A 288358-nucleotide genomic window follows, 5' to 3' on the forward strand; every position below is an offset into this window, starting at 1 on the left:
CTCTATGTGTCTTCCTTTTCAGATGAGGAAACCAAGGAAACAGTGGTTAAAGGTCTTGTCTAGGGTAACAAAATCACTCAGTAGTCAGCCAGGACTAGACTCAGTTCCTACCCTGGGCTCAGCACCTTTTTAATACAGTAGCCAGTAGCCACGTGTGGCTATGAAGCACTTTTTTTTTTTTTTTTTTTTTTGCGGTATGCAGGCCTCTCACTGCTGTGGCCTCTCCCGTTGCGGAGCACAGGCTCCGGACGCGCAGGCTCAGCGGCCATGGCTCGCGGGTCCGGCTGCTCCGCGGCATGTGGGATCTTCCCAGACCGGGGCACGAACCCGTGTCCCCTGCATCGGCAGGTGGACTCTCAACCACTGCGCCACCAGGGAAGCCCTATAACGCACTTTTAATGTGGCAGACTGAACTGAGATGTGTTGTAAGTACATCCTGCACACTAGATTTGGAAGACAGTATAAACAAGGTAAACTATTTCATTAGTAATTTTTATATTGATACATGTTGAAATAATTGTGATAAAATATATTATTAAAATTAATTTCACCTGTTTCCTTTCTTTAATCTGGCTACCAGAAAATTGAAAATTACACAAATTATATTTCTACTGGATGGGGCTGGTCTATGCAGTTCTCTCTTGATCCACTTTTAAATGTGTCATAATTATTCCAGCAACTTTATTTAATTTTAATTAATTTATTTTTGGCTGTGTTGGTTTTTCTCTAGCTGCGGCGAGCGGGGCCTACTCTTTGTTGCAGTGTGTGGGCTTCTCATTGCAGTGGCTTCTCTTGTTGCGGAGCACGGGCTCTAGGTGCACGGGCTTCAGTAGTTGTGGTGTGCAGGCTCAGTAGTTGTGGCTCACGGGCTCTAGAGTGCAGGCTCAGTAGTTGTGGCGCATAGGCTTGCTCTGCATGTGGGATCCTCCCAGACCAGGGATTGAACCCTTGTCCCCTGCATTGGCAGGCGGACTCCCAACCACTGCACCACCAAGGAAGTCCTGTGTCACCTGTTTTTAAAGCCTAATGCAGACTTAATTTTACTAACCACTGTATCTGTTTTATTCAGTTCTATAGACATTTGTTGAGTGCCTTCACTGCAAGGAACGGTGGCAACAACAGAAAGATGAGAAAGACTTTGTCCTTTCCTACTCTCCAGATCTTCACAATAGAGTCTGAGAGATAAAATGAGCACAAATACCTATAATTACTGGCAGATTGTGTTATAAGAGCACAAAATGGAAAGACTATTTCCAGGTGAGGGATTGGGAAAGAGGAATTTAGGGCTTGAAGAATATGTAGGATTTCAAAAAGCAGAGAGTTTTAGTATACGAATTCCAGGGGGACAAATGCAAGGAGTTTGGATTTTACTCTGCATGTAACAGGGAGCCCCTGAGAGTTTGAGCAGGAGAGTAATAACAGAACTGTGGTTTAGGAGGATTATTTTAGCATTTTATTGGGATTGCTTGGAACTGGTAGAAATTGGACATGGAAAGGCAGACCCTAACAGGAACCACAAGGGGGAGATGTATAGCTTTCTGCCTCATCACTAATAAAAAACATGTATAATTTTAACAATTAAACAAATAGAAAATTACGCTGCAGTCAAAGATCTCAAAGAGTAGGTTTTTGGCATGAACTGATTTAATTTTCTGAGGCATGAAAGGCAATCTACATATTTACCAGCATCGTTTTTACCTTCCCAGAGTGATATAGTATCTTGTTACTAAAATGAGCAAGTGAATAAAAAGGTCATCTTATTCATAGGCACAAAAATTCAAGAGCTAAACGCTATCCACCCAGTGAAGTTCTCTGGGTAAGTGTCATTCCCAGAAGGGAATGGTATGTGTCATTCCTTCCATTGTCTCGAGGAAAGTGTGAAGTAGGAGTGGTGAAGTAGGAGTGGTATTTACCTGGCCTCACCTGCCTGGGGTGAATGAATTAGCAGCAATCCTGGGTTGACCCTGTGAGCCCACGTGAGCCTGGCTGAAAGCAGGTACAACAGAGCTTATGAAAGTTCAGGGCTGGCCTTCTTTTTTTTCAGTTCAGTAGCCAAATTGTACTTTCTTCCCTTTATGGTTCTCATAGCTATTGAGGTTATAAACTCTGGCTTTTAAATACATGGCATTAAAAAACAAGGGAATAGGATGAAGTGAGAGAGTAGCATTGACATATATACACTACCAAATGTAAGATAGATAGCTAGTGGGAAGCAGCTGCATTGCACAGGGAGATCAGCTTGGTGCTGTGTGGCCACCTAGAGGGGTGGGATAGGGAGAGTGAGAGGGAGATGCAAGAGGGAGAGGATATAGGGATATATGTATAAATATAGCTGATCCACTTTGTTATACAGTAGAAACTAACACACCATTGTAAAGCAATTATACTCCAATAAAGATGTTAAAAAAAAAAAGCAATGGAATAGCTACTGTTTCATTTTATTCTGTTTTCTTCAGCTCTCCTCACTTTTTTTTTCACATACAAATGATCATTTCCATATGCAATTTTAATGATTTATGTCAAAATCTCTGATGTAGTAGCCTTTGGGGAAATATTATCCCTCAAATCTTACATGGATTGGGATGGATTTAATAATCAAAATGTAAGAGGGTCTTAGATATGCTTTTATCTTATTCTATTTCTAATGTGTGCCCCAAGAATATAGTAAGACTCAGAACAGACTTTTGTTCTCTCCTACCTATGTCGACTCTGAGAGGTGAAGGAGTTTGGAATGTTCGGAGAACCTGAGGGAGTGAGGAAAGGGAAGTCAAGAGGCTTCTATTTTGTCCTGGAGAATGGCCAGCAGAGGGAGGGTTTGCTTCCAGGAAATTCAGGCACAAAATCCACAGGAGTCAAAAAGCTTGGTTAATTTTGACTTGGAATGGAGAAGGGGTACATAGACGCTGCATGGTATACTTGGGAAATAACATGATGATATAAAGTTAAAACTTTAGGGACTTCGTTGGTGGTCCAGTGGTTAAGACTTTGCCTTCCAATGCAGGGGGTGCGGGTTCGATCCCTGGTTGGGGAGCTAAGATCCCACATGCCTCGTAGCCAAAAAACCAAAACATAAAACAGAAGCAATACTGTAACAAATTCAGTAAAGACTTAAAAAAAAAAAAAAAGTCCACATTAAAAAAAAAATCTTAAAAAAATAAAAATAAATTAAATAAAGTTAAAATGTTAGATTCCAGTCCTAATTGTATCTTAATAAAAGTAGGACCATAAGCAAGTCTACTTATTGGCTGGGCGTCAATGTTCTCGTCTGTAAAATAATGAAAATAATGAAAATAATGAATATAACTACCCTACAGGGTTACTTTATAAAATGATACACAAATGTTTTAGGTATATGAGTATATACATATGACTCAAGGGTGCCAAGAAAAAGAACTCTGGCCATAAGCACGAGGTTGTAGAAGAGAGGATATTAAATTAGGAAGAGGGGATTGGTAATGACTAATAGCCTGCCCAATGTGTGAATCTGTGTCTAGCTGAATTGGGTAATATGAGACCGTGTACTTTGACTAATTTGTACAAGGTGGTTTGGGTGCACTTGAAAAGACTGAGGGAACATGTTGGAGAGGACACCGTGGGGGAAGAATTGTGCTAGGGAGGGAAACCACAGGAGATGGGGAGAGAGCAAAAAGCCTCCTCCAGGAAGTTAGAAAGAGCTAGATAGGCTTCTCCAGTCTTAGAAAGTTACCTAAAGGCACAAAGAGGCAGGAGCCTTCTCTGTAAGTGCTACTTTGGGTTCATACCTAATCAACAATTCCCAACCCTATTGCTGGTTCCTTGTACTTTTTTCTCTTGACAAAATCATCTTTGAGAATTAATGAGAAAGTATATACCAAAGTCTGAGAGAACTGAGGCATATATTTTTTAAAAATTTATTTATTTTTGGCTGCACTGGGTCTTCACTGCTGCACGCAGTCTTTTTCTAGTTGCAGGGAGTGGAGGCTACTCTTCACTGCGGTGCGCGTGCTTCTCATGTGGTGGCTTTTCTTGTTGCAGAGCACTGGCTCTAGGCACGCGGGCTCAGTAGTTGTGGCACACGGGCTTAGTTGCTCTGCGGCATGAGGGATCTTCCCAGACCAGGGCTCGAACCCGTGTCCCCTGAATTGGCAGGCGGATTCTTCACCACTGCACCATGAGGCAAGTCCTGTGAGGCATATTATTAAACAACTATGTAAGACAGTGCCAAGAATGTAATAGAATCAATCTCATATCACTTTAAAAGCTCTGAGATTCCCTATTGCCTTCAGGATAAAGACCAAGTTCCTTACTACAACATTCAAAACCTTTTAAAATTTGGTCCCAGTCTACTTCTCTCACTTCATGTCCTGCTACTTCCCACATCTCCTTTTGCTGTCCATTCTTTGTCATCACACATTTCCTATTTGTAGCTTCCCCCAACTTTTTTTTTTTTTTTTGCTGCACTTGTGGGATCCTGACCAGGAATCTAACCCGGGCCCCCACCATTGGAAGCTCAGAGTCCTAACTACTGGACCACCAAGGAATTCCCTCCCCAAACTTCTCATGGCCCTACCGTACCAAATTCTTCCAAGTCTCCTTTTGAGCTTTTTGTGTGCTGCTCCCTGTGCCCAGAATGGCCCTTTCTCTGCCTGTTGAAGTTATATTCAGTCTCTCAGACATGGTTCAAACATCACCTCTTCCAAGACTGGCTATTAGTTTCCTATAATCACACTTAATTCATTCTTCTATTATAGAAGGCACAGTCACCACTTGACTCTGAGCTTCTTGAGAATGATGCCTGTTTCCCAGCTCCTAGCATTATGCCTGACAGATAGTGGGTACTCAGTAATGTTTTTTGATTGGTTGCAAAAGCTGAACACACAGTTTCACCCATCCTACCACCTTACTCCCAATTTCATGGCCCAAAGCAGCCACCATTTCACCTGTCTCATTTAGACTTCACTGTGTTCACTCCGGGTCATTTGCTTTCAAAGATTTTAAAAACAAATATTTTTTTTAGGAGAAGGAGTTTTGGTTCAAAAAAAAATTTAATCCAATATCCTCTTCTTCAATTACTCACCAAGAATTTATTGCTAAGTCATATATACATGCTGTGCCCACCAAAAGGAAGATTCTGCCTAAGGAACAGATGCCTCAACAAAGAGAACAAACTGCCCTAATATCATTCAACTTAACACCTCATTGCTCTCTAGGAAATGATCTGTAAATTTAGAGTTCAGTTAGTCACCTCATTCCTAGAGATTTAACAATGTCTTTTCTGACTTCAATTGATTCTATACACTACTTTTTCTTTTGTGGGTAATTTGATCCATAATGGTTTGTTGGTTTGGGTTGGAGGGAGTAGGTGACTCTCCTACCAGTGTGGTTTCTTTGTCCTTTCTCACCAATTCAGTTAATACTTGAGATGCTTACATCAAAGAATCTTCCATCACAAAATTTTACATGGTGCTCAAAATGTAAATACACCTGGAAGAAGTAATATTATAACATTAAAGCTCAGGGATTCAATTTGATTCAATTCATGTAATATTTGGCGTGCCCGTTCCCTACCTGCCTTCAAGCAGCTTACAATCTGGGGGGAAAGAAATCCCAATTCTAACAATATAGTGTCATAATTGCTCTTAGGGATGCTATTGGGACCCAGAGAAAGGGCAAGCATTTCAACATGGGAGAGGCTGGAGTGAGAAGGGACACAGTGTCAGCAAAGATTTTCCAGAAGAGTTGATATTTCATCAGACTTAAGCACTGGTGGACATTAGTGGCTGTTGGGCAGGGTGTTCTCTAGACGGGGGAACAACATGTGCAAAGATACAGAGGAATGGGAAGACAAGTTTGGAAGGCTGGTCTATAAAGTAGGTAGCATTCAAGTGAAGGATAAAGTTTTAACCCTTAAGTCAGGGGCGGCTGACTTTATAATTATGCATAACGCAGCCCTGGTGGAAGTTAACATGTAATAAAAAATTTTTTTTTCTTATTTCTTGGCCGTGTTCCGCAGCATGTGGGATCTTAGTTCCCTGACCACGGAGCAAACCCTCGCCCCCTGCAGTGGAAGTGTGGAGTCTTAACCACTGGCCCGCCAGGGAAGTCCCTGTATTGAATTTTTAAATTGCTTACCATTTTTCCTATTATATATCAGCATCACGTTTTCCACCAAAGTGGTTGTGTGAAGACATACAGATGTGGATTCACATCCTAGCTCTGGTGCTTATTATCTGTGTCACATTGAGCAAGGTACTTAACTTCTCTGTGCCTTTTTCCTCATTTGCAAACTGGGAATACATCTACCTCATCTAGTTGCTGAGTGAATTAAAGGAGATAATCTACTTAGCACAGGGTCTGATATATGTACTAAGTATTCAATACATGTTAGCTATATCGATGAAAATGAGTCCAGAGAATCTAATAAAGATATAAGAGCAAGTGGGTAGTAATCAAGGTATCGTAATTAACTGAAGCCCCAGAGAACCCCAGAGGTAGAAGGACTCTCAAGAAGTTATCTAATATAGAACTCTGCATCTAAGAAGATCAATGCTTAAATCAACAGTATTGGGCCCTGCCTGGTATCAAAGGCCCTAAATATATCTGAGGAAAGATGGTGTGGGAGAATAGAATAAATAAAATCTCAAGCAGAAAGAGGGGAATGAGAGAGAAAGGGAAAAGGAAGCCAAATGATTGGACAAAGGGGATGAGAAATACATTTCAGTAGCACATCTGCCATTAGCTGCCTATTTCTGGCTTAAATTTTCCAAAACAGATGGTGACTCTATTTGAGATAATGAAATGAAAGGTTTGGGAACTCTAAGAGGTAATATATTCAATACTCCCAGAGAGGTCTAGGTATAAAAATATCCTAAGTAGAAGGAAGAAGGGCATCTCTGGGAATATTTGGGAGTCATCTTTTCCAAAGAGCTCTTCCTCAAACTCTGGAGAACATTTAGAGACTCCCTAGTTAGGTTACTATGTTTATTAAGACTGCTGATGTCAGGAGGGGCTGAGAGATTGCTACCTGATAGAAGGGGAAATGCTAGGACAAAGACGTACAGATGAAATCTCTCTGAGAACCAAGTTTTAGAAAAGTAATCCAGGGCAAACTTCCTTGCATTATTCCGTGTAAAAACAGATAAATGCTGCCTGATGCTGGTCACCTACTTGGCAAGAGGCATTTTAGTAAGCCCCAAACCATCAGTAGTTTGAATGAAATGGTTTTCCTTCCAGGAAATTTTCAATATGCCCCCATACCCCCATGTGATTTTTTTTTTTTTTTTGCGGTACGCGGGCCTCTCACTGTTGTGGCCTCTCCCGTTGCGGAGCACAGGCTCCGGATGCGCAGGCTCAGCGGCCATGGCGCACGGGCCCAGCCGCTCTGCGTCATGTAGGGATCTTCCCGGACCGGGGCACGAGCTCGCGTCCCCTGCATCGGCAGGCGGACTCTCAACCACTGCGCCACCATGGAAGCCCTCCTCCATGTGATTTGGACTTGATGCTCTTTGGTAATATGACTCTCCATTACATATTTACTCCTGAGAGATGATTCTGTCCTAATTATTTCTTTCCCACATGTCTTTCATTTTTCAGTTTGTGTTTTAGTTTATTTTTGGAGCCTAAGCTATCATGACTGCCTGCTGCCTTTTTCTGTTCTTAGGCCTTCTTCCTTTTCCTCCTTTGGTTATTGGTAGTTTAGCAGGGATGATGCTAAACGGGAGGCAGATGTTAATTAAGCAAAGCAAGTCAAGCAAATCAAAACTTCCAAATATTTGGTTTCAGGTTAGTTAGTCACAGCAGCATCTTCTTAGATGTGGTTTTACTTTGATGTGAGTTATATAAAGCCTCTGGTTGGAGCTGTCAGCTTTCTTCTGTGTGGCGTCATGACGGAGCAATGGAAAGAGGATGCTGTCAAGATAGAGGGCAAGGACATTCCTAAGTAACAGGCAACAAGGCAGAATCGTATGACAGAGGCCGTGACCTAACCCTCACCAAAATCTTGAGGAAATTTTTTGATGTAAATATATCTTTCTAGGGTCACAGAGAATTTTGTCTTCCTGCCAGAAACATAATTGGATGAATTTATAACTTTTGTCAGTTCACTCCTAGCCCAAGTTTCACTGCTAAATAACAGTGAAGACATCATCATGATGAACAAACAATTTTTAGAGTATACTATATGTGAGACACTGGCCAGGCACCAGGTGAACACAGAGGGAGAATACGTGATTTTTACTCAGAGGATTTACTGTCTTGAGGAGATAAGGCATGTACACTTAAATATATACATTCACTTTAACAAAGAAACAGAACCTTCCAGACGACACATACTGAGTGCCGAATGAGTAATATATAAGTAGCTGATCATATGCCTCAGTTTGTCCCAGTTTATGCCTGTTGTTCCAGAGTAATTGTGTCCCCTGTAACTCTCAAACATCACAGTTTAGATGGTAAATTAAATTGTGTATAGACCAGTGATCTAAGAACTAAGGGGAGGGAGTCATTATCTATGGCTAAGGAACTTGGTGGGGAGTTCATGGAACTGGCAGAACCTGAGCTGGGCCTTGAAGGAAGAGTTAGGGCAGAGGCAAGAAGAGAGCGTTCTACAGGAGAATACCAAGAACAAAGGTACCACCATGGATGTGGGAATAAAGACAGCCATGGCCCAGATTCCGGGGATACCATTCACATTATGTTTCTGTGAATGGTGCTCTCTGGGTTGTGCAAGTGTTGGCTCTAAGGATATGTCTTATTTGGGGAGCAATTGGAAGATTGCTGTAGTTGGAGAAGGGAATTTGTGTAGAGGATTTGTGTGAGGTAAGAATAGAAGCAAACAAAACACAGACTGTGGAGAATATTAAATGCTAGATCAAGAAATTTAAGTTTTATCCTGTGGTGGGTTGGAATTTAACTGAAGAGTTTTGAGCAGGAAATAATACCTACAACAAAATGGTTTTGGAAGATTAATATTCCCAAGTAACGTGTTCAGTGTACTGAAAGGAGAAGAAAGAAGGAGAAGAACTTGTTTCAGAAGTGTTGGAAACACCTAAGAGAGACGTGATAAGAGTATATAGTGGCGGCAGTAGAAAGGAATATGAGGAGACGGATTTGAGAGAGTTTGCAAAGACAGGATTGATAGTGTGTTGGTAACTGGGTAATGATGCAAGGAGAGGGAACAATCAAGAGTGACTCAAGATTTAGAACCTGAGTACTGAGAAAATGATAGGATCATTGATGAATGTGGCAGAGTTGAGAGAACTTAGCTTTTGGAGGGGATAGAGGAGCTCTCCTCCAGACATGATGAGTTTGAGATATCCATTTGGAAATGTCCAACAGGAAGTATTAGATTGGAACTGAGATAGATAGTGACGGCTAGAGATATGGATGTAGGAACCCTGTGGAGTGTTGAATAATTGAATGAAAAAGTTTTCTCCTTCAAGATCAGAAATAGCAGACAGCCCAAATTATCACTTGGGTTGCAATTATACTTTGTAGAGTAGGAAGGAATACAACTTGTCAAGATTGCAGAATAGAGATCCCAGAGGTGGAAGGAAACAGAACAGTGTGTAGTCAAGAGGACCAAAGGAAAAGAAAGTTTCAAGCTTGAGAGGTTGATTTACAGAACCAAATGTTGGTCAAAGAGGAGGTCAAGAAGGACTAAGACTGAGAAAATTCATAGTTTTTGATGGTGAGGATGACATGGTTCTTTGGAGTTTATGATTTGATTGTAATTGTGGAAATGGGCTCCATGTTATAAGGGTTAAGGCATGAGAGATGATGATTCAAGGGACATAATAAATGAAGGCTGATCTTGTGAGAAATTTGGCAGTAAAGGGAGGAAATAAATATGACGAAAATTCAAGGATAAGCCCGGATTAAGGAAGGATTTTTTAAAAGAATACGATAAGGAATTTATGTTCTGTGTTAGACTGTAGATAGCACTTTATTTGCTTAGAATAAATTCTGATATTTTAAAACTGCTCATAGTACCTTTCTTCTTCTGAATTCCAAGCAAGAAGCTTACTAGGGCAAGGGAGGAAGAAAATATAGATAGGAAGAGAACTGGTAAGAATTCAACAGTTAGTCATCAACAGGTGATGAAAATGGACCTGATCTCTTCCACATAGACGGGGCCCCTTTCTGTTCAGGCAGAAACTATATGTATCTGTAGCTGGGGCAGACATTTAAGTTAGGAGAGGATAGCTCTAAAACACCAAGGAGATTTGTTTTGTTTTGTTTTTTGGGAGGTTCTCTAAATCCCCCAATCAACCCCCAGTTAAAAACCTTCAGTGGCCTACAAATTTCACAGCCTGACATCCATCCTGCTTTCTACTTCCTCGGCCACCATCCTAGGTCCACAATACTTCTCACCTTGACTGCTATAATAACCTGTCTCTGTCTCTCCACTCCAGCTTTCCTAAGCACCGCTGCCAGATTAATTTCCTAAAGCACAGTCCTGATCCTATCTGTGCCTTGCTTAAAAGCCTTCAACAAATTCCCATTGTCAACTGAATTAGGTACAGGCTCCTCACCCTGGCTTTTAAAGCCAGCCACAGTATGGCATTGGCTTACCCTTTCTGTCTTAATATTCACAATTTCCTTATATTCGAATTGATTTACAGCCATGAAAAAGAGGGACTCACTTTGTCTTTCTATCTGGAGTGGCCACGTAAATTTCTCTGTGAAAACAACAGGGGCTTCCCACAGAGAGGAAGGTACAAGAAGGTGTGGGGTCATTTTCCATGTCCTGTTCAATGTGATCTTGCTATCTGAACCCTTCCCCAAAATATTGTGTTTGTAATTTGTATAGGGCATTTACCAGAGTCTGCATTACATTAGAGTCGTTTGTGTGCTTTTCCTATCTCCACCCTACGAGAGTGAATGCAGTCCGAGGACAAAAGTCATATGTCCTCATCTTTGATCCTCTCCAGGGTCTAGTACTATGCCTTGCACTTGGGGCATTCAATACATTAAAAAAAAAAATTCCCTGACTGTACTGAAAAGAGGTCATGGACCCTTAAATAACTCTGCCTTTGCCCACCACCTCTCAGCATGTCCTTACCTGACGCCATGAAGATGCAAATGTTTTTATTTTTCATGTAGCGACTGCATGTCCTTTACATGGCTACCATGACATTATATGTTGAATTATAAATAAATTATAAAGATTATAATTATTAATTATAGACAGAGGAACTTTCTATTGTTTAACCTAGTGTGTACGTCATGTTCAACTTAAGGATTTATGTACATAGCTCTTGATAAATGTTTTAAAATAATAATTTTAATGATAAATCCATTTGCAGAGGGTTGTTTTATAAATCATGTTCTTGTTTAAAATTGAGGTATAATTGACATATAACATTCTATCAGTTTCAGGGGTATAACAATGTTTCGATATTTGCATATCACACAAACATATATACAAATATCATATATATTGATATATATTTGTATAACAATATTTGTATATATTGTGAAATGATCACCACAATAAGTCTAGTTAAAATCTGTCACCATAGTTACCAAATTTTTTATTTTTTTATTTATGTATTTAACATCTTTACTGGAGTATAATTGCTTTACAATGGTGTGTTAGTTTCTGCTTTATAACAAAGTGAATCAGCTATACATATACATATCAGCTATACATATCCCCATATCTCCTCCCTCTTGCATCTCCCTCCCATCCTCCCTATCCCACCCCTCTAGGTGTTCACAATGCACTGAGCTTATCTCCCTGTGCTATGCAGCTTCTTCCCACTAGCTATCTATTTTACATTTGGTAGTGTATATATGTCCTTGCCACTCTCTCACTTTGTCCCAGCTTACCCTTCCCCCTCCCCATATCCTCAAGTCCATTCTCTACGTCTGCGTCTTTACTCCTGTCCTGCCCTTAGGTTCTTCAGAACCTTTTTTTTTTTTAATTCCATATATATGTGTTAGCATATGGTATTTGTTTTTCTCTTTCTGACTTACTTCACTCTGTATGACAGACTCTAGGTCCATCCACCTCACTACAAATAACTCAATTTTGTTTCTTTTTTGTTTCTTTTTATGGCTGAGTAATATTCCATTGTACATATGTGCCACATCTTCTTTATCCATTCATCTGTCGATGGACACTTAGGTTGCTTCCATGTCCTGGCTATTATAAATAGAGCTGCAATGAACACTGTGGTACATGACTCTTTTTGAATTATGAATTTCTCAGGGTATATGCCCAGTAGTGGGATTGCTGGGTCGTATGGTAGTTCTATTTTTAGTTTTTTAAGGAACCTCCATACTGTTCTCCATAGTGGCTGTATCAATTTACATTCCTACCAACAGTGCAAGAGGGTTCCCTCTTCTCCACACCCTCTCCAGCATTTATTGTTTGTAGATTTTTTGACGATGGCCATTCTGACTGGTGTGAGGTGATACCTCATTATAGTTTTGATTTGCATTTCTCTAATGATTAGTGATGTTGAGCATTCTTTCATGTGTTTGTTGCCAATCTGTATATCTTCTTTAGAGAAATGTCTGTTTAGGTCTTCTGCCCATTTTTGGATTGGGTTGTTTGTTTTTCTGATATTGAGCTGCATGAGCTGCTTATAAATTTTGGAGATTAATCCTTTGTCAGTTGCTTCATTTGCAAATAATTTCTCCCATTCTAAGGGTTGACTTTTTGTCTTGTTTATGGTTTCCTTTGCTGTGCAAAAGCTTTGAAGTTTCATTAGGTCCCATTTGTTTATTTTTGCTTTTATTTCCATTTCTCTAGGAGGTGAGTCAAAAAGGATCTTGCTGTGATTTATGTCATAGTGTTCTGCCTATGTTTTCCTCTAAGAGTTTGATAGTGTCTGGCCTTACATTTAGGTCTTTCATCCGTTTTGAGTTTATTTTTGTGTATGGTGTTAGGGAGTGTTCTAATTTCATTCTTTTACATGTACCTGTCCAGGTTTCCCAGCACCACTTATTGAAGAGGCTGTATTTTCTCCATTGTATATCCTTGCCTCCTTTGTCATAGATTAGTTGACCATAGGTGCGTGGGTTTATCTCTGGGCTTTCTATCCTGTTCCATTGATCTATCTTTCTGGTTTTGTGCCACTACCATACTGTCTTGATTACTGTAGCTTTGTAGTATAGTCTGAAGTCAGGGAGCCTGATTCCTCCAGCTCCATTTTTCTTTCTCAAGATTGCTTTGGCTATGCGGGGTCTCTTGTGTTTCCATACAAATTGTGAAATATTATGTTCTAGTTCTGTGAAAAATGCCATTGGTAGTTTGATAGGGATTGCATTGAATCTGTAGATTGCTTTGGGTAGTATAGTCATTTTCACAATATTGATTCTTCCAATCCAAGAACATGGTATATTTCTCCATCAGTTTGTATCATCTTTAATTACTTTCATCAATGTCTTACAGTTTTCTGCATACAGGTTCTTTGTCTCCTTAGGTAGGTTTATTCCTAGGTATTTTATTCTTTTGTTACAACGGCAGATGGGAGTGTTTCCTTAATTTCTCTTTCAGATTTTTCATCATTAGTGTATAGGAATGCAAGCGATTTCTGTGCATTAATTTTGTATCCTGCTACTTTACCAAATTCATTGATCAGCTCTAGTAGTTTTCTGGTAGCATCTTTGGATTCTCTATGTATAGTATCATGTCATCTGCAAACAGTGATAGCTTTACTTCTTCTTTTCCGATTTGGATTCCTTTTATTTCTTTTTCTTCTCTGATTGCTGTGGCTAAAACTTCCAAAACTATGTTGAGTAATAGTGGTGAAAGTGGACAACCTTGTCTTGTTCCTGATCTTAGAGGAAATGCTTTCAGTTTTTCACAACTGAGAACGATGTTGGCTGTGGGTTTGTCATATATGGCCTTCATTATGTTGAGGTAAGTTCCCTCTACGCTTACCTTCTAGAGGGTTTTTATCATAAATGGGTGTTGAATTTTGTCAAAAGCTTTTTCTGCGTCTATTGAGACAATCATATGGTTTTTCTCCTTCAGTTTTTTAATATGGTGTATTACAATGATTGATTTGTGTATATTGAAGAATCCTTGCATTCCTGGGGTAAACCTCACTTGATCATGATGTATGATCCTTTTAATGTGCTGCTGGATTCTGTTTGCTAGTATTTTGTTGAGAATTTTTGCATCTATGTTCATCAGTGATATTGGTCTGTAGTTTTCTTTCTTTGTGACATCCTTGTCTGGTTTTGGTATCCGGGTGATGGTGGCCTCATAGAATGAGTTTGGGAGTGGTTCCTCCCTCTGCTATATTTTGGAAGAGTTTGAGAAGGATAGGTGTTAGCTCTTCTCTAAATGTTTGATAGAATTCGCCTGTGAATCCATCTGGTCCTAGGCTTTTGTTTGTTGGAAGATTTTTTTTTTTTTTGGCAGTACGCGGGCCTCTCACTCCTGTGGCCTGTTCCATTGTGGAGCACAGGCTCCGGACGTGCAGGCTCAGCAGCCATGGCTTACAGGCCCAGCCGCTCTGTGGCATGTGGGATCTTCCCAGGTTGGGGCACGAACCCGTGTCCCCTGCATCGGCAGGCAGACTCTCAACCACTGCGCCACCAGGGAAGGCCCCTGTTGGAAGATTTTTAATCACAGTTTCAATTTCAGTGCTTGTGATTGGTCTGTTTATATTTTCTATTTCTTCCTGGTTCAATCTTGGAAGGTTGTGCTTTTCTAAGTATTTGTCCATTTCTTCCAGGTTGTCCATTTTATTGGCATAGAGTTGCTTGTAGTAATCTCTCGTGATCTTCTGTATTTCTGCAGTGTCAGTTGTTACTTCTCCTTTTTCATTTCTAATTCTATTGATTTGAGTCTTCTCCCTTTTTTTCTTGATGAGTCTGGCTAATGTTTTATCAATTTTGCTTATCTTCTCAAAGAACCAGATTTAGTTCTATTGATCTTTGCTATTGTTTCCTTCATTTCTTTTTCATTTATTTCTGATCTGATCTTTATGATTTCTTTCCTTCTGCTAACTTTGGGGGTTTTTTTGTTTTTCTTTCTCTAATTGCTGTAGGTGTAAGGTTAGGTGGTTTACTTGAGATGTTTCTTGTTTCTCGAGGTAGGATTGTATTGCTATAAACTTCCCTTTTAGAACTGCTTTTGCTGCATCCTATAGGTTTTGGGTCGTCATGTTTTCATTGTCATTTGTTTCTAGGTATTTTTTGATTTCCTCTTTGACTTCTTCAGTGATCTCTTGGTTATTTAGTACTGTATTGTTTAGCCTCCATGTGTTTGTATTTTTTACAGATTTTTTCCTGTAATTGATATCTAGTCTCATAGCGTTGTGGTTCGAAAAGACACTAGATATGATTTCAATTTTCTTAAATTTACCAAGGCTTGATTTGTGACCCAAGATATGATCTATCCTGGAGAATGTTCCATGAGCACTTGAGAAGAAAGTGTATTCTGTTGTTTTTGGATGGAATGTCCTATAAATATCAATTAAGTCCATCTTGTTTAATGTATCATTTAAAGCTTGTGTTTCCTTATTTATTTATTTTTGGATGATCTGTCCATATGTGAAAGTGGGGGGTTAAAGTCCCCTACTATGATTGTGTTACTGTCGATTTCCCCTTTTATGGCTGTTAGCATTTGCCTTATGTATTGAGGTGCTCCTATGTTCTGTGCATATATATTTATAATTGTTATATCTTCTTCTTGGATTGATTCCTTGATCATTATATAGTGTCCTTCTTTGTCTCTTGTAATAGTCTTTATTTTAAAGTCTATTTTGTCTGATATGAGAATTGCTACTCCAGCTCTCTTTTGATTTCCATTTGCATGGAATCTTTTTTCATCCCTCACTTTCAGTCTGTATGTGCCCCTAGGTCTGAAGTGGGTTCTCCTATAGACAGCATACATACAGGTCTTGTTCTTGTATCCATTCAGCCAATCTATGTCTTTTGGTTGGAGCATTTAATACATTTACATTTAAGAGAGTTATCGATATGTATGTTCCTATTACCATTTTCTTAATTGTTTTGGGTTTGTTTTTGTAGGTCTTTTCCTTCTCTTGTGTTTCCTGCCTAGAGAAGTTCCCTTAGCATTTGTTGTAAAGCTGGTTTGGGGGTGCTGAATTCTCTTAGCTTTTGCTTGTCTGTAAAGCTTTTGATTTCTCTGTTGAATCTGAATGAGATCCTTGCTGGGTAGAGTATTCTTGGTTGTAGGTTTTTCCGTTTCATCACTGTAAATATGTCCTATCCCCCCTTCTGGCTTGCAGAGTTTCTGCTGATGGATCAGCTGTTAATGTTATGGGGATTCCCATGTTATTTGTTGCTTTTCCCTTGCTTCTTTTAATATGTTTTCTTTGTATTTAATTTTTGATAGTTTGATTAATGTGTGTCTTAGCATGTTTCTCCTTGAATTTATCCTGTATGGGACTCTCTGCACTTCCTGGATTGATTATCTATTTCCTTTCTCATATTAGGGAAGTTTTCAACTATAACCTCTTCAAATATTTTCTCAGACCCTTTCCTTTTCTCTTCTTCTGGGACCCCTATAATTCGAATGTTGGTGCGTTTAATGTTGTCCCAGAGGTCTCTGAGGCTGTCCTCAATTCTTTTCATTCTTTTATTATTCTGCTCTGTGGTAGTTATTTCCACTATTTTATCTTCCAAGTCACTTATCCGTTCTTCTGCCTCAGTTATTCTGCTATTGGTTCCTTCTAGAGAATTTTAAATTTCATTTATTGTGTTGCTCATCATTGTTTCTTTGCTCTTTAGTTCTTCTAGGTCCTTGTTAAACGTTTCTTGTATTTTCTCTATTCTGTTTCCAAGATTTTGGATCATGTTTACTATCATTACTCTGAATTATTTTTCAGGTAGACTGCCTATTTCCTCTTCATTTGTTTGGTCTGGTGGGTTTTTACCTTGCTCCTTCATCTGCTGTATGTTTCTTTGTCTTCTCATTTTGCTTAACTTACTGTGTTTGGGTCTCCTTTTCGCAGGCTGCAGGTTCGTAGTTCCCGTTGTTTTTGGTGTCTGCCCTCAGTGGGTAAGGTTGGTTTAGTGTGTTGTGTGGGCTTCCTGGTGGAGGGGACTGGTGCCTGTGTTCTGGTGGATGAGGCTGGATCTTGTCTTTCTGTTGGGCAGGATCATGTCCGTTGGTGTGTTTTGGGGTGTCTGTGACCTTATTATGATTTTAGGCAGCCTCTCTGCTAATGGGTGGGGTTGTGTTCCTGTCTTGCTAGTTGTTTGGCTTAGGGTGTCCAGCACTGTAGCTTGCTGGTCATTGAGTGGAGCTGGGTCTTAGCGTTGAGATGGAAATCTCTGGGAGAACTTTCACTGTTTGATATTATGGAGAGCCAGGAGGTCTCTGGTGGACCAATGTCCTGAACTTGGCTCTCCCACCTCAGAGGCACAAGCCTGACACCTGGCCGGAGCACCAAGACCCTGTCAGCCACATGGCCAGATACTTGGGGAGTTTCTTGCCTTTTGGGAAGTCTGAGGTCTCCTGCCAGTGTTCAGTAGGTGTTCTGTAGGAGTTGTTCCACATGTAGATGTATTTCTGATGTATTTGTGGGGAAGAAGGTGATCTCCACGTCCTACTCCTCCACCATCTTGAAGGTCTCCTCCAAATGTTTTTCTTGTGATGAGAACTTTTATGATCTACTCTCGGGGCTTCCCTGGTGGCACAGTGGTTAAGAATCGCCTGCCAATGCAGGGGACACGGGTTTGAGCCCTGGTCCGGGGCGATCCCACATGCCGAGGAGCAACTAAGCCTGTGTGCCACAACTACTGAGCCCATGTGCCACAACTACTGAAGCCTGCGTGCCTAGAGCCAATGCTCTGCAACAAGAGAAGACACCGCAATGAGAAGCCTACACACCGCAATGAAGAGTAGCCCCCACTTGCCACAACTAGAGAAAGCCCACACACAACAATGAAGACCCAATACAGCCAAAAATAAAATAAAAATTAAAAAAGATCTACTCTCTTAGCAACTTTCAAATATGCAAAACAGTATTATTAACTATAGTCACCATGCTGTACATTATATCCCCAGGACTTATTTACTTTATAACTGAAAGTTTGTACCTTTTGATCACGTTCACCCACTTGTCCCACCCCCTACCTCCGCCTCTGGCAGCCAATTTGTTCTCTGTATCTATGATCTTGTTTTTTCTGTTTCTCTATTTTAAGATTCCATATATGAGATCATACAGTAGTTATCTTCTTTGTCTCACTTATTTCACTTAGCATAATGTCGTCAAGGTCCATCCATATCGTCACAAATGGATTTCATTCTTTATATGGCTGAAAAATATTCCACATTTCTTTTTTTTTTTCTTGCGATACGCAGGCCTCTCACTGTTGTGGTCTCTCCCGTTGCAGAGCACAGGCTCCGGACGTGCAGGCTCAGCGGCCATGGCTCACGGGCCTAGCCACTCCGCGGCATGTGGGATCTTCCCGGACCGGGGCATGAACCTGTGTCCCCTGCATCGGCAGGCGGAGTCTCAACCACTGCACCACCAGGGAAGCCCTCCACATTTCTTTATCCATTCATCCATTGATGGACACTGTTATATTGTTTCCATATCTTGGCTATTGTGCATGGGAGTGCAAATATCTTTTTGAGTTAGTGTTTTCATTTTCTTTGGATAAATATCCAGTGGTACTAAAAAGCAAAATTTCTGGGTCAGATGGTAGTTCTATTTTTAACTTTTTGAAGAATCTTCATACTGCTTTTCATATGGCTACACCAATTTACATTCCCACCAACAGAGCACAAGTGTTCTCTTTTCTCTACATCCTCACCAACACTTGTTATTTCTTGTCTTTTTGCTAATAACCGTTGTAACAGATGTGAGTGATATCTCATTGTGGTTTTGATTTGCATTTTTCTGATAATTGGTGATGTTGAGCATCTTTTCATGTACGTGTTGGCCATCTGTATGTCTAGGGTTTTTAGACTAGGATGGAACTGTATGTAAAATTATGTATAAAAATGTTCATTTTTCTCTGGGGAGAGTGTCCATAGCTTCCATCACATATTCACAGGTGTCTATTACAGAGAAAAGAGTAAGAACCATTTTTATGAATTAATATATCTATGGAAATGTTTTTACTTTGTCCCTATTCGTTTCTTACAAAAGAATTTTTTTAAGTATCAGTAGTTGTTCTACAGACAATAGAACCAACACAGATAGAATCACTTAGAATAATTCCTAATGCTTCTTCCAAACCTCTACTGTCCTCACTTATGCTAAGTGTCTTGCTTTGGCTGGATTGAAGTACTGAATAATGCAGTCCCAGACATGGTGTACAAGGACCTCACCATCTGTCACAGGCATCTTCCTCTCCTCTCCTTTTAGTATTAGGAGGCTTCTGCTGTTTTCACAAGGAATCTTTACTCTGGCACACGCTATCAAAGTTCCCAAATGATCCCTTTTTTCTCATGCCAACACTTCTGGCTCATCCCACGGTTTTGGTTAAGAGTTTAAGGGGAATAAAACCTCTTCTAAAAGGGCCAATCTCAACACGAGATCATTAGCTTTTCCTGATGAACTTTAGAAAAAGGAAGTGGAAAGTAAACATTGAGCTTATTATTAAAAACCTGCTTCTGTAATTTTTTGCAAAAGCTATCTCTCTCTTGCTGATTATTAATGACTTTTTTTCTGTATCTTTCTCCTTTCTCTCTTATTTACTTTGGGATTCACTTCCCCCCAGTGACTTAATTTAGTCATGTTCTCATTAGTGCAACTTCTACTCCAGCAGATTTCCTGGGCTTTCACATCAGTGCATTTCCATATGATAAACTCCATTAACAACTCTGAACGTTCAGGAATAAGGAAGCAGTCATTCAGTACCATGGGCTCTACCTCATTTGCCCCTATCTTCTGATCCAACTTTCTTGGCTATCTTGGAGCTTCTTCATCAGATAATTCCAGCAGCAGAAAATTAGGGCTGAGCTGTGGCAACAAAACTGATGGCTGAACAGACTCATTTCCTAGCAGGTACTTTCCATATATGTCATCGTTATCAGTAAAAAATATATTTTTAGACCCAAGGAAGACATAATCCCTTAGAATGTTTTTTTAAGCCATTTTTCAAATCGTGGTATAGATTTGTCCTGATACGCTCATCTTTTACTTCCGATCTCCAAGGCTTCTCCAGACATGATTAGGAATATAGCATCATCTGGGTTATGGAATCAAAAAACTAAATGAGCCACAATAGACTATTTAATCTGACATTCTAAGTAATGTTTATCAACCTATACTGTATGTTGGTAGCAACTGGGGAGTCTTAAAAAAATTGACACTTGGGTCTCATCACCGAAGGTTCTGATTTAATTGGTTGGGGGTGGGGTTTAGGCAGTGCAGATCTTTAAAAGCTAATATAGTGACAGGCAAAGTTGAGGACCAGCCGTCTAAAGTAATCAACAGGACCAACACAATCAGCTTCAATCAGTGAAGCCAAAATAGTGCTATCTGCATGATGTCATAATTCTATTTTAAGACAGTAGAGGGCAGAGTTGACAAATTTATATAGAGATAAACTGTCTTAGGAAATAGCAATTAGTAATGTAATATTTAGGTAATCCAACGTAAACATTGTACTCTGTGGTCATCTTTTGTCACAAAGCTTTCACTTACTGCTAAAGACAGATTACTTTTTGTATGTTGGAATTTACTGGGAAGCCCCTTACAGATGCGTGATCAATAGTATTATTACATAATTTGTGCATTTTTGAGAGTACAAAGTAACACTATTAATGATTCTGCCAGGACAAGTGTAAACCAAGATTGACTTAGGTAAGGTGGGACATATGGTCACCCTATGGTCACCACGTCTTCTGTGGGATCCAGAAGAAGAGCTAGAATCTGAACATGGCTTCACGAATTAAAGTAACCAGTAGTAATTATGTACTTAAACTGATTATTACAGTCTTCAGTATTATTTTTATGTATGTTCATCTATCACTGTTTAGGCACCTTGGGCAATTGAAAAGAAACTAAAGATGTGCTTTTAGGTATCAGGAATTATACAGTCTGCTTGGGAAGAGAAGATTAATACCTCAAGCTGCTTTGGTAAATAAAATGCAAGAACGTCCTCAAAAATTCTTTCAGTATCAAGGTGATGGTGGCCTCATAGAATGAGTTTGGGAGTGTTCCTCCCTCTGCTATATTTTGGAAGAGTTTGAGAAGGATAGGTGGTTAGCTCTTCTCTAAATGTTTGATAGAATTCGCCTGTGAAGCCATCTGGTCCTGGGCTTTTGTTTGTTGGAAGATTTTTAATCACAGTTTCAATTTCAGTGCTTGTGATTGGTCTGTTCATATTTTCTATTTCTTCCTGATTCAGTCTTGGCAGGTTGTGCATTTCTAAGAATTTGTCCATTTCTTCCAGGTTGTCCATTTTATTGGCATAGAGTTGCTTGTAGTAATCTCTCATGATCTTTTGTATTTCTGCAGTGTCAGTTGTTACTTCTCCTTTTTCATTTCTAATTCTATTGATTTGAGTCTTCTCCCTTTTTTTCTTGATGAGTCTGGCTAATGGTTTATCAATTTTGTTTATCTTCTCAAAGAACCAGATGGAGAGATATACCATGTTCTTGGATTGGAAGAATCAACATTGTGAAAATGACTCTACTACCCAAAGCAATCTACAGATTCAATGCAATCCCTATCAAACTACCAATGGCATTTTTCACAGAACTAGAACAAAAAATTTCACAATTTGTATGGAAACACAAAAGACCCCGAATAGCCAAAGCAATCTTGAGAACAAAAAACGGAGCTGGAGGAATCAGGCTCCCTGACTTCAGACTATACTACAAAGCTACAGTAATCAAGAGAGTATGGTACTGGCACAAAACCAGAAAGATAGATCAATGGAACAGGATGGAAAGCCCAGAGATAAACCCACGCACATATGGTCACCTTACCTTTGATAAAGGAGGCAGGAATATATAGTGGAGAAAGGACAGCCTCTTCAATAAGTGGTGCTGGGAAAACTGGACAGGTACATGTAAAAGTATGAGATTAGATCACTCCCTAACACCATACACAAAAATAAGCTCAAAATGGATTAAAGACCTAAATGTAAGGCCAGAAACTATCAAACTCTTATAGGAAAACATAGGCAGAACACTGTATGACATAAATCACAGCAAGATCCTTTTTGACCCGCCTCCTAGAGAAATGGAAATAAAAACAAAAATAAACAAATGGGACCTAATGAAACTTCAAAGCTTTTGCACAGCAAAGGAAACCATAAACAAGACGGAAAGACAACCCTTAGAATGGGAGAAAATATTTGCAAATGAAACCACTGACAAAGGATTAATCTCCAAAATTTATAAGCAGCTCATGCAGCTCAATAACAAAAAAACAAACAACCCAATCCAAAAATGGGCAGAAGACCTAAATAGACATTTCTCCAAAGAAGGTATACAGACTGCCAACAAACACATGAAAGAATGCTCAACATCATTAATCATTAGAGAAATGAAAATCAAAACTACAATGAGATATCATCTCACACCAGTCAGAATGGCCACCATCCAAAAATCTAGAAACAATAAATGCTGGAGAGGGTGTGGAGAAAAGGGAACACTCTTGCACTGCTGGTGGGAATGTGAATTGGTACAGCCACTATGGAGAACAGTATGGAGTTTCCTTAAAAAACTACAAATAGAACTACCATATGACCCAGCAATCCCACTACTGGGCATATACCCTGAGAAAACCATAATTCAAAAAGAGTCATGCACCAAAATGTTCATTGCAGCTCTATTTACAATAGCCCAGAGATGGAAACAACCTAAGTGTCCATCATCGGATGAATGGATAAAGAAGATGTGGCACATATATACAATGGAATATTACTCAGCCATAAAAAGAAACGAAATTGAGCTATTTGTAATGAGGTGGATAGACTTAGAGTCTGTCATACAGAGTGAAGTAAGTCAGAAAGAGAAAGACAAATACTGTATGCTAACACATATATATGGAATTTAAGAAAAAAAAAATGTCATGACGAACCTAGGGGTAAGACAGGAATAAAGACACAGACCTACTAGAGAATGGACTTGAGGATATGGGGAGGGGGAAGGGTAAGCTGTGACAAAGCGAGAGAGAGGCATGGACATATATACACTATCAAACGTAAGGTAGATAGCTAGTGGGAAGCAGCCGCATAGCACAGGGAGATCAGCTCCGTGCTTTGTGACCGCCTGGAGGGGTGGGATAAGGAGGGTGGGAGGGAGGGAGATGCAAGACGGAAAAGATATGGGAACATATGTATATGTATAATTGATTCACTTTGTTATAAAGCAGAAACTAACACACCATTGTAAAGCAATTATACTCCAATAAAGATGTAAAAAAAAAAAAAAAAATTCTTTCAGGGTGACTTCCCGGCAGTCCAGTTGTTAAGACTTAGTGCTTCCACTGCAGGGGGCATGGGTTTGATCCCTGGTGTAGGAACTAAGATCCCATATGCTGCGTGGTGCAGCAAAAAGAAAAAAGAAAATCTAATCTGATTAGGACTTAAAAAAAATTCTTTCAAGAAGCAGAATATGATAAATAAAATAAATAATAAATACATTCATAAAAAATACTATCCTTAATTCTATATAGGCTGTCTTTGACTTAAAGTGATTCCACTTACAGTTTCCCACCATGGTCCCTACATACCTCTAGAACTTCCAGCAGGCAAAGACCAGTTGACTTCCTGAGCTGCTTGTGGTCTGAACCTTAGAAATTGTCTTCCTTGTGAGCGTAGCTCCTCTCATGTGCCCCCTCTAGCTTCTGGATACTTAAGCTATACAGCCATTGACCCCAAATTGAATCAAGGAATTAATTTTAGCACAGAAGACACGATGCAGTTGGTGACAAGCAAATAACATGGAACTAATAAATTCAAGTTGGCAAGCGAAGGATCCCTCAAGTAGGGTGCATTAGAAGCTTAGCTCTTGGTGAGAGCCTCCTGCTGGGTGTGGCAGCCACACCCCACACTTTTTGAATGACAACTTCAGTGTTGACTTGTATTTAATTTATGATCTCCCACAAGATTTTGTTTTCCTACCTGTTTTCTACTTGGGTCAAAACTGTTAGTTACCATTTTGTATTTAGGAAGCTTATTCTTCCTCCTTTGCTGACTCAGTATGTATGAATCCCTCTTTGATTTAATCTACTTTCTGATAATTCTGCATTTTTTCAAAGTTGAGCGATAATTGATAAATATCAAGATTGATTAGGCAACCTTAAGAAACTCAAATAATTAAAGCACGGGTAGTAAAGAACACAAAGTTATGGGATTAATCTTGTCATAAGACCATTAGCCTTGGATTGGGCCAGTCTGATGGCTTGATAAATCTTCCCATTGTGCATGGGATGGACTGGTAAGGGAGGGAGCATGGGTCAGGCAAATCCGCCTCCAACACGTGATGACTGAGATGATGGAGAAAAACAGATCAGCTGTGCCCAATTTGTGTAACAAGGGCTGTTTTTTACCTTCATGGCACATATTTATTTCATTATCTGAGTTGTTGATGAAAATATTCACGCATTGTTGTTGTTGTTTTTTTTTTTTGCGGTACGAGGGCCTCCCACTGCTGTGGCCTCTCCCGTTGCGGAGCACAGGCTCCGGACGCGCAGGCTCAGCGGCCATGGCTCACGGGCCTAGCCGCTCTGCGGCATGTGGAATCTTCCCGGACAGGCACGAACCCGTGTCCCCTGCATCGGCAGGCGGACTCTCAACCACTGCGCCACCAGGGAAGCCCTCAGGCTTTGTTTTCCTTTAGTTCACTGCTGTTTTGTCCTTGCCCTGGCCCTCTTCTCTACCAAAACTTGCTCATAGGAAAGGAATTAATATTTGCTGCTTATATTTAACTATATTTCCCCCCAAATGAAATACCTTTGTTGCTTATTATGAAAATGTTCTATATGTATAAATACCCAAACATCATCGAAAAATAGAGGAGGAAGTAAGAATTACTCTTAATCCCACCATCTAGAAATAACTTGAGATTTTTAGGAGTATCCTTCCTTATATAAAATACTTCATTCCTTAGTCAAATGGAAATTATTTCATGGCTATTTAGAAAAAAAACCACAGTATGTCATGACGTCTTTATCAATAAATATAAAACCATATCATCACTTAACTGGCTACATAGAATTTATACGTGTGTCTACCCACTATACTTGATTTCATCAGTTCCATTGTGATGAATGTTGAACTAATTTCCAATTTTTCCTTTTAAAGAACATTATTGTAACGAACATCTAGTATGTTCTTGCTGTAAGTGTAAAATAATAGAAAGCTAGGAAGGAGAAGGGATCAGGAGCCGGAGCTGAGGGGAAAGAGGCCGGTCCGGGTCTGGGCGCTGCCGCTGCTCGCCCGAGGTCTGCAGGCGGGGCTGCGGCTCAGACCTCAGCTCCTGGGCACAGTCTACAAGGCTCCGCCGGGCCAGCGTGGGAGAGCCGCAGGCGGCGGCCGCCGCATCATGTCAACCAAGGGTGAGCGGGCCAGGGAGATCCTGAGGGGCTTCAAACTAAATTGGATGAACCTTCAGGATGCTGAGACAGGGAAGATACTCTGGCAAGGAAAAGAAGACCTGTCAGGCCCTGGAGTGGAGCATGAAGCCCGTGTTCCCAAGAAAATCCTCAAGTGCAAGGCAGTGTCTCAAGAATTGAACTTCTCTTCAGCGGAGCAAATGGAAAAATTTCGCCTGGAACAAGAAGTTTACTTCAAAGGGCAATGCCTAGAAGAATGGTTCTTCGAGTTTGGCTCTGTGATCCCTAACTCCACAAACACCCGGCAGTCCCTGATAGAGGGAGCGCCCAAGTCCCAGATGATGCCAGCAAGCGTGCTAACTGGAAGTGTTATAGAAACAAAGTTTTTTGACGACGATCTTCTTGTAAGCACATCCAGAGTGAGACTTTTCTACATTTGAGAGAAGAATATGTGTGCATTTCAAGAATTCATTTTTTTAGGGGGAAGGAGGAAACTGTTTACTTTTTTCCTCTATACATTTGATTTTTGACACTTCCACCCCTAATTCCCTCTACGGCAAAACCCACCTGCGGCCACCAGGGGACCAGCTCTGTGTAGGTACCAGATGGCTTTTTTCTCTCAAGCCACCATCTTCAATTGACCAGATTAAACTCCCAATCCCAGACCAGGGCAGAGGGCATGCCTCAACTCCTTCTTGGAGTAGACACGGGGACAAACACATACCACAAGCTGTTCCCGTCACCCTCCCTGCCTCCTTCTTGGGCCCTGCAGGCAACACATCTTCCTTTGGCCCCTGGTTTTGGGAAAATTCAAGTTCCTGACCCACGTTTAGTTTTTCCCTACCATTTCTATTTCATACATTCTCATACATTTAACTTGTAAAATAGACTGTGATATTATTGTTACATAGTGAATTAAAACATATGAATTAAAATAATAAAAAAAATAATAGAAAGCTAGAGCTGAAAGAGTCCTTAGAGACTAGCTAGTTCAATGCCATCATTTTGTGGAAGAAAAACAAAGGCATAGAGAGGATAAAGGGGAGTAGAAGCCAGGTCTTCTGACTTTACATCTATTAATCTTTTCAGTCTACCCTACTACCATCTTTCTAAAAAATTGCTTGGCTATTAAAATGTCACTAAGTGGCACTGACTTTTTTTACTCCAGTAGCCAAAAGCCTGTGCCTTAAAACTTAACTCTTCCCAGGGTTATTTGCATTTTAATATTTGTTGTTAGTTATGCAATAAGTTAAAAGATTTATGTATATATATATATATATATATATATATATATAATATATAAAATCTTTAGAATGAGGTCAGGGAATACCTCAAGTACTTGAAATTGTATGTGACAAGCTCCCACTTCAATTTCTGGCCATATTTGGTAGACGTGGGAGTTGAGAAATAGGTTTAGGCAGTAGTTGGGGTCTGTAACAGAATACTGATGCTCACTCACAGCTTTGAAACACTTCCAAAAGAAGGGTCTAAAGCTTTGGCTTATTTCAGTTTCTGCTATGGAAGGTCCGGAGCTAGATGCTTAATTAAGTGTATTTTGATGATTAAGATGATGATGGAATAGAACTAGCAGCACTGAGTTGTTACTTGTACACACTCAGCATAATTGGGGGCTAAATTCTTGATCTAATTATTGACTTAAAAAATTAGTCTATAATGTACATCATCTACATTAAATATCATGGGATCTGTTAATTTAAAAACCCATGAGAGGGACTTCCCTGGTGGCACAGTGGTTAAGAATCCGCCCGCCAATACAGAGGACACGGGTTCGAGCCCTGGTCTGGGAAGATCCCACATGCCAGGTAGCAACTAAACCCTCCTGCCACAACAACTGAGCCTGCGCTCTAGAGCCCGCGAGCCACAACTACTGAGCCCGTGCACCACAACTACTGAAGCCCATGCCCCTAGAGCCCGTGTACCACAACAAAGACAAGCCACTGCAATGAGAAGCCCGCACACCACAATGAAGAGTAGCCCCCGTTGCTGCAACTAGAGAAAGCCCGCACGCAGCAACGAAGACCCAACGCTGCCAAAAATAATTAATTTATATAAAAAAATAAAAACCCACAAGATACTGCTTCCTAGATAAATAACTCTTTCATAAGGAAGGGATTTGGAGTTCTATGTGAACTCTGAGTTTCTTGGTTTCTTTATCTGGCAATAAGGATAATGATAGCAATTTACTTCATGAAATTGAATAAAAATGATTATATGGCATTTGGCAAAAAGAAAATGATAAATCTTTTAAAAATAAAATTTGCCATACACAGAGGAAAATGAAGAATGGTGTTTTTGATAAGAACCAGTTACTCTACAGAATAAATCATGTTTGAATCTCTTGTAGTCTTTAAAGCATTCAAGAAATATTCAACAGAAGTTGAGCAGCTGCAGAAATACCCCACAGAATAGAAAATGAGATGAATTTGCAGAGGTAATGGAATCTTTCATTGCAGTATCTTTCCAAATTTTATTGAAAATTTCCCAAAGGTTTTGGTTAATACTATGAAAAAAAAATTGTAAGTTTGGAAACTGCTAACAAATTAAAGCAATTAACAAGATCATTTATGCTGGCAGTAATTATCACACAAACACAAAATTGTTTAATTGGTTGAATTGTTAGCACTCTAGCTGTCGTTCCTTGTTAACAAACTCGAGTTTTAAATTATATTTTCTCTCCTTGATTTGAGTTCCTGGCTTGATAAATATTTATAAAAGAAGAGAACAAAGGTTTCAGGTTTAGACACTTTTGATTATTCACATACAGACTATCCACTCTGTGGAGTACTCAAGACAGAGTGTTAATGTCAACACCAACTCACTGCATGTAATGCTTTTTGATCCACCTTCCTACGTTCTTAATCCTACGTGCTCAAGGCTTTGGCATACTGGAGCGTGGGGTTTGGAGTGGGGCCACTGCCCCAGGATGAAGTCTGAAAACGGCACTGAGAGGGTGGAGCAAACAGAGACAAAGTCCACAGAGCTGAACCATCACTATTGTATTTGCTGTACCTCATTATGAATGAAACACTGGAAGACGGCAGGTGAACTTGATAGTGGGTGTGAACATAAAACCTACTTAATTGACTTCATTTCTCATCCACAGACAGTAAGTTAGGTATGAATGTGCCAAGGTGGCCGAGGAGCTGGTGAAATTCAGACACAAATATTGCCAATTATGTCTCCGGGAATGTGAATTTATTTAAATAAATTTACTCAAACATAAATAGGAAAGTGATTCTCCTGTAAACAGTCACAAATATATATATATATTTTTGTGTGTGTGTGTGGTATGCGGGCCTCTCACTGTTGTGGCCTCTCCCGTTGCGGAGCACAGGCTCTGGACGCGCAGGCTCAGTGGCCATGGCTCACAGGCCTAGCCGCTCTGCGGCATGTGGGATCTTCCCAGACCGGGGCACGAACCCGTGTCCCCTGCATCGGCAGGCGGACTCTCAACCACTTGCGCCACCAAGGAAGCCCACAAATATATATTTTTAAGCCAACTAGAAATGACTTTCAATTACCTACTTCTTTGGTTGGCCTCCAGAACTGCAACTCTCTTTTAGTTTGCATGATTTATTTGTTCATTAATTCACTTATTAACTCACTTACTCATCAGGCCTTTCTTAAGTACATCTTGCGTGTCAGGGGCTGTGCTAAGTGCTGGGAAACTTAAAACTGTATCCCGAAAGCAACAGGGAGCCATTGGATGATTTAAAGTAGTGGAGGGATCAGATTTCTTTTTTAGAAAGTGTACTTTGGCTACTATGTGGGGGAAGAATTGAAGGAGAGTGAAACTGGAGAATGGGACAGCAGTTAGGAGATTTATAAGAAGAAATTCATGTGAGAAAAGATGAGGCCTGGGTTATGGACTGAATGGCCTGCACTCCAAATTCATATGTTAAAATGCTAGCCCCAAGTACCTCGGAAAGTGACCAGATTTGGAGAGAGAGCCTTTAAAGAGGTAATTAAGGTAAAATGAAATCATGTGGCTGGCCCTAATCCAATATGACTAGTGTCCTCACAAGAGGAGATTAGGACACAGACACACAAAGGAAAGACCATGTGAAGACAGAGGGAAAACATGGCCATCTATAAGCCAAAGAGAGGGGCCTCAGAAGAAACAACCCTGCCGGTAACTTGATCTCGGACTTCTAGCCTCCAGAATTGTGAGAAAACTAATTTTGTTGTTTAAGCCACCCAGTCTGTGGTATTTGTCATGGAAGCCCACTCAAACTAATACAGCCTGAACAAGGCACCTGCAGCAGAACATAAGTGCCTTCAGACACCAGTTTATCATCACACCCCAGTATAAGCCTGCTATTACATCTGCACGAGCTCACATCTCTTAGGTAATGGAAAATCTAATCCTGGAAAGCTCAGGCACAGCTATAGAAGGAAAGATGCCCATTTATTCCAAAGCCTGTTTAGTGCTTCCATGCTCTGGTGGATGACAGGATGTAAGTCTTGCTCTTCTGCTCCTTTCCATTATCGGTGGATGGAAATTTGAAATTGGTGTCACTTGCTCCTTTATAGGGAGGTCAGTTTGGTATTTACACACTCACTGCCAGTTTTCAGATTCCTTGCAAGGACCATTCTGTTTGAGGCATCTGAAGGTGAAGTTTATTCCTTTGTCCTCGATGCCTCTATATTGTAAATGGTGGGCTTTTCAAATGGGTCCTCCTGCTGCTTTGTCTTTGGAAGTTGTGGAGACTGTGGTTCCCCTAGATGTTCCCAGAAATGGAACAGAAATTTCAGTTTAGTTTTATGAAATGCATCTCTTGGTGACAAGGTAAAGATGAAGGGAACTAATGTTTTTTGAGCTCTAGGCACTATTTCAAAGTTTTCTGTTCATAACCATGAGTTCTCGATTTTTCCATTGTTAGCAGACATTTGAATGAGGGGAACATTGGGTAGGGTTGGGTTTATTTGGTTTGGTATCTCTGTTTTTAAGTAGCTTTCTGATACATGTTCATTTCTAAGTCACAGTAGTCTTAAAATTTCAAACAAATAACTGGTTCTGTGATTCAGTAAAAATAGTTTGTAGGATTAATTTAATTCAAGGCACAGGAAGCTAGTCTAGGCTCTATTTTTGGTTTATGATTTAATTTTTTCAAGTTCTTGGGTCTTAGAATCAAATCATAAGCTTTAAACTGTACATAAAACTGTAAACTGTATTTTAAAATCTTTACCCTGCTTTAAACTGCTTCTATTGAATCTGAAAATTCATATTTTTCTTCAACTCTGAGAAATTTTATTCTACTTTCTCCTTATTATCATCTCATCTGCCCTCTTTCTCTCCTTTTGTAACTTCTATTGGAACAGATATTGGAACTTGAGGCTCTCACCTCCATGACTTTCAACCATTCTCACAAACTTTCCATCTCCTTGCTTTTTGCCCTGTGTTTGGGGAGAATTTCTGTTTCCACTAATCTGCTCTTAACTTGATCAGTTCTGCTGATCAGCTAATGAATTTTAAACTTCAGAAACTACTTTTTAAATCTCTACGTTTTCTCACTGATTATTTTTCTTGGATACAATATCCTTTCAAATCTTGCTGAATAAAATTTAAATTCATTTAAATTTTATCTTCTGTTTTCTTTATTAACTTAGTTTCCTCTGATATTACTTCTTTGTTAGTTGCGTTTGGTGCTTTTCCTTCATGGTATTGGTTCCCCTCCGCTGACGAAATCTTTGGTGATTTTGATTGTCCAATCATCTTTTACTTGAGGATCGGCTTGCCTGTCTGTTCTGTTAATCATAGCCTGTCTTCAGGAACTGTGAAGGAAGGGCACAACATGCTATCCAGAGAGAGTGAAAGTTCCCTATTACTTCTAGCGGTCAGTGTATACTTGGGCTCTGCCCCTCTGGTCCCGGGATCCCCGCTAACTTTATCCCACAGGCAAACATTTGGTACTTAAGGCCAGCAGGGGAGGGGACTCCTCAATGAATTATTCTATCCTAGGTTCCCCACCCCCCACCTCCTCTTGTATCCTTTGACTCTTGCTTGGAATTTCCCTAAACTATTCCTTCTCCTGAACCTGTTTTGATTTCCTCTAACTTTGTTTTTGTCTAGATCAGGTCCTGCCTCTCTCTTCTATATTTCAGGATTTCTTAAAAATTCCTGGAAAATTGATCACATTTTTTTCTTATTTCCCTGTACTGTTAGATTTCTATTCTCTTTAAGACATATCTTTTTATGAGATTTAGGATGGAAGAGAAGGTAAATGCATGGGCTCAACCCACCATCTTGACCCAATCTCTACTTATTATTTTCTTTACTATCTCTAATTAATTATCAGATAATACAAGCTCAATGTGAAAAATTCAGAGAATATAGAAATAGAAAATGAAAGTTCCTTCTTGTGTCAGATTCCTCTAACGTCCTGACTTATATCCACTTCTCACCTATTGATTTTAGCTGGAGCTGGGTTGACAGTTCTGTGAGGGCTTCCTCTCACTTCCTGGTTAAGTAGAAGCCCCAGTTCCTGGCTGACAGCATCTAGTTTCAAATGCACACCTTCTCTCTGGCCCTAGAACTGCAGATTGCGTTAGGAGCTTGCTTGGTAGCTTGGAAGTGTGGGCTGTCAACATGGAATAGGAGGTTAGGGGGGCAGTCCCTTGACCACCCAGGATGAGGACCGATCTCCCACCTTTCTGATAGACAATTCAGGGAGGCTTTATGAACTCTTCTCAGGAAGTCCCTGCAGAATTAATCCCTGCTGCCCACAGCAACGACTTCAAATATGAACCCTTATATGAGCTTTCCCTTCTTACCTATTTCACTCTCCCCAGTTTCTCATTCCCACTCCCTGGGATCTGCCATTTTCCTCCCTCCTTATTTGACAATACCCTTTTCCTCTGTACTTCTAAACTTCCTCTCTCCCTCAGTCCTAATTTATCATTTCACTGTAACTCAATTAGCTGTAAAGCATGTGGGGATGCTGTCAGGATAACAGGCTCTGTAGCAAATGAGGTTGTATTGAATTATTTAGATTTCAGCTAAAGTGGAAATAACTAAAGCAGCTGAACAGGTTTGTAAAATCCTGGGGTAATCTGTCCACTGATTTGGTGTTTTTACCATATTAATTTTTTCTCGTGGTTGAAAATTATAAATTTTAAGGCTACAAAGAAATATATGTGTACAACTCTTCAGTTCAGAGCCCTAAAGCTAAGGAATTGTCTGTTTCATGTAGTATATAATTATGTAGCTGCAGAGCTGCAATTCTAGGGTATCATGAATTTATTTAATAACTTTATCCACACAAGGCTTTTAAAAAACACAAATACATAATTTCTCTCCATTTTTTTATTTCAAAAATAGAACAAAGATTTCTACTTGAGATATATGATAGTCTCAGCCTTTGAAGTTGGCCTGTTTTTCTTGAGTTTTCCTTGCCAGAATTTGGTTCTTAATTTTTAAATGAAAAAGACCTTGTTGTTTCTAACTCAGTAAAAAAACAAATGGATTCTTAAATGCTATCAGAAAGGGGGAAGGGTGGCTCATTGCTAATCTAATGGGTTGACCACAAATATTCTTCTATTATCTTCCCTCTATTACTAGTGTGTCTTGGGAAATTGAGCTTAATAAGGGCCCAGACAACAAGGTGGTAGTGTGGAGAGTTCTGTGGCTTTGTAACATCTGTGGAGTTTGCGCCACTTAGCACATCTCAATGTCTAAATGCCCACTCTCAAAAGAGGTGTGACTGCAGCAGGAAGTGAAGTATCTTTGCATATGTTCAATATATAAACTAAGCACGCACATCTGGCACTTAAACACCCTTTTCCTGGTGAATCCTGGAAAGCAGCATAATTATACTCCCAAGCAAATAACTCAGGTGTAAGACTGTTTCGTTGTTAAGAACACCAGGCATCACCAAAGTTAAAACTCTTCTCTCATCTTTGCGCTTTAAATCTCCACTGTCATCTCCCAAACACCTGAGATTACCTGGGCTGATGTCTGGTGAGAAATTGCCTCAGCACGGCTGATGGAGGAAAGAGATGAAAGTTGCAGCAAAGTGTACCACCAAGCCTTACTGAACAATGACCTTGTATAGTAAGAAAGTCAAGAAAGTGGACAGCCTTGCAAGCTGCCACTTCTGTGTCTCTCTCTCGAGGTGACTCGGAGATGCTTTGTTTTTCCTCTCTGGCACCATCGGTTCTAGTGTTTTCTCTGGCCTACAGCATCCCACCCCACCCAGCGTGCGGAAGCGTCCGCTCGCCTGGAAACCGGGTCTGGCCAGGAGGTGTCGGTGGGCTGGGGTGGCAGCTTGCCTGTTGATTACAGTCCCTGTAACGCGCGAGCCATGGGACTGCGGGCTGCGCCCCGCCAGCATTGCCCGGTCCGCCTGGACCACACCAGGTTTGCAAACAGAAACGGAGACACCGAGCCCTCAGGCTGGGGGCGCGGGTCTCGGGCCCAGTGCCCACCCGAGCCCTCCCAGCGTCTGTTCTTACTACCATCCAGGAGAAGCCCCGGAGGACGCTTTCTAACACAGCAGCCCCCGGGAACAATCTGTCCCTCCCAAATCCGCCGCAGCGGGGGCGCACTGCCGGGGCGCCAGCTTTGCCTACCCTATCTATGGCCTAAGCGTGTCTTTTAATATATTTTAAAAACCTGACTGTATACAGTGGGGACGCAGGGCGGGAAAGACTGGAGGGCTCATGTTCGTGGCCAGACTCGCCGCTCTGGGCGAACGAATTAGGCCGGAGCTGCAAAGCCAAATCCTTTCCCCGCTGCAGGGGGCTTGGGGTAGCGCGCGGTGAGGGGCGCTGAGCAGCTATGGGGGCGCTGCGGCCGGCTCTGGCCTCTGGCGGCTCGGGCTCATGCAGTCCGGAGGGGGGCGGAGGCCGGCCCGGGGAGCCGGGCGGAGGCCGGGCAGGTGGCCCCGGGCTTGGAGGCTGATTGGCAGGTGCGGGAGTGGGTGGGGAAGGCGGGGGCTGGGCCTGGCTCTGCGGGAGGCTGCGGCCCCGCCTCCCCGCCCCCGCCGCGGGACTATCTGGTCCCGGCAGCAGCGATGTCCCCCGGCAGGAATGTCCCTCCTCAGATAATGTTATTTATATCTCTGGGCGGGTCCGCGGCTCGGCAGCACCAGGCGCCCGGCGGCCGCTGTGCCAGGAGCCCTGCGCTGCCCTCCTCCCCCTGCGCCGCCGCCGCTGCCACCCCCGGGCTCGGGGTGGCCGCCGCTACAGCCCCAGCGCAGGTGAGTCCCGGGAGGGCCCGGCGGCCAGAGGGAGCTGGGTGCGGGTGCGGAGGCGCGAGGCAGGGGCGCGCGGCGCGAGCGCAGCGGAGGCGCTGGGCCCAGGGGGCGCGTGACGCACGGGGCCCAGGGGACCGGGTGGGGACCCAGCCCTGGGTGCCGGGCGTAGAGCCCGTGGGAGGCCCTGGCGGCTGCGGCAGCTATCGCCCCAGGGCGCGGGAATCCTCGTGGGCTTCGGCGGCGCTTGGCAAGCTGGGCGCTTGCTTTGGAGAGCCGGATCCTGGAGCGTCGCCCGGGGGCGCTGGGAGGACGGTGAGGGGGGTGCGTGTTCTGGTCCCGGGCTGCCTCCTCCAGGACCCCGGCGTGGGGACGAAGGGGGTTCTGCTTCAAGCCTGTCGGACCTCCGCGCTGCCCTCTCTGCCGGGTTCCTCAGCCCTGGGGCCGCTCAGATTCTCTTCTGGGGAACTTGTCTGCGCGCTCCCCGGCAGCCCTGCGCCCAGGCAGGGAGGACAGGGCGGCGGAGGGGTCGGGTCCCCGAGCGTTGGGAACGACGCGGAGAGTGGCCGGGTGCAGCCCCAAGAAGGAGAGATCAGCGTGCCCCAAGCCATCCTCCAAGGACCCCCACCCTTCCTCTCCCAAAGAGTTCCGCTTCTCCAAGCTGCTACGGTCCACTCTACTCTCCCTTGCCTCACGGGTTCCTCTTTCTCCGACAACTTGGCCCTGAGAAATAGCAGAAAGTGGGAGAAATAACAGGAGCTTTAAAACAATCCCCAACTCCCACCAATTCGCCCAGACGTCCAAAGGTGGGGAAGTAGCGGCAGGCTTGAGTACCGTTTCCGTGACAACGAGCCCCAGGTAGGGTCTTGATTTACAGCCTATTAATATCCAAACCACTATTTTCAGTGAGGAATTAGAGGCACCAGGAGTTAATAGTAACACGCTTAAATCACTGAAGGAAAATGAAAAGAAACCACAGTTTTGTATGCATCAGATGGTGGAGGGGGGTGGGTGGGTGGTGGATATATAGTGACAGTGTTTTTGCACCAGAACTCCTGTGAGGAGAGGCTAGGCTGTCACTTCCAGGTAGCAGGCAGCCTTGCAAAGTCCACAGCCTTGAGTTAGTCACGATCTATACTTGAATTCCTAAGGAAAGTGATTCAGGCGGCTCTTGAATGAGAGGAGTGTGCAAATCAAAAAAATTTAGGCACCTCTGTACTATCCACTAACCGATTCTTAATTTCAAAGATGGTACCAAATTTTATTCTAGAATTCCTTCTTTGACCACCCTCTGATCCTATGACCTAGGGCAGGTCATTTCCTATTCCAGTATCAGACTTTAACTCTTTTGCTAGGAGCCGTGGGTTCCAGAGTGTCTTGGGAAACTCTTTTTTGGAAGTGCAAAATGTTTAAGTGTACTGAATGCTCAGTACCCAACACAGCTAGGCTTGTGCTTGCCCAGAGGCTGTGGGCTAGTTAGAAAAAGGAATATTAGGCTCACACTGAAGAAGAGCCCACCAGCCTTGAAGCTAACTGACTCCTCAGAAGTGGGTCATTTATATAGAACTTTATCAAATCCTAGCATAAAGTACAGCTGAAAGACATAAGCCCTACATTACAAACACATGGCCTTTAGACCCCCTTAGCTGTTGCCCTTCTCTTTATCGGTGGTCCAGTCACAATGATTGGGGATGAGCCAGTCCTGTTAATCCCCAATTCTCAGAAGACAGTCTGCTCATGGAATTGAAAGCACCCCAAACCTCCCAGGCATCCAGGGATGGGCCTTGTAGCACAGGCGTATCAAGTTTTCCTGAGTGGCTTGCCCAGCTGAGAGCTGGGATACCACTTTTTGCTCTGGTCATTGCTTCTCCCAAGTGTTCTGAAGGTGTCTTTTAGCAAAATACCTGCTAGATGGTTAGCTTCGGAGTAGGTAAAGGTGTGGCAGGAGGCAGACTCTCCTATATGACAAACTAAAAATGACTATTTTAGGCAAACTAGCTGTGAATGAAAGTTTTGAAGTAGAGTCAGAATCTGATGGTTCTGCCACAGTTCTGGAAACAGGCTTGTTTTTGGTAAATAAAAATAACAGTAGCTTGCTTTCTTTCTTTCTTTTTCTGTCTTTTACATACCAGTGCCTAGCCTGGTGCCTGGCTGGTGGTGCACACTCAGTTAATCTTTGTTGAATGAACGAGGGAATGAGTAAATGAATGCTCAGTGTTTTCTTTGTATTGTCCTATTCAGTTGTCACAATAACTCTTCAAGGTAGCTCATATAATCAACATTTTACAAGTGAGGAAACAGGTTCAAGGAGATTAAGTAATTTCCCTCACATCACTCAGTTGATGAGAGGTGAGGCTGGGATTCAAACTCACCTGTTCAGTTCCACCCTCTTTTAAGGTTCAGAAGTCAGCAGGGGATATAGAAGTATAAACTGGAAAGTTTGGTTATAGGATTGTCTCTTAGCTTCACAATCTTTCACTCTCAAGGCCTCAGGTAATAATTCTGCCTATATCAAAGAAGCTTTAAAAATATTGCTAAAGGTATTGGACACTTCCTTGCTCAGAGGTACTTACCCATGCCCATTATGTGCAGGTCATTGTTTCAAGGACAGAACTGTAATTTTGGCAGTAGTCAAAGCATGGATTTTTTGAAAACAGATTTTCCTTTCAGTCGTGGAATTGGCCAGGAGGGCTTGATGATGCATGGGGACAGCGTGATAGGACGGAGGATGACTATAAAAAATTCATGAGGCAAACGTTATTGAACTGGGAAGGGACCTTGGAAGTCATTGAGTCTAGCCTTCTATTTGCGTAGCTACTTGCTTAAAGGTGAGACCGAACTGTAATTCACCTGGTCAATTATGTGCAGTGGTGGTACGTGCCTTCCATGCTTCTCACCATTCTAGACCATTTCTTTCCTGTCTCTCTCTCTCAAGGCCAGTATTGGGTTTATTTCCTGAAGTTCTGCCTAATATTAAACCACTGACATTTTCTTTCCTTTGAGGGAGATTGTGAGAGGATATATTTTAATATCCAGTACTTTCATCCTAGTGAAATCTTAAAAAGGTATTGGGGATAGGAGAGAAGACATCAGGAGTATTCAACTCTAAACTGTTCCATAACCTCCCCGTTGCCTGTTAGGTGTACAGATGTATGCATTTTTACACAAGAGGTATCTTGAGACAATACAGATTTTAAGACAGATAATTATGTAGCATTTCTGGAGCAATGGAGAAGGAAAAGACTTTAGGGAATTATTGGGACTGTCAAATACCTGTTTTAATCTAAGCCCAGTCACTAAATTGCTCTTGAAGTATATTATTCCAAGTTTCAAATTCAAAAGCAAAATTATACTCTCCATTCAAGACCTGAAATGGTAGGAAACATAACCAGTGGGAAGTTTAAAGTGATATAAAGTACACTTCTTCATAATTTTTTTAAATAAAAAAATAATTTAAAAAAATTAATAACCTTGACCTGCAGATTAACAATTATCAATTGACTTGGGAAGATCAAGAATGAAAATAACTGCTGTGTGGGCTGATGAGAAATTTGACTTTGGAATGAGGACTGGCAGGGAGGTTCAGGGATACTGGGTTCTGAAATCACGTGGCTATATCACTAGTTGAAAATTACTGTGGAAAGAAGTATTTTACCTTAAACGTAGTTTATACTGACTCAGTGTTTTACAGACTGCTGTTTGGTTACTCGTCTACTTTAGATAAGAAATCTGGGGAGGAAGAGTACATGCAGTGGTCTGTGTGCTAAGATCATCACGGAGCATTTACCGGGTTATCACAGAGAGACGGTGTTTCCTCTGACAACCCCAGAGGTGAGGATCACCTGATTTTAGAGATGGAGATGGTGATCGAGGGAAGGTGTCGGAGGCAGTCAGGAGAGCTCACTGTCAGGTCTGGCTCCACTCACTGAATTGTCAACTCCCCTTGGTAAATATTTAGAAAATCTCATAGCATATTTCCCTTTGTTGCTGTGCTTATTTCTTAACTCACAGTCAAGCAATCCACGTTCTTCCATTTTCATCTCGCCTTAGCTGACTATCAAACCACCAGGGGATTCGCAGCCTTCCAGCTCACACAGTCTTCGAGGTAGTCATAGACAGAAAATGCTTCTTCAGTGGATTGCTAGCTAGCTTATGACATTCCCAGGCCTCCTTTTCATCTTTCTCTTTCCTTCTCCTGATGGCTGGAGATATTACAAAGCCGTCGTGTCTTCGTACCTCAACGAGGCCTTTTCAGGCTGTGCCGTAATGTTTAATTTCTACATTATACCTGTGGAGACCCGGCCAAGAGTATAATTACAAGGGCAATTAAAATCCAGACATATATCATGTTAGCAGTGGGGGCAAAAGTGGGGCTTCCTTTCTTCCTTTCATTTTAATGCTGTAAATTTAGCAACTGAAAAGGTACAGGGCTAGGAAAAAAAAAATAGAGTTTGCATTGAACTGGGATCAGATCATCCAGGATATTTATGAAAAGAATAACAGGGCACCTTGACAGCTAAAGAACAATGATTCCTTTGAATTATAGTCAATTCAAGAGTTTCCTCCAGGGGCTTCTCTGGTGGCACAGTGGTTAAGAATCCACCTTAACCAATGCAGGGGACACGGGTTCGAGCCCTGGTCCGGGAAGATCCCACATGCCGTGGAGCAACTAAGCCAGTGTGCCACAGCTACTGGGCCTGCTCTCTAGAGCCCGCGAGCCACAACTACTGAGCCCGCCTGCCACAACTACTGAAACCCGCGCACCTAGAGCCCGTGCTCTGCAACAAGGGAAGCTGCCACAATGAGAAGCCCGCACACCACAGCGAAGAGTAGCCCCCGCTCGCAGCAACTAGAGAAAGCCCACGTGCAGCAACAAAGACCCAACTCAGCCATAAATAAATAAATAAAAGAGTTTCCTCCAGCATGAAAGGGAGAAACTTGGATAATCCTGAAAATGAATAAGTTGAAAACCATTTCCATTTATACCAGACTTAAATATGGGTGTGTCTCTCTAGCGAATTCAAAGCACCTCAAATAAAATTAAGCACACCTTAAACACATAACTTATGAGGACTGGAAAGAGGCCACTAGCTTCATTCTGTCCCTCTGCTCAGTTCTTGCCTGTTTCTAGAAGCCTCCTAGGAGTCTTCAATCAGCTTCACCTTCCAGAATATTTCCTCAGGGGTAGAAGAGGAAGAAAAGGCCTTTCATAACACTTACTCCAAGCCATAAGTCATAGGGAGCTAGAGCTGGAGAGGCCTGAGAGAGCCATATTCTGAAAGAACAGACACTGGCCACCTACTGTATGCATTACCCTGTTATATGTTGAGGACACACAACATCCGATGGAGACCCACTGGTCCGGTGGGAGAAAGGACTTGCAAACAAGCAGTGATTCGGGGCGCCCTGATTTTTCTCAGGGCGCCTGAGAAAAAGCCCACAGGGGGAAGCATCTGATTCAGGCTGGAGAGTGTCTAGGATTTTCCTGATGGAAGAAGAGAGGATGGGTGAGGGTGGGGCCCTAGGCACATAGCCTGGCATAGACATGCAATAGATCATGATTAGATTAGGGAATGAAGAGTAGTTCTCTGTGGTTGGAGTACAGGCCACAGCACAGGAATGGGCTGAAGGTGTGACCCTAAAAATGGTTTGGGTTCAGTTTGTGAAGAAGTTTGAACCATTGAAGGTTCAAGCTGAAATCAGTGAATGTTTTGAGCAGGGGAGGGACCTGATCAGATCCTTGTTTAGACAAAGCTCACCAGCAAAAGAGAAGGGAATGTGAACTAGAGATCAGCCAGTACAAGTTGATGACCACACATGATGTATGGTCCACTTAGTTTTCAGGAGGCCTTTGTAAGTGCATCATCTCATTTTATTCTACAATGACCATGTGAAGAAACAGGGAACATGTCATCATTCCTGCTTTATAGTCAAAGAAACAGGATCAGAAACATACAATGATTTGCCCAAGGCCCCTGAATTTGTAGTAGAACTTGACTTTGACCCAGTTTCCTAGTTCCAAGGCTGGGGCTTTGTCTAGACCTTCTCCATGGAATAATTGAATATTCTGGGCCTTCTGGGTGAGACAGTGATTGCTTTCTTTCTTCAGCAGAATTTTCAGTCTAAGTTCATTGGTCCTGGAAAAAGGGAGGAGGAAAGTTCTTACCGTATTTACTCTTTAGACACAAAACCTTAAGGATGGCCCTCCAGCCTGTACAGAGATGATGTTGCAAAGTATGACTTAATGTCAAGCATACATGTGGATTCCCAGCATGCTGTAGATAAGCAATGGACTTATATGGCTGTCAGTTGATGTTTTGGGTTTTTCATTCTCTTATCCCAAATTTACTGGGCATTGTTATGCACATGCCTCATTTGGGACTTCAAAAACCTCTTTTTGTCCAGTGATCTTGGGTGCCTTGATTTGTGCTTACTTCAGTCTTCAACAAATATTTATTGAGCTCTCATTTATTTGCCAGGCATATTCTAGACCTAGGGGATATAGCAGTGAAGATGGTAAAAAAAAAAAGTCTGACGTCATGGAGCACATTCTAGTTGGGTGAGGCGGGTACAAAACAACGACAAATGACAGATGAGTATCTATCATACTTTCAGGTGATATAAAGAAAAAATAGTGCAAAGGGAAAGAGAGGGAGGTGGTTCTAGAAGTTGATGTAGGATGGCTGGGAAAGGCCTCTCTGATGAGTTTTCATTTGACTAGAGACACAAATGAAGCGAGGTGGGGGAACAGGGACGTTTGGGGGAAGAGATTCAGGTTGAGTGAATCTCTCAACCTGAATTGGTTGAGATGAAGGCCCAAAGATGGGGTCACTGCTGTGTCCAAGGAGTGGGCAGGAAGCCAGTGTGACTGGCGTGTTGGGAGCCAGCGGGGAGCACAGGATGTGATGTTGGGGAGGAAACTGGGTCTGGATCATGCAGGCTTTGCGGCCAGGCGACAACTTTGGGTCTTAGCCATATGACAGGAAGTCACAGGAAGTTGTGGGCAGGGGAGTGACTTCTTCAGATTGGCATTTTAGGAGGATCTTTCTGGCTGTCCTGTGGAAGATTGATTGTATGGGACAAGAGTGGAAGCAGGGAGTGGAATGAAAGCTACTGTAAGTGGTCCAGGTAGAGATGGTGGACCAGGGTGAGGGTGGTAGGTTTGGTGACATGCAGCTGGCTTCTGGATAAATCTTTAAGGTAGAGTTGATGGAACTTGGATATAGAAGATGGGAGAAAAAGAATAAGTCAAGGATGATTCAACTGGTTTTGCTCTGAGCTACTAGAAGGATGAAAAACCCACTTACTGAGATGGGGATATGTCTTATCAAATACACTGTGGGCTACTATTTTTGATTTTTGTTTTCACTGGGGAGTTCGTTTGGAATAGACTCAGGCAGATACACCAAAAAGGTGTTTTATTATGAGTAGCTCATCTGTTTGTTTTGAGGTAAAGCCTCAGATGTGGAGTTAGTTCTTTGTGCTTTGTTCCATTACTTTTAGGTCATTCTCACAACATCTCACTATATGTGATAGAGATTAAGATATGGTACAGGGCTTCCCTAGTGGTGCAGTGGTTGAGAGTCCGCCTGCCGATGCAGGGGACGCGGGTTTGTCCCCGGTCCGGGAAGATCCCACATGCCGCGGAGCGGCTGGGCCCGTGAGCCATGGCCGCTGAGCCTGCGCGTCCGGAGCCTGTGCTCTGCAACGGGAGAGGCCACAACAGTGAGAGGCCTGCGTACTGCAAAAAAAAAAAAAAAAGATATGATACAAACAAGATTGAGATACATGTCCATTTTTGTAATTAGAAATGTCTTGAATTTGCTGATTAGAGCCCACTTTTTAACACTATCTGGTTGTCATTTTTAAAAGAACTTTTAAAATTATAAAATGAATTCACGCACATGGTTGAGAAGTGTATCCACATTGTACAAGGTACACAATGAAAAGTCAAAGTCTTCCTTCCCCTACCTCCAGTCCTACTCCTAAAAAGTTACCAATGTCAGCAGTTTCCTGTGTATCCTTCAAGAAAAATTCAGTGCATCTATAAGCATATGGCCTGACACATTTTAAAGTCCTAACTTTAACCTAACAAAAGCATGTGTTCGGTTTCATTTTTTGTGACTCAGTGGCCCTCAGGTATACACTTCAATGGGCTGGAATCCAACTTTCTACCAATTAAGGTTCTCCCTCTCCAAAGCCACCGCACATGGGAACATCGTGTTCATCATACAGTGCCCCTTCTCAGAAACCTACAGTGGTTCCTCTGTGGGTAGAGGCGGAAATCCAAACTCAGAAAATGACTTTTTAAAAGCTATTGTAATCTGGCTCCCATCTCTTTCTACCCTTCTCTCTTACCACTTCCCATCACAAACCCACTACTTGAACCAGGGTCATCTGCTTCTACTTACTGAGTCCTGAACATTTCTCCCAAAGTCTTTTGCATCAGTCTTCCTGGAACACTCCAGCCCCCAGTCATCTCTCCCTTCTCCAAGTTTGTTAAAGGGCTAGTTACAAATACTACTTAATTGAACATAATCATAGACTTCTTTTATTGTCATTTAACTTTTCTTGTGTCTATTATTTGTTCAACTAGACAGTTCTTAAGAGCAAGAACTGATTTAAGAATTGCAGTCACAGGTCTTACATAAAGCTCGGCCTAATGCTTTTGCACATAGAAGTTCAACTAGTAATTTTTGGAATGTGCACTTTGACAGTCATTCCCTAGCGGGGTGATGCTGTTACACGGGGATTATTTTAATTAAAACTTGTCAGATGATGGCTGCCAAAAAGGCCACCTTCTTAGTGGTTTACAAAGATGTCCATTCCCAGGGAATGGTAACTGGACGCTGCTCCTTTGGATAAAGAACTTTCTGATACGCCTGGCCTCAGTCTCTTGTCCCTTCCTCAGATGGCATTGCATCTAAATGTCAGAAACGGGGTGTTTTTATTTGCTTCTAAGTGATGTAGAACAGGCATTTAATGAGCATGGCAACCATTCGAGTTTTAAAAATTGTTTTAAATTATGATAAGTATATGTAACATAAAAGTTTCCTTTTTAACTATTTGAAGTGCTCAGTTCAGTGGCGTAAGTATGTGCTCATTGTTGTGTAGCCACATCATCGCTGCCATGTCCAGAACTTTTTTTTTTTTTTTTTTTTTTTTTTTTTTTTGCGGTACGCGGGCCTCTCACTGTTGTGGCCTCTCCCGTTGCGGAGCACAGGCTCCGGACGGGCAGGCTCAGCGGCCATGGCTCACGGGCCCAGCCGCTCCGCGGCATGTGGGATCTTCCCAGACCGGGGTGTGAACCCGTGTCCCCTGCATCGGCAGGCGGACTCTCAACCACTGCGCCACCGGGGAAGCCCCAGAACATTTTTCATCTTCCAAAACTCAAACTCTGTGCCCACTGAGCACTAACTCCCACTAACACTCCACAGCACCTGGCAATCCCCACTCTACTTTCTGTCTCTATGCATCTGACCACTCTAGGTACCTCAGGTAAGCAGAATCGTATCATATTTGTCTTTAGTGACCGGCTTATTTCACTTAGCATAATGTTTTCAAGGTTCGTCCACGTTGTAGCATGTGTCAGAATTTCCTTCCTTGTTAAGGCTGGATAATATTCCATTGTATGTATTTTTCACATTTTGTTTATCCGTTCATCCATTGATCGGCACCTGGGCTGCTTCCCCTCTTGGCTGTTGTGAATAATGATGCTATGAACGTGGATATACAAACATCTCTTCAACATCCTGCTTTCACTTCTTTTGGGTATATACTCAGAAGGATACTCCATTATATGGCTGGATCTGTCTGTTTTTGACTTTTTGAGAAACGAAGCCATGCAATTTTAAAATTTCTCCCTGATATTTGTTGTTTTCAAAGGGAAGGGCAAAATCTATTAACATCCTCACCTTGGGGACCAAACTGAACTTGAAAATTGTTCCTTTGAGAACACTATCTTGAGGGGGTAGTTTGTCATCAAAGTTCTTGAATTTGTCCCTGTGTTAGTAACCTATTTTTAAACGCTAGACTTTTAGAGGACAGGCAGGAGATGTTTAATTTGCTTGTAGAACATGTAGCCCAAACTCAGGTGGGAAGAGTGTAAATATTACATGATGATTATTTCAGCCAAAATAACTCCTTGAGCTGAATGACAAGAGTTTGGGTTGCTTCCAGCTCCTTTTCTCTTGCTGTTTGCCCTTGGGCAAAGAACCTTCTTTTTCTGACTTTTTCAGGTGCGTGTGTGTGTGTGTGTGTGTGTGTGATGGCACCTTAATATTTATTATTATCCTTAAAATTTCTTCACAGATTTCCTTGTAATGACTGTTACTTCATCTTTGTAGCCTGGCCTGACAGCCCTTCTCCTTCTCCAGGTCCTGGGGTAGCACTGAGTGCTTCCTCCTGAATATTTTTGAGCACCTTTCTCATTCCTTTGTTACAACAAGGATCATCTTGTTTTGCAATTGTGCACTTGCCTTCTAAACCTTTAGGCTGTGCTTCTTGTGATGGGGAACTGGGTCTTACTCTTTTTTTTTTTTTTAATTAATATTCCCAGCACCTAGAGTCATGCTTGGTACGTAGAGGGGAGTGGCTCAAAAATAGTTATTGATTAAAAAAGTAAAGACTAAATGAAACATTATTATAATAATTGCACAATTAGAATAATGAGTTATTATAATAAGTCAACATTTATTATGTGATGGCACTATGCTGAGAGCTTTTATATGTATTTGTTATTTCGATTATCCTAATTAGAGAGATAAAAAAATCAGGCTTAGAGAAGTTTAATTCCCCCAAATTACATACCTAGAAGATCAAAGCTGGACTTGAACCCTGGCGTATATTCTAGAGTGCTAGCTTGGACTCACCACGCCTACCATATTTGGCTGGACATCAATATTCCACGGCTCTCAATTCTAAGAGTTTCTTTTGTTCTTTTATCCTGCATCTTTACTGATCTGAAATTAGAGAGGTAATTATTTGTATACCTTTATGTGTTGCTTTATATTTTCAATGATTTAACCTAATAGGCTTGAATCCCCTGATTAGCTGTTAATAAATAATGGATGTTCTGAATCCTATTTCCGAAACAGTTCTTTGACATCTGAGGATGAAGGTGCTAATGAGTACTGTACAATATACCCACTGTCATAAGGCAGCTCCCCCTATCGCTGTACTAAAACTGCTTTCAAAGGGGTCTGATACTGTCAAATGTGATGACCTCCATCTAGACCCAAGTCCCAGGTTCCCTGCAATATTTGACTATTAACCACTCTTGCTTTGAAACTATGCCCTCCCTTGGCTTCCTTTTTCTCCTCCCAGCTTGCTTACTATTGCTTCTTTCTGCTTGTTTTGTTCCTTCCTCGCTACCAGTGTTTAATTGTTGAGGTTGCCGGTGCATCTAAACCCTCATCTCTAGCCCCGGTCTCCCGTCTCAGTTCCAGGCTGCCTTAGAGCGGTGTACTAGCTGTCTTCATTTGGTTGTAACAAGAGGTCTCAAACTCACCATGTAGCAATAGGACCTCTTGGCCCCCTTCTTCACCCCCAAACCTGCTCTTCTGCCCTTTCTTACAGCTGGGCTCATGTTGTCACCACCCTCCCAATCAAGAATCTCAGCAACTTTTGTGGTTATTCTTCTTTTCACACTTCCACATCCTGTTGGCTGCCGGCTCCTATACATTTTTTCTCTAAAAATGTCAAGTTAGTTCCTTTCTTTCAATTTCCACTGTCCCTATTCGTATCCTATGTTTGAATAATTGGCCTTCAGTCTCTATCTTTCTAACCCATCTTACTCCCGATCTCAGAATTATTTTTAAAAACATGAGTCTGACTGAGTCATTCAACTGCTTTAAAACCCTTTAGTCATTCCCCGTTGCCCCCAAATAAACTTTAAACAGGTAGGAAGGGACCTTCACAACCTGTTCCAACCTCCTTTCCAGGCTTCATTCTCTCTCTGTTTACCCCACATTGGATGCTTATGACTGTTTAAACTTGGGGTGCGTTTTCATGCCTCCATGACTTTGCTTCTGTTGCTTTCTAGGGCTGGAATATCTTTTTGCCTTTCCTCAGCCGTGAACTCTTACACAAATGTCCCTAAAGTCCCTGATCAAACATAACTGCTTTGATGCTTTCCCTCTTCCCTAACCCAGGAAGACACTACACTCTCCTCTGAGCTCTTACGCTGTCACTTTTCACGTGGTACCCTGGCTGGCCGTATACAGGCGTGACTCTCCTTCAGATTATGAGTTCCTCGAAGAAGGGACATTTGTCTGGTGCCCACGGGGGAGCTGGTGCCTAACTCAGGGTCTGGCTCATGGGCGGTGCTCAAGAAGTGTTGGTTGAATTGGGTGATAGGGGAAGTTTCAAGAATATTCAACACTGAAAATAATCCCCCACATTCTGACCTATAGACAATTATGAAGAAGGGTTAATGGGAGACACACGCTGTTGACGGATTTGGGGTAGGGAGTGGAGAGGTATGCTTTAGACCTGAGGAGGCTACCTTCCCACCTCTGTATTCCCCAATTGCTTTCCGTTTAGCAGAGGGGAAAGTAACTGCCGACTTTTAACTTGCATCATCAGAATATATCTAGTGCTAGAAAAATTTAGTTATTCATCGAGAATACAGTCACTCCCACCTCATTTTTCAGTGAATGTTTGAGGCTGACCCTCAGAATGCAGCTATGAAAGGCTCTTTGAGTGGGTGTTGTCAGAGCAATATACACGAGATTTGCTTTATAATAGTGAAGAGTTAGAAAAACATTTCAGAAAAAAAGACTCTCAAAAAAAAAACAAAAAAAAAAAAAAAAAAGACCCTCAAATTCCTGTAGAGAGGTTTCATTTTTTTCTAGGTGCATTTAACCTTTTTTGTTTGTTTGTGCTTAAGGCATGTCAACATAGAGACTACCTTGTAAAATATTACAGCGCTTGTTTCTTGGTATGTTCTGCCCTGCTTTTTTGCCTTACCCGGGCAAGATGTGAGTTTCACCAGTGGCTGGACTCCCCAGCATACTGCTGGCTCAGGCCTTTGAGAGTGTTTTGTTTCTTTCAACAAAACTCTCTGTCATGGACACACTCCCACTGCAATCCAACCGCTCTCTTCTTTTGCTGTGTTCTGTGCCCAGTGGTTGATAGGAGCTGGGTTTTAGCTTCCAAAGGCAGTGAGCAGGGCTGCTAGGCCTTTATAAACATGTGCAGGGGTTCTGAGATGAACTGATAAACGGAAGGCCCTCAAAAGGCTGTGGACGCATGTGCCCGGTAAAAAGAGGGGCAGAGGACAAAGTTAGGTCTCATGCGGGGGACCTGAGGGGAAAGAAACAAAGGAGGGGACTCAGGCAAGATAACTGAAGGCCCCAGAGAGTCCTGAGGGGCATAAGGAGGCCAGTGATGAGCACACAGCAGTCAGCAAACTTGATCCAGAGGTGACATTGAGCGTGGGGTCAACTAATAGCGGCTTCTAGAAGGTCTAGATAGAATGCCATGGATGCCAGTGGTCACTATCCCATCTCAAGGATTCCTAGTTGCCATTGTAAAGGTTACCAGCAGGCTGACTACTGGTTAAGTGGCCTGGCTGCGTGCTTTTTGAGTGAACAAGCCTTTTTATTTTATTTTCGGGAATGATTTACTTTGTATTATGTTAGCTGTGGTCTGGTCTCTGTTTTCCCATTTAAAATCTAGGCTATTGCTGGTGGGGTCAGTGTCTCAGGCTCTTCCTTTCTCTGCAAGGTGGATGTTACATTCTGTACGTGCTTTCTGCAACTGTTGGGAATCTCGATGCCCAGACATTTAAAATCTGAAGCAGGAGAGTCCCTCACGGTGGAAAGTTATCAGAAGAATGGATGTGTTTACAGGCACAGAGAGTGAGACCCTGTGTTAGAACCAGAGCACACTGCTCTGGGGTAGGAAGTAGGTACCCTCTGCAAGGCAGGGACCCAACACCCGTGAGGACAAACGAGGTCACTTGCATTCAAAGCTGTGTGAAACCACTTTGCCAGGAGACTGGAAAAATACTCGACCAGCAGCAGGTCGTTGGGTGAGCTGGTGGGTGCGGAGTAGAGCAGGTAAGTCAGTACCGTGCCCTCAGTGTAGCAACTCCATCGGCAGCCCCGGTTTAGCTGCTCTCACTGCTTCTGACCCAGAAAACGCTCAGAAAATGACTGCAGTGAAACACATCTTCAAGGTGAAGCTTTCAGTCCAGGTGGGGGAGGGATGCGGAGTTGATCCCAAGGGTTCAATACTTACCTCGTAAATGTGCTGGGAGCCAGCTTTGTTTATGCTCTGACCCAGAGGAAGTCACTTTACATCTCGCCCTGTTTCCACCAGCAACGAGTGCCTTCTGCTTGTTTTGCATAAGCCTTGCACCTCCTCTGCGGAAGAGGCAGGGAATGAAGTGGGAGCTATAAAACTCCTGGCGTCATAAATCTTTGCAAAAACAGCAGTCTAGTGAGCAGCGTATTTGGCTGGCAAGTAATCATCACAGTCTATACTTGGTTTCTCTGCCTGTGAAATGGTGGGAATGCTTTCTCATTGAAATGTAAAGGAGGTCAAAATGAAATAGCATATGAGTTTTCCTTTTTAAAAACCTGATGCTTAAAGCATCAAAACAACTCAAAGAGAGATGTCCTATGGGTAAAAGGTACTCTCTGAGCACCTTGCAGACATCATCTTATAACCTAGAAATTTTCTCTGAAGAGTATCTTGTTCAACTCGCCTTTTTGTTTTGAACCAATAAGGGAGATCCGCAGAGGGGAGCTGATTTGCCTAAGGTTGCAAAGTTAGTTAGTTGCAGGGCTCCAGGTAGAACCTGGGGCTCTTGATCTATGGCCCAGTCCTACCTCTCTCTCTGCCTCTCCCCCTCATATGTATATATATGTATGTTGTGGTTGCTTTTTGTACTATACTACAACTTGCCCTTTTCATTTAATGATGAGACACTTTGGATGTCTATCTATATCAGATTATTAGATTGCCCTCTTTCATTCTTCTTCTTTTTTTTTTTTTGTCTGCATTGGGTCTTCGTTGCTGCGCGCGGGCTTTCTCTAGTTGCAGGACCGGGGGCTGCTCTTCGCTGTGGTGCGTGGGCTTCTCATTGCGGTGGCTTCTCTTGTTGCAGAGCACAGGCTTTAGGTGCGCAGGCTTCAGTAGTTGTGGCACGCGGGTTCAGTAGTTGTGGCTCGAGAGCTCTAGAGCTCAGGCTCAGTAGTTGTGGTACACGGGCTTAGTTGCTCCGCGGCATGTGGGATCTTCCCGGACCAGGGATCAAACCCGTGTCCCCTGCATTGGCGGGCGGATTCTAAACCACTGTGCCACCAGGGAAGCCCCCTCTTTCATTCTTAACAGGTGTATAGTATCTTATGCTCCTTCTGTTTCTCCATGATGACTTTAATATGTACAAGCAGCACCATGGAGTTTGAATCCTTTTTTTATAATTAGTTTTTATTAGAGTATAGTTGCTTTACAATGCTGTTAGTTTCTACTGCAGAGCAAAGTGAATCAGCTATATGTATGCATATATCCCCTCTTTTTTGGACTTCCTTCCCATTTAGGTCACCACAGAGCAGAGTTCCCTGAGCTATACAGTAGGTCTCATTAGTTTGGAGTTTGAATTCATGTTACTGATGTAAGAATATTTTATATTAGCATCCGGGGAGGGGAACAACTTCTGTCAAGGTCAGATGGTTTGAGAAATCTGAGACCTTGCTTCTGTTTCCTGCTGCTACTTACTTGTGGGCCCCTGTCATATGCCAGGTGCCACGCTTGGGACTTTAAATGCTTTAACTCATTTAATTCTCACAACAGTCCATTGAGTTAAATATAATTCCTATTTTACTGATGAGCGGGTTGAGGCTAGTCAAGCCAGATTTGCTTAAGGTCACACAGTCAATCAAGTGCCAGGCTCCAGATTTGAACCCAGATTTGCTTGACTCCCAAACCTTTTTCATTGTCTGAAATCTAGGACACTAGGAAGAACGGTTATGATGGGTTTAAAGCTCAGCGTTTTTCATATCTTCCAAGTTTTGTTGGTATAGACCCAGCTAAGGGTCCACTACACACACCAGTAATGATATGGAGGACCAAGTAGAAGTGGAGCAGAGAGAGAGAGTGATGTGAGGAGGAGGGACAAGAGGTGGCTGCACTTCAGGGCACATTATTGTCTGTTATGTGCTAGGCTGTGCGGGAAACACAGAGGGACTGACTGAGACACAGCTCTCCACTCTTGGGAAGCTTCTGGTTTGGCAATGGGAAAGACTCATGTGGGACTGACTGTATCACAAACTGCCCCAGGGTCTCCAGGAAGCTAAGGTTGGTTTGGGCCAGGGGTCCTGGGAATGCAGACTTCACTGAGCAGCAGCCAGCTGAACTGATCCTGGAGACAAGTGCAAGTTCCCCACTGGCCGAGTAGGGGAGAGGGCATTCCATAGAGCAAATGGGGGCACGTGCGACATAGGAGCCTGGTGTGGCTACAGCAGAGGATGAGTGGGAGGATGTAGTGACCGAGGGGCCCAACAGTTAGGATGGGGTTAGATTGTAGCAGCCTTGAATGCCATGTAAAGAGCTTGTAGTTTATATTTTAGGTCCTGGGGGCACTGTCCAAATATTTGAACAGGGGCGTGATGTGCTGTCAGATTGTGTTTTAGGACATCCTGCAGAAATGTAACGAAGGGTTCAGGAGGGTCGAAACCAGGGCAATGGGAATGGAAGGGAAGAGGTGAATCCAAGAGATTCTGTGAAGTCCAAGTATCTGGACTTTATGTGTGAGGTCAGACCCATTGTCGATTTTTGTGGGCCCTGCCACATAAAGGACCAAACGTATTAAAATTTACCAGTATCCAGATGCAACTAGAGATTATCATACTAAGTGAAGTAAGTCAGAAAGAGAAAGACAAATACCATATGATATCACTTATATGTGGAATCTAAAATATGGCACAAATGAACTTATCTACAAGACAGAAACAGACCCATAGACATAGAGAACAGACTTGTGGTTGCCAAGGGGGGGGGGAGGGAGAGGGATGGACTGGGAGTTTGGGGTTGGTAGATGCAAACTATTATATTTAGAACGGATAAACAACAAGGTCCTAATGTATAGCACAGGGAACTCTATTCAATATCCTGTGATAAACTGTAATGGAAAAGAATATTTAAAAAAACGTCTATATGTGTATAACTGAGTCACTTTGCTGTACAGCAGAGCTTGGCACAATGTCGTAAATCAACTATACTTCAATTAAAAAATAAAATAAAATAAAAAATTACCAGTATCGTATTTTAAATATAATGTTTTGCTGTCAAAAATATTTGAAGGGATTTTGGGGGGGTTATATATTAGGTTTTTTTAAAAAATTGGAGTATAGTTGATGTATAATGTTGTGTTAGCTTCAGATAAAAAGCACAGAGACTCAGTTATACATATATATGTGTGTATATATATATATATTCTTTTTCAGATTCTTTTCACTTACAGGTTATTATACAATATTGCATATAGTTCCCTGTGCTATACAGTAGGTCCTTATTGGTTATCTATTTTATATATAGTAGTGTGTATATTCATCCCTCCCCCTCTTGGAGTTATTCTTAATTTTGATTTTACAGTGTTAATTTTATACTTTGGCACCAGTCAGTTTTTTTCAAGTCTTAGAGTATATTCGCCAGTCCTTAAAATTCAGTGGCACTAAGGTGGGGGGGAAGGGGAGCTGTTGAATACGACTTAGCATTTTCTAGCTCAGGTGTCTGGGATGTTGGTGTTATTAATTTACTGAGATTTAAGTCTTAAAAGAAGGAGGCGCTCTGAGGGTGGGGAGGAGGCACAAAGCAAGAGTTCAGTTGACCATGTAGAGTGGGAAGTGTTGGCGGCATGTTTCGGTGGAGCTGCTGCAGTGAATCTGGAGACCAGGAGGCGCTGGGGTTGGGAGTGTTGATGTGACAGCCCTCAGTCAGCACAGAAAGGGAGAGGATCACATGAGGGAAGAGAATAGACTTTAACTTTGGGTAATGCCCACATTTAAGGGATGAGCAGAGGAAGAGGACCTAGAGAATGTGATTGCCGTGTAACAACATACTGAGGACGAAGAACCAAGGGAATCCAAAGCCATCCAATTCCAGCTTCAAGAATAGGATGGTTAATAGTGTCTGATACTGGAGAGGGATGAGAGGAAAGGCTAGGAGGACGCCGTTAGCCCGTAAGAGGCTCAAGTGACCTTCAAGAATGTAGTTTTAGTGGAGGGTCCCATTCAATCATCCGGAGTTAGAGTGAAGCCATGGTGAGGAGGAGAAGGCAGTGAATGCAGACCGCTTTTCTGAGAACGTGATAGAAAATGGGTGGGTTGAGAAAGGTCCAAGGAAGTTTGGCGGGACATGATTTTTGGGCTGAGAGGGTAAGGAGCCCTTGGAAAGGAAGCTGGACTGAGAAAGGATTGGTGGATGGTTGAGGTCTCTGGGAGGCTGGAAAGCACCGAGTCGTAGGGTAGCCGACCAGCCCAGTCACACCTGTGCCCTGACATTGATGCAATTCTGCACACAAGGCACCATGATGGGTATACCAGGGGCATCCCACCCTTCAATGAGGCTGTGAGGTGACTCTAGGCTCCTCAAGAACAGGGGCGTTGTGTGGACTGCCTGCTCTCTCTGCCTCGAGTAGTGCCTGGCACAGCAAGATGCACCAGTGCGTATTTGTCAGTGCTCTGGTGGACTTAGCGTTCCTGTCCCACAACGTCCTGAAGCAGGTCCATCCCTCCTCTTTTCTCATGTTCTACCGTGGGACGTATGATGTAGGTGCGGCTCATGTAAGTTTGGAAGCTTGGTTATAAAGCAGACGTTCTCACATTCACACTTTACACCTACCTGCGTGCCTCTCCCCTTTTCTCAGTTCCCTGCCATCTCAGGTCCTGCCTCGAAAATGCGGACAAGTGAGTTTGTACTGGGACTCCTTCTGTGCCTCTCAGTGCTGAATTCTGGGGCACCGGGACTTTCTGTAGAAGCCGGGAAAGAATATATGATGATCCTTTAGGGGAAACAAAGGGGCTCATTCAATGAGTTGGTGAAAGATGAGTCTCCTTTGTTGATGGAGATAAGAGAGGATCTGGTTTCCTGAAAGCTCTCTGGGTGTGAATGCGCTTTCTTTGCTTGGTTCATGTCACTGGGGGATTTCCCTGATGGCCAATGAACAAGAGGGATCTTTGCTAGGAAGCGCTCCTGCCACCCCAAACTCTATTTTGCGGGAAGGCAGAAACCCAAGGATCAGGCCACATTTGCTGTAATGCTCTCAGATTCTAAGAGTATGAAGAGTTTTATTCAATGGGAAGAGTCTGACTTATGTTTTGGCAATTTTACATTTCCTGGTTGAGATGAGCTGGGAGACTTAACTTCTTTTCAGGAACACTTAATTTTTTTTCCTTTCTATTTACAATTATAATACAGAGCTTTACTAATGTAAGATATTGCAGAAATACAGACCATAGCAAATGAAAGTTCCTCATCACCCACTTTCCTTATCCCCTAGATAATCATTCACTACAATTTGAGGCATATTCTGCCAACATTTTTTATACATATGCTAATAAAATATATGGTTGCTATTTATTTTCACAGAAAAGGATTTCTGTTATGGATACTATACTATTTGACCATGTACATTGTTTTACTCATCAGTACACAAGGTCGTCTTTCCACATATGTATACCTGTAGGTTTTCCTCATTCAAAATGGTTCCATTGTATGGAAAAACCGTACTTATTTAACCAATTTTTAAATGATGCCAAATTAGGTTGTCTTAATTTTTGTGTGTTTTCATTTTGTTTTGGCTCTAACCAATAATATGGAGCTAGTTTTAAACTGCTGGGAATGGATGGCCTGTTTAAACTAAAGGGGCTAGAAAAATGAGGCCAAGTTTAGTGGGGATGTATAAGGCTGTCTCCTTGATTCCCTCCATTCTCTCCATTCTCAAAGTAGGGAAAGACCTCTCCTGCAGCCCAGGGAAGTCTCCTGTCCCTTCTCTCAGGCAGGACCCAGGCACAGACCTTTTGTTATGAAATGTACTTAGACCAGATCACACTGCCATTTTGTTTTGCTTCTCCCCTTTCCTTCCTTCCTCTCTCCCTCATGCCTTCCTTCCTCTTTTTAACTCGGTGTCCAGTTGCAGCATCCCCCCTAGTTCTCCTCTATTCCAGTCACCCATGAGTGTCCGGGCTCTGCATGCCTTCCTTTCCCACAGCGGGCTTCCCACCATTCCTGACTTTGATCTTGTTTTATGCCCTGCTAGTGTTTCCAGTTTCTCTAGACGGTGCCCTTGTTTGTGTCCGCTGACTTCCCCTGTAGCCTCATCTGCAAAATATTTTAAATCTACTGTTCCCCAAGTCACTTGGCCTACCCTTTAAAGGATTTAAATACAAATCAAGCTTAACACAACTGCCCCTTTGCCCCATGTGCCTGCTACTTATCCTCACCCTCTGTTCACTGTACTGTGAATAGTAAATTTCCATTCCTCGCGAGGTGACTTCATTTCTAGTGGAAACTCCTGCCCTGGGTTGTGGCAGAAAGAGTACATTCTTTGGCTATGGTCTGACCTGGCTTCGAATCCAGGTTTTAACACTTACCTCAGCAGGTAATTTAATCTTTTTGATCTTCATTTTCCTCTTCAGTAAAATGGGGAATAATGATACCCACCTTGCAGAGTAGATAGGGTTGCACTATGGACTGGATAAAAATGTGTGTCAGATGTCTGGCACGTGGTAGGTGAGCAAAAATGATAGCTACTATTGTTATGATAGCTTGGTTTCTCTTTAGCGAATTTGTTAATTTTTAGTGAATCTCATTATGTGTTATAAGGGGTCAAAGAACCAATGCATCCAAGGTCTTACTAGAAACAGATCCTATAGTGATGTAAAATTTTGAACATAAATATTTTTGCCAGTATTCTTGGCAATAGTAAATAAAATAATTAATAAAATAAAAATTTAGGACAAGAATTTAGCTATCTCTTTGAAGTTCCTTGTGCTAGAAATCATTTGTCTTTCCCGGAGAATGGTTGTCTCCATTTATCCCAAATGGTTCCCAGAATCTGGAATTTTTTTTTTTTTCCCTCTGAGGTCCAGCAACTTGAGTTAAGGGATGCTCTTTGTGGTTTAGTCATTGCCACAAAAGTGCATGAAGAGTTTCTTAGCAAAGACTTTGCCAGTTCCTTCGGGGGTTTGTCATAGATCAAGAATGGCAGTGGTTTTCTGGTACCCTCAGAAATTGGCTTACTCTAGTTGCTTGCAGAAGGCAAGCTGCATTTTGGGGTTTCATACTCAGCATTCTAGAGTCACTTGGTCTGGAGTCTATTCTTCGTCTACTGGTTTCTGGTGCTAATCCCCCAAGGTGAAGCACTGGACCACAAGGACAAATGGTAAGGAAATTAAAACACAGATTCAAATTTTCTTCGAGTTCCCAAGGAAAACCAAGCACTTTGCTCCCTGCACACAGAGGTAGTGAACTGGTCCAAGGTCCCATAGCAGATCAGCAGGAATTACAAGCTTGCTTTTTATCTCTTGTGCCTCTCCCACACTTGGGGTGAGTTGTCCCTCCCCTCATGCCCACTAAGGAACAAATTTTGAGGACTCCTGTTCTTTAGGCAGAGCCCATCTCTTCTGAGGTGTTTGGAACTCCTGTATGGACAGGCATTCCATAAAGCCTGGGAACCTTGCATTGCCCTGGATGGAGGGATTAGAAAACGCAAACTATTCTCTCCGTAAAGTTTGTTCCTGCCGGTCCTTTTGGGGCAGGTTGGCTAGTACAGTCTCTTTCTTTTCAAATGGAAGAAGGCTCTGTGAGTAGGAGAAATGACTTGCCCAGAGCATCCAACAGTTGCCGTCAGCAGGACTGAATTTCCCCATCAAAACCCGGCACCTCTTGCTCCCTCGCTGAACCTGGCTGAGGCTTGAGGGGTGTCCTGCTGAGCTCGCTGAGCAGTGGGCTCAGAGGCAGGTCTGCGGAGCTGACAAAGTTGGTTGGCCTGATGCAGAGGGAAAGAACTTGGCGGTGGGGTCCTCCCACCGGATCTTTCCTCTTAGGCGGCAGTTGCGGAGAGTCCTGGGGAGGAGGCCCAGGGAGGGCTCCTGGCCTGACCTTGTAACCTGAGCTTCAGGAAGCTCCTGTCTCTGGAGGTGAGCTGCCTTGTAAAACAACAGCAGGCCTGTCTGCTTCTGAAGCAAGGTGCCTGGAGAGACAGCCTCCTGGGCTTTCCTGCCTTTTGCCTGCTAAAGCCAGTGGAAGCTATGGACCCGGCATTAGCATATTGCTTTTTCTTCCGTCCCCTGAACCAGGCGAGGAGGCTCTGAAGCCAGCTGGGCTGTGTGTGTCCTTGCCATCTGCCAGGCCTCACTCCTCGGGCCAGAGCCTGGGCTTCGGCCAGGGCTTCCACAGCTCTGCCCAGCATCCAGCCCTGAGAGCCTCTGAGTGGCACTGCACAGGTGTCACACTGGGGTCCCGCTCCAGCCCTGTGGGGCAGGGTGGCTGGGAGAAGATGGGAAGGGGTGGGGCAGGGGTGGGAAGGAGGAGTTCCTGAGTTTTCTCCCCTGCTGGGGTTCACTCACCACAGTCCCTTGGTTGCTTCTCTGGTGTGTGTGTGTGTGTGTGTGTGTGTGTGTGTGTGTGTGTGTGTGTGTGTGTGTGTGTGTGTGTGTGTGTGTGTGTGTGTGTGTGTGTGTGTGTGTGTGTGTGTGTGTGTGTGTGTGTGTGTGTTTTGGGTTTCGTGGTCCCAGTGACTACAAGATGAATTGTGTGTGAGATCCAAGTTTGGAGGCCGCTGACTAAGAAGAGCTTACATTTCTCTTCAGCCAGTTACGTTGTGTTAGAACATAAGGGGCGATGATGTCTTGTGATACTGATACTTGTGATGAGGAAGTACTTTAACACAATCTCTTTCTCTCTCTTTCATCTCCCTGAACTATAAAGAATAACTTTTTAGGGGGTTGTTTTCATATTTCATAAAGAATAGTGTTTGCGGGAGGTGGGTCAGGGTCTCTGTGTCAGTGCACCCTTATTGAACCACCCAGACTTTTCTCCTGGGCACTCCCTTGACGGTCGGTCAGTCTGTCGATCAGTCTGTCTGTCTCTCACATGTTCTCTCCTTCTCTTACTGCTTTTTCCAAGCTGCTGCTGCAGCTTTTTTGTTTGATTCATTGCTCCTCAAAGCGCTCCGCTGGTTGGAAAGCCCTTTGCCCGGTTAGTGGCTCATTGGGGCCACCCTTCTCTTCCACGGAGCACATTGATTCCAGGAATCCCTGCTGTCACTTGACCACAGAGTGGTGGTGAGAGGCGCCTGCTTTCTGGCGAGTTGCCGTCAGCGAAGGACCAGGGCCCCAAGGACGATCTCACATAGGCGCCACTTCCTGAAAGGGGTGATCACGGAGCCAGGCCCATCTAAGGAACGTCAGCAGACCTTCTCAGCCAGCCTCTCTCTGTGCACAGAAAGCTCATTTGTAGGAAAGTTTCTGGGGTGTGGTAGCTCTATTATTTTGTTCACCAGGAAATGATACCAAGTTTCTCAGTTTTCTCCTTAATGAAGGGCAGAACCTTGGCCTGGAATAAGGATTGAGTCTCCCAGCATCCTGGAGGATGGGATGGGCGGGGGGGGGGGGGGCGGTAATTTGAGGAGCTTTCCTCTCACCCATGTGGCTTTCTGGGCCTGGGCCAGCTAGTGGGAATCCTACAAAATCAGCTGAGGCCTAAGTGATATAGCGAGTCCAGAGTTGGACCCTGTGGTGGAAGAAGAAAAAGCAGTATCCAATCAAGAGTCTGGAAAGTTTTGGCCCAATGATAAGTGCTAAAGTTTGCACTGGGGGAGATCCCAAGCTCTTCTGAGTCGTCAACCCTTCCCTCTGTCTTGCTGTTTTCCTAGAGCCTCTAGACACACCCAGGTTTCTCTCATTGGATAACCTGTCCTTTGGCCCTGCATCTCTGTCTGCCCACCCTCAAAACTACATACCCTCCCTCTACAAACATTTTGAAGGAATGCACTATACTCATGATTTTGCTGTCATTTTTTCCAGTCCCCACTTTCCTGGACTCCCATCCCCATGACTTTACAGAAACTATTCTTACTGCGGTCACCCGTTGTGTACCCCAAGGAAGGAGTTCCCCAGGGCCCATCCTCAGCTTCCATTCTGGACACCTGTACTCTCTTTGGGGATAATCTTGCCCACTTTCGGTGTTTCTGCTGCTACCTGTTTATTGCTGATGATTCTAAAATAACTCCAGCCCAGACAATTTCCCTAGGACTTGAACACCCAGCCTCAGGTTACGTGTTTCCACTGGACGTCTCACAGGATGTCTGAGACTCCTACTGCAGGTGTTGCACAAGCCCTTTCCCCATTTGTTGTCTAAGTCTTATTTGTCCCATAACTACCAATGTAAGGGCCACTTGCTCGGAGAAGCCCTCCCACGTTTCCCCAGGCTAGGTGAGGCTTCCCTGTTAACCTTTGCCTAGTACTCTGCACTTTCCTCTGCAGTGTTCTGCAATTTGTAAATTATAAATTAATTATTTGTAATAATTCATTGGCTATTTGCCTCCTCTACTGGACTGAAAGCACCATGAGGCAGAAAGCCTCTCTATTTTGTTTCATTATCGCATATCCAATACATAACACCATGGCTAACACAGAATAAGGACTTGATATGTATTTCTTTCTTATTTATTTATTTTTGGCTGCATTGGGTCTTCGTTGCTGCGTGCAGGCTTTCTCTAGTTGCGGTGAGCGGGGTCTACTCTTCGTTGCGGTGCGCGGGCTTCTCATTGCGGTGGCTTCTCGTTGCAGTGGCTTCTCTTGCTGTGGAGCACGGGCTCTAGGTGAACGAGCTTCAGTAGTTGCAGCACGTGGGCTCAGTAGTTGTGGCACACAGGCTTAGTTGCTCTGCAGCATGTGGGATCTCCCCCGACCAGGGCTGGAACCCGTGTCCCCTGCATTGGCAGGCAGATTCTTAACCACTGCACCCCCAGGGAAGCCCCTTGATACGTATTTCTGACCCATTGAAATCTTCACTCCTTGCCCTAAACTTCCTCTTCCTCTTGTGATCACCCTCCTGCTTGATAGACCCACTCTCCACTTAGTCTTTCAAGGTGGAGGAGTCATTCTTGACTCTTTGCTTCTTCTAACTGTGGTTTCCACTCACCCATCAATATCCTAAATAGCTTTGTAACCTGATCTCTCCTCAGCACCTGGACTACCAAAACCCTAGTTCTTGACCCAAGGCATCTCTTGTCTCAACTGCTGCAGTTAACATCCTAATCACTTTCCCTGCCTGTAATCTTGTCTCTGCCCCTTTAAATCGATCCCTCCATGCACCTACCAAAGGGATCTTTCTAGAAGGCAAATCTAGCCATTCCATCCACTTAGAACCCTTTATTGACTCCCCCGTTACTCAAGTTCCTTAGCATGGCAATAAAGGCCTACAGTGATAGGGCCCTTGTCTGTCTCTCATTCTTCACCAGGCTCCTGGCAGTTTCCCATCAACTCCAGGCTGTTTCTTACTGCCCTCACGCATGGAGTATGTCTTCCTCTTTCTTGGAACGCCTTTGCCTGCCATGCATGACTCTTCTCCATCTCCCTCAACTGTACCTGGATAACTCCTGTTCCTCCTTAAGGATTCAGCTCTGGTCCCTACCCACCCACCCTTGCAGAGGCCTCCTGTACGCTTCTACTGTGCTCCCATAAAGCCTTGGGTATTTCTCTCTCTCCACATTATATTAGGACCTAGCCTGTTTTTATGACTGTCTCACATACTCATCTGCCAGCTCCTGAGGGCAAAAACCAGGTATTAATCATCTTTGTAACCTCCATGCCTAGCAAATTGCCTGGCACATAGCATGCCTTTTAAAGAATGAATGAGCTCAAAACAATGGGATTGAGGAACAGGCTACTACTACTGCTGTTAATAGGTATTTTTTTACACTCTTTCTAGGTGCCAAGCATTGTTCTAGGTATTTTACGTATTTGAAGTCCTTAATCTTTACAACCACCTCATATAGTAGATAATGTTAGTATCCTCATTTTATAGATGAAGAAACCAAAGCACAGAGAGGTTAAGTTATTTTGTCCACGGTTACACAGCTAATAAGTGGCAGAGCTGGAATTTGAATTGCAGTAGTCTGCTCCAGAGCCCTGGCTCTTAAATCCTGTCCTTGTACTGCCCTTCCACTAGCAGAGATAACATGCATGGACTTTTAAAAACTGTGCATCTAACTTGTTGTGTTGCTTGGTGAGTCTGATGTGGGTTTCTATCCTTGGAGGGTAAAAAAGAATCCAAAAGGGGCTGACAGGGCAAGTAATGGGTCTCTATGAGCATTTCTATGAGAAGTGGGTTATTACCATGGAAGTAGTGTCAGGTTGATGAATAGTATGACAGGTAGGTAGACAGGAATCAGACCAGATTGGGCCAGCTTAGACCCACGTTTAACACTTCTATCTCTCATGTCTCAAAGACCACCTTCAACACTGGTGCTCTGTCACCCTGTTGAGTGAGGTTGGGAACACATTAAACTCTGCATGGTCAGTACTGCAGAGCAGAGTCTGGCCAGAGGAAAGGAAAGGAGGAGAGAGAGAAAGAATTATGGCATCATTGGGAAAGGAGTCATGGAGAGTAGGGAAAGCTGAGGTTCCCATAAGATAAATTCATTTGCTTCACAGTTCTCACACAGACAGGCAACTTAAAGAATGAGAAGAAAATACGGATTGCTGGTGTTCTACCTGTTTGGCTTCCCCCCCAAATTGGAACCTATGTTTAGGGGAGGGGATGCAAGTGCCTTAGCCCAGGTGACAGTGCAGGTCTGGGCTTGTGAGCGGGCCCTGGGTGAGGGGCCTGCAACCTGACGGAGTTTGCCAATGTGTCTATTTTTGTTATTTGGGGGAAATTAAGGGAAAAGTGGGCCTTTTTAAAAATAAAACTGAGGTGGAATCAATTAGTTCTAAAATCCTGCTGGAAAGTTCCAAGGTGGGATTGGAAAGAAGTCATCCACAGGTATATGTGACCAGGGTCTGGGGCGGCCTTTATCTTGTCACACATCCTTTGCCCTGTCCTCTTCACAGGTGAGAAAGCAGGAGTTGGCAAACTTTTTCTGTAAATGGCAAAATTTTTCTGTAAACATTTTTTTACTTTTGGGGCCACGTAAGTCTCTGTTGCATACTTTTGTTTGTTTCACAATCCTTTAAAAATGTACAATCTACTCAGTTCATGCGCTGTACAAAAACAGGCTGAGGCTGTCGTTGGATTTCTCCTGTCTAGCGCGTAACCCAGCTGTAGCTTCAGGCTCTGCCACGGGCAGAGTGAGTGCCCCAGAGATCCCAGGATATGCTAAATAAACTTTGTCTTTGAGTAGTAAGCCCTCATGGCAGGAGACGGGTTAATACTCTACACCAGGGGTCTGCAAACTCCACACCGTGGGTCCAATCTAGAACTCAGTTAGGGGTTTCTGGTTATTGGTGAAGGTGTGCAGGAGGGTGTTGACCACAAAGCCCCTCTTCCAGGACCCCTGATGACAAGGGCAACAGAGGTGAGTTTTGGTTAAGGAAAAGGGCAAATGTCCGACTCTACTCTGAGGGTGACTTCGTAGTAGGAATGGCCCTCATCTTAATGACTATGATGGGAATCCCTGACATTGGAGCTGGAGAAGGACCTGAAATGAGGAAGGTTCCATTCAGTAGCCAACAATGCAAAATGTTCTGCTCTTAGAGAGGAGATGCACAAATACTGCTCTGTCAAGATTGAGTTAGGTTTAAGTGTCCAAGTTTTAATAAAATGGGGCCAAAAATTCCAATTATATTGTTGCCATTGTCCTTATCTTTTTTCAAGGGACTAAGGTAATTTAAATATTGCTGTGACACTCATTTGTCACTTACAGAGTAGATTTTTAGAACTATTGAGAATGAAGAGAGTAACAGGGCTAACCCACCTTTTGCCTAATCCCCCACTCAGTGGATGGGGTAACTTTGGTTTGTGTTGTTTTCTTTTTCATGTCAATCTTTGGGTCCATGGCCAACTTATTTGAAGCCGGTAAGAGATATGTATTTGGAATTCAGATTTCTTTTTTCTTTTTCTTCTTCTTCCCCTTCCTCTACCTCTTCCCCTCCTCGTTCCCCTTCTCCTCCTCCTCTTTGTTCTTCTTTTTTATTTTTACGAGCTATAACCAAGGACTCAATCATGTGGGAAGAAGTATGGTAGAGCCCTTAAGAGCATGGGTTTAGAATTAACCTGGAATTCAGAATTTAGATTTAGAAACATTATACCATGTGTGGGGTGGCATCCTATAATTGAGCATGTTATTTTGACAGCAAAACTTATATTTACATGAAAGCAGATAAATAAAGAATATAAATTAGCTAACTTCAGGGCAGATTTTGCCATCAGATGAATGACAAAATTCTTTCTGCTTTCAGAGCTTTTTGAATTTCAGAATTGTTGTGGATGAGGGATTATGATGTGTGATGTCTCTTAAGTAAGACTGGAAGCTTTGGGAGTGTAGGGGGTGTGTCGTGGCATGGTGCATGTACATGGTAGGTACTCATTAAAAGTCAGTTGATTTTCTTATTACCATAAGCATAATGATGTAAGTCAAGAGTGTTATGCTGCTGTTAAACAACCAGCCCTTATTTATTTTTCTAATTTCAAAATGTGTTTTCAAAAATGTTGGAATTCCCCTATAAGCTGTAACTAAACTGAAAGCTGCCCTGGTGGATCATAGATTGAAAAGTAGTAAAGTAAAAGCAATTAGACTCTGTGTGTTGGCGGGTGAGTTGGTGGTAGATTGGCTAATTTGTGGAGGTGTCTTGCAGTTTCGTAATTCAGTAACTGTAATATGCACAAGAATCGACTTATTAATAGCATTGATGAAAACTGAATATCAGAGAAGGCTTATTGGGCTGTGGCCTTAACTACTTATCTAAACCATGAACTGAAAATGACTGCGATGTACTAACAATACTGAAAAGTTTTCAACAACAGGAGAGGAGCTCTGAGGTCATACGCTCAGAACATCTGGCCAGCTCTTCACACAGGGCTGAGTCTCGTTGGGGAGCTCCTAGTGAGAGAAAAATGGGGGGGAATTGGAGTGGGTATTAACGAGAGCAAAGAAAATGAATGTGATTTTTAAGGCTCTTCAATTAAAGGTGGAAGGGATTTAGATCATGATATTAGAAAGCAAGCAGAGTGAGAGTGACTTTTCTTTGAATGTGTGTCTATAATCAGATTTCTGTCTCTGTATTGAAGGTAAAATAGGAACCATCCTTCGGTTGTTATTTTTTTTAAGGTAGATTTAAATGGTAGTAAAAGAATTAAAGCAAAGCATAAAACTTATAAATGTGGTGGTTGTGAAGCATTAGAAGAGATCATCAAAAAGCATCAGGGATGCCTCTATTCTCAGACGATATTTAAGGGTGGCCTTACTATCTTGATCAGTATCAGTATGAGGACACAGATGAGAGGGATGACAGCACTTTACAGGGAAAGGCGTGTGTGGTCACCTGGTCAGAAATTACGGAGGAAGTGGAGGTGTAGGTTGATGTGGAGCGCTTCCTTTTGTCTCACCCACTGACAGGGTGGTGTTGAGGGAAATGGGCAGCTTCTTTTCTTTTTTTTCACTTTTTTATAATTGAAGTGTAGTTGATTTACAATGTTGTGTTACTTTCTGGTGTACAAAGTGATTCAATTATACATATATATATATATTCTTTTTTATATTTTTTCCATTATCTTTTATTAAGGATATTGGATATAGTTCTCTGTGCTATACAGTAAGACCTTGTTGTTTATTCTATATATAGTAGTTTGTATTTGCTAATCCCAAACTCCTGATTTGTCCCTCCCCCACCCCCTTTCCCCTTTGATAACCATAAGTTTGTTTTCTATGTCAGTGAGTCTGTTTCTGTTTCGTAGATTAGTTCATTTGTATCATATTTTAGATACCACATGTAAGTGATATCACATGGTATTTGTCTTTGTCTGACTTACTTCACTTAGTGTGATAATCTCTAGGTCTATCCATGTTGCTGCAAATGGCATTATTTCATTCTTTTTTGTGGCTGAGTAATATTCCGTTGTATGTATGTACCACGTCTTCTTTATCCATTCATCTGTCGATGGACATTTAGGTTGTTTCCATGTCTTGGCTATTGTGAATAGTGCAAAGCAGCTTCTTTTCAAGAGCTGGTCTGTGCTGGCCAGCACAGCGGCAAACGGTGGATGCCTCGTTATGCATGATCTCCACGGTGAATTTCAAGCGGTTCTAGACTCTGGCTGGAAAAGGAAGGGAATATACAGGTAAGCATTTCCCAACAGCTGGTGCGGTGTCGCATGGTAGTAAATGCTCTCACTTCAGACTCTGAGTCCTGCTTCCTGTTTTAACTTAGGAGTCCAGTGGCTCCTCCCAGCCCAGGATTTAAACTTCTGAGTTGATGTTCTGATTCAAAGCCAGTGTGGCTTGAAGGAGCCAAGCCGCCCTGTCAAGGTAACTGAAGGGTAGATGAATAGGCTTTTCCCTCTCATCCACCCATCCCCCAGTGCCCACTGGACCCAGCTTGGAAAAGTCTCCCTAGATGCCCACATGAGGGTCGTCTTAGCCTGAGCTCTGGTCTATACTTGGAAGAGAGCTGTCTGCAGATATGTTCTGCCCATTCTCCTTCATCTGGATAGACCACACCTTCTTATGTGGCCAGGATTTTGGTCTTTGATGTTTTTTGGGAGAAGACCAGCAACCATGTTGGGTTCTCTAAACAGGTCTGTTGAATCACTGTTTTCTAGTGAAATTCTATTTCAGTTTCCTGGGGCTCTGAGCACTAAATGCCTATCCAAAAAGTAACTAGGCTTGATGCTGCAAAGCTTGTGGGAAACTGGGGAAATCACACCTTGAGGTGATTCTGCACATAGACAAGTGGCTTTTATGGCTGTTAAGACATATGGCGAAGAGGAGCTGCTGATGGGTGATGGGTTCCTGGTAGCTGAATGGCCTGCTGCAGACCACCCTGGATCTTGATAGCCATGCTTTCGACGAGTGCTTCTACACACACATACACGCACTTCCTCTGTCCAGAGGCTGTGGCCCGAGCTCCTGATGTCCTCTTTCACCTTATCAACAAAACTTGAGCAGATTGGAATTTGATTGTTGAGATGACTTCTTTCTTGCTGTCAGCCATCAAGAATGTGAAGGATCAGTGAGACAAAGGCCTTTTCCGACAGATATTTAGACCCAATTTAAACATACAGTTATATCATCTCCTTGTCACTGTCTTATTGTAAGATCATGAGTTCCTTGAAGGCAGGAGACACTGTCTTTCTTTCCCCACAGTAAGCTGTCATGAGCCCTGCAGGTGCTCAATAAATATTAATTGAATTAATCAGCTGCCACAACACAGGTGCACACATGTATCTCCTTTGTGCTTTCATTCTGCTACAAATACAACGTGTGCATTCAGCAACCCTAGGCGCATGGGTTCCCCCCACCCCTGTATCTGCACGGGCTTTCTGCCGCTCGGCATCACCTAGACCCCTGTAGCCAAACATGTTCTACAAAGCGTGAGGCCCCGCCAGTCCTCTTACACACAGCTCGAGTAATGCATACACCAGCTTTGAGGGTCTTTACGACTCCTCCTTTTCTCTCCCACCCCCCATGTTTCCTGACCCTTCAAAGGGTTTTAAGGAGAATGAGGTCCACCCCCTACTCCACTTCTGGGACAGAGTTTTTAATTACTGTGTAGGCTTTTGTTCTGTTGTTGAGATCAGGCTTCTCAGTGTAGGGAGAAGGGAATTCCAGTCATCCTGATGCATTATAATCAAATTACTTACCACAAGTCAGGAGTAACAGTTCTCTGCTTTCATTTTGATCACAGCAGGTGATACAGGAACGAAGCGTCTCGCGTTTCACTAGGTGCTTTAGGCTGTGGCTGCAACAGTGCTTTCCGGTGGTGGTTTCTTTTAAGAACCATGCAGCTAGTAAACATTTTATCTCAACTCCATGATCGACCAACTTCATGAATAAAATGTAGTCTGTATTTTAAAAAAGTCACTATTGGCCCCAAATGCCTGACCACGAAATACACTTAACAAATAACAAGTACACACTGAAAACCAAAATGATAAACTTTAAAAAGAGTCAAAAATAATTTGACTCAGAAATGAAGGGAGTAGATGAGGCTGTCGCTGAGTCATTATTTCCCAATGTTGGAGACACACATGGGACCCCCTGACCCCTGACACGTGATATTTTCATATTGTCAAAGGCTGTCACCTCTTGGCAAGTCTGATGCTGGATGATCCTGCTGTCTGGTGAAACTAGTCGTAAAAGGAACAGAGGACAACCTTCTTCTCATCTCTAGAATCCTATAGTTTGGTAAAACTTTCAGTTTGAGAGCACAACACAATGCTCAGAAAATATTTGTGGAACAAATGAACTATTCAGAGAGCTGCAAGCTTTGTTCTTCTCGTTTCCTAGTTGATGGCGAAGAGGAGAGTGGCAGGTATTTTGTAATAGGTTGGCAGTTTCCAAAGACACATGGCCACTTGTGCCCTGTAGTGGGTGTCTGTTCTGTATTTGCGAGCTTTATGTACGTGTTCACAATATATGTACCAACAAGTATACAGAGTTATTGATGTTTGGCAGGCTAAACAGCTACTTCTGTTCAAAGGCAAACGCTTGTCATGTGGATATTTTCTGATAAGGATGCCCACATGCAGTGGGTGTAGCAAACTGTGTAGGCACGAAGAGAGATAAGTCAGGAGAGCAGGCCAGTTCTGCAAAGCCCAGATAATGGGCCGAGGCTTAGAGGAGTTCATTTTATAAAGGCAGCCCTGGGCTGGTTTGGATACGGACTACTTTGGATCTTTCGTTTTCCAGTAGTTTTGCATGTCTGTCCGTCCCTCTGTCTCTCTCTTGAACAAGGGAGTATAATGTGTAGGGAGAACAATAGCTCAAGGACTCTGGACTTCTGGGTCTCATTTCTGGTGGGGTTAGTGACCTGAAATGCTCAGGCCTTTAGAAACAGCAGCGTGCTCGCCATCTCTACAGTGGCATGCTGCGGTCACAAAGGAAACAGGAGCCAGACAGATTTCTAAACACCAGGGGAAGTCTTAGAGCAGGTGGGATCCCTGGAATGTGGTTTGAATGTATTTTGGTAATGTTTCTATACTTTGGGTAGAAATGGGATGCAGCATCTGGGAGGAGAATAGTAAATCTGACTTATACACATAGGAAGTGTTTATGGGGAGCCACAGCATCATCTTCACGTTTCTTTTCAGCTGAAGCCCCGCTAAGTGTTCATATGGATTACTGGACTGTTAACACAGTTAAAATTTATCATTAGCAGCAATTCATCCAAAAGTTATGCTGTCAGACCAGGTGTAGGTTGGACTTCACCCCTTGCTTCTCACGGTAGTGTGACCTGGGGACGTTCCTAAACTTCTGTAAGCTTCACTTTCTTCCTTTATAAGATGGAGAAAGTGAAAAGCACTCACAGCTCATTTCATTATCAATACACTCCTGTGTATGCCAGGCACTTAGTATATGCATCCCATGTACTGAGTCCTCGCTGAATATGCTTGTTCCCATTTTTGTTATTGTTATTATTGTTGCTGTTCTGCGATGATATTCTACAGATGTTTGTTGTTGGAGATGCACATTCCTATTGTGTGCTGGGACCTGTTCCCTTCACATGAGTAGCCAGAGGTCTGGCTGCCTGAAGTGCAGGGAAAGGGTTTGGATGGGAATAGATGTGGACAGTTCACAACTGAGGGCATTCATTCACTGGTAATCAAGGGTAACTGTAAAAATAAAGGAAGTTCGGGTCTTCTAGCCCATCCTTTTTACACGGGGACTCCTGCTAAGCAGCTCTTGGGAGGCACAGCTGTCACACATTCACGTAAGGACGGTCTACTCAGCTTAGGGGCACCATTTTGAGGATGGATAGACTGCTACTGTTGGCTCTCCACTGCAACCTGTTTTGTTGGATTTTCTAAAGGCCTGGAGTACAGCACTTTTATAATTAAAAACAATCTACTAGAACATATTAGATTGGCTACAAGGAAATACATCCAATTAATAGTGGTCCCGTCTAGGCTGTTCTGGTTTAGTAAGCTGGTCGCTGGTGGTAGTAGAATGGTTCAGGCCAAGGCACAGGAGCTGATGCTAAGAGAGGAAGGTTAATGTTCATGTTCCCCAAGCCTGCTGACTGACCTGGGGTGGGGAAGGTGCCAAGGTGAGGCAGGCATCGTTCCCCTCTATGCAAACCCACTCTTCTCTCAGAGCTCAGCTCTTCGGGCTGGTTTGACAGCTGATGGCCTTTATCCAGAGAAGGCAGCTTGCGCAAGCCAGAAACCTGTACTAACTCTCAACAGAATGTCACTCCCATCCCTTTTTCTAGCATGAGAAGTAGGGATTGTGATGGAATGAGGGCATTGTGATGGGGCCATGACCAAGTAGAAATGAGAAAGTAAGGAAGTTACTGCTGGGTTTGTTGTGAAGAATTGTGGCAAATATTCAAGCACTGATTTTATTTTCCCCCAATGGACTGAAGACATCTTTCTGCTTTCATTGGAGGGAAAGAGGGGGTGTCACATGACAGATCCTGAGTGGCGACAGCGCAGCTGCTCTGCATCCTTCCCATAGCGTCTCTTCTGTAGATGAGTCTCTGACAGCATGGGGGATGGTTGCTTCCTCATGTCTGCTCCTGGCACCATAAAAACCTCAAGAAGTGCAAAAGTATAGACAGCTTGTTTTGTTTTGTCTTGTTTTGTTTTCTGCGGTACGCGGGACTCTCACTGTTGTGGCCTCTCCCGTTGCGGAGCACAGGCTCCGGGCGCGCAAGCTAAGCGGCCATGGCTCACGGGCCCAGCCGCTCCGCGGCATGTGGGATCTTCCCGTACCGGGGCACGAACCCGTGTCCCCTGCATCGGCAGGCAGACCCTCAACCACTGCGCCACCAGGGAAGCCCTAGACAGCTTGTTTTAATCAGAAATCTGTCATCCAACATTTAGAGGACAGATTCCCAAAAAGGGAGAGATGGCCAATCCCTGAGTAGATGCTGTGTAAACACTGGATAACATTTCTGATGATTAAAGAAACCCTCAACTTCTGCATATCCCCAGCTTTTAAGTGCCATAAACAGAGGAGGGGGGAAGAATAGTTGCTGTTTTATTACTGGAGAAACTGAGGTACAACGAGGGGCAACAGTTCATTCTTCTGAGTTGTGGGAACAGCCACAGACCTGGTGCAATATTTAGTGGCCCACACGTATTCAGGCATTCTGTGAAGGACTGTGAAGGACTCTTAAATACATCATCTTATCGGATCCAAACATCAGTGCTGTGAGGTGATGACTGGTTCTTTTTATATATATCATATCACACGATACAGATACTTTATTTTTAAAATTTATTTATTTTTGGCTGCATTGGGTCTTTGTTGCTGCATGCGGGCTTTCTGTAGTTGCAGCGAGCGGGGGCTACTCTTCATTGCGGTGCACGGGCTTCTCATTGCGGTGGCTTCTCTTGTTGCGGAGCATGGGCTCTAGGTGCGTGGGCTTCAGTAGTTGTGGCTTGCGAGCTCTAGAGCGCAGGCTCAGTAGTTGTGGCACATGGGCTTAGTCACTCCGCAGCACGTGGGATCGTCCCAGACCAGGGATTGAACCTGTGTCCCCTGCATTGGCAGGCGGATTCTTAACACAGGGCCACCAGGGAAGCCCCGGTGATGACTATTAACTCCACCTTATATATAGATGAAGAAACGGAGGCTTAAAGAGTTTAAAGAAATGGCCCAAGGCCACACAGCTAGTGAGTGGCTAAGGCCAGAGTCACCCCAGGGCCGTCTAACTCCAGATGCCCCCAACCACTGCGTGGCACTGCCTGGTTCATGTCCCCAGGTCAAAGTCGCCTTAGTCTACTATTTCTGGCCCTAAATCTCTGGTTCTTTCTGGAAGCCTTTGCTGAATGGTCGAGTATTGCTGCCATGTACTTGAGAATGTCGAGGCATGGCAAGCTTTCTGGAGTTGCCTGCAGACTATTTTAGCGATGATCACTCACTTCTCCACACTCTTCAGGTGACCTACCGTGGCTTACGTGTCCACCACCCTGGCCACACACACACGCCTCCCTGGGAACGGCAGGCACTTGGCAGCTCTGGCTGCCCTGGCCCCGACCAAGCTATTTGGTGTCAGGCCTCTTTAAGAGAGGAATGTGGTAGCAGTTCCTTTGCAAGCAGCTCAGTCTGATTACAGGGTGAGGCTCTGACATGCTGTCCAGTTCTGGGTAGCCCATTTCCAGTGCTCAGAACCAGGGGTACCGTGGCCTCGGGTGCTTTCAGGTGATAACATTTGCTGCACTCTTTAATAGATAGGCAGAGAGTGTTATCAAACTGTGGCACCTTGGAAAACCTGCAGAAACCCTCCTCTGGTTCCACACATTGGGGTTTCCCTTCTTCTGAAAATAGATGTGTGTTGGGTTAAAGAGGGACCCTAAAAATAGAGTGTGGCTTCAGTGAAGAGCTGGGGGGTTAAACACAGACATTTCCCTTCTGACACTGCCACTTGTTTGTCCTGGGAAAGTTACCCCACCTTGCTTTCCTATCCTCTCTGTGTCTGCGACGACTCTGGGGGAAAAGGTGCTTGGAGATCCTCAGAGGAAATGTGGGTCTGATGCCTGCTAGAGACCCAGTGTATTTGTGTTCTGCAATCTCAGGGTTGGATTAACTGTGACCTTAAAGGGCCTCTTGGCCTCCCAATGTAGATCATCTTTCTTTCCTGTTGCCTTTCTTGATGTTCTTGTTGCCTGGTGTTGAGCTGAATGTGGACGAATCTGTCCCAGATGATTTAAAAACTGTTTATAGGCACCTGCTCCTTTGATCTCTCATTCCTCCCTGCATAGGGCTCAGGGCAGGCAGGACTATGATCGCAGTGGTTAAGGGCAGGGGCTCTGAGCCTGTCTGCCTGAGGTTGAATCCTGACTCCATCACTTACTGGCCAATGGATGGGGCACATCACCGAACTCTCTAAGCCTCAGTGTCCTCACCTTTAAAATGGGGATAATAAGAACTATACACAAACGGACCGGGCTTCCCTGGTGACACAGTGGTTGAGGGTCCGCCTGCCGATGCAGGGGACACGGGTTCTTGCCCTGGTCCGGGAAGATCCCACATGCCGCAGAGCGGCTGGGCCCGTGAGCCATGGCCGCTGAGCCTGCACGTCTGGAGCCTGTGCTCCACAACGGGAGAGGCCACAACAGTGAGAGGCCCGCGTACCACAAAAAAAAAAAAAAAAAAAAAAAACGGACCTAAGTAAACTTAAAATCTTTTGCACAGCAAGAGAAACCATTGACAAAACAAAAAGGCAACCTACTGAATGGGAGAAAATTTTGCAAGTGACATGACTGGTAAGGGATTAATATCCAACATATATAAACAGCTCATACAACTCAACATAAAAAAGCAAACAACTCAATTAAAAATTGGGCAGAAGACGTGAATAGACATTTTTCCAAAGAGGACATGCAGATGGCCAACAGGCACATGAAAAGATGCTCAACGTTGCTAATCATCAGGGAAATGCAAATCAAAACCACAGTGAGATATCACCTCACACCTGTCAGAATGGCCATCATCAAAAAACACAAATAACAAATGTTGGTGAGGATGTGGAGAAAAGGGAACCCTCCTACACTGTTGCTGGGAGTGTAAATTTGTACAGCCACTGTGGAAAACAGTATAGATGTTTCTCAAAAAACTAAAAATATGACCCAGCAGTTCCACTCCTGGGTACATATCCAAAAGGAATAAAAACAGTAATTTGGAAAGATACATGTACCCCAATGTTCATAGCAGCATTATTTACAGTTGCCAAAATGTAGGCAACCTAGGTGTCCGTCAACAGGTGAATGGGTAAAGAAGATGTGGTGTGTATACACAATAGACTACTACTCAGCCATAAAAAATGAATGGAATTTTGCCATTTGCAACAGCATGGATGGCCTTGGAGGGTATTGTGCTAAGTGAAATGAGTCAGACAGAGAATGACAAATACTGTATGATATCACTTATATGTGGAATCTTAAAAATACAGCAAACTAGTGAATATAACAAAAGAGAAACAGGCACAGAGACAGAGAGCAAACTAGTGGTTACCAGTGGGGAGAGGGAAGGGGGAGGGGCAATATAGGGGTAGGGAAGTGAGAGGTACAAACTATTAGGTATAAAATAAACTACAAGGATATATTGTACAACACGGGGAATATAGCCAATATTTTATAATAACTATAAATGGAGTATAACCTTTAAAAACTGTGAATCACTATACTGTACACCTGTAACTTATATCATATTGTATACCAACTATGCTTCAGTCAGAAAAAGGAGTGGCTGCCTCAAAGAGTTGTTCTGAGGATTTCACGTGACGGTGTTTATGAGGTGCAGCGTGCTATAGATTCTCAGTAAATGTTTTTGATGACAACTGCTTAATAGCTGGAGAAATTTACTCCCTAGTATCCACATGAGAAAACTAGAACTCAGAAAGGAGAAAGAAGTTTCTCCAGTTTTGCCAATGAGAAATGTTTGAATAACCTACCTGACTGTAAGATCCTTGAGGACAGGGACCATCTCATTATGAACACACATATAGTATCCATTCAGGAAATATTTGGTTAAATTAATTTCTGCTCCTAATGGCACTGTCTCATTATTTTTTTAAGTTAGCAATGAACAAAAAGGATTGAGATAGCAGCAGCAAAATGTAGAAGCCATTTACATCTCCGTGGTATTGTTTCTTCCCCAGAGAAATGTGATCGCTAGCCTAGTGGTTGGCATGTAGACAGGCTCCAGAGCAAGGAGCTCAGTGTGTGCCAGATAGACTCTCACACGCGTGAAGGAATGACGGATAAGAGGCTCAGCCAGATAAGGCATGTGAACAGGTGTCCTCCTTCAGGTCACAAGAAAGCTTCTTGGAAGAGCTTCAGAGTTCTTTGGGGGAGCTGATCCCCTCCAAGAGTAGTTTGCCCTATAAGGTCTGGGGTCGCGTCTTAAATAATTTCAGGGTTACGTATATGACCATGCATTCGAAGCAGTCCATATTATCCTTGTAACTTTCAAGGCTTTTGGTTTTTTTAGTATTTATAAAAGATACTTTGAGACATTGAGTTTAAATGAATGCCACAGAAAATCTCCCCTCTGCTGGCTCTCATTCCACATGCAGGAAAGACTCAAATAAGCATTTTAGCCTTGTAGGGTGTTCTCAGTGGCCAGAACGGCTAGAAGTAACCCATTCTCTTGGAGAGATCCGAAGGTGGAAAGGGCACCATTAGCAGTCACTCTCGATATCATGAGAAGGAAGAACTTTTCTTCTAGATGGGTGTACCATCTGGGAACAGAGAGTGAGCCGAACTCTCAGAAGACCTGAGTTTAAGCCTTAGCTTTGCCACCCAAGTGTTGGGCAAGGAACTTGATCTCAAAGTCTTAGTTTGTTTAACTGAAACTGCGATTAATAGTATCTCCCCCACTCCTACCCTGTCTCCCAGGTTGTTAGAAGGATCAAAGAGAAATTATGTGAGAAAACTTTCTGATAAACACTGTTTACCTGGACAATAAAATCACCACTTCCTGTCAACAGCACCCAACTCAAATGGCATCTCTTGATCGTGAAGCCTTCCCTGGTTTCTCCAACATTCAGTATTCTCTCCTGTTTCTGAATTCCTGTGATATTTTATTTACGTCTCTCTCTTCACACTTACCTAATTCTATTTTGTTGTATCATTGCTTATATCCACGTCTTAGGCAACCTGAGGGCAGAATCTCCTCCATTATAGTACCTTGCTGGAGAAAACCCTCTCATTATTTTAAAATAAATTGTAATAATTATTCTATATCACTATTGTGAAAGCAGTTCATAACAATGCACCTGTACATAGTAGGTACTCAATAAGTATTTGTTTTTAGTCTTTTTATTTATGTTTATGTTTTTAGTTTCAGTATTTTGTTTTTAAATTTATTGAGGAATAATTTACATACAGTAAAATTTACACTTTTCAGTGTACGTTATTATAGGTGTTGACAAATACACACAGTGGTATAACCACCACCACAATCACCCTCCAAAATTCCCTCATGCCCCTTTGTTGTCAGCCCCTTTCTTCAACCCTAACCATTGTCAACCACGGGTTTGTTTTCTGTCCTTATAGGTTTGCCTCTTCCAAAACTTCATATAAACTGAATCCTACAGTATGCAGCCTTTTGTGTCCAGCTTCTTTCACTTAGCATAATGCATTTGTGATGCATTCATGTTGGGTCTAATTTATCAGTTCTTTTTTTCATCACTGAGTAGTATTGCATTGCGTGGAGGTACCACAGTTGGTTTATCCATTCACCAGTTAATAAACAGGTTGTTTCTAATTTGGGGTCATTATTGAGTAAAGCTGCTATAAACATTTACATTTTGTGTGAACCTAAGTTTTTAGTTCTCTAGGGTAAAGATACCCAGGAGTGGGATTGCTGGGTCATATGGTAAACATATGTTTAATTTTGTAAGAGACTGCTAAATTCTTTTCCAGAGTGGCTGTACTCTTTTGCATTCCCACCAGCAATGTTTGAGAGTTCTAGTTGCTCTGCATCCTGACCAGCACTTGTCAGTTTTTTTAAAAGCCATTCTAATAGGCACGTAGTGATATCTTATTGTAGTTTCATCATCCCTAATGATGAATGATATTGAGCTCTTCATGTGCTTATTTGCCATCTGCGTATCTTTTGATGAAACATCTGTATAAAACTTTTGCTCGGGCTTCCCTGGTGGTGCAGTGGTTAAGAATCCGCCTGCCAATGCAGGGGACATGGGTTCAAGCCCTGGTCCAGGAAGATCCCACATGCCGCAGAGCAACTAAGCCCGTGCACCGCAACTACTGAGCCTGCACTCTAGAGCCTGTGAGCCACAACTACTGAGCCCCTGTGCCACAACTACTGAAGCCCGCATGCCTAGAGCCTGTGCTCTGCAACAAGAGAAGCCACCACAATGAGAAACCTGCACACTGCAACAAAGAGTAGCCCCCGCTCACTGCAATTAGAGAAAGCCCGCACACAGCAACGAAGACCCAACACAGCCAAAGATAAATAAATAAATTTATTAAAATAAAAAAAAAAGCTTTTGCTCATTTTTAATTGAGGCTTTTTTTAATTAATGAGTTTTTTCCTTTTTTAAAAAATTAATGAGTTTTGAGAGTTCTTTATATATTCTAGATATAAGTCCTTTATCAGACAAGTGTTTTACAAGTATTTTCTCCCAGTCTGCAGCTTGTATTTTTAATATCTTTCAAAGAGCAGACATTTTGGTGGTCAGATTAATCAATTTTTTCTTTTATAATACTCAGTCTTCTATGGATCATACTTTTGGTGCTGTATCTAAAATATTTTGCTTAACCCAACTTTACAAAGATTTTCTTCTGTTTTTTTTCTAGAAGTTTCAGGTTTTACATTTAGGTCTATAATCCATTTTAGCTTAAATTCTGTATGTGGTGTAAGGTATAGGTAGAGGTTCACTTTATTTTTCATTTGATGTCTAGTTGTGCAGCACCCATTTGTTGAAAAAACCTACCCTTTCTCTGTTACATTGTTTTTGCACCTTTGACAATAATTGTTTGACTATATATATGTCAGTCTATTTCTGGACTTTAGTCCATTGATCTGTGTGTCTATCCTTTTGCCATACTATGCTATCATGATGGCTGTAGCTTTGTGGTAAGTCTTGAAATCAGGTAATGTGAATCCTCCAGTTTTGTTCTTTTTACAAAATGGTTTTGCTGTTCTATTATCTTTGTATTTCAATAGAAAATTTAGAAGCAACTTGTTGATTTCTAAAAAAAAAAAAAAAAAAGCCCTGTGGGTATTTTGATTGGCATTGCACTGAATTTGTAGATCAGTTTCAGGAAAATTGACATCTTAATAATATTGAATCTTCCATTCCATGGGCGTGGTATATCTCTCCATTTATTAGACTTTCAAATTCTTTCATCAGTGTTTTGTAGTTTTCAGCCTACTGATCTTGCACATATTTTGTTCTATTTATATCTAAATATTTCATGAGTTTTGCGGGGGGTGCTTTGTTCAATAAAAAATTGTTGAATTAATGAATAAACAGTGCCAACCTACTTGTGAATGCTTGTCTTGATTCTGTAGTCAGATACAGGGTACTAGAATAATGTTGGAAAATTCATCAAAGTCCTTGGTTATGGTCAGGCCAGCAGTGAGGCTAAGAGGTCTGAGTGTAACTCTAGAAGGCAGGAAATAGGACCTCATTCTGCACCCTTCTTGCCACATTCTTTAACTTTGGACAGTTCCTTCTCCCACCCAGGGTTTACCTCCTAGCACAGGTTGTACATAAGTTAAGGCTATACTTTTCAGGGGCTCTCTAGGCAAAGTTGGCTTTCCCTGTAGGTACCATACACAGTTCCCTCCCTCACACAATTTGAACATGCTGAGTAACCTGTCTGACTAACCATTTTTCACCTATTTGTCTGGTTTGGGTCCTACACTGTCTCTTTCATATCCATCCTTTGAATAAGGTGATCTATTTCTGTAAGGCGCTTATTAAGATGTGTTCCCTGGGAGAGGTACTCTGCCCCTTGGGAAAGTAGATACATCCGTTTCATCCAATTAACATGTACTAAAATTGAGTCCCTGCCATGTGCAGAGACCTCTGAGGTGAAAATGGCATCCTTCCCTTTGAGGAGTTGCCTATGATAGGGAATTAGGTTGTCAAAGTCAATTTTGTTTTGAAGTAAGGATGGAAGTAGGTCTGAAGGAGGAGTTCCACTTGGGTCATTCAACTCAGTGGAGGAACCTGGCATCAAGGGAGGTTGAGAGAGCTTGGATGCTTGAGGCAGGGGTGAAAGGGAAAGACGTTTGCAGAAGGGGCAATGGGGTAATGACAGTAGACTCCTTCTACTGTGTACTTTCCTTTTTGCTGTGAGAGTGTGTGTATTGAGCAGACCCACAAATTTGATACTGAGAAGTACTGCATTTTCTTTGTAAATAACTGTACCTTGGGGTTATAGGGTACTCTATGGTTTATACATCATTTTCATATAACTTCCTATAATCTGTACACAGCTTTATGTGGTAAGTGGTGGGTGTGTTGATTTCGGTATCCTAACTGCTCTAATAAGGAACTGTAAAATAAATTTTATTTCTGGCTCACATCATAGATGAGTCAATGGGTATAAATTGAGGGGGAGACTTTGTTCCCCACAGTCATCCAGGAAATCAGTTTCCTCTCATCTTGGCCCTTTAGGTCCTAGGAGTTTAGGGGAAAGAATGAGGAATTATGGGGAAGATTTTTATGGCTAAGCCCTCGAAGTGGTGTCCCTTGTGCACATTCAATCACACAGCCACACCTAACCATAGGGGTGACTGGAAGATGCCTCCAAGCTGAGTGTAGAAAGAGTAGAATTTGGACATTGGTAGGCCCTATCCTGTGCCGTGGAAGCACAGGGTATTTCCCTCATTTTACAGGTGGAAAAACTGAGGTACACAGTGGTTGAGTGACTTATAGAAGAGCACACGACTACTAAGTTAAGTACAGGAGTTAGGATTTCAACCCAGGTCTGCTGTTTTGATAGAACAGGGACAATAACACTAATAGCAGTAATAACAGTAATAATATCTAATAGTTTGTGAGTATAGGTGTGTGTTAAATGGGGCAATGTATATAACGCTCCTAGTAAATTCCAGGTTCCCTTCCTAGCCTTGGGCTTTGCTCACAGTTGTGTAAAGAGCCAAGTCTTTTTCCTGAGGACCGTGGGCGGCAGAGTGACTGCATGAGCCAGCAGCTGGTGCGTCCCCATCAGCAGCGTCCAGGGAAGGAGGCTGAAACGGATTCTAGTGGCCGAGGGGTGCTCTCTGAGCAGACTGGGAGGTTGTGCACAGGCGGACCGGCTCTGCCAAGCCTGGAAAGGCTGCACTTGCCTTTGCTGCGAGACTGGAGCCTTGCAGGGGCTGTGTATGTGTCCTGTATGTGTCCAGAGGACAGCCCCACCGCACCAGGCTCATGCCCTGGCCAAAGGTGGGAAAATCCTCCAGCCAGCGCCCGTCCCCTCAGGAGTCCTTGTGGGCCTGAGCAACTTTTAAAAGATTAATTTTAACTGAATTATTTTAAAAGCTCTAACATGAATGAATGCCGAATTGGCACCCATAACATATATTATTTATAGGTTCAACTTTTAAAATAGATCTCTTTGTGTAGCAGAGCTGTACAGATAGAAACCATTCTATGAGTGATGTTTCTGTGACACAAGAAAGAATAAAAGACTTCTCAGCTAAGTGGAGTGGGGCTTCCCTGTCTAGAAGAGTTCTGGGTGAGAACGGCTGCTTTCATCAATGTTTCTGGTGAGAAAACTGAGGTGTGGGTTGAGTCGGAGCTGCTCTGAAAGGTTTCAAGATTGGTTTGTAGGCGTTGGGCCCTGTTGCCACTGCCTGTTCTTTTGCCACCACAGTCCAGCAAAAGAGGAAGAGACAGCGGCAATGTGAGATTGAGGCACAAGGGCAACAGTGACACTGTCAGGGCATCGATGACCAGCCTGCATTCACAGCACTCCTGCTACGTGCCACGTTTCCAGCCCCTTCACCACCTTGACCTCCAAATTGGCCTCCAAATAGTGTGTCCTCGGCAGGAGCTGCTCTTGTCCTCTTCAGGGCAGTACTCTGCATTTCTCAGTTCTCACCCATTTGTTCAGTATTTTTTATCCCCATTTCGTGTACCTGGCATTATGCTGGGCAATTGGGACAAAAAAAATGATTAAGGATGTCCCTGGCTTTGTGGCTAAGTGCTTTGATGACAATGAGCACTGAGTGTGATGGGAGCCTGGAAGAAGTGCTCCCACCTCCCACTGCTGCAGGGGATGGGGGTGAAGATGGGGAGCTTTCTCGAAGAAAGCAAAGGCTAAGACGAGTTCTGAAGGATAAGAAATTATTCTGAAAAAGAGGGAGTGTGTTCCAGGCTTAGGGAACAGCATGTGCAAAGAGTGTGTCCAGAGAGAGCTGGGGACCTGAATAGAGTTCGTTATGGCTGGAAAGTAGGGTTGCGGAAGTAGGGAGGGTTGGATAGAATAGTGTTCAGGGAGGGGATGGATCACAAAAGGCTCTGACTCTGATTTATGATGGATTTTAAACTTTCTTCTGAGATAGAGAGGAGCTATTAAAGTACGGAAGTGACCTCATATTTATATTCTAAGATGATCTTTCTGGCCACAGTGTAGAGGATAGGTCAGGATGGTAGGCAAAAGAGCAAATATGGGTGCAAAGAAATCAGCAGGAAGCCACTAGAGTTGAGATGACAGTGGTGAGAAGTGAAGGGGAGCAGTGGAGACAGAGAAGAATGGAGATTTGAGCGATATCGAGGGGACTGAGTTGATGAGATACTGGGTTCTATCACCCCAGGTTTGGGTTTGGGCCACTGGGATATTGGTGGACTAGGAACATGGCAGGAAGGACTGGGACTGGGTTGATGATAGAGTCAACTGGGAATAATGCTGAGTGTGAGAGGCCTGTGGGCCTTCCAGGTGGATGTTCAGAAGGCAGTTGGATGTGATGGATGGGAGTTGCAGAGAGGTCATGCAAGGTGAAGGTCACGAAGTCATTCACGCGAGGTGGTCATTCAGGTCAGGAGTGCAGGAGATTGTCTAGAAACAGCGAGTAGACAGAGGAAGAATGGAAGGGGCCCAGGACAGAACTCTGGGGAACATCACCATTCAAGGGACAGGTTAGAGGAAGCGTAGCCCCCAGAGCAGGCCAAGGAGAAAGGCCAGAGAGTTAAAGGAGAACAAGGAGCATGTCCTGGAAGACAAAGGAAGTGGTTTCAGGAAATTTTGGAATGGCTAACAGAGCTTAAGCCTTCTGAGAAGTCAAGATAAGACCTGAAAAGCATCTGTTGTTTTAAGGAACAAGGAAGGGAGCTGTCAGTGAATAGCTTCAAGAATAGTTCAAGAATAGCCTCATGAACTAATAGGGAAGCCAGCTTTCAGTGCAGTAAGGAGTGAGTTGTTATGGGTTGAGGAAGTTCTCATGAATATAGTTAAATACACTGTATCTATTTTTACTTTAGGAGCAGAGGCCTCATCATACCTCTCAGTTCATCGTCATCATTTTCTAGGCAGGGCACCTCCCCTGGTTGGTTGGTTGGTTTCTTTTTATCTCCATTTCCCTTTTCCGTTTCCCTAAGTCCACCTAGAGACAACCATCTTCATGTGTTTAAGAGTTTTTCTTTTGTTTATATCCTTATAATATGTATGCTGTTTTATGTGCATATGTTTTGAAATTATTCAGTGGTGTGTTATAGATCTCATTCTGTTTCTTTATTTTCTCCACTATTTTTTAAGATCCTCCAATGCTGCCATGTGTCCTGCATGTGTCCATTCACCACATTTTACTGTCCATCTCCCAGCGATGGACACACAGGTTATCTTCACCTCCCCACCACCACAGTCAACACTGCAGTGAACTTCCTTGCATTTGTCCCCTTTTTGACTTGTGTGAGAATTTCTTTGCTCTGCATGCCTACGAACAGGGTCGTAGATACGTAACCTGCCTGAGAACTGCAGACTGCCTTCCAGAATGGCTGGGCCACTCCACACTCCCACCAGTAGTACACAAGGTATCTGTGCTGCACACCACCATCTACACCTCGTGTTACCCAGCTTGATAATGTTTGCCTCTGGTGTCTCATTTTAATCAGCACTTGTTGGTTAGCTAATGAACTTGAGTATCTCTTTTTAGGGTCTTAGCCTTTTGGATTTCCTCTTCTGTAAATCACCTGTTCTTATTCTTGGCAACTTTGTCAAGAAATTTGGCTTTGAAAGGGAGGAAAGAAAGGATGGAAAGGAGGAGTTTTACTTAAGATGAGAAAGACTTGAACATATTAAAATGAAGATGGAAGGGAGAAGAAGCTAAAGATTCATCTTCTTCCCAGGATTGGAAGGATGGCCAGAAGGAAGGGTAGTGAGGATCTGGCCTCACCCAGCAATAAACATGAGACTGGGGGAGGGAGCAGGACTGAGGAGGGAGAGTCGGTGCACAGATCATCAGCAGCTTTCCCTGAGCCCACCGTGCCTGCCACCTCCACTTGCTGGTCATAGAAGCAGTGCAGGATCCATGGAGTTGAATAGGAGGGGTAAGGTGACCTCCTTCCTATTCTAGGAAAATGTTATTTTGTGTTTCTAAATGTTTGAAAGTTATATTTGTTTTAAATTGCAAGGAGAGGTGCCTAAATTTCAGCATACGGGATGTGGCACAAATAAAGTTGTAGAGGCACATGGTACAAAGGTGGGGGGTGCAGGACACGTGGACCCTCTTGGTTGGAGCAGAGATGGCATAAGAGAGAGTATGAGCTCAGCACCAACTGATGTAGGACCCTGGATTAGACTGTGCGTTAGAGAGTTGCTGAAAGCTATGGAGTAGAGGCGAATCATTATGAGGAGGGCTGTGTAGGATGGATTGAAGAGGCCCGAAACAGACAAAGTTGGACCATTACCCAAGTCCAGGCGGGAAACGGTAAGGGCCTGGAGTGAAGTGGAAGCCTTAGAACATAAAGGAGTGATGGATGGAAGACACTTTACAGAGGCTTAATGACTGGCCGTGGTGATGAATCAATATTGAATAAGTGCTCAATGCACATAAGTGGACTATGTGAAAGTACTGCATGGATCAAGGAATAAGGTGGGATAGAGGCTCCAGAGTTTGAGCTTAGGTCTCTAGGAGGAGGAGAATATTTACTGAGCACCTCTATGTCCCAAGCACAGTGCTAGGCACTGGAATACAATAATGAATAAGACAGGCTTGCAGCTGCCTGCAAGGAACCTCTACAGTCTAGGCAGGGAGAGACAAAAACAAAAGTAAACCAACAGATGTATGAGTAATTGCAATTATGATGAGGGCTATGAAGGGGTCAAGCAAAGTGCCCAGACTGAGGATGACAAAGGACTTAGCTTAGATGTGGTACTTGGGGAGGACTTCCACAGGAAGTGATACCTAAGAGGAGACCTGAGGAAGGAGGAGGAGCCAGACATGCAAAGATGCTCCAGGAAGTGTTCCAGGCCAAGGGCACAATGTGCACAAGAGCCGGGGTGGGGTGAGGAGGGGGCGGCCTGGGGCGTGGATGCCGGTTGAGAACTGAAAGGAGACTTGAAGGATGCACGTAGTGCATGTGGTGAGGGATGAGCTTGGACTGGGAGGAAGAAGCCAGACCATACTAGGCGCTAGGGCCATGGTAACATAACCTCAAAGCCATGATCACACCTAACATAATTGACTATAATTCCTGGTCATTATCCACTATTGAGTCTATAATTCAGATACCCCTCGTTGTCTAAAAAATGTGTTTTGGTGTTGTTTGATTCAAATTCCAAACAAAATACATGTTACATTCGCTATTATATCTCCTAAGTCTCTTTTCATCTACAGCAGTCCCTACCCTCTGCCTCTTTTTCAGTCTGTTTGTTTTAATGCCGTTGACTTGTTGAAAAAGTGGAGTCGGTTGTCTGCAAAATGACCCGCCTTCCGGGTCTGCCTCTTTGCTTCCTCATGTTGTCATTTAACTTGTCTATCAATCTCCTATAATTCCTGTAAATGGGAACTTAGCTCTACAGACTCGATCAGATTGAGGTTCAACTTTTTTGGCAAGAACGTCATAGGCCATGATGTCCTTCATATTGCATCATATCTGGAGACACACAGTGTTTCATTGTCTTATTCTTAGTGATGCTAAAACTCATCAGTGAATTCAGGTGTTGGGAACTTGATTCCATTGTATAATTCTCCATCAATCTGTTATCTAATGGTTTTATTTTTTGATTATCTTTTCTGAATCAATTGTTTCATGAGAAATATCTCACCTTTTATTTCAAATTAATTATTTCAACCTATTCTTTTTTTAGAATTTATTTTATTGAAGTATAGTTGATTTTACAATGTGTTAGTTTCTGGTGTACAGCGACGTGATTCAATTATGCATATACATATATATTCTTTTTCATATTCTTTTCCATTATGGTTTATTACAGGATATTGAATACAGTTCTCTGTGCTATAGAGTAGGACCTTGTTGTTTATCTATTTTATATATAGTAGTTTGTATTTGCTAATCCCAAACTCTTAATTTACCCCTCCCCCACCCCTTTCCCCTTTGATAACCGTAAGTTTGTTTTCTATGTCAGTGAGTCTGTTTCTGTTTTGTAGATAAGTTCATTTGTGTCATATTTTAGACTCCACATATAAATGATATCATATATTTGTCTTTCTCTGTCTAACTTACTTCACTTAGTATGATAATCCCTAGGTCCATCCATGTTGCTGCAAATGGCATTATTTCATTCTTTTTTATGGCTGGGTAGTATTCCATTGTATGTATGTACCACATCTTCTTTATCCATTCATCTGTCAATGGACATTTAGGCTGTTTCCATGCCTTTGCTATTGTGAATAGTGCATGCATCTTTTTGAATTATAGCTTTGTCCGGATATATGCCCAGGAGTGGGATTGCTGGATCATATGGCAACTCTATTTTTAGTATTTTGAGGAACTTCCATACTGTTCTCCATAGTGGCTGCACCAATTTACATTCCCAGCAGCAGTGTAGGAAGATTCCCTTTTCTCCACACGCTCTCCAGCATTTGTTATTTGTAGACTTTTTAATGATGGCCATTCTGACTGGTGTGAGGTGATACCTCACTGTAGTTTTGATTTGCATTTCTCTAATAATTAGTGATGTTGAGCATCTTTTCATGCGCCTGTTGGCCATCTGTATGTCTTCTTTGGAGAAATGTCTATTTAGGTCTTTTGTCCATTTTTTGACTGGGTTGTTTGTTTTTTTGTTGTTGAGTTGTATGAGCTGTTTGTATATTTTGAAAATTAAGTCCTTGTCAGTTGCATCATTTGCAAATATTTTCTCCCAGTTCATAGGTATTTCAGCCTATTCTTGACCACTTCGAATGTTGAGGCCACACTACCTCCCTGTGCAGTTTTCATCAGAGAAGAGAGGGGTAACTGTGGGTGTTCTAGAAAAGTCTTCTTGGAAGAACAGAAATTGGGCATTCAGCTTTTCAATTCAACTATCGTAGAATTACTACTTATTTTGGGGGAGGAGGCCAGGGACTATCTTGAAAGAAATGAGTCAGGAGGGATAAGAAGTAGGACTGGGTTGTAATAGCTTTCTGTATGTGTAGCTATGGAGCCCAAGAATCCCAATAGAAAATAATCTTTGAAAATTACATATATTAAGACGACCATCTCTCCCCTCTCCTTTAATCATTCCCAGTGGACATTTGCGTCTGTGTTGGACGTGATGTGCTGATAGGTGGTGTTAAGATAGAGGGCTGATGGGCCAATCCCTGTATCAGAGCTGAGCAGCACCTGTTCCCCATTCAAATCCCTGTAAGAACTGTCGGGGCCATGATCCCTCCCCTCCTCCCCCATCCAAGCAGCTGCAGCATGACCGAAGCCATTTCTTAGTAGTAGATTTTTCCATGATGAGGGCAGACGAGTTGTGACATGTGGGCCTGAAGTCCCTGCCTGGTGACAGAAACTGGAGCAGAAGGATTAAAATGACCAAACAGCAGTGGACTAGAATGACCAGGATGTTGCAAATGTACGGGCATCCTTGATGGTGGCAACCATGGATAGGAATCTTGAGACTTTAAGAACCCCCAAACCGCACCCTCCTAATGATGGACTGGAAGCCAGGCTGGGTCAGAGTGGGAATGGTAGAGTGTGGGGAAGCAGAGTGTGCTCTGGGGAGAGGCAGCAGCTTGGCCCAGGCACTGCTGGTGATGTCCATCTGCTGGAAAGTTCACCCACAGGTGGTATGCTTGCCCGGGCCTCATTGTCACCCTATGGTCCTGAAGCTCCCCTACTCTGCTGTGCTGGGAGCCGTGTGCTCAGTCTTAGCCGTAATGAGACTGAGCCGTAATTTCTAGGTGGAGACGTCTGCTAGACGGATGGAGGTGCCAGGCTGGAGACGGGGGATGGGGAGGAAGTTGGGGCTGGCTGTAGATATAGAGTACCCTGCGCTGGGCAGCTCACTGGTTCTCCTGATGTTTTAGTGAGTGTTTAACTATTCTTTAAGGTGTCTGTGAATATGCAATGAGATTATGATCAAAGGGAGCAGAAGAACGTTCTGTTTTGGTAAAAGTATTGGCAGAAAATTTCCAGGGAAACTTTAGGATTTAATCTTTTGACCTGGGTTGCCATAGTAGCAAAACATGTTAAAAGCAGGTTTGGGGTAGCATAAAGGGGCAGAACAAAATAGGAAGCAAGTGAGGGGGTCAAACCTTACAACTAAAGAGAAAATAAAGATAGAGAATGTCTAAATTCTCGGTTTAAGGAAGACTGTATTTAAGCTATTGCAGTAGCCTGCACCGGTGACCCTGCTAAGGAAACACAGCATCAGCCTGTATTTCCCCCATTTCTCACTCCTGGACTTTGTTGCTGCTCACGTTTGTGTGGTACAGGAAAGAGGGGATAGGGTTGGGAGGGAAAGAAAAGAACATCCATCCTCTGCTGCTCAGCGCTATGGGAAGGGCTGAAGTGAGCTCTACCTAGGACTCTGGCAGCACCCTGCAGGCGGGGAAAGGAGCTGCCGCGGCGGCCACCTCCTGGGTTCCTACCCGCCCTGGGAATTAACTGAGCATAGCACGTGGGCTTGAAATTCCGAGGCCTAACACCTGATCTCAGAAGCAGACGGGGCCCTGGGCACATGAGCGAAGGGCAGAGCTGTGGGTTGCATCAGTGATGTTGTGAAATCCATTTCCCAGGCAGGCGCTCCTTCTGCAAGTGAGTGCGCTGTGCGATCACATGAGCTCTTCAGTACTGAGCTGTGGGCAAGTCTTCTAGGCACCCATCCCACTCAAAGTGTAACCTGGGGTCAGGGGGCGGCAGAAGCTCGCCGTGTGAGGCTGAGCCTCGGACTGTGCTTTTGGAGACGGGCCTGCCCCGCTGCTGAACAGGCAGGCTGACGGACAGGGAAGGTGGGCTCTCCTGGGCGCGGGGTCCCACAGACCACAGAAGACCCGCCTGCAGTCTGACGAGGGTCTGGTGGGTTGCGAGAAGGGCTTCTAGGGGGCTTCAGGGTGAACTGGGGAGTAAATGGACATGGAACTTCTTCTTATACCTTTTTTCCTGGGTGGGCTGGCAGGGAAGAGAGGTGCAATTTGGGGCCTATTTTTAGCCATGGAATTGCTGTCTGTCATACTCATGGAGGGCCAGTCTGGCTGCATAGATGACTTATATCCTTAAAGACGTGACTGAATCACCTTGGCTCCAAGTTCCCCTCCGATATCAACTTAAATGTCATTTCCATGAACCCCCCCATTTGGTTAGGTGTCCCCACCGTGTGTCCCCAGCCTATGCTGTTCTTTTCAGTCATGGTGGTTTCTTTATTGCCATGCCTTTGAAGGGCCATTGTGACAATTATGGGTGACCCTGGCTTGAATTTGGTTTTAGGCATATTTTGTTTTGTTTTATTTTCCTGGAATAACCATCTGTAGCTTTCCTGTTTTCTTATTTTCTTCTCTTCTGCCTCTCACACCCGATTCTCCCCTTGCCTCTGAGCACACTGGCCCAGCCCCCAGCCCCTTGGCCCTGATGGGATGCCATCTGGGCAGGCTGCTGGGGTGGGCATGGCTGGGGGAGGGGGCAGGAGGAAGAGGGCCTCTCTTTAGTTTCTGAATCTCTTTCCTTGGTGTTTGTCTTCAGGGACCTGACCCTTCTAAAAAAAAGAAAGAAAAAACACCTAGCGTTGTGTGTTTAGACGCGCACGTGTGTTTTTTTCACGTTCCGGCAGAGCCGCTGCCCGGCTGCAGCCTCCTCCGAGCTGCAGTCGCAGGCGGCACGGGCGTTTTTAAGCAGGGTGACTTGCTGTCGAGTGGCTGCTCTTCTGCTCCCGGGGCCATCAGTCTTGTCTTGAACGCCCGGTCCTGCTGGTCTGCCCGCTCAGGCTCATCTTTCTGGGGCAGACTTATTTACGGAGCCGCGGCAAAGGTAATCTCACTCCCTGGGCCCCGCGGCCTGGGCCCCTCTCAGCCACGCTTAAAAATAGCCTGAGACGAGAAGGAGAGCCAGGGTCTGGTTACCTCCTGCACGCACGATCCGATCTCACCTCGCCGTCTGCATCTGGCAGCTCGGCCCTGCTCAGGGGCCAGCGGTCAGCCTGTCAGCCCCTCCCCACTCGCAGCTCCAAGCTGGTGGTGGTTTCCCTTAAGGGAAGTAGGGAAGGGCGTGGTGGAGGGAGGAGGGCCCTCCCAGCCACCTCCGCGGGGCCAGCCGAGTGGGACATCTCAGCCCTGGAAGCAGCGCGTCTGTGCAAGACGACAGGCTGTCAGAAGGGACGAGGGTGTGCTGGGTCCCAGGCCTGGAATCACGCGGATACCCGGTGGGGTGATGGCTGGCTCCCCTGCCTTCCCCCACCCCGCCCCCTGCCTGCCGCATGAGTAGCAAACACCTTGGCCAAGCCCTGGAAGCCGGGGAGTGCCCTCTGACCCCGTGTGCCATGTTCGTTCCCCACCTGCTTTCGTAAAGTGGCCTCTTCCCGGCCGCAGCAGTCATTCCCGAGATGACCTTGGGGAGGCCTCATCCTAGGAGGCCTTGGTTTCCTCCCTTATGCAGTTAGGGTGGATAATTCTGGCTCCTCCTGTCTTACTGCAAAGGCCTGCGGTGGGATTGATTCATCAGATGGGGGGAAAAGAGCCTGAAGTGATTCAGTCTGAAAAATAAGGGCTCTGCGGCTGCAGTCACGCTTGGATTGGTGAACTGGCTTCCCTTCTTCCTCAAGCGTGTGCCTGCTTGGGTGGTGAGTGTGTGTGCTGGGCTGAGTGCGTGTGTGACGTGCGTGTGTATGCACGCGCTCCGGGAGAGAGTGGCTTACCTCACAGCTCACTCGCTGTCGACACTTGTCATTTGTCTGCCTCACAGCCTCCCCTACTCCCACCCCTTTTGTTCTCTTGGATAGGAAGGCTCTAGGCTCCCTGTTTTGTGTCACAGACTTGATCTTGGAGTCCTGTAAGCTCCCTGGGGAGAGCACTGAAGGGCAGGTACGGGGGAGGAAGTTAAGACTGAAGGGAAGCCGGTCTTTTTCCAAAGGCCCAGGACATTGAGGACCCAGCCCGGCCTCTCTAGCCTCCTGTCCCGCTTTTCTCTCTGACCTCGCCCTCACCTCCAGTTATATCGTAAGGTTCCTAAGTTTCGCCACGCCCTTTCTTACCTTCAGAACAGTGCACCTGCTCGTTATTCCTTTTGTTTGGACCCGTTCCTTTCCACCTATCCCTTTATGGGATGCCTCCAAGCTTCCTCTAGGAATCCGCTCAAACTCTCCTTCCCCGGGTACCCAGCCTCTAGCACGAGTCCCTCACGCACCCTCATCCTTTCCTAGTTGTGGCACCTTGTTGTAACTCCTTCTTCAATCCTCTGTCTTGCTGCCAGAGTAGAAGCTCCACGAGGACAGGGCCCTTCCTGTCTCACTCATAATTGCCTGGCACAGTGCCTGCCGCCTCGTAGGGACTGGGCGCATCTTTGACATAATCATGAATGAATGAGCCTCGTGAATGAGTGACAGGCAAGTGAGGAACCCAGTGCTCCCGATGCCCATGTTCACGGCACAGATGAACACACACAGCTCCGCTGTCGGTGGGCTCCCCTCACCACCGCACACCACCATCGTGCCTGGGACGCAACAGGAGAGCTTGTCCAAGCACCTGGGCGCACTTCAGAGAAGGCCAAACCAAGGGTCCGGCTTTCTGAATGTTTGCTGCAGGGAAAGAACTCGGAGGGCTCTTGGGCAGCCACTGGGAGGAGTTAACTTTCCCCAGTGCAGCTGCAGGGGCTGGTGGCACCAGTGGCATCTTAAAGCTCATGCTCTCCTCTCTCCCCACTGATTCATGTTTGAGTCAACTCCCAGCTTCTCCCCTCTCCTGCCCTGTCCCCATCTCCCCGCCAGGTTGGGTCCTGGCCCCAGTCCACAGGATGGAGCTGCTATTCCCAGCTCGTCCATGCCAGCCTCTGACTCCCAGGAGAGCCAGCCCCCTCGGTGGCCGCGGCAGCGGGTTTGGAGGCAGCGGGCCTGCCTGCGACTGACGTCTCCACCTGCTGGCTGTCCTGACCCTTGCTGCGTGCAGCTCTCCGTCCCCGCCGCCACTGCCGCCGTTACCATTGCTGCTTCTGCTGCTGCATTATTTTATACCTGACAACCTGGAGACCCTGGGTAGGAAGCATGGCCAGGCAGAGGGCACCATGTGCTGCTCCCGCAGGATATACTCCTGTTGGACGCTCCAAATAAGTTTCCCCTGAGACAAAGTCCAAGGGGGTGGGCACTAACCCTCTGACTATGTTGCTGTCCGCCCCCAGGGACCCTTCCATGAAGACTGAGGCAGGCATAGCTGCTGAGAGCCTGCTGACATGACATCGGCCACGGAGGTTGAAAACGTGGGCAACCAGCCACCGTACAGCCGGATCAATGCCCGCTGGGATGCCCCGGACGATGAGCTGGATAATGACAACAGCTCAGCCAGGCTCTTTGAGAGGTCCCGGATCAAGGCCTTGGCAGGTACTCTTCGGGGCCGTGGCGGTTAGGGGAGCCGCTCGCCTAATCCCGAGGTTCACTGCCCTTCCCGCCTGTGGTGAATCCTCTGTGTGCGTTGGCGTGAGCCCTAGCAGGGCGGTGATGGAGACGTGGCTGCGTGGCTCAGAGGCCAGGGCCCCTCGGGAGGGAGCACAGATCAGGCAGCCTCTCTTCCCACATGTCCCCCACTTCCTCCCAGGTGTGAGGTGCTGCAGGTGGACCGTTGGCCTCAACCTCTGTCCTGAATGACCTGTGTCCAAAATCAGAAGTGAAAGAAGGTCTGGGCAAAGGAGTGTGTGAGGGGCGGGACAGCCGGGCAGGGGTGCGTGGACCTCATTATGGACCTCGATCCCCTGCCTGGTCCTGGATAGAGGAACTGTCATCATCTTCTCTGTGGCCCCGAAAGGAAAGGGTGATTCGATAGGAAACTGAGAACAGATAACGTCTTCCCCACACTGCCTCAGAAAGGAGGATTTTCTGGACGAAACCTCTTATCAAACTGGAATTAGATTTTTTTTTAAATAAATTTATTTATTTTTGGCTGCATTGGGTCTTCGTTGCTGTGCGCGGGCTTCTCACTACGGTGGCTTCTCTCGTGGAGCGCAGGATCAGTAGTTGTGGCGCAAGGGCTTAGTTGCTCCACGGCACGTGGGATCTTCCCGGAGCAGGGTTCGAACCCATGTCCCCTGCAATGGCAGGCGGATTCTTAACCATTGCGCCACTAGGGAAGTCCCTGGAATTAGATTTTTACTTAGCAGGTTCATAATAGATTTGTGTGTGTGTGTCTGAGAGAGAGAGGGAGAAAGAAAGAGAGAGAGGGAGAGAGAGAGGGAATCTTTAATCTCTAGTGGAAATGGCTTCTCCTCCCCCTGCTGGCTGAGATCTGATTCTTGGGATTTTTCCCCCCTCCAACCCCTGTGACCATTGCCTCCATGGAGCCCTGCCCAGGGTAGCTATGTTCTGACCCTAAGTCCTTGACCAATAAAGAGAGTTTGGGTTACATGGGGTGGTGTATGGGTCAGATCAGACTCGCATCCCCCATCATCGATTGTTCCATCTTCCGCCTTGTTTGAAGGGCACAGCCTTCCCATAAGCACTCTCTGGGCTGATTCTCCCACTGCCCCTCGCTCATGGCCCTCTGTGAGGTTCCTTGTGGCCCTCTGTGAGGTTCCTTCCACCTTCTCTCCCTCCACTCTGTTCCCAGGTGCCTGGGTCTCCAACTGACCTTGAGTCATGAGCAGGGCCCCTCTGAGGCCATGATGACATTTCACCTCAGGAGTGTCTGGGTTTCCCATCCCTGTAAAAGGGATGGGATAGCTCATTCCCTTGTCACGGTGGAGAATCTTTTCAGGTCTCAGCCGTCACCCTTTTGGTCCTTGCTCTTTGCAGGAAACTCCCTTTCTTCTTCCTTCATCTCCTCCTCACCATCCCTTACCCCACAAAATCCTTCCTTGGTTTTCCTAGGGGATGTATACTGGCACCAACCCCAGTGTAATTTTAACCTCTTTAAATAACCAAACTTGGAACCCTTGCCTTTGCCAGTCTGGTGACCTTCTTTGTGTCTCATGCTGGCTGGGTCTGGCTGCAGTGACCCTGGGATACAGCTGGAGGGAGAGCGGTACTGTGTTCCGCTAAAGTTTGCCAAAGAACAGCTTGAGGAGTGGGGCTGTCTTTCGTGTTTCACGGGTAACCTGTTTTTTAAGAAATCGAGGTAAATTCCATTTTAACAATTATCAGTCACGTTCCTACTATGTGTAAAGCTAAACCCCTACCCAGACATGAATGTGGAGAGGAGGGGAGCAGAGAGTTGGATTCAACATAGTATGCGTCCCTGAGGAGTTTATGATCTATTAGGGAAGTGAACAATGTTCATCATTAATTAGCATGAGTAGAATTAGAGAAGAACTATGGGAAAGACACATAATTAAATAGCAATGAGAGAACAAAGGGGGAGATGCCGGGAGCATCAGGGACTTGTCTATGGAAGAGGTGGCCCTGGGGCCGGGGATTGAAGGGTGTGTGTGGTTCTAACAGGCCGATGGGCTAAGAGTTGGTCCAGTTGGCGGGTCTGTGTGGTAGCCTGGCCTGAGTGATGCGCAGCCTGGGAAACTGGTAGAACTGGGTTGAGCAGGAAAGGGCCCTCTATCAGCCTTGCCTATTCCTCACTACGAGTGTGCATCTCATCTATCAAAGCATCTGAAAGCCCCCCAGAAGGAGAGGAACCGCAGAGTGTAGAGCTGCATGCCTGGACCTTAGTCATTTAGAACATCTGGCTAACAAGTAAACATGCAAGTTTGGGGTCCATTCAGGATTTTTTAAAACAAAGAAAACCCTAACCAGTTTACTGAATTTCCTCTCCTGAGAGCCCACTCTGAGTGACCTGTGGGAGAAACTAAAGCTTTGAGAAGGTCCAAAGTAGAGTGGTTGGGTAGGCAGAGCAGAGAAAGGGAGCGTCAGTCTCCCACACCCACCTCCCCACTGGTTTTAACTTCTTGACGTTTTTCTCTTCAGTGCCGTCTTTGGGGCTGACTTGGCAGTCTAGGCGGGGTCAGCCTTTCCAAAGAGGCTTAGGAAGCAGAGGCTGCCTTTGGTCCCTATTATTCCAGCGTGCTCTGAGGCCACTCCCCCACTCCCAGGAGTACTACGGCAAGGAAGGCGTGCAGCCCTGTATTTCTTAAAAGATGGCGGTGATCTGCTTTGTACGTATACATGGCAGCATTGGAGATGTTGGCCTGGTCTTTCCTATCTCAAATCGAAGGTCCTGGGATGAGGAGGAAAATGTCACAAGACCCAGATTGAGATCCTGGTTCCACTGCTAATGCTACTGCCATGGAGGACAGTTCAGTCAATCTCCTGGGTTTTTCTTTTTATAAATTTATTTTATTTATTTTATTTTTGGCTGCGTTGGGTCTTCGTTGCTGAATGCGGACTTTCTCTAGTTGCTGCAAGCCGGGGCTACTCTTCGTTGCGGTGCGCGGGCTTCTCATTGCGGTGGCTTCTCTTGTTGGGAGCACTGGCTCTAGGCACGCGGGCTTCAGTAGTTGTGGCTCACGGGCTCTAGAGCACAGGCTCAGTAGTTGTGGCTCACGGGCCTAGTTGTTCCGCGGCATGTGGGATCTTCCCGGACCAGGGCTCGAACCCGTGTCCCCTGCATTGGCAGGTGGATTCTTAACCACTGTGCCACCAGGGAAGCCCCCGATCTCCTGTTTTACGCAATGAAGACAGTAGTATTTTCCCAAGGTCGTTGTGAAGATCAAGTAAGATAAGGTTTATGAAAGTTATTTTATTAATAATATACTAGGTGAATGTTAGTATTTATAGGAAATCTCCTTAAGAATAGTATCTTTCTTTTTGTTCTCTCTTTTTTTTTTTTTTTTGGCCTTGCAGCTTGTGGGATCTCAGTCCCCCCACCAGGGATCGAACCTGGGCCCTTGGCTGTGGAAGCGCTGAGTCCTAACCACTGGACCGCCAGGGAACTCCCAGGAATAGTATCTTTCTGTCCCTTCTCTTCTCCCAACTTCAGATATTCGAGTTCATCAGCTCAGTCAATGTCCCAGTTACCTTGGCCTGTTCCAGGGACAGTTTCTTCCCTCTTAACCCCCACCCTCCTTCATCTTAGAAGGCTTGGGTTGGAAAAAAGAGCCAGGGACCAGCGGAATTAGGCTAATGCTTGCCCTTCGAGCTCTTGGCTTGGTCCCCAGGGACCCAGGGGCCATGGGGATGAAGCCCGCTGCTGTGCAGATCTTTCTCCAAAGGCATCCAGCCTAGACCCCAGGTGTGTGTCTGCCATCAGCTGAGTGACTGGAAGGCACAAGAAACCAGAGGACGGTGAGGCCCTGTGAGATGCTCTTCCTAGTGTGGCAGCTCTTCCTGGTCCCTCTCTGCTTAGTGACCTGTGGTTAGAGGACTTGCATTAGGTTAGCTGGACTCCATCTATTCTGCCTCTTAAGTCATCTTCCTCTCAGCTCCAAAGGAAGCACTCCCTATTCAGCCTTTCAGGCCATTCACGGCTCTTCCGCCCAGGGCCGAAATAAACAAGCCATCTGGTTATTCTGCCTGGAAACTGCCACGTTGGTATACAAATACGTGACTCCTCTCCAGAATGAATTACTCTGGGTTCAAAACTGGATCAGCCTGACTAAAGTGAAAGGGGAGGTGGGTAAGAAGACACTGCAGGAGGCTCCTGGATGGGGATGGATTGGACCTTGGCATGCCAAGGGGAGGGTTGGGGGCCCAGCAGGAATATTCGCAGGTAGGTCCCTGGGCAGATGTTGCGCTCAGTGTCAGCCTCTAAAGCTGACAGCGCTTCCTGAGGTTCAGCGGTGGCTAAGTCCTGAGGCTTCTTCCTGAACGGGAGGCCATTCTCTGCTTTGATGACTGCCTCTGGCCCCTCTTACTTTTCAGACTTGCTTTGAAAGTTAGAGGAAGGGGAGCAGCTGGAAAGCCCAAGTTCCTATCCCTCCAAGAGGTTCCAGCCTTCGCGTTTCAGTAAAAAAGAAAAGCTCCCAGTGTCTCCTCGAGCCATCCTCATCGTCACTCACCCCGTTTCCTGTCCTTCACACTGGGCGCCATTAGGCAAACATTTGTGGGTCTGAATGAGGGATGAAGCACTGCAGGCTGCGGGGAGTTTTCGGCCAGAACGCCTGCCCTTCGTGCCCTCTTTCCTCATCCCAGAGGAGGCTTCTGCCTGCACGCACCCTCGCACCTGTTGTGTACCCCTGTGATCTGGGTGAGGATGCTGCCTCGGGGCAGATGTGGCCGCACGGGGCGGGGATGGGGGGGGGGTTGGAGGAAGGCAACAGAAAGATGCCCTGAAAAGAGAAACCTTGTGCACTAGCCTCCATCGCACATCCCCTGCCTGCCTTATGCACGCACACAGCTCAGCCTCCCCGCATCCCAAGTGCCGCCCGCTGTGTGATTTCCAGCTCACTGATGCAGAGGCATCTGGAAGGTTGCAGTGCAGAGAGCAGGCTGGGGCCTCCTGAGGAGGCTGTGAGGAGGGGAGGACCCGACACGCCCTTTCTCCCCCTTTTTGGCTCATTGAACAATTACTAAGGGACAGACGACACAGAGCCTCCCTTTTAAGACAAAATGCACGAAATTATGTAGCCCACTCTGCTTGTGCCTTTAAATCAGAATCCAAGTCATGTTTCAAACTAGAGACGTGCTTTCTTTCCACATTCTCTCTTTGTAGCCTTCTTACTAGAAATGAGGTGAGGCCAGAGGTGAGGTTGCTTTAGGACAATTCAGAGAACGCAACAGGGCAGCGGGTGCACTGCAGGCCATGTCCCTGTACCCTGAAGCACAGGGTTGCTGCCACTCTGCACCTTGAATGTCTTCCAGACCCACTGTGCCCAGGCCCCAAGGTTAAGTTCTGCGACCGGCAGGTATTCCATCAGAGCTTTAGGACAGTGGTCCTCAGACCCTGGCACTCCCTGCCCACCAGCCTGGACCCTCTGGAAACTCCCCAGAGAGGGTGGTACGGGCTCCTTCCTGACTCTGGTGGCAAAAAGTGACGCTTAGTCTCACCCCACCTGCACCAGGATGACTCTGAGCCCAGGTGCCCCAGTTGTGTGAGAAGGGCTTTGTGTCCAAAGGGTGAATGATTTCTTTCAGAGAGCAGGATTCCATCACAGTTGTGCCAGGAGGGGTCAGCAGCCTGACCCCTGGCACAGGGGTGCTTCTTGGCAGCCTGTTAAGTTGACAGTTTCAAAAACAGCTGCTGGAGACCAAGGCATCAGGTGTGCATGGCCCAAATGTCTCTCTTAAGCTACCTGTGAGAACAAAGATGGTGTCATTAACGAGAAATTTTTTAAATGTTTTCTTCTCAGATTTCAAAACATGGAATGGAGTTCTATTTAAAGACTAGATATTGGGAAAATGTACTATTCACAGAAATATCTTTAATCATCAGCAATCATTTTAATGTGCTGTCAGAAGAAAAACATAATTGGCTCAGCAGCTCTTGGAGGTCAGCCACTCTGAGTTCTCCTTCTTCCCCTGAGACAGGCCACTGTGCAGAGAAACCTGCCAGTTACCTGTGTAGACCAACCTACGAGGGAGGCCAGTGTGCCACCTGCACCGTGTGGTCCGGGGCAGTTTCCCCTGCCCAGGACATAACACTTTCTCCCATTGTCCCCTCTTGATAAAAACTGTTCCTCCTCTTTGAGAATGCTTTGCAGAACCACAGCTGTTCCCCTGTTCTGGGTGACTGCTATCTATCATCGTGAAGATGCTTTATCAAATATTAATACACCGAGGTTAATAATGAGACTCTGTTCCCTCCCCATGCGGCGCAGTCTGAGTGAGCCATGTTAATAGCCTCCTCCATCTCTGGGACATTCCTATGGGCTGTCAGCTTCATTCCCAAGGGCAGGTTCTGATACCAGGCCTGGACTGTGCTTTTGGCTCCTGGGAGCAGCCAGCACTCCCTCCCTTCTCCCCCCATGGGGTCCCCCCTGCGTGCTGCTTGGCTGAAGAGATGCCAAGAATGTCATTTTCAGAGCATCTGTGGCAATTGTTCATTTTCCCTTTTTATCATGTCACTGAGACAGAATGACAGGGAGGCTGGTAGCAGCTTAGTCTCTGGGAGAATTTTGCCTCCGAACCCTTTGGCCTTCAGACTCTGGAAACTGGATCAACCAGGGCACCTTGTTCTACAGTCTAGTGAGAAATAGATAATCACACATGTGTCTTCGTACATATAGACATGTATGTCATGACAAATGATGATAAATGCTATTAACTGGGAACTGTGCGTTTATAACATAACCCACAGCTTATAACTCACCCAAGGATGAGTAGGGGCTTGTTTTAGTGAGAGTGTGGACTGGTGGGTGGAGACAGGAGGGGCAGACAGGAGCCACATCACGGGGGCCTTAAAGGCCATGGGTATCTTGGCCATGCAGCGGGCAACTCTAAAGCGGTGGCTGAGGGGTTTAATGAGGGGATTATTTGCAAAGGAGTGGCAGAGTTGAAGGGTCAAAGGGTGGGAGCCTTTAGCAGGGAGAGCTATAGGCTCTCAGGACAGGGGCTGTGGCCTTTAGTAAAGGGCTGGGTGGATGGCACTGCTCCCAACCCATAAAAGTGCTCTTCACAAAGAAGTGACCTGGTTATGTTTAGCTTTGAAAGATCACTCTGGCCTCAATGGGGAGAACAGGTTGTGGAGAGGCTGCACAGAAGTCCAGGAAAGAGAAGGTGGCAATGAGGGTCAGCTTGGTGGCCACAGGGAGCAGAAAGTGGTCCATCCCCACCACGTCATTCTTCTGTCCTCCTGCGGCTATCATGGAGTTTCCCCAGTGAGGTGACCTCGGCCAACTTACTTTTCTGCTCCTCCGGGCCTCAGTTTCCTCACATGTAACACTTGACGCGGGAGGTCTTCCCAGCTCGTAGCCTGGGAAGAAGCTCCCTTGAGGTAGCGCTGACCACACGCCTTTACCCTGAACCGAGGAGCTTCGGCTCCTGGCTTTGGGGAAGGGAATTGATCCTTTTCAGTAAATCAGTGGGTTCTCCAGAAATTCTCTCTGTTTATTAAAGGCTAGGCTGAGGCTGGGTTCCTGGACCATCTTGACTTCTGCAGCCTTGTGTTCTCAGCGAGGGTCATCTCTCCATGCAGCCGCCACCTGTGTGCGTGACAACAGTGCTTGGTGTTTATACAGCTGCTTAGTGTTCTAGGTGCTTTTTAACCAGATGATCTCACTGACCCTTCAGCCACTCTGAAGTAGGCAAGGTATAGCTCTCACCATCCCCTTTATAGATGAGGGAGGTCACATGGCAGGGAGTGCCAGGACAAGACTGGAATCCCGGGGTGTTAAAATCAGCCCTGTGCTGTTGAGGCTACAGCACTTGAGCTTGCTTGAATGTCCCTCAGACCTGCATGATCTCCCCCTCCACACCCCACCTGATACATCGGAATGGGAAAGTTTTGCTTTCACCAGCAGCCTCTAGAGCCTCTTTGATCAAAACCCTGAACTCATTTTTACTTCTGTCTTACAGCCTCCAAATGCTGTCACCTGCCCGGGCTAGCTGACCCTTGTTCCGTGATGCTGTCCAGATCAGCTCCTATCTTTTCATTTCCATAGTTCACATGTTAGTGGGGCCACGGCACCTCAAACAGACTTCTGCAGCCGCCTCCAAGCTGGTTTCCCGGGCTCCAGCCTCTCCCCTGTCCAACCCCATTTGTGCAGGGCACTTAGAATCTTTATCCTCCAACAAATTTTTAGTGAAATGTCACTTTATCTGGCTCTTCTTTTCCCAGAGTATAAAGTTCAGATTCCCTAGACTGTCCTTTGACTCCTTTGCTCTGATGCGTTAACTGCTTCTCTTTCTCACCCCCAAAACATGCACCCGCATACCTACATGCACACATGCACACACAAATACACATTTGCCAGTTTCCACCCGAGGCTTTGAACAAGACCCCCTCTCCTTCCCTGCCATTCTAAAACCATTATCATCTTCAAGCCCCAGATCAAAACTGGCCTTCTTCAAAAAAATTTTTTTAATTTAAACTGTTCTATGATAACTTCTCTTTTCCTATAATATATAAAAACTATTTTTTTTAAAAACTAGGGTGATTGCTTTTCTATCTTTAAACATTTTAATACACAAGAATATATATTTAGTGTAGAAAAGATTAGAAAAGCAGGTAAGAAAGAGAAAACTAGAAACATTGTTAATATCCCATATAGATATTGTAATGCCTATGGATATGTGACTGTGCATGTATATGTATAAATATTAACATTATCTATAATCTTAGAATGTTTTTCACTGAGCAATATATTATGCATATTTTTTTCATGTCTGTAAACGTGCAGATTATAATTTTCATGGCTGTATAGTCTTCCTCTGTATTAATGTACCCAGATCTAGTTAACCAGCATCTTAGGTTCAACTCTGATCGCTTTTAGAGTCAGTCTTGTGTGCTTCACTCTTACACATCAAAGAGTATGTATATATTCAAATATGCATTTGCAGATGTAGTAAGCATCTTAAAGTTCTCTCTTAGAATCAACCCTAGTTGGATCTTAAATCCTTATGGGCAGGAGAACTATGTTCTTGCTGTTCACAATACCAGTGTAATGAAAGTTGATTGGTTGAAAGAAAAATTCCTCTCCAGACTAAACAGGAAGAGTAGAGTTTGTGTCAGCATCATCAGTTATGATGTGTCCCTGAGGGTCTGCCCCGTGCTAGGCTTTATCATGGATTGGCATCTGTAGCATTGAGGTTTGTCACAAGTTCATGGGAGTGAAAGTATCCCTTGCTCAGGTTCCCTAAGCTCTTGACTTCCTGACATGAGAAGGAGGGAAATCCCAAGTTGTAAACCTGCAAAGGGCTCAACATTAAATGCTTGTTTCCAGGCCCAGGCTAGTGGTCCATGGCCTCCCATGGTGCCTTTTCTCCCACTTGCCTTTCTGACCACCTAGCTTTACTGATAGCTTAAAGCCATGTGCTGGTAAAAATACAGACTTGCTCAAGAAGGATACCTATTTGATTTTCATCAGTCATTTATTCCTCGGGGTTTGAGTTTTATACCCTATTTTTCTTCATGACATCTGTCGTTTCTTACTATAAAAGTAATACATGTTCATTGCAGATATTTTAGTAAACATAGATAAGCAAAAAAATGTCACCCACAGTCTTAATACCCAGCTATAACATAGCCCAACATTAGCTTTTTTCTCTGCATCTATGCATATAGGTTTGCAATATTGGGTTCATATTATGCATGTGGTTTTATAATCTGAATTTTCCCTCAAAATGTATTATAATATCCTTTCTTGCCACTGAAAGGTCTTCTCCCACCTTCTTCATATATAGCCTGCTATTCTCTACTTTTGAGAGCAGATTTTTAACAGAGAAAAGAGGGAGAGGCATGAAACAGTCAAGGAATTTTACAGGAAGCCGTGGCGGGAATAAATAGATGGTCCTAGAACTGGGTGACTGTTTCCAAAGATAAGATATTTCAGCTTTACCATTTAGCTCAAGAACAGCCAATGGGTAAAAGGCTCTTATTTTTATAACAGCTCCACTGGGGACTTTTAATGACAAACTTCCAGGATGTCCATGACTTCAGGAAGTAGAGTAGGTACCAGAGTGGGCGGGGCCAGCAGCTACTGTGCTACTGGCAAGAATGGTGGAGGGAGGTTGAAGGAAGAACCAAGAGGAAGTCTGGAGAGGTGTAACATAAGAGAAGGAAAGAGCCTTGACCCTAAGGGGAGGTGTGCGCTTTGATACCCTTGTAGGGAATATTCTAGAGGGCAAGTCCTTAGAGTGGCTGTGTGGCCACAGTGGGGCAGAGTGTACCTCGCTGCCCTCAAGACCCACAGACCTCACTCCCAGGCTCTGTCCCAGGGTGGGGAGGGTGTCACAGGAGTGTTCTCAGCTCATACACCACCTTCTTCTCCCTCCCACCTCTCTCGTGGGCTCAGGTGGTTGACTATGTTTATGAATTTTGTCTGGTGAAAAGTCCCTGACGCAGGGGTGCACAAAGGAACTAAACTGTCTTGGAGAAGGGGGTGAGAAAAAGTTTAATATTTTCTTTAGAAAAAGAAAAGTGTGGGACTTCTCTGGCGGTCCAGTAGCTAGGACTCTGCGCTTCCACTGCAAGGAACCCAGATTCAATCCCCGGTCGGTCGGGGAACTAAGATCCCGCAAGCTGTGCAGCGCAGCCAAAAAAAAAAAGATGATTGTTAATATATTTCCATGTGTTCTACAAACAGATAGAGCCTTGAAAACTGGCTCATTTTAAAAAAAGAAAAGAAAAGTGTATTTCTGTATTGAATAAGTAATATAGACACCCAGTAGGTAAAACTCAAAAGATACAAAAGGGCAAATAATAAGTTTCATTCCCATCTCAGTCCTCCAGACCCAGTTCTTTTCCCACAGCCAGTGTTACCAGTTTTTCATGTATCTTTCCAGGAATGTTTTATGCATATATTAGCAAATGGTCTATATTGTTTTCCTCAGCTTTTTTTTTTCACCATATATTGTCCCTTATTGTTCTTTTTTCCCCACCCAATGTATCTTTTTTTTTTTTTTTTTGGCTGCATTGGGTCTTCGTTGCTGCGCGCGAGCTTTCTCTAGTTGTGGCAAGCGGGGGCTACTCTTTGTTGCTGTGTGTGGGCTTCTCATTGCAGTGGCTTCTCTTGTTGCATAGCACAGGCTCTAGGCCCATGGACTTCAGTAGTTGCAGCACGTGGGCTCAGTAGTTGTGGCTTGCAGGCTGTAGAGGACAGGCTCAGTAGTTGTGGCACACGGGCTTAGTTGCTCCACGGCATATGGGATTTTCCCGGACCAGGGCTCGACCCGTGTCCCCTGCATTCTTAACGACTGCGCCACCAGGAAAGTCCCCCCACCCAATGTATCTTGAAGATAGTTTTATATTAGTACACAAGTAGCCTTCTCATTCTTTTTACAGATATAGTATTCCATTGTATGGACATATAATTTTAATTTAACCAGTCCTCTATTGGTGGACATTTAGGCTGTTTCCAATCTCCTGCTATTTCCAAAAATGCAATGAATTAACTCGTATGTAGATCATTTTGTAAATGTATGTCTATCTGAAGGATAAATTCCTAGAAGTGGAATTACTGGGTCCAAAAATACGTATAGTTGTAATTCTGATCCGTCTTGCCAAATTGCCTTTTATACCCTCTCCAGCAACGTGTGAATGTTTTTTTCCCCTGCATCCTTGCCAATGTGGTATTTTATCACACTTTTGGATCTTTGTGCATCTGATAAATGAAACATAGTGTCTTGATGTACTTTCATTTCGCTTTTGGACCTTTAGTATCAAAATTTTAAAACATGCAAGAAAGTAGAGAAAAAGTACAAAGAATCATCACCTTGATTTAACTGTTAATATTTGGCCATATTTGCGTGTCCATTTTGGGGTAGAGATATTTTTAAAGTAAATTGAAGATTTATCATGACATTTTACTAGAATACTTAATTTATCAAAATACTTTAGTATGAATATCTGAATAACAAGAGCATTTCCCACCTAGCTATAATTCTGTTATTACACCTAATAAAATTAAGAATTCCATAATACAATTTAATACCCACTTAATATTCAAATTTTCCCAGTTGTCTCAAAGATGTCTTTTATGATTAGTTTGTTCAAACTAATTAAGGACTGTATATTAAGTTTGTGTATACTTGTAATTTGTACTTCTATTATAAATAGCTTGGACAACTTTTTATACATTTAGGAGACTTTTATAATTTTTTTCTATTAACTCTTTGTTCACATTCTTAGTCCATTTTGCTATTGGATTATTGGTCTTTTCCTCGTTAATCTGTACATGTTCTTTACCATACTAGGTAAGTTAGCCCTTTGTGATATGAGTTACAGATAATTTTCCTTGCTTGTTTGACTTTGCTTATGGTATTTTATCTCACACAGAACTTTTTTTGATGCAGTTGAACTTTCAATCTTTTATTTTATTTTATGGCTTTTGGATTTTGTTTCAGAGTTAGAAGGCCCTTCTCTACACTAACATTATAAAAAAACATTCTATCATGATTGATTTTGGTATTTTTATGGTTTTATTTTTTACATTTCTATTTTTGACCACAGTGAAATTTATCCTGGAGTGTGAGATATGAATTTAACTTAATTTTTGCTGGATGGTCATCTAGTTTTGTCAACACCCTGTACCCAATAATCCATCTTTCCCCTTCATATTTGACGTGCCACCTTTATCAGATATTAAATGCCTATATATACTTGGGACTATTTCTCTTCCATTGATGTGTCTATATATTCATATGCTAGTACCACACAGTTTCATCATTATAACTTTTTACTATACTTTAATATTTGTTAGAAAAAACACCTGGGAACGTGGGTTACCCTTTATTACTCTTCTTTTCTGAAACTTTCCTAGCTATTTTATTTTATTTAATAAATTTACTTATTTTATTTATTTTTGGCTGTGTTGGGTCTTCGTTGCTGTGCACAGGCTTTCTCTAGTTGCAGCGAGTGGGGGCTACTCTTTGTTGTAGTGTGTGGGCTTTTCATTGCAGTGGCTTCTCTTGTTGTGGAGCATGGGCTCTAGGTGCGCAGGCTTCAGTAGTTGCAGCACGCAGGCTCAGTAGTTGTGGCGCACGGGCTTTTTGCTCTGTGGCATGTGGGATCTTCCCAGACCAGGGATCGAACCCATATTCCCTGCATTGGCAGGCAGATTCTCAACCACTGCGCCAGCAAGGAACCCTGTTTTTGTTTATTTTTATAATAAGTTTTCTAATCATTTGTCTAGTTTCCCCCCAAATTTAAATTATATAATATAAATATTTTAAAAATAATATTAAATATATAACTTTAGGGTAAATTGACATCTTTATGATATTGAGTTTTCCTATTCAAGAATTGAGTGTGAGTTTTCCAATTGTTCAAACCTTTGGTGCGCCTTGGGAGACTTTATAGATTTATATGGATTTTACACAATTGTTTTAAAATTTAAGCTGAAATGTTTTGTCTTTTTATTATCATTGGGGGTTTTCCAAATTCCTATTTCAGGAAAGGATCCTGCCACCCCTTTAGTGTCTCCTTTTACCTCTAGGATTAAATCTAAACTTCTTAGCTTTTCCTTCAAGGCTTTCCACATCCGATATAAAAGCTATTTTCCACATGTTTTCTTCTTACCTGTAGCTAGTCAACAACCCCTGAACAAGCTCCATCCTTTTATGCATTCCATCTTGTGGCTCCTCTCCTTCCCCTTCTGCCTGTGCAAAGTGGTTTTCTTCACGAGCCCTGCCTTTAGTGTCCCAATTGGAAATGACCTCTCTCCTCTTTCACCCCTGACCATTTATTGTATGTGCCATTTATCTGGTAACTAATCCAATATTACCTTGCGACAGCCTTTGTATTATTAAATGAACTGCCCTTTATCTCTTGTGTGGTTGCAAAACTATTTGTGGGTCTGTGTCTCGTTTCCTCAACTAGATTGCGAGGCCCTTGGGGAGAGTGAGCCTGCCTCGTGCTCCCTGCAGCATCTGGGCCCTATAGGCAGTAACGATAGTAGCAGCAGTGATAACAGTGATAGTTAATGTTTACCTCAAGCTTTCTTTCTGTGTGCTGGCTACTGTTTTAAGCACTTTCCATGTATGAACTCATTAGTGGGTAAACACTTGAGTTTTGCTGGGTTTATCTGACCTTAAATTAAACCTTTGAAGGGGGGACATAAAAGAAAGGGCACTTGGTCACAATATCCAGACAGTGACTCTAGCTAGCTGGTCAGAGAGGAAGGGGAGTTTTGTAGGGAAGAAGGAGGCTGGCCACAGCCTAGGAAGGAAAGGGGAGAGGAACAGGCAGCAATGGAGAGGCCCCGAGCTTGATGGTTGCAGAGATGTGAGTATTTTCTGAGGTTCTGGTAGCTTTGATTCAGGCCGTGCTGGTGGACTTGCCCGCTTCCCCTTCACTGGCAGGGTTAGGGCTCTGGAAATAAGGCCTGGCCCATGGCAGGGCCTTGCTGAGGCCTCTTTTCCACGGCGGTTCCCTGCAGGATGGCCCAGGTCTCCTGGGGACAGCAGGCCCAATGCTCAGCTGCCTCCGTGGCCTGTCCACGCAGTCCGGGCCTCCCGCCTCTCCTGCACTCAGAACGCTCCAATGAGTGCCTGCTGGGAGTGGATGCACTGAGCGAGCCGATGCAGAGCAGCCAGGGCTATGAGCTGATGGAAATTAATCCCCACCCCTGGGCCTTCCTCTCCTTATGACCGTCATGAGCCTCGCAGAACCTTTCCCCCGTCTCAACACTGCAGACTGTTTTAGGATACTGGGGTTCCTGGGCAATTGCACCCCAGCCTTCAAGTAAAATGCAGCCAGGAGGCCTCCTACCTGAGCTCTAAACCTGCAGCTCCAGCATTTGGGGGCCCAGGGAGCATTATTTGTGTGTTGAGAACTGGAGAGATCTAAGGGTGATTTACATCTGCACCGATGTGTGTGCCAGCCCGGCAGCCTAGAATTAAATTCCACGGCCCAGCTCTTCCTTACCCTTTGCTGAGCACAAATAAACAGGTCTCAGACCCACATAATGAACTCTTTAGATTCTTAAAGACAAGAAAAGGAGATGGGAAGAAAGGACTTTGACTTTTTGAGACACTTACCTCTAGAGGGGCAACAAATTTCAGCCCCTTAGACAAAGCTCCACCACCGGTTGGAAGGGTTAGCCTCTTACAGCACAGATCCGGTCTCTAGGGAGAGCGTCGTGGGACTGAGGCTGGCTCTGTTGAATCTAAACATGCTCCAGCATAAATGCAATTGCTTTCCGTCCAATATATCTTCAGAACTTTAGTTACATTTTGCTGAAGCAGTCCTTGAAATCAGGGAAGTGGTCCAATAGAGTAAGGGGGCTTTTCCCCCTGAAACGTTGCCCAGAGGCCCAGAACAAACAAGTGGCATTTTAATTTTATATTTATTACAGATTTGTAGAGTCACTAGTAGTATTTTTGCTCTTCTTGGAAGTCTTATTTAGATGGCTTCCGTAGAATTCTTTTCATGTGACTCCAGCACTCATCATATTTATAACGGAGTTTGCGTCAAGGATGGGGGCGCCTTCGTGTCCTTGGCTGCCTCCCCCTCCTCCCAGAGCCTGGCACCTAACAGCTGTACAGTGAACAATTGCTGAATGAATGAATAAGCGAATAAAGGGTCTGAGTTCCTAACACCAAAATAGCCATGAAGTAGGAAGGAATTTGATGCTGTGAGCCTCAGAAACTGCCAGGCTTATACCCTCGAGACCATGCTGGCTGGGCTCCTCTTTTTGTTGTTATTAAGTCAGACATTTAATAATTTAAGAAGCCAGCCCTTCCACAGTTTGGGCTCAGCTGAGCAGACGTTTAGCCTGTTCCCACGGCACCTACAGTTTCCCCTGGCTGGACAGCTCGGAGTCTGCCCTGGCTGTGACCAACCTGAACACACTCTCCCCAGGGACCCTCCATGGCCCCCCCCCCAGGGACCAGGCCCATGACCACATAGCCTGGTCATCTCCTGCCTAGAATCCTCCGCAAGGGTGCCCAGAAGCAGGTTGCCACAGACTGTTCACTAAAGCAAACTTCTCTTCCTGTTTCTATCTTTTCTGCCCCTCTTCTCTCTCTCTTTCACCCTGTCCCCATTCTTTCTGTTATCCCAGCCTCTGTCCTCTCTCCAGCATCTTGATCAAGCTTCCCAGCCCTAACCATATAGGTACCAGCATTTATTTTACAGTACCCTGTATATATTTTAACAGAGGTGTTAAAAGGTAGCCCAGGCCTTCCCTGGTGGCGCAGTGGTTGAGAGTCCGCCTGCTGATACAGGGGACACGGGTTCGTGCCCTGGTCCGGGAAGATCCCACATGCCGCGGAGCGGCTGCGCCCGTGAGCCTTGGCCGCTAAGCCTGCGCGTCCGGAGCCTGTGCTCCGCAACGGGAGAGGCCACAGCAGTGAGAGGCCCACGTACCACCAAAAAAAAAAAAAAAAAAGGTAGCCCACCCGAACTGGTACAGCCTGGGCTGGAAGCTTGGTTTGGTCTGAGGCTGATTTAGGCTGGGGGTGGCGTGTCAGCTTCCCGGGTCTGAAGATGGAAAATCCTGCCTGCCACTCTGCGGGAGCGAAGGAGAGCTTAGTGCCATGCACAGCCCCCAGCCCAAGCCCCCACTACCCTTCAGCCTACATGGATCACACATTCCACATGATCTCACTGTTTCCATGCGCATCTCTCTCCTCCACCTGCCAGCAGCTCCTTGAGGGCAGGCAGTTTGTTCTTTTATGTCTCAGTAGGCCTGGCGTAGGAGCTGAATAAACCTCCGCATGGTAAGCTACAGTGCAGCTCTGGAGACCTACTGTGTGCCAGACTCCAGGCCTTGGGGATCTAGAAGTGAACAAGACAGAGAGATTTTGCTGGGCTCAAGGAGCCTGCAGGCTTGCAGGAAAGACAGACTTTCAACTAATCTGAATATGAGGAGAGAGAAATGAGAAATGCAGATGCAGGGGTCGGGGCACACAAGGAGAGACAGAACCTAGGCGAGAGGTCACAAAAGCTTCCCGGAGAAGCACTGTTTCCACTGACTCCTAAAGGATGACTAAGAGTTAGGTGAATGGGGTGAGGGCTGGAGGGTCCGAGAGAGAGCATTCTAGGCAGAGGGAATATTTGTTGAATGGGTGGACGGGTGAACCTGGCATTGAATTCTGAGCTCGCTGGCCCAGTGGTCCAGGGCATTCAGGTGCGCACAGGGAAGCAGGTGACTGGACTAGGGGTGTCTTGATACCATGGTGGTGGAAGTTACCTCTTCATTGCCCCAGTCATGGCACGTGGACCTGTGAAGCCAAAAGGCTACGCTCTGGTCAGAGATGCTCCTCAGAAGGGGATGGAATAGATACATTGACCTCCTCTGCCAGGGATGGGGCAACTCTGGGGTTAAGGTGAAAAACCTTCAGCCCCATGTCACATTGCAAATGGACCCTGCCAACCTCAGGCACCTCACCCAAGGCTCTTCTCCCCACCCAGATGAGCGGGAAGTCGTTCAGAAGAAAACCTTCACAAAATGGGTGAACTCGCACCTGGCGCGCGTGTCCTGCCGCATCACTGACCTCTACAAGGACCTGCGGGATGGGAGGATGCTTATCAGGCTGTTGGAAGTGCTCTCTGGAGAGATGCTGGTAAAGCTCCTTTCCCCAGGCCCAGTGGCTGGTGCTCTGTCCCCTCTTCAGGACAGACATGGTCTGGGGGCCTCTCCAGTTCTCATGGCCTTCCAGGGTTTCTCCCTATTCTTTTGGGAGGTTTCAGTACTAGTGGCGTGAGGTGTCCGTGTGGCTGACTGGGTTCTCTGAACGTGTTCATCTAAATATGTCCCAGCATAAATGCCTGGCTTTCCATCTAATATATCATCAAAACATTTGTTAATTTTGCTGAAGCATTTCAGAATTTCTTGCCTCCTTCTGGCCACTCCCACCCCTTCATGCTCCTCCCAGAAGCCATGCAGAGGTCTTGACTGTCTCCTCTTGGCACCTGGTTATCTGTGACTGGCCTGCAGTGGGCCCACCCTCAGCCTCCTTGCGCAGGCTAAGACATATCCCATTACCCAGCTGGAAAAATTTGCCTCCTTCTTGGAACGAGGAGGAAAGTGTGAAAGATATTTTCCTGTGTATCCATCACTCTAACAAGTGGAAGTTTATCACAGGCCCTCTTAGTTGTAACCCACCCGGTGGTAACGTTGCCCCTGCAGGAGAACCAGATCAAGACTCATGTTTTGCTCAGTTACTTCCATTATGACCTTGGGCCTATGAGGCAGGATCTTCTTTGCCTCATTTCCCCCATGTGTAAACAGATACCTGTACCTGAGGTAGTAGCCTAAGACCTCAGGGTTTGAATGAAAGGTACCACATTCATCAGTTGCCTTTTCAACTCCAGGCTGAAGTTAAAGAATGCCTCTTACCCCACTAGAGAGAGTTACCGCTAAGAAACCTTCAGATGATGCAGTTACTCATCAATGGTGGGCCCCTTGAGCTTTGGCCGAGGCCGTTTGGGGGTGGGGAGGGAGGAGGTTGGATGGCAGAATGGACCCATTATCAGTCACCACACTGAAAGCCACTCTTATCACCAATCAGCAATAAACAGTTCCTAGAACTGTGCCTAGCACATAGTAAGTGCTCAACGAACTACCTGTTGTGTTACTATATTTGAATGCCACTTATCACCCACTCAGAAGCCTTTGTTTAGACCCAGGAACAGTACTGATGCAGCCCACTTGCAGAGCTCTGGGTGCTCAAGAGAGGGAGCCTCTGAACTTTGCTGAAAGGATGGGGTTGAAAAGTGTCAGGGAGTGAGCATGGGAGTTGGAGTTTGGCATGGAGGGTGGTTGCTGATGACCGGAGCTGGTCCAGGCGTGACCATGAAGTTCTTCCATGCCCACGGGGCAATGCTGTCCCTCAGCCAAAGCCCACGAAGGGGAAGATGCGCATCCACTGCCTGGAGAATGTGGACAAGGCCCTGCAGTTCCTGAAGGAGCAGCGTGTGCACCTGGAGAACATGGGCTCCCACGACATCGTGGATGGCAACCACCGCCTGGTCCTGGGCCTCATCTGGACCATCATCCTCCGCTTCCAGGTGGGTTCCCGGGGGCCAGAGGGGGTGCAGGGAGCTTCCCTGGGCCAGACTGGGTTTGGGAATCTTAGAAAATGGTGAATAAGTGCGAGTGTTTGCACGTTCTGGGAGGCTAGAAGCCCGTCCTGTGGGACGATGCTTATAGGAAGGAGAAACCATCCTGTGCATCGCCAAGTTGCGGAAGCTCAGGATGGGCTGTTCAGTCCATAGCGTAGTCTTTTGAGAGAGAGGATAGAAATTAGTGGCTGGGCTGAGATCTGGCTGGAAGACCTACTTTCGTCCCCTTCCCCCCACGTGTCACTTTTTGGTTTTTTAACTAGTTTGATTCAGAAATTGCAAGAGTGCAGAAGATCTGCTTTTATGTTTTTCACTCAGAAGCTTTTCTCTTCCCACCCTGAAATTCAAGGTCGCTTATTTGTAAGGAATTTAGAAAGCACGAGGGGAGGAAAGCAGAGCCTTCCACCTGCTGGTCTGGGGACAGAAAGAACCTAATTGGAGGAGGGAAGGGCAGGGAGAAGGAAGATAACACACAACTCCCGGCCTGAAGATCTCACCCAAGTGGTCTTGGGTGTCCAATCTCACTCTCTGAGGGTGTGTACGCTGAAACGGTAATAACAGCAGAATTGGGGAGGATGAAAAGGCAAGAGGAGCTGCTATCATCAAAATACAGCACCTTCCAACATTCATGCCGTTCCATGGCCCAGGTGGCATCATACCTCCTGAGGAGGAATGAGGCCATCCTGCTGTTTATTCTTGGCCTCCCCTTAGAGTTTCAAGTTGGAGCGGTCTCCTCTGACGTGACCAAGGCAGGGAAACAGGCCTCCAGGACCCGGGGCCTCAGGCTGCGGGGCAGCTGCAGGGCTGGCGACCGGATGGACGGCTACGGAGGAGGAAGGACGGAGGAGGCCTTCCAGGGAGAGCAGGGAGGCGCTGGGTCAGATGCAAATCTAAGTCTTCCCTCTCTTGTTGCTGTGCCCACAGATTCAGGACATCGTTGTCCAGACTCAGGAAGGTCGTGAGACACGCTCAGCTAAGGACGCATTGCTGTTATGGTGTCAGATGAAGACGGCAGGGTATGCCCTGGGGACCAGCCGCTACCACGTCCCTCACCACCCCCCGTGCCTCCCAAGCATTGCCGTCCCCAAGGGACATAGATGCCATCACCCAGAACTACATCCGTTTGGATGTATTGATGCCCAGTCTATCCTGACCTGATTCTTACAGGCCCTGAATACAGGATTCTGTCCCCAGATTGCCTGGGTCAGACCGTGGGGTCTGTTGGGGGCGAGAGTCTCCTGGGCCCACCTGATGAGGGGGCCTCTTTGTGTGCCTTAACGGCTGCCTTCTTGTTGAAGGGGCTCAGGAAGGTCCACTCCTCTCCTGGGTGTTGGCCCTGGGTTCACACACTTGTAGGGACCCCAGAAGAATCTGTTTCTGAGCTCTGAATGCTTTTCTTGGATGCAGGTACCCCCATGTCAATGTCACCAACTTCACCTCCAGCTGGAAGGATGGCCTAGCCTTCAACGCCCTGATCCACAAGCACCGGTAAGAGGGGGAGCGGAGCGGGAACCCCTGTGGGAGCCAGGGAGCCCAGGGGGGATTGGGACACCTTGCACTTAACATGTAGGCATCACAGGAATGGTACAGCCGTGGTGCCTTCTCTTCTCACCCTCGGCATCCTGCCTCCCTTAAATCCCCCTTCCTCACACAGCTCCCTCCTCTGTCCCGTCTCCTCCTCTCACTTCTCCGGCTCAGCCACCCGCCTGCGTCTGCCCAGGGGCTTTGCCCTTTTGGTGGGGATGCCATGCCCCCTGCCCTCTAACAGTCTGGCTTCATCCCCAGGCCCGACCTGATTGACTTTGATAAGCTGAAGGACTCCAACGCCCGGCACAACCTGGAGCACGCGTTCGACGTGGCTGAGCGACAGCTGGGCATCATCCCGCTCCTCGACCCTGAAGGTGAGCCAGCGCCCACGAGACCGTCAGGGCGCCCGGAGGAGTGTGGGCCGTGCTGGGAGAGCCGTGGGTGTGGTGGCCGGGCCAGGGCTCCGCTCCGGCCTGCTCTTCAGACCCAAGCTGGTTCCTGACACCTCCCCTGCCTGATTGGGGGCCCACTGTAGTCTTTCCATCCTTTCCCCCTCTTTCATTCTTTGTGGTCCTAATATGGATTTCATCCTCTCACTAAAATCACAGGCGATTCCTCTTCCACGCTCGCCTGTCACTTGGTGCCTGTAGTTGAACTTCGTGCTGGAGACACAGGGAGATGAACCCCCTGAGCCTGACATTTCCAACTTGCAATTGGTCCTGAGAGCCCACCCTTTCCCCTTGCAGATGTCTTCACAGAAAACCCTGACGAGAAATCCATCATCACCTATGTGGTGGCGTTTTACCACTACTTCTCCAAGATGAAGGTGCTGGCAGTGGAGGGCAAGCGCGTTGGCAAGGTACTGAGCTGCTGCGTAACTAGAGTGTCACCATTTCCCTGCTTGCCACGCACAGGCCTTGACTGAGATGCTCCCTTTCTACCCTAAGAGCTTTGTGTCTGGACCCCAGCTGTGGGAGAGGGTGCAGATCACCCCCCACCAACTTCCTCTGAAGCCAAGCATTACCAGGTTAATGGCTCCCAAGCTGAATTCCAACACAGGTTGTTGGTCTGCCCCAAACAAGGTCATAGCCCTTAGCTCTGAGCCGACCTTCCACCTGCAGATCCATGTCTCATGAGCATTCCCACAGGAACAAAACAGGCTCTTTACCTGTTAGTTTATTGTGATTTCAAGCCTCTTAGGCTCCGCAGCCTACTGTACAGGGGAGCCACCCCACTGTACGGACCCTCGTGCCGGAGTCCTTTCCCCGGCTGGGTCTTTTGCCTGTCCAGGGCAGGGACCGTTTCTCATTCATCTTCGTGCACTGGTGTTTAGCAAAGACAATGCCAGGAAGCCTTCGATCCCTAATACCCACTCTTAAATAAACAGGACCTTGGCCTCTCTGGCGGCTGGATTGGAAAGCACAGACAGCTTTCCAGTCTTTTACAGGGTTCGGGAGGGGGGAGCTGCTCCCGTCCCGAGCACAGCCAGGTCCCTCCTGACATTGCCGGCGCACTTCCAGTCCGGCCCCCTGCTCAGCAGTGGTCTTGGGCTCAGGGAACAAACCCAACGTAAACGCTCCAGGGCTCGCAAGGAGGAGGACCACCTCAATTGTGGTCCCGGTCGGCATCCTCATGGGCGTCCTCGCCCTTCTGACACGGATGAGTCACAAGGTGATTCCTTAGGTAATTGACCACGCCATTGAGACCGAGAAGATGATTGAAAAGTACAGCGGGCTGGCCTCAGACCTGCTCACCTGGATCGAGCAGACCATCACTGTCCTGAACAGCCGCAAGTTCGCCAACTCCCTGACCGGTGTCCAGCAGCAGCTGCAGGCCTTCAGTACCTACCGCACCGTGGAGAAGCCGCCCAAGTAAGGGCCTGGGCACTCGGGAGGGCGGGCATCACGGCCGAGAAACCACCTCCAGGAGGTTGGCGGGCCTGGAGAAGGAATCCGGGAGGCGGCTCCTGGAGGTTAGAGATCTGCCCATCTGTCACCTACTTCATCCCGTTTTGTCTCCCTGCTCCCAAGCCGTCTGCCTACAGGCAGTGGGCATTGAGTAACCCCTGGCTCATAGCCAAAGAAACACTTTCCCAGATCCCTGAAGGGGAGCAGCAGTGAAATCTCAGACTTCAGGGTATCTTTAAAGAATGTGCTGGAAAGTTCCTCTCTCTTCTGTGCACTGAGCTGCGGGTTTGTTCTTTGGTAATGACCTCTGCATCCACAGCCCCAGAGCTCTCCACATGAGACCTTGTTGATCATCGAGTACACCCTTCTTTCTCTCCCGTCTGTCACTGCTCATCCATTAGCAGAGCACTCAGTCTGCCTCTCGGGACCTCTGCTTCACTCCAGCGTGTGCAGGGCCTATGTGCACCTAGGCACGTGCAAACACAGCTGTGCACACGCGTGCACGCGCACACCCACACAGACACGGGGCATTCCAGCTCGCCCACCCTTAGCTTGGCCAGCTCCCCAGAAATAGATTTCTAGCTCATCGGTGGTAACCACCATCGGTGGTTCCTCCCCGGCTCATTCATTCATGACTGGCAAGCAGGGAGAGGCGAGACACGGAGTCTAGGATGTACTATAAACAAGTATCTGATTTCTGGCCTGACACTAACCCACTTTTAAAGTCCTAAATCCAATACAGATAACGTGCCCCGTGAGTCTACCAGGCGCTGCACACAGGGGTAGCATCTCCTGGCTGCGTAGACAGGGCTCAAGGCCACAGCCCTCCTGCAGGGCCTGTGAGCAGGCAGATGAATTAGGCTGGCCTCAGGGTGGGGACCTTGCTTACCAGCTGATCTCTGACTACTGTGTGGTGGAGGTAGAAGTGGGTACATACTTGGCTACGGGCAGAAATGGGAAAGTACCCAGTTACCTGGAGCTTGGACCCTGGGTTCCAGAAATCCATCCTGTTGCCAGTTCTCATCTCCTACACCTAATGTCCTCCCGGAGCCTAGCCTTTCCTCCCCTCTCAGAAGCATCTGGGCTTTTGCACTGTTGTCAGGAGAGCTGACTCATTGGTACTCAGGTGAAAGTTGCTCTCAGTGCAGTATCTTCTTACGTGGACAGTGCTGCTTCCACGTAAGAACATACATGGTTTTATTGACTCACTCAGCAAAAAACGGAGTAAAGAGCTAGTCAAAAGCCTTCAACTGTTTGCAGAACAGGGAAGAGTTTCTTTGTATGGATTAGTAAAACTTGAGACCTATAGGAATTACCAGAACAGTCCAGTTAGCCATTCCTCCGTGGAAGCAAATGACAAGCAAATGCTGCAGTAGTTGTTTTCTCTGGTTTATGTTGCAAAGACTCATCCCCTATTAGATCTCAGCTGGCGAGTATGATAGATTGGTAGATCTTTTAACAGGTAAGTAAACCTATATAGATCCTCTTTACTTTTTTAAGAGAAATGTGTTTTGCTATCCAAGCTCCAAGATGCCAGGGTTCCATGTTCACTTAAAAAAGAACAACTGGCTGGGACTCCCCTGGTGGTCCAGTGGTTAAGACTCCACGCTTCCAATGCAGAGGACGCGGGTTTGATCCTTGGTCGGGGAACTAAGATCCCACGTGCCGCATGGCTGACCAGAAAATTAGAAGGAAAAAAAAAAAACTGGCTGTGGGAATCTCGACACTCATCTCCCTACCTCTTTTTTCTTGACAGGTTTCAGGAGAAGGGGAATCTAGAAGTCCTACTTTTTACCCTCCAGTCACGGATGAGAGCCAACAATCAGAAAGTGTACACGCCCCATGATGGGAAACTCGTGTCCGACATCAACCGGGTACAGCAACGTTTTCCATTTCACGTTGCCAGTGTGTTGATTGAGTTCCTGATAAGGGCACAGGGAATGGTCCCTGGACAGGGTTAAACCAAGCCACTTTCTGTGGTGTTATTAATGACACACCTGGCTATTGAGGGTGCTATCTGAGCTTAGCCCTGAGAGGTCAGACTCCACCCAGCAAGCATCCATTCAGCCCCCTGTTCAGGGGTGGAGGGAGGGGCAAGATAGGTGAAGGGGAGGTACTAGGTATAAAATAAATAAGATACAAGGATTTAATGCACAGCACAGGGAATATAGCCCATATTTTATAACAACTTTATATGGAGTATAATCTATAAAAATATTGAATCACTGTTAGACACCTGAAACTAATACAATATTGTAGGTCAACTATACTTCAATTTAAAAAATTAAAAAAGAAAAAGAGGCAGTAGCCGCACATTTCCAGCTCAAAGCTGCCGTAAGAATGGGGATGCAGCGGGTTTGCCAGTGGGCTCCTCAGTGTTGGGTGAAAGAGTCGGGACCCCCAAATCCCAAGAGCTCTCCTCTGCCCCTCGTGCAGGCCTGGGAAAGCCTGGAGGAAGCTGAGTACCGGCGGGAGCTGGCTCTGAGGGAGGAGCTCATCCGGCAGGAGAAGCTAGAGCAGTTGGCCCGGCGCTTTGACCGAAAGGCTGCCATGAGAGAGACGTGGCTCAATGAAAACCAGCGGCTTGTGGCCCAGGTAAAGGGGGCCGCACTTGGGGTTGCAGGAGAGGGGGAGCTTTCCAGAGCCCCCAGTAGACAGCAGGGCTGGAGCCCACGCTGGTCGCTCGGTGGCGGCAGCAGGATAAGCCTCTCCACAGGTCTCGCAGCCCTGCTCCCTGTGACTGGGCGGATCGAGATTCACATCTGAAAAGGAACTCTCCCAGACTGACAAAGCCTCATCTTTAGGAAAGAGCCACACAACCCAAAAATGGCCCCAAAAGTTGTCTCACGTGAGCCAGTGGCGTCACCTAGAGCCAGAGTTCAGGCTGACATTTCAGTGGTCCTCCGGGGATGTGATGAAAGCAGTGCACCTCGTATGTGTCAGACATGCCCCTTGGACTCTGGCCTCTGGGGCTGTGTCACATTTCACTAGCTGAAAATTGACCCCGGGACTGATTCTCCCTGAGAGCATCTGTTCCTTCCCACTTGGAGCTTGGAATCAAATTTCCCCTTTCATCCAGAAAGGAGAAAGCAAGCATTCTGAGAGAATTGGAGAGTGTGCATGTACCCCAGATAGCATGGGGGTAAACCATCCGTGTACAGCTGCATGGTTTCCTAGTGAGAAGCCCCTTCCTGCCCAGAATCGGGCAGGTCTGCACAAGGCCGAGTGGTGAGTGCCAGCAGGTGGTGAAAGAGCTCTGTTAGTAATATTCACCCAGTGTTACCCACAAGGATGGCACAGTGAGTCAAATCACAAGCTTCTTGTAAAGGTTCTTGTGAGACACTTAGTCTTTGGAACTTGGCTCTGATAAGATAGGCTGGAAAAGATGGCAGAAGTAACTCGTTGGGAAAGGGCTTTCCCGTCCAGCCGTTGTTCCGGAGGGAACCGCTGTTTCTCTGCGTTTGGGGACCAGCCAGGGGGAGCCTGATTGAGCTGCCTGTTTTCTTCCCTGGGGGACAGGATAATTTCGGGTACGACCTGGCAGCTGTGGAGGCTGCCAAGAAGAAGCATGAGGCCATTGAGACGGACACAGCTGCCTACGAGGAGCGGGTGAGGGCCCTGGAGGACCTGGCCCAGGAGCTGGAACGGGAGAATTACCACGACCAGAAGCGCATCACGGCCCGCAAGGACAACGTCCTGCGCCTGTGGAGCTACCTGCAGGAGCTGCTGCAGTCCCGGCGCCAGAGGCTTGAGAAGACGCTGGCCCTGCAGAAGCTCTTCCAGGATATGCTGCACAGCATCGACTGGATGGACGAGATCAAGGTGGGCTCAGGCACCCCCATCCCCCACCCCCGTGTCCGCCTGGGGCTTCAGCACCTGCCCTGCAATGGGAGCGTGCTTCCATAGGCACCTCCCAGCCCCACCTCCCTGAGTCAGAGTGGAGAATCCGAGGCAGCACAGCATCGGGCTGCATCCGCCTCTCAACGCCTTAGCTCACACTGCTCCAGCCCAGATCTTCTGTATTCCCCGTGATCAAGAAATCTGGGGTTCATAGTAGCGCAGGTGCCAACCTGCAGGGCCTAGAAGACGCAGACATCCATCAGGAGCCTGGAGAATCAGGCTCTGGGTAATCACGATTTGACTCTGGTGGGAACCCAGACCTCCCGGCACATAGCCACCAAGAAGTCTGTCTCCTCTCCCTCTACCGCAGTGGCTCTCAACTGAGGATGCACATCAGACTGACCACAGAGCTTTCTAAAAATACACATGCCCAGGCCCCAAGTCAGGGACACACATAGGAGACTGAGTATAGGGCTTGAGCTCCTGAAAGGTGCTCCCTGAATGATTTTTTTTTTTTTTTTTTTTTTTTTTTTGCGGTACGCGTGCCTCTCACTGTTGTGGCCTCTCCTGTTGCGGAGCACAGGCTCCAGACACGCAGGCTCAGCGGCCATGGCTCACGGGACCAGCCGCTCTGCGGCATGTGGGATCCTCCCTGACCGGGGCACGAACCTGTGTCCCCTGCATCGGCAGGCAGACTCTCAACCATTGTGCCACCAGGGAAGCCCTCCCTGAATGATTTTAATGGGCATCCCCAGTGGGAACTCCTGCTCTGTAGCTTCTTTCCCGCTGAGCAGCAGCCGTTTTCCAGCTGCATCTGACTCATCCCGGCCCCAACACGCCACGGACGCTCCCTTCAGAGGGGTCTTCTCCTAGCGAGTGGGTTTCTTCACCTCTCCTCGCTCCCTCTACCTTATCTGTCCTCTTTGCCAGGCTCACCTCTTGTCTGCCGAGTTTGGGAAGCACTTGTTGGAGGTCGAGGACTTGCTCCAAAAACACAAGTTGATGGAGGCTGACATCGCCATCCAAGGGGACAAAGTGAATGCGATCATCACAGCCACTCTTCAGTTCACTGAGGAGCCAGGTGAGGCCACAGGTGTTTTCCTGTTGAGGCCTCTGGCTCAGCACTCCAGCACCCCAGCTTGGATAAATCTAGTTGTACAATTCTGCCTCTTTCATCAACTAATGGTGCAAGAAAGAAGTTTGAGGGATAGCAAAATTCTTCAGAGGACAGGCAACTGCTTTGGCCATCTATAATCAGAAGGATTTATAAGAACCAAGAAGGCATGCTCCGTCTTTCATTCTCTCTGCTAGTTCAAGTTATGGCAGAGACAATTTAGGTTTACAGCTTCTGGTCTCAGATAGGTGACCCCCACTGCCTCTTTGAAGAATCATCTTGAAATTTGTGCCTGGTTCTTCTTAAAAATAATTTTACATTGTGCATTTCTAGTGAGAGTTGACCCAACTTTTAACCTCTCTTATTCCTGAATTTTTTGTGGGAATTCATTAAAAAGAACTAATTAAAAGCCTGTCCTCTAAGCACCTGGGAACTGGGACCCCCTGCGTCCAATCCCAAAGCCCCAGTGAGATGGCAGGTTCTAGACAACATGGTCCTAGCCTGGCACCTGATCTGAAGGTTGCCCTTCAGATGAAGCCCTTACCCTTTTTGTCCTCCCTCCTCCCATTCCTCCCAGGGTACCAGCCTTGCGACCCCCGGGTCATCCAGGACCGTGTCAGCCACCTGGAGCAGTGCTTCGAGGAGCTGAGCAACACGGCAGCCGGACGCAAGGCCCAGCTGGAGCAGTCCAAGCAGCTCTGGAAGTTCTTCTGGGAGATGGATGAGACCGAGAGCTGGATCAAAGAGAAGGAGCAGATTTACTCCTCCCTGGACTATGGCAAGGACCTGACCAGTGTGCTTATCCTGCAGCGCAAGCACAAGGCCTTCGAGGACGAGCTGCGCGGGCTGGACGCCCACCTGGACCAGACCTTCCAGGAGGCTGAGGGCATGGTTGCACGCAAGGAGTTTGGGCACCCGCAGATCGAGGCCCGGATCAAGGAGGTGTCTGCCCAGTGGAACCAGCTGAAGGAGCTGGCTGCCTTCCGCAAGAAGAACCTCCAGGACGCTGAGAACTTCTTTCAGTTCCAGGGCGATGCGGACGATCTGAAGGCCTGGCTGCAAGATGCCCACCGGCTGCTCTCGGGAGATGTGGGGCAGGATGAAGGGGCCACACAGGCCCTGGGCAAGAAGCACAAGGACTTTATGGAGGAGCTAGAGGAGAACCGCGGGGTGATGGAGCATCTGGAAAAGCAGGCCAAGGGGTTCCCCCAAGAGTTTCGGGATTCCCCAGATGTGACCAACCGGCTGCAGGCCCTCCGGGATCTCTACGTGCAGGTGGTGGCCCAAGCGGACATGCGTCGGCAGAGGCTGCAGGATGCCCTGGACCTGTACACGGTGTTTGGGGAGACGGATGCCTGTGAACTGTGGATGGGCGAGAAGGGGAAGTGGCTGGCCCAGATGGACATCCCAGACACGCTGGAGGACCTGGAGGTCGTGCAGCACAGGTCAGGGCCGGCCCTTCCCTCTCGCCTCCCCCTACGCGGTCTTGTGCTCCTAGTGCTGGAACAGCCTCCAGATCCACAAGGGTCTCTGAGAGGCCATAGGATGCCCTTGATCACAGAGGCCAGGCACTGAGAGTCACGAGTTCTAATCTGGCTCTGTGGCGCTTGGTACATCACCCCCTGGGACCTTCCTCAAAATAAGACAAAGGGGCTCTTTCTGGTCCAGGTGTTTGATGACTTTTCAGCTACAGCAGCCTTTGTTCAACTGAATGGTAGATGGAACCCCTGACATATAACACAGTGGAAAGTGGAGTGCTTGTGGTGAAGGGGGCGCGAGAGGCTGGATCCCACAAGCTCTAGCTTTCTTTGGCAGTCCCTAAACCACGGAACCCCGAGGGGCCACAGAGACCAGTTTGTAAATCACCAGTCTGCAAGGCCACTCTCATTTCCATTATTCCGATTCCATCAACACTCTGGCATGGGAGGGCGTGCCCCCAGTCTGTGCGGCGTCCCATCATCCTGAGTACAGGATCCAAGGAGTTGAGGAAAAGAAGTCACTCCTCGATCATGCCGAGGTGGTCCCACGCTGATGCTGGAGGGACCTGGGCTCTTACCTCAGAAGAGTCAGCTTTCATAACCACACGGTGCCCCTCCCCTCAGCAGCTCTGCCTTCTCCTACCAGGGATGGAGCACCTGGCTGGGGAGGTATCCTTCAGGTCCAGGTGTCAAGGCAGTGGAATTAGGGTCCATGAGCAGCAGCTGGGGCAGTGGAGGCATGGCAGGTAGTCTCTGTGGCGATTAACACCTCCTACACCTCATTTTCCCATAAACCTCTCTGTTTAGCCAATTGTCTTATAAGTAACCAGTTTTCTCCCAGCCTGACCCAGGAAATGCTAAACCATGAAACTGGACCCATGAACCAGAAAATAGGGTGTGTCAGCACACCTTTCTCCCCTCTTACCTGGTCAATGTATTTAGGAGGTGGAAGGAGAAAGCAAGAGCTACACGTTCTGGAGACTGGCCGCTGCTGCCTTCCCAATCCTCCTTTTCTCTGTCCACATCAGGTTTGATATACTGGACCAGGAGATGAAGACTTTGATGGCTCAGATTGATGGCGTGAACCTTGCTGCCAACAGCCTGCTAGAGAGCAGCCACCCACGCAGTGGGGAAGTGAAGAAGTGCCAGGACCACCTGAATACCAGGTGGGCTGTGGGTAGGGCTTGGGGCTAAGGGCTTCTTCTCCGGACACCTGACAGAGCCTTGGGGGTGTGGCCCAGAGCCTTGGGGGTGTGGCCCAGGACCACCTGAATACCAGGTGGGGTGTGGGTAGGGCTTGGGGCTAAGGGCTCTCCCGACACCTGACAGAGCCTTGGGGGTGTGGCCCAGTAGTCAGGATGCCTGCTATGCACTGCCAGGTTTGTACCCTGAGCTCTTGCCTCACTCAGCCAGAGTCTCCTTCTGACACTGGAGCTTTAGCAGTAATAAGGAGAGAGCTGTGTGGTGACCAGCCCAGGGAGGGAGAGAGACCTGTTCACAGAGCTGCGAATGCTGTGCCTGGGGCGGGCATGTGCTGAGTGATGGAGCGAATGTCCTGAGTGCATCCAGAGTTAGAATCAGGCCATGTGGTACTCATGTCGCATTTCCCTGGACGTTCTTAGGCAGGGAAGATTGCTTTCTGAGAGCTCTGAAGTACTGTCCATTAAAAAAAGCTCCTGCTGGCACCAAAATGTAGCATTGGTAATGAGACTGGCTCGAATGAAGAGGAGAATTAGCAGCAAGCCTTGAGCACGCTTCGTGGCCAGAACAAAAAACAGGCCCTGAGGAGGCTTTGGAGAGGGGCTGCTTTCAGTACAGGGTGCAATGGCCACGAGTTCCCTGAGGACCTCTGAGGACAGAGCATGCGCCTGTGTCCTGTTTGTTCCCCTGGGTCCTACACGCACAATGGGACGTGTTCGCCATCTCCCCACTACCCCGGTCCCTCTCCCCACACTTGTGCCTGAGCCCTGCTCTGCCCGAGGCAACCTGGGAGGTGGGGTTAGGGAAGACTCAGCTGTAAAGAAAAGGAGCAGCACAATCGGGGCTTAAGAGGAGGCAAGGGGTGACTTTGGAGCCACTATCATCTGAGCGTCCGAAGAAAGGGATTGTAGTTCAGGAGGGTCCTCCGTCATCTGACGTTTATGCCGGGGAGGAGGGTGCCTCCTTGTTCTTTTAGGTTTGGAGGTAACGGGACGCATGTGCGTGCATGTATGTGTGTGCGAGTGCACGACACACAGGAAGAGCTTGTCAGCTGCTTTGATGAGTTATGCTCAGAGAATGATCTTACAGACCTCTAAGCCATACACCATCCTAAGTGTAATACACCAAGATACTTATCCTCAGGTGAGAGAGAACCTGAGGTGTGAAAAGGTAAAATGGTTTTCCATGACATCTGAGTGTCGAAAGGTACCTGAGCCATGTACCCCAGACAGCCTGCATCCTGCACAATCATTCCAAGCGTAGGGAGCTCGCCCCGTCCCCATGTAGCACACCCCATTTGGGAGCAGCTCCTTTTGGGTAGAAAGTTTGATCTCATCATGAATGGAAATCTGCCTCTTTGAAAATCGGGCTCTGCCCGTTAGAGATAACGGAACTTACCCTGATTCTTCTTCCACATGATAGCTCTTCAGGTTTTTGTGTGTGTGTGTGTGGTACGCACGCCTCTCACTGTTGTGGCCTCTCCCGTTGCGGAGCACAGGCTCCAGACGCGCAGGCTCAGCGGCCATGGCTCACGGGCCCAGCCCCTCCGTGGCATGTGGGATCTTCCCGGACCGGGGCACGAACCCGTGTCCCCTGCATCGGCAGGCGGACTCTCAACCACTGCGCCACCAGGGAAGCCCTCTTCAAGTATTTTTAAAGACAGTTGTCATTCTTCACCCCATCCACAGTCCTGCCTCCCAGTCGCTGCTGTTCTCTCTACAGAGTGCATCCTCCTCCAACTACGTAGTCTAAATCATGCTTGTTTTTAGGCCAGTCCGGGTTCCTCTCCTTCCCAGTTTCCAGGATGAAAAAGTATCTTTCCCTCCCTCGACTGGCTTAAAGCTTCACATTCTACCTTGTATTATAATTTTGTCCCGAAGAACTTTTCTACTAGACTGTAAGCGAATGAAGAGCAGTATCTTCATATATTGTTCACAGTGCTCTGAGCACCAAGCATTTTGCTGCTGAGGTTCCCTCTGTTCAGAATATTCTTTTCCCCAATAGCCACTTGCCTTAATCCCTCGCTCAGATCTCAGCTCACGTGTCAGCTTCTTGGAGCAGCCCGCACTGTCCACCCCATTCAAAGTATCACTACCTCCTTCCCATCCAGCTCCTCTGCCTCCATCCTGTTATCTTGCTTTCATTTTTTCCATTGTACTTGTCACCACCTGATGGATTAAACACTTATTTGTCTCTGCCCACTCGAATGAGAGCACTTTGCTTTGTTCGTTGCTACATGCCCAGAGCCTTGAACAGGGCCTGGCACTTGGTAGCTGTGTGATATAACACAGTGAATGAGTGACCGGGGACAAAACTGAAATATCTTCTGCCAGGCTCGGCACATATGAGTCATTCAAACACTTACTGAATGCGTGATTACCTCCCACCACATGCATTCTAGTTGACCAACATTTTCTTAACAATCTTGGGCCCGGGACCAAACCTGGACTCCTGACATGGTCTGGCCAGTGCTGCCTAGAGCAGTTCTATCAACTGCCTTCCTTTTGGAGATGGTGCAGTGGAGGGGAAGGGGGGTTCAGGAGGTAGACTAGACCCAAACCTCACCCTGTCCCCTGTGTGGGCTCTACCTGGTGGCTGCAGTGAGGCCCCACCAGGAAAAGTCTGGAAAACCGCCATGGAGCCACTTGTCCAGGGGCACCGCCAGACCCTCACCTGTGGCTTCTGGACGGAGCCGGGAGATCTCACAGCCCTGGGGTGCCTTGCTGTCCTTTCACAGTGGTTTCAGACCACCTTGGAGGAAATCTTCTGCTCCTTTCCCTTGAGGTCCAGCCTCAGCCGCATCCACGCACCAGGCACAGAACTACCCAGAGTTGAGGGACTTCACATCTGGACTCTCCCTCTTCTCTTTCCTGGAATTCCCAATCCTTCCTCTGGGCTCTTTTTGCGCTCTCTCTCTCTCTCTCTCTCTCTCTCTCTCTCTCTCTCTTTCGCGGAATTCCCGATCCTTCTTCCTGGCCCATCTCTCACTTCTGTTTGCAGGCCTGTCTTCCACCCCCAGACTTGCGGCCACGGTCACCCTGGGAACGCCTACAGTGGGCTCTGCCCAGCCCATCTGCCTCCTGTCTCCACCTCCATCCCCCGGTGCTGGGACCGCAAAGATGAGCGAGCTACTCGGGGCCCCATCCTTAAATAGATCACTCCCGTGGAGGCACTGGAGGTTTGCCCATTGAAATACAGCTCAGATGACCACCGTGAGATTGCTATTATCCCTCCTCACAGCTCCCTTAGTCCTCTCTGCCTGGTATGCGCTATGTACGTAGTATTTTATACTATCGTTTTTTGGTGAGTTTGTCTTAATTTCTCTCTAACCCATACACTCCGTGGAGCAAAGTCTAGCTATGACTGTATCCTCCCAAAGTCTAACATAATGCTTATACATTGTGGATATTCAAGAGAGTTAGGCTCAATTAGCGAGTGTGTGTTCAGCATACTATCGTGTGCATCTAGATTACGGTGATGCAGGATGAGTAAACCTGGGTCCACGGGAGGTGTCCCTGGTGGTCTGGGCCCAGGCTAATGGGCAGCTCTTTAGAAGAAGCTTACTGTGGGCTGCAGGCCAACCCCAGGACATCTGCCCAACATCTGCACCCTCCCCAGTTTCATTCCAGACTGCACATTGAAGGTTAAGATGATGTTTTAATTATAATCCCAGCTTCTCCTTCCCCCTTCCTCTTCCTTTTCCTTCTCTTCACCAGGACTCTTTTGTTTTAGAACCATGGTGGCTTTCCTTAGGCCCTGGGCACTTGGAACTTGGTCTTAGGCATTTGTGTGTTTCCTCTGGGGAAGCTGGGACCCTGTGTCCTAAAGCATTCTTGAGGTTGATAATGGGAGGTTTCTAATTATTTTCATGACAGGTGTACCTCGGAGATATTGTGGGTTCAGTTGAAGATCACCCCAATAAAGCAAATATCAAAATAAAGAGAGTCACACAAATGGGGGGGGGGTTTCCCAGTGCATATAAACGTTGTTTACAGTATACTGTAGTCTATTAAGTGTGCAAAAGCATTATGCCTAGAAAAACAACGTACATACCTTAATTTAAAAATACTTTATCACTAAAAAATGCTAATCATAGGAGCTTTCAAGGAGTCATAATCTTTTTGCAACAGTAACATCAAAGATCACTGCCCACAAGTCACCATACAAATATAATAATGCAAAAGTTTGATATTGCAATAACTACCAAAAAGTAGTACAGAGACATGAAGTGAGCCAGTGTTGTTGGAAAAATGCCAGGGATAGATTTTTCAGCAGAGGGTCACCACAGACCTTCAATTTGTAAAAAGCAAAAAACCCTGTAATATCTGTGAAGCACAGTAAAGCAAAGCACGATAAAGCAAGGTATGCTTGTATTTTTCAAACTCTGGGGAAACTGTATGTTTGCCTGAAATTCAACTACATATAGAGCTTCCATACAGAGCATCATGTTCCTTTACTGATGGTTGGAATAACATCACAGCTCACCTCCTGCTGATGGAAAGCTCTGATTGGCAGTTATGTTGTCTTGAGTAAAATTGGATAAACATATTTTACTCATGACAGTTTGTTGGATAGATGACTTGTTTCAGCGTGCAAGGCCTATCAGGAGAGACTCTGGAAGGGAAATCTGGTGTCCCTTCTAAATGTGGAAGGGACACCCTGTGGGAAGCGTTAAGGAAGACGGTGTCTCTGTGTCCCCCGTCTCCCTTGGCAGGTGGCAGGAATTCCAGACCATGGTGTTGGAACGACGGGAGGCTGTGGACTCGGCCCTACGGGTGCACAGCTACTGTGTGGATTGCGAGGAGACCAGCAAGTGGGTGATGGACAAGACAAAGGTGGTGGAGTCTACAAAGGACCTGGGCCGGGACCTCACAGGCGTCATCGCCATCCAGCGCAAGTTGTCGGGGCTGGAGCGTGACGTGGCCGCCATCCATGCCCGCGTGGATGCCCTGCGGCAGGAGTCGCAGCAGCTGATGGAGTCACACCCTGAGCTGAAGAAGGACATTGGCCAGCGGCAGGCGTATGTGGAGGAGCTGTGGCAGGCCCTGCAGCAAGCCCTGAAGAGCCAGGAGGCCTCGCTGGGGGAAGCCAGCCTGCTGCAGGCCTTCCTGCAGGACCTGGATGCCTTCCAGGCCTGGCTGTCCACGGCCCAGAAGGACGTGGCCTCTAAGGACATGCCTGAGTCCCTCCCAGAGGCCGAGCAGCTCCTGCAGCAGCATGCGGCCATCAAGGACGACATTGACAGGCACCAGAATAGCTACCAGCAGGTCAAGGCATCCGGAGAGAAGGTGATCCACGGCCAGACGGACCCGGAGTACCTGCTCCTGGGCCAGCGGCTGGATGGCCTGGATAAGGGCTGGGATGCCCTGCACCGGATGTGGGAGAGCCGCAGCCATGCCCTCACCCACTGCCTCGGCTTCCAGGAGTTCCAGAAGGATGCCAAGCAGGCTGAAGCCATCCTCAGCAACCAGGTAGGGCGAGGCATTCAGGGCCAGGGGCCAGGGGGCATCTCTCAGGGCAATAGGGAATTTATGTCGTAAGTCTGCAACAAGGCTCAGGGACCAAATTATGCTTTTCTTGGACTCTCTCTAGCCACTAGTTCGGAGGACAGTCCTCTTCGTTCCTCATCATGTGCCCTTTCCAGCCCCGTGTCACAGGCTACGTCTTGTTCTTGGGCCGGTTAGAGGCTAGTGAAGTGAATTTTTCCCTGGGTGGTTACCCTTCCATGTGGCTTCAGGCACCCTGTTGATCAGATGCCCCCGAGTGGTGGTGGGGAACAAGACCCAGGGAGCTCCTTTCTTCCACAGCTCCAGGGGGTACCATTCATGCTGTCACCTGCATGGCTGCACATGGTGCGCCTGCCTGGCGGATGCCCTCCCCGCCTCCTCAGCTTGTCTTCATGCCTGTTCTGGAAACTTGCTTCAACAGGAATACACTCTGGCTCACTTGGAGCCCCCAGACTCCCTAGAAGCTGCAGAGGCCAGGATCCGGAAGTTTGAGGAATTCCTGGTGTCTATGGAGAACAACCAGGATAAGGTTTTGAGTCCTGTGGACTCTGGAAACAAGCTGGTAGCTGAAGGAAACCTCTACTCAGACAAGATCAAGGAGAAGGTGCAGCTGATTGAGGACAGGTACCCTCCGCCCCTAGGGTCACGGGGCCCGGTAGGGTGGTGGTACAGCACCATCGTGACTGTGGCTCCGGCTTCCCTTCCAGGCACAGGAAGAATGACGAGAAGGCGCAGGAGGCCTCAGTCCTTCTGAGAGACAACCTGGAGCTCCAGAACTTCCTGCAGAACTGCAAGGAGGTGAGGCTCCAGCCAGGCTGGCCACTTTGCAGGAGATTCCTTCTAGAAGCAGAGCGTCCTAGAGGTGGGAAGTCCTTTCTAGACACAGGAGTCTGGATTCCATAAGTGGGGAGCTCTGGGCACTTGACAGCTTAAGTCCTTCATCCTCTAGAATCTTTGGTTCCACAATTTCTTTTTCAAATCTGTAAAGATAGCTTCTAATTTGTCAAGTCCAGGGCAGGCTTTCTCAAAAAGTGGCCTGAGGACTATCTGTATTGAGTCACCTAGGGCCGTGGTCAGGGTCGGCCTGAAGGTCATGTGACCTGTGCATTCATACAGGGCCCGTGCTTACAAGGGCCCCATGTTTAGTTTAATGCTCTCCTGTTGCCATCTTGAAATTCTTTTTTTTTTTTTAAATAGTTTTCCTTTGGCAGATTCTACTTTCAAAAAAAAAATTTGTTTTACATCTTTCTTGGAGTATAATTGCTTTACAATGTTGTGTTCGTTTCTGCTGTATAACAAAGTGAATCAGCTATATGTATACATACATCCCCATATCCCCTCCCTCTCGCACCTCCCTCCCACCCTCCCTATCCCACCCCTCTAGTGGTCACAAAGCACTGAGAAATTCTTAATAATTTTGAATATTTCCATTTTGCACGAGGCCCTGCAAATTATGGAGCCAGTCTTGGCTCTGGTTAGATGCAGACTCCTGGGCCCCACTTGGGCCCAGATGAACCAGAACTTAGGGGGTGAAAAAGAGCAACATTCTCAACCAACCTTCTGGTTGGAGAACTGCTGACTCAGAAGCTCCTCGCTCAGCCTGGGGAGAGCTGTACAGGAAGGTCTTTAACCTGCACTCCTAGGTCCTTCCGTGAACAGTACTTCCATGTGGAATGGGGCTTCCCCTGACTTCTTTCTTGCTTCCATCCTCATACCCCTTTCCTCTCAACCCAAATGACTTTGTTTTCACCCACCTCTGCCCTTGGTACCAACCAGGCTTGTTATGGTGCCAGGACATCTTGGAAACATCAGAGGCTCATCACAGTTCTTCCTTCATTGTTAATTATAGGATCTGCCTTGGCTTTTTCCTCAGAGAACACTTTCTCCGTGTTTATTAATGATTTCTCCCCCTACTGCCAAAGGGTTGATTTATCCATCCATTCAGTAAACACTTGTTGAGTTCCTGCAGTAGGCCAGGCCCTGTCCTCGGTCCTGGAAATATGGAGAGAAGTATAAATATACCTGGTGTCATAGTGCACACACTCTAGAGGGGAAGACACAGTAGTGCCTGTATTTTAACCCTGAGACAACGCAGGTTAAGTTTCCTGTGCTGGGAGTTAGGGATCCAGCGTTGGAGGGGAGTACTCTGCTGTGCTCCTACTTCCTCCCCTTGGTCCTCTTCTTCCGCAGCCAGAGCTAGGCGGCAGTCCTGCCCTGAGCCCCTGGCCAAAGAAGGACACTCGGGGACCATTGAACCCACTCTTTCTGCCCACAGCTCGCTCTCTGGATCAATGACAAGCTGCTGACATCTCAGGACGTCTCCTATGATGAAGCTCGAAACCTTCACAACAAATGGCTGAAGCATCAGGCGTTCGTGGCAGAGCTGGCTTCCCACCAGGGGTGGCTAGAGAACATTGATGCAGTGAGTAGAGCGAGCGTTTGGGCTGTCTGCTCAGGATGCTTCCCTGAGCAGCGCTTCACACAGGGCATGGACACTGGCCCGCAGCTTGCTGGACGGTGTAGAACCTGAGCGTGAAAAACTTCTCCAAGTAGTAGTTAGACCTTCAGAGCTCCTGATACGGCCAGTCTTATAAAACCCGGTCAGAATGGGTGCCTCCTCTGGGTCACCTGAGTCTGGGGACAGTCCAGGACACTGAGGACACAGAGTCAGAGCCTCAGCTTTCAGTGCTGGGAGGGCAGTAACCTCTGTCTGCCTTCCATCATCCACACCAGGGCCCCGCGCTGTCCTGCCCAGGGGCAGGGGAATATGTGAGATGAGCAGAATGGGCCAGGGACTACTGACCCTCACTGTTTGGATGGGCAAACCACCAGGGAGTGGTCATTCGTACCAAGGGTCCCCCCTGTAACAAGCTTGCCCAGGGGCCCAAGTCAGAATGTGGCCGGAGTTAGATCTGGGAATAGGAAGGGAGGTACCTCTGCCCCTCCCTGCTGTGGCTATCTGGAAAAAGCGGGCCTAGGGCCACACAAGGCTGTGTCCATCGTGGCTAAGGGTGCAGGCTCCGAGCCAGGCTGTCTGACTTCTCAACCTCCCTGCGCCTCAGTTTCTTCATCTGTAAAATGAGGATAATAACGGTACCCACCCGAGGGAGTTGTGAGCATTAAAGCACTTAGAGTATTACTTGGCAATTATTAGGCACTCAATAAATATTATCTATTACTAGCAAGTATGTATTCCTAGGCCCAAATCATCTGTAACCTTCCGAAAAAGATACATTTATGTGGGTGAAAACCAGACAAGGCAAACTCAGCAACTAAAAGATACCACTGAAGGTCAGTGCACAGATTCTGGCAAGACAATTAAGAGAGGGTGAAGGCATTCCCTGGTAGTCCAGTGGTTAGGACTCTGCCCTTTCACTGCTGAGGGCCCAGGGTCAATCCCTGGTCTAGGAGCTAAGATCCCGCAAGCTGCGTGGCACGATAAACAAACAAACGAACTCACAGGGAGGTTTCCGTGGTGGTTGTACCTGGGTGGATCTTGAATCTTTTTTTTTTTAAATAACTAAAAAAAATTTTAGTACTAGCTGGTTCTTGTCTGCAGCTCCCTATGCTACAGTCTCCCTAAGTCATTTGCCCCAGACACGCTCTCCCTGTCCCACCTTCTACTGCAAATAACTTCTACTTCAAATAACTGCAAATAACTCTGGGGGTGCAGAGTCTCTCAGCCGAGCCTCACCTGAGTTCTAGGCAGATCCTTTGCCTCACTGGCCTCCCCTCGGTTAGCCCTTTGCAACCACCTGGAACAAGGCGGCTCTCCAAGGTCAGAGGGTGAACTCTCCTGCTTCCCCACACAGGAAGGAAAGCAGCTGATGGAGGAGAAGCCCCAGTTTGCGGACCTGGTGTCCCAGAGGCTGGAAGCCTTGCACCGGCTCTGGGATGAGCTTCAGGCCACCACACAGGAGACGACCCAGCACCTCTCAGCCGCCAGGAGCTCTGACCTGCGCTCACAGACCCAGGCCGACCTCAACAAGTGGATCAAGGCCATGGAGGACCAGCTACGGTCGGACGACCTGGGCAAGGACCTGACCAGCGTCAACAGGATGCTGGCTAAGCTGAAGGCAAGTGAGCAGGTTGTAGACTGAGGGTGTTGGAATGGAGGGGGTCTTGGAAGCAAATCTGCAACCTGAAAGAGGGCCCTCCTGTGCCCTTAGCTGGGCTGGCTTTTTTATCAGGTCTCCTGGTTCACAGCCCAGCTCCTACCCTTTTGCAATGGGTAAGACAGGGAGGGATCCAGACGGGGTAATAAAAGTGTGCATGAGAAGTATAGGACAGATGCTCAGAGGGGCAAAAGATGAGGTGGGGGCAATCCAAGGAGACTTCTTAGGGGAGGCTGAGCTAAAACCAGGCCTTTGAGGATGGGTGGGATTTGCACGATGAAGTGGACGAGGGGCTTCCCAGGTGCCAGGGCTGGTGCCGACGCTGTCCCCTTGTGTCCCAGCGTGTGGAGGACCAAGTGAACGTGCGGAAGGTGGAACTGGAGGAGCTGTTTGCCCAGATGCCCTCGCTGGGAGAGGAGGCGGGGCATGAAGACTTGAGCATCGAGAAGCGGTTCCTGGACCTTCTGGAGCCCTTGGGGAGGAGGAAGAAGCAGCTGGAATCATCCAGAGCCAGGCTGCAGATCAGCCGGGACTTAGAGGATGAGACGGTGGGTGGGCCGCAGCTCCCCCCTCCCCCAGCGGCTGAGCCGGCAGCTGTCACCGGGATAGCTGGCGGCTGCCCGGGGCAGTTCTTGGTAGCAGACGTCTGGTCATCTCACCGCCTTGTCTCAGAGGGTGGTCGTGATGACTACATGAAACGTCAGTGTAAGCCAGTGCCTTTTGAATGGTAGCTCGCTCATGGACTTGGGGGCCAGGCAGACCTGGGTTCGAGATCCAGCTACGTTGCCTTCCCTCCAAGTGACCAGGAGCAAGTTATTTGGAACCTCAGTTCAAAATAGCAAAATGCCCCCATTTTACAAAACCCTGATGGGGTGTTGGGAAGAGCTGGGGAGACACAGTAAGCAGAGCTCTGTCTGGCCCGCGGTGAGTGATGGGGAAAGGGTGGCTGTGATTGTCGTCAGCTGTCCCCCGCCTTCTGGTCTCTGCAGCTCTGGGTGGAGGAGAGGCTGCCTCTGGCCCAGTCAACTGACCATGGCACGAACCTGCAAACTGTGCAGCTGTTCATGAAGAAGAACCAGGTGAGTCCGGCCACCTCGTCAGTCCCACCTGCCCCACAGAGGAAGCCCCAGCCCCGATCTGCACAAGGTCCCCAGCAGCACATAACAGATTATTGTTCTTTTTTTAAAAATTTATTTATTTTATTTACTTATTTTTGGCTGTGTTGGGTCTTTGTTGCTGTGCGCGGGCTTTCTCTAGTTGCGGCGAGCGGGGGCTACTCTTCGTTGTGGTGCGTGGGCTTCTCATTGCGGTGGCTTCTCTTGTGGAGAACGGGCTCTAGGCGTGTGGGCTTCAGTAGTTGTGGCACATGGGCTTGGTTGCTCCACAGCATGTGGGATCTTCCCGGACCAGGGCTCGAACCCGTGTCCCCTGCATTGGCAGGCAGATTCTTAACCACTGCACCACCAAGGAAGCCCCAAGTTATTGTTGTTGTTGATAGCTACAGGGTCCCCAGTCTGTGTTTGTATTCTCATAGCCGAAGGAGCAGCTCTGTTGATGGCAGAGAGAATTCTGGGAGGACCACAGAGTGGGGCAGAGGTGAATGGGGCTGGGGGGTCCAGGTGCTTTGGGATTTGGGGCCATTCAGACCCATCAGGGCACAGGTGCGTGCAGGACCTGGAGGCCCTGGCCTGGGGTTTCATGTCCTTTACAGCTTCTGTATTCCGTGACCTCCCTGAGAGGAGGCTCTTAGCTCCTGGCGTCTCTCCCATCACTGCCTTGTCCCTCTTCCAGGGCTAAGCTTGGCCTATTGAGTCTCCTCAGGGTAAGTAGGCCCCTGTTCTCTAGACACATGAGCATACTTGTGGGGCTGCAACGCCACGAAGAAGCTGCTAAACTTGGACTCTGAGCCATTGGAGGAAACACCCGTTGGCTGTTCTGCTCTCCCAGGCTGGATTGGGAATCTCTGCAGCCCTGGTCAGAATCCTGGAAGTGAGCAGATGCACTTCCTCTGTGTCAGGGCTGCAGGGGAAGCCTGCGTCCTCCAGGAAGGCCAGCTGCATGGGGTCATGGTCAGGCCACGTGGTCTAGCCAGGGGCTGGCCGTACCCCTGCTCTTGGGCAGAGAGTCCCTCCTGCCTGGTCTGCTCTCTGGCTCAGGAAGTGGCGGCAGCCGCAGCCTTGAGCAAGGAGCGTCTAGGAGCTTATCCCAGAGAAGAGCAGTGTGTCCCAGAGTGCCAGTCTGTACTGCAGCTCATTGGGGAAGGAAGGTCATGGCAGACAGTACGTCCTTCCCCCCAGATATCAGCAGCCAACATCTGCTCACAGAACCCAGCAACTGTGCAAAGGCCTGAATGAATTATATTCAAAGACGTTCCTTAAAAGCTCCCTCGAACACTTCGCTTCTAGTTGGCATGATCAAATCCCAGAGGTTCCGGTGGCAACACGTAGGGACCTGAATTAGAAGGTGGTGGAGGCGGGGCTTCTGCTAACATCACACCCTCCAGTGAAAGTGGGGAAGACTGGTAGAAGACTATTCTCGGGGCCTCAGTTTCCTCAACTATAAATTGGGCCAACTCTAGTCCTTCCAGTACTCAAGACTTTAGCCTCAATAAGTGTTATTGCCAATGATTTTCAACTCCCCTGGCTGAAGGTTGCTATTTCAGGAGAAGGGCAAGACTAATATGGATGGGGTTCCCCTTAACAAGAAGGGAAAGATAATCTCGTGGGAGAGCATGGCTGCCCCAGTAAAGACTATTTCAGGCTAGCCTTGCTAAAGCCGAAATCCCATTTTATCATTTCTTCTACTGCAGTGGTCAGTGTGTATCAGGCTCACCCGGAGGGCTTGTTAAAACACAGTTGACCAGGCTCCACCCTAGATTTACTGCATCAGACTCTGAGAGCAGAGCCTGATAATTTGCACTTCTATCAAGATCCTAGGCGATGCTGCTGCTGCTGGCCTGGAACCCCACTTTGAGAACCACCACTTTAATGGCTGTCATTGCAACTAGAACAGAACCTGCAAGGTGCCGCACGAGGGGTTCTCAACTCTGGATGCACATTAGAATCACCTGGGGGAACCTAAAAGCATACGAGTACCCAGGTCCCACCTCAGATCAATTAATAAGGACCTCTGGGGATGGGACCCTGGCTGTGTCTGTTTTCCCCGATGATTCAACCTGCAACCAGGGTTAAAAAGCAGTGTCCTGCCTGGTCTGGCCCCTGCCTCCTCCCGAATCTCCTCCCTTATCACTTTCGCCCTCCTTCACAGTATTCTAGCTTGCCTGACCCTTTGGACCGTCCAGGCTTGCTTCCACCCCAGGGACTTTCTTGGCACTTGCTCTTCCCTCCTGCCAGCAACACTCATCCCCCAGATCTTTGTGGGGTTGCCCTCTCCTCATCATTCATGTCTTACTCAGATGTCATCTGCACAGAAAACCCTTCCTGACTCCCCCAGTTAAAGAGGCCACCACCACACCTTGGAAGACAGTCCTCATCTCAGTGGTGTCTGTTCCTCGTGGTACCTGTTACATGCATTCATTCATTTATTTACATGCTTATCATTTCCTCTTCTAGAGTGTAAGCTTTATGAGGGCAGGGGTTTTGTTTATCTTGTTCCCATATTGTCCCTAGAACCTAGAACAGGGCCTGATACATCAGAAATAATAACTGTGGGTTGAATGAATGAAGTCAGGGAAGATGATGTTCTAAGTAAGCATACTGCACAGGAGCCTAGAAAGGAATTGCTTAAAAGGAGAGAAAGAAATACCTTTGTAGGATATAAGATCTCAGGGAAAGTAAAGAGGCAAGCGGAGCTGACATCACGGGTCGTTTGACTACAGTTGCAGAGACCACGGGAAATTGTCAGAATCGAGATTCTGAGCATCAGGTGTGAAGATGCATTTCAGCAAGTTAGGTGACTTGTGGGTATTGCTAGTTCTACGTGTTTTAAATGCTGACAGTCATAGCACAGCCTGTGTGTACTTCTCTTACCCGCCGCCCTCTAGACAGTTTTCAAGGCCATGGGAAATTGTAAAAAGGGAGGAGATGGGGGCTAAGGAGCCAAAAGCCCACGTGCAAGGAGCAGCCGGGCTGGGGCCTCTAGGACCCAGAAAGCGAGTGACGACATGTCACGGCCCCCTGAAGATAAAGGCGACCCATCACCAGAGTGGGAAGAAAATGCCATCTTGGTGACCAAAGGCAGGAGATACTGAAACAGGGGAAAACAAAACGAAATCCTAAACTCTGACCAAGGGGCAACTGTCAACTATTGTTTTATACAGCGTAAAAAAGCTGCTAAAATCAGATCTCAAAAGGCCATTTAAGAATCGTTTTCCTCTCCTCCACCACGTACAGCTAAGAAGTCAAGCTCTGCTGAGACAGGAGGTGTAGGGAGCCCTCAAGAGCACATGTGGCTGCGAGAGAGCCATGTTCAAATCCCACTCTGGCACTGGCTGTCCACAGTCACCTGACTGCTGTGTGCTGGTGTCCAGTGCTAACCTCAGAAGGCCATGGTGGGGGCCAGAGGAGAATGAGGTGGCAGGCCCAGCACCGTGCTGGGCACCTGGTCACTAGCAGTCTTTATGGCCACATCTGCTCCGCTCAAGCTTCCCCAAGGGGTTCAGGGCGAGAGGTGCCAGGGTGTGACCCTGGGCTGCCCTGCACAGTGGGAAGACCAGCCCCTGAGCCCTTCCCCTCTGGCCGCAGACGCTACAGAACGAGATCCTGGGCCACGCGCCGCGGGTGGAGGACGTGCTGCACAGAGGGCAGCAGCTGGTGGCCGCGGCCGAGATCGACTGCCGAGACGTGGAGGAGTGCCTGGGGCAACTGCAGGTCTCGTGGGACACACTGCGGGAGACGGCGGCCAGGCGGCTGCAGCGCCTGCGGGACGCCAGCGAGGCCCAGCAGTACTACCTGGACGCGGGCGAGGCCGAGGCCTGGATCAGTGAGCAGGAGTTCTACGTCTTCTCCGACGAGACACCCCAGGTCGGCTCGGGCAGGGTGCCTGGCTGGGTGTCAAGACCAGCCCAGAGGAAGAGCTGGGTGGAGGTGGGCAGTCAGTGGGGAACCTGTAAGGCCAGGTGTGTGAGGAGTGAGGGCAGGGAGAGAGTGTACGAGTTACCCTGCTTCTCAGGACGCCCCTCCTCTCAAGAACATACAGTGCACGTACTGCAGCCGGGCGCCCTGTTTGCCAATTAGAATTGCTCTAACCCAAGGGTTCTTCACCTTTTTTGTGCCATGGATTCTGTGCAGATGAATTGCTGCGGGAGTGGGTGAGAGGTGAGGGGGGTCTCTAAAAGCTGGGGTGATACAGGAAGTTTCCATGGGGACAGAGGTTGGATCTGGGCCGGGAAGGGTGGATGTCAGACGAGAATTGAGGGTGACGAATGGAAGGTAGGGTGTGGGTGTTGCCGGGCAACGGGAGGAGAGGGGAGGGGACTGTGGGCAGTTCTCCTATGGGTGTCCGGCGAGCCTGGCCCTCCCCCATCCCGGGCACCTCCAGGAGCAGGGCTGTAAGCTGGGCCAGGTGAGCGCGTGCCCTGACGGTCCGCTGCCTCCTAGGATGAAGAGGGCGCCATCGTGATGTTGAAGCGGCACTTGCGGCAGCAGCGCACAGTAGAGGAGTACGGGAGGAGCATCAAGCAGCTGGCCGGCCGGGCCCAGAGCCTGCTGTCTTCAGGCCACCCCGAGGGGTGCGTGTGCCTCCAGATCCCGGGCGTCAGGCCAGGCGCCCCGCCAGCCAGGATCCCTTCAGGTCCAAGGCGGAGAACAGGAACAGTTTTCCCGAAAACTGTGGGTTTGAGAAAACTGCCTTCTGGCCTGCTCATTGGCCCAGTTCCCTGTTATGTTGTGGTTTTGTGTAACTTCACACAGGGCTGACTGAGGCCTGGTTTGCAAAGAGATTTGAGGAAATGGAACAGCGAAACTACCCTCTTGGTGAACAGAGAGCTCCAGTCTTTTCAGGAGTTCGTCTTCAGCATCTTTCAGCTTAGCCTAAATTTGCTTTTCTTTTTGTGGTCCAGGAGGTACCTCAGGATCTCACAGTGTCTCAGCGAAATCATTATACACCCATCTACACTGTTCAGTTGTGTGGGTTCTGCATAAATGGGAGCCCACTGGGCCAGACACCTCGGGCCACCCCCAGTCACGGCCCTGTCCTCAGTCACCTTCAGGGCACCCACAGCAGCTGCCTCAGCATCTCCCAAGCCCCAGGGATCGAGCCCCTGGTATGGCATGCCCCTCCCGGAAGAGCTGAGCAGGGTCTGCTGCTGGTGGAGCCAGGCTCAGCCAGCCCACGCCTCAGCCTCCCTGGAAGAATAGCGGAAGAGTTCTCCATTTGCACGTGTCACTCTGAGCTTCCCAGAGTCAGGGGCAGGGGTGGGAGGCACCCCCTCTAGGGGAACACATTTCACTATCCCCTGAAGCATCGTGGTCTAAGGGGTGGTTCCTTCTCTCCCCAACTCTTCCCCGTGCAAAGCCGCTCTGCCGTTTCTCTGAAGCTGTGCTCCGCCACTCGTCCCTGCCTCGGGCCTGGGGAGGAGGAGGCTGGCTCCTGATCTGGCTGCTCTAGGTTCTCTGTTGCCGTCTCTGAGGGCTTTCTTGTTTTGAATTCCAGGGAACAGATCATCAGACTTCAAGGGCAGGTGGACAAGCAGTACGCGGGGCTGAAGGACATGGCAGAGGAGCGCAGGCGGAAGCTGGAGAACATGTACCACCTGTTCCAGCTGAAGCGGGAGGTGGAAGACCTGGAGCAGTGGATCACGGAGAAGGAGCTGGTGGCCTCCTCCCCAGAAATGGGGCAAGACTTTGACCACGTGACTGTGAGTACCCATGGCCACCGCTTGCTTTGTCTCCCTCTAGTGCAGTAGACCTAGGAGCTGTCGTGCAGACACATACACACACCCGCCAGGTGCAAAGTGCCGCAGAGATGCGGGCTCCCCCGGTGCGAGCTCAGGTGCCCTGGGGAAGACGTGAGAGCCCAGCTCCAGGCAGTGGCAGGTGCCGCTGGGAGGGTCGACAGCTAGTGTGATGACACCACCACACCCCTGAGCCCTGGTAACCGGTAACCGCTTTTCTGTCCACCCCCGTCCAGCTGCTCCGGGACAAGTTCCGGGACTTTGCCCGGGAGACCGGGGCGACTGGACAGGAGCGGGTGGACAATGTGAATGCCATCATTGAGCGGCTCATCGACGTGGGCCACGCAGAGGCGGCCACTATCGCCGAGTGGAAGGACGGGCTGAACGAGATGTGGGCGGACCTGCTGGAGCTCATTGACACGCGCATGCAGCTGCTGGCCGCCTCCTACGACCTGCAGCGCTACTTCTACACTGGCGCCGAGATCCTGGGCCTCATTGACGAGAAGCACCGCGAGCTGCCTGAGGATGTGGGGCTGGATGCCAGCACCGCCGAGTCCTTCCATCGCGTGCACACAGCCTTCGAGCGGGAGCTCCACCTGCTGGGTGTGCAGGTGCCTCTCATCCCTGGCCGTCCCTCCACGCCTTCCCCATGACTGGCTTCCCTGGGGCGCAGTGTCAGGTCCTCTCCTGGCTTCCAGAGGGGAGACTTCTCGAACAGGCATCTCCTTAGAGAAGCAACAGCTCCGGGCAGGAAGCAGAGGCTTTCAGATGCTCTTTAGCTTCAGAACTAGTTCTTTAAACTGAACCTTTCCCAAAACCCGATGCAAAAATACCTTCAAATGCAATTTCTCTGGTTGTCAAAGTGTTACAGTATCATTAGTGAACATACATGTAGCACTTTTCTAGTACCAGGTACTGTTCTAAGCAATATACGTGGTCAGTGAATCCTCAGCCTCCCTCTGAGGAAGGGAATAATGTTATCTGCCTTTTCTAGATGAGGAAAGCAGGCACAGAAGGGTAACTAAGTTGTCCAGAAACATGCAGCTAAGCAGTGGAGCCAGAATTCAGCTCCTGGCAGTCTGGCTATAGACTCTTAGCCACTGAGCTGTTCAGCCTTTCCCCATGGGAGCTGGAGGGGGGTCCAAGGCCAGCCTAGGCTCCCTCCTCTCATCATGGGTTGCCCCCTGAGGTACCTCCACAGGCCCCTAGGGTTCTGCAGAGTTCAGCATGATGGCTAGGTTGAGGGCAAGGGGCTCAGTTGTGGGGACTCACCGGGCCTCCAGTGGAGCAGGGCCAGCTGGGCCAGCTGTGCAGTCCTGCACCGACCCAGCAGGGTTTCGGGAAAGAACACCAAGGTAGGTTGGGCCCCTGGTTCACCAAGAAGGGGACAGCCTCAAGATGTGTCCTCCAGCTGGAGGTGCTTTGGGGTTACTGGAGCCCCTGTGGCAGGTACATCCCCAACGAGGTCTCAGGAATGAGGCTTCACTGCCCTGGGGCCGGCCTCAAACGGGATGGTACCATGCAGAATGGTTAGGAACAGCGAGTTGAGAGCACGCCTCCAATCCCAGTTGCACCCTCTCTGAGCGTGAGTGACCTCGGGCCAGTCACTTAGCCTCCCTGTGCCTCAGTTTCCTCATCTCAAAAACAGGGATAATAATAGTACCTCTTTGACGGTGTTGTTGTAAAGATGAAGAGAGTAACAGAAAGTGTGTGGAGCAGTGCCTGGTACATAATTACTCTCATAGTCACACACCAAAGGGCACAGAGCCCCTCTCACTCCCCCATCCTCATCAGAGCCCAAGGGATGCTTTGGGTCAGCAGAGGTGCCAAAGCAAGGAGCCTTCTCTCCAGCAGCCAGTGGGTGGATCCTGCTTCCAGCACTGTCCTCGGGAGGGAGACTGGGAGGAGGCAGACGCCCTCGCCCATCCCAGGCCCAAGTCGTGTCTGCCTGGAAAACAATGTTCAGTTTTGCCCCATCACAGGTACAGCAGTTCCAGGACGTGGCCACCCGCCTGCAGACAGCGTACGCTGGAGAGAAGGCAGACACCATCCAGAACAAGGAACAGGAGGTGTCTGCTGCATGGCAGGCGCTGCTTGATGCCTGCGCGGGGCGCCGCACCCAGCTGGTGGACACCGCGGACAAATTCCGCTTCTTCAGCATGGTCCGAGACCTCCTCTCCTGGATGGACAGCATCATCCGGCAGATCGAGACCCAGGAGAAGCCCAGGTGAGGGCAGCGTCCTCAAGGCAGCCCCGCTCCCGGCCCACTTGGTCCCAGAGGCTGGCAGAGCAGGGCGCTGCTCCGAGGGTCTGCCCCGGAGGGACGTCCTGGACTGTGGGTGTGCAAGAATCCCCAAGGGGCACCTGAGGCTGCGTCCAGGGAGCATCTGAGTGGCTCAGCTGCCACCGGGAGAACCGACTATTCCAGAGTAAAGGGAATCCTGAGAGTGCCGAGAAAGACATCTGTCGTTCAGATTCCACGGTGGGTGCAGGGGCCGTGGTTGTCAGTTTACACATTCAGAGCTGGGCAGGTCCAGAAGTGGTCCTGCTCTTCCCCCCAGCACGGGCATATGGGGGCCATTTCCCTAAAACTCAGGAAAGGAGCTCATTGCGCGTGAGAGGTGGGGGCAGGCACGTGGGCAGTCAGCCGGGATCAGAGCTCTCTACACGCTTTGTGCCCACCTCTGTCCCTCTGCCCCTAGGGTGCCTGTCCCGGTGGTCAAGCTTTTATATTTAACATCATTATTGAGCTATAATCCACATACCATACAATTCAGCCATTTAAAATGTACCATTCAATGTTTCGCATAGTCACAGTTGTACAGCCGTCACCACAGCATGTCTAGAACATTTTCATCACCCCAAAAAGAAACCCTGTACCCCTTAGCAGTCATCACACCCCGCTCCTCTGGCAACACTAATCTGCTTTCTGTCTCTAATTTGCCTGTTGTAGACTTTTCATATGAGTGGATCATATAATATGTGGTCCTTTGTGACTGGTTTCTTTCACTTACCACAATCTTTCCAAGGTTCATCCACGTATCAGTACCTCATTCCTTTTTATTGCCAAATTTAACATTCCTGGGCTTTTTTTATGGTCACTGCACCCCCGTCCATGTCCTGACCACTGAGCAAGGGAGGACACTAGGGCATCAGTGTTCCTGCTGGGGCTGGGCAGCTGGCAGAGGACTTCCTGGCTGTCCAGAGAGAGAGAGTCAGACTCCCGGGCAGGTAGGGGTCCCCCTCTGATCGGGACTTGGTGTCAGATGGGCCAGAGTCACCCAGAGTTTCCTTTTTCACCAAACACCCGCCCCCGCAGGGACGTCTCCTCGGTGGAACTGCTCATGAAGTATCACAAGGGCATTCTGGCGGAGATGGAAACCCGAAGCAAGAACTTCAGCGCCTGCCTGGAGCTCGGCGAGTCCCTGCTGCAGCGGCAACACCAAGCCTCGGATGAGGTGTGAGGGGAAGGCGGGACAGAGACAGGCCCTCCCTGTCCTTCCCTCCGCTCCTGCTGGGCCAGACAGCTTCCTGGGAGGGAACCCATGGGCTGTGGTTTCTCTGAGGAGGCTTTCTTGGGGGGGGGACTGGGGCTGTGTGTAGGCCCGGGGCTTATAGCTCCACCAAACCTATTCGAGGAACTGGCCGCTACTCTGTAGGGAGAGTGGGCTCATAACCCAACTAACCCTCACATATGTGTATGCTTTGGTCTTGGTGACACCCACTTCCTGGGTGAGGCCCATGGTAACCTCAGAGAGGTTAAGTAATTTACCCAAGGCTACACAGCTGGCAAGTGGCAGGGCCAAGACTTGAAGCCAGGTCGGTGGGACAAAGCCCAGCAGGCTGTGCAGGGCCCTCCGCACACCACCTCGAACAGGGGGAAGGGTTACCAAAGCCTGAGTCGTCTTCCCTTCCTCCCCGCAGATCAGGGAGAAACTGCAGCAGGTGGTGTCCAGGAGGAAGGAGATGAAGGAGAAGTGGAAGGCCCGCCAGGAGCAGCTCCACATGTGTGAGTGCAGCCTGGGAGCCAGGGAACCTGGGGGGGCGGACCGGGGGGAGGGGCCATGGCACAACGCGGTGGATTTCCCCCCCTGCTGGAGAAGAGCCGCCACAGCACCACTCATCAGCAAAGTTCAGGGCCAAGGGCCTTGGGGAAGAAGACCCAACAGACACGCCGCTGGAAGCCTGCCCTTGACCAGCCAGCACCTGTTCCCTGTCCACCCTCTGCCCCACCTGTCCCCCGCCTCCTGCTTGGCCGGTGTCCCCGTAGAGCTGTGGCCTCTCCAGGGGTCAGCGTAAGGCTCTAGCGCATCCCAAAGGTTTGATCTGAGGCATGTGGGGCACAGAAAGAACTCTGTTCTCCGCAGCTGGAAACAGGAGAGGTAGGGAAATTCCACCACCCAGGTAGGAGCCGCAAGCCACAAAGACCTGGACTCTCCCGTGGCTGCGACTGTGTGAGACAGCCAGGGGCCGGGAAGGGAACACTCAAGACTGTTCTCAAAGGGCGATGTCAAAACCATTTTGTTTTAGAGTTTGTTCTAATTCATGTGTTTTTCAAATATCGCTATCGGTGGAGATGAGGTAGGGGCCCCGCACGGGGATGGAGCAGCCTCGGGCAGCAGGTCGCCACTGAGCAGGGTGTCCACGCGGTTCAGGGACACCTGTGTGGGCCTCGGCCTGCCCACCAGCTCTGCATGTCCGTGAGGGGCCCCGGGGTCCCGGCAGGATCGGACCGCCGGGTGCTAACAGACCCCTGGGCTGTGTTGTCCGTGGCAGGGCTGGAAGTGTGCCAGTTCTCTCGGGACGCCTCGGTGGCTGAAGCGTGGCTGATCGCCCAGGAGCCCTACCTGGCCAGCCGGGACTTTGGACACACGGTGGACAGCGTGGAGAAGCTCATCAAGAGGCACGAGGCTTTTGAGAAATCCACGGCAGGCTGGGCAGAGCGCTTCGCCGCCCTGGAGAAGCCCACCACGGTGAGCCGGGAGGCTCGGGGCGGTGGGCAGCCACGCCTGGGGGGTCCTCAAGTCAAGAAGTCTTCGGCGGTTACTGGGGACCTGTGGACAGTGTAAAGGCTGGGCAAGGCGGGAGAGTGGGAAGGAAATAGGAGAGGGAGAAAGTGCTGACTTTTGAACCCCAAAGACAAAAGGGGCTCATTCCAAAAGGAAGGAACACCAGGTGCGTCGGGTATCGGGAGCCTCTTTGGAGGAAGGTTGTCTGAGAGCAGGCTCCCCTCTGTGGCTTCTCTGACCCGACACCCACCCCCGGCCTTTGCCTCCCCTAGCTTGAGCTCAAAGAACACCAGACCCCGGAGAGAACTGACGAGGAGACTGGGTGAGTGCCCTCTGCTGAGAGGGGTGGAGGAGGAGAGGGGAAGGGTCCTTCTAATCAGAAACCACCCCCTGATGCCTTGACAAACCACCTGTGACCTCTCACACCTGGGCCACTAGTCAGGGAAATAGAGTGTCTGGAGCTTAAAGACAGAGAAGAGCTTTCATTCTCCCCCAGTCCTGGGTGGCCTGAAGGCCTCGTGCAGGAAGGAAATGGGTGGAGAGCAGTGGCTGCTGCACCCTTGCCCCCCTGCTCTGGGAACCGGCTGAACATGTGTCCCAGAGGCCGTGCTGCACGGAGCCATGGCATTTCTGAAGCATCTGCCTAACCTTTCAGGCGGAGGCAGGTTGAGCAGCTCCTTGCTAAGTGTCTGCCAGGCTGCTGACTTGGCTTGTGTTCTCTGGGGACGGGGTGGGAAGCCAGGCCTTGGAGGTAGTCTCTGGCCTCTGAGAGGCGTTTGTTTCTAAAGCGGGACTCTGTCTTCCATAGGCCTCAAGAAGAGGAAGGCGAGACAGCAGGGGAGGCTCCCCGAGGTCCCCACCGCGCAGCCACCGAGCGAACGTCCCCGGTCAGTTCCCTGTCCCATCTGTCTAGTTCCTGGGAGTCATTGCTGCCCGAGCCCCCTCATCCCGACTAGGCCCAGCTGGGGCAGGAGGCCAGGACGGGCACACACTGCCCCTGCCCCCCAGACTCCTCCAATCAGTCTTCCTTGTTTACTCAGCTTTTCTTAATTCCTAGAATAATTCCCCTTCTCCCTTCAACCAAGGAAAGACTGACATGCCAGCCCACTGACATGACTCTCTTAGTTTGGTTTTATCTGGTCTAATAAATTTTATTATATAAATACATTACCATCTACATCAGGGGGAACAGTTTATACAGGCAGGAATGATTCCCTTGTATACGCTGTCCTTTTACCCATTTTCCCTCTAACACCATCCTTAACTCTACCCTCTACGCCCACACACACACACACACACACAAATATACTCACAAATGGACCATTTGGTCTTCCTGCCCTGGCCATGGCATTTGGGGCAGTGAAGTGGGCATACCCACCCTCTAGCAGGTTCCTTCCTCCTAAGCAGAGCCCCTCCCCCCTTTGCACCTTCCTGGCCTGAGGCTCGTGGGTCAGTGAGTTGGAGATAGAGCTAGCTCTGAGGCAAGAACAGACTTGACGGAGCCCTTCAGGAGTGAGGGAGAGCCCCAGGGCTTCTGGGTCACAGGCCTCCAATTTGTAGAAAAAGAGGACGCCTGGGGGAGGTGAGGGAGGGACGCAAACACTCCCACTGCCAGAGGCCTGGCAGATGGCTTCAGGACCTGGCCTGGAATAGGAACCAGGAGGTCTATGCAGAAAGTCTGGGAGGCTGTGATCCAGGTTTTGGGGAAATGTGCTGGGAGCAGCTGACTGAGAAGAAAGCAAGAATCCAGCAAGTGCCTTGCATGGCTTTGCCACTGCATATCCACCACCTCTCCAGGTGCCCAGGTGAGCTTGCCTGAACCTTTAGGAGTTCTTGGTGGAAATTTCTGGTACACCAGCCACCCCAGAAAAATGCACAACACTGAGCATTTCCTGTGCAGAATCCCTGTCAGGTCTATATTTCAGCCCTTCCCACCCTCTGAGACACACACACACACTCACACTCACACTCACACTCTGAGCTCCCTCTGACACCTCCAGCCGGCCAGAGGTGTCCTGAGCTGCACCAGCCCTTCATGTCCAGCAGAGGGCACTCCTGGGCTCCCACTGGTGGGTCTCTCCCAGGACTTCCCTCTGAAGATCCCATCGGCGCATGTGGGAGTCTCTGGTGGACTTTTTCTCAGGAACAGCCTCCACTGGAAGGAGAGAGAACTCTGGGGGCTGGCATGGACTGTGGACACGGGGGCTGGGACTGTTCCTGCCACCTGCGCTTCAGCTGTGCGTCCCTGTGTGTCTGCACGGTGGTGGCCTGGGTCTGCGGGTTCCTTTGTGACCACCTGTGCGATCCATCCATTGTCTGTGTCGTGTACGTCTGTGCAATGTAATTACATGTGCATCAGAGCCGCCTCCATCCACCGCCTGAATGTCGCTGGATTTGGGGGGAGTATAACCTGCTTGGACCTGAGCGTCTCTGGAAGGAGGGAGTGAGCCCACATTTGAGACCCTTCCCAGAGAGCCAGCCACCCCGCCAGATGGGGAAACTGGCCTGTGCCCGGTACCAGGAAGAAACTGGATGGCGAATCAAATGAACACCAGGCCTGAGGCCTCATGGAAACAGAGTTCTTGCTGCTTCTCCTTTCCGAGCCCTTTGTTGAGTTTTCACGAGGCTCCATGGGACTCCGAGGGAGAGTGGGATACCCCATTGGTCCTTGATATGAGAAGAGAGGAGAATGGGTCACATGCAGGGTTCAAAACCTTTCCAGAAACCTCAGGCCTCTCCCAGGAAGGCGGCTGTCCGCTGAGCCTTCTCTCTGGGGTAGGCCTGGGTCCAGTGGCTCTCCTGCTGTCCCATGTGTGGTCTGGTGTCGGTGCTCTATAGGATAGATCCGTGCTGTGTGTGGTCTGGTGTCGGTGCCCTATGGGATAGATCCGTACGCTGTGGCTTCACGTGAAACCCATCACTAGTGCATGCCGGCTTCCTGCATGGGAGTGGACCAGGCACCTGAATCCCTGAGTAGACTGCTGCACAGCACACGGTGGCCACCCTGCCAGCCCCGCCTGGTCCTCCGCTTCCCGGGTGTGTGCACGCACACATGTACGCACACGCAGGGACTGGAGTACCATTCCACGCATTCAGCGTTTCTTCAAGCACATCCATTGCCTCTATCACCTCTTACCTTTCCACATTAGAGCATGTTCTAATAAAAACAAAAAGAAAGAAAAAAAACCCATTATACGGTAAGTGTGTAAGAAAGAGTGCATGAGGCCAAGCAGAAGAAACAAGGTTTCACAAATGGCAAAATTCCTGGAGTGGAAGTCAGGACATTGGGTTCTAGTCCTTAATTGTAGACTTCGTGCATGATTTTAGGCAAACCCCCTAATCCTCCTGGGTCCCCCTGCCCTCATAAAGCTCTGTCTGTGGGATTACAGAAAGTCCAGAACATTCCTGTATGTATACAATGCACCTAGATAAAGGGAGAGTTGGGAGAGACGGGTTTCCCCACTTTTGTCTCGTTCTCAACTCTGAGGAACCTGGTTCTGTGGTCAGGTGCCAGCTGGTGTGAGGCTGGAGATGAGAAAGAGATGGCAAGGGGCCAGGGTGTTTCCTGTTTGGGGAAGAGACGAAGCCAGGGTTGGACCTCTGCTCCTGCCAAGGCCAGTGCCCTGAAGGTGGTCCCCGGGCAGCGGGCTGAGCCGTCCCCCTTCCTCTCACCCACCCCCCACCCTCCACCTTGTGTGTCCCCCCTCCATCCTGGGTGCGGCTCTGGGGAGGGCTTGAGGGTCCTGCTAAGGGTCCTCATCTTCTAGGCTCTGAGTGCCGCAGAATCCTCAGTGTACCATTTGCGATGAGATGCTGATTGCTAAGATGCTGAGGTTGATTTCCTGGAGAAGCAGTGGTATTGCAGAGGATCCGAGTCAACCCAGGCTTAGGGGCCCCCAGCCAACGGCTGCGGAACCTCTTCTGTGCACTGTGCCTGTTTCCCGGCCGCGGGTGGGAAGGAGGCCCTGCTCTAGGAACTCTCCCAATGGGGCTGCTGTGACGACGAGAGGGATACCCGAGAGGGATTGGTGCTGCGAGGGGCTGTGACAAGAAAGAGTCTGCCTTCGGGGTTCCCTGTTTGGGGCAGTCGTGCCCCGTCTGCCTTCAAGCCTCAAGGCTACATTCCTCTGTGGTGCAGGGATTCTGGGGTGAGGCCGCTCCTGAGAGCAGCTGCCTGGGTGCCTGTCATTATCAGGCCTTCATCAGGTTGTCAGGGAAAACTCTTACCCAAGTGCAGCTCACAGACGTCACTCTTCCCATGACCTTCCAAGACCGCCTGCAGCTGGCTTCCCCGAGAGGACTGGGCATCTCCTTCCAGCATCTTAGAGGTTGACGTGGCTTCAGGGAAATAACCGGCACTTGAGAACCTGAGGGATGGTGCCCTGGGGCTGAGCAGGCACTGGGTTGCAGCAGGTCACCTTTTAGCCAGTGGCTGGCTGGCTCCAGCTGCTGTCACTCCCTTGGCAACTCCCCACAGCAGCAGGCAGCCTAGGGCTCTAATCAGCGGCCAGAGGCCTGGCTCTGACGTTCTTGGAGGGAAGGGATGTGGGTGTGGAGGCAGCAGCTGTGTTTCTTCTTGCCTGAGCGAGCTTTCCCCATCCTCCCTCCACTCCCCCTGTGAGGCTGAACTGAGCTGCTGATTCAGGCGTTTTACAGTGAAGGCAAATGGTGTGTTTGCCCATAATGAGCAGACCCAGCCTGGAAAGAACGTCAGTTTTCCCGTGAACCTGGGCGTGTCTGTCTCCCCAGGATGCCTGAATCAGCGTGGCAGGGCTGTGTCTGCCTACAGTCTGGCACCGCGCCCTGGCACCCCAGGCTCCGTGGAGAAGCTGGCTCTAGGCTCTTTGTGGACATCTGTCCGCCGCTCGGTGCGCCCAGCTCTCTGTACTAGGGTCGGACGTGATCTTCCTGGTCCCGCTGCTCAAAGGCAACTCCTAAGTTCATCTTCCAATCTGTGTTTTAGAGCATCCCCGATACTGATGAACCCAGGATGGGACTCAGTTAACATTGCAGGCATCTCAGAAATGAGGCGTGAAGCTGCCGACTGCTGGGTGTCAGATCTGGATGGGCGAGTCAGTGTCTTCTCTTTTGAGACTTTCTGAGTGGCTGGCTCAGAGTCACCAAGGCATCAAGCAGCCGCCAGCGCCTCCAGGGCAGGGAGCCCACACTGGTGGTGGGAATGGCAAAGACAGCTCCTGAGGAAGAGTCATTCTCTCCCCCGGGATGGCCGTGGACCAGGTCTCCCCTCCCTGTCCAAGGGGACCCTGCACACTCCCCTCTCCTTTCCCCGTCACTTTATGTGGTGGCCTTCTGCTCTGTGTCCCCTCCTGTTGTCTTCCCTGGTTCCCAGTGGTCATCTCAGACAGATAGCTGGCCCCTGGGACACAGTGCTGAGCCCCTCCGCTGCCCATCCCACTCCTCACGAGAGCCCCTCACCATCCCTGCCACCAACCCGGTGGACCCCTCGCTGCTTCAGCCTCAGCTCCTCCCATGCTCTTTCCTCTGTTCAGCAACAACGTCTCTGTTCTCCCTTTAGGCATCTGTCTCTGTTCACCCTAAGTTCCCATCTCTTCATCTCTTTGGCTGCTCTCAACTCAACCAACCATCTCTTTTTCTCCTCTTGCAAACAACTGTCTTCTGAGCAACCTTCCCAACCTGTCTGCTGACAGCCTTCTCACCCAGAGGATGAGAGCCCAGACCTCAGACACTGGGGGAGGGAAAAAGTTCTCGGCTGCAGAAGTGGCCAGCTTCCCCCACCCCACCGTCTCACAGGGCTATTTGGTTGCCTAAGGTATTCAACAATAGATCTTGTCTGGCCTCAAGCCCCTCTTCTGGCCCTTTCCAAGGTGACCATGACACGACCACACTGCCTCAACCAATCAGCCATGTGTCTTACATAAGCCAGACGCATTCCCCTTTAGACCATGAGCCCCATCGGATAGGCTCTTTTCTCTGGAGCAATAGTCCCACCGTCTTCTCTTGCAGCAGGATTTAGTAGGAAGAGCACAGGGTTTGGGACCAGAGAGATTCGCATCCTCAGACTTCCACTCACTAGCTGTGTGACGGTGGGCTAGTTACTCATTTTCCCTGACTCTCAGTTTCCCTCATCTGTAAAATAGGGGCAGTGATACTTGCCTCGCAGAAAGGGTGTGAGGATAGAAAAAGAGAATATCTGTAGAACACCTAGTAGGTGATTGTGTTCATTTTTCCCTTCATTTTTTTCTCACTGCAGTCCTTCATCTCTTAAGAGAAACATTCTCCATATGAATTCTAACATCCATTGCCAACACCCTCCCAAACCAATCTTCCTGGAGTGCCCTTCCCTGGAAGCACCCTACATACACACTCTAGGCTCAGTCCTTACTGTGAGGTAGGCAGGTAAGACCATTGCACGGCTAAAGTCAAAATCTCTGGGGTGCATCCTCTTGCCCTCGTTCTCACTTACCAGCATTTCCTTTAGAGAGAAGCTCGCTTGTGTTTCCTTGTTTGTTGATGTGTCTGGGTTCACTGAGCATCTTCTAGAATCTCCCAAAGACCCTGTGGTCGCACCCCTGGTTATTTTTCTCCCTGGAGCTGGAGTTAGTTGTCTGTGTGCTGTCCCCCTGCGCCACCTGCTGGCTTGGCCTGGAAGTACACCTTCAACACCTTTAGTCCAGGTAAGAAATGTACCCATGCTGCCCCTCTTCCCTTCATCTTCTTGAACCTCCTCTGGGGAAGAGACATCTGCCTGCTTCCCCCCACCCAAGTCAGTTTCCTAACAAGGCAGGACCCTAAAATGTCAAGCTTACAAGACTCTGCAAATACTCTGATGTGGCCATCCCCAGCCCATCAGGGGCTCAGGCCTCTCTCCCTGTTTGACTACAATCCTGTGGGATCCTAAAAGGCTCTCCTATCTGTGCCCTTTCCTCCCCTGATGTTCCCACCAGCATCCAGTGCTGCCTGTCTCCTACCCTCCTCTGACATCGTGATCCCAGCAGCCAGCGCACCCACCCACCTGTCACCCAGACCTTCAAATCAGAGAACAGACGCTCCATGCTTATTCCAGGCCCCATCCCTGGGCCATTCTCCCTCCTTCTGTTACACCCACTTATGGTCTAAACTCTCCAGCAGCCCCAACCTGACGCCCAGAGTTTCTTCCAAGTAGCTGGATCCTCTTTTTTTCAGTGTCCCCCAGCTCCTCTGAGTGATTGCTCTAGGCTGGGTTACCTCTCAGCAGAGTAGGTGTAATCTCTGCATCTTCCTGATGACCCAAGGGCTAAAGCAGCTGGCCTTCTGCCTTATATCACGGAGGATCATCTTAGCTATCCAGGGCCTTTTGGCAGAACCTACCTGTCCCTACAGCCAACGAGTAGCCAGCATCCCCTTCTGGTGCTCTGCTGTCCACAGATCTCTCTGCCTGTCGGGCAAGGCACAATCTCTATCAGAGCATGGTATGGTTCCAGGGGCAGCAGAACTGCCCCTCAACCCCCAGCTCTCTTAGAAGATGGTGCAAAGCATATTCACCCCTGGGGCCTATAAAAGGAGGGCCCAAACCACGCCCCCATCTTTCTCCTGTGTGTCCCTTCCCCTAACCCAGGAGAGAGAGAAGCCCTGCCAGCCCTGGGCCTGGGAGGAGCAGCTGCCACCAGACCCCTCCACCTCCCACCCTCATTCTCGACTCCTTCTCCTCAGGCCTTGGCCTTCAGGGGAGAGGGGAGAGGGTGTGTTTTAAATTTTCTCCACATGAACAGTCAAGAGAACAGAAGAAATCTTTGCATACGTTGGAAAACCCCCATTTCCCAAAGCCCACCCATGACCTGGCCATTTAACTTTTGGTCACACTGGCCGTGGCCTCTGACTGGCCCTGCCAGGGAACATAGGTCAGGCATCCATTAGGAAGAAACAGAAGAAAGGTGAGATTAAATTGGGAGGCAGTCCTGGAAAAATCATCTCTATTTTCAGAGGAGAGTTCCCGAAAGGAAGGAGCATGGAAATGAAAAGTATAGGAAGAAAATATGGACACACAGGGCTCTAGTAAAACCAGTCCCAGGAGGGAAGAGGCTGGGTGAGAGGGGTGAACATGGTTGTGAGGGTCTGCTGGGTTTTCCTCCCAGCATCTGCCACACATCTTCCCCGAGGCCCCCAGAGCAGGTGTGGGGAGGGCCTGGCCCATCACCAGGAGGAACAGCACAGCCAGCTGGAGAGAGAGAGGATGAAAGGCTTCACTACCTCCCCAACAGTTATGCCCAAGTCAGAGGGTTGGCCTGACTGGGTCCATAGAAGGACCCCAAACGCAGGCTCCCAAATCCAACCCTGCCACTCCTGCCCTTCCTCCCTGCTGGAGGAGGATCCAGGCAGGGCTTTACAGCCTTCAGATCCTTGTGGTCAATTCTGGCTCATTGCTGACACTCAAAGATATAAATACTGCCAGATGCATAAAGATGGGCATGGCCCAGCCACAACTCAAGGGATTCTAAGACAGGAAAAGATGAGATCCCTACAGATGTGGTAAAAACTCAGGCCTGTCCAATTGTGGAGTGCATGCTCTTAATTGCCTCTGGTATCTATTAGCTGTGTGACCTTGGGGAAGTCATTTAACCTCTCTGAGTACTGGTTTTCTCATAGATTGAAGGTGTTAGACTAGGGTAGCGTTTTCAAACTTTTCCAGCCATATTATCCTTTCTTTTGGGGTTCTTAGGGAACACCAACCTGTTTATTGAACAGCCCTTATTTGATGGGATACAGCCATGACCAGCTTTACCTTTCTTCCAACCACTGCCTTCAGACATCTCCGTTGAGCCTCCGCTTCCCATTCCTTAGTGCCAGCTCAGGCAGACCTTGGTCACTTTTAGCTGTTAAAAAGTCTAACCAGTCTGTTTCAGTTTGAAGCTTCAATCTGATGTCCAGTATGGTGCCCATATCTCTCATTCTCCATTTCTCTATTTTGGCTTCGACCCAAGGTCTGAAGGACCCACGATGGGGAGCACAGGGTCTGCTGTTTCCTGGCTCCTCCCCAACACTCCCCTGGGTCTCCATCTTCAGCTGGGACAGGGAGTAGAAAAGGGGGCAGTGTCTCTTTACTGCCTGGGTTGGCTCTGGTCCTCTTGGGCTGTCAGTGCCCTTGGTCCTTCAGGTGTCCAAATACCACCTGCTTGGGGCCTACAAGACCCTTCCCACCTGGTGCTGTAAGGTCTCTAGCAGTCAGGCCTTTGAGACAGGGTTCTGGCCAGATGTCTCAAGCTAGGGTGCCCTTCCTTGATGCTGGGCACATAGGAGACCCACCCATTCTTGCCCCAGCCGGCATTCTTGTGCTGCACTCGGAGGCTGGCTGCCCCTTGCTGCCGCAATCTGTCCTGCCCTCTCTCCTGGTACAGTGGCACAAAGGCCTCTGCATGAGGGTGTACCCAGCTGGGGAATAAGAGGTCTGCTTCCCTTTCTCACGGGCACCTGACATACCAGCACGCGGCTCCACTGGAGGCCCCTCACTTGGCTTGGGCAGGGGCTGGGAGGATCCTGTCCTCTACGGGGAGGAGCAGGGAGGTAAAAGCCGCGGACTTTCCCTGGAGCAGTGACTCCTTAGGTGGTGATTCTCTACCCCTGCAGCACATTCGAGTGCATGAAAAGCTGATTAAGAAATTCCAGTGTGCTGACCCCACTCCAGGCTAGTTAACTCAGCATCCTGAGGATGGGTCCCGGCATCCTTTGTTAACGCTCCCGAGGTGATTGTAAAAGGCAGCCAGGGTTAGGAGCCACTGCCCTACTCCAACAAATCCCCACCAAATGACGGAGGCAGGACCTGGGGAGCAGGTCACGGCCCTGCACCATGACCCGGGAAGGTCTGGGTCTCCCTTTAGAAGGTGGTGGCAGAGGCTTAGGGCCTGGTGCCCTTAGCTTTGGGGTTTTAGACACAAGTGGAAAGTAACAGAAGGGTTCCCATACAACATCCTACCACAAATGTTCTTCTGTCCTGTCTTAGCAGCAGAACCCTTTCTTCATTTGAAGTCTTGCCAGAGCCCCACGGATGACTCAGTAGGAGCTGGAGTATCTGTCTGAAGCAGGGGTGGGCCCTGGAGGCGGGCAGCATCGGAAACCCCCGGATGAGCCCCTTCAGCTCACTCTAAGAACCTTCTGTTCCTATGTTAGATTGGAGAGGGGGAGAGTGAGAATGGAGCCAGAGACATGGGCACAGGCTAGGGAAGCAGGCCAGGTGGAAACCCACAGCAGGTTGAGGGAGGGCCAGGAAGGGCACAGGAGAGAGGAACCAGACTCAGGTGGGGCCTGCTGACCTCCCAGTTCTGCCGAGAGTAGCCACCCCTGGCTCTGAACCCCCAGCAAGGTGTGCTCCTCCCATATGCCCCTGAGCAGGGGGAAGAAGAGAGGCAGTGGCCCCAGGACCTGCAGCCGCCACTGCCGCCAGGGCCGCACAAGGAAGGGCAGGAGGAGAAACCCAGCACGGATGAGAGGCCCACCACAGAGCCCCTCTTTAAGGTCCTGGACACGCCTCTGAGCGAGGGTGAAGAGCCTACAACGCTGCCGGCCCAGGTGGACCACGGGCACAGCGTGCAGATGGAGGGCTACTTGGGCCGCAAGCACGACCTGGAGGGGCCCAACAAGAAGGCGTCCAACAGGTGTGTGGGGGAGGGCCGTGGGGTAGGAGGGGTGGGCAGCTCCCAGGGACTCTGAGAGCAACATGGCTATGCTTGTGGGCGAGGGTACCCTCTGCCTCTAGTCTGAGAGCTCCTGGGCATTCTCTGGGACAGCCTGGGGGCTGTTTGGCATGATGGGAAAAGCCTGTCTTCCGTTGTGGTCCTGAGTTCAAATCCTATGACCTGGTACTAGTTGCTCAGCCTCTCACTTGTAAAATGGGGATGATGGGGGCAGCCTGCCTCTTCAGTGCAGATGCCATGCCTGGCGCAGAGCAGGAACTCGGTGAACGCTAGCTGTTATTATCCCAGGGCGGGGTAACAGGTAGGCCTTAGCACTAACAACACATCCTTGACCAAGTCCCACTTTTTACCCAATCTGGGCCCCAGTTTCCCCAGCTATAAAATAGGAGAGGAGAAAGAGTTGCTATGGTCCCTCCTAGCAACCATATGACTCTGAGGAATTCATTCAGAGGCTGTGTCGGTTCCTGACCCTGAGGCAGTCATGTCCTTGGGTGTGGTCTACCCAGGGAGTCTCTGGAGGCTCCTGCCTTCAGGTAGCAGTCCAGGGTCCCAGAGAAACAAGGCAGCATCAAGAGGTTGAAGCCAGCCACATTCCCAGGGCCCACTGGCAGCATACAGAGAGAGCCTAGCCTGGGGGACATGCCAAAGTTAATTCAAATTCCAAAAATCAACTGGGGGGCCCAGCCAACCTGAAGAGGTATATTGCTTATATGCAAAGCCTGCAGGGAAAGGGAAACTAGCATTTATAAAGTACCTACTGTGTGCCAGGCATTATGTTAGGACTGATAATAGCTTCTCAAACCTCCTATGATATTGTGGTTTCCATTCTCCAGATGGAGAAACAGTCTCAGAGAGGTTAAATCATTTGTCCGTTTACTCCAAGACCAGCTCCTCCTTTGCAACTGCCTTACTTGGGCTACAAGCTCAGAGAAGGTGGTGAGGGCCAGAGGAAAGATCCCTGAGCTGGTGTCAGAAATCTGGGCTTTGTGGAATGGCTCTGCAGCCAGCTTTGTACAGGTCAGGTTCTCTCTTTGACCTTCCAGTCCTTCCTCCCTACGTGCCCTGCTAGTTCTCCACTTTTCTGCCCTCAAAAGGGAGGGAGGAGGAAAGGAGGAAGAGGAGGAAGAAAAGCTTAATGTTTCTCAGTACTCATTACTGTGAAAGGGCAACATGTTCCCCATTTGTCAGGGAAGGAGCTCAGGTGAGCCCACACATGAGCCCATGAGCCTGCTGTTCTCACCAAACATTTCAGCTGAGATGAGCCTTGATTTACACCAATACATTTCTTTAAAAAGTGCTAGTACAGTATACCAGGCATATATCATCAACAAAACAAAAATATCACTACCAGCAAAACAAAACCCTGCTCTGTTCACATCACAGTTCTGTAGTGAGACTCAAATATGCTGGTGGCTATGGAAATGCTTTGAAAAGTTGTTTATACTATTGGTCTTAGACTCAATAATTCTACTTCTAGAAATATATCTCAAGGTAAGATCAGAGTTACAGGCAAGGATGTTTATCATACTGCTATTTAAATCATGGATAAAATTTCCAGTATTAAAAGGTCCATCAATAAAGGGATTATTTATATATGTGATAGGATACCATATAACTATTCAAAATTATTTTCAAGAAATATTTGAGAATTCAAATATTTGAGGATGGGGAAATACTCATGATAGTGTTAAACTTAAAAGCAGGACATAAAATTGAATATACAGTATAATCCAATTTTAGCTATATATGTGAACAGAAAAAAGACTAGAAGGAAATACATCAAATGTTAACAATAGTTAACTTTTGGTAGGGGAATTACGTGCAGATGATTTTTATTTGCAATTTTTTAAACAGTAAAATGTATTACTATTGATCAGGGTAAAATTGGTATAATTCAGAAAAATGGTAAAGCTATGGGAACTGATTATAGAGATGCTGTATCAGGACCGTAGGTGACCTGCCTCTCTGTACCCTCACAGGTCCTGGAACAACTTGTACTGTGTGCTCAGGAATAGCGAGCTGACTTTCTACAAGGATGCCAAGAACCTGGCCCTGGGGGTGCCCTACCATGGGGAGGAGCCCCTGGCCCTGAGACATGCCATCTGTGAGATTGCTGCCAGCTACAAGAAGAAGAAGCACGTCTTCAAGCTGAGGTGAGGCCCTGCCTGTCCACTACCCCGTCCCTGGTTTGGCATAAGTGGCTGGACAGGGGCCCACTCTTTGGGACCAGCTTCAGACCTGAGCTGCCCTTCAGGGATTTTTCAAATCAGAGAGGCTGGTGGTCCTGATTTTTGCCTCTCTCTGAAGGTGCTGTGCTGCCTGACAGGGTTCTGGTCATGGGAAAGCTCAGGGGGGCTGGGGGATCAGATACAGAGGTGGCCACGCAGGAAACCCTCTGTCCTCCTAGGCTGAGCAATGGCAGCGAGTGGCTTTTCCACGGCAAGGATGAGGTAAGTGCAGGGCTGCCTAGCCCAGACCCCCACCAACAAAGGGGCAGGTGGAAGGGACGCATGCCACTTGACCTGCTCACTCAGGAGGGGTTGTCCTAGAGGCACCCCGTCCTTTGCGGGGCCCTGACCCTCCTGCCCTGTAGGAGGAGATGCTGTCCTGGCTGCAGGGCGTGAGCACCGCCATCAACGAGTCCCAGAGCATCCGTGTCAAGGCACAGAGCCTGCCCCTACCCTCCATCACCGGCCCCGACGCCAGCCTCGGCAAGAAAGACAAGGAGAAGAGATTCAGCTTCTTCCCCAAAAAGAAGTAGCCTCTCGGGCACCCCGCGGGTGAAGCCAGTGCGTCGGGACTAGCGACGAGCGGGGACGAGCGCTTCCCTCCTCGGCCGGGTCTTCCTGCTGCCCACGGCCTGGCCGCCGCTGCCTGCCGCCTGCCTGCCCCGAGTCGCCGGCCGGGCCCCAGGCCCCGGGCCCCGCCGCACTGCAATAGCTGCCTTCGCGCCACCGCCCGGCCCGGCCCGGCCCGGCCCACGCCTGCCTCCGCGCCCTCTGCCCGCAGCCCCGGCGCCCCGCACACGGCGAGCGCGGGCTCCAGGGACGGAGCTCCCAGCTCCTCCAGCCCTTGGGGCCTCCGGGGCTGGGGTCAGGAGACGGTTTTCGAGGCCCACGCCCTCCTCTCCCCGCCCCCCTCCCGGGCTGAGGGGCGCCAGCCCGTCCCCCCCCTCAAACATAAGCTGGAGAAGAAGGCTGATGGGGTTCCTCAGACGCTGCCCACTCCCAAAGCAAGTCTGGCTTGGGGTCACCTCCTGCTAAGTCGCAGCCAGGGAAAGGGAAAGGGAAGAGGACCCCGGAAATGCCCGACCTGCCCCTGAGGGGCGTGAGGAAGGAGGCTTCAGGTAGCTCTGGGCCAGGGGCTACTGGGGACTGACGGGACACGACGGCCTCCTCCCCGCTGGGCTTCCTCAGAACGGGGACTCTCACCTCAGGGGCCACCGCATCCCCTCCTCGCTCCTCCTCCCACCGAAAGTGGGGGGCACCCTGCAAGATCGATGGGTCCTAAGTGCAAAGGGGCTCCCGCGGCCTCCAGCACCCCTTGCTGCCACCCCCGATGGTGGCAGGGAGGACCAGGAAGCTCTCAAGCCAGCCCTCTTTTAAAACTACAGTTGCCGTTTAGGGCTCAGCCCAGAAGGAGGTAGATAGGTCTCCACACTGCCTAAGGCGCTGCCTCTCCACCCTGGGGTCCTCCTGCACTCCCAGCAGCATCCCACTCGGACCCAGGGCCCTTACGGGAGACAGCACAGGGCCCCAGGCACAGGATGGACACCGCAATGCCTGGAGTAGAGTATCCCAAAGCCAAATTCCCCATGTGTTCCGTCTGCAGCTGGCACCACCTGAGCGTGCTGGCTGGACCGACAGCAAATTTCATGACCCGTCACCCCGGGGTGGCAAATGTGGCCACACCTGGGTATTTATTACGACCCACGTTAACAACCCCAGATGGCTGGACAAATGCTGGGGCCAAAGCCATTAAGGTGTGGCGGGCACCCTTGCTTAGCTCCTCTGGAAGGTCCTGGCCTTGAGTCAGGGGGCCACATGGTATCTACCCCACAATCCCAAGCACAGCCTAAAGGGGCCCTGCAACCTCTATCCCCAGGGATAGCTTTCCCTGTGCTGCTGAGGTCAGACTTCCAGACGGAAGAGACCACTAGTTCCACAGGGATTTTTCTCCGCCACTCTCTGAAAGCAATACAGCTCCAGCCCAGCATCTTAACTGGGGTTAGGTCCAAAAGAGGGGTTAAGTTGCAGGCAGCAGGCATCTCCCCTGGGTAGACCAGAAAGGTCCCTGGGGCCAGCAGTTGCTGTTTCCATCACCTTCCCCATGGGAAGGAGCCTTAGACACACTGAGATGATCCCCCGGAAGCGGGTGAAGCTCAGGCAGAAATCACAGGCATAGGCATCCGGAGTCACGAGGCCTTCCCAGGAGCCCTTAGTGCCCGAGACCAATACCACCATGTCAAGGGAAGGCGATGTCAGCAGACGAGAACCACAGGAGGGACGTTCTCTGCTGGAGCCTGACAGGTGGTCCCACCTCTGGAGCCAGGGTCTTCATTGGCCTCTATGCACCTAACCCTATGGCCCTCTGTGCATCCACAGGGGACCTAATCTATACCACCCACCAGCCTCCTTCGATACCTAGGGAAACCAAGGCAGGAGGCAGTGAGGTGATGACACTCACCTGGCAATAAAGAAGGCCTCTGGTGCATCTGAGGGCATGTCCGGCTCCAGGGCAGATAGCAGCAAGAGTCTCCCTCAACTGTTCCCATGGGCCAGTCTTCAGGGCGCCAAGAGACGAGGGGCCACCCTCTCCCCTCCACGTGTGCCAAAGCAGCACCTGAAGTGAAGAATTTCAGCAAGCAACTCCACAGTCCCAAGAATGAAAGGGCCTCGAGGAAAAGCTAGGATTTCACCGCCCCTGGGCCCCCAGACTGGGCAAGGGCAGCAGCCGGCTGCACGTGACCCACCATCTACTGCCAGCTCCCCACGCATCCCTCCCCCACATCACACAGGCCCCGAGACATGCAACTCACCGGACTGAGACTGCAGGGGCCCAGCTCTGGGACTCTGTGCCACATGGGGGGCTAAGCTCCTGGTGCCCTGGCAAGGTTTCTTTTTTCCCTCCTTACATTTTCTATTTTGTAGTTCTTTTTTTTTTTTGCGGTACGCGGGCCTCTCACCGTTGTGGCCTCTCCCGTTGCGGAGCACAGGCTCCAGACGCGCAGGCTCAGCGGCCATGGCTCACAGGCCCAGCCGCTCCGCGGCATGTGGGTGGGATCTTCCCGGACCGGGGCACGAACCCGTGTCCCCTGCATCGGCAGGCGGACTCTCAACCACTGCGCCACCAGGGAAGCCCTGTAGTTCTTTTCTTTAACAGTATCCCCAAACAGCTCTAGTCTACACCAGCAAACCAGGATTCCTCCCCAGGGCAGTTTAGAGGAAGCTCCTTCTGGGCATGGTCAGGTGGTCCTCCTTCCCTCTCTCCTTCCCCTTTGTCCCCTGGCCTCGACTGACTGTGGCTGAGGGAGGTAAGGAGGGTCCTCGAGCTTCCTCCCCTCCACTAGCACCCATAACAGGAAGTCTGGGGTGGGGGCGGGGGGGGGAGGGCTTGGCTTCCCCACCACCCCACTCCTTCTTCCTGCCTATCGGAGAGCAAAGAGAGTCCCCGAGGCTGGCCCTGGATCGCCCTCCTCCCTTCAGTAGGAGGGGGCAGAGATCCAGAGGACCCCATGGCTCGGTCCCTTGGACAAGTAAGCTCAGGGAGGATGCAAGGGAGGAGGTGGCTGCAGAGGACTGCCACCCTGCTGGGCACAGACCATGCAATCTGGGGCTGGCCCTGGGGCCGGCTGGGCCTTATCCTCCACCTGCTCAAATGTGCTTCCACCAACCAGAGAAAACCCATTTACTAGTTTTTCTAATAAATCAATAATGCTCCGTATTTCCGTTTCTTATTTGACTCACCTATTTCCCTTTGAACTGGACCAAAGGGGGCTGGTGGATTGAGCAAGGCAGAATCTGTGAACACAGGACCGCCGTGGAGACAAGAGGCACAGCCAGACCCTGGCCCGTCCTTGGAGTCTTATGGGAACAACTCTGCTGGCACCTAGGTTCTGTGCTTCACTTGAGACCCTGAGAAAAGCTCGCTTATTCGTGCATTCAACCATCTTGAGGGCCTGCTGCAGGCCTTTCCCCATGGAGCTCAGGACAGAGGTCTGAAAATCAGAATCCACACACCTGGGGTTCATCTCCGGAGGCGCAGTTTCAATTGGTCTGGGTGGGTGAAACCTAGACATCAGCATTTTTCAAAAAGTTCCCTCCCCTGATGATTCCAGTGGGCAGCCAGTAAGAACCACTGAGCTGGTCCAGGGTTCCCAGGTATAACCTAGAGGGCTGTGTAAGGATCACCTGGGGAAGGTGCTGACGACTACTCCCCAGGCCTCACCTCCTGAAGAGTGTGAGTCAGAGGGTTTGAGAAGCACCAACTCATCCATCTTATTTAATTTACAGAGGAGGAAAGAGCATGAGTTGAGGTGACCCGGCTAGTTAAACGCAGGGCTGGATCTCCTGACTCTCACTCTAGTGTGTGGCTACTCACCACAGTCAGAGACTTGTCTAGTAGAAGCAGCTCTCTCAGCAGCTGTGCAAGTACCCACAGACCATTGTGACCATCTGGCAGGACATGGGCCAGCCCTGCTCTGCTTCTGCTCAGGAAAGGCCTCCACTTGCCTCTGATATTCCCTTGACCTCATCAGACTCAGCAGACCCATCTTCAGGCTGAGTCCGTCCTCCTAGGTCAGAAGACCTGCAAGACAGCTCTACCACCTGGCCCTGCGGCCCCACTCCTCCCAGGCCCCAGCCAGAAGAAACAGGGCGAAACAAGGCTGGTCCACCAAGGGAAAAAAAGGCAGAAAACCCAGTCAGAAGTAGGGGGCATACCTAAGCCTTTTGAATCAAAGACACTTTTGAGAATAAGATGAAGAATGAGGCTCCATTCCAGAAAAAATGCATCTGTACCCCTCAGTACCCAGTACCCAATACTGCCAGCCACTTAAGATATTTCTAGGCTCCAAGTTGAGAATCCTTGCCCCCTAGGATGTCTCCTGGGAACTAGCAAGGGAGAGAAGAATAAAAGGCACCAGATGTGGAAATACCTGCCTGTTAGAAAAATGTTCCACCCCCACCCCACCCCTTTCAGTCCAACTTTGGCACCTGGGGAAAAGAGCTAAAGGCTGGCACGGTGCCCCCTGACCTTACCCCAGACAGGACGCCAGGCTGTGGGTAGACAGAAGCCCGTGGGAACAGAAGCAGCAGAACAAGTCCCCTCCCACACATCCTGTTGCCCCAGCCTCTCCCGCCAGCACCTGGGGCCTTGTGCTTGGTGAGCACCTGTGGAAGCAACACGCCCACGTCCCGCTTCCCCTGAGACAGGCCTGGGCACGATCGCCTCTCCCCAGCCCGGCCAGACACCAGTAAGGAGACCACTCAACAGGTTGGTTGGTCAGCAGTGGTTATTACACCATTGGCAAATAACAAAATGTGTGTACATTAGTGACAACCACGGGGCCAACAAGACAACCCACAGAAGTACCTGAACAGAGTCCATGACATTCTTCCCAGGAGGGAAATCAACAACAGAACACACGCTCACACCCACGCGCGCGAGCACACCGACATACCACAGGGTAGAAAGCAATAAATTATGGGCCTCGTTCCTGCCCGGATCCTAAGAAAAGGCACAGTTAAAGAACAAAGCCTCCCCAGGCCACACTCCTGTGTGTCCCCCGGGGGGGCCCTCAGTCTGGCAGCGGCCAGGCAACACTGGAGGCCTGAGCAGGGCTCGCTCTCCCTGGGAAGAGATGAGCTTAACCATCTGGCCTCTTACTAGAGAAGAACTATATACAAGGGAAGCGGCCACACTGGCCTCGGAGGGCAAAGGGGCTCGTGAGTCACTGGCGCGCCCACGGCAGGCGACAGGCCCTTGCCCGATGCCCCAGGGCACTCTCCCAGGGGCAGCCTTTCTGAGGGCCCCGGGTGAGCACGGTGAGCCCAGGCTGTGAGCGAGGATGCCACCGTTCTTCCCCGTCTCTCAACACAGCTGCTCCCTCCCCCAGGACTCAGTGTCAACCTGTGGAGTTCAAGGCCTGGAATTTCTCCCGCAGGCTCCTCACTCTGCCCTGCTGGCTTGGGTCCGCCAGGTCCCTGGGACCCTCTTCTTTAGGCCGATACTCTGCACACTCCTGGAACGCCGGGCCCTGCCCCGCCTGGGCTGCTGGTGAGCTCGGTCCCTGCCCGCTGGCTGCCTCCAGTCCCGCGTTGGGGCCGGACAGGGGCCCCTTCTCCATGATGACCATCCGCCGGCTGTCCTCCAGTGTGAGGTCTGCGGTGACGTACAGGGCCTCCCCTCCGTCCGGCGCGCTTGGGGATGACCCCGCCAGAGGCTGAGGCTGGGCGACCCCTGGGCCTGCCGGAGCCCTCCTGGCGTTCAGGCTGCAGCAGCGGCCCACCTTCCCCGACAGGGCCGGCTGCGGCTGCATCATGTTCTCCGGCAGCGAGTGGCTCCGGTTGACGGGCAGGTTGCGCGGCCGGCTGCCCTTGGCCTGGAGCGCCTCGTCCTGGGAGGCATATTTGGAGCAGAGCTCTCGGACGTCGGGCCAGTTGAAAGTCTCGGTGTCCAAGGGGCTGAGGGGGCTTCGGGGGATGTGCCAGGCCCCAGGCGAGGTGGTCCTCGGGCTGGTGGCCGAGGAGCTGAAGGAGAAACGCCGCGGCGATACCTCCCTGGCAGAGCCGGACTTGGGCGGGCTGTGTTCCTGGGCCGTGGGCTGCTCGTGGTTGAAGAGAGACAGCACCGGTTTCCTCTTACCTGTGAGGAGACAGCGAGCCGCCTGAACCCCTGTGCAGGAGGGAGCAAGAGGACATGAGGGCTCTGGACTGACCTCAACTCCCCTTCCAGGCGAGGCTGGTTGCTGGGGGTTTGCGTGTGATGGGAGAGAAACCTCACTGACCATCCACGGCGCCCTCACCAAAGGGAAATGGGAAGAATGAAGAAAAGGGGGTGGGGTGGGGTCAGGGGTCAAAGGAACAGACGAGAGCTTCTGCTCTCCTGGAAAACAGAGGCCCATGGCCACAGGCCCTCTGCTCCACAGGAGGAGCTTGGCCTTGAGCGTTAGACCCGCTCCAGGACTCGCCCCAGCCCTCTTTTTGGTAGAGGTCCTTTAGGGGGTCACTTTCCCAGAATCCAGCTGGCTCCTAAAAGGTGCTTCCATCCCAGGCTTGCAGGCAGGGCCCTCCGCCCCACCCCCTTCATACCTCTGCCAGCAGATGGTGCTCCAGCCTCCGGCTGCAGGTGGGGGGTGGTGGCAGCCACCTTTTCCCATGGCTGCGGTGGCCTGGCCGTCATCGACTTGCTCTTGATCCGGAGGCTGTACTGGCGAGCCAGCTGGTAGACCTTGCTCTTGACTCGCTCGCTCACGTGGCTGTCCATCACGTGGGAGAGCTGCAGGATGCGGGGGTGTAGCGGGGTCACCAGCTCCCCCTGGGTGCCGCTGCTCAGCTCCTTCACCAGCTCCTTCAGCTCCCGGGCCAGGTGGGCCGGGCTGGGGGGCTCAGTGGGGGAGGCACGGTCCGGCGAGGCAGCAGCCGACTCCTCAGTGATGGCCCCCAGCTCACGCTCCTCCAGGATGAAGAGGGGCTCATGCAGGTCAAAGCTATTGGCCTGGCCTTGGCCTGGTCCCTTCCCAGGGCTGCCCTCAGGAGACTCCATTTCCTCCCAGATCTTCACAATTTCCGAAGACGGGCGGAACTCAGCATCTGTGATGGGAGCTGGGTCCCCAGCCCGAGCCTGGCCTGGTCCTGGGTAGTCAAAGAGGGCCCACGAGGCTGCCCGCGAACGCACCTGTCTCTTATGCCCCGGCGGAGCCACTGGCTCCGGGTCTGGCCTGGGAAGGCTGTTGATTCTGGAGACTGAGTTTCTCACCAATCCTTTGGGGATGAAGGAGAGGCTCTCCCGGCGCCGGACACTGAAGCCTGCGTCGTGGTGCTCTGCACTTTCATAGTAGCTCTTGATTTTGTCCAACAACAGCCGGTCTCGGGAAGAAAGCTTCGATTCCTTCGTGCAGGAAGGCCTGTCTGGCTCCGCTGGGCAGCCTGGGCTCTGGGTCTCTGTCCCGTTGACAGAAGGGTCACTCTCTGCGGCCACCCCCATACTGATGTCCGCTTCTGGAGGGAGCTGAGAGCCCAGGGGGTCTGTGGTGCTCCCTCGCCGGGCCAGGCCCTTCTCACTGTCCTCTAGGCTGACCACACTGCTGCTCCGGCTGGTCAGCCTCGGGGTCCCGAAGCCGCTGGCCTTGCCGTCCTCCAGCGCCAGGCTGCTCCGCCGAGAGAAGCTGCTGACGAACCGCTCGGCGATGACGCTGGCCTGGTCCAGCACAGAGGGAGGCAGGAGGCTCTCGGGCTCGTGGGCGGCCCCCACCTCCTCCTCCTCGTCCTCACTGCTCAGGACCTTCGGGTCCTCGGTGCTGTCGGCCACCATGAAGTCCACCACGTCACCCGGGGGGTCCAGTCCCAGCAGCAGCTGGTGGGTGTCAAGCTGCATTTCTAGGACTTCTGGAGCCTCTGTGTCTGAGGGCATCTCCTCGGTCCTGGGACCTTCCATGGCAGCAGACTCCTCCTGCTCTGTCCCAGACTCAGGGTCTGGCTCAACCTGGGAGAGCACAAAGAGCTCATATGAGCCAAAAACCTCCCTCATGTGACCCGGGGGGATGTGGGGACAGCACAGCCTGCTCAAAGCCTAGTGAGAGGGGCTGCGGTTTAGGACTGCAGGCCATCAGAATGAGCATGACTCAGGAGTGGGCAGCAGGTCCTTAGGGAGAGGATGTCCCTTAGTCACCCTGCAGCTGGGGTGCTGGGCCCACATTCTCAAACCCGAGAAAAATTCTAGGAACGCAGATGGGGTGACGCGGTGGCACCTCTCAGTGGCGGCCTGCCTGGAAAGCACACGGACACGGTGGGAACGTGCAGCGTGGGGCCAGAGCCACGGCACCAGGACTCCCCTGCCTGAGGGGAGGCGGCTCCCTGAAGCCCCAGTAGCTCCCCACATGGGGGTTGTTCCGGGTTGAAACCCAGGCCTAAACAACTTCCCTGAGGGGCCAGGGTCTCCCGTGTGGATCAGGATCCAGAGGGCAGTAGGACCACGTGCTGGAATCCTGTCAGAGGGTAAAGACGGGGATGTGGCTCCTGCCAGCCAGCCTCCGCCCCCGTGCAGGACTCTGCATGTGCGCAGCGGATGGCAAGGAAGGAAGCAAAGTTGGCAGCTCTCTCTTGATCACCTTGAAGGTCATCTGAATCATAAAACCAGCCAGTACAGGCAGCTTTCCAGAGGAATCTTTAAGGAGAACACAGGATAACACGCTATAGCCCGAGGAATCAGACCCGATTCCAATCGTTCTAGTCTAGAACCTGCACAGTGGGACCCAGGAGCCAGGCCTGTAATGTCCAACACAATGGCTGCCAGCCACACGTGACTCCTGAGCAACTGAAATGTAGCCGGTCCACGCTGCAAAAACCTCATACCAAAAAAGCGCAGCATACCTCATTAACAGCTTTTTAACACACTACATGTTGACATGATAGTAGTTTGGAAAAACTGGGTTAAATAATTCTTTAATGTGACTATTAGAATATTTAAAATTACCCATGAGGGGACTTCCCTGGTGGCGCAGTGGTTAGGAATCTGCCTGCCAATGCAGGGAACATGGGTTCCAGCCCTGGTCCAGGAAGATCCCACATGCTGCGGGGCAACTAAGCCCGTGGGCCACAACTACTGAGCCTGCGCTCTAGAGCCCGGGAGCCACAACTACTGAAGCCCGCGTACCTAGAGCCCGTGCTCTGCAACAAGAGAAGCCACCGCTATGAGAGGCCCACGCACCGCAACGAAGAGTAGCCCCTGCTCGCCACAACTAGAGAAAGCCCGCACGCAGCAACGAAGACCCAACGCAGCCAAAATAAATAAATAAATATTTTAAATAAATAAATAATTTATAAATAAATAAAATTACACGAGGCTCACATTCTATTGTCACCGGACAGCACCATTCTGAACTCTTTTCCAATGTCACCCAGGCTTCTCAATGTCCTGGCTGTGAGGCCCACCCCGGCGTCTAAGCCTCATGAACTTTTCCTTGGAACTCTGCGAGAGCACAGGACTCCATTCCACATAACCCCCAGATAGCGTGGGGTGGCGGGAAAAAAGAGTGCAGGCTTCTGGGTCACAGACCCAAGTCTAATCTGAGCTCTGTCCCTTAGAAGCTGCGCAATGCCAGGCACGTCAGCCTAACCTGAGTCTTGTTCTCCCTGGTAGAGCTGGCTCAGGAAACAGAAGGAAGAAACAAAACATCAGGCACGTAGGAGGTGCCCAGTAGATATCGACACCTTACTCCTCTGCCAGGTGGGACAGGCATGATTTAAGTGTCTGGCACACTAGCAGGGCAGAGCTTTATGCTCTATGCAAGGAGGCCTGGCCAAGGGGACCTATAATCTGGTCACTTCCAATAACTGTGCCCCTTGGCCAGAGACTGCATCTGCCCAAAGGAAGAGGCACCTTTTCTAATTCAGAGTAAGAGGCTGTCGGTCACCAAGCCGCATGCCCACAGGCCAGACAGGCTTCCTGAGGGCCCGAGAGTCCTAGGGAGTGGGATTCCCTGTCCCCGTGGGCCCAACGGGACAGCCCATGCCTGAAAGCCCCATCTGCAGAGCTGGAGATCTGGGCTCAGGCGCCTCTGCACTATCCCCCTCCCGCCTGCTGGCCCCTCACCTCCGGCAGGGAAGACACAGACTCAAAGCTCAGGCACTTCTCAGCGGTGGTTGGAGATCGGCTGCTGGGCCTTCGGCAGCTCTTGGGGTCTTCGGGCTCCCTGTGCCCCTTCCCCTGCAGCAAGCAGAGGGTAGTCGTCAGCTCCCAGGACAACGGGTAGCTGGTCCCTCCTGCATCCCAACCCTGGCAGCATCTCCTGAGCCCCAAAGGGGCTGGGCTGTGTTGGACCTGAGCCATTCCAGAGTCAGCCTGAACTGCCAGGTCTGGGGACTCAGAAATCCCTGCCAGGGGCTTCCCTGGTGGCGCAGTGGTTGGGAGTCTGCCTGCCGATGCAGGGGACACGGGTTCATGCCCCGGTCCGGGAAGATCCCACATGCCGCGGAGCAGCTGGGCCCGTGAGCCATGGCCGCGGAGCCTGCGCGTCCGGAGCCTGTGCTCCGCAACAGGAGAGGCCACAGCAGTGAGAGGCCCGCGTACCGCCAAAAAAAAAAAAAAAAGAAATCCCTGCCAGGCATGCGGCTCCCTGTGTGCTGGCCTCTCCCCCTCCCCCCACCGCGCCCCATTAGTCATGCCCATTGAGTAGCATGCTGGTTAGCACCCAGTGCTGGAACAACGAATGCCAGGGGCTCACCAGGGCGTGACAGTGAGCAAGGTGTTAAGAAGTGCTGATGGCAGGAAGGAAGGAACAAGGACGGAGGGATGAGAAGGGCAGGGGAGGGGACTCTTGGACGGGCATGCGCGTGCCAGGGGGCATGCAAGGAGGAGGGGGAGATCGAAGAGACACCTCACCATAGCGCCCCGGGAGAAAAGTAAAGCGTTGGCCCGATAGTGCCAGCAGTGGAGGGCGGCCAGCAGGGAGCTGGCAAAGTCGGCTACCTGCTCCGCCACTGCCAGGCTCTCCTCCTCCTCCTCCTCCTCCTCCTCGCCTGGGGGCTCTGGCCCAGCCCCCTGCTCGCGGCCTTCATGCCCTGCCAGGTCCTCCAGGGACACCTGAAAGGCCTGTTCTTCCTCCTCCTCCTCCTCCCGGGCAGCCCCTTCAGCCTCCGACTGCAGGCCCCGAGCACAGGGGGGCTGTTCAAAGTCCAGGAGCATGCCAACACTGCCCGCATGCTGTTCAGAGCACAAGGCCCCCTCGTGACAGGCCTCGGGGCAGCCCCCCTCCTCCTGCAGCAGCTGGGGCTGGGGAGGCTTCACAGAGAAAGCCACATCTAGACCCCCCCACCCCGGTCTCCACTAGGCTCCCACGTGAAGCAGGGGGTTCTCGAGGTGGGAAGCTGGGACTGGGGTCTGCTCAGGAACTCAGGATCCAGAGAGGCCTGCCTGCCCCAGGGAGAGGGCAAAATGAGAGGATCCCGGCCGGGCCGGCCACCACCAGGGTGCCACTCCAGGAAAAGGGTACAGAAGGGTCCCCTGGGCAAGGGCCACGGCTTATTCATCTCCGTGACCCTCATGACAGAGCCTGGCGCACAGTAGGTGCTCGACAGGTGTTTGTTGAGTGAAGGAAGATGATGGGGGCTGACCTGGGCTGTCCCCCAAGGCTGTCCCATGTGCCCCTGGTCTTACCTTCATTCCTGCTGCTCTGGCTGCTCCGCCACCACCAGGTCCCGGCACAGCGGCGAGGGGGAGGGGGAGCGGAGATCAGTAACCCGGAGAAAGAGCCCCCTCACAGAGGCCTGAGGCCCAGAGCCCCCGAGCGAGAGCGCGTCAGGGGCTCTGCTCCCAGAACCTTCACCAGGTCTCCCGGGCTTTCAAAGGAATGACTGACAGACCGGGAGCCGGGGGTGCAGAATGGCACGGTCACTCGCTCCTGCTGTCACCCAAGGGCAGAGAGACAGGGTGCAAGGTGTGCAGGGGGAGCCCGGACAGCAAGGGGTGAGGCCCACTTCCAGGGCAGAACGAGGCAGAATCCCCTCTGAAATGTCCGCGACGCCCACACCCTGCTGGTCGCCAGCTTCACGCTCTCACCCCTGCCCTAGAGCGCACCTTAAAGGGGGTGGTGCCTGTCCACCCCTCACTCACTCACCTTTCTCGCTGTGTTGCCTGAGCAGATGTCTGGATGGCTCTGGTGAGGAAAGCGAACGGGCGGTCAGAGCAGGCCTGAAGCAGCCCGGCCTGGCCCTGGTCCCACGCTCACAGCGCCACACACCCATCATCAGCTCAAAGTCCACTCCAGCGGGGCCCCCCACAGCCCGAGGGCCTGAAGGAGGCTGCCCTCGCGACCAGCCCACAGGGAGACAGGGCCCGGGGCCACTGCCCCCACCCGCCTGGGGACTCTGCTGTGACCCACAGCCAAGAAGCAGCCCCGCCCCCATCCTTGCGTTAGCACACAGCCCGGGGCCCTCAGCTCCGGGGCCACAGCCCCCTGCTGCCCCCTTCAGAATGACGAGCCTCTCATGAGGGCCCTGGCTCCACCGCAAGCCCCACCTTCCTTCCCTGCACGGAGCACATCAGCGCCTTAGCTACACCCAACGCCAAGCCCCTTCACAGCACCCCAGCCGGAAAGCAGAGGTCGCACCCGACTTTCTATGGCCCTTAAGGCCTGGCACCGTGAAGCCTCGCTGCCTGCTGGGGAGTGTTGCCCAGTTGTACAGGAGCTGACCAGGCTCTGAGGACAGAATACAAAACACATCCATTAGGCTGATGGTGTCAGCACCTCGCAACCCGCCTTTTCTGGGGACAGACCTGAGATAGGGAGGCATGTCTCAAGGAACCTGTCTACAGAACCTTGCCCTTAGCCCATATTGCCCTTGACGAACTGGCATTCAGTGGGAGGCCCACTATAAACTTGGAGCCACAAGGAAGGTCTACTGAGGTCTCTCAGCTGTTCCTGGATAGGAGAGCAAACTGAAGAACCTTTTTTCTAAATGTGCACGGGCACACACATACCTACACTCTGTCTGCATCGACGTAAGTAGATGTCCAATTGTTTTTAGAGTGAGAAATACAAGATGCTCTTCTCTTTCATTTTAAAACTTGTAATCAAGAATATTTAATAAGCGGACTGCCCTGGTGGCACAGTGGTTAAGAATCCGCCTGCCAATGTAGGGGACACGGGTTCGAGCCCTGGTCCGGGAAGATCTCACATGCCACGGAGCAACTAAGCCCGTGCGCCACAGCTACTGAGCCCACGTGCCTAGAGCCCGTGCTCTGCAACGAGAAGCCATGAAAAGCCCGCGCACCACAACGAAGAGTAGCCCCCGCTCGCCACAACTAGAGAAAGCCCGCGTGCAGCAACAAAGACCCAACGCAGCCAATAAATAAATAAATAAATAAATAAAAGAATATTTAATAAGTGACAAATGATGACAACACCACCTTACTTATCCATATAGTGTACTTATCTGTCCATCCCAGCTCTCTGGAAGTAGGAAGCAGAAAAGGCCCAGAGGCAGTCAGAGTAGATGGCTGAGAGCAGGCCCTAAAGCACTTCCACTGGCCTGTATCCCCCCTCATCCACTCACTGGCCTGCTTTTACACACGCTTCTCGCACATTAAATCGATTAATTTCTAACAGAAGAGAGAAGAAGGAAGGGCTACTAAAGAAACGCATGCCAAGACTGATAAGGAGAACTCTTCAGTGTAAAGATGGACACAACACCTCAATGCCAGCTGTCTCTATGGCAACCCACAGCCCCGCCTCCCCCCAAGGCCCCAGAGAATGGAGCTGTTCACACGCCACAAAGATGCTGCTACACGGACTCCAGAAAGGGAAAAGTTTGACCGTGTGGGCCTCCTCTATTTTATAAGGCTCAAGCGTATGAAGCATGTTTTAGAAAGATGTCTGTTTCATAACGATTAAAACTAAAACATGAAAACAAACAAAACCCAACTCTTAGCGTTTACAGGCTAAAATCTCAGCCTTGTGGAAACCTGAGCTCTGAAGCGGATCATTTCCTGAGTGCCCTGCTTGCTGCAGTTTGGAAGCTGATGTTATGACAGGTAATGTTACTATTACCACCATCACCACAGTCCCTTACTGACTACCTCCACGTGTCAGAAGCTTCCAGTTCAAAGCTATGGCGAGTTAAGGGGGAATGTTGGACAGAAGAATTATAGGAGAAGAAAGGAAAGGGGGGAATTCCCTGGCAGTCCAGGGGTTAGGACTCCGTGCTTTCACTGCCAAGGGCCTGGGTTTGATCCCTGGTCGGGGGACTAAGATCCCGCAAGCCCATTTGGGGCTTTTAACACACAGCACCGTAGCACTTCTGCAACCATGGCAAGTTTGCCTAGGGTTCGAGATCCATCAGCAACAATACCAAACAAAACAAAAACACAAAAGCTTTCCAAAGACCGCTCAGCTCCACCCTCCAGAAGACCAAAGCCCGTACAGCAATCCACACAGCTGCTCAGAGGACCCGTGAGCCATGCCAATCAAACCCAACTCACCGTGGGGATCCCAGTCAGGACACATCTCCCATCACTCCTGAATCTTCCTCTCTAGGGGTCTCTGAGATGGTCCTCACCCCAACTCCCACCTCATGTGTAAGTTTGACAAGTGCCTGGCCGAAGCCAAATCCATCCCTGGGCCTCGACTGAAGGCGAGGGTAAAAACCGAGGCAGAAAACACACACATGCACCACTACAAGAGCCGAGAATAAAAGCAAGGTTTTCTCGTTTCAACAGACGAGTCACTCCGATACCTCCAAGTACCCAGCAGCAAGCCGTCATGAAAGAAAACCCAGGAAAGCAGAACTTTTCCCTGAGACCCAAAGTAAATATTTCCTGTCTGGATTTGGTGCCACTTGAAATCTAACTCATTTTCCCCACGTCCTGCCTCTGCTCTGTTCCAGAACTGGGCTGGGGACCATCCATGACGTCTGAGCGTTACTCTGGCTGCCTCCCACTATCTAAGGTTTTGATCGCAGAGGAGCTAAGAAGGGGGGCCTTGGAAAAGGAGGGCTGTCCAGCCCTGGGTAGGCAGGGAGGGCCCAGAGGGGCCTGGTGGAAGGCAGGATGCTACAGACACACCCCATTTACCCTCCTTCCTGCCCTTTCCCAGGATTTCCGGAGGGTGAGAGCCAGCCCCAAATGCTGCTGCAGAAGGTTCCCCACATGGTCAAGGGTCCTGGAAAGAAGCCTCTCTGCCCGCACAGCCCCTGCCTTACCAGACTGCCGGCGCCCCTGATGCACATGGGTGGACGCCTCATCCTGGGAGGCCTTCTTCAGGCGCTCTGGGCTGTGGCGGTACCGATTGGGATCTGCACCCAAGAGAGACAACCAGGCCTTTGGGATACTATCACCCTTGGCGTGGACTCTGCCCATTCCTGACCACAACTCTGCTGCCCAGCCGACCTCCAGGGGCCACAAGACTCCAGAGCTCCCCCCTCTTCCATCTTCCGTCCTCTTCCATCCAGGAGCACGAGGCAGAGTCCCAGCCACCAGCAGCACTGAGCCCTAGTCTTGCAGTAGACCCCCAGTCCTGACAGAAGGAGCCTCCCCACCCTCCCTGCTCTCTGGAATGTAAGTATCAGGCAAAGCTTCCTCAGGTCTGATCTAGAGATGTGCACCGTTAGGGACAAGGCAGGCAGAAAGGGTACACTTACAATAGGAATCCATTTCCAGGATGGCTTCTTTGGCCTGGAAGGGAAAGGAAACCCACCTCGTTGCTACCTCGGTACGTGCCGTTTTCTCCCTCGGCCCAAAGACTCACTCTTGCTGCACCAAGGACCGTGGCATCCGCTGAACTGATCCCCGCTGTCCAGTGGGGCCAACGTCCAGAAGGTGAGGCCCCCGTGGACCCCGGAGCTGGTTCTGAGGGACCCTCTCCCTGCACCCCATCAGGAGCCCTGGGAACTCACCTTCTGGGGGATGGTGGTGTGGTGGTTCTCCAGGATGAGCCTCTTGATGTGGTGAGTCCAGCTCCGTTTCTCCTCCACAGTTTTGGCCTGGGAGGACCCGAGGGAGAGGGTGCGGGGGTTATCATGACAGGCCTGAAGGCATCCAGCGTGCGCTAGGCTTCTGCCGAGGAGGGCAGAGGCCAAAGAGGGCCTGTGCTGGGGGCTCTGTGAGGTTACCTTGACTCCTCAGCACAAGCCTGAGAGGTGCCCACAACGACCTCTCCCTTGCAGAGGGAGACTCTGAGGCTCGTGCCGCCGCGCGAGGGGGCGGGTTCTGTCCCCAGCCCGCGCCCCAGCCCGCCCCTCACCTGGATGTTGTACTGCTGCTTGCTGTGCTTGTAGTGTGTGACGGTGAAGCACGGGGATTCTCTGGTGCTCTCGATCAGCATCAGGGAGGAGCACTGGGGCAGAGGGAGAGGGCAGTCAAGCACGAGGCGGGGAGCTGACCTGGGGCCCCAGCCCCTCAAGACCATCTGGGGAGGCAGGGAGAGTAATCTTGAAGGGTGGAGCTGCGTCCACACCAACCCGGGGCCCAGTGAAGGCGACACGGAGTGGAGCCCGGCCGTTGGGACGGTGGGAAGGGGGCAGAGGAGATGGCGGTGGCCTCGTTACCGGGATGTGACCCTTGTAGACAAAGTGATCTCCCCGCTTCTTGGTGATGAGCAGTGCTTTGTCAAAGAGGAAAAAGGTCTTCTCGTTGCGCACACGGTGCACGCGGAATGTGCCCTCCAGGACGAGCTCCCCATAGGTGGTCAGGTCTGGCCCCTTCCAGTTGATGAGCAGAGACTGAATCTCCTGCAGCAGCGAATCCCCGACCCCCAGGGTCAGGGTGCTCGAGACCCTGCTGGGAACCACACAGGGCCCCAGGAGCCACCGCCTGGGTTCTGCAGAGACGTGCTGCACCAAGGGCTCCCCCCAGAGAAGCCCATCCTCACCGACACCACCCCTCAGCTCGCATTCCCTCTTCCAAACCCCGCCCCACCCCTGCCTGTCCCTCCAGCTACCGGCCCCAGAGCACCTGGAGCCGGACTGCGTGCTCATGTCTCCTCTTCATGTCGTTGATGTACCAGGCCACGCAAGTCATGGTGTCAATGGCATCCTCTACCACCTCAAAGCCGTCCTCTTCTTCATCAAAATGTTTGGCGATTTCCTGTGTGGGAGACAGGGGCTTAGGCAGCCCAGACTCAAGGGCCCTGCCCCTCCCTCAGGCCCCTGTGTACTCGGGAGGACCCTGGGGTTACCTGGAGTAGCAGGTGGTACTTGAGGATGCGCTGGACTGGCTTTAGGAGGTAGGAGCCCAAGGGCAGCGAGTGCTGCAGCAGCTCCTGCCGGTCCCGAAAAAACTTGGCCTGCTGCTTGTCCTGCATGCACTCGGTGAGGGCGGCCACTGAGCTGGGAGTGGAGGAAGGGGCCGTCACCAGGGGAAGGCCTGCGTGGCGAGGTGGGGCGCTCTGGACTCGCCAAATGGCTCTGCTTCCCCTCTCCACCCTCACTACTCACTTGGGGTAGTTGTTGCAATACTGGGTGTAGATATCAAACTCTTGGCTCTAAAGAAAGACCAAAATTAGGAATTTCAGGGAGACTCCCGTTTGACTATAAACCTGGGTGTATCAAACACATGCCCCTGGCCCCCAGAGCACACTCTCCCCGAGCACCTGCAGAGCCATCTCTGTGCCCATCTGTCTCGGACATGCCGTCCACCCAGCAGTCCCTGGCTCCACCCCAAAGGCCCTTCCTATCTGAGGCCGGGCACTCAGCCCTTCCCCTGGAGAGAGGCCCCCAGCAAGGCAGGATGGAGGCAAGGACCCCGCCCTTCTTACCCTTTCCACAAAGCAGCTGGCCACAGCCACCGGGTCACTATTGCAGCTGTCCAGGTCTCTGAGTAGCTGGCTGGGTAAGGGGAGAATGGTCATCAGACACCGGACCGCTCGCAGCCTCCAGTCACCACTACACCCCCTCCCCACCCTCCTGGTGCCCACACACACGCCAGCCCTGGTGTCAGCGAGCCCTGCCCGGGGCAGCCAACACAGAAAGTATCCAGCACCACTGCAAAGGTGGGGGACAAAAAAGAGCCATGCGTTCCACAAGCAGGAGAGGGAGAAGGGACACCAGTACCCACCTCGGGAGGGGACACAGCTCCTCTGCAGGCAGGGGTCAAACACACAAAAGCAGACATTAAAGGGGGAAGGAGAGAGGGGGAACTCGCAAAGAAACCAAGGCCCCCAGTTCAGAAGGATGAAGGAAAGGGGAGAGACAGGGTGAGTCTCCCAGCACTGCTTGTTCTTAAATGGGGGCTCTAGAGGAAACCCCAGTGCTCCCCCTGCCTTCCCCTCCTGTGCTCCTCTTTGCCCAACCCCCCCCACCCCCCGCCTAAGTCTCACCTCCGTCTGCCCTCCCAGCTTGACCAGCACGAAGTCCCTCTGCCCATCTTAAGGCGCCTGGGGTAAGGTTCCTCCTGTCCTATCAATACTGTCCCCACAAGTTCTGCTCCTCCGGACCAGTGCCCTCTCTCTGGGGAGTCTGGGGGCGCCGGGAGCCACTCATGTGTGATCTTCGTGGAGCCCCTCTGCCCTGAAGCAGCCCCTCACCAGGCCTCGCTCGGACTCCCTCATCACGCTTTGCCTGGCTTGTGTGTTCCCCTAATGGGTCAGATCACCTCCAGGGAGCCCCGACTTCCCACGGAATCAGTGGGAAGGTGGAGGAGAAACGAAGAGATCTGCACTGGGGGACCAAGATGAGAGGGACAAAGGGGCCACGAAGGGACAGGGGAGAGGGCATCACGTGCAAGGTTCAGCAGTCCCCTGAGGGGCGCTGGCCCAGGCTGGACCCAACATGAACACGGCCTCAAATGAGCACATCAGCCCCAGGGCACACGGTCCCACAGGCCCCCTCTCCTGCAGGGAGCTAACTATACCACTGTACAGGGATGGACCACCCTTCCCCACCCTCAGAGATCAGACCCTGGCCCACGTGTCACAGCCCACGAGACCAGGGACATCCGGGGCTCCTCCCTAGGCCCTGAGATGGGCCTCACAGGCAGAACATGGTGCATGTCAGGCCCGCTCCATACCTGTTCAGTGCGTAGATGCTTTCTATGTTCCCAAAAAGGGCACTGACTTGCTCCGGGTTCAGCAGCCCAGGCGTGTCAATGATCTTCAAGAGGTAGTCCTGCGTGGAGTGAGGCGTCAGGGCCCAGCCTCCCAGGCACAATCCTGTCCCTTCCCGTCTTCCCTCTTCTCCCCCAGCCACACCTCATTTCTGTACTGCATGTTACAGCTAGGACACAATTTCACAGACATCACCTACTGTACTGGGTTGGATAATTCCCCCTCAAAATTAATATCCACTTGGAACCTCAGAATGTGGCCTTATTTGGAAATAGGGTCTTTGCAGATGTAACGATTAAGGACCTTGAGATGATACCATACTGGATTTAGGGTGGGCCCTAAATTCAGTGACTGGTGTCCTTATAAGAGAACACAGAGAGACACAGAGAAGGCCATGTGAAGACGGAGGTGGAAACGGGGGTGATACATCTGCAGGTCAAGGAACACCAAGGGTTGCCAGCAACCTCCGGGAGCTAGGAAAGCCCTGGGACGCACCCCCCCCCTCAGAGCTTCCGGAAGGAACCAACCCTGCCAGCATCTTGATTTTTGACTTCTGGCCTCATAAACCAGGACAGGATAAACTAATGCGCCTTAAGCCACAGTTTGTGGTTGTCTGCTAGGCAGGCCTAGGAAATGAATACACCTCCCTCTGCAGGGCAGAGAGCGCCCTCCCACGGTCACCTCGCCCAGTGCGCCTCCCAGTGTGAAGCACACGTACATGGCCCTGCATCTTCAATTTATGGATGAGGGACCTGAGGCTGGGCGCTGTGGGGGTGGTTTACGCAGGTGCCCAAGACCCCGTAAGCAGGAAACAACAGGGCAGGAATCTGGGCGCGGGCCAGGTGGGGTCCAGAGCCAGTTTCTTCACTGCGGTTCAGTCTCCGCTAAGCACAGTTGTCCCCGCTCCCTATCAGGGGTGCCTACGCCCCGAGCATCTGCGGGAAGTTCTGCTGGCCCAAGCTACTGATCGGACCCCAAGTCATAAGGCAGCGTGAGCAGCCAGTGGCTTCCCGGGGCCAGAGCCGTGAGGCCTCCCCACTACTCCATGGGAAGCACCTCCTGGAGACAAACATGTCAGGGACAACTTTCCTTCCCTGGGTGGAAGTAGGTTTACGCGCGAGAGCTGGGCCACCCGAAGCCAGAGGCCAGCCCCAGCCCCAGAGGAGAGGGTGGTCCCCTCCCAACCTTAGCTCCGAAGCCCCGCGGGGGGCGAGGGGTGAGCCTCACCTCTACGATGCTGCGCAGGTCCTGCACGTACGTGCGCTCCGTTTCCACGATTTCCCGCACTACTCGACCCACGTAGCTGAGCTTGTGCGCAGGCGCTACCGACGCCCGGCTGTTGAAAGGGGACAGGGGGCCCCTCATGCTCAGCCAGCTGCTGGAATTGTTGCTGGGGAGACGCCGGCCGCGCGGGGAGCCGGCCCCGTTCTTGGCCGAAGTCTCGGAGCCGCTGGGCTCCTCCATGGCCCCGCGGCTGTCACGGGAGGAGCCTGACGAGGAGGTGGTGGAGGTCAGGCTCACGGGCCGCTCCTGGCTGCCATCTTGGTGGAGCGAGGCAGAGACGGGCATCCTTGCATTGCTGCCTGGTGGGGGCGCTCCAGGGAGGTTCTGGGCGGGACAGACAAAGGGCAAACCTCTGGAATCCTTGCAGAAACAAAGTAAAAGGGTGGCTGCCAGGGGCTGGGGGAGGAGGGAATGGGGAGTTAGTGTTCAATGGATACAGAGTTTCAGTTTTGCAAGATAAAGTTCTACGGATGGCTGGAGGCGAAGGATGCACAACAATGGGAATGTACTTAAGACCTCTGAACACTTAAAAATGAGAATTTTATGTTATGTGTATTTTACCACAATTATAAAAGCAACAGCTCGGAATCTCAAGGAGGCCCCTGCCTTCAGACTGTATGAGCATCTGCAAGGATGCCCAAGTGACATTCCTGCCTGACTGCAACCGCTCCACCTCCGTCTTTCCCACGGTGGACCCCATCCAGTAACAATAAAGGGCTCAGAAAGCTGAGGCCCCAGAAAAGCAGAGAGGGCATCTCTGCCAGAGCAACGGTCCGGGGTGCCTTGTGATGGAATCCGAAGCCCAGTGCCTCTGCTCCAGCAAAGTACCGAGCTTCCCAGAGCCTCAGCTTCGGCCGTGCCCCTGAAGATGCAGTGACCTGCTGGATGTACAGCTCTGAGCCTGATGCCCAGCACAGAGCAACAGCTCCATAAACCATCAAAACAGTGTCAAAAAGCACTTCCCGGGGCTTCCCTGGTGGCGCAGTGGTTGAGAGTCCGCTTGCCGATGCAAGGGACACGGGTTCGTGCCCCAGTCCAGGAAGATCCCACATGCTGCAGAGCGGCTGGGCCCATAAGCCATGGCAGCTGAGCCTGCGCATCCGGAGCCTGTGCTCCGCAACGGGAGAGGCCACAACAGTGAGAGGCCCGCATACCGAGGGAAAAAAAAAAAAGCACTTCCCAAGTGTCCACCTGTCAAGGATCCGGCTCTTAACAATCGACGTGCCAGAGGGTAAGATGCTCCCCAGGATGGCAGAATCTCTGGGGCCACCAGGGGCTTCACCATGAACCTGAAACCTTCTGGATACCCACGGAGAAGGCAGAGGAGATGATACAAAGGCTGAACCCACATTACCCCCCCTGCCCCCAGCTCCAGCCCCCTGTACAGGTCCCTGACTCACCCTGGCTCCAGGGGCACAGGAAATTCCCCAGGGCTGAGCCACCGGTGAGTCTCCCTAAGTTCCCTTCAGCACAGCTAGATCTAGATCAGGGCAGCACAGCAAGCAGGAAACTGTTCCCAGGTGAGGCAAACATAGCCTCAGGTGGACTTTATTCCCTAAGCAGATGGTGTGGCTCACAGGCAGGCCAGCCTGGAGCAGCAAGTCTGTGAAGGTGGGGTGGTGGCTGTGGGCTTTGGGAAGGTCAAGGACAGTCCAGCCCCATCCCAGAGCACCAGAGCGCGCCAACACCACTTTCCAGAATGTTCACTTGATTGCTGTTTCCATAGGAAAAATGTTCTAGAGCGTCCCTCTCACCTCTACTGCCCCAAAGACTTCCACCTCCAGTTCTAAGGATCAGAAGCTACTAGATCACAGGCTAGAGCTATGAGAAGGGTCTAGAAGGTACCATCACTCTGGCAGCCTTGAATTTGCCCCGTGGTTTTCTGTGCCTGTGCCCCAACCTGGAACCAATGTCCCTACCTGTGCCAGCGCCCTTGGGCTCTGGCTTTGGCAAATGTTCTCTCTGCCTGGCCATTACTTCCTCCCCATCCACCCCATGCCATACGGCCCCCCAACCTGTGTCATTTATACCAACCCTTGGGTCTCAGAAGCCACCCCCCATACATCCCCAGAAACCAAACCTGGGGGCCCCTTCTATGTACTCTTACAGCACCCCAGGGGTACCCCTATTGTAGCACTCTCTGTGTGAGACCCCTGCCCTAGGCTGTAAGTGACCTAAGGGCAGGGGCCTTAAAAGGTGATCTGGCAAGTGGATAATGTACCACTACTAAGCTAAGATCAGGAGCACTGAGACCTGTTTGCCATGCACGCTAGCCCAGCAAGGACCCTCTCAAGCACAGCAATTTCTCACTGCACGTCTCAGCTGGGGGACGGGGTCACCTCCGAGGTACTCTGTGAGCCTCTCATTTTGCAGATGAGGACACAGTGGCAGCACTGGGGCCAGTCCAGAGTGCTCCCTCCCTCCAGGTGCAATGAAAGGATTAATTAACAGGATCATCTTGGTGAAACCGAGCATCTCAGAGGAGAGCCCCTTGGGAAATGCAGCACCACTGCTTTTTCCTACCTCCTCAAAAGAGCCTTTAAGATTAACCAGCTAGTCATTTCTACCCACCTGTGGCGTGTCATTTCAGCACAAAGAGAGACAAAGACCCAAACTCTGCCCCAGCCCTTAGCCCCAGCCCTGTGGGACTCTGGTGTCCTTCAAGGCACGTGCACTGTCAGGCACACCGCAGCCCCTCCACCCCTTCTCCCCCTCAGCCCCCCAGGCCTGTCAATCCCAACTAGAACAACGGGGTAGGGACTTACGACCTAAAACCTTTCCCAGATCAAACCTGGGATCAGTCAGCCCCTATGGGGATGCTAAACGGAAACGGCCCAAGTCCCTAATGGATTTCACAGCTGGTCAGGTCACGGCCTTAAAGTGAAGGATTAGTCACAGCCACACACCACACACACACACACACACACACACTCTCAGGGAGATTTATCTCTAAAGGGTACCTTCTGAGGGTCACTCTTTAGGGGCCCCGTTGCCATAGGGTGCAACATAAGCACACTTCAAAAGCCCAGGAACTAAAACATCTTTTCTATTTGGAGAAATTTTCTCTGGTTGCACACAGACATCTGCCTGCAAACCAAGATCAAGTTTTCAAAGTAGTGCCCATGCCCAAATCCTCCTGGGGTTAAAAGAAAGCATAATGACTAACAGCTAAAAATGTTCCAAGTGCCGTAGACATAACAAGACCTTTTTATCTCATAACATTTCTATGAGGTCAGTACTATTATTATCCCCATTTTACAGATGCAGAAACTGAGGCCACAGAAGTAGCATGCGGTAGAGCCTGGATTTGGACTCAGGCACTCAGGCTTCAGTGTGCATGCTCTCCTGCCCCTGCCCGCTGCTGGCTGCCTCCCTGATGGATTTCACAGCAGCTAGAACCGCAGCAAAGGATTAGTCACAGCCCTGGATGCCAAGGCTTTGCCTCAGCATAAGCCACGGGGGACATATTAAGACATAAAAGTCAGGGCTTTTAACATGACATTTCACTTATCCCACAAAGGCCAATGGAGGTTAAAAAAAAAAGAGAGAGAGAGAGCCTTAAATAGCCTTAAGATTCCTTAAGGCTATTTCTAGACCTCCTACTATGTGACATTTGCCCATTTACCCTTTCCTTGGAACAACGTAGAAAAATACAGATTCCAGGTCAAAGGACTACAGGTCATGGAGAGGGGAAGAAGCACGAGGGCATAGGGATCGGACTGTAACTGCTCGGATGACAAGAGAAGCCCTACAGTGACCAGGAGACCTAGGATCATGAGGCGCTCTCTCTCTCCCCCCGCCCCTCTCTCTCGCTCTCTATCGCTCTCGCTCTCGCTGGAAAAGAACACAGAGATCCAGAAAGGGAGGGATGAACAGCAAATGGGGCAGTGAGAGCAGACACGGCAGAGTCCAAGTGGGACTGTTAGCAGACACCACTAGACAGAGAGGGAAAAGGGACATCACACCTAATGTGAGCACTCTGGTCCTAAAAGCCCAATCCAACCATTACTGTGTGTGTAGTTCAGGCTCCCAGAGACGGCGGAAGCACCGGCCCACGTGTTCCTGGGCGGAGGCAATCTTTCCTTCCTCTCCACGGAGCATCACCCCATATGGTAAGATTCACCCCAAAGACAAGATTAGAACTCAGGTCTTCAAACTCATCTTGGAAGACACTGTCCGCTGGGGCAGTGCACGCCAAGAGAAAGTTAACAGACAGCAGTCAGATGTCCACGCCCACCCCGTTCCGTCACACTAGTCTCCAGTTCCCTAAGTATCGCTCCGCAGTGACCTCTTCCATCTTTCAACACAAATCAATCCAGTCAATCATCAGTCAGTGAGTCAGTCTTCTAGAAAACTCTGTATCTCCCACACCTGGGAAGCTCTCTTTGATAGGGTCCTGTAGGACCTTTCTGATAAGCTGCTTTCTGATAAGACCTTCCCAATAAGCTGCTCAAACACGCACCTTTAAGGGTTGGGGCACAGGAGAGGGAGATCAGTTTCCTTTTTTTTTTCTTTAATAACTTTTTCTAAGTTTAATCCACACCCTTCCTCCACCCACACCTCTCCAGGTTATTGGCTCCACCAACGGGGACCTTCCCTGAACATCCCCGGGCAGGAACGCAAGCAGGCTGCAGCAGGCCCCTTGGATTCCCAGCACAGCAGACCGGGGCCAAGTCCCACATCCTCCTCCGCCCCGCGAGGCCTCAGCACCGTGCCCCCAATCTGACCTAGCCTCCTGCCTCCAACAGAAAAAAATGACCATCCAAACCCCACCATAGCCCCCATGTTCCATCTTCAAGCCTCTTGTCACTAAGGCTGTAGGACCCTGCTCCCTGAGCCCACCCCAGCTTCAGAAAGAACGGTCCCAGTGGGGAACTCACCTGGAACCTTCCGGAGAACCTCTGCTTCTCTGGTCCTAGGGAGTCCCCAGGGCTCAGCAACACTCCCTTCCGGCCCTCCCTCGGGGGCTACTGGGCTGAGAAGGCAGGAGAGCGGGAGGAGGCTGTGCAGGCCGGCGCTCTGGAGACGCCCCAGAAAACATTTTGGTTCGGAGAGGCTGGGTCCAGGTGCGGAGGCGGCTGACGTCATCCTTTCACCTACCCCGCTTTGCCCCACACCCAAGAGGCGGAGCGCCACACCTGCTCTGGAGGTGGGCGGGGACTGAGAGAGGGGTCTCCCCCAAAGGCAGCTGCTCCAAAGTCCAGGGAATCACCAGGTACCGGCAAGCGGGCCAAGTCCTTCCCTGCTCGGGGGGCTGCACGCTGCGCGGCCCTCCTTCCTGACCTTCTTTAATCTCCCAACTACCGACACCTGCTAGATATTCCAAAGGCTCTCCAAACAGGGGCAGCCACAGGCCTCTGACTTTCCCCCTAACCCCTCAACTGCACTGTCAGGATCTGCTCAGAGAGGGTACCAGAAGGAAGCAACAGAGAAAAGCTACAGCTTTTCCAGACAAACAAGGCGGGAGCAATGTAAACTTCCACAGAGATCTCACCCTGAGATCCTGAGCCCAGCTGTGCTCTACACACACACACACACACACACACGCACACGCACACACACACCCCCAGCTCAGCACCACTCCAGACACACTGCTGCCCAGCGCTGTCCCCACAGAAGCTGGGCTCTCTAGGGTCTGTTCCTACGGCTCCCCCGGCCAGCAGATGGTGAGTAGAGCTGGCTGAGGTCATACCAGCTGAGGATACCCCTCACCACACCATCGAGGCTTTCCTGGGGATGGGGAGGGTCCCTGAGAGGGTCTGGCCTTTGCCCCTCTCCTTCTGACCCTCCTGTCCCTCCCCAGAGACTCAGGGGTCAGGGCCCTACGCACCCTAAGGGAGGGCAAGGGAAGGCTCCCTAAGGACTGACTGTGTTCAATGTGAGCAACGTGGCTGCCACAGAGGCTGTGCAAAGTGTGACCAGGGTTTCTGGGCCACCCAAACCCAGGCCAGCTGGCTCAAATTCATTTTCCCTCGTGAATTCCTTTTGGTACCACCCAGGAATAGCAGGGGCCACCAAGTGTGGTGGAAGGAAAGGCTCTGGTTGCCAATGGAGCCTTCCCACCTGAATTCTGGGAGGGAGTCTGGACACACAGACTGAAGTCCAAAAAACTCCCTCGGCCTAGCCTTGGAAGGAAAGGAAAGCCCCTGGCATCTTGTTTCAGTGGGAGGACCACTCACCCACACCTCACTGTCCCCACCACCCACAAGCTCAACCACTGCTCATGTTGCTTCTCAAACCTGGAAGGTGTCCTAGACATTCTCTCCCTACACAAATTTGGTCAAATCATCTCCCTCAGAAAGGCCTCCCCAACCATCACCAACCCATCCAACACACACACTATTGCAGACTGAATAATGCTTCTCCCCCAAGAATATGCACATCCTAATCCCTGGATATAAGGAGCCTATGCACGTTACCTTATATGGCAAATGAGACTTTGCAGATGTGATCAAGTTAAGGATCTTGAGATGGGGAAGATTGTCCTAGATTATGTGGGTAGGTCTGATGTAATCACAAGGGTCCTTATGAGAGGGAGGCAGCAGGAGTCAGAAGCTGATGTGACAGCAAAAGCAGAGGGACAGAGAGTGAGAGGTTGGTAGATGCTAGGCTGCTGGCTTTGTAGATGGAGAAAAGGGACCCCAAGTCAAAGGATCTAGGCATCCTCAGGAAGCTGGAAAGGACAAGAGAACAAATTTTCCCCTGGAACCTCCAGAAGGAACATAGCCATGCAGGCCCAGACTGACGTCTGACCTCTAGAACTATAAGATAATAAATGTGTGCTGTTTTAAGCCACTAAGTTTGCAGTTTGTTACAGCAGCCATGGGACACTCATACACATGCACTTCTTCGAACTCTAATGAGCCTGAGTACCACATAAAGCACTGGTCCTTGGGGGCTCTTATGTGCAAGTTTTCCTTCCAGACTAGATAATAAAACCCAGTGGGCTGGGCCTTCTTTCACCCCCAGAAGGCAATGCACACACTAGATGCTCAATAAATTCCCACGGGATTGTGCCTAGAGCACTTCACCACTCCCACAGTCAGGTGAAAGATAAACAGTAGTCAAAGTCAAGACCTGAGCCCGTTCCTCCTAGTCTAATGAGTTTCCACATTAGTCACTGCCAGCAAGTTTCCGATCCACCAAGAGGCACGCAGGAGCAGTGACTGCTCGTTCACCCCAGCAGTCCCGTACCCTAGCCCCAGACGAGGGACTGGAGCAGGGGTACAGCTGCCCTGCCATGCCACACATTAAGTGACCAGCCACAAAAACTGGGAGAAGGGGAAAGTGGCCAAGGGACCACTTTGCAGTTTGGAGAAGGGACTACAATAAAATGGCCCTACAGATACCCCAGGAAAAGCAGTCCACCAGGAGGTTTCACAGAAACACGTACGGAAGGCAAATGAGAATAATTAACGTTGATTAGAAATTGCTGTTGCTCTCAGCCAGGGTAGGTCAGCTTGCTCCCAGCACAACTTGTAACTAAGAAGGAAAACGACAGACAGAATGTCCCCAGAAGATGGAGGAGCTAAAGACTGTGCTAGAAATCATAGACACCTCCAGTGTTCCCAGAGACCCTACCTCTCTCATCTCTAGGTCAAAAAGGTTCACAGGACCACCCCTCCTTATCAGCAAAATTCAGGGACCCAATGCTACAAATGAGCCATCTAGTTGCCCCCCTCTGCCCACTGTAGGGGCTGCTTGTTTGGAGTCCTCTCGGCTTGAACCACACTTTCAAGAGTTGCAGCATTTACTATTGCAACAGGTTCAAAGGCATTGGAGAATCTCAGCTGGAAGCAAGTGGGAACACAGGGACCCACTAGATCTGAGTTGTCAGAAGAGAAGGAGAGAATGAGCAAGTACGTGAGTACGTGGGAGTCCACAGCAGAGGTTAAATGCACTAAACGGATTCACAGGCATTGCAGTCAGGCAGATGTGGTTTAAACCTCAGCTCCTCCGTTCTGCTGGCTGTGTGTGGCCTTGGGCAGGTCACTTGACCTGACCAAGCTTCAAGTTCCTCACCTGTAAAATGAGCACAGCAGTACTACCAACCTCGCTGGTCTCCAAGATTGAGATGATACAAGTAGAGCAATTTGTACAACTGACACACAGTAAACCCCCCATAAATGGGAGCGATGAGGACGATGGATGAATCACTATTTGCTCCACAGCACCAGGACAAGAGATTTTTCTGACGTGTGCCTAGAAAAGTTGACCTACATCTCAAATCAATAGTAAAGATATGGGTTAAACCTGGTGAACCAGCATGACCTAACCCTCCCCTCCCCACTCACCCCACCAATCATCCATCATCTATGATCCCAACATACATTCGGACCATGATATTATAAGGGCAAACATAAAGCAATTAGGCTGGAAAGGAAAAAGTCTGATATCTATGCCCCACAGAAGGTCAAACCAGAGGATGAAGTATGAGTCACAGTCCTTTGCTGTAGCAGGCAGGGCACATTCCTCAGGGTTCCACAGGTAGAGACCGGCATGTTCAGCTAGGAGGGGAACAAAGCCATGGGGCACAACAGGCCTGAGGAGGAACAGAATTGAAGGTGAGGTGAGGCAGCAAAAGCACAAAGAAGTGATCAGTAGAAACCATCCTGGACGCTGGTCCTTGGGTTTTAAAGAAAAAACACAGTCCATCTCCAGGGTGGAGATATGGGAGAGCCAGCACGTCACAAAGACATAAGGTACTGGGGAAAGCCCCATTTCCTAAGTCACAGGGGATATCAAAGAGGGCGAAGCAGCAGAATGTGTATGAACAGCCCTGGGACTCCAGCCAGCACAGCTCAAAACCAGTGCTAGCTCTGCTCCTAACTCGCTGGACGACAGGGAGCAGGGCAGTGAGCCACCTGTACCACAGGGTCTACCGCTCATTTAGGGATTAGCACTGCTGGCCCGTCCCAAGTCATGAGCTTCAGAATTCACTGAACCATAGATTCAAGCATCTACTTTGCACAAGGACATTGCAGCCTTGTGGGTGACACAGAAATGAATCACCCACAGAGCCCACTCCCAGGAGCTGATATTCTACCAGGAGAAACGAGACAAGCACATCAATAACAAAAGAAAGCAGGGACTTCCCTGCTGGTCCAGTGGTTAAGACTCCGTGCTTCCACTGCAGGGGGCAAGGTTCGATCCACGGTTGGGGAATTAAGATCCCACATAATAATAACAAAAGGAAGTAGAGGGTGGTGTTGGAGCCATGTGGGAGGTCAAGACAGCCTCCAGTCTGGGAATCACTCAACACTTCCAAGCATGATGCTAGGCCCTAGGGATATTGAAAGGAATAAGACACTGCCCCTCTATCTTTGAGGAAGAGAATTCTAGAAGGAAAAATAGTCATATCTGGGGAATTCCCTGGCAGTCCAGTGGTTAGGACTCTGCACTCTCACTGCCCAGGTTCAATCCCTGGTCAGGGAACTAAAATCCCACAAGCCACACAGTACCAAAAAAAGTAATAATAATAATAACAAAATCATAATTTAAAAAATAGTTATATCAACAGATTATCCACAAAGCAGTGCCTCAAGTGCTGAAACAGGAGTACACATAAACTCCGCTGACAGAAGCGGGAGTAGCAAATGCCACCTGGGGGACCCGGCAGCTTTAAAGGAGGTGAAGTTTTAGCTGAGTCTTGACTGATAAGTAAGCTTCTGCCAGGTGAAGAAGAGCTCTGAGGGCATCTGGTGCAAGGGTGGCAGCATGGGACAGTGGAGTCCCGAAAGAACCTGGACCACTCAAGGACCTGGGGCGTCTGGCAGCAAGTGGCGAGGCTGGAAGGCAGGCCGAGGACAGACCGAAGGAACTGTGGGGAAGGGCACACCCAGGCCAGGCCTGGAAGAACCACCACCGAGACTCCAGGAGACAAGGTGTGAGAAACTGCCCTAAAAAGGTACAGACCGCCAGGTGGGGCTATGGCCTCAGGGATCTATACAGCCAGCGTGTTCATGAAGAATCCCGAGGCCCAAGAAGGTGCTGACTGTTTACAGAGAGCTTCAAGGAGGAAAGAGACAGTCAGGGAACATATGCTAGAAAGAAGTATGACACCCATCCCAACCTCTGTGAAGGGGGAAGAAACGCGGCGTGGAGATATGAACCTACATGTAAATGCAATGCTCCTAAAAGCAGGGGGAGAACGCCAAGTCTAGGAACTGAGATACCAGGGCTTAAGCAGAAGGGAATCTCCACTGTGATTCTAGAACAGCAGCTCCCAGCTGGCCTGGGGGAGCAGTCAGTGTACATCTTACCACCTGACGGTTTTTCCCTTCCCCAAAGTCTCACTTTCCCTCCGCAAGCAAATGAGAATTAGGGAGGCTCCCCCAAACGCACCTTGGTCTCCAGTTCCAAGCAAGAGCACCCAGACCCGGAAAAGTGCGTAAACGTGAGCAGCCCCCTTTTAATGAACTGCTACCATCAGTCATGCACCCTGGTCCTCCCTGGCCCTCGGGCACAACAGCAAGAGAAGAGCTCCGACCAACACCTCCTCTTTGCCCTGGATGCTGACCTTGGGCCTGGCACCCGACCCAGACATGTTAGGAAAGTGGATTTTCCAAGTCAGAGCTTATAGTCTCACACAAGGTCAATTCTCAAAGGCAGCCAGCCCTTTGGAGAGCAGGGCCTCCTGCACCACCCTGTCCCCCAGGGATCCCTATCCCACTGCAGGAGAGAGGGAGAGGAGAGGGCCCCTCTCCACCCCACAGCACCTGCCCCCACCCCCCAGGTCCCTGCCTTCCCTTCTAAGGGGCCTCAACCAGGGAGGCCCGAGAAAACTCATCCAACCAGTTCCCTGGTGGGAGGAGAGCAGCTTTCTCCCTCAGCTGAGAGGTTACACAGACCAGACTTCAGACAGGGGGGGCAGCTGTCACCAAACCCCAGATTCTTGGATGAGCGGGTACACACATGGCATGGAGTGGCATGGCCCAGGCAGCAGAGTCCTGCTCCTGGAAAATCAAGGCCTTGATTCAGGGCTGAAAGTCAAGCCGAAGCAGAGTGGCAATCTGCCCCCTGACCTCCCTGCTCCTGCAGCCCAGAGCTCTGCAAGTGGTGGGCACTGCCCCGGCCTGGGCACCAGGGAAAAGACAGGGTGGGTGGGGAAGACCTTCCTTTCACCTGCTCCACTGCCAGCCCTTGATTTTATCCAAAATAACCACCCTCTGTGGATTCTGAGAAAAGGAAACTTCAGGAAGAAATGGGAGATCAACTCTGCTTTTCCCAGTACGTGCTGGGTCCCTCTAGGAACAGCCCCGTTCTCTCACCACACAGCTCCGAGTGTTCAGAGATCAGAAGCCCCTCCGAAGCCCCTCGCAGAACCACTTGCAATCGCCTCTAAGAGGAACACAGGATTATCTTGCTCTTACCGGGCCTCGATGGACAAATCCACTGGAAGAAGCCAGGACAGGATTAAAAAGAGACCAACTCTCCTACACCCATCCTTAGTTTCTGAAGCCCCAAGGGAGACATTTACCTTTTGCCCCAAAGCCTGTGGCCAGCCAGATTTTTCACAAGAGTTTGGCAAGACTTGGAGGCCTGGAGTTGGGATAGTCCTGGTCATGCCCCACTCACACCCCATGGCCTGGCCCAGCCCAGCACCTACCGCTTTTCTCCAAAGGGCTCCCGTCCGAGCACCAGGAGAGCCGCGTGGGGCCGGGGAGCTCCATTCTCCCCAAGCACCAGCAGTCAAGCAGTTAACAGGCTTGGGGCGAGCACAGAGCTGCCACCAACAGCCTTGGGAATTAAAGCGCCCGCCGCCTCCTGCAAAACCTCTTCAATAAACGTCCTATTCAGAATCAGTTGCGCGTGTGGGTCATACTTTCTGCATTTCTTTCATTCCTGACTCCTGGGGGGCCCCTAACAGAGGAAATGGAGCTTCCCACCCCAACTCAGCAGGTCCCTGGCTGGGTGAGGACCCAGGTCACAGGCGGGCAGGTGAGAGCCGCCAGCCGCTGAGGACATGCAAATATCTATAGCAATTAAAGTCAGGGGACATTAACTGCAGGAAGTCAAATACTGAAGACACTTGAACAAAGTCAGATCATTCAGCAGCACAACAATAACCCATTTATGCAGCTCCTCCCTCACCCCAGGACCTCAGAGCCTGAGAATATTAACCCTTACAACAGCCAGGGGCAGAGGGGAGGGGCGGCAGGCAAGGATTCGGTATTATTTCCCCGTTTTACAGATCAGGAAACTGAGGCACAAGTGGCTCCCAAGGTGCCGGCCTGGAATAATATCTACTAGCATTTTATTAGGGTGTAGCAGGCATTGTGCTAATAAACACATTCTCTAGGAACTCTCCTTACCATAACCATATGAGGCAGAGCCATTTACTCACTCACCGAAAAGCTGTGCAGCAAGGCAAGTGGGAAAGCCAGGGTTTGCTGGAATTCCAGTGCTTGTCACCATTCCCCAACCCCAAAACCAATGGGGCCAAGAGGTACAGCCAAAGACGAATGGAAAGGTGCCATCCTTAGCCCACATCACGGGCACGCCCGCAGGCACTTTCTGCCCTTTTACAAGTAACACTATGATGCTCAGACCAAGTTCCTACAGCATGGGGCAACCTCAGAAGGAGGCCAAAATGGAGTCACCTGAGAATTCGTAACTTGCAAATAGATCCCTCCAGAAACCACTTATGTGACGGCATGTGACCCAGGGGCCAGCACGCAGATTGCCTTCTCTACCGAAAGCTCATAGCAGGAGCGCTAATCTACACAGCAGACTCACTGAGTGGGCAAGCGTCCTAACCTCTTTTCTGTGTGTGATGTCTTCTTAACTCAATCACAGCCTCCTAAAGGTAAGGACCAGATCTTCCCAGGGTTTTGTGCATTTTCTTCCCCCAGGGCTTCTGGCACTCAAATCCCTACTACTGATTTTAGCAGCTGTGGAACTCATGCCAGAAGAAGGCTGAAGCACGCAGGATGGATAGTATTTTCTGGGCTCTTATAATGGGAGAAGAAGACATCTCCAGTGGAGGTCCAGAAAAAGGTTTGGGGATGAAGAGGCAAGCTGTTCACCTCTGCTGCCTGGTCAGACTCAGCCCAGCTGAAAGTTGCGGCATCGGGGCTCAGATGACTTCCATCTAAAAACAGGACTACTCAAGCTCACTCAAATTTATGGACAGTATAAACCACATGCCAGGTGCTGGGGACGTAGCAGTGAATAAGACAAATCCTTACTGGGGATTTCCCCAGCGGTCCAGTGGTTAAGACTCTGGTGCTTCCAATGCAGAGGGCACGGGTTCAATTCCTGGTTAGGGAACTAGGATCCCACATGCCACGTGGGGTGGCCAAAAAAAAAAAAAAAAAGACAAATCCTTACGATCATGGAGCTTACATTCCAATATGGAGGAAGGTCACAAAAGATAGACAAATAGCTAATATATTTCTGAATAGAGATGCGTTAACAGTGATAAGATAAAACAGAAGAAAGGCAGTAGGACTGGGGGCTGGAGACATTTAGGGAGGCCTGGGAAGGCTCTGAAAAGGTGACTCTTCGGCAGAGACCTGTATGACAGGAAGCAGCCAGACATGCAAAGTTCCTCTGCCAGTCTTTTCCTCTACCCCACCTCAGTCACTCACCCACACATTTGATATGTCCTAGACCTCATCATCACAATAAGTGCAGACCTCCAAAATACCTTGCTTTTAAGCATCCCACTCTTTGCAACCCAATGAAGAGGAGATCAGTATAAAAATTACAAACCACACAATAAAACAAACCATGACAAGCGAGTCAGAAGATGGAACAAACTGGTACTCCAAAAGCTAGAAATAAAAGAAAAATCTGAAAAAGACTTTGAAAAAGTACTGAATGGAAATAAAATACAGTTGACCTTTGAACAACACGGGGCTTAGGGGCACCAACCCCTCACACAGTAGAAAATCCGCATATAACTTTACAGTCAGCCCTCTGTATCCACAGTTCTGCATCCGCGGATTCAACAAGCTGCAGATTGTGTAGTATTGTAGTACATATTTATTGAAAAAGATCCACATATAAGTGGACCCACGCAGTTCAAACCCAGATTTTTCACGGGTGAATTGTATACAATATTGACATTTCAAACCCAATAGGTACGTTCAACAGAAAATCAAATACAGCTAAAGAAAGAATTAGTGAAATGGAAAAAAAAAACTGAAGAAATTATCCTGAAGTAGATGCAAAGAATAAGAAAATATAAACATTAAGAGACAGAGGTCCATAGAGTTCTATAGGAAGAAAAAGGAAAGAATAGGGGAGAGGCAATTTTCAAAGACAGAATGTATATGAATTTTCCATAACTGAACATAAAACATTTGTCCTCATATTGAAAGCACAACTAAGTTAAATTTAAAAGAAGTTCACATTTAGACACATCATCCGTAGTATAAACGCAGAACATCAAAGACAAAAAAGAACATCTTAAAGGATTATAAGGAAATACCATGAACAACTCTATGCCAATGAATTAGATAAGTTAGATGAAATTCCTAGACAAATCCTTAGAATGACATAAGCCAATGACTGACTCAGGAAGAAACAGAAGATCTGAAGAGACCTGTTAATAAGAGACTGAATTAATAATTTTTAAACTTCCAATAAAGAAAAGCTCAGGACTAGATGGCTTCACTAGTGAATTTACCAAACATTTAAAGAATTAATAGCAATTCTTCACAAACTCCTCCAAAAAACAGTAGAGAAAGGGACACTTAACCCATTCTATGAGGGCTGTTATCAAGACCAAACAAGATATCACAAGAAAAAAAAACAGCTACAGTCCAACATCCCTTATAAGTGTGGCTGTAAAAATCCTCAACAAAATACTAACAAACTGAATCCAGCAACATAGAAAAAGGAGTATACACTATGACCATGTGAATTTATCCCAGAAATACAAGATTGGGTTAACATCCAAAAATCAATTAATATAATTTTAAATATTAATAGAATAAAATATAAAAACCACCTGATCACCTCAATAGACCCAGAAAAAACACTTGACAAAATCTGACACCCTTCCATGATAAAAACACCACACAAACTAGGAACAGAAGGGAACATCCCCAGTCTTACAAAGAACATCTACAAAAAACCCCACAGGCGTTTCATCTTAATGGAGAAAGAAGGAATGCTTTCCCCCTAAGATTAGGAATAAGACAAGAATGTCCCCTCATGATACTTCTATTCAACACTGTACTGGATTCTAGCCATGAAAATTAGGTAAGAAAAAGAAATAAAAGACATTCAGATTGAAAAAAAAGAAGTAAAACTATCTCTATTCACAGATGACATGATCTTATATATAGCAAATCCTAAGGAATCCACTAACAAAATGATTAGAACTAATGAAAGAGTCCAGTAAGATGGCAGGATACAAGATCAATACACAAAAAATCATTTCTACTCCTATATACTAGTAGTGCACAATCCAAAAAATGCAATTAAGGGGAATTCCCTGGCAGTCCAGTAGTTGGGACTCCACGCTTTCACTGCCAAGGGAGCAGGTTCAATCCCTGGTTGGGGAACTAGGATCCTGCAAACTGCATGGTACAGCCCACCCCACCCCCCAAATGCAACTAAGAAACAAAACAATCCCATTTATAACATCAGCAAAAGCATTAAAAACTTTGGAATATATTTAACAAAAGGAGTGTAAGACTTGTATACTGGAAACTATTGAAAGAAACTAAAGACCTGAATAAATGGAAGGACATCCCATGTTCATGGATCAGAACACTTAACATTCTTAAAGTTAGCAAAATTGATCTACAGACTCAATCCAATCTCTTTCAAAATTCTAGGTGGTATTTTTGTAGAAATTGACAAGCTAATCATAAAATTTGTATGGAAAAGCAAGGGAGCCAGAAAAACAATCTTGAAAAAGAACAAAGTTGGAAGACTCACAGTTCCCAATTTCAAAACCGACTACAGGGCTTCCCTGGTGGCGCAGTGGTTGAGAGTCCGCCTGCCGATGCAGGGGACACGGGTTCGTGCCCCGGTCCGGGAAGATCCCACATGCTGCGGAGCGGCTGGGCCTGTGAGCCATGGCCGCTGAGCCTGCGCATCCGGAGCCTGTGCTCCGCAATGGGAGAGGCCACAACAGTGAGAGGTCCGCGTAACACACACACACACACACACACACACACACACACAAAAACGACTACAAAGCTATAGTTACCAAGGCATAAAGATACATATATAGATTAATGCAACAGAATTGAGAGTACAGAAATAAAACCTCACATTTACAGTCAATTGATTTTCATTAAGGGTACCAAAACCATTCAACAGGAAAACAATCGTCTTTTCAACAAATGGTGCTAGGACAACTGTATATTCACATGCAAAAGAATGAATTTGGATATCTAGTTCATACCATACACAAAAATTAAGTCAAAATGAATCACAGACCTGAATAGAAGAGCTAAAACTATAAAACTCTTAGAAGAAAACATAGGGGTAAATTTTTGTGAACTTGGGTGAGCAATGGTTTCTCAGATACAATAGCAAAAGCACAAGCAACAAAACAAAACAAAACTAGATAATTGGACTTCATCAAAATTTAAAACTTGTGTTTCAAAGGGCACTATAAAGAAAGTGGACTAGATCATTTCACAATGTATACAAATATTGATTGAATCATTAAGTTGTACACCTGAAACCAATAATGACATATCAATTACACCTAAATTTTTTTTAATTTTTAAATTAAAATTTTTAAGAGAAAAAAGAAAGTGAAAAGACAAACCACAGAATGGGAGAAAATATTTGTAAATCTGATAATAGACTTGTATACAGACTATATAAAGAACACTTACAACTCAATAATAAAAAAAAAATTTTTTTAATGGACAAAAATTTGAATAGATATTTCTCCAAAAAACATATACAAATGGCCAATAAGCACAAGAAAAGATGCTCAATATCATTAATCATTAGGGAAATGCAAATCAAGACCACAACTAAATCTACTTCCTACTCACTCTAGGATGGTTAAAATTAAAACCATGTTCAATAACAAGTAATGGTGAGGATGAGGAGAAATTAGAACCCTTGCACATTGCTGCTAAGAATGTACAATAGGGCTTCCCTGGTGGCGCAGTGGTTGAGAGTCCGCCTGCCGATACAGGAGACACGGGTTACAGGGGACACGGGTTCGTGCCCCGGTCGGGAAGATCCCACATGTCACAGAACGGTTGGGCCCATGTAAGCCATGGCCGCTGAGCCTACGCTCCGCAAAGGGAGAGGCCACAACAGTGAGAGGCTCGCATACAGCAAAAAAAAAAAAAAAAAAAAGAATGTAAAATAGTGTCGCCTATTTGGAAAACAATTTAGCAATTCCTCAAAAAGTTAACTTGTAAATAATCATCTCCCCATAGGTCATATAGAAGCTAGGGGATCTATATGCTGCGTACAAAAAGTTGTACACAACTGTTCATAGCAGCATTATTTATAATACCAAAAAGTGGAAACGGCTAGAATGTCCATCAACTGATGAATGGATAAACAAAATGTAGTATACCCATACAATGGAATATTATTTGGCAATAAAAAAGAATGAAGAACTGATAACATGCCACGACACGGATGACTCTAAAACATTACATTAAATGGAAAAGGCTAGTCAATAGAACTATATATTGTATGAACTCATTACGTAAAATGTCCAGAATAGGCAAATCTAGAGAGATAAAAGTAGATTAGTGATTGCCTGGGGCTAGGGGATGGAGGAAATAGGAAATGATTACTAAAGATACAGGGCTTCTTTTAGGGGTAATAAAAATGGTTTAAGATTACATAGTGGAGAGAATTCCCTGGTGGTCCAGGGGTTGGGACTCCGAGCTCTCACCCAGGTTTGATCCCCAGTTGGGGAACGAGGATCCCACAAGCCAAGCAACAGGGCCCCCCCGGCCAAAAAAAAAAAAAGATGCGGGGATAGCGGTGGGGGGGGGGTTTGCACAACTCTGAATATATACTAAAAACCACTCTACATGGGTGAATTTAAGATGTGTGAAATATATCTCAATAAAGTTATCAATCACATCTTAACAGTAACAAGTCAGCAGGAAAAGCATAGACTGTTCAATAACTAGTACTGGAAAAATTGGCTATTGCTCTGGAAAAAATAAAATCAGTTCCATCTTACAGGGTTAAGTGGTTCTCAACCTTGGCTGGACATAAAAGTCACCTGGGGCATTTCATAGCCACGCCTAGGCTCCACCCTGAGATATTTTAATTTTATTGGTCTGATCTGAAATGAGGCTCAGACAATCCGTACTTTCTTAAAAAGCTCCTCATGAGGCTTTCCTATGTAGCCAGAGTTGAGAACCATTGTCACATAAAAGAAATACATTCCAGGTGAATTTAAAATGTAAGTGTGGACGCAATTTAAAAAGAAAATAGACTAAATATGTTTCTGTAAAATCAGAGTAGGAAAAGATTTCTTGAATAAGACGCAGAAAGTATGAACAAAAGACTGGCACATCTGGCAACATTAAAATTAAAACTTCCCTATGAAAAACGACATTAATAAAGTTAAGACAATCCAGAGCTATATGTAATGAATATAACCTACAAAAGATTATTTATTATCATTTATTTAGCATACATAAATATATATATATATATATATATATATATATATATACTTTTTAACTCCTAAAAATCAACAAGAAAAGAAAATGGCAATTAAAACTCTGAAAAAGTACCAGGAACCTCTAACTTGTCACAGGGTGGGGAGCTGGGAGCAAGGGAACAGATGTTGGAGACTTTTCACTGTATTACCTTTCAAGGTTTGAATCATATGGATACATTACCTGGTTAAAATTTATTTTTTTAACGTAAAGGGCAAAGCCTCACAGAATAATAAACATGGCTAGCCAATAAACATGAAAAGTGCTCATCCCTATCTTTAATCAAAAGCGCTTATTTAAAAAAACAATTTATAAATTAATTTTAAAATACCGTTTTACATCTACCAGATTGCAAGACACAATCCCAATATTAGTGAAATAGGGGCTCTCATGTTTCTGGTAACAACATAAATTGGTTACAAATCACTCAGGGACATTATTTGACCGTTATCTTGAAAAGCAAAATTTATAACCCAGTAATCCCACCACTGATACATATGGTAGAGAAGACTGGCACATGGATGATAAATACAGTTATTACTCAGAGAGGTGAGAAAATGGAATCAACCTAAATGTCTGTCTATAAGGGAACTGTAATATGCAATAGAGACCATATAACAGTTCACTGAATAAACTAGATTTAAATATTTCAACATGGGTAAATCTAGACAACAATGTTCATTCAACATGATGCTATACAAGTGAAAATTAAAACAACATGAAACTATAAATTACTTAGAGACAACAGTAAAAAGTATAAAAACATTCACAGAAATGATAAACACCATATTCAAGAGAATGTTACTTCTGGGGTGGGAGGGAGGGAAGAGAAAGCTATTAGGAAGAAAAAGAAAGCTTCAGTTGCATCTGTAACATTCTATCTCTATAATAAATGAGAGAAGTAAATAGGATAAAATTACCATTTGCCAGATCTGGATGGTGGGAACATGGGGGTAGGGGTTCCTACACAGGGGCGGGCCCCGCCACCCTGGAGACAGACTGGAACAACCAGCACCTAGACTGCACAGCACGGCATCTTTCAGCAGCGTCCAGAACCAAAACAAAGGAACAAAATCTCCTGACGGAAAGAGGCCTGGGATTTTTGAAATTGCAGCTCCTCCCTATCATTTTCTGGCCTCAGCAAGTGTTGTGTGGCACCCAGGTAGGTGCTTAAAATGTAAATGTATTAAAGGCGTTCTTGTTTCCACTGAGGCAAGCGTCCTTTAGGATAACTGGCAGTCTGCTATGGGTGGAGCTGAATTAAGTTTGGGCCCATCCTGGCTCCACAGTAACACAGTAAAACCTTGACTAGCCGGAAGCCCTGCAGAGAGAGCTGTCCAAGAGCCATGTTTTCAAGAGTGTGCCCGGTTTCCAGTCTGGGGTAGAGTTCAGTGCACGTGCTCCAGAGTCATTTAGAAGTTCAGACCTCATCCCTGCCAAGTCTTAGCTGAGAGACCTCAGAAAAGTTACCTACCTTGTGTGTGTGGGTGGACTCAGTTTCCTTATCTGTAGTTGAGGGTACCACCACTTATTTTTTGCCCTGTTGAGAGGACTAGTGATATTACCTAAGAGTCAACACTTTTAAAAATTTTAGTCTATCTGACTGGGACATCTTTTAAAAACATGTTACACGCTTCCTTCCCTGCCTTCCTAAACAGTCAAGGGAACATCATTTAACCTTTTCTTGATGACTCAGGGTCACAATTACCAGCAAAGCATCAATTATCAAAATAATGATCCCCCCAAGGGCCAAGGCGTGCCAAGCCATTCCCCCTAAATAAATGACCCCCGGCTCTTACGCTCGTGCTTGCTTTGCCTAGTGTCTTGATCTCTGTCCACTCTCAGTGTCAACTCTCAGTTGCACTGTGGTCATTTTTCCTCTCTATGCTGGTCTCTTTACACTCTCCTTTGCTGCTTCCTTTCAGTTGTGGGCTTGGAAATAGGATGACACAACTCCTATATAAGAGTTAAACAGGGCTTCCCTGGTGGCACAGTGGTTAAGAATCCACCCGTCAAGGCAGGGGACACAGGTTCGGGCCCTGGTCCGGGAAGATCCCACATGCCGCGGAGCAACTAAGCCCGTGCACCACAACTACCGAGCCCATGCGCCACAGGTACTGAAGCCCATGCGACTAGCGCCCATGCTCCGCAACGAGAAGCCACCGCAATGAGAAGCCCGCGCACCACAATGAAGAGTAGCCCCCACTCACCGCAACTAGAGAAAGCCCGCGCTCAGCAACAAAGATCCAAGGCAGTCAAAAATAAATAAATAAAATAAATTTATTTAAAAAAAAAAAAAGAGTTAAACAGGGTCTTAGGGAGCTGGTGTGAAAAAAATGCAGGAACTTGAGTCCTGGCTCATCTGGAGACCTTCTTGGCTCCATGCAGATAAGCAAGGCTACTGGGTGGCCATGTCCTGAATAGGGTAGGAGACGTGTTATGGGATATTATAGGACATATTATGGGATGAACTATATTCTAGACTATAAGCACACCCTACCATCCACTTTGGACACAACATTCATGGGGGCAAACTCTCAGCAGGCCCAGGAGGACTGGTCCCAGTGACCCCAGGCACCCTTTCACTTGCCCAGGCTGGAGGAATACAGAGCTGCCTGCCCCTGTGCCAGAGCAGCTGACCACAGGTTCAACTTCTTAGAATGTTATACTCTATCCTAGATACTTCCAGACAGGATTAGAACATTTGTGAAGAGCATGAAAATTTCTCTAATTCCTAAAGGTTCATCACACAGTAGGGTTTTACTTATTCAACAAATATTTATTGAATCCTATTATGCATCAAGCACTGGGGATGTAGCGACGCAAAGGATAGAGACCACAAGGATACTGGTTCTCTTTTCCTTTCAATAAACACTTGACATCTATCGGTCGAGAACCTCTGATTTATGTGCACAGACACACACACACACACACACACACACACACAGTCTTGTGGCCTGGAGAGTAAAGGATATGACTTTTTAAGAGCTTCCAGTACCTGTAGAACCCATCTTCCCTCCCGAGATCCCATTACCATAGTGAAATAGACTTCACTCCTGTAGCATCTCTCCCTCCAGTCTCAGCCAAACTCCAGCAACAATCAGAGCAACCCCTAGTACCCTCCAACTCTATCTCCCAAAAGGCTACATGCACAGTTACCATTGTGCCCATCTGTACCTCATTCAGGTCCTGTGGTTGGCCCAGAGTCTGCTCAGCACGAAACAGAATTTGAGAGTGCTTAAAAATCGACTCCTTGAGCTTAAGCCAGGAGGGCTCCCTCCCCAAAGGCCAGCAAGAGAACTATAAAAAGCCCCATTCTCCCTTGTGGCATTCCCAGATGGCAACAGCCCACCAAGGGCTAGGCTTGACCCCCACCACTGACTTCTTCCTCTAACTCCATGGAACAAAAACTGGAGCAGATGAGATCACCGAGCCCAGACTGCCCTCAGGGTGGGACCCCAGCACAAGCTCATCTTGCCCTGTTGATTACACTTTACACTGTTCTCCATGCAATGTGGGAACAAAGATGCCTCAGAGTCCCTGCCTTCAGAGAGCAGCTAATCAAAATAAGAACAGAGCAGAGATCCTGTTGACAAAGCCAGCCTTTATCCCAGACAGCCAGCACCCAGACGGATGCCGGCATCTCTGGATGTACCTCCTCCTTCTGACCACAGGTTCGTTGACCCTACCCAGTTTTCATTCCCCTCTGACTTGAGGTCACCCAACATCATAAAAATGCCTGAGGCTGTTTGGACCTTCCCAACCACTTCCTCTGAAGCCATATTATATCTAGCTTTACCTGGTTTCCAGGCACCGGAAAGCTCCTTCACCACAGGGCCCGCTCGGCTGTCCAGCTCCTGCTGGATGGTGACAGGGCTCTTAGAGGGAGTGGTCTGGCTGATGACCACGCCCCCAGGACCTGCCCTCCACCACCCACCCCTGCTTCCTGAGCCAGGGCCAGGCCCCCAGGAAACCGCTCACCGCAGCTTTTGACCGCAGGCTTTGAGATCAGGTCCCTCCCTTTAAGGGACCGGTTCCAGCAGAGAGGGGAAGAGACGCCTCAGAATGCCTGGGTGGAAGCAGTGCAGAGCTGAGCAGAGTCCAGCCGGACTCTGAGCACTCATAGTGCCTGTCCATTCTGTTACTCTGGTCCATGGTGGACACAAAATTCTGGTCCATGGTGGACACTTCTTGAAACTTTTTCTGGGGCTGCCTCTAGGCCTTCATCAGAATCCTCTTGCACCTCTGCAGGCTCTCCTAAAACAGCTCCACCCATCTGCCCAGCTTTCCCCCGCCCCTCCCTCGTTTTCACCATCCCTTTCTCTCCCTCTCCGAGCGTAATTTATCTACAGGACGTTGGGGGAGGGGCAGATAGTCTTCCCAGCTGTGAGACAGAGAAGCCAGGAACGAAGGTGTGATTCATCTGGGCTGCTTGGAAGCAAGGGGAATTCCAGAGCAAGGGAGAAGAATCAGGGCTGCCCCCAGTTCACCCTGTCAGGAGGGGAAGCAGCACACACACCTGGGAGGCCCACATCCTCAACCCCCCGAGAATCTAGGATATGGCTGAAAAGCCCCACCAACTAGAAAGTCTGCACTAACTAGGGTTTCGATTTTCACCTGCCTCTAATTCCCCACTTGCCTAATTCTTCAAACGGAAAGCTTTTCATTTAGGAATGGCATGAAATATCTTGGGCTACCCCTGCAGAATTTGGTTGGAGAAATAACAAAATAAAAGATTATCACTTACTGATGACCTCTATAGGCTCTGCTAAGCCTTTAACACACGTTAGCTCATTGTTCAGTCTCACAAAGCCGTATGTGATAGGTATGATGACTAACTCCATTTTACTGGTGAGAAACACAGGCTCAAAGGAGTTTAGCACCGCAGGGCTAGTAAGCTGTCAAGCCCTGCAGTGAGTTGCTTGAACTGGGTTACAAGAAAAGGAAACCAGAGGGCCTTCCCTGGTGGCGCAGTGGTTGAGAGTCCACCTGCCGATGCAGGGGACATGGGTTCGTGCCCCGGTCAGGTAAGATCCCACATGCCGCGGAGCGGCTAGGCCAGTGAGCCTGTGCGTCCGGAGCCTGTGCTCCGCAACGGGAGAGGCCACAACAGTGAGAGGCCCGCGTACCGCAAAAAAAAAAAAAAAAAGAAAAGAAAAGAAAAGGAAGGGAAACCAGAGATGAAGAGAAACTCCTCCTTCAGGTATTATCAAATAGCCCTTCCTCGGGATGCGCCCCAGGCCACCCCATCTAAAATGCCATCTCACCCCCTCCATGACAATTCACATCCACCCTCCCTATCATGTTGCTCTGCTTATCATTAACTTGCTTTCCACTATCTGTCTTGCTTATTGACAGCTTCCCCCCACCAGAAGCCAGCTCCATGAAGTCAATGACTGTCGTATATTTTGTTCATTGCTGTGTCCTCTGCGTCCAGCATTCATATATAGTAGATGCCAAAAAAACTGCTGAATGAATGAATGAATCCTTTAAAATAGAACTAAGAAGTGTGAGTGTAGGAAGAGAAAGAGCATGACCCATCCATTCAGGGGAGGAAAGATGAGAAAAGATGGTGAGAGAATCTGGCCAGGGGCAAGTTGGGGGCTCCAGCTGGGGCCTACAAGAGGAAATGAAGGTCTGCCAGGTCCCCTGTGGACTCCAGTAAAGCCTTCCTGCTGGCAGGAGTGATTTCCAGCTGCCAGGGCCCCAACCTGAGGGCTTCTGCTGGGGAGGGCGGGCTTGCAACCCTGAAACAAAGGCCTATGGACATGCAGCTGGCCAGAGAGGCAGGACTGAGCAGCGGCCTGGGCCAGAGTGGCAGCCTGGGATGGGGAGAGGGGGGCAAATGAGGAGCTGAAGACAGCCTTCAGTGCAGCTGCAAAGGCAGCACTCTCCCAATGCCCAGAGTCCCCTCAACCCTCAACACAACAGGGAATAGCTAGTTGATCTCCTGATTAACCCTCCAAAGTCAGTGCTCAGCCTGGGCTTGTAGCAACCCCCAGACTTGGAACCAGAGCCTTCACAAGGTTCTGAGAGGAGAGTGGAGGTGAAGGGGCAAGCCATACATCTGGAACACAGCTCCTTTTCCCCTCCTGCCCTGGCCATCCCTCAGGCCATGGCCTTTGGCCACCTCCAGGGTAAACACAGTGACCCTGGGAGAGCTGTGGATTTGGTAAGGCAAATGTTTACCCTGGAGCTATTACAGGCCAGGGGTGTAAACATCCACCATTGGCTCCTGGTATCTACCGTCTCCTTGTGGCACACATGGGACGTATCCAGTAAATTGTAAAGCTCTTGAGGGCCCCTCCTAGCCACCGTGAGCCCTTCATTTTGTATAGGAGTTTATGCAGCACTTTCCACGTATGTGGCTTCCTTTGATCCTTACCACAGCCTCTGTGAAGAAAAGCAGGCAAGTCCCCAACTCTACTCATGTGGAAACTGAGTCAGAAAAAAGTATGTGACTTGCTCAGGTCACGTTGGGAAAAGCATGGATTAGACCACGAGGAAATCTGAGTTCTGGTCCCTGTTTGGCCAACAGGAGCCAGGCTCCAGTCACGTCACATCTCTGGGCTCTGCTGCCTGCATGTGTAAATGGCCTAGGCACATGGGAGGTGCCTTCCAGCCCAGATGACTCTAGAAATCTGATGCCATATACAGTAGAGCCAGGACTAAAGCGGAGGCAAAATCCTGTGCTGGGCTCCCATGCCAGTGCTCTTCCCACTCTCCCCAGTGTGCCACTTCTAATAAAACGCAGTAGAAAAGCCCAAGGCAGCTCTTAAGCAAACCACTTCCTCTGCTTCTAGGACTTGGTTTACCCCACGCAGACTCCCTGTCCCATCCCCAGAGCAAGACATCCAGGGATCTAAGGGGTTGCCCAGCCTTCTGGGAAGGGAGTGCAGGCAGCAGAGACAAAGGAGTATTAACAGCAGGAGATGAGATGAGGCATCCCAGGCCCACAGGGAAGAGGGTGAACAACAGAGGGAAGGGGTACACCTTTTTTGGGTTCTTACTCCCTAGGTTTTCTGCTGGAAATGGTTAGGGTGAAGTCATTCCCAGCTACGTCACTCAGGATTCCACTCCCAGTCCAGCAAAGGCGAGGCTAGAAAGGCACTTGCCTTAAGGGAGGCCGGCAATGTGCTCAGTGGGGAGCCCTCGGGGCTGTCATTACTCTCCCTCATTATTTCTTTGAGCAAGGTTGGTGTGACTGAGCTGCGTGCAGAGGCAGGGCTGAGGAGACTCTGGGAACCCCCTGTCCAGGGTTCCCTGTAGGACGATGCAATCCGGATCGCCTCCTGGGGGCCCCAGAACAGGAGACAGGCAAGTGACTTCCGAGGGTGAAACTCTTACAGTGGCCGCTATAACACCGCCCCACCCCAGGCCACACCCCTCCAGCCTCCCACCATTACATTTCCCACTCCGTTCTTTCTTTTGTTTTAAAAAGCAGCTCCAAAGAGTAAAAGTAGCTACCTAAAAACGTCTTGAAATTTTCGAGTTTGCACGCCTCCTCCTAGCGTTCCAAACCAAAGGGCTGCGAATAAGGAGAAAATCAACCAAACCGGTTTCGGGAGTGGGTGAGGTCGAGGGAGGCAGTGGCAGGCAGTGGCTTCTGTGCTTTCGGCTCCCCGACACCCCACTGCTGGCACCCACTCTAATCCCTCCAGGACGCGTGAGATTCCCAGAGCGAGTACTGTGTGACACCAACCCGGAACAGGCTGCTGGCGCCTTTGGGCTCCCGGGACCAGAGGCTCGGGTCCTTCCCCAGAAGAGTCCACCCCTCCCGGGCCCACAGTCCGAGGCAAGGACCAGCCCTCGGGCAAAAGAGCGCGCAGTGGGCGCGGGTGGGCGCCGCCTCGAGGGCTTCCCGGGTTTCAAACTGCGCCTCTTGGGAGTCACGGGGCGCATTCGCTCCTTTCGTTTCCGGGGTGGGGGCTAAAGGACAGAAAAATGTCTCCTTGCACGAGCCTCCCGCGCTCCAGCCCTCGGCCTGGAGGGTCGCCCTGGGAGGAGCCCACGCGGCCCCGGGCCCCTCTCTGCCGCGCCGAGTCCTCACCCCGCAGGGGGCTGGGGCGGGTGCCCGGGAGGGCGAGAGCTTCAAAACCACTCCGGGCACTGCCGCTCGGCCCGCTGCGCCCGCAGAGGACGCGGGGAGAACCGACGAACACTCACCGAGCAGCGGCCGCCCGGCTGGATCCAGAACGCACGGCGCGCGAAGCCACCCAGGTGCCGCCGCAACGCGGGCGCGAGTTTGAATGTCGCTCCGGGAAGGGGCCGAGGCTGCCGGCCGCTCCCGCCCACGGCCAGCCCCTTGGCGGCCGGGGCGCGGCCAGCTGCTAGCGCGGCCCCCGGGGACCCCAGCCCGCGCCCGCCTTCCAGCGCCCGGCAGGAAGTCGGGGCCGAGCAGAGCGGCAGCAGCCGCGGGAGGGGACAGGGAGGGCGGACCAGGAATTTTTCCAGTGGGTGGAGACTCGGGCCAGCGACTGGAATCCCGCGATTGGCGGCTCGGCGGGGGACGGGGGCAACCTCGCGGCGCTGCGAGCTGGAACCCGGGGTAAAGGCTGCGGCGGCGGGAGGGGGGCTTGCGCGCCGCTAATGATTAACGCCCGCGGGTGGGGCGAGCGCGCGGCCCCGGCGGTGTCCTCCCGGCCGAACGCTAGCCGCCCCCGAGCAACCTAGATGCGCTAAGACACAAAGACGCACGGGGTGGGGGTGGGGGGGAACACACAGTGGTGTCACAGACCTGATATCACTGCCTCCCAAGAGGTCACCGGACGGCCAAAACAGCCCCCTTTGTACGGACAGGAAAGGGGGCTTCCAAGTGAGTCCTTAGTTGGGATCGGACTTGGGAGTCCTGATCCTACCAGAGCAGGTCACCTCGGCTTTTCTGAGCCAGAAACTCACGTCTTGAATTCCTCACCGAAATTCGGTTCCCGTGACCCTTTACAGATATAAATCCAAACCTCCGAGAAGCTGACAAGAAAGAGATGAAGAAGCCGATAACTTGGAGGGAGTCCACCACGAGACTGTTAGGTGGGAGAAGCAAGAGGCAGAAACTCGTGTAAATAAAGGACCCATTTTGGTAAAACGAAGAGAACCTGTCTCCTGTTTTTATGTCTGTCTGTAATCACGTGGGCATCGAAAGGTGCACACCTGGAAAGTGAGGGGCTGAGGACGCGACAGGGACACTCAATAAGGATCGGCTGCGTTTTGAGCAAGAGCATAAACTTTAAAACCCGAAGTAATTCATCAATAAATGTACTGAAAAAAAGATGCTATCCCAGCACAGGACAGGGGAAGAGAAGCCCAGGATGGGAGGAGGGATGGGACACTGACATCAGAACCGCTGGGTATACTTGACATCCAGTAGAGGTAAGTGTGTCTAGTAAACGCCTAATATTCACGTTAAAAAACAAAATACGCAAAAAAAAAAAAAAAAGCCAAAAAGGAAAAGAAAAAAAGTTACTCCAGGCAAATGCAAGCCCTAGGTGATTTACAGGGAGGGGAGGGGCGTGCGCGGAAGGAAATGGCTTTCAGGTGACTTTGAAACTGGATCCTGGCGGAGGGTGAGGTGAAGACAGCGGGGCTCCCCTGGCTACCCGCGGCGGGGGAAAGTGGTAGGCGCTGGGCCGGATCGGCCCGGGAAGCTAGACGCACATTCCTCAGAGAGGGAGGGTCGCACATTCCTCAGGGAGGGAGAGCCTCCTCCAACCTAGCAGAGCACTGCCCTCGCCGACTGCGAAGGTGAAAGAGATTGCGAAGGCGGGTGCGGGGTGGAGGGGGTCGGAGGTAAACAGCAGCCACGGGCTCTGCCAGATACAGCCCGCCAGGCTCCGGACTAGGGGGTGCGGAAAGTGAGAAGCCCCAGTCTCCTCCTGCCTTCCAGAGACAGTTCAGCCTCAGGCTTCTGCCGTTCTTTAATCCTGCTTTCTTCTCTGATCACCCGAATCCTATCAATCCCTTCCTGCCTATCTCAAATTCCAGCTTCCAAAGAAGGCCTCTGATTTAACTAAGCCCTCGGTGAGCAGCACCCCTCAGCCAGGGCAGGTAATCGCGTTACTGACAGTGATAATAACTAATTTAGTGAATGCTTACCATTTGTAGGGCTCCTGCTATGCTATTTACAAACATTGTCTCCCTCCATCCTCACCTCCGCCTTGTGAGCTAGTGTTAACGGAAATCAGCTTCATCTGCTTGCCGCTGGAAAGCCAATACTCCAGAGACAAGTGTTGGTTGGAAAAGAAATGTTGCTTTATTCAAGAGGCTGGCAACCTGGGGAGATGGCACGCTCCTGCCCAAAAACCAACGCTAGAGATTCTGCTCGCCCAGGAAAGTTTTTAAAGGGAGAATCATCAGGGGAGGGGGTCAGATTCTTTCTTACCTTCCACTGTGTGCAGACTTTCTTCTGATTGGTTGGTGATGAAGTAACAGGGCAGTGTTCCAGGAATCTTGTGCTCAGCCTGAAGTTACCATCCTCCACCTGGATGGGGGCCTTAGTTCCTGCAGAAGAACTCAGAAATATTGTTATGTGTGTTCCTTCAGTTGGAAACCGGACCCTGCCCCATGGCTGCACTATTGTTTCTTGAGTGCTCCTCCTGTGTTTCTGCACTCCCTTCCCTGATCAGCAGCTCTTTCAATCTGCCCTTTGGAACTCAAGGAAGATCCAGGACGCTGCATGAAGCCTATTTCCTGCAAACAAGAAATGGAGAACACAGAAAGGATTTGTACCCAGGAGGGCCCCACAGGGTCTTGCTCCGTTTCACTAGTAAGTATCCTTATCCCCATTTTACAGATGGGATAACTGAGGATAAGAAGAATCTAGCCACTTGGCCAAGATCACATAACCAGAAAAAGCCGAGCCTGACAAGATCCCAGATAGGCCCAACATTTGAGGGCTTACTATGTGCTGGCCGTTATTCCAAGTCCTTTATATGAACAATTGCAGTCACAGAAGAAGAAAACGAGGCAAAGTCACACAGCTAGTGTATGGTAGATCTCAGATTCATAATAGGGGAATGCTTCTCTTCACCATTATCTATTCTGCTTTCTTTTTGACACTTGTTATTCAGTTCACGGCTTGATTATAATATCTTGCTCTGTTTCTACTTGTTTTAATGTATATCTTATTTCTTAAAAAGAGTGTAATCTTTCCTTGTGGCAGAAGTCATATAGGATGTACTCAGCAGAGCAATACTGAACTCAAATGAAATAACCCAAACAGTTTGTGAGAAATTACACAATCTCACTCCTAAGAATAAAACTCTGTCTGGGCCCAGGAGCTCTAGACCGAAGCCACTCCACAGTGCAGAGCCTCTCCTTCCGCCCTTTGCTTTAGCGGCCTCACCCTCTCTTCTATTAAGTCATTTATTATTATAATAACACCTTGTGCCTCAGTGATGTCTTTAATCCAAGATCTCAAAAGTATTCTAACTCATCTTCAAAGTACCCCCACTGAGTTGGGGAGATGGACATATTTTCCCCTATTTTATGGGTGAGAAAACCAAGACAACACAGAGCTGAAATGACTCACTATGGAAATCAATGGCAGGGTTTCTTCTCCCGGCCCTTCCCCTCCTCCTTCCGAACGCTTGGCTGCCAACATTTGCATGAAAATTTCAAATCCCAGAGACAAAGGCCATTGAGTTTTCACAATAAAGGACATTTCCAAACTGTCATCTCAGCTGCTCTATTGTGGTAGACCTCAGGAGAGGGAGGGGAATGTAAACACGGTGAAGGTCCCCTGGGGCTCTGTGCTTCCAGCCCAGAGAAGGAGCGAGAGCTAGCTGGCTGGGTGGGGAATGAAATCCCAAACTTGGAGGAAATCCCTGTCAAAGGCAACCTCAAAGTCAACCTGTAAACCACCGCCAAACTTAGAGGTCTCAAAGCTTCCAGAGTTTCAAGGTGCATTTTATTTTCTTTTATTTTTTTATTTATTTATTTTTTTGCGGTACGCGGGCCTCTCACTATTGTGGCCTCTCCCGCTGCGGAGCACAGGCTCCGGACGCGCAGGCTCAGCGGCCATGGCTCACAGGCCCAGCCGCTCCGCGACATGTGGGATCTTCCCGGACCGGGGCACGAACCCGTGTCCCCTGCATCGGCAGGCGGACTCTCAACCACTGCGCCACCAGGGAAACCCCACGGTGCATTTTAGCAACACTTCCCAAAGTGTGAGTCACAAGCCACAACAACAACAAAACAGATAAATTGGACATCAGCAAAACATAAAATTGTTATGCCTCAAAGGACATCAAGAAAGTGAAAAACTGCAAAGGATGGGAGAAAGATTTTGCAATCATATATCTGATAAAAGACTGCATCTAGAATATGTAAAGAATTCCTACAACTCAATAATAAAAAGGCAAATAGCCCCAATTGTAAAATGGGCAGAGGACCTAAACAGACATTTCTCCAAAGAAGATATACAAATGGCCAATAAGCACGTGAAAGATAATGTCATTAGCCATCATGGAAATGCAAATCAGAAAAACAGTGAAATATCACTTCATACATTTTAGGATAGCTAAAATCAAAAGCACATAATAATAAGTGTTAAGGAAGATGTGGAGAAATTAGAATTCTTATACACTGTTTGTGAATGTAAAATGGCGCAGCCACTTTGGAAAACAGTCTGGCAGTTCCTCAAAAGCTTAAACTTGGAGTTACCATATGACCCAACAATTCTACTCCTTAGGTATATACCCAAGAGGAATGAAGACATCTGTCCACACAAAACCTTGTGCACAAATGTTCATAGCAGCATTATTCATAATATCCAAAAGGTAGAAACAACCCAAATGTCCATCAACTGATGAATGGATAAACGAAATGTATATCCATACAATGGAACATTATTCAGTCATAAAAATGAATGGGGGCTTCCCTGGTGGCGCAGTGGTTGAGAGTCTGCCTGCCAGTGCAGGGGACACGGGTTCGAGCCCTGGTCTGGGAGGATCCCACATGCCGCGGAGCAGCTGGGCCCGTGAGCCACAACTACTGAGCCTGCACGTCTGGAGCCTGTGCTCCTCAACAAGAGAGGCCGCGACAGTGAGAGGCCCGCGTACCACGATGAAGAGTGGCCCCCGCTTGCCGCAACTAGAGAAAGCCCTTGCACAGAAATGAAGACCCAACGCAGCCAAAAGTAAAATAAAATAAATAAATAAATGAAATGCATTTCCATTAAAATAAATACTAAAAATATTTAATATACTAAGAATCATTGAATTGTATACTTTAAATGGGTGAATCATGTGGTATATGAAATATATCTCACTAAATTTGTTAATTCTTTTTTACATGTGCCATTCATACATGTTCCAGAGTTACCCAGGCTCCCTATAATCAAAACCTATCAGAATCCTACCAGAATCTTCGGCGGGCAGGACCCAACTCAGCATTTCCCCAGAGCCCACTGAATGAAGTTCACTGTGCCTTACAAGACAGTGATTCAAAGCCATGTGGCCCCCAGGCTTTCTGAAATGAGTAGAATGGAGAGTCTGTAACTAACTCTGAAAGGGCAGTGGCCTGGGCAAGGGGCAGTGGGGGGATGGGAGTTGCTTCCTGAAGTTCTTTATCAATAACTTCTTTCCCTCAGTCTGGACTCCTTAAGTGTCAGAAAAATCTGACATCGGAAAGGGGAAGAAAGTATGGGGCAAAGGAGAGGAAGGCTTGTCCCCGCCTTACTACATTCAAGCTCGTAACCACTGCTGTGGGGAGCTCTCGAAGGGAATGAGCTGTTTATTTGAGTTTGAGTCTGCAAGAGAAACATTTGCCAATCACCTGTGGTGTTTCAAGAACCCTGGAGTGCACGTGAACCGTTTGTGGAGATCACTTATGTTCACCTTTGTTATCAGTAGATAAAGGAGCTGTAAGTCAGCATTTACAACACCTGAGAGCTGAGAGCTGGAACTAAGACATCAGCCTTTGATGAACTAGGGGTGATTTATACACAGACATGCTATTCCTTCTCTGTCCCAAAGGCCAGAAGTTTTTCTATTTGCATCACATCACTACCTGTGGGTGAATGAAGTGTAAACATGGAAGTCAAGCTTTACCCAGTCTAATGTTAAAGTGAAAGATTTTCTGAGGTGGGTTAAGAAACTATTAGCTGAGATGGTGTTTTGAGTTGTCTGAGTACTTCCATTTATCCATGTGGTTAATGTCCTAGAAGACTTGCCACTTCTACCTGAGATTTTTCAGACCTGGGTGTTCATAAAAATCACCTGGAAAGTTTCCGACTCAGAAACAGACCCAAGGAATCTGCATTTTTTTAACAAGCAAGTGAGTCAGATGCAAGAGAGATCCATTGACCACACTTTAAAAAACATTGGTCTGAATTCTGCTTTGTGTCTTTTCCCCTCCCGGTGCTTCCTCTTCCTCCCCTGAAACACAGGACTCAAGATAAAAACCCTGCAATCCCTCCCTGTGCTCCAAAGATAAAAGGGTATGGCTTTTAAGACTTCATGATGTTGGAATAAATCAGGCTATTATATTTAATCAGATGAAAGGGTTCCACCTTGATTCCATGTGAAATGCTTAATCTTCAACACCTTGGTGACAAGCAGGGCGGGGTGCACCCACCAAGTACTATACTGTAACTTTCAGAAAGCAAATTAATAAGAGCTTGATTAGGAGGTCATTGCCCAGTTACCTACAGATGGAGGCAGTTCTTCCTGACTGTAATTTTGGTTGTTGATGTTTTCCTCCTAGGCAGGGCCTTTATGGGTTCCCCGCCTTCTCCGTCTTATCCAAAGAGGACAGAGCAGCTGTGCCAAGGCAACAGTGGAGCCCAGATCTGCATACCCTTCCTCTGGTTTCTGTGCCAGACCATGCAGGAAACATGGGTTATTTATAACCAGATTAGGACAAATGGGACCAGGTCCACCTAGTTTCCTAAACCACCGGCATCTCCTCCAGAGGCAATGAAGAATCGACCCAAGGGTGGATGGAATAACTTTGTTTCTCCACCTGAGCAGTGACCAGGCTCCCAGACCCCACTTGGTCCTATCCTATTATTGGCTGCCAGGCACTCCCATCAGAATCTCAGATCCCTTCATAAGCAGTGCTTTGTGGAGGTCAGACTTGCCTGCTCTCTTTTTTACTTTCCTGCTATATAACTGCCTTCCTATCAGTCTTAAAGGATTTCCAGGGTTTTTTCCAATCCTGAAAATCTTGGATTCTACCATCTTAAGGAACCCCATACTGGATCATTCAGCTACAACAAGCTCTCTTTTCCCTTCACCTCCAAGCTTGTCCAGGGAGAGAAACCTGGCTTCATAACTCCTGATTCTATGATCCAAATACTCTTATCTCAGGCCTGTGGGTGTCCTCAGCCTGTGGTTGTTATGGGAATAACATAATGCCAGGTGTAGTCAACCATCCTTTGAGGACTGCCCAACAACCCTTTGAGGCAGGTAATAGTTCTCTCCCATTTTACAGATGAGAACATTGAGGCTCAGAGAGGTCAAGTCCCAGGTCCCAGGTCATGTGGTCCTTAATGGCAGACCTAGGACATATTCCCAGGCCCCTCTGTCCTAAACTCATCCTCTTAACCACCATCAGGCTACCAAATACACCACCCCAGCTCCCAAGGAGTCACTAGACCCAAGCAGAGAAGGTGGAAGCAACTTAAGCAAATTAAACCCAAGATAAGAAAGGCAGACTTCCCTGGTGGCACAGTGATTAAGAATCTGCCTGCCAATGCAGGGGACACGGGTTTGAGCCCTGGTCTGGGAAGACGTCACATGCCGCGGAACAACTAAGCCCGTGCTCCACAACTACTGAAGCCCGCGCACCTAGAGCCGGTCCTCCGCAACAGGAGAAGCCACAGCAATGAGAAGCCCGCGCACCACAACGAAGAGTAGCCCCTGCTCGCCGCAACTAGAGAAAGCCTGTGTGCAACAACGAACACCGAACACAGACATAAATAAATTAATTAATTAATTAATTTATAAAATTAAAAAGAAAAAAAGAAAGAAATGCCCCCACCCTGTTTTGCCCAACCAAAGCGGTATGAATTGCCTTACAATTCACCAGAAAGCCTCTAGACTCATAAGTGAGTTACAGACTTGTTCCAGGGGCTGGAAAATTGAACGATGGGAGGAAAAGGAGGAATGCATTCAGGGTCATAAAGCAGAGGGGGGGGCAGGGGGGGAAGCAAAAAGTCTCTAAATACTTGTGACGTGACGTCTCAAGCTAGCCGGCTATAAAAGGTGAGGCAGGGCCTTTGCCTGGAAACCACAGACTTTTAAGCCCTAATCATAGCTCTGCTGCCTGTTCCCAAAGAATGGTCCCGCTGCTAAAACTCCAGAACATCCTGTCCTGTCTGCCCCGGAGAGAGACAGAGGGAGGAAAACTGAATTTTACCAAGTGCTGCTGAAGGGAGTGGAGAGTTCGTCTCCTTCCTGCTGGGCTCAGTGACTCCTGCAGAATTGACTCCAGAACTTTCCTCAGCCCCAGCTGTCCTGCATGCCGCCCCTCCTCACTAAATCTCACAGGTCCTACTACAGTGCTCTCCTTCCCCCGGCTCACCTGCATCCCTGTGGCCCCAGGGAAGGGTACCTTCCCAGATATCCAGACCAAGAATGAGGGCTTTGCAGTCCCTCTGGAAGCAGGATGGTTAAGAGCAACTGACTTTGGGGTCACAGACCTGAATGCTAACTCTGCTTCTTAGGCGAGCCATGTAACCTCTCTGTGCCTTATTTTCCTCATCTGAAAATAGAGTGAGTAGTAGTTCCTATCTCATAGGGTGTTACTCAGGAATAAGTGAGAAAATATCTGTAAGGTACGTAGCACAGTTCCTAGTCTACAGAAAGGGGTAACTAATAATGTTATTTTTATTTCTGCTTCTAGATGTTAGGTTCCCAAGCCCCACACCTCAATATCCTACCTTCCCTAATGCCACATCATGTCAAAGAATCTTACAACTGGAAGAGACCCTAGAAGTCACCTAATATAAGTATTTTCTCCTCTAGGAAATTCTCGCACATATATATCTCTAAGAATGAGATAATATCAGTAAAGTACTTAGCATGTGCCTGGGATATAATAAATGCTTGGTAAATGTTTGGGTTTGTGAGAGTTAATTTTATGTGTCAACTTGACTAGATCACAGGATGCCCAGACATCTGGTTAAATGTTGTTTTTGGTTATCTGTGAGGATATTTCCAGAAGAGATTAGCATCTGAACTGGTGGACTGAGTAAAGTGTATTGCCCTCCCCAATGTGGGGCCTGCATAGAGCAAAAAGGTGAAGGAAGTTTGAATTCTCTCTCTGCCTGACTGCTGACCTAGGACATTGATCTTCTCCTGTCCTCGGCACTCCTGGGTCTTAGGCCTTCAGACTTGGACTGGAACCTACACCACTGGTGCTCTGGCTCTCAGGCCTTCTAACCACACCACCAGCTTTCCTGGGCCTCCAGCTTGGAGATGGCAGATCATGGGATTTCTCAGCCATCATCGCATAAGCCAACACCTTATATTAAATCTTTTCATGTACATATCCATCTCCATCCTATTGTTCTGTTTGTGTGGAGAACCCTGACTAATACAGATTTTGTTGTTGTTTATTTGTTTGTGTAGGTAGGTATTTACTGAGTATCCACTCATCTATCCATCCATCCAATAGTCACTTATTCGATGTCCTGGTTACTGGGAGATGTACACTTAGAATAAGATATAGTATTGCCCCAGGAGGGAAATGTATAACCAAATCAAAAAGAGGAAGAGGGCTTCCCTGGTGGCGCAGTGGTTGAGAGTCTGCCTGCCGATGCAGGGGACACGGTTTCATGCCCCGGTCCGGGAGGATCCCACATGCCGTGGAGCGGCTGGGCCCGTGAGCCATGGCCGCTGAGCCTGCGCATCTGGAGCCTGTGCTCCGCAATGGGAGAGCCCACAACAGTGAGAGGCCCGCGTATCGCAAAAAAAAAAAAAAAAAAGTACCAAAAAGAGGAAGAGCCAGAAAACAATTAGAGAACAGCTGAGGGCCTAACTGTGCAGTATTTTCTATGCCCTCAGATGTGACTATTATCACACCTGAAGGGAGGAAAGAGATTCCCTCCCTTTTTAGGAATGACTCAGAATGCATATATTCAAATAGTGTTAGCTTTCAAAGAATGAGGATATATGCTTACGTTAAAGATCTTCTCATCACTCAAAAGACCTTTAAATTATTATATTAGCTTCAGTGTTGAAAAATCCCGGGCTTTAAAGGTTGGGGTAGGATGTTTGGGATATAGTCAAATGCCATTTGGACCTAGGTCTGGTGGAAAATATAATCTCCAGCTGCATTAAAATAGATCCAGAATGAGGAATGACTATGGAGTGAAAACATTGGTTTCTCCCACGTGGCTCCTGCCCCATCTCTGAAGACATTTCCAAAGAGGAGCTGATTCTGACCTGAGCCTTTTCCCACCCCACACCCACCCTTCTAGCCTACACTCCTCCCCCAGGAAGTTCAGAGGAATCTGAGGCACAGGGACATTTCTCTTCTCCACTCTCCCAGGGGACCTAGGAGACTTTCCCTGGAAGGTCTCAGCCATCAGCAAAGATCTACATTCTCACCTCTTCTCCATTCTCTTCCTCTGTTCCTCCTTTTCTTTTATCCCCACTCACTCTAGCTTTGCTAGAGGAATGTAACCCACTGTCATCCTGGACACAAGTGGAGTTTATTTCCCACTGAGGAGAGCTGCATACAGGCTGGACTCTTGTGGCTCTCACAACTGTATCCACAAGTTTCTAATCCACAAATATTCACTGAGGTGCAATTATGTGCCAGGCCTTATGCTGGATCCTGTCAGGGACACAAAAGCATCAGACCCATCTCTGACTTTGACCAGGTGAGAGAGAATGACCAACTGTAAACATATAACAGTAAAATCTTTAAAGTACCATTCTAGACAATGAAAGCAGACATTAGTATAAGATGGTTCACGGTTCTTTGATAATGACAATTAATACTAGAAGCCAGAGGGTAGAGGCTGAGGTGGTCAGGGAAGGCTTCTTAGAAGTCGTGGGCTCTAATAAGGTCTTTGGAGATAAGGAGGACTGTGGGAAGCTGAAGAGGAAAGGAAATATCAAGGGCAGAAGACAGTGCTGGGAAGCAAAGCCTATGGTCAAGATTGGTCTGTGTGTGACCCTGGTGTATGTGTGACCCACCTCTGGTTCATTTGTTATTTCAATCTTGTCATTCCTCGCAGGTGTCATGGCAAGGACCTGACCTTGGTCTTCCAGCAGATGCAGATGCTTCCTCCTCCCAAATATTTGGACCTAATGACTCTGTATTAGGTAGGTGGTTTTTTTTTTTTTTTTTGGTTGCAAGTGACAGAGACTCAACACAAGCTAACTCCAGTAGAAAATTGTCTTTTATGTTGTCTTCAGCTTTAATTGTCTCTTATAACTGGAAAGTCCAGGTATGGAAGTACATTAGTTTGCAAAATATCGAGGCACAGTTGGCTCTAATAATATTGCAGGGCTCTGTTGTCTCTCCCTTTTCCTACTCTACTGGTACCCACTTCACAGGTTGGCTCTCATTGGGAGGCAGGAAAGCTGGCTGCTAGCAACCCTAGATCCATATTCTCTGAGCTTATCAACCCCAGTGGAAAGAGAGAAAGTATTCCCTCCTAGGCCTCTTCTTGGCCTCTTGTCAGGGTCCCTGACAAAGCAGGTAGAAGAGGTTCACTGATGGAGTCCCAAACCTGGCTGTCATGTGGGGAACATGTGGTGCTGAGGGGTGCATCTGAAAGGCAAAAAGGACAACCTTGGACAGATATGGGGAAGAAGGCAATGCTGTGTTTCATTATTCTGGAGAAACCTCATCCCCTATTACTTCCCAGATAGACACATGCCCCCACTTCCTTCCAACCCTAATGGTCAGACTCTTTTCACAGGGAGACAAATGGTTAATTGCCAGGAGAGCTCACCTACAGACAACAGCTGTCTATCAGAGGACACTGCAGCAAGGTTAGTAACTGGATAAACACCCAAGGAGGTGTGGTGTTTTAGGAAAGAGATCTGGATCAGAAGACCAGGTTAGTCAGGAGCACCCTCATACCCTGGAAAATTCATGAAAAGGATTTGGTGGCGAGTAGAACAGAATCCCTGCTGCAGGCCAGAACTCACTTAAAGGGTTTGGGTGGCAGCTTTCAGGACTGTAGGTGCCACACTCAGGAAGAGCAAGATTTCAGAGCCCAAGGCTGCCTTGGACTCAATACTGAGTGGGAGACTGAGGGCGTTTCCATGCTGCCCATTCTCTGCTTTTAAATTCTCAATAGGCAACATTCTCTGGGGGCCCCAGCTTAAGGAAGCAGCAGCTTTCAATCACTCCAGATCAGAATCAGAGAGGAGGCTTAGTGCAGCCTGTCAACAGAGCTTTCTGTGATGATGGAAACGTTTTATGTCTGGAGTGTCCCTCACGATAGCCACTGGCAATGTGGCTAATGCAACTGAGGAACTGAATTTTTAATTTTATTTAATTGAAATGAATTTGAATTTCAATAGCCACATGTGGCTAGAGGCTACGTATTAGACCAGAAGCCTTAGAGAACATCCTTCCTTCACCCACCTCCAGGGCTTGGAAGAGAAGAGGCAGGATAAATTGGAACAGAACATCCCAATCAACGATCTACGTCGGGAAAAGCAGATGGTGTGGAATGGGAAACAGGGAAGACCCCTTGTGTCAACTTCTTTCCTAGACACAGACATCAGCTGCCTGAACTCTTGCAACTGTCACCCAGCCTCCCCGTCTGAGAGCCACGGCTTCGGAAAAGGACCTCACAAAAGGTCATCTGAGGCTACCAGGTGGCCCCAACACCACAGTCCACTGAGGAAGGAAATTACTTCCACGCCTCCCAGTAGCCCCACAGGGAACTCCCTGCCTCCACCCCATGATTTTGCAGACCCCGTACCCCACACCCCACACACGTCTCCCACTGTAGGAAGTATCTCATGCCCTGCCGAGGACCCCAGCTCACGTGTCCATGAATGGCCAGGTCCCTACGGGATTTCAGTTCCACACGTGTTGACTGAGTGCCTCCCAGATCATCAGAGAAAAAGCTGAACTAAAATAATTTCCTGTCCAAGAACAATCTGTCACCTAACACAGTGGGAAACCATCCAAGCTAGCCAGCACTAGTGACATGGCTTCACCCACAGCCTCCAGCCCAGAAAGGGATCTGCTCTCCCAGGACGGTCAAGGGACTAGGTGAATGGGTCCTGATAAGAACCCAGGAGAGCCCTCAACCAGCCCTGCAAATTTACATCGAGACACAGGCCTAAGACTCAAAGAAAAAAAGTGAGCTTGTGGGAAAGTAAGATAATTAATCAAATGCTTTTGCATTGAGCTCAGATCACAGCTGCTCACAGGCACCAGAAGACAGACTAGGGCACTGGGTAGATATGGGTGGGGCTGGGAGAACACCAACAGTGAGAAGTACTGTAGACATGGATGGGTGGCAAACAGGACTATGTGCCAGGCTGATGCCAACTTGGCTCCTTTCCATGTACCTTTCATGCCATTCATGCTTCCTCTAGCTTATAGAGCATCTCAAGAAGTCGAGCTTTGACCAACTCCTTAGCTGTCAGGAGAGTGAAGGCAGGAACCCAAGAGTGCATGCCCTGGGCTTGCTCTAGTCCAAGAGGGACTTAAACAATTTATGGGTCTTCTCTGACCATAGTTTCTGCATCTAGTTGGGGTATCCTCTTTTAGAAATAAATCAAGCTCACACACCCATCCATGTTCATTGCAGCATTGTCTGCAATATCTAAAAGGTGGAAGCAACTCAAGGGTTCATCCACAGATGATACATGAAGAAAATGTGATACATACATACAATGGAATATTATTCAGCCTTAAAAAGGAGGGAAACCCCATCACATATTACAGCATGGATGAAATTTGAGGACATTATGCTAAGTGAAATAAGACAAATATTGTATGATTTCACTTATATGAGATATCTGAAGTAGTCAAGTGCATAAAAACAGAAAAAATGGTGGTTGCTGGGGGTTGGGGGAGGGGAAATGAGGAGCTGTTGTACAATAAGTATAGAGTTTCAGTTTCACAAGAGGAAAGTGTTCTAGAGGTCTATTGCACAACAATGTGAATATAATTAACACTATTGAGCTGTAAACTTAAAAATGGTTAAGATGGTAGGTTTTGTCATGTGTTTCTACCACAATCAAAAATTTACAATTATTAATTAATTAAGCTTTTCCTATATTCTCTTATCATTCATTATCATCATCATTCATGCCCTTTACAGAAAAGTTGGAAAATTGAGAAAGAATTTCTTGTAAGTTTTGTGAAGTAAAACCTGTGCATCATTTTAATGTGGTATAATGGGGGTTATAGGGAATAGTGACACTTCCCTGCCCTACTCTGGTCTTCCTTTCCAGAGACAGCTGGCTTTACACTTCTCTGCTTTTAGATGGGCATCACCCTACCACCAAGGAATTTGTTGCCCAACTTTGATTCTCAACCTCAGATGTCTCTGACTACTGCCTAAGAAAGATGAGGGTTTAGCCCACTACCCAACCGCCACCCTTCTCCCCAATCCTCTTGGTTTTAGTCATGACAATTTTCAGTTATTCTACCGGTTATCTTTGTAACTTTCAACAATGTACTTAAAGCTCACCTGATTGCTGGTCAGGTCCATTTTCAATAGTCTCCTAGCTCCTTAAAATGAGTTTACTAGGGCCCTTACCTATCTTTCCACCAAGATGTCCCCTTCCACCTCCAACTTATGTCACTTGTACTCCTATGCACCGCAACGAAAGATCCCGCATGCCTCCACAAAGAGATCTCATGTGCCACAACTAAGACCCTATGCAGCCAAAAAATAAAGAAAATAAATTAATTTTCTAAAAAAAGACTTTTTGGTTGTAGAAATGAGAGCCTGTGAAAGGAGTGACCTGCGTGCCAGGAAAAGTAGCTTTTATCGTCCATTTGACAATATTTGCTGTATTAATGGATACACTCACACCTGTGGGAAATGATGTCTGTACAAGATTCTTCACTGCAGGTTTGTTTGAAAGAGGAAAAGGTTGGAAACAACCTAAATGTCTCGTCCATTGAGAACTGGTTAAATAAATGATGGTACCTCCACATAACGTAATTCAATGCAGCCATAAAACAATGGGGAAGCCCTTTATGTACTGATATGGAACATTCTCCAAGATATATTGTTAAGTGAGGAAAGTGAGGTCCAGAACAATGATTCTGTGGTTGTGTGGAAGGAGGCTAAGTGGTTCGGAAATAGGATGAGAGGGGGACTTTGATGTATATCCTTTTCTGCCTTTTGAATTTTGAATCATGTGACTTACTTATTTTTAAATGTAAATACAACTGAATTTTGAAATAAATAATAACAAATGCTTCTTTTATGCCAGGCTATATCTTTCTAATTCATTTTCTAGTTTTAGCACAACTCTGTGAAATGCAGACCATTATCCCCACTTTCCAAATAAGAAAACTGAGACTCAGAGAGATAAGTACCTCAGTCCACACAGCCGTGAAATGGTGGAGCTGGGATTTAACCCAAAAGTCAAGCAGACTTCTAGGTTTGATCTGAAGGCTGAACCTCTCTTTCTGTCTCAGTTTTCTTTCTTCTAGTAAGACCAGTGGGTGCTTTATCCCAGGGGACCCATTTATAAGCAGCCACTAAGGAGCCAACTCAAGGAAGCCCCTGCTCAGGGCGTAGCAGAGCCCTTAGCAGGGAGGTTCTAGGAGAATGTATGAGGCCGTGTGTGTACGTGAGTGTGTGAGTGTGTGTGAGAGAAAGTACAGGTGTGTGTGAATGTGTGGGCATATGTGAAGATGTGCACGTATGTGAGTATGCAAGCCTGTGTGAGAGTGTGTGTGCACATGTGGGTAAGTGTGTCTGGGTGTGTGTGAACATGTGTGAGCTTGTGTGGGTGGGTATGAGCATGTGGGTGGGTGTGAGCATGTGCGTGTATAACTGTGCAAAGCGTGTGTGAGTGTGTTCACTGTGGTCTGGGAGGCCTGACAGGAGGAAACCAATCACGGAGGGAGGTGAGACACTGAGGAGACAGAAAGTGGAACAGGAACCTCCACGGGACGTGGGATGAGGGGAGGACGAGGGTTGAAGGCTGGGGCAGCGGGGGAGAGCTGGGGGAGGAGCTCGGGGAGAAGGCTCATGGGCTAGAACAGTCCCTGCGGGCCAAAAGTCTGCATAGACAGCATTCCCCAGGCCAGGGGCCCAGGAAGCACCATCCTACCCCCTGCTGGGGCCTCCCCTTGCCCCACCTATACCTGATGAGTGGGGGCTTCTTACCTGAGACCCAGCAGGAACAGGAACTAACCAGGTGGGAAAACTTGGGTGGAGGTAGAGGTACAGATGGAAGAATTCACATCACAGCTTGCAAGCTGGCCAGCTGCCTCCCTCTGCCCTCGGTGCTCCATAAATAATCGCTTCTGGGCCAAATGCTAGAGCTCAGAGATGGGCCCCTGCCTCTGCCCCTTGGCTACAGGGACACTGAAAGCCAATGGAAGGGAGGCGAAGGGGGATGAGTCTGGGAGGGGTTGGTGGGGAAATGGGGGATGTTTTCAGAACAGATCTGCTGGACTCAGAAGGCTGAGTGTCTGCACTGCTGGCTCTCTCCTGTCCATCCTGCTGCGGCACCTGGTGCCCTCCATGCTGTGCCTTGGCTGGATGTGCCCTCTCTCCATGGGATCCAGATATTAATGTGGCAGTCCAGCCACTGTTCTATCAACTGAAAAAAAATGCAGTCCTCAACTTTTAGGTTGTACATTTTCTTTAGTCGACATGACAATTGCCATCTGTGTGTGTGTGTGTGTGTGTGTGTGTGTGTGTGTGTGTATGTGTACACCGTGTGAGCAAGGTGAAAGCGGTCCTAGAAAGAGGCTTCTCTTGCCCATGGAGCTGAGGGAAGCATTACCTCCTCTGAAGAAAGTCTGAGCCACCAGGGTACTGAGCAGGGAAAGATACTGTTATGAGTTGAATTGTGTCCTTCCAAAAGATACCGAAGTCCTAACCCCCTATACCTGTGAATGTGACTTTATTTGGAAACAAGGTCTTTTTTTTTTTTTTAATTATTTATTTAGTTTTGGCTGCGTTGCGTCTTTGTTGCTGTGCATGGGCTTTCTCTAGTTGTGGCAAGTGGGGGCTACTCTTCGTTGCAGTGTGCGGGCTTCTCATTGCGGTGGCTTCTCTTGTTGTGGAGCACGGGCTCTAGGCGCACGTGCTTCAGTAGCTGCAGCACTTGGGCTCAGCAGTTGTGGCTCGCGGGCTCTAGAGCGCAGGCTCAGTAGTTGTGGCGCATGGGCTTAGTTGCTCCACAGCAGGTGGGATCTTCCCGGACCAGGGCTGAACCCGTGTCCCCTGCATTGGCAGGTGGATTCTTAACCACTGCGCCACCAGGGAAGCCCTGGAAACAAGGTCTTTGCAGATGGTCAAATAAAAATGATGTCATTAAGGTGGGCCCTAACCTAACACACCTGGTGTCCTAACAATAAGAGAAAATTTGGATGCAGAGACAGACACACACGCGAGGAGGACACCAGGTGAAGATGAAGGCAGACATTGGGCTGATGCATCTCCAAGCCATGGAGCACCAGAAGTTGCCAGCAAGCCACCAGGAGCTGGGGGAGAGGAGGGGAGCAGAGCCTCCCTCACAGCCCTCAGAAGGAGCCAACCCTATCGGTGCCTTGATCTCCGACTTCTAGCCTCCACACCTGTGAGACAATAAATGTCCGTTGTTCTAGGCCACCTAGTTTTTGGAGCCCTGGGAAACAAATCCAGGCACTGTAACAATGGTCTATTGCTCGTGCTTGAACTCAGGGCTGAGCTCCACTCCCAGGGGCACCACATACTAGCTTTGCCACCTTGGGCAAGTCACTCCAGTCCCCTGAGCCTCCTGTTCTCACACTTCACGTGGGACTGGAAAGAGCACAGCCTCCCAGGGCTGTCATGAGGATATGGGTTTGGCCTCGTGCCCGGCACATGTTGATGGCTTAGTAAACTGTGGCTGCTACTGCTATTAAGAACACACTTGTTTTCGGGGTCTTTGTCAAAATTCCTGATGACAAAGTGATCTCCAACCTGCATAAAGTGCAAACATGAGAAGCCAGAAAAGGAAAACAGAAGAGAAAGTCACATTTGTGGGGGCCTGTGGTACCAGGCACGATGCTATGTGCTTTCCCAGAAGTAAGAGCATCACAGACTTGGGAGTGTGAGACATAGTCTGGCAAAGGATCTACGGGAGGGGATGGAGGGACTTGTCAAGGGACAAGTCTGATCTGGGAGGCAAGGCAGGAGCCTCAAGAGGAAGGGACTCCCCAGGCCCTGAGTGCCCCGCGCCCCCTCCCTGGAGCCTCTGGCCAGCTGGCTGGCGTGGGGAGGCGCCTGGTGGGGGATGTACAGACCACAAACATCACCCCAGCGGGGCCCGAGTGACCCGACCGCAATAATACGCCTTTCTGCCCTGGCGGAGAGAGAGGGCATTGTGTGTGCCGGCTGCGGCCTGAGACCCGAGACCATCTCGCCCCTCAGAAAGGCGGGATTGTCTAGGGCAACCTCCGTGGCCCAGGGCAGCCGGCCTGCACGTCACAACAAACCCAGAGCAAGTGAAGGGACAGCCACTGTCTAAGGACAGGGAGCCTTTGAGACTCCAGGCTTTGAGACCCCAAAGAGCCAGGAGAGAGAAGGAAGAAGGAGCTTTGGGACAAGCTGGATAATTCAGAGCTAAGGGATCATTTCAAAGGCCCCAGGATAGAGCATCCCCAAATCTACATTACATCCAGAACAACTGTCAGGAAAATCAGTGGTTTAAGAGCAAGTGTGTGGGGTCAGTGTCTGGGTTTAAATTCCAACTGGGACGTTTTCTGGCTGAGCGACTTGGGGCAAAATTATAGATGAGGCATAGCTTCCCTCACTCCAGAGACAAGGGGTTGTAAAGATTAAATGGATTGATGTCTGGTCCCTTGGTAAGCACTCAGAAATATCAGCTATTACAATGATTATTAATCTATATTGTTCCAAATGAGATCAGAAGGCAAAACGCTTAGCACAGAGCCTGGTACCTAGTACAGAGATGCTTAATTAATGCTAGCCCATGCTCTGCATCCCTGACTTCTCTGCATCCCCAGTTTTCAAAGGCTGGCAGGGTGGCCTCTTTTCTTTAGAGACATCCTTTCTCCAGCAGCAAAAGTGTTCAGGGAACCTGCCTAGAATCCCTCTGGGCAAATGATCCTATTCACTTCCTCCCCAGGGGTGGGCCCCAGCCAGCCTGCAGGCAGCTTCTCTTCTGCAGGTGGGACCCCACAGCCAAGTGCAGACAGGCTGCCCTCCTCCGCCTGCCTCTGCTTTGCGTCCCGGTGAATCCGTCTCCTGTGTTCTGCCTGAGCCTCCCCCTGGCCCAGTTCTCGGCCATTATCTTTCCTCTACCTCGCGTCCAGGCATCCGGAAGAGCCAACACTCTCACCTCCATCAGCAACCGAACAAGCTTCCAAAGGCTCAGCCAGCCAGGCGTGGTGCTCCCTGACTCATGGCTCAGGACCCTCCCTGCAGGAATTTCCAGGGAAAGTGCCTCCTGGGCTTGTGCCCAGTTCTGACTGAGGCCCGGCTGAGGGCCCCTCCTCACCCCTCCCCCACAGACACACAGGGCTTTCTAGTCCCATTATGCCATGGAAACTATGCACACGGCCTGCCCCGTTCACATGGCCTTGGAAGAAAAAAATAACAGAGTCTTCTCCATCTGCCAATACCCACAGTCCTAGCAGGCCTGAACTACCAAAGCAGGCCTCTCATGTGAAACAGGTCCCCGCAAAAATCTCAGGAGGACTTGTCTGGGGGTGCCCTTGAGTCACGCCCCTTCCCCCAGCCCACAGCCATCTGCCTCTCTCCTCAGAGATCCGGAGAGCTCGCTGGCCAGGGATAAGTGGCCTTATATGGCGGTTTCCTTCTTTTATTTATTTATTTATTTGGCTGCGTTGGGTCTTAGTTGTGGCTCACAGGACTTTCATTGCTGTGCGTGGGGATCTCTAGTTGTGGCGTGCAGGCTCTAGAGCGCACAGGCTTAGTTGCCCCACAGCCTGTGGGATCTTAGTTCCCCGACCAGGGATTGAACCCTTGTTCCCTGCATTGGAAGGCAGATTCTTAACCACTGGACCACCAGGGAAGTCCCCTCCTTCTCAGAACAAATCTCATCTCCTTCTCCAGTATCTTCCTGAGACCTGAGAGCCCTATTCTGATTCTCCTCCTGCCTGCTCCCTCCCTGTGGGATGGAGACAACAGGACACGTCCATTCAGAGTCCCACCCCAGCACACTTTCTAGACCTCTGGTAGCCGCTAGCCACATGTGGCAATTTAAAAGTTACTTGATGACAATTTTTCAATTGGAAAATTCTGTTCCTGGGACTTCCCTGGTGGCGCAGTGGTTAAGAATCTGCCTGCCAATGCAGGGGACATGGGTTCCAGCCCTGGTCTGGGAAGATCCCACATGCCGCAGAGCAACTAAGCCCGTGCACCACAACTACTGAACCTGCGCTCTAGAGACTGTGAGCCACAACTACTCAGCCCGCGCGCCACAACTACTGAAGTCCGTGCGCCTAGAGCCCGTGCTCCGCAGCAAGAGAAGCCACCACAATAGGAAGCCCGCACACCGCAACAAAGAGTAGTCCCCGCTCAGCACAACTAGAGAGAAAGCCAGCGCACAGCAACAAAGACCCAACGCGGCCAAAAATAAATAAATAAATATTTAAAGATCAATACATAAATTTAAAAAAAATTTTTTTTAAATAAATAATTCCGTTCCTCAGGTGCACTAGCCACATTTCAAGTGCTCAGTTGCCGCCCGAGCTAGTGACTGCCGTATTGGACGGTACAGATACAGAGCACTTCCAACTTCACAGAATGTTCTATTTTATAGCACTGCTCTGTACCAGGCTCTGGAATCCCCTGGTCCAAAGGCCGCCAGCCCCAGTCTCCCAAATTTATCCCTCTCCCCTTGCCCCCCTGGTAATCAGTTTGTTTTCTACATCTGTAACTCCATTTCTGTTTTGTAAATAAGTCTTTTGTACCATTTTTATAGATTCCACATAAAAGCGGTATCATATGATATTTGTCTCTCTCTGTCTGACATACTTCACTCAGTATGACAATCTCTAGGTCCACACTACTATACATAAAATAAGTAACTAATAAGAACCTACTGTAGAGCACAGGGAACTCTACTCAATACTCTGTAATGGCGTATAGGGGAAAACAATCTAAAAAAGAGTGGATATATGTATGTGTGTAGCTGATTCACTTTGCTGTGCACCTGAAACTAACACAACATTGTAAATCAACTATTCTGTAATAAAAATTTAAAAATTTTTTAATTTAATCGCCCAGCCAACTTGGGCGTGTGATGACGTCTTCCCTGGGTCTGGCCTCCTTAGAGCAGATGCCACCACCAGTGTGCACACCCCTAGCTGCAAGGGTGGCTGACAAGGGACTGTGGATGGAGCTGGAACTTGTGAGCTGAAGAGTCACCTGCGTGCTCATGAAGCCTCTCTAGGTGCAGGAAGAGCTGAGGTAGGAAGGAGTTGGGGGGGGCGGGCACGTGAGGGCCAGACTGGTTCTCCCTGTGTGGCCCCATTCCCACGCAGGATCCAAGGATGCCAGGAACTCTAACTTCAAAGCTGGACTTCTGGGTCTGGTCGTTATGAAGGAATACCTTTCCAGGTAGAAAGATAGAGCACATTTTATTTAACTGTTAAACTTTTAAAATCTTAACTTTATTGAGAGGTAATTCCCATACTATACAAATCACTCATTGAAAGTGTACAATTCAATGGTTTTTAGTAGCTTCACAGATGTGTGCAGCCTTCACCACAATCATTTTTAGACATTTTCATTATCTCAAAAAGAAACTTTGTATCTTTTAGGTACCCACCCCCTCCCCCAGCTGTTAAATGTTTAATATGTAGGCATATGGCAGGTGCCCTCCACTGGCCTGCAAACGTGAGGGTAGGTTATCCCTTTCTCACCTCTATGGTCAGCTCCCTGAGGACAGAGGCCAGATGTGACACCTGTGTGCCCCACCTCCGCACCATACCTGCCACACAATAGGGCCCGAAATATTTGCTGTCTTCCTTGTTATTGTTACAATGCTTTTCTGTGGGCACGAGAGAAGTCCAGTGATCACAGGCAGGATAGGGAGGGGTCTGGAAATCATGTTATGTGAGGAACCATGAGGGTGTTGATCCTGGAGAAGCTGTAGAGATGGAGTGGGTAGAATAACTGTTCAAACCAACCATCACACAGAAGAGAGACTAGGAGCATTGGGTCAAAATTCCAGAAGCCACATTTCCAGCCAGCGGCGAGCCATGGCATGTGCAGGTGGAAAGGGAGTGAGCGCTCGGTCACAGAGCACATTCACGTAGGGCCTGGAAGACCACCTGCGTGGGGTGCTATAGCACGGCCTCCTGCTTCAGATAAGTCAAGAGCAGGCCCAGAAGAGTTCTACGGTCTCTTCTGTTTCTGGGTTGCTGGGCCTGGAACTATCACAGGGCGGAGGGATTTCTGAGAGACACAGAAGCCAGACCTGCAGACCTTTGCTGTCTTTGTTTTCAACTTCTCAGCAGCAGCAGCAGGATTCAGGCTCCTTCTCTTCTGAATTCAGATTCTAGTCCCTGTCCCACCGGCCTCCCTCCACCGCCTCCAGGGCTGTGACTGGAGCCTGGGGCCGAGCTTCCCTGTCAGGGCCCAGGGCTGTGTCCGCATGGGAAAGGTGACTGGGTTGGCACGCAGAGTTGAGAGTCTAGCAGGTGAGCTGAGACCAATAAACCCAAGAGACAACAGGTACAAACAGGTCTCGGGGAGGTTTCGGGAGCTGGGGCCCAGGCCGCAGAACTGAACAAAGCACCCTGTGTGGAGCTGGGCAGGAGACCACACTGTCCTGACCTGGGAGCAGGGACTTCGGCCCAAGACTGGGCTTGCACCTGTTGTGGTGGGGATGCGGGAGAGCAGACTCCCTATATCTGGGCCAGGGGTTCACATACGGAGACTCCAGTGACCAAGAGAAAGAATCACTTGTCACTGGCTCAACAGGGAAAAGGGAGGGCTTGGTTCCTCCAGATTTATCATGAGTTGATACAGGGTGGACTGAAGAGCATGGCCAAGGTCCTGTGCACCCGCAGACGGAGGCACAGCCCGGGGTCCCTCTGGGTGTGCGAGGAGGAAGGAGCTGCTCCCACGTATTAAATGCCGGGCACCGGGTCCAGCGTTTTCACCAGCTTGCACTTACCTGGTGCTTACTATGTGCCAGGTACTGGCAAGCACCCCACAAAGAGAGGAAACTGAGTCACAGAGAGGACAGTCACCTGTCAGAGGTCACACACCTTGCAAGGGTGGAGCCAGAATTCCAACCCCGGTGCTCTGGCTCTAGGGCTAGGCTTCACCCACTCTGCTGGCTGCTGCCCGAGCGCCTCTTTTCCATTCCCATGACAACCATGGGGAGAACTAGCATGACCTCTATTTTCACAAACATAAAAGCTGAGGTGCAGCGCAGTTAAGTGGCTTGTCCTAGGTCATGCCGTAAATAACCCCCAGATTCAAGCTTCCACCTGGGCTCAAAGAGCCCACCCTCTGTCACCCCCGCTGTCTCTGGGAGGAAACAAGGTGAGGGTTCTATGGCTGGTTTTTTGTTGTTTTTTTTTAAACCATAAAATTCAGACTCTTTTTAAAGAAATAAAGCAAAAAAAAAAAAAAAATCCCTGTGATGATGGTAGTGTAATCAGGCTAGATAAATTGTCTGGACCTCAAACAAGTCAGTAGTGAACAAGTGAGGACTGTATTTAAATTTCTTCCACAGCATTGTTATTGTAACCTCAGGTGCTAGCTGCTCATGCTGATAGTGTGTACGTCGCTCCAACTGCACAGGTGAGAGTAGCAAGGGTTTTACAAAAACCCTTTGTGGGATTGACCCCTTTTCTTGCTCGAGAATAAGTTATACCAGGCCCTGAGTTAATTTTTTGCTTCTGCTGTCTTCTCACCAACCCCTACCCACAGCCTGCTGTGTCTAGAGGCCCTGCAAAATAGTAAGAAAATTCAGTTCTCGGATTCAAAGGACCAGGTCTGGTTATGTTATCAGTGAGCTGTGTGAGGTCAACCTGGTGACTTAACCTCTCTGAGAATCATCTGGAAAATGCAAACGTTGAACCTAGTGACCTTCAAGGTCTCTTCCCACTCCAGGGCTGATGCTCAGTGTTATTCATTCATTCAACTAGCTTGGGCCAGACACCAATGCGACATGCTGGAGAAATAAAGGTTACTGTAACCCATCACTGGCCCCAAGGAGTTCACAGCCTAGCGCTGTGATACAGTTCTGTGTGACAAGTGTCCTAAGAGAGGCAAGTTGGTTCCATGATGATTGAAAGCATAGAGTTCTTGCTTGGGGGAAACAGAAAGTCTTCAAGGAGAAGGAAGTCTTTGAGCTGAATGTTGCATGATAAGAAGGTGGGAAGAGACGTTCCTGCCAGAGGGAACAGCATGTGCAAAGTCACACAGGTGACCAGCATGGCATAGCCAGTCCACTTCAAGCTGTTTGGTGTGGCTGGAACAGAGGTTGTGTACTTAACAGAAGGAGATGAGCCTTGAGAGATGAGCAGGGGCCATGTGATATAGGCATGGGGAACCACAGAAGTGTTTTAAGTGGAGGCATGACACGGTCTGATATGTATTGGGAAAGCATGCCAGTGGCAAGAAGGACGGGTAGAGGAAAGCAAGTAAACAAGTCTGGGCATAGAAAGATCGATCAGAATCCTTCCAACAATCCAGGTGAGAAACACAAGGGCCTGAACGTCAGCAGTAGTGGTGGGGATGTGAGCAAGGACAGAAACAGCCATTCTTCCAGTTGAAGGAGGAAGAAGGTACAGTGATAGACTGGATGTGAAACAAAGGGTCTAGGAGTCTCAGTCTCCGACTTGGGTGTCTGGGTAGATTAGAAACACAGAAGGAGGAACAGGCTTGGGGAAAAACAGAAGGAGGTGACTTTGGGAAAGATAACTAAGTGTGTGTTGTTTACCTGAGTGGATGAGAATTCCCCAATTTCTAGAAAATGTGTATCATTTAAAACACCATCCCTTGGGACATCCCTGGTGGTCCAGTGGTTAAGAATGCGCCTTCCAATGCAGGGGATGTGGGCTTGATCCCTGGTGGGGGAAATAAGATCCCACATGCCATGGGGCAACTAAGCCTGCGTGCTCTGGAGCACTTGCACCACAACTAGAGAGAAGCCCACGCGCTGCAACGAATATCCCGTGTGCCGCAACTAAGACCCAACACAGCCAAATAAATATTAATTGATTAATTAATTAAAAAAAAAAAAGCACTGTCCCTTAACATGCCGGCAAAAACGTTCCCTTGGTGGGAATTCCCTGGCGGTCCAGTGGTTAGGACTCAGCTCTTTCACTGCGAAGGGCGTAGGTTCAATCCCTGGTTAGGGAACTAAGATCCTGAAAGATGTGCATCACGGCTAAAGAAAACATCCTCCCTTGGAAATGACTACCTTGTTCCTAAAATCCTACAGTAATGGAGGTACTGTTTTTGAAACATTTTCCAAGGCACTTTCCTTATGAGTGAGCAAAATTCTCTCACTGCACCATGGAGCTTACGGTCCTAGGGAAGGAGAAAGGTGGATACCGTCTAGAACAAAACCCAGAGGGCAGGGAAGAAGGAAGATACAGCGAAAAGAAGTCCCTGAAAAACAGAAAGAGGAAGTACAAAGGCTTCTGGTGCTTGGAGGGGAAGCAGGAGGGATGGGAGGCCAGAAGCCCGTGCTCTTTGACCCTTGTCAAACCTTGGTGCCGGCGTAGAGAACAGTAGAAAACCTCCACAGAGGTTGAGAACAGGCCAGAAACACAAAAGATTTATGCCTCGCTCCTCCACTGGAGCCCTGGGGCAGTCACCCACGTCCCATAGGGTGTGGCCCTATGTCCATCTAGGGCAGCTCTAGTGTAGCAGAGACGACGGCATAACATGTTTAGTCCGGGAGAGGGACTTTAGGTGTCCCCTGCCCCCCGCCCTGCCTTACCCCAATTCCCCTTAGCTTGAGTGTGGGAGAAACCCGGAAGCCCCTAAGGCTGCTAGGGAATGCAGAGGGGCTTGAGAGTGGGGACCCTGTGGACCTGCCTTGGGAAATGGAAAACATGCAGAGACATCGAACAGGTGCAGGTTTGTATGCACAGAACCAGCAGAACTGAGACAGGACCCATGAGCCGGGGGAAGCAGCAGGCCCCGGCAGCCAGGACCTCAACCATGGATGTCAGCAGACCTGGTGGGTGAAGGGCATCTCTGTAGAGGTCACTGAAGACCAGAGCACAACACGGGGTCCAGCACCCAGACCAGTCACCCTCTCCATTGTCCCAGAGTTACACACAGAGTGGGGACAGATCGGGGAGGGGCAGGAGGGGGGTACACCTGGAGAGCAGGTAATAGTCCAGGCAGGGACTGGACTGAATATTTATCCAAAAGTGGCTGAACTAATTTAACAAAATTAATTTAAAGTGGAAGAGGGGGCTTCCCTGGTGGCACAGTGGTTAAGAATCTGCCTGCCAATGCAAGGGACACGAGTTTGAGCCCTGGCCCGGGAAGATCCCACATGCTGCGGAGCAACTAAGCCCGTGTGCCACAACTACTGAGACTGCGAGCCACAACTACTGAGCCCACGTGCCACAACTACTGAAGCCTGCTCACCTAGAGCCCTTGCTCTAGAACAAGAGAAGACACCGCAATGAGAAGCTCGTGCACCACAACGAAGAGTAGCCCCCGCTTGCCGCAACTAGAGAAAGTCCGCGCACAGCAACGAAGACCCAACGCAGCCAAAAATAAATAAATAGAAAAGAAATAAAAAAAAAACCCAACACACATACCCCTTTTTTTTTTAAAATAGTGATCTTGGGGTCTTCTTATTTATTTATTTTTGTTTTATTTATTTTTGGCTGTGTTGGGTCTTCGTTTCTATGCGAGGGCTTTCTCTAGTTGTGGCAAGTGGGGGACACTCTTCATCGCCGCGCACGGGTCTCTCACTATCGTGGCCTCTCTTGTTGCGGAGCACAAGCTCCAGACGCGCAGGCTCAGTAGTTGTGGCTCACGGGCCCAGCCGCTCTGCGGCATGTGGGATCTTCCCAGACCAGGGCTCGAACCTGTGTCCCCTGTATTAGCAGGCAGATTCTCAACCACTGTGCCACCAGGGAAGCCGCACACATACCCTCTTTAAAAATAAATAAATAAATAAATAAATAAAATAAAGTGGAAGAGACTCGTTTTCCTTTAACTGGCAAGTTTAAATTCTCCCACCTAATATTAATAGGAATAAGAGTTTGTGAAGAAGCTTATATTGGTTCTAAGAAATAAAGAGCCTAAATTGTTCTCTTTTTTTAATGTGGCTGAGTTGTAATATATAATTTTTGACACCTCCCCCAGCTTTTTTTTTTTTTTTTCTTTCCGTTTTTTTTTTTTTTCTTTGCAGTATGCGGGCCTCTCACTGTTGTGGCCTCTCCTGTTGCGGAGCACAGGCTCCAGACGCGCAGGCTCAGCAGCCATGGCTCACGGGCCCAGCCGCTCCGCGGCATGTGGGATCTTCCCGGACCGGGGAAGGAACTCGTGTCCCCTGCATCGGCAGGCGGACTCCCAACCACTGCGCCACCAGGGAAGCCCACCAGCTTATTTTTAAGTCAGGTTTATGAGGCACAATTTATATACATACAGTTCTGTCAGTGGGAATGGATATTTAATGTCCTAATCCTGTTGGTTCTCTTTGCTTTTCTTTCCAAGGTCTTCCTTTTTGCCTGTTGGGTCATAGAAGCCCTCTTTTCTGATCCCTCCCCACCCACCATTTTTTTCCCTCCTCACTGGCTGACCCTGCCTGCCGTAGCAGCCTGGGTATCTGGGGAATCTACACACCCTGGCCTCATTCCCTTTGAGTTGAAAGCAGCCCCCTTCTCAAGATTTCTCCTCTTCTTTTCATCCTCTGTCCTTTGTCACCTTGGTTTCTGTGACCAGGCTATCTCGTGATCTTTTTTGCCACAGACACAGCCTTGCTGCCTAGCAACCTCTCAGCATCATTTGGTTGATTGGTTTGGGGTTTGTTGACAGTTGGGGTTTTTCTATCTCAGTGAGGAAGAAGCAAGAAACCTCAACACTGCAATTTCCTTCTCACCTCATAGCGATGGCAGCAGATTCTGAGTCTCCAGGGCAGGGACGGTGTCTTTACATGCCCTGGTGAGTGTTGCCTTCACAGTGGTGAAAAAATAGGGAGGTGAAAAGGTAAGACAGGAGGGAACAGCATTGGTACTTAGGCCCAGGGCTCAGTTTGCCTGACAAGGAAGGACCTCAGAGGTGTTTCTCTTCCCGCCTGTGTCAGACATTTGCAAGCTGACTGCACCTCAAAGGAGCTACACACTCCTTCTTCCCCCTCTACGAGCCTTTGCAAAGTGTCATGGAACTGAATGTCTCCCAGCGTCTCAAGCAGGGAGGGAACTTGCTGTTGGGGGTGGGTGAGGGAAGTATATGGGAGAGTATGTGCCAGAAGAGAGTATGGCTGTGGGATGCTGGCCCTCTCCCTGCAGGACAACTCTTCCTTGATGTCACTGACACCTTGACCTGACTCAGGGGCCAGCCAGAGGGAGTTCAGGCTGCAGTCAAACTTTCTGATGAAACTGGTGTCATCAGGGGTGGGGACGCAGTGTCTGTGTTTATTCAATTCCCTTCATGGTCAAGTAACTTGGAATTCAGCTCTGTAGTCAGACTACCCAAGAGGCTTTGAAATGGGCAGAAGACCTAAACAGACATTTCTCCAAAGAAAAAATACAGATGGCCAATAGGCACATGAAAATATGCTCAACATTGCTAATTATTAGAGAAATGCAAATCAAAACTACAATGAGATATCACCTCACACCAGTCAGAATAGCCATTGTCAAAAAGTCTACAAGTAATAAATGCTGGAGAGGGTGTGGAGAAAAAGGAACCCACCTGCCCTGTTGGTAGTAATATAAATTGGTGCAGCCACTATAGAAAATAGTATGGAGGTTCCTTAAAAAACTAAAAACAGAGTTACCGTGTGATCCAGCAATTCCATTCCTCGGCATATATCCAGAGAAAACTCTAATTCAAAAAGATACATGCACCCCAATGTTCATAGCAGCACTATTTACAAGAGCCAAGACATGGAAGCAACTTAAATGTCCATCAACAGATGAATGGATAAAGAAGAAGTGGTACATATATGCAATGGAATACTACTCAACCATAAAAAAGAACGAAATGATGCCATTTGCAGCAACATGGATGGAACTAGAGATTATCATACTAAGTGAAGTAAGTCAGACAGAGAAAGACAAATATCATATGATATCACTTATATGTGGAATCTAAAAAAAATGATACAAATGAACTTATTTACAAAACAGAAATAGATTCACAGACATAGAAAACAAACTTGTGGTATCAAAGGGGAAAGAAGTGGGAGAGAGATAAATTAGGAGCTTGAGATTAACAGATATACACTACTATATATAAAATAGATAAGCAACAAGATCCTACTGTATAGCACAGGGGACTATATTCAATATTTTATAATAACCTATAATGGAAAAGAATCTGAAAAATAATATATACATAAAACTGAATCACTTTGCTGTACACCTGAAACAAACACAACATTGTAAATCAACTATACTTCAATTAAAAAAGAAAAAAAGGGGACTTCCCTCGTGGTTCAGTGGTTAAGACTCCGCATTCCCAATTCAGGGGGCCCGGGTTCAATCCCTGGTCAGGGAACTAGATCCTGCATGCCGCAACTAAAAGATCCCACATGCCACAACTAAAAGATCCCGCATGCCGCAACGAAGATCTTGCACGTGGTAAGGAAGATCTCACATGCCACAACTAAGACCCAGCGCAGCCAAGTACATAAATAAATATTTTTAAAAAGAAAAGAAAAAAAGAGGATTTGAGGAAGTTACCTAATGTCCCAGTACCTCAGTTTCTCCATTTGTAAAATGTGGTGGTCACAGGAACTAACCCCCCTGGGCTGAAGCAGAATGAGAGAATCCATATGCACTTGGCACATAAAATGGTAGCTGCTATGATCATTATTACTGTTATTTCCAATTAGGCACTAAGGATCCTGAAATCTCAGGATGAAGCTAAAAAGGAGAGAATCCCCAAGTCTCAGAGTAAGGAAACTTACTGACACCCTCAATAAAATCAAACTCAGATCCACTAAGGTGGGTGGTAGAGGCAAAATTCTCACAGGGGTGGAGAAGGGGTGCAGCTTTCCTTGCCCGTGGTGGGCCCAGTGAGATCAGGGAGAAATCTCTGGGAGAAGGTGAATCTTGGCGGACAGAAACAAGAGAGCCAGCCACCCTTCCTATGCACACAGTGTCCATGTCCCCTTGGAGGAAGCGGGTTTGATTTTATTGAGGAAGCCAACACGTTTCCTTCTGTCCAGTGTGGCCTCTGTGTTGTTCATATTATTGGTTTCCAGGATGTGAAAATGTCATCCTAGGACAGAGCCTGGAAAAGAATGGACTGAATGCCTCCTTAGAGAGCTTTAGCCAACTATTGAAGAAAGTGGGTTTCACCTTCCCTTCAGACTTAAAAATCATATGCTGGTAAGAAAGCAGAAGTAACAGTTGAGGTAATAATGAAAGCAAACTTTTTTTAGCAATTGCGATATAAAGCTCACAACAATCTTATTAAGAGCGTATTATTATTATTCCTATTTTGCAAAACAGGAAACTGAGGCTTGATGAATTTGAATAGCCTGCTGTGGTTAAAAGACAGTAAGTAGATGGCTGACCACTGGATGTAAACTTGGGTCTGGTTTTTTGTGTTTTTTCTTCTTTTTTTTGTGCTTTAGTGAGATATAATTGACAAATAACACTGGAAATTTAAGGTGTTCAATGAATTATTTGATATTCATATATATAATGAAACAATTACCACAATAAGGTTAGTTAATGCATCCATCATTTCACATAGTTCCCGTGTGTGTATGTGTGTGTGTGTGTGTGTTGAGAATATTTAAGATCTACTCTCTTGGCAAATTTCAAATACACAGCACAGTATTGTGAATTGTAGTCATGATGTAGTACGTTAGATCCATGAACTTGAGTCTGTTTGAATTCAGAGCCTGAGTTCCTACCAGTATTCTGTCTCTTAGAGGACTCTAGATCACACTTCAATCTAGTGAGAAAAGCGTGTGTACGATCTGCTTCCTTTCTAAACACCTTTGGGTATTTTTACTTTCTCCTTAAAGTTCTGAGACATCTCTAGGCTCAGCCCCAAAGAACAAGTGGCTCATTTCTGCCCCCTAGAGGACACAGCCTACACCATAGAAAATAAAGGCAAGAAGGCAGTGGGTAAAAAGTGTGCTAAAAATCCAGACAGGTCCGGACCTGCAGGAAACATATCTAAAAAGAACACCATTTAGTCCATGAAAAGTTGGTGATAATAGACTGGAAACTTTCTGGATCAGCAGTGAGAACAGTATATCAAGAGCAAGACCTGCAGTCAGATTGGAGTCATTTTTAACAGGTGCCCCTAGATAATTCTTATTCTCACAAAAATGCATATGATTCATTCATCCTAAAAGGGGTTGAAGACCTCCCCCCATCCACAGTCCACTGTTACCTTAGCAGGTGGCAGACCTCAAGGGGCTCGAGGCTGGGTCCCTGTCATGGTCAGTTACATCACCTCTCAGGCCCTGGGCTTCCTAATGTAGAAAGTGGCCCACCTTCTAAATCATGTGGGAGCCAGGAGACCCAGGTTGTGCTTGCAGAAAGGGTGTGCTTTACTTAATCTTCCAGACCTGTTTCCCTCTGAGGAACAGGAGAGGGTGAATAGTCATCAAGCTTCCTTCCTGCTGCAAGCCTCCTGAATCTCTTTCTGTCTCTGTTGAGAGGAAACCTTGGGCGAGCTGCTTAGGAGGCTGGTCTCCACAGGGCGCAGACACCTCTTCCTGCTCACAACTCTTCCCAGAGAGGCTTGTGGTGGTCTCCCTCCTCCCGAGGTTCAGAGCTTCGTGTGTCCTTGTCGTTTGAATTCACAGCCACGCTGCAGGATCCTCCTTTTCACTGCCCTGTGGGGTGTAAAGTTGGCTGTCTGTTCACACAAAGGCCCTGGAGAACATAAAGTTGGTTTGGAAAAGGAAAGTTCTCTAGAAACCCGGAAATAGAGCTTCTGAGATCCTGACCTCTGGAGTGATACGGACCAGTCTTCATACCCTAGCTCTGCTACTCATTAGCTGTGTGATTTGGGGCAAGTTGCTTAGCCATTCTACCCTTGGTTTCCTCATCTGTAAAATGGGCATGAGAATAGTACCGATATCATTGGATTGTGGTGAAGATAAAAAGAGATGATGCCATGACAAGTGTTTGATTCATACCTGGTACGTGATAGGTGTTCTGGAATGTTCCCTGACTGCCACAACTGGGGAATGGCAAGGTAGTTCACAACTGGTACCCCACACAGAGATTTAGTATCCAAGCGACTCCTTCAGGGAGCTTGCCCTCTTCAATGATCCGAAATGCCATGTGTCCCCTCACTCTTTTTTTGGGGGGGTGGCGGGCATGCCACACAGCTTATGGGATCTTAGTTCCCTGACCAGAGATCAAATCCGGGCCCCAGCAGTGAAAGTGCCGAGTTCTAACCATTGGATCACGAGGGATTTCCAACCCCCGCCCCGCCACCCTGTTTAAAGATGTTCTAATGAAGCCAAATTCCCTTTCCCAAATTTCTCCAGGTGAGTCCCCAGTGGGTCCTTGGGCTCACAGTGCCACTACCAAGTCACTGGCGGCTGTGGCCATCTGGGTTTGAGGCTTCAGGAAAAGAGATGCATGAGGAGTCCAGAGCGGACTGAGGCCTCAAACATGTCCTTCACAGGAGCCACGTCAACAAGTGAGACCCAGGGGGGCTGAAGTGTGACCCTGCTTGACACTTGGTCATTTATAGTTGGAAAATGAATAATTATTGCCTTTGCCCTTGTAATAAGCTACTGCTTTTGACGAAAATTAAACAAAAATAAAATCCACAAAATCCCAGGCACTGCAGGACAGCAGCAAACAAGCATATGGAATTGGCCAGAAAGAATACTAAGGTCTCAAGAGCAAACTGCTTATTGACTGAAGAGAAAGGTCGTAATAAGAACTGGCTTCAGCACAAACACAGCTTTTGAGTATGCACCATGTCCCTCCAACCCAAGTGAACTGCAGTAGCTGCTGGGGCCCACGGGGCCTATTTAGGGGTGAGGGTGGAGTATAGAGGGCACTGGGCTGTGGTCTCACGATTCACAAAGGGCCCCCTACTCTGGCTTTGGATGTTATCTCTAGATGACAGGGTTGAGAGGAGTTGACATTCGGGGTAAAACTCTAGATCCGAGTTCCATCACTGCCTATAGAGCACTTCATGTCATATATTTAAAATATGTCCTGGCATTATCTTGCAAAAGCATAATTACTTTTATTCTATTTTTCTGTGGTAAAAGTATTAATCTGTCAAATGTAAACATTTAAAATATACCGCAGTTCTCAGCAACCTTTTGAGGGGGGCATTTCTTCACATTTTAATATACTAGGAACCTTTAAAAAAGCACATAACTGCAGGTCAGTCTTGACCTCTAAGAGGCCCTGGCCAGGGCCTGTTGAGAGCAAAGAATTCCTGTGTCTCTCCTGCAAAAATGGTTTTTCCCTTTTCCACATTGATTTTTCTCAGGATGTTTTTGCTTCTCGATAAGAAGGAATAACCTGCTAGAGGATCCGTCCCGCCTTCTCATTCAGAGGAAATCCATCTGCAAGAAAAAAACCCTGAAAATTTCCCTTGTTCATCCAAACTGAAGGGCCCCTGAGTATATTCACACGCGGAATGTCTGTCCCTCTCCTTACACCTACCCCATCGGGGTTTGAACTACAGACATAGCACATTTCTCTGGATTTGTGACAGCTCTAAACCGTGACCCCACGTGGCACCAACTGGTTTTCTCTCACCTCTTACGTAAACTTCCAAAGCCTGCAATAAAATACATGCAAAGTCTAACTGGAGTGTTTGCCACTGGCCCCTGTCCCCCTGTGCTGGAGCTGATGTACTTGGCCTCGATATCGAGGATGTTTTCGTTCATCTGACACACCTAGGAAATCAGTTACAAGAAAAAAGGGTGGAAGCCTCCCTCTCCAACTTCCTCTCTTGAAGTTAATAAAAATGTCAGTGATGGACCATATCCAACAAGAGTGCTGGCAGCCAATGCACACAGATAAACCATGGCCACACCCTTTTCTCACACAGAGTGCCAACATCTCACCCTTTAGAGACCAACTTTTCTTAGGAACCACAGTCAGCAGGGAAGTCCAGAAAGGCTTACAGTTGATCCAGAGCCCCTTGAGTTTGTTTCAGGGATGAACTGTTCACTCAATACATATGTATATTGGGACTTCCCTGGCGGTGCAATGGTTAGGACTCCGCGCTTCCGTCGCAGGGGGCATGGGTTGGATCCCTTGTTGGGGAACTAAGGTCCCTCAAGGTGTGGCCCAAATAAATAAATATGTCTATTTTAAGGCAGTATTTTTAAAAATTGGGATATAATTCACACAACATAAAAAACATGAAATTCACCACTTTAAAGTTTACAATTCAATGTTTTTTAGTATATTTCCTGTACTGTGCAACTATCACCCTCTCTAATTCCAAAGGATTTCCATCATGACAAAAAGAAACCTCATGCGAAGTCTCTGCCCATTACCTCCTCCCCCCGCCCCTAGCAGCCATTAATCTACCTTCTGTCTTTACGGATTTGCCTATTCTGGACATTTCATACAAGTGAATTCATATAATATGTGGCCTTTTGTGTTTGGCTTATTTCAGGCTCGGGACGCGCAGGCTCAGCGGCCATGGCTCACGGGCCCAGCCGCTCCGCGGCACGTGGGATCTTCCCGGACCGGGGCACGAACCCGCGTCCCCTGCATCGGCAGGCGGACTCTCAACCACTGCGCCACCAGGGAAGCCCCTTCATTGTTTTTTATGGTTGGATGATATTCCACGGTATGGATGGACCACGTTCTATTCATGTGTGCATGATGGACATTTGGGTATTTCCACGTTTGGGCTATTATGAATATCGCCTTTATGAACATTTGTATACAAGTTTCTGTGTGGACACGTGTTTTCAATTCTCTTGGGTAAATACCTAGGAGTGGAATTGCTGCATCGTATCGCAACTCGCGTTTAACTTTTTGAGGAACTGCCAGATTCTTTCCCCACTCAATGCATATTAACCGAGCCCCACTACGCTCTGTGCCAGGAACAAACAGCACAGTGGTGGACCTGCAAGTCCTGGCCACTTGCCCTCATGGGGCATGCAGCTCAGCAGGAGAAGGAGGCATTACACAGATCATTAAAAAACAGAGTTTTTAGCACACTTGTACAAATGCTAAGAAGGGGAAGTTCAGGCTGCTATGAGACTGTAAGGCAGGCAGGCCTGAACTGAGGATTGAATGAGGTCACAGGACAAGAACACAGACACTCTAGAAACAGCAAATCCAGAACCTGTGATACCAAAAAACCTCCCAATCAACTGAAAACTAAAATGAAGAAGTTCTTGTACTTCAGGGGGGTTCTGAACATTCTCACCGTTTGAGGGCAGAGAAGGTCCATACAGGGGCTCTGGGAGTGTCTGGAATGACTCACAGGACTACTTAGACATGAAGTGTGACAAGAGAACAGGTCATAAAGTTTGACGATGATGATTGAAGAGACTCTCACGCTGCCTTCCCTCACGGAGAGGGTTTCAGGGCCACACCTCTTAAAGGCCAAGGGCAATTTACTCCCTTCCTCAGCTGCCCCTGCCTTCCCTGACTCAGACCTTTGCAGCTTTCCCTTCCCTGCAGCCCTTCTCAACAGCCACTTAAACAAAATCAATGCCCTATTGTTTCAAGTAGCCATTAAAGTTCAGCCTCACAGGAAGATGGGAAGCTCTGAAAATGTCAGCAATTAATTCCCAGGGATGTGAAAGTTTAGTTTGACCTCAGGAGGTTAAAGCCACCATATTTCAAGTGGCAGGATTTATAAAGTTTCATTCCTGTTGAATTAGTCTAAAATATTTGTACTTTGATCAAGGCACTGGGTTAGGTGCTCTGGGGAGATACAAAGAAACAGGGGCATCAGCCTCAGTCCTGTCCTTAAGAAAGTATCCAGTGAGAGAAGAGCCTAATGAAAGATGCATGCAGCACATGTGAGTCCTGTGAGTCTGACAGGTCCGTAAGACACAGAGTGATGTGGGGGAGGACAAGAGGTCTCCTTGGGTTGGGTTGGGAAACACAGGCTTCATGAAGGAAGTGAGACTGGGGATAAACAGGCTTTACATGGGCTTCCAGAAGGGAAGATGACTTTGCAACAGGGCACGTGACAGGTGCAAAGGCCCAGGGGTAGGAATTTAAAAGATACACTAGGTATAACATAGGGGTTCCTGAATGATGCTTTGTTTGTTAAAAAAACAAAATGAGGACGCCTTGAAGTTTCTTGTTTTTATCAAATAGTCCCAGCAAGGCCTAAGGTTTCTCTTTCATCCCTAACCAAGGAGAGACCCAACTATTGGGGTGTAGTGATCAAAAAGAGAACACTGTTGGCCATTCAGTTCCTTTTTCCCTTGCTTCACTCCAAGTGTGGGAAACGTCCTACAAGCTTAGGGTCCCTTAATGCAGATGACAGTGGACATGTAGAAAAGGACTCTCTTCTGGCTGAACCTGGATGGTGCTGGATCCCTGGAGGAGCAGGGTGGGGCCTCTACTGTGGCCTCTGGGATGGGTTGGGATCCTCCCACCCACCCACACTCACATACACACACACACAGGGTAGTCTTACCTATCAGATGTGGCGTGAGGCTTTTTGCCTTCCATCCTCCATTTTGTCACTGGTTGATTCATTTCTATACTCCCCAGACTTTCTCCACAGGAATCTTTGGAATTTCTCTGTTCCTTTCCTTTATAGCACTGCTTCTCACTAGGGTTGCTACTGCCCTCCAGGAGGAGTTTTAAAAAGGCATAGCGGCTGTTTTTGGTGGTCTCAGTGCTGGAGAGGGCACTATTGGCTTTTAGTAGGGAAAGATCAGGGAGGCCAGAAGTCCTCCTGCAATGTGCTGGAAGGTTCTACAGGAATTGTTTTATATCCCCCATGATGTCTGAGTGTTCCCTGACACATTCCTATAGGCAAAACAATCTATTTATAGTGCCTTGAGCCTTGAAACCTAGCCCCACTCTACATACAAACACAATGTGATTTTTGCAAACTTTTATATGCCTAAATTTCCCACCACCCACCCCCCTGCCCCAGGAATACAACTACCAGGTAAACAGAGGGAAAATTGCATTTTGCCTTGTGTAGAATTTTAGAGCATTCGCCATTTTGGAAAATCACACCACCCACAGCAGCTCCACTCATGTTCTTTGAGTTTCCCGTGGGACATACCTGTAGCAGTCTGTAACTGTGGTGCTCACATTCAATGTCATGCTGTGTACAGGTGCAGGACACCTGACTTCTCCACTATAACTCTGAGTGCAGCCACAACTGGAATTTACATTTTGAAAGACATAATATTTTATTATAAATTGGTTTCCTTTTCCCTTACATCACAGTTGGGCATTTGTTACATCGTATTTTCCAAAGATGCCACACCAATGTATACCACATGCCACATGCATATGCTTTTTACAGCACGACATTGCTATTACTCTATTGAGTTGGCAGCGCAGCGAGGGGGTGTTCGATGTTCCCTTCCCTTGTATTTGGCTAGACCTTTGTAACTGCCTTGACCAACAGAATGTGGTAGAAGTATGCTATGTGAGTTCTGAAACTAGGTGTAATGGTTAATTCTGTGTGTCAAATTGGCTGGGCAACAGTGCCCAGATATTTGGTCAAACACTATTATGGATGTTTCTGTGAGGGTTTTAGGGGGATGAGATTAACATTTAAGTCTGTAGACTTTGAGTAAAGCAGATTGCCCTCCATGGGTGGGCCTCATCCAATCAGTTGAAGACTTGAATAGAACAAAAGGCTGACCTCCTCCAAGCAAGGGGGAATTCTGCAGCAGACGACTTTTGGCCTTGAACCATGGCATTGGCTCTTCTCTGGGTCTCCAGTCTACTGGCCCATTTGCAGATTTGGACTTGCAGCCTCCATAATCACATGAACCTATTCCTAAAAATAAATATATATATACAGTTGACCCTTGAACAATGCATGGATTAGGGGTGTTGATCCTTCACATAGTTGAAAATCTGCAGTTCCTCGGTATCCACGGTTCCACATCCAAGGATTCAATCAACTGAGGATGGTGTAGTACTGTAGTATTTACTCTTGAAAAAAAATCCTTGTATAAATCCTTGGACCCTTGCAGTTCAAACCCATGTTGTTCAGGGGTCAATTGTATATATATCTCTCCTACTGTTTTTTTTTTTTTTTTCTCTCTCAAGTACTCTGACTAACACACCAGGTCATAAAAGGCAATGCAGCCTTCACCTTGCTCTCCCTTTTTCTCTGGGTACTTGCCTTTGGAAAGGAGCCACCATGTTGTGAGGAAGCCCACCAATAGCCTCAGTGAGGTTCCCAGCTGGCAACCAGTGTCAATCATCAGACATGTGAGTGAAGGCGCCTTTGAATGACTCCAACCGCCATCCTTCATCAAAATCTGCCATCTGAAGCCTCTGATATCATGGGGCAGAGAACAGTCATCCTCACTGTGTTTGGTCTGAATTCCTAACCATCAGAAATCTTGAGCTAATAAATAAATATATTTGCTTCAAGACTTAGTTCAAAATTTTAATCTAAACAATTCAATACTTGAAAGACCAAGATGGATAGGGTCTCTAAAGAGGGTGAAGATTAAAGTTGCAAGGAAGGCTTTGCTATCAAATCTCTGAAAGCTGAGCACACCCTCCCCAATCGATGGACACCCCCACCCCCAGTGACTTCCTGAACAGGTGCTTTAAGCGATGAGGCAGCATAGGGCCCAAACCACACCCTCCGATGTCCGGCTCAGAGAGACGCCACTTCCCCTCCCAGCAGCTACACACCTGACCCTCAGGGTCTGGCCACCCACATGCACCTTCAATCCCCACCTGCCTACATTTAAGGGACACTGGCCGGATTACCTGGCTGCTTTCCAGAACTTCTGAAATGAGGAGATTTGGATGGGCCACCTCCGGATCCAGAGTCATGCCCTCTGGAGGCCGAGAGGAAACTCAATCAAGCCCCAGGCTGTTCAGGAAGAGATAGAAGCTCGCCCCAGCATGCTGCCACAAGGAACAGGAAACCCTGATCGTGAAGCAAGGGCTCTGTGCCAGAGATTTCCTTCAGTCTTCAACACATTAACTTGGGAAACTGAATTCAGGCCTAAGAAAATAATTCCAACTAGCGGCTGGTCCCAAAGACAGCAATGCCTATGATGACGGTGACGTGGTCTCAAAGCAGAGCAGCCAGGAGGGAACCCGGGAGAGTCCCAGCCACAAAGCTGTAAAGCCAGTGTTTAGTGCAATGACAGTTCATCATCCCCTTGAAACATGTACAGGCAATAAAGATAGCTAGAGGTTATGGAGGGCTTCCTAGTGCCAGGTATCAGGGTAAGCTCTTTACCAGCATTATCTCATCGAATTCTTAAAATATGCTCTGAAGTAAGTATAGTATTAGTTCCACTTTACAAATGAAGAAACTGAGGCTTGGCCTGCGATGGAGGTCAGGTATGTTGGATTTTTTTTTTTTTTTTTGTGGTACTCGGGCCTCTCACCGTTGTGGCCTCTCCCGTTGCGGAGCACAGGCTCCGGACGCGCAGGCTTAGCGGCCAAGGCTCACGGACCCAGCTGCTCCGCGGCATGTGGGATCTTCCCGGACCAGGGCTCAAACCTGTGTCCCCTGCATTGGCAGGTGGACTCTCAACCACTGCGCCACCAGGGAAGCCCAGGTACGTTGGATTTTAAAATCCATCCTCCCACCCACTTTGCTGTTATCCTGCTTTCAGAGGCAGAGCAACTGTTCTCCACTTAATTACTTGAGTGTGTGTTTCCCAAGTTCAAGGACACACTCCAACATAACCACAGTACAACCATGACAATCAGGAAATTGACACCGATTCAAGAATACCATCTAGGACTTCCCTGGTAGCGCAGTGGTTGAGAATCCGCCTGCCAATGCAGGGAACACAGGTTTGAGCCCTGGTCCGGGAAGATCCCACATGCTGTGGAGCAACTAAGCCTGTGTGCCACAACTATGGAGCCTGCGCTCTAGAGCCCGTGCTCCACAACAAAGAGAAGCCACCACAATTAGAAACCCACGCACCGCAATGAAGAGTAGCACCTGCTTGCTGCAACTAGAGAAAGCCTGCGCACAGCAACGAAGACCCAGCGCAGCCCTCCCCCCCAAAAAAAATGATACAAGTAAACGTACATACAAAACAGAAATAGACCCATAGACATAGAAAACGAACTTATGGTTACCAAAGGGGAAAGGGTTAGGGAGGGATAAATTAGGAGTTTGGGATTAACATATACACGCCACTGTATATAAAATAGACAACCAACAAGGACCTACTGTATAGCACAGGGTACTCTACTCACTATTTTGTAATAAACTGTAAGGGAAAAGAATCTGGAAAAAAATATATATGAATGTATAACTGAGCCACTTTGCTGTACACCTGAAACTAATACAACATTGTAAATCAACTATACTTCAATTTAAAAAATTAAAAATAAATAAATAAAAACATACATTTATTTTGATGTACTTCTTATTCACTAGACTTGGAGCCAAAACACCTGTGTGAATCCCAGGTCGTTGGGTCAGTTACTCAGTCTTGCTGTTTCTCAGTTTTCTCATCTGGAGAAAATACCTCCCAGCATTGCCCTGAGACCCTCCCTCATCACATATTCAGGCGCTGTTGGTGGTGCATCTGCTGTGTGACTCCACTGTTTCTTGGGCTGGGAATGCAGCAGAGAACAAAACAGAAAAGAACGCGTGCCTCCAAGAAGCTGATGTTCTCGGGGGCAGGCTTCCAGAGTGTTCTCTAAACTATTGAGCATTATGCACAGTTAAGGAATTCCTGCTCTCGAAGGTAATAGTGAGTGTGAGCTGTGTATTACAGAGTGGGAGCTAAGTCACAGAGCATGGGTGAGCAATGGTGGCCCTAAGCAGAGAAGGGAGGTCACCTCCCGATTCTGTTCAGACTCTTTTACCTGTGGAAGGAAATGTGCCCATCTGAAAACCTGACTTAGCTGATAAAAGCAGAAGAGCTCTGGAAGAATAGGCATGAAGCTTCCCTTGGAGAAGGATTACAGACAAACTTTTACTCAGCCCCAGCTGCTGAGTCAGGAGCAAACTGGGCCTCTGTGTGATTTGGGGAGTCTGGAGACAGCAATCCTGTTGGGGGAAAATTTGCTCCCTGCATTCAGTCTTTGGCTCCCTCTTGCCTTTCTGACTTTCTCTTAAATCCATGCCTTTCTTAAATCTGGTTCCTCCTCACACCTTCCCAAACCCACACAAGCGCTGGCACACACATAAACATTTCAGTCATCATGCTTTCCAGTCGGATTACGATACTAAGCAGCTACCACCCTTTCCATGTTCTCACCTTTCTCTTGCACTTTACAGAGAGCCGATTTACATGCAAAAAAATGTTTTTAACAGAAGCACACAGAGCACTCACTTAAAACATTTATTTTTATTGTGGTAAAATATATTGGGTTGGCCAAAAAGTTCGTTGGGTTTTCCCTACCATCTTAGGGAAAAATCCGAACGAACTTTTTGGCCAACCCGGTACATAACACAGTGTTTATCTTTTTAAACATATGTGGGGTTTTTTTGGTTTTGCTTTTGTTTCTTTGTTGTTTTTTATTTGTTTGGCCGAGCCGGGTCTTAGTTGCGACACATGAACTCTTAGTTGCGGATTGCAAACTCTTAGTTGCTGCATGTGGGATCTAGTTCCCTGACCAGGGATCAAACCCGGGGCCCCCTGCATTAGGAGCATGGAGTCTTAGCCACTGGACCATCAGGGAAGTCCCTCTTTTTAAAAGTTTGTAAGCATACAATTCAGTAGCATTAAATACATTCTCAAGGTTGTATAACCATCATCACTATATATATCTAAAACTTCTTCTTTTTTTACTCTTGTGAATTTGTTTTTATTGGGATATAGGGGATGGGTTGGGAGATACCTCTGTGGGTTATGCCCCAGCAGGGAAATGTCCATCCTCATCTCCCTGCGATAGCTTCTGGAACGTTTTCTTTCTCTTGGAGCTGCTGCCCTTGCTGCCAGCAGCCTCTTCAACAGTTGAGTGGCTCCTCCCTGGAAGAGAATGTCCTCTTTTTCTTGGGGGCACTCTTGTTTCCTGACTCTTCAGGGTCGCTCACTGGGAAGACTTCCACTGCCAGCTGTCTCTTCAAGATCACTCCTGAGCAGCTCCTCCTTGAAAAAAGATTTCTTTTTCTTGGGTTTGGAGAAAGAGACAGATGTATGTTCCATCTCATCCTCCTGAGGAGCCTTCTGGGCTTTTGCTTTGTCTTCTTTTTGTGTCTTTCACTTGTCCCCTCACACTCCCCCTGGATACCACTACTGTTTTCTGAAGATGCCGGGGCCACGGCAGCCAGTCGTCCCTGCCTTCTCCAAGCATTTCTTCTCCTGCCTAGCTCCCTAGTCATCTCAGCAGCTGCTCCCTCTGCCTGAACCATTGCTTCCTTCACGGTATCCAGTTTCTTTCGTGGACTCTCTCCAGTCTCATAGAAAGACAGCTGCTCCTCCACTTGTTCTTGAAGCTCTTCCCCAAATACACTCGTGGGCACCAATTCATGAGGCAATACCGCATTTCTTTGCCAGGTATCAGGAGATGCGGCCTTTGTTCTCAGCAGCTGCTTGGCCAGTGAAGATAGAGTGGAAAATGAGACCATATTCTGGGGTGTTACCCTTTGTCTTCAAGGCTCCAGAAACTAGGTCCCTTTGCTGGGCACAGGGAATCACTCAGACATCAGGACTGGCCATACCTACAACTGTTCATTGCCTCCAACAAAAACTCTATATCTATTAAACAATAAATCCCGCTTCTTTCTTCCCCCCAGCCCCTGGTAACCTCTACTCTACTTTCTGTCTATGAATTAGCCTGTCTTCGGTACCTCATATAAGTGGAATCATACAATATTTGCCCTTTTGTGTCTGGATTATTTTTTCTGGTGTAATGCTTTCGTCTCATCTGAGTTTTAGCATATATCAAAATTTCATTCCTTTTTATGGCTGAATCACATATATATATGTGTGTGTGTGTGTGTGTGTATATATATATATATAGTCACATTTTGTTTCTCCATTCATCTGTTTTTGGTTGCCTCCACCTTTTGGCCATTATTAATAATGCTGCTATGAACATGGGTGTGCAAATATCTGCTCGAGCCTCTGCCTGCAGTTCTTTGGGATATATACCCAGAAGTGGCATGCTGTGGAGCACATCAAAAGGCCACTTCCTTTGCAGAAGATTCCATGTCGCCGCATGTGCAAGCTGCCTGTCCAAACTGAACACTTCATGTGGGCTTCACTATGTATAAGAACCACATGGAAACTAATGCCATGACCTTCACTGCACCATGTTTCTTGTGGATTCAGACTTCTGGCTGGGCAGGTCCTTAAGGATTATCTAGGGCAACCCTCTCAACTTCCAGATGAGGAAAGTAAGACTCAGGGAGGTTAAGTGCCCCGTGGAAAGACACTGAGTGAGTAAATAGCAGAACTGAAATTCAAACCCATGTGTCCTGATGCCAGCCTAGCCCCTCCCTGGTGCCACACCGCCTCTCATTTCCATAAGTCTACTTCCTTTTGCTTCAGCTGTGCAAAGTCTTTACTTATTTGGGAAATCATTATGTTCTCATTCTTTTTAAACTTCTCCAATAGTTATGCAGTTTCCAATTCTGAAGGCTAAAATTATTATGTGGTACCAAATGAGACATTATCTGTGGACATTAACTGTGTAACATGGAAGAGATGCCGCAAATCCCACTGCTGAAGCATAAGCTTCTTTCTTATTTTATAAAACTTTCCATTAGCTGGTTTTCCAAATAAGAGAGTTGCTTCCTGGTTTCTGTGGTGATTTCTAAAATTTTGCTCAAACATTAATATCTGTATGAGACAGAACACAAATTAAAAAAACCAGAGGTTTGTGATGACCAGAGCTATTACAGCTTGTGATGGACCCTGCGTCCGCCAAATACTTGGCCAGTTCTCCATCACAACTGACCAGGGCCACCGATCAAAAGGCTTCTGCCCCACCTGGGTTTCCGTTTTGGTGTTAACAGGAACGCAGCTGCTTGGCTTTATTCGTATTCACTGATTTTTTTCTGCTGATCATGTTTTTTTAATTTTATTTTATTTTTAAGGGCAGTTTTAGGTTCACAGCCAAATTGAAAGGATGGTACAGAGAGTTCCCATATACCTCCTGCCCCCACTAATGCATAGCCTCCCCCATTATCAACAGCCCCCCACCAGAGCGGTGTATTTGTAACAAGTGTTGAACCCACATTGACACAACATAATTACACAAGGTCCGTTGGTGTTGCACATCCTATGGGTTTGGACAAATGTATAATAACATGTATTCATCATTATAGTATCATGCAGAGTATCTTCATAGCCCTAAAAAATCCTCTGTGTGTTCATTGCTTTTTTTGTTTTGTTTTGGGTTTTTTTTTGGACATATTTCATCCTTCTCTAAACCACCCACCCTCAGAGGCATTGCAACTTCCTCTCTGTCGTCTATAAGTCACCTTAAAGCACACTAGTGGTTTCCAGGACTTCCTCAGTGTTTTTCTAGATGTGTTTGATGAAAATGTACAGGCTTTCCTGGAAGAGGTCTGACTGATCTCTTCACTCAACTTTAATAATTCCACAAACCCTGTAGATGTGGTAGGGAGGGTGGTTGCAGACTCTAGAACGAGACTGCCCTGGTCCACATCCCAGCTCTTGCCTTTGTCCTCCAGAAAGTTACCTAACCTCTTTGTATCTCATTTTTCTCATCTGAAAAATGGGGACGATAAAAATATAACCTACCTCATTAGGTAACTATGAAAATTAATTGAGTTAATACATGTATTGGTTCTGGAAAAATGTCTGGTATACATTGTAAGTGTTAAACACATTATTGACAAACTCCTGACAACTCCAAGCCAAGCATTGCCAGGTTTTGGGGACATAAAGATGAATAAAACACAGATTCTGATTTCAAGAGGATTATTCAGAGGAGAACCCCAAAAAATACATACATAGAAAAATATCAATAACAACATTTCATATCCTTATCATGAACATTTTTAAAATTTATTTATTTATTTTTATTTTTGGCTGCTTTGGTTTTTTGTTGCTGTGTGCAGGCTTTCTCTAGTTGCAGCGAACGGGGGCTACTATTCGTTGCAGTGTGCGGGCTTCTCATTGAGGTGGCTTCTCTTATTGCAGAGCACGGGCTCTAAGCGTGCGGGCTTCAGTAGTCGTGGTGCATGGGCTTAGTTGCTCTGCGGCATGTGGGATCTTCCCGGACGAGAGCTCGAACCCATGTCCCCTGCATTGGCAGGTGGACTCCTAACCACTGCACCACCAGGAAGTGCTATCATGAACATTTTTACACACGGTAATACTATGTCATTTTTGTGTTCCATATGGAAATTTGTTGCTATAGCATTAGTTTTGAATATCACTGAATAAATACTTTTCATTTAGAATTTTTAAATGACACCATCCTTTAATTCATCTGCACACTGAGCATCTACTATGTTCTAGGCACTGTATTAGGCACTTAGGATATAAATGTGATACAGACACAAAATGTTAACGTATCATTCTTCCCAGCCTTCCCTCTTCCTCCTCTCTGGGCCCCACTCGAGAGTCTTTGTGGCTGCCTACCTGGTTCCTGGGGCTTCAAGGTAAAGAGGAGAGTTGAGAATTGAGAGAAGTTGACTTAAGCTACATAGTTGAGGTGGCGAGGAGGTGACAGGAGAGATGTGAGGATCTGAGTGAGTTTGGAAGAAGAGAAATTTTGGTGTGATGAGTGATAACTTTGGGGAAATAGATGAGTGAAGAGGAGTTTTAGAACTTTTGCTGGGCACTGGGCAATGTAAGTCCTTCTTCCTTGCCTCTTCTAGAGACTTCAGTCAAGACTCCAATTGCTTTTCAGTGCTTTTGGATGTGAAACTGGTACTTCTTTTGAATATGGTACCATACTGAGACTGGCTGCACTAGCCATCTTCTAAGAAGGCCCCCAGTGAGCCTTGTCTCCTGGTATTCATGCTCTTGTGTCGTTCCCTCCCACATTGAATAGGGATAAACTGTGTAACAGTAGGATATTGTAGAAAGGAAAGAGTGGACCATACGAGGTTATATCCTAAAAGACGTTGTAGCTTCTACTTCACTCTGTGGATCCCTTACCCTCAGGTAAGTCGGCTGCCATGTTGTGAGGATGCTCAAGCAGTCCTTTGGGGAAGTCCATGTGGGCAAGAACCAGCTCCCACCCCCACCCCACCAAGAGCCAACACGTGAGTGAGACTTCCTAGAAGTGCATCCCCCGGCCACCGTCAAGAAGTGGAGCCTATAGCCTTAGCCGGCAGCTTGCGGCAACCTCCTGAGAGATCCCCAGGCCAGAACCACTCAGCTAAGCCACTCCCAAATTCTTGACCTGTGTGAGATAGTAAACATTTACTGTTATTTTTAAATTTCTAAGTTCTGGGGTAATTTGTCTTGCAGCAATAGATAACTAAAACACTGAGGGTGAGGTGACCCAGCTTTATTGAAGTTACGCAAGTATACCTGAGTTTCCCACCTCAGCCCATGAGTACAAAAGGGGACACAGCAAGAGGGATACTTGGATTTCTCCGCTCTCTTGCCTCTTCTGTCGAAGACCTGGACTTGCAGTTCTGTAAATTAGCTGTTCCCCCTTCCCATAGGAAAATACAGAGTATGTTTGCGAATTGGGAGAAGAGGGATGGTTCTCGCGAGTGTTTAAGATCTTCCCTATGTGCTGTTTGGCTGTCTTTCACTGGGCACTGCTTATGGATGTTAAGATACCACGTCTCCTGCTAGGTACCACTATGTCACCAGGGGTCAGTGCCCCTGGACAGGCACCAAAGTCTCCCACAGGGCATCACCCCTACTTTCCAAGTATTGCTTCTGAAGAACTCACTGGACCAAAGCTGGGAGATGCTCTGTGATGAAGTGGCAGGAAGATGATTCTCTCCTCTTCACTGTGCTGCCCTTGAGCTACAGTTTTACAGAGATTTTATGAAAATAATTCCATTTTTACTCCTAACCCTCTCTCTCCTTAGGTCTCAGACATGTGTCCATGGGTTGGGTGGGGACAGAATCAAGTGACTGCTGTCAGGATCCTCACCATCCTTTAGTGATTCAAACTTTGTTACTAGGCCAAGCTCAGCATGGCTACGGGTAGCTCTAGGCTGAGATCATGCCAGTTTGGCAATGCTAAGGAAGAAAAGAACTTCCCAGGAAAGGACTCTAATTGGCTGGGTGGGGTCTCATGACCACCTCTTGGGCTGTAGTGAGGGGGAAGCCAGGGAGCTGTGACAGGCAGCTGCTATGGTCTGAATGTTTGTGTCTCCTCAAAATTCATACGTTCCCATCCTAACCCCCAAAGATGACGGTATTAGGAAGTGGGGCCTTTGGGAGGTGTTTAAGTCATGAATAAGGAGACCTCATAAATGGGATTAGTGCCTTATAAAAGCTATCCCACAGAGATCCCTAGCCCGCTTCCACCACAGGAGGACACAGCAAGAAGGCATCAGATACGAACAGGGAAGAGGGCTCTCACCCAAACACGGCCATGGTGGCCCCTGATCCTGGACTTCCAGCCTCCAGAAGTATGAGAAATAAATTTCTGTTGTTTATAATCCACCTAGTCTGTGGGTTTTGTGTTTTTTTTTTTTTTTACCAACCAGCACCATCTGATGATGGTGTTAATATTTTCTTTTCTTAACATCTTTATTGGAGTATAATTGCTTTACAATGGTGTGTTAGTTTCTGTTGTATAACAAAGTGAATCAGCTATACATATACATACAGCAGCCCAAATGGACTAAAACAGCAGCTTCACCAGGAACACATGGAGTTTGCCGAAGGAACGAGGCACACTCTTACCCTCAAAACAGTGGTTCCACCACTGGAGGTCAGAACGGGATGCCTAGACAGGTCTGGAAACCAGAGGATGGCCCAAAGCTCTACTACCTCATGTAGCCTGACACAAAAATGCACTGTGGTCATATTACTCAGCCATGAAAAATAATGAAATAATGCCATTTGCAGCAACATGGATGGACCTAGGGATTATCATACCAAGTGAAGTAAGTCACACAGAAAAAGACAAATATCATATGATATCACTTATATGTGGAATCTAAAAAAATGATACAAATGAACTTATTTACAAAACAGAGACAGAGGGGCTTCCCTGGTGGCACAGTGGTTAAGAATCCTCCTGCCAATGCAGGGAACAGGGTTTGAGCCCTGGTCTAGGAAGATCCCACACACCACAGAGCAACTAAGCCCATGCGCCACAACTACTGAGCCTGCATACTAGAGCCCACGAGCCACAACTACTGAGCCCACGTGCCACAACTACTGAAGCCCGTGTGCCTAGAGCTTGTGCTCAGCATCAAGAGAAGCCACCACAATGAGAAGCTCACCTGCCCACTGCAACAGAGAGTAGACCCCTGGCCTTCCCTGGTGGTGCAGTGGTTGAGAGTCCGCCTGCCGATGCAGGGGACAGGGGTTCGTGCCCCGGTTCGGGAAGATCCCACATGCCGCGGAGCGGCTAGGCCCGTGAGCCATGGCCGCTGAGCCTGTGCGTCCGGAGCCTGTGCTCTGCAACGGGAGAGGCCACAACAGTGAGAGGCTCGCGTACCGCAAATAGAGAAAGCCCGCGAGCAGCAACCAAGACCCAACACAGCCAAAAATAAATAAATAAATAAGTAATAAATTAAAAAAAAAATACAGAACAGAAACAGATTCACAGGCATGGAAAACAAACTTATGATTACCAAAGGGGAAAGTGTGGGGAGGCATAAATTAGGAGTTTGGGATTAACAGACACATACTACTATATATAAAATAGATAAACAAGGACCTACTGTATAGCACAGGGACATATATTCAATATTTTGTAATAACCTGCAAGGGAAAAGAATCTGAAAAAGGATGTATATATATATATATATATATATATATATATATACACATATATATATATATATACACATATATATATATAGCTGAATCACTTAGCTGTATACCTGAAATTAACGCAACATTGTAATTCAACTATATTTCAATTTTTGTTTTTAAAAAGGCCTTCCCTATTTAAAAAACTGTACTGTGTTCATGTTAAATGATGCATTGAGGATAACCAGTCATATCCGGAAAGTGGGGATTTTATAGGACAAATGGTCTGGTTTCTTCAACAAATAAATGTGAAGAAGACAAGGGAGGGGTATAAGGGAAAACTGACAATGGATTAAAAGATACTTAAGAGACATAGTAACCAAATGCAGTGTGTGAACGTATTTAGATTATGATGTGAAAAATCCAACTGTAAAAAGCCTTTTTTTTTAAGATAACCGAGGAGCTTTAAACGGATTGGGTATTAGGTGAAATTAAGGAGTTATTAATTTTGTTAGATATGATAATTCTATTATAGATATGGCTTAAATAAAGCTCTTATTTGTTAGAGGTTCATATTGAAGCATTTACAGATGAAATGATATGCTGACTAGTATTTGCTTTAAAATACTTTACCATAGGGTCAGCAAATTTTTTCTGTGAAAGGCCAGGTAGCAAATATTTTAAGCATGTGGCCCACATGATTTCTGTCACAACTACTCACCCTTGCTGGTGTGATGCAAAAGCATGTATAGACAATACAGAAACTAACGGGCATGGCTGTGTTCCAATAAAACTTTTTTTACAAAAAGAGGAGGCAAGTTGGATTTGGCCCATGGTTTTGGCCAATCCCAGCTCTAGTGCAAGGAAAGGAGAGGAGCAGATAAGTGAAAAAGATTAACAAAATGTTGATAATTGTTGAAGCTGGATGAGGGGTACCTGGTGGTTTATTACACTATTTTCTCTATTTTTGAATATTTTGAATATTTCCATAATAAAAACTTCAATCACCCTGAAGAGATCTTTTTGGAAGGAAAGAGAAGTGTTTGCCTTTGACCTCTCTACTTATCTCCTCCACTTTATTTTTGCCTGTCTTATTCTCAGATCTGTTTCACATGCCCATGAACATACACACTTCTGCTCTGATATATTTTTTAATCAAAACGAACTTCTTAGACAGCCCTGTCCTGATGAGGAATGAAGCGGAATTCTATGGCAAATCCTCATGATGGGGTCTCATATTCTTTCCCAGGAGAATCACAGGCCGTTTCCTTTCAGAGCTTTTATACCCTTGTAAACATTTTTCCTAAAATGGAGATTCCAGGCCTCCAGGCCGAAGCACATCACCCTTAGGGAAGCATTGTTGTTTTCTTATTTCTCAGCAGGAAATAGGAATGTCCCGGGGAGGATTAGAAAATTACCAGACAGATCTGGTGAATGGCTGGGAACATGGACTGGAGGGTAGAATCTGGTCAGAACGTCTGGGAGTTCAAAGAAAGAAGTATTCAGCTATTCCTCAGCCTCCATAAATTCTCTTAAAAGTAGATAATTATGAAACAGACAGAACACAGTGAAGCATGTTGTCAGAGGAAAGGAATTACATACATCTCACTTGTAACTGCTTTGAATGTGTAGGCTGAGCACATAACGTCATTTCAAATCAGGGGCTGACGATCTACTGAGGAAAGAGGAGCCCTTGACCCTTTTGTTCCCAGATCCTTCAGCAGATGACAGGGGCACCTGCAAAAGCTGGTCCTATCTTCCACCTGCAGGAACAGAATGCTCTCCATCTGTCCTCCATCAGCGTCAGCCGCTGAGCCTCTGCCCCTACCCAGAATGATTTCTCCCTTGACTTACCCAAGCCCCACCCTCCATTTGACTTGCAGCTCTTGTAGATGGGAAAATGTCTTTCCTGACAGCACCAGCTCCTGGTGGCCTCTCCTAACGAGCTTCTCCAGCACATTCTGATGGTACCACCTGTTACCACTTAATTGTATTGCTCTGTGTACCACGGAGGATAAGTAATGCTGGCTGCTGAACTGGATGAACCCCAAATTCTCAGCGACTTAACACAAAAAGTAATTTTCACTCACCATACAAAGTGGGTGTTCCTGACCAGGTAAGCTTTCCCATGATCATTCAGGGTTCCCCAAGCCCTCTCTATTGTGTGGCTCCACCTTCTTCCGGTCCTTGGAGTCTTTGCTATTGACTTGGCAGACGAGGAAAGAGAGCATAGGGAAGTTCCACTTACTTCTTTTGTACAATATCATGTCTGTGAGATTCATCCACATTGTGGCTTGAAGCAGTAGCTCGTTCTCTTTTGTTGCTATATAATATTCCATTCATGAATATACCACAATTTATACATTCTACTGCTGATGGGCATTTGGATTGCTTTCAGTTTGGGACTATTATCAATAAGCTATTATGAATTGTCTTTTGGTGTACATATCTATACATTTCTTTTTTAAAATATTTATTTACTTATCTGGCTGTGCCGGGTCTTAGTTGTGGCATGCAGGATCTTCACTGAAGCATGCGAACTCTTAGTTGCAGCATGCATGTGGGATCTAGTTCCCTGACCAGGGATCGAGCCCAGGTCCCCAACATTGGGAGTGTGGAGTCTTAGCTACTGGACCACCAGGGAAGTCCCTATCTATATGTTTCTGTTGGGTATATACCTAGCAGTAAACTTGCTGGGTCAGAAAGCATGCACGCATTAAACTTTAGTAGATACTGCCAGTTTTCCAAAGTGGTTATACAAATCCACATGCCCGTCAGCATTTCATGAGACTTCCAGCTGCTGCATATACCTGTCACCACTTGGTGGTACTGTCTTGTCTTTCTCATTTAGCCATTCTGGTGTGAGTGCAGCGGTATCTCACTGTGGTTTTAATTTGCATTTTTCTAAAAACTAATGGTATTGAACACCTTTTAAAGGCTCATTGGCCACTTCAGTACTCTCTTTTGAGAATTTCCTGTTCAAGTCTTTGGTCAACTTTTCTTTTGGGTATTCTGTCTTTTTCTTATTCTGGATATGAATTCTTTGCCAGTTATATGGATTGCAATTATATTCTCACACTCCGTGGCTTGCCTTTTCACTCCCTTCATGGTTTTCTTTTTTAACATCTTTATTGGAGTATAATTGCTTTACAGTGTTGTGTTAGTTTCTGCCGTATAACAAAGTGAATCAGCTATATGTATACATATATCCCTCCCTCTTACGTCTCCCTCCCACCCTCCCTACCCCACCCCTCTAGGTGGTCACAAAGCACGGAGCTGATCTCCCTGTGCTATGCGGCTGCTTCCCACTAGCCATCTATTTTACATTTGGTAGTGTATATATGTCAGTGCCACTCTCTCACTTCGTCCCAGATTACCAGAAAATTTTTTCAAAAATTTTTCTAGAAAAATTGTAATGAAATATGGAGTACAGTCTTTTCTTTAATGGGCGGAACTTTTTGTGTCCTGTTAAAGAAATCATTGCCTGTCCCAGGGTCACAAAGATATTCTTCCATGTTTCCTTTGTTATCTTTTGGAAACTTTATTGTTTTACTTTTCACATTTATGTCTATAATTTAGCTGTAATTTATTTCTGTGTTTGGTATGATGTAGCAGTCAAGTTTTTTCCCATTTGAATACCCAAGGGGTCAGCACCATTTACTGAAAAGACCATCATTCCCCTGCTGTATGACAGTGTATCTTTGTTGCAAATCAGTTAATTACACATGTGTGGGTCAATTTGGGGGACTCTATTTTATTATTTTAGTCCCTTTGTCTATCCTTTTACTGATACCACAGTTTTATTTTTTTTAATTTTTAAATTTTATTTATTTTTTTATACAGCAGGTTCTTACTAGTCATCAATTTTATACACATCAGTGTATACATGTCAATCCCAATCGCCCAATTAATCACACATAGTTTTAATTATGATGTGATAGTTTACAAATCAGTAATTTACATCCTCTAACTTTGTTCTTGCTCAAGATTGTCTTTGCTGTTCTTGGTACTTTGCATTCACAATTTGCTTGCCAGTTTTCACACACACATATAAACCTGTGGGGATTTTGCTTGGGATTGAATTGAATCTACAGATAAAATTGGGAAGAGTTAACAGCTTTATAATATTCTTCCAATCTATGAACATGGTATATAACTCCTCTTTCTTCCTTCTTCAATTTATCTTGGTCATGTTTTATAGTTTTGTGTGTAGAGGTCTTGCACATCTTTTGGTATGTTTATTCCTAGGTGATGTTTTTTGTGTTATTGATAACGGCATTGTTTTTTTGAAATTTTGCTTTCAAATTTTTTGGTGCTAGTATGAAGAAATACAAGTGACTTTTTTTTTTTAACATCTTTATTAGAGTATAGTTGCTTTACAATGGTGTGTCAGTTTCTGCTTTATAACAAAGTGAATCAGTTATACTACAAGTGACTTTTGTATACTGACCTTGTATCCAGTGATGTTGACCCATTTCTTAACTATTTTGGTCTCTCCCGCTCACACAGTTCATTGACCAGAATCCAGTCACATGACCACACCTAAATACAAGGGAGGCCAGGAAAAGGAGTTTTAGAGAACACAGCAGATTCTTCCATACTCTACATTGAGATTTTGACATCCATGCTTTTATTCTGTCACTATTTTACAAGGAACTCTAAAGCTCTCCAAGTCTGAAGACAGTGTTTTAGCTAATTTATAACTTGCAGAGTCCTTCAGAATGCTCTAGTTGGAAAAAGACTGCTTTACAGAGTGTAACAGTTACACTCTGTTACTTTGGATAATCGTGTAGCCCCAAGGTGATCATAAACAACATACAAAAAATTGCCTTAAAACCACATGGCAGGATCCCGCTCCACAGTGGACATAAAGATCATTCAAATTATGCTTATGTTTCTATGGTTCTAGACTGGCATAGAAATAAAGTACATGACACACACCTAATGAACCTGCAGACCATACTCCCTACCCCACCGCTCACTTTTAGTATAACTACCCAAGGAAGAAATTACACATAAGCAAGTTGCTTTATCTTTTGAATGACTTGGTTCAATTTTTGCTCTCATAAGGTTGTGATCTCACGTTTTAATTGCTGTTACCAGATACAAATGATTGACTTGCTCAATTAATCTAACTTGGTTATAAAATGGCACAGCCGCTAAGCCCACGACTCAGTCACTGAACTCTGGTGACCTGTGTTGGGCATTGCTGAGTCCTGATTGGCTGAGGGTGGTCCTTAGTCTATCAACCATGAATACAAGATACGGTTAATGGATTCTGTAGTGATCAGTTGTGCTCTTATATTTACGCAGAACACAATTTCATTTGTTCTGAGTACACATCTGACAATGTTTAGGTCAATCGATTCTAAGGCTGGGATGCTCCAAAACAAAATGTCTCCCCCCCAGACAACAGCTGGAAACACATGAACAATTCTGTCACATGTTCTGTGTAGCTCGTGCTGGTGTCAACGAAGGAGAAACCTGAGTGTGAACGGAGCATTGCCCATTCTCACCGAGGCCAGGAGGGTGTTTGATGAAGTCTACCATCAAGGTCTGAGGCTCGGAAGCAATCCTGCAAGGCTCTGGACCTCCAAAGGAGCAGTCACGGGCCCTGGGTGTCCCTTCGTGTCCCACGTCTGGCTATGCCTCACGCCCCCAACCCCATGTCTAGCTCAGAGAAGGAGGGTAGGAAGTGTTTGTGGAAGGAAGAACGGGCTCAGGGGTCATTAATGAGCTCTACAGAACTTTATTCTCACTTTCTCTCTTCTTCCCTCTCTCTCCTCTCCTCTGTTCCTCACTCCCACTATCATAGCAGGTGTTTAGCTAAGAGTTTCCTACAGAAGGTCTTCTCACCTCTCATACTCCTTGCTCTACTCCCCACTCCCACCCCCAAGACAGAGGGCTTTTCCCTTAGACGGCCTTCCTATTCTTCGTTTTGTTTTGCTTCAATATGTTTAAAAGTGTTTTCCCCCCATGTGTTGCTGAATCACATCTGAGCTTTAATCAGTGGCTTAAATTAAAATTCTAAGGCCAGAAATAGGGGATGGAAGTGCTGAAGACAAAGTAGCTTCCAAAGACACCCTCCTCCCCCCAAAAATCCTTATTGCCTTTCTCCTGCTCCACTGGGTCAACTGAAGTTCTGGGCACATTCTGGTCAGAATTCTTGGTGTGCATGTGTGTTGGGGAGTGTTTGTTTTGTTTTGTTTTTCAGGAAAACCAGGATGGTGGGGCAGGGTAACCTTGGAATAACAGAGAGGGTAGGACTAGGACAGAATACTCCCATGATCCTTGTCTCACTTAGGGCTGGACCCAGCTGAAGGGAGCAAAGTGGCTTATCTAAAACACATGCTCTGACAAAAGTATTGGGCTAATAATGGGTTAATAAATATGTTACCACTTTTCTAGATTTCATAGAATTTTGGAACCAAATTAAGAATAGTAAGAGTCACCATTTATTGAGCATTTACTACATGCCAGGATTTTTTCATCCTTATAACAACCTTATGGGGTGGGGTAGATATTACTATTGAATTGAGGCTTTCGCCCATGTGCCATAGCCGGTTAAGGGTGAAGCTAAGGAAAAGGACAGTTTTGCTCATCTACTCCAATGCTATTTGATTGTTATCATTTCCATGGAGGTAACATAATTGCAGGGCAAATGGGATATTTTCAGGAGGAAAGTATTGGAATTTAATTTAATACAGTCCTCTTAAAGGTTAAAACAAGGTCTAACTAATTATCTCTATATTCTGGCCAGTTGAGTAATTCCTCCCTGGAGCCCCTTGAAAAGGCAGCCACAGGTCTTGGGTCCTGGGTGCCCCTGCTCCCAAGTTCCGGCACCAGTAAAGTTTGGGACTGAGTTCGAAGGACAGGGCCCGCTGACATTCTCAAATGGTCCAGCAGGTGGCAGTGTTTCCCACACCAGCAGAGCCGACTGGGGTCTACTCTGAGAGCTCAAGAAGAGACCTGAAGACAAATTTTTAGGGGCAGACCATACCACCTGCCTGGATTTTTTTTTTTTTAATTTGTCTTTTTCTACATTTTACTTTTGAAACATTTTAGTAAAAATAAGCAAGGTAGGCTTTCGTGAAGATGGCAGAAGTAAGAGTAGGTGCATCCTTTCTCATGTCACCAGATGCCCTTGGCTATCTAAGCCCCTCACTGTGATGTTCCCAGTGGAGCTGTCCTGCTAGAAACACCCAGGAAGATTATTTCAAATCCTCAACTTCCTCCTCCTGTCCTGCCACCCCAGCACCTATTGCCAGTTTGCTGCCCCACTTCCTTGAAAGCCAGCTCCCACCATTCAGCACTGTCCTTCTTAGCTGCGAGTCTCCTGGGAGAACCAAGCACACTTCCTGGAGGAGGCGCTGTCTGAGAAAAGTCCTGGGACCCAAAGGAGTAACTAATGGCCACAGCTGTTGGCTGTAAGGAAGACCCGTCAGGACTGATGGAGACTCTGCCAGGTCCGTGCCTGCACGGCCCCCTGGCAGCTACTGCAAGTCCAACTACAAGCAACAGTGGGCAGTATCTCCTCCCCTGCCCACAGCCTCCATATAAATATTTCTTTCTACCATCTGTCACACAGTCTGAAGTCTCAGTACTCGAGACATACTTTTGATTTTGACAATGGTCAGGTTTTCAAGAGCTTCCTATTAAAAATGTAAATGTATCAGGGAGGGCATCAAACTGGAGTATAAATGCTATGGCAGTGGAGAGGGGCTGCCTCATGGGAATTGGTAATTGACAAGAGTGTAGATAAAGATGGCAAGAAACTCTTTGGTAATTTTCCTAATGACAATGTAGAACATTTGTATATGCAAAAGCTGAATTAATTTTAAAGTTAATTAGGAGCTAAACAGCCCGAGAAATTTTGTTTTTAAATAACAGGCCACTTTAAATAAGGCTTCAGAGGCCAAAGTTTTTTTTTTTTTTTTTTTTTTGCGGTACGCGGGCGTCTCACTGTTGTGGCCTCTCCCGTTGCGGAGCACAGGCTCCAGACGTGCAGGCTCAGCGGCCGTGGCTCATGGGTCCAGCCGCTCCGCGTCATGTGGGATCTTCCCAGACCGGGGCACGAACCCGTGTCTCCTGAATCGGCAGGTGGACTCTCAACCACTGCGCCACCAGGGAAGCCCGGCCAAAGTTTTTTTAAAAAATCGTTGTACAAATTCTTATGTCAAACTATCTAAGCTTTGCTATAATACTGTCTTCTCTTCAATATGTGATGGTTAAAGAATGAGGTTAAATGAAGGTGTAGTATTGCAGGGGAGCATTTTAAATCGCAGAAGTAAAAAATTATAATATTTATAATTATGATGAGTTTAAGTTTATTTTTCTGGGGAAGATTTTTTCTTCCCTAAAATTGTTTCTGAAATGGCAAGTTGTTTCCATTATTAAAAGTTGAAGTTGTTAGGAAAGAAAGAAGGAAGGAAAGAAAGAAAGAGAGAAAGGAGGGAGGGAGAGAGGGAGGGAGGGAAGGAGGAGGGAATAAAGAAAACCTCAGAGTTTTGGTTGAAGGGACAGGCTCAGCCAGGCAGAAGATTGCTAGGAAATTTGGGGGGAAAACTTTTAATGTCTAGCCTTTACCTATTATCAGCTAACTGTTATCTAGATTGTTAAATGCCTACTGTATGCCATGCGGTATAATAGATACTTTGTATACATCATTTTGTTTAGTATTGGACCATTTTATGGATAGGAAACCGAGGCTTCACAAAGTTAACTTGTCCAAGGTCACCAAACTTATAAACACTAGCCAGAATTCAAGCCCAAATTCAAGACCTTTCTGCCCTTCCTACCTGACCCCTCTGCAGTTATGCCAGTGAGCCCAACATCACAAACCATGGAAAAGTGACCAGAGACTAGCAATCTCCAAAAGTCCCCATAATATTTGTCTCAGGATTTTATTGAAATGCAAGGACATCATTCTTATAATCCGTTCCCCTGACTTCCTGAGTTGTCAAATGGTCCCCGTGAGAAATGCTATACTTGGAAGGATTGTATGTTTCTGTCCCTACAATCAGGACTAGTATTCTGACTTGGAGACTTCCACGCAATGCAACACATTATTCAAAAGGGTGATTTGGCCAGCCTCTGAGACACATAGTCATCACTAAGCTCTGATTCAGATTCCACGCACTTTTTTTGTTCTCAGCACATGCAATTTAGCACTCCTGGCAGCTCCCATCCCCCAACATACATATACAGGTTTGGGTGCCCACACGCTTGCTGACAGGCACTTGGCTGTCCAGTGGCTCCAGGGAGGGTAGGAGACATTAACTCGTCCATCTTCGAGTGATGACAAAGCGAATGTTGTTGTATGCAACAAAGAGGCAGTTTGTTTGGCTCTCAGGCATCGGTGATCAGCACCAGTCCATGGTTCCATGTAATGGGAATGATACTTCTGATTATATATTAAACTGGTATGTTTTTCTTTCCACTTAAATTGTGATGTTCTGCGGCTCTCCACCCATTTAATCAACAGGTTTCCATGCTTCAGGGAAAGAGATGCCAGTGAAGACAACCAGTTCATTGCTCAGCTTTGGCCGCCAAATTCTTGTTTGTTTTTTAATCCCTTGCAAGGCAACAGTGGTGAACAGTGGCCTCCAAAGTGGGGTGTGGCCAGGGTGCAGACAGAATATTAGTGCTTACTTCTGTTTTCATTTTTATCTTATCTTTTAAAATGTCTGGTTTTGGATGGATGCTTTATAAAGCATGTAATGTATTAATTAGTACAGTATTAAATGTATATAATTCTAAGACATACACATATGACGCACATATATATCAAATATATATATATATGTACATATTCGGGTTTTTTTACTGCTATGGGGGGGAATGCATGATCAAAAAACTGAGGCCAGGACTTCCCTGGTGGTGCAGTGGTTAAGAATCCACCTGCCAATGCAGGGGACATGGGTTCCAGCCCTGGTCCGGGAAGATCCCACATGCTGCAGAGCAACTAAGCCCATGAGCCACAACTACTGAGCCTGCATGCCTATAGCCCATGCTCCACAACAAAAGCCACCGCAGTGAGAAGCTCGTGCACCGCAACGAAGGGTAGCCCCTGCTCCCCGCATCTAGAGAGAGCCCGCGCGCAGCAACGAAGACCCAACGCGGCCAAAAATGAAAAAAAAAAAATAAGTAATTAAAAAAAAAAGAATCCGCCTGCCAATGCATGGGACACAGGTTCGAGGTGTCTTCCTGGTTCTTCCTGGTCCAGGAAGATCCCACATGCCATGGAGCAACTAAGCCTATAAACCACAATTACTGAGCCTATGCTCTAGAGCCTGCGTGCCACAACTACTGAGCCCATGTGCCACAACTACTGAAGCCCACGCACCTAGAGCCCATGCTCCACAACGAGAAGCCACTGCAATGAGAAGCCCACACACCGCAACAGAGTAGCCCCTGCTTGCCACAACTAGAGAAAAGCCCATGTGCAGCAACAGACCCAACACAGCCAATAGATTAATTGATTAATTAAAAAAAAAACTGAGACCACTGATTTTGAAAGACTTTGTTTTAGGAGATCATTTTTCCACTAAATTTTAAAAGCTGCCTTTATCAAAAGTAGTGCTTGGAGTTCTCTACATTGACTTTTACTACAAAATGTAAGAAAAGAATACTTAAGTACAACTTTTCTAGGGGAAAAGTAGATAGCACCTTCAGTGTGGGAAAGTGGTAGTAAGAGGAGGAAGAAAGGCAAATAGAGTGTGTGTGGGGACATGTCCCACTCCCCACTTGGGTCTGAAACCCTGTTGGGTAAATCTAGGAGGCTCCCAGGGCAATGGGGTACCCCTCCTTTCCTCAGGCACCTTAGGAAGGGTCCACGTCCAACATGGGCCTCCCAGGCTGAAGATGGTGGTGAGGTAGGTGGGCTGCAAGGTGGTCTCACAGAGCCCTGAGGCTTACAGTGGGAATACACAGGCAACCAGGGGTCCCAGTCCCTCAAGGGGGTTGAGTAAGGACACAGGCCATTGGATTACAGAAAGTTGAGGGACGAGGGGCCACAAAATGTGAGAACCAAGTGAGTAGAGAAACTATAGACACAGGAGCCAAAAGAACCCAGTGAGACCAGCTTCACCTGAATGAGCACTTGGGAGGCACTGGATGTTCAGAAACCACACCCAACCAGCCACTCTGCAGTGAAGACCAAGGAGGACATGGACGACCGCTCCCAGACCCTCCACCCCCATGAGGTCATGTGCATCTCCCCTTCCACTCAGATGCTTCTACAGCCAAACACCATTTGTTATGGGTTGAATTGTCTACCCACCCCCACCCCTCCATTCATACATTGAATTCCTAACCCCTAGTACCTCAGAATGTGACCTTATTTGGAAACAGGGTGGTTGCAGATATAATTAGTTAGGATGAGGTCATACTGGGGTAGAGTGAGCCACTAGCCCGTATGACTTGGATCCTTATAAAAAGGGGACATTTGGAGACAGATGCACACAGGGAGAACACCACGTGAAGAGACACGGGGAAAACATGGCCTTTTACTAGTCAAGGAGAGAGGCCTGGAACAGATCATTCCCTCCCGGACTTTGAAAGGAACCAACTTTGCTGACACCTGACCTGGTACTTCTAGCCTCCAGAATTGTGAGACAAGACATTTCTGCTGTTTAAGCCACCCAGTCTGTGGTATTTTTTTACAGCAGCACTAGCAGACTAATACCATCTTTGCTAAAGATGCAAGGTAGATGGGGAGAAATCTGAAAGACTAGACCTTAAATTCAAGAGGGACTGGGAGAACCTGGAAGGGACTGTTCTAAACTAAAAGAATGTGAGTTCTCTTGAGTTACCTTTCATGGACCAGTGGAAGTCCTCTGCCCGCAGCAGAGAAAACAGAGGCCTTCGCGGAAGATAAGCATAGTCACAGACGTAGAAGCCTGGCCTTTTTTGCACATCGGAGTGTACTAGGTATCAGCCCAACTAGTCTCAAATCTCTGAGATTTCAGCCTACCCTGGTCTCTCTCTCCGTGTGACCAGAGCCCACCTCCCAGGTATTTTATGGTTTCCAAGCTGGTCACGTATGATATCATAGTCTTATAACAGGTCCCAGCCTCCTCGCTCCTTGCTTTAGTCCAGGGAGCACACTCCTAAGCTGTGTGAGGAGCAGTGTCGTGCTGGAGCTGGTTTGTACCAGCTCACAAGAGCCGGCTGTTGAATTTTCAGGAATTTTGTGAGCCAGTCATTAAACATAGCCATTATTAAAAATTAAATTTAAAAACTTACAATCAAGTCGATTATATGTTTTCAAAAGTAATACTCAAAAATCCTCACTTCCTAATATTTTATTATATTTTACTATTAGGTATGCTTCTGAGGTTACTTGTATCTATTACACCTCTAAGGAAGTACTTTGAATTGCTACTGTGCATCTCTTTCCAGCCCCATGTTCAGTGAAATCAACTATGGTGGGAGTGTTTACACCACAGAAATTGGCTACATATCAGTGCCCCCTCCCCACCCCCAGGAGAGCCAGTTGTTAGGCGTTTACCAGCACACACACCATTGCGTAGATGCTGACGTGGGCCTCGGGCTCTTTGTTCTGATAAAGTAGTGCATCAGCTGAGATACCTGAAGCAATAACTATTATCAGGTGTGCCCAGATCTACTTTGTGCTTTAAACTATCCAGGAGCAAGGAGAACAAATCCAGCCTTCCACAGTGCAACAGAGAGAGACACTCAAATAAGTGTGACCCCATTGAGACCACCCGTGTGTCCCCAGATTTTGGGTGGGACACTGAACAAATAGCTACTGACCTCAATACCTGTTGAAGAACAGTGTTGAACTGGGAACCTCTGAGCTGGCTTCTACCTAACCATCCCTATCACTGTAATATATCAGGACTAACTCTTCTAATCCTGCTTCCCTGAAGCAAGAGAACAAGGGAACTCAAAGGGCCCCGGATCTTCAGGACTGAATCACTGGACTCTGCAATCTTCTCTATAAACACCTCTCCTCCACTAGCTAATACTGTATTTTAACTAGCCAGCGAGCTGAGTCCTTGGGGATTCAGCTCTCTTTGCATAGTAATAGGTGTAAAAATAGCAGGTGACCCCACTTCAGTGACAGGTGCCAGGCAAAAGTGTTTCTGGGACCACAGTAGCATAGCCAGGCATACTTAGCTCGTACTTAGCTCCTCCGCTTACAAACTGTGTGGCCTTGGGCAAGTGATGATCCTCTCAAGCCTCCATTTTCTTTTTCTTTCTTTAACATCTTTATTGGAGTATAATTGCTTTACAATGTTGGGTTAGTTTCTGCTGTATAACAAAGTGAATCAGCTATATGTATACATATATCCCCATATCCTGTCCCTCTTGCGTCTCCCTCCCACCCTCCCTATCCCTTCCCTCTAGGTGGTCACAAAGCACAGAGCTGATCTCCCTGTGCTATGCGGCTGCTTCCCACTAGCTAGCTATTTTACATTTGGTAGTGTATATATGTCCATGCCACTCTCTCACTTCGTCTCAACTTACCCTTCCCCCTCCCCGTGTCCTCAAGTCCATTCTCTACATCTGCGTCTTCATTCCTGTCCTGCTCCTAGGTTCATCAGAACCATTTTTTTTCTTTTTTTTAGATTCCATATATGTGTGTTAGCATACGGTATTTGTTTTTCTCTTTCTGACTTACTTCACTCTGTATGACAGACTCTAGGTCCATCCACCTCACCACAAATAACTCAATTTTGTTTCTTTTTATGGCTGAGTAATATTCCATTGTATATAGGTGCCACATCTTCTTTATCCATTCACCTGTAGATGGACACTTAGGTTGCTTCCATGTCCCGGCTACTGTAAATAGAGCTGCAGTGAACATTGTGGTACATGTCTCTTTTTGAATTATGGTTTTCTCAGGGTATATGCCCAGTAGTGGGATTGCTGGGTCATATGGTAGTTCTATTTTTAGTTCTTTAAGGAACCTCCATACTGTTCTCCATAGCGGCTGTATCAATTTACATTCCCACCAATAGTGCAAGAGGGTTCCTTTTCTCCACACCCTCTCCAGCATTTATTGTTTGTAGATTTTTTGATGATGGCCATTCTGAGGGGTGTAAGGTGATACCTCATTGTCGTTTTGATTTGCATTTTTCTAATGATTAGTGATGTTGAGCATCCTTTCATGTGTTTGTTGGCAATCTGTATATCTTCTTTAAAGAAATGTCTATTTAGATCTTCTGCCCAGTTTTGGGTTGTTTGTTTTTTTGTTATTGAGCTGCATGAGCTGTTTGTATATTTTGGAGATTAATCCTTTGTCAGTTGTTTCGTTTGCAAATATTTTCTCCCATTCTGAGGGTTGTCTTTTTGTCTTGCTTATGGTTTCCTTTGCTGTGCAAAAGCATTTTTTTTTTTTTTTTTTTTTTTTTTGCGGTACGCGGGCCTCTCACCGCTGGGGCCTCTCCCGTTGCGGAGCACAGGCTCTGGACGCGCAGGCTCAGCGGCCATGGCTCACGGGCCCAGCCGCTCCGCGGCATGTGGGATCTTCCCGGACCGGGGCACGAACCCGTGTCCCCCGCATCGGCAGGCGGACCCTCAACCACTGTGCCACCAGGGAAGCCCTGTGCAAAAGCTTTAAAGTTTCATTAGTTCCCATCTGTTTATTTTTCTTTTTATTTCCATTTCTCTAGGAGGTGGATCAAAAAGGATCTTGTTGTGATGTATGTCATAGCATGTTCTGCCTATGTTTTCCTCTAAGAGTTTTAAGGTGTCTGACCTTACGTTTAGGTCTTTAATCCATTTTGAGTTTACTTTTGTGTATGGTGTTAGGGAGTGTCCTAATTTCATTCTTTTACATGTAGCTGCCCAGTTTTCCCAGCACCACTTATTGAAGAGGCTGTCCTTTCTCCACTGTATATTCTTGCCTCCTTTATCAAAGATAAGGTGACAATATGTGCGTGGGTTTACCTCTGGGCTTTCTATCCGGCTCCATTGATCTATATTTTTGTTTTTGTCCAAGCCTCCATTTTCTCATCTGTAAAACAGGGGAACAAGGGAGATGTCAGAATTTGAATGACCAAGAGATAGAGATTTAAGTATATATTTGTCAAAGTTACAATGTTAACCAATGCAATACAGGGGAAAATAGTAATTTAACTATAAAGACATGGGAGGGGTGTCATAGAAGTGGTGACATAATCTAAATCCTTGCTGTGACAGCAGAACATCAGACGTCAAGCATATTATTTAGAGATCAAGAGGCAATAAAAACATAACAGGTAAAAGTACTTACCTTTAGAGTTTGGGATTCAAGATGGGGAGAGATGTAGCTGTAGCTTTTCATTGCCAGATTTTCCAAAGGTTTTGCTTTTTATTTATTTATTTATTTATTTTTATTTTTTGGCTGCACTGGGTCTTCATTGCTGCGCACGGCTTTGTCAAGTTGTAGTGAGCAGGGGATACTCTTCGTTGCGGTTCATGGCCTTCTCACTACGGTGGCTCCTCTTGTTGTGGAGCACGGGCTCTAGGCATGCAGGCTTCAGTAGTTGTGGCACACGGGCTCAGTAGTTGTGGCACACAGGCTTAGTTGCTCCGCGGTATGTGGGATCCTCCCCTACCAGGGCTCGAACTCGTGTCCCCTGCATTGGCAGGTGGATTTTTAACCACTGCACCACGTGGGAAGTCCCTGTTTTGCTTTTTAATCCTGGTCATGTATTACCTTGATTTAATTTTTTTTTTTTTTTTCTGTATGTGGGCCTCTCACTGTTGTGGCCTCTCCCATTGCGGAGCACAGGCTCTGGACGCGCAGGGTCAGCGGCCATGGCTCACGGGCCCAGCCACTCCGCGGCATGTGGGATCTTCCCACGAACCTGTGTCCCCTGCATCGGCAGGCGGACTCTCAACCACTGCGCCACCAGGGAAGCCCAATTGGGTGATTCTTAAATGCCCAATTCATCCATTCACTCATCATCCACTCAGTAAACAAATATTTATTTAGTGCTTACCTTGTGACAAGCACCAAGGATAAAGCAGTAAACAGAACAGCAGAGCCTCTTGGACTCATGGAGTTAATATTCTCTTTTCATTGATGAAACTTTTGTGGGGACCTCCCCCTGGCAGTGCTGTTCTGATGCCTCTTGCTGGGAAGATAGTGGTGAAGGGCAGAGACAAGAACTTTTAGATTTACAACCCTGCTGAATAAATCCACGGCTATCAGTAAAAGCTACTCCCACACTCAAACCAAAATACTCGCAGCTCCCAGGCAGGCTGACAGCCCCAGAGCCCCTGTCTCAGGCACAGGAGCCCTCCTGGCCTCCTCCTCTGGGCTCAGCATTCCCATGCGCTGGGCTGCTTCTCCCCCTCCCTTTCCGCCTCCCTGGTCCTGACCCAGGGGAAGAGCCTGAGCAGGCTTGGGACACTCCTGTCCTGCCTGGGCTGTTGTTAGCAGGGGAGTCAAGGAGAGAAAGTACTTCCAGGGCGTGCAGGGTGAGGCACGAGAGGCTGACTCTGGGTTGGCAGTGACTGGGACACCCCAGGTCAAGTGCAGGGAGATACTGCAGAGGCTCTGAGACGGACCAGGGACCCAAGGTCACAGAGCTCGCCACACACATCCTTCCTGGTATTTTCTCTCCAGGAACAAATTTTTGACTGTAAAATCCTTTGTAGCAGTGCAAGAGAGGGAAGATATTGTCTGTTACCTCAAATAAAATCTTGTTACTGGGTTATGAAGGCTCCACACAGAACCCAGAGGCTGGGGCCAATCAGCCCTTGACTCTTTTTTCCAGTTGCCTCTGCCCACACCTACAAGATAAACAGAGCTGTCTGGCCACCTGACCTCCCATGACACAGCAGAGTCCCAGCACCGACCTTCAGCCTTCTTCCGCAGCATCTCTGGGGTCTCCCCGACCCTCTCATCTTCCACCGCACCTGGCCTGGGCACCCAGTGCTATTTCCCTCAGCCTTCCCCTTCCCCCACACTCTGCCTAGCTTCTGTAATTAGCTACTGCTACTTCAGTGACTATGCGTGCACTGGGTTCCTTGGGACTGGCATGGGGGAGCTGGGATTTAGGAGCTGCTTCACCTTCGGGAGTCTGGGTCATCTCTTGATTTAATTGGCCTTCTCCTACTCAGTTAAAGCAGTTGAAGGAGAGAGTCTGCAAGCACTTCAAAGTAAAGGAGGAGGTCACAGCTGGGGTCCCTGGGAGTGCTGGGTTCACCCTCACTTTTATGCAGAGTGGAGCGCCCTTAATTTCTTCTCTCCCTTTCCGCCCAGATAACTCTTCCTTGGTTTTTAAGATTCAGTTCCAACAGCTCCTCTTCTAGGTCACAGTCTCAGAGCCCTCCAGTCCACAGCGACCTCAAGCTGCTCTGAGTTTGTAGAGCTGTCACTGCATATGCAACAAATACAATCACTGTTACTGCGTGTCTTCTCCTGGGTTGAGAAGCGGCTCCATCGGTTACTGGCCACATGGGTCTCTGTGGAGAGTACGTTTGATTGCAGAGTCTACGTTGGCAAACTCCTTGGGGATAGAAGCCATGCCGCTACCTCTGGAAACTGCTCTCGCCCCTTGGCGTCTTGATAGTAGTGGCAGGTACGGATTTCCTTGCTGATTGATGGCTGATTAAAGATGGAAACTTGCTTCGTCATTTGATTTCACTCCTGGTAAGACAGGGAAGTAGCTGGCAATTGGGGGAGGAACCCAGACCTTGATTATTCTTTGCATCATATGCTGTTCCAGTAAAACACTGAGGCTCAGTAGGAATCCAGAGGAGTGGAAATTACAGGGAACGTCGTGCTTTTCTAGGCTCGTGTTCCAAAGCGATGATAAAACATCCAAGTACACTTCCATTCCTAGCTCAGAAACCACAACAGATGGGGGAGCAAGTGTGGGCAGTAATTAGAGGCCAAGGTGAGGGAACAGAGTCATCCATCGGGGCCTGGAAAACCTCATCAAAGGAAATCAACATAGAGAATAAAGCCTCCCTAGGTTTGTTTTGGAAGAAAGTTCAGGGTTTTATGTCCTGGCTTCTACAAGTACAAGAGACCTGGCACTGGCTTGGGCCATCCAAATATGAAACCCGGTGATTATGTGCTGTGGGCAGAGCCAGCCTGGTTTCTCAATGCCACATCCATTTCCTGTGGTGGGTGTCAGGTCTACAAGACACGGTGGTGCCAAGTTTTCTCAGCTCCCTTCTCAGTGTGGGGAAGTTAGAACACAGCCGAAGAGAATGGTCTGGAAGCACACAGTGAGCCACTGTGAAGATGGGTTGAACAAGATGGGCCAGGTTTCAACCAGAACAGCTAGTTCTTTTTTTTTTTCCTTATAAATTTATTTATTTTTGGCTGTGTTAGGTGTTCATTGCTGTGCACGGGCTTTCTCTCGTTGCGGAGAATGGGAGCTACTCTTCGTTGCGGTGCGTGGGCTTCTCATTGCGGTGGCTTGTCTTTGTTGCAGAGCACAGGCTCTAGGCGTGAGGGCTTCAGTAGTTGTGACTCACGGGCTCTAGAGCGCAGGCTCAGTAGTTGTGGCGCACGGGCTTAGTTGCTCTGCAGCATGTGGGATCTTCCCGGACCAGGGCTCTAACCCGTGTTCCCTGCATTGGCAGGTGGATTCTTTACCACTGTGCCACCAGGGAAATTCCAGAACGGCTAGTTCTTTATGAACAGAAGCAAAGCCATGGAACACGTTCTGGTGGAAAAACCAGTCTGGGGGGAAATGGATCTCCTGGATGAAGAGGTACCAAAGGCAGGAAGAGAGTAAGGAAGCACCTTCTCTGATCTGGACTAGTGAATGGTTTGGCCAACTTCATTGTCTTTTCCAAGGACTGCATGGAAGCATCCAGGGATTTCGTTTGTTTATTTGTTTTGTTTTGTTTTAATATTTATTTATTATTTATTTAGGCTGCACCAGGTCTTAGTTGAGGCATGCAGGGTCTTTAGTTTCGGCATGCAAACTTTTAATTGCGGCAAGCATGCAGCATCTAGTTCCCCAACCAGGTATTGAACCCTGGCCCCCTGCATTGGGAGTGAAGAGTCTTACCCACTGGACCACCAGGGAAGTCCCTCCAGGGATTTTTGAATCCTGTGAGAGGTTTAGGGTCCATATTAGGATCCATATTAGAGAAAACAGTCCCTGCTCGCTCCCTTGGCCTTAGCATTGGCAAACTCTGTTAAGGGATATGGCTCCTTCCCCTTTGTCCCACCAAATCAACTAAATAAAAATGACCTAATTTGGCAAAAATAGTCACTGGGTACCTTCACATACAGGAGCTATGGGAGTGGGAGGTACCCAAGAAAAATAACTTGTGGTTCCCACCATTTTGGAGCTCAAGGAAGGAGATGGCCACTGGGGATGTCAGCGCTGGGAGGGTCCCTCCAAAAAGGAGTCCTTCCCAATGTTATGCACCCCCATGGAGCAACACTCCAGGGTGTCTGTCCCCTTATGCCCATGTGACTGGGAGGCACAGCTCCTGGGGTGAGGACCACCCACAGAGCTTCTTTGAAGTCAGGGTCTCCAAAAGACCGACACAGAAGTCCTGTTAGCTCTGCCCTCTGAAGGTTTGAGGATAGGGCCTTGCCCATAGCGAGTGCTCAGTGATCTCAGTAGGCGATGAGTGCAAATCTGCTTACCTCATGTAAACCCTCTACATTTTTAGGAGGCACCCACTACTGACGTGTGTTACTCAGCATTATGGGAGTTACATTCTTTCATACTGTGCTTGGCATGCAGTTTACTGCCTTGGTGGAGAGAGATAGCCAGTGAACAGGAAAACAGTGTGCTGCTGCTTCTTTTTTTACCCCACTATGGACACGTGCCACCAAAAATTCCTTACCTTTTTTCCCGGCTTTATTGAGATATAACTGCTTGAAAATTTTTTAAGAGGCAAAACATTTTTAATGGTTTAACTGAAAGAATAATTTAAACTATTACTTTAAGATTGCATTTGCTGGGACTTCCCTGGTGGTCCAGTGGTAAGGACTCCACGCTCCCAATGCAGGGGGCACGGGTTCAGTCCCTGGTGGGGAACTAAGATCCCACATGCCGCACAGGGCGGCCAAAAAAAAAAAAAAAGATTGTATTTGGTAACATTTATATTAATATTTGTTTATGGGAGCAAATCTGGAAGAAAACCAGAAAATTATTCAAATAATTTTTAATCTCTTGTAACTGCATAGACTAGAGTTAGTCACTGCTATCCTTCTCCTTTTTATATATTTATATATTTTTTATTGAAGTACAGTTGATTTACAATGTTGTGGCTATTTTTCTAGAAGGTATGAATGCTTCTAGAAGAATGCTTCCAGTATTCTTTCTCTGCCTCCTCTTTTATTTTTAAAATTGAGATCCTATCGGGGGTGTGTGTGTGTATATGTGTGTGTGTGTGTGTGTATGTATTTATATAATGACTTTTATTTAGTCACATTGTAATTAATGGCAACACATATTTCTTCATACACTCCTAAAACCACTACCACAAGCAAGATATAGAATATTTCCGGTACCCCAAAAAGTTCTCTGCCCTCTCTTGGTCGTTCTCTCAATCCCCAGCTCCAGGCAACCACCGAGGGACTATCTCTTACCATAGATTAGATGTGTTTTTTTTTAGTGTTTCATATAAATGGAAACACACAGTATGTATTCTTTTGTGTCTGGCTTCTTTCATTCAGCATAGTGTTTTTGAGGTTCATCCACACTGTTGCAGGTACAAGTAATTAAGTCCTCTTGATTACTGAGTAGTATTCCATTGTATGGATACACTACAGTTTATCTATTCACCTGTTGATAGACATTTGGATTGTTTCCAGTTTGGGGCTATTATGGATAAAACTGCTATGCACAGGTCTTTGTGTGGACATATGCTTCTTGAGTAGACATTTAGGATAGACTTGCTGGATCATAAGGTAGGTATACGTTTAAATTTGTATATTTTTCAAAAGCCAAAGTGTTGGGGCTTCCCTGGTGGCACAGTGGCTGAGAGTCCACCTGCCGATGCAGGGGACACAGGTTCGTGCCCCGGTCCGGGAAGATCCCACGTGCCACGGAGTGGCTGGGCCCGTGAGCCATGGCCGCTGAGCCTGCGCATCCGGAGCCTGTGCTCCGCAACGGGAGAGGCCACAGCAGTGAGAGGTCCGTGTACCGCAAAAAAAAAAAAAAAAAAAAAAAAAAAAGTCAAAGTGTTTTCCTAAGCATTTGTACCATTTTACAGTCCCACCAGTTGTGTACGAGTGTTCCAGTGCCTTCCCACCTTCACTAACACTTGATATGGTCAGTATTTTTAATTCTAGTCATTCTATTGAGTGTGTTATTATATACAGTTTTTTTTATTTAACATTATATCATGAGTATTCCCCATGATATTAAATATTCTTTGGAAACACCATTTTGTGTGGATGCATTATATATCATTATATGGGTGAACCATACTTCAGATAAGTTAATTCCCTATTGGTGAACATTTAACTTATCTGTTGTCTTCTCCATAAATAATGCTGTTAAAACATCTTTGGCAGAGTAAGTGGTTATTTCCTTAGGATAAATTACTCAAGTAATTCTTTCTTATGGTAGAAAAATACAGAAGCAGAAAGAAAAAAATCATCCAAAATTTTACCACTGTGAGAAAACCATCTTCAACAATTTGGGGTATAGTCTTCCCACCAACTAGCTAACCAGCTGGCCATCTACATTTTTTAGAGTCCATTTTTTTGTTCACTGCGCTAAACTGCATCTCAAAATAAGGTCAATTTTCTTTAAAGCTATGTCCATTGTAAAAAATTAAAAAGGATCATAGTAGAGAATGAACTTTTAGGGCTCTTGATACATATTGCCAAGAGCTCATTTCTAGCATTTTGGTGCAAGGAAAAGGAATCCTAGCATTTCATCTATCCAATGGGCAGCTTTGGATGTTCCCAGTGGAAGTGGTCTGAACCTTAAGGATAATCCCCTACCTTAAGGGCAATCCCCTGCAAATCTCTGGGCAGACTCTAGAGACGTTCTCTCTACAAATCTCAAATGGAGCCTTAACCCTCTCCAGAAGAAGGAGAATGTACAAAACTAGGAAGCAAAAAACAAGCTTCTTTTTACAGGCACTCTTGTCCCCATGGAATATACATGCATAGTCTATGAAGCATTCTGATGGAATTCTCCCGTTTCTGAACTTTGCAATGAATGTACTGCTCCAATATAAAATAAAAAATAAAACTAAAAAACTTTTTTAATTAAAAAAAAAAGATAAAACAAATAAACAAACAAAAAATGTACTGCTGGACACACCCTCTCTGGACCCAGGGAGGAATTTCCTAAATGGTAGTTGTGTACTAAAAGCAGAGAGAGGCTCTGAGCTGGACTGTGGAAACAGGCCCTGACAGGCAAATGTCTCATAGCCCGCAGGCTGATGAGCACCTGGGGAAGTCACAAGGGTAGAAACCACCACTCTCAAGAGGGGAAGAAGGGAAGAGAAAAACTCATTTATTTGTTTGTTTGTTTTCAACCAGAGGTTATAGTTATAGGAGCGTACACACAAGCAATCACTTCTTAGAAGCAACACTTAGAAAATGTGCCAATGTTGCCTTTGTACTTCCTGTGTGCCAGGCAGGCAATGGATTAGGTGCTTTATGTGCTTTGACCACTTTAATATTCACAGTGACCCCATGAAGCCGTTAGTATTTTTACCCCATTTTTTAAGACAAGGAAATAGAGGCTCAGAGAAGTTAAGTAACTTTCTTGAGGTCACACAGCTCATGTGTGTGACCTGAGACTCTCTGACCAGATCCATATTAGATGAACCCACATAGCCCCATAATCCCCAGTCCTTTCCCTCTCCCTCATACTTGGCAGCTCTCTGAACTGTGCCCCAGTAATACCGCCTCTGCTCTGTTCATCATATTCATACGTGCATCTACAGCTGGTCACACTGGTGCTTGGGAAAGTATATACACCAGGATGTAAGAAATATGAGTGATTCTCCCAGGGCTCCCAGGTGAGGGAGGCAGCATTGTATGACGCAAAGGGCACTGGCCTGGGAATTAGAAGGGCTGAGTCCTATCTCGAGATCTGCCATAACAGCCTAACGACCACAGGTAAGTAATTTAACCTCTCTGGGTCTCTGTCAGTTCCTCCAGCATCATTTCCCCATTTAATCACAAGGCCTCCCTCAGGGGTCCTTGTGGGGACTGGTTGAGACTATGTGTTTCATTATGAAGCCTCTTGAGCCACTCAGCTGCCAGAGCAAACCGCTTGAATGGAATCCAAGGTCTGTCCACTTGCTGGTTGTGGAACTCCAAGTAATTTATCTAACTCGCTGTGCCTCAGTCTCTCCTCTGCAGAATGCACCTACCTCATAGGGTTACTGTAAGGTTCAAAGAGAGGATTCCCGGGACAGAGTAAGTAGTAGATACATGTTATGATTACTATTCATAACATGTAATCTGTACATCCCCATACTTGGGTTGGTTTTTCCTGTTGTGTAAGCCCCGTTCTGCCTGTCTCACCCATGATGATGGCATGAATTTCACACAGGCCTCTGATTCTCTTCAGAGATCTGCAACAGGGCAAGACATACTTGGTGTTATCTGACAGTGTTTAAACCCAGAGCCAGGTAGACAGTTGACTACTGCCCCCAGCTCCTGGTTCACTGCACAGTGATTGTATCATGGGCAAGATGCTCTCCCAGAAATACTCAACACTAGGATGGTATCTGGAGTGCAGTTCCACTGCGTATGTGTTCCTTTGTGATCTGAAACCAGCGAAGAGCCAGGGCTGCAGGAAGAGTGGGAACAGAAGGGGAGGGCTCTGTACAGACATTACTCGTCTGCTCTTCATTTAAAGACTGAGGAGGGCATGGTATCCTTGCTCCTGTATTTTAATAAAATTGCCCCAGTGGCACATTGCCTGAAAACCTGCAAGCGAATCACACTAATTCAGACCAGGTGGACTTTGTAAAATGTCAGCATTTTCAACTATTTCATTCAATTCAAAATATTTTCTAATTTCCCTTGTGATCTCTTCTTTGACCCACCGGATATTTCCAGAAATCTTTCTTTTATTGATTTCTAGTTTAATTTCACTGTGGTTAGAAAACATACTTTGATTTCAATTCTTTTTTGTTTGCTAAGGTTTACTTTATGGTCCAGATTATAGTGGGGCATATTTCACGTGCACTTGAAGAGAATAGGTATCCACTGTTGGGTGGAATATCCTATGGAGGTCAATTAGGTGAACTTGGTTCATAGTTTTGTTTTGGTCTTCTCTATCTTTACTGTTTTTCTGTCTGCTTTGTCTGCTTATTCTACCTTGCTACTGAGAGAAGAGTCTTGAAATCTCCAACTATAATTGTAGGTTTCTCTATTTCTTCTATCAGTTTGTATTTTAGACGTGTTGAAGCTCTGTTATCGGGTACTACACAGTTAGAATTGTTATGTCTTCTCAATCAAATTATTTCTTACTAGTATGTAATGTACCTCCTTATCCCTGGCAATATTTCTTATTTTTGAATCTACCTCAGCATTCTTTTGATTTATCCTTCTTTATCCTTTTACTTTTAAACTACTTGCATCTTTATATTTAAAGTGTGTTTCTTATAGGCAGCATATAGTTGGATCTAGCTTTTTCATTCAATCTGATCATCTCTGCCTTTTACTAGGGGTGGCCCAGACTGTTTATGTATCTAAATATTGCTATGTTGGATTTAAATCTACCATCGTGCTCATTGTTTTCCATTTGTCACATCTTGTCTTCGTTCCTTTTCTCTCTTTTTCTTCTTTTGAATTACTATTTTTTAATTACTCCATTTTACCTCCACTTAAACTATTTGAATTGAAAGTGTTCCCATACATACTGAAGCCTTTTAACGTACAGATTCATTTAATGCATTGTCAGCTAGAAGTCCTTTTTATTTTAATTGAAAGAACAGTGGACTTTGGAATCAACCAAACCTGGGTTTGAAATCTGACTCTGCTGCCAACTGGCCATCTGGCCCTTGTCACCTTAATCTCTATAGGATTCAATTTCCCCATTTGCAAAATGGGATGATCATGACTACTTTTCAGAGTACAAAGAGAATCAAATGAAAAAATTAATTACAGTATCTAGCATGGGCCTAGAACACAATAAATGCTTAATTAATGTTCTTTGCTTCCATTTCATTTGTTTGTTTTCTACACAGCTCTGTTTCTAAAAGAGGTTTGAGCACTCTTAAGGAAGCAAATACCTGGCCTATTTACTACCACTCCTGTATCTCCCTTTGAGCCCAGCGCAGACATTGCTAATCAATCACAGTGTTGTTTTAAATATATATAATAAAAGATTATATTATAAATAAATATAATCTTTCTTTCTTTTCTTTCTCTCCTTTGTTTTAAATGCATAATCTTTCTCAACATTGTGCCAATCAATTGGAGATGGGCCAAAATATAAAACCTATCAACCACCAGAGGACTAGCACATCAACCCTACTTAAAATCTTTTCAATACATTCATAATTTTAATTGGGTTAAATCCCCTCTTCCTCTAACAATTTTTTATCTCTGTTTATTTATTAAGCCCTTTGCTAAGGTATATTGCAAGGGAAAACTTTAGTTAGTTCAGCTCCAGTGATTTCAAATGCTGAATCAATGAGGTTTTTACTTGGCATCTGTGAAACCAGACACCAGAGAAGAGAAGGGGGAGAAAGTAGAGTTGTTGGCCAGAGGTCAGGGGCAGGGCGGCAGGCCAGCTCATCAGACTCCTTTTAGAGCCTGACACAAGCATGTGATGAGGGCGTGGCGTCCCGTGATGGGCACCAACTATTCCTCCTGGGGCCTCGGGTGTCACTTAGCTACAGATGGACAAAGAACAATCTGTCATTTGCTTTGAAAAAAAGCCTTGACCTTGCACCACAGCAAAGCACCGCACAGTCCTCATTCAGCTGCTTCTCCCCCACCCAGCCCTGAAAATAAAGCCTTCCTGTCAATGTTGCCGGGGCCGTTCGCCATTCCAGAGACTTGCTGGTGTCCAGGGACAGACATGCAGCTTTGTCCCCCAGGATCCTGAGCCTGTTGGGTGGGGACCAGCGTGGTCAGTGATGCCACGGCTGCCCTCCTTGTAACCGCAGGAGGGCCTGACTTATAACAGGGTCCGTTTCTTGTTATTGAGGAAAACAGCAGAACAACCTCATTGCCTGGAGGGATATTAGGAGAGACCCCTGGAACCACCACTCAACCTGACTCGGCAGGACACCTGTGTCCTCCTCCGAGCTTTCCTTCCTCTCTTCTTACCATTTCTCCTACTATTCCTGTCCTAAAAACCTTCGGAATGAAACCGAGCAGGACCCTGTGGGGGCTCCTGAGCACGGAAACCTTTCCATGTCCTCCATTTCTTGTTGGTAGGTCAAGGGATACATATAACGATATCTCTGAGCTCTTCTGCAGAACAAACCCCCAACAAATGGAAGATGCTAACTACTTGATGAAGCTGTCTTCAAAGATCAGGAGACCACCTGAGGCCAGATTAAGGGAGTACAGGCCCTGAACACACCCTGATCGCTATCAGCAACCCCACCCTTGAACCATTGTTATAAAACTCCTCACCAAATTCCCCCAGGTTAAGACACACAGTTTTTGAGGCCTGAGCCCGCTGTGTCCCCCTTTGCCTGGCAAAGCAATAAAGCTATTCTTTTCTACTTCACCCAACACTCTGTCTCCAAGATTCAATTCGGCACCGGTGCACAGAGGCCAAGTTTTCGGCATCAGTAACAGCAAGTAGGGGGTTGAAATTTCTTGAAGTTTCCCACATTACATGTAGAATGCTGTATGCTTTCACCAGTTTGGACCGCTGAGATAAACGGGGAAGAGCGCTTACATCTCATACACCCCTGTGATTGGGCGGATATGACAAGAATCCTTCCAAACGAGGATCCAGAAAGAGTGCCTTCTCTTCCATTTCTCACAGACCGGACATCTTTCTCTGACGTTTATTATTTTACTATTTAGAAGTTGTCTTGGTCCAAATGTGTAAGAATGGCAAAAGATAAATACATAGATGGATACACACACATGCACATACACACCAAGATTCTTACTCTGAGTTGTTAGTGGTGCTTTTGAAATCTTTCTGCAAGGCAGAGGTGCAACTTAAACCCATGGCCTTTTGAGTTCCTATTGCCTCAAATACTGCTTCATGTTCATGTCCATCTAGAAACGTCACAGATTTATGCCCACATGACTTAGTCAAAGTAATAATGGTAATGTATAAAGACAATAATAATGGTAACAATAACAAAAACCCAGCCCCTGGACCCAATAGAAGCTGTCACTCTCTAGACCTCCTTTCACCTTCACCTGAGAAATTCTCTCTGCTCTCCTCTTCAAAGTTCACTTAAGTGTCTGGGCTTCTGTGAGCCTTTGGTGATTCCCAGGCAAAAGTCATCATTAAGGCTCTATGCTGCCATGGCAATTTGCCCCTGAAATTTGTCTTCTGTCACGTGATATTAAAATGAACTATTTTTGCTTCTTCTTCTTGTAAGACCGTGAGGTCTTTAAAGGCAGAGAACAAGTCATTTGTTGTTCCAAGGGCCCAGCACACGTCCTCGATAATGCTTAGTTGAACTAAATGGAATTTATTTGAATTGAATTAAACTGGCTCATTAACACAAATTTCAGACATGAATATATTCCAAGGTATATGATATGAAGATTATTTGATAATATCTCTGCAATATCAAAAGACCAAGGAGCAAATATTCTCACGAGCCATGTCCAGGTTTGCAATCCACCTGATCGCATATGCGTACTGTGTGCAAGGCAGTCTCAGCTGGGTGCACAAGACTTATAATTTTGTGTTATAAGAATGTGATAGGGACTTGCCTAGTAGCGCAGTCGTTAAGAATCCGCCTGCCAACGCAGGGGACACAGGTTCGAGTCCTGGTGCGGGAAGATCGCACATGCCACAGAGCAACTAAGCCTGTGCGCCACAATTACTGACCCTGTGCTCTAGAGCCCGCAAGCCACAGCTACTGAGCCCACATGCCACAACTACTGAAGCCCGCGCGCCTAGAGCCTGTGCTCCACAACAAGATGAAGCCACCGCAATGAGAAGCCCACGCACTGCAACGAAGAGTAGCCCCCGCTCACTGCAGCTAGAGAAAGCCTGCGCACAGCAACGAAGACCCAACGCAGCCAAAAATAAATAAATTAAATAAATAAATTTAAAAAAAAAAGAATGTGATAGAGTGAGGCAATTTTGAAATGATGGCTAAAATATTGTGTGAGATGTTTCGTGTAGACGCCATGTGTTGTTCACAAAGTTGTCTCAAATTAGAACTATAAATTTAACCATAAGTTCGAGACAGTCTAGGAAAAGATTCAAGAATCCCCTCCAGGAGTCCATTCTAGAAGTTTAACCATCCTTAGTGATCAGCCAGTAATCACATCCTTTCGGGGCTTGCCTACGTCATCTCATACTATCTTCCCCACAACCTTATGAGGCAGACAGTATCGACCTCTCACTTCTTAGATGGGCAAACTGAGGTAGGATGCGGGTAAGTCAGGCTCATAGATATTAAGCAGTCTGGCTCCAGAGTCCATGGTCTGTACATTCTAGGTATTATACACAGCTGCCCAGTACACTAATCTACTTCAAGCACACATGTCCTCAGATCTAAGTTAATCCAAATTACTGCATGTTTACCTCTTGATTTCCAGTTGTGTCTTTTGTAGAAAAGAGAAAAAGATATTCAGCACTCCATAATCACACCATGAATATTTGAAGACAGTTCTAAAGTGTTTCTGAGTTTTCTTTCTGAAATTTAAATAATTCCAATTAGCTTAATTTTTCTTTCAGAGATTTCCCCCCCCCATCTCATAAGTCACCCACATTTTTCAGGCACATTTTATTTTTTTTAGATAGACTTCCAAATTATGAAGACCCAAACTGGATAGGAGTATTTCCCACTTAAGGCCTGACCCAGGCCATATGCGGGAAAAGTATTCAGGAGTTTTGCTTATCTTTTCCTCATTAACATTCCAGTATCATGTTTTTTTGTTTGTCTGTTTTCTCAATAGTTTCTCTATTGCTGACTAATTCTGTACTTGTGACATAGTTGTTAACTTTGAAAATCTCATATTTTTTTTCACTATAGCTCTTGTGAGCCACTTTTCATCTTGTATTTGTGGTATGGGTCATTTTTTAAAAGTGTGTCAAGGCCAATCTAAAAGGGTCACAGGGAGTTTAGTTCTCACTATTTGGGATGTTAGCAACTCCACCTAATTTGGTATCATCCACCAACACAAGACGCTTATTCTCAACTCTATCCTGTGGGTCACTGAATAAAGTATTTATATAAACCTCTTTTCCCATAAATATACTTTTCTAGCTTCCAGATTGCCTGGAAGTGCTGAACTGAATTACAGTTTAATCCTTTCCAAGAACTGTAGTTGATTATCTGAGCTTTATGCCGACTTACAAAAAAAAAAAAAATCAAGATTCACTTTCAAATTTGAAGAAATACTGATGTTTGGCCACTGCTCAGTTACTGGAAGACAACCAAAGTTGAATTTTTTCTAAATACAAGAGGAACAGCAATGTTCTTTGGAAGCAAAAGCTTGGCCTGTATATACGGAACTCACTGAGAGGGCTCTGCCCCTCATCTTGTTTCTAGACTGACATTCCTTTTAGTTATTGCTAAACAGAGAAAAATTGCAATCTGGTAGCAAGCCAGGGCAACTATAAACTTAAGGACTGGAAGTCTTTAAACACAAGTTTTTATATTGTTTATTTTATATCTTGTGTCCTAGAAAGAAGAAGACAGGCCTTCTTTTATAAAGGAAGTTGCATGGTTTTTTCTTTGCTTTCATGTTTGCAGGGCCAACTGATGCACTGCTCATGCCAATAAACCCCAGACCTGGAGAGCCACCTGGAGAGTTTGGAAAATTCACATGGTCGGCCTCTCCCTAGACTTCCTGAATCTCCATCTTGTAGGTGTTTTTTTTTTTTCTTCCAGTTTTATTGAGATATAATTGACATACTGTACAATTACCGTATGTAATTGCACAGTACAAGTACAGTACAAGCACTGCACAAGTTTAAGGTGTACAGCATAATGATTTGACTAACATTCATCATGAAATCATTACCACGGTTTAGTGAACATCCATCATCTCATATAGATACAAAATTCAAGAAATAGAAAACAAATATTTTTCTCCTTGTGATGAGAACACCTAGAAGTTACTCTCAACAAATTTCACATATAACATAATACAGTAGTATATTATCACATCGTACATGACATTCCTAGCACTTATGTATCTTATAACTGGAAGTTCGTAACTTTCGACCACCTTCACCCCATTCCCCCTCTGCCCACCCCCACCTATCTCCACATTCCGCCTTTGGTAACCACAAATCTGATCTCTTTTTCTATGGGTTTGTTTCTTACTTTTGAAGAATAATTGACCTACAACACTACGTTACTTCCTGGTGTACAACATAGTGATTTGGTATTTCTATACACTTCAAAATAATCACCATGATAAGTCTAGTTACCATCTGTCACCATACAAAGTCTCGGGTTCTCTGGTTGTAGGGCTCGAGGTCCTAGAGCTGATGTTGGCCTACTGGCAGGTGGGGCTGGATCTCGACAGTTGGCTGCAGGGCCAGGGGGCCCGGGGCTACTGCTGGCCCACTAGTGGATGGAACTGGGTCCCAGGATCTCTGGATGCAGGGCCTTGGGAGTCCCAGAGCTGATGTCGGGCCACTGGTGGGCAGGGCTGAGGCTTAGGGGCTCCTGGGGCTGGTGCCCTCCCCCACCCCACTGATGGGTGAGGTTGCATCCCAGTGCTAGTACCAGCCCATTGGTGGGTAGGGCTGGGTCCCAGGGTAGCCGGGGGCCTTAGAGGAGCCTAGGGCAGCTGACCTGCTGATGGGTGGGGCTGTGTCCCAGCCCAGCTAGCTGCTTGGCTAGGGGCATCCCAGGACTGATACTGGGCAAGGCTGGGTCCTGGGGCTCATAAGCTAGAGGGAGGATTCTAAAATGGCACTTGCCGCCACCAGTGTCCTTGTGATAGAGTGAGCTCCCCAGAATGACCGCCGCCAGTGTCTTGTGTCCCCAGGGTGAGTCCCAGTTGTCTCCTGCCTCTCTGGGAGGCTCTGCAAGGTCAGCAGGTGGATTTGACCCAGGCTCCTTTCAAATGACTATTTCTGCCTTGGGTTCCAGAGCGTGTGAGATTTTGGATGTGCCCTTTAAGAGTGGAGTCTCTTTACCACAGCCCTCTGGGTCTCCTAAAATTAAGCCCCACTGGTATTCAAAGCCAAACGTTCTGAGGGCTCGTCCTCCCAATGCAGGACCTCCTGGCTAGAGAGCCCAGTGTGGGGTTTGGACCCCTCACTCCTTGGGGAGAACCTCTGCAATTGTGGTCATCCTCCTGTTTGTGGGTCCCCTACCTGCAGGTGTGGGTCTTGACTATACTGTGACTCCACCCCTCCTACCCATCTCATTGTGGCTCCTTTATATTTTCAGTTGTAGAAGATGTCTCTGCCAGCCTTCAGGTTGTTCTCACTGATAGCTGCTCTATAAACAGCTGTCATTTTGGTTGAGCTCAGGGTCTTCCTACTCTGCTGTCTTGGCCACACCCTTGTAGGTGGTACTGAGTTGTGGGGGAAGGATATCTCTATTTTGTAAAACCTCCCCAAATTGGTTAAATCATTTGTAGTTAAATCCCTGTAATGAAATACCAAGCAGCCGTTTGAAAAGGGAATAAATCTACATGTGCTTATATGGAAAGGTCTCACATTAGCCACACAGAATGCGCAGTGAGTTCCCATCTGACACGAATTCATCCTGAGTTTTTGATATTTATATATACTTACATACATAACATATACGTATACCGTGTACCTTTAGATGCATCACCAGAGGCACCTGTCAATCAGAAAGAATGCCGCCTGTAGTACCAGAGCACCTGTGCCCAGTGTAACACCTTGAGATTATGGATTGTAGGGAAGAGAGAGAGGGTCCCAGGGGAGGGACCAGGGAGCCTGGGGCCTCAGGGGGCTGGGAGCAGTGTTTATTTACCAACTGACATGGAAGTATTTCATCATTTTCACAACTGGGTGAGGCTTAGTCCTGCATTTACATTCATAAATCAATACTGGAGGGATACCTAATAACCTGAAACTAGCAGTCTATCAATCAACATTGGCTGATTTAAGAAGAAAGAGAATTTACTGGGAGTACATTGGGTAGAATCACCAGGAAGGCTTGGAAAACATACAAGAATTAAAGGAGAGTGGACAAGAAGCCATAACCACAGACAAGGCCACACTGCCGAACCAGTCCGGTAGCCCCATGCTGCCACCACGCCTGGTGACTGGAGACTGCCACTGGCACCACTGCCACCTGCAGACTTTGGAATACACTGGAAGCACTTAGCGCATCATCTTCTGACTGTTTAGACATCACCTTCCCCCTCACTGGAGTGTGAGCCCCTTGAGCATAGGAACAGCATCTAATTAATCTCCCAGTTTCCAGACCCCACCCCAGTCCCTGGCACAGAGTGAGCAGAATGCTGAATGAAACAAATGAGCAAATAGAATTTAATTGCCAGATATTAGACTAATATAGGCAGAGAGAGTGACAGCTGTATCTGGTCGTGTCACTTTAGAACCTCAGAAACGAACAGGTACACACGCTTTCTCACCCTCCATTTCTACCTTATGGCTGGTCAGATGTGGTTTCAATAAAAACACATGGCTTGAGTTTCATGGTGGATTCATTCTGTATCTTTCTCTAAATTGAACATTCTTTTCAGCAGAGATTTGTATAAAACTATGGTGCCATGAAGTGACTATCTTAATTTCAAATGTGAGATCAAGATGAAGTGAATCTAGGGGCCAACTGTACTTGCATCTGTTTTAGAACTTTTGTTTTAATTGCCCACACACATTGAAAGAATATCCAACCACACCTCTGAGCCATTCCTAAGCAAGCAACTAGAAATCAAACTTGCTTCATATCGACCAGGATTCCAGAGAGAAGAAGCAAAAATAAACTCTGTCTTAAGAGCTGCAGTGATTTCCATAATAGCCACATAAAAGCCAGGAGTTGAGAACATATATCAGAATTCGGTCTCCACTGGACCTGCGAACACACTATGTAACTCTTCCAAGTTTCATCTGCTTTTTTCCAGGCCATGAGGAGTTGGAAGATGAAGGATAATAACATGCTAATAACAATCACAATACAAAAATAGTAGGTGGTCTTTATTTATGATTATATACTAGCCACTCACAGAAAAAGACCTGGTACAATTAACTATAAAATGTATAAGCTCAGAGAAATGAAAATTTATGTTCACACAAAAACTTGTACATGAATATTTATCACAGCTTTATTTGTAATAGCTCAAACTGGAAACAATCCATATGTCCTTTGAAGGATGAATTAAACAAGCTTCAGTACATCCACATCACAGAATACAACTCAGCAATAAAAAGGAGCAAACTATTTTTTTTAATTTTTATTTTATATTGGAATATAGCTGATTTACAATGTTGTGTTAGTTTCAGGTATACAGCAAAGTGATTCAGTTATACATACACATATATCTATTCTTTTTCAGATTCTTTTTCCATATAGGTTATTACAGTCTTGAGTAGAGGTCCTGTGCTGTACAGTAGGTCCTTGTGGTTTTTTTTTTTTCTGGCCGTGCCGCACTGCATGCGGGATCTTAGTTCCCCGACCAGGGATAGAACCCGTGCCCCCTGCAGTGGAAGCGCAGAGCCCTAACCACTGGACCACCAGGAAATTGCCCTCCTTGTTGATTATTTATTTTATATATAGTAGTGTATATATGTTAACCCCAACCTCCTAATTTATCCCTCCCCCCACCTTTCCCCTTTGGTAACCATAAATTTGTTTTCTAAGTCTGTAACTCTGTTTCTGTTTTATAAATAAGTTCATTTGTATCATTTTTTTAGATTCCACATATAAGTGATATCATATTTGTCTTTCTCTGTATGACTTACTTCATTTAGTATGATAATCTCTAGGTCCACCTATGTTGCTGCAAATGGCATTATTTCATTTTTTTTATGACTGAGTAATGTTCCATTGTATATATGTACAACATCTTCTTTATCCATTCATCTGTCCATGTCTTGGCTATTGTAAATAGTGCTGCAAAGAACAAACTATTGATACATGTAACATCCTGGATGAATTCCCAGAAAGTTATATTGAGTGAAAAAAATCCAGTGCCAAAAAGTTAGGTACTGTATGATTACATGTATATAGCATTCTTGAAATGAAAAAATTATAGAAATGGAGGAGAAATTAGTGGTTGCCAGGGGTTAAGGAGAGGGTGGGGACAAGAAAGAAGTGTGTGGCTATAAGTGTAACATGAGGGATCCTCATAGCAATGGAATGTTTTGTATCTTGACTGGATCAATATCAATGTCCGGTTGTGAAATTGTTCTGTAACTGTGCAAGATGTTACCATTGAGAAAACTGGGTAAAGGGTTCACATGTATTATATCCTACAACTTCATGTAAATCTGCCGTTATTTCAAAATAAAAAAAATAATTTAAAAAAGAAACAAAAGAGAAGGTATAAGCAACACAAAGTTGTAAAGATAGAAAATAAAAATCTGAGAGACCAAAGCTCTAAGTTCTTATGATTAAGCAGTAAATTTATTTCTGTGCTTCCTTGAAGCAAAAGATAAAGAGGAAACCAAGATAAGTCATATATTCTTGTTCTGTGATGAAAGTAATCACAGAAAAGCTTTTCCCCTGGCAGTCAATTCTAGAAATGAACTTAAAATAGAACCTTCATGTGGTAATATATATTATATTGAGTAATATATTACCATCTGCCTTGATCTAGAATTTATGACAAGGTACTGTTATTTTTGTTATCTGTGCTACTATAATATAGTTCCTTGAGTTGGGTGATGCGTTTACTTGAAGAAACTCAATGCATTTCACATTATATTATTTCTGTGATAAATCAGAAAAGGGGAAGCACAAACGACCAATATGAAGAGGTATGCATCCTTACTGTTAATAGAAAGTATAAATTAGAATGAACATACAATTCCATTTTTCACTACCATAGAATTGGCAAGGATTCAAAGGAATGGTAATGCCCAGGTGAGGGGTGAGCATTCTCATACGCAGATGGAGGTAGCCTTGCTTTGGGGCTAGCCTTCGGCAGGAAATTCAGCAATCGTAAGGTCTCAAGAAGGAGTGTGCTCTTTGATGCAGCAATATCATTTACAGGGCTTTATCCTAAGGAAAAGAGCAGTAGTTTGAGAGACAAGGTATGTATACAAGAAAACAGGTGACTGGGCAAGGACACTGTGACATACTCATACCACAGAATACCACAGGGCAATTAAAATCATGTTTTAGATGGGTACTGGCTGAGTTCACGATGTATTTCTCTCTGAAGGAGGGAGGCTGCAGACAAGGGTACACTGCACGACCTCATTTTTGTTTGTACATAAATGCACACAAATGACTGAAAGGAGATTCACTTAATTATTAACAATGAGTTATCCTGAGTGATGAGATTATGGGCATTTATTTTTTTCTTTGTGTTTTCTAAGGTTTCTTTTTACACTGAACAAGGATTACTTATGTAAATTAGGCAGATGATATCATTAAAAATTATTTCCAGAAGAAATACAGGTTGATATGGGGCAACCACCAATAGACTTAAGACTTTGATTCTAAATAGCTCCAATGTTCTGACACTGGCCAGTTGATGGGGGACAAGTGTCCCCCGCAAAGGTCCTAGGCGTGGGTGGCTATTTTTGTGCCAGATTTCAGTGTGATCTGAGCTCTTTGGCCCCAGCGCATTCCCCTTTTGCTCTGCTTAGGCCTCTGGGTTAGACACAGGAGAAGGAAATGAGAACAAATCATTCTGCATAAGGAGGATAAGGGAGGCCAAGGTGCAAAGCAAGTGGTGCAGGACACCAAGCCCCTTAGCATGGCTCGCCTAGATCACCTTGGGCACCACCTCACAGACAGAAACTCAGAGGCAGAGAACAACTTTATGAACCCACTGCCAGACACAGACTGCTCTGGAGACGTCCTGCAAAAACAAGGGCACAGTTCACCCTGTGCTCTCAGTCCCCTGAAACTGCTTGCTTTCTGCAAACTGAAACTTGTTCAGAGGGAGGAGAGCTCAGTGGCAATGGGCTTGGAGGAGGCACGTTTATTTTTCTTTCTTGGTATGAAAATTAGCTAGAGTTCCCTGGTGGCCTTGTGGTTAGGATTCCAGGCTTTCACTGCCGTGGCCCAGCTTCAGTCCTTGGTCAGAGAACTGAGATCCCACAAGCCACGCAGTGCAGCCAAAAAAAAAAAGTTAGCTAGAGATCAAAATGCCATATGCCAAGTTCTAAGTAGGATGATTTGTATCTATGATGGAACTGAAGCTCAAAACAGAGGTAAAGGGCTTTCCTGGTGGCGCAGTGGTTGGGAGTCCGCCTGCCGATGCAGGGGACGCGGGCTCGTGCCCCGGTCTGGGAGGATCCCACGTGCAGCGGAGCGGCTGCGCCCGTGGGCCATGGCCGCTGAGCCTGCGTGTCCGGAGCCTGTGCTCCGCAACGGGAGAGGCCACAACAGTGAGAGACCCGCGTACCGCAAAAAAAAAAAAAAAAAAAAAAAAACAGAGGTAAAGATGCAAATGCTGACATGGTTGTACAGGCTGAATCCTAGAAGAGGATGATGATTCAAATGTTATAGGACCCTGCAGCCTGAACAAAGGCGGAATAGAAAGGGTTTTGCAGCCCCTGGAAAAGGTTAAGAAATAAGATACCATCTTTCCCACATGAAGAAGTCCTCATTGCTCCCCTAGCAAACCCCACAGTCCAGCTCAACTGCACAAGGCCCCATCACCACCCGATTTTCAGGTCTGAACCCTGTGAGAACCCCAGGAAGCATCCCCAGATACCCCCACCCCGTCTCTGCCTATCCAGACCCCTCACATCTTCCA

The 288358-nt window shown here is 47.7% G+C and overlaps 3 protein-coding genes across 4 annotated transcripts; 2 read left to right on the top strand and 1 right to left on the bottom strand.

The window, feature by feature from the left end:
- Nucleotides 1–25429: 25429 nt before the first annotated feature.
- On the top strand, nucleotides 25430–25879 carry LOC309819195 (retinal rod rhodopsin-sensitive cGMP 3',5'-cyclic phosphodiesterase subunit delta-like; the record flags this gene model as incomplete). The annotated part of the gene is made up of 1 exon (XM_082649347.1): nucleotides 25430–25879. The coding sequence occupies one exon, from the start codon at nucleotides 25430–25432 to the stop codon at nucleotides 25877–25879; it is 450 nt and encodes a 149-aa protein (XP_082505473.1).
- Nucleotides 25880–34543: 8664 nt separating this feature from the next.
- SPTB (spectrin beta, erythrocytic) lies at nucleotides 34544–155493 on the top strand. Its single transcript, XM_082647106.1, has 36 exons — nucleotides 34544–34660; nucleotides 90025–90223; nucleotides 107733–107884; nucleotides 109158–109331; nucleotides 110310–110401; nucleotides 110793–110873; nucleotides 111171–111286; nucleotides 111659–111771; nucleotides 112596–112783; nucleotides 114576–114693; nucleotides 115256–115414; nucleotides 116339–116641; nucleotides 117590–117740; nucleotides 118351–119218; nucleotides 120280–120417; nucleotides 125166–125922; nucleotides 126380–126582; nucleotides 126666–126756; nucleotides 128234–128380; nucleotides 129771–130034; nucleotides 130415–130621; nucleotides 131063–131152; nucleotides 134777–135055; nucleotides 135632–135762; nucleotides 136686–136890; nucleotides 137163–137537; nucleotides 138909–139153; nucleotides 140246–140384; nucleotides 140851–140935; nucleotides 141703–141899; nucleotides 142208–142257; nucleotides 142744–142822; nucleotides 152280–152542; nucleotides 154561–154734; nucleotides 154989–155031; nucleotides 155175–155493. Exons 2-36 carry the CDS (start codon nucleotides 90076–90078, stop codon nucleotides 155340–155342), a joined length of 6993 nt encoding a protein of 2330 aa, XP_082503232.1. The 5' UTR covers nucleotides 34544–34660; nucleotides 90025–90075; the 3' UTR covers nucleotides 155343–155493.
- Nucleotides 155494–160045: 4552 nt separating this feature from the next.
- On the bottom strand, nucleotides 160046–202466 carry PLEKHG3 (pleckstrin homology and RhoGEF domain containing G3). Of its 2 annotated transcripts, none has more exons than XM_082648869.1 (19): nucleotides 202415–202466; nucleotides 175566–175946; nucleotides 174302–174399; nucleotides 173052–173121; nucleotides 172732–172778; nucleotides 172473–172623; nucleotides 172250–172381; nucleotides 171844–172026; nucleotides 171540–171632; nucleotides 171193–171279; nucleotides 170938–170971; nucleotides 170500–170592; nucleotides 167910–167999; nucleotides 167418–167456; nucleotides 166958–166977; nucleotides 166184–166504; nucleotides 165395–165508; nucleotides 161893–163285; nucleotides 160046–161446 (listed from the first exon to the last, which is right to left on the bottom strand). In XM_082648869.1, the coding sequence occupies exons 2-19, from the start codon at nucleotides 175905–175907 to the stop codon at nucleotides 160707–160709; spliced, it is 4047 nt and encodes a 1348-aa protein (XP_082504995.1). In that variant the 5' UTR covers nucleotides 175908–175946; nucleotides 202415–202466; the 3' UTR covers nucleotides 160046–160706. The 2 variants fall into 2 exon arrangements, with proteins under 2 accessions (XP_082504995.1, XP_082504994.1); XM_082648868.1 differs by having other exon boundaries at nucleotides 160046–161476.
- Nucleotides 202467–288358: the final 85892 nt, after the last annotated feature.

Source organism: Grampus griseus, assembly GCF_964374135.1.
Source record: "Grampus griseus genome assembly, chromosome: 2".
NCBI lineage: Eukaryota > Metazoa > Chordata > Mammalia > Artiodactyla > Delphinidae > Grampus > Grampus griseus.

Excerpts from the sequence above, each read along its gene's own strand:
- SPTB (XM_082647106.1), top strand. The coding sequence starts at position 90,076 with ATGACATCGGCCACGGAGGTTGAAAACGTGGGCAACCAGCCACCGTAC. Across the intron at positions 110,874-111,170 it reads GCCCTGATCCACAAGCACCG|GCCCGACCTGATTGACTTTG; the intron begins GTAAGAGGGGGA and ends CTTCATCCCCAG. Across the intron at positions 119,219-120,279 it reads CTGGAGGTCGTGCAGCACAG|GTTTGATATACTGGACCAGG; the intron begins GTCAGGGCCGGC and ends TGTCCACATCAG.
- PLEKHG3 (XM_082648868.1), bottom strand. The coding sequence starts at position 175,907 with ATGCCCGTCTCTGCCTCGCTCCACCAAGATGGCAGCCAGGAGCGGCCC. Across the intron at positions 172,027-172,249 it reads AGCACGCAGTCCGGCTCCAG|GAGATTCAGTCTCTGCTCAT; the intron begins GTGCTCTGGGGC and ends TCGCTGCTGCAG. Across the intron at positions 170,593-170,937 it reads CCTGGAAATGGATTCCTATT|ATCCCAATCGGTACCGCCAC; the intron begins GTAAGTGTACCC and ends TCTTGGGTGCAG.